Source organism: Sebastes umbrosus, chromosome 4 (assembly GCF_015220745.1).
Source record: "Sebastes umbrosus isolate fSebUmb1 chromosome 4, fSebUmb1.pri, whole genome shotgun sequence".
NCBI lineage: Eukaryota > Metazoa > Chordata > Actinopteri > Perciformes > Sebastidae > Sebastes > Sebastes umbrosus.
Genome location: NC_051272.1, coordinates 24,731,187 through 24,940,213, shown reverse-complemented (window position 1 = coordinate 24,940,213; position 209,027 = coordinate 24,731,187). Strand labels below are relative to the sequence as shown.

General features: G+C 40.5%; 6 protein-coding genes across 24 annotated transcripts; 4 read left to right on the top strand and 2 right to left on the bottom strand.

Annotated features, from left to right (window-relative positions):
- The first annotated feature begins 211 nt into the window (after positions 1–211).
- Positions 212–43,525, top strand: ptprjb.1 (protein tyrosine phosphatase receptor type Jb, tandem duplicate 1). Of its 10 annotated transcripts, XM_037767836.1 has the most exons (40): positions 212–500; positions 18,696–18,717; positions 18,943–19,146; positions 19,386–19,646; positions 19,820–20,080; positions 20,331–20,591; positions 21,356–21,616; positions 21,813–22,073; positions 22,329–22,589; positions 22,738–22,998; positions 24,064–24,324; positions 26,339–26,599; positions 26,906–27,163; positions 27,331–27,579; positions 28,108–28,368; positions 28,536–28,808; positions 28,976–29,242; positions 29,895–30,158; positions 30,678–30,941; positions 31,027–31,281; positions 32,492–32,752; positions 32,999–33,268; positions 33,352–33,618; positions 35,047–35,316; positions 35,423–35,689; positions 35,829–36,092; positions 36,209–36,358; positions 36,580–36,784; positions 36,935–37,056; positions 37,149–37,239; positions 37,328–37,372; positions 37,478–37,486; positions 37,916–38,003; positions 38,331–38,421; positions 38,629–38,705; positions 38,933–39,067; positions 40,280–40,396; positions 40,783–40,943; positions 41,062–41,197; positions 41,845–43,525. In XM_037767836.1, exons 1-40 carry the CDS (start codon positions 438–440, stop codon positions 42,001–42,003), a joined length of 7,914 nt encoding a protein of 2,637 aa, XP_037623764.1. In that variant the 5' UTR covers positions 212–437; the 3' UTR covers positions 42,004–43,525. The 10 variants fall into 10 exon arrangements, with proteins under 10 accessions (XP_037623764.1, XP_037623768.1, XP_037623770.1 ...); XM_037767840.1 differs by lacking the exons at positions 26,339–26,599; positions 26,906–27,163 and adding an exon at positions 24,581–24,838; XM_037767839.1 differs by lacking the exon at positions 19,820–20,080 and having other exon boundaries at positions 213–500.
- Positions 43,526–47,629: 4,104 nt separating this feature from the next.
- Positions 47,630–106,926, top strand: osbpl5 (oxysterol binding protein-like 5). 7 transcript variants are annotated; one of them, XM_037767862.1, is made up of 25 exons: positions 47,630–47,892; positions 64,491–64,552; positions 72,580–72,702; positions 80,218–80,287; positions 85,144–85,299; positions 85,561–85,634; positions 87,371–87,451; positions 87,804–87,905; positions 88,608–88,811; positions 89,506–89,590; positions 89,689–89,851; positions 94,857–95,070; positions 95,803–95,987; positions 96,157–96,238; positions 98,182–98,280; positions 98,490–98,586; positions 98,841–98,939; positions 100,867–100,964; positions 101,100–101,189; positions 101,531–101,667; positions 102,407–102,586; positions 102,783–102,912; positions 104,052–104,166; positions 104,296–104,398; positions 105,152–106,926. In XM_037767862.1, exons 4-25 carry the CDS (start codon positions 80,245–80,247, stop codon positions 105,285–105,287), a joined length of 2,673 nt encoding a protein of 890 aa, XP_037623790.1. In that variant the 5' UTR covers positions 47,630–47,892; positions 64,491–64,552; positions 72,580–72,702; positions 80,218–80,244; the 3' UTR covers positions 105,288–106,926. The 7 variants fall into 7 exon arrangements, with proteins under 7 accessions (XP_037623790.1, XP_037623788.1, XP_037623791.1 ...); XM_037767860.1 differs by lacking the exon at positions 80,218–80,287 and having other exon boundaries at positions 47,631–47,892; XM_037767863.1 differs by lacking the exon at positions 80,218–80,287 and having other exon boundaries at positions 47,632–47,892; positions 72,580–72,740.
- Positions 106,927–124,775: 17,849 nt separating this feature from the next.
- On the bottom strand, positions 124,776–126,517 carry phlda2 (pleckstrin homology-like domain, family A, member 2). Its single transcript, XM_037767927.1, has 2 exons — positions 125,914–126,517; positions 124,776–125,139 (listed from the first exon to the last, which is right to left on the bottom strand). Exon 1 carries the CDS (start codon positions 126,382–126,384, stop codon positions 125,965–125,967), a length of 420 nt encoding a protein of 139 aa, XP_037623855.1. The 5' UTR covers positions 126,385–126,517; the 3' UTR covers positions 124,776–125,139; positions 125,914–125,964.
- A 14,665-nt stretch (positions 126,518–141,182) lies between these two features.
- On the bottom strand, positions 141,183–155,760 carry nap1l4a (nucleosome assembly protein 1-like 4a). Of its 3 annotated transcripts, XM_037767912.1 has the most exons (15): positions 155,637–155,756; positions 154,662–154,699; positions 152,795–152,876; positions 151,867–152,011; positions 151,139–151,225; positions 149,521–149,655; positions 149,365–149,436; positions 148,935–149,074; positions 148,552–148,697; positions 146,032–146,051; positions 145,790–145,909; positions 145,626–145,661; positions 145,384–145,437; positions 143,327–143,362; positions 141,183–142,927 (listed from the first exon to the last, which is right to left on the bottom strand). In XM_037767912.1, exons 2-14 carry the CDS (start codon positions 154,675–154,677, stop codon positions 143,357–143,359), a joined length of 1,059 nt encoding a protein of 352 aa, XP_037623840.1. In that variant the 5' UTR covers positions 154,678–154,699; positions 155,637–155,756; the 3' UTR covers positions 141,183–142,927; positions 143,327–143,356. The 3 variants fall into 3 exon arrangements, with proteins under 3 accessions (XP_037623840.1, XP_037623839.1, XP_037623838.1); XM_037767911.1 differs by lacking the exon at positions 143,327–143,362 and having other exon boundaries at positions 152,795–152,867; positions 155,637–155,760; XM_037767910.1 differs by lacking the exon at positions 143,327–143,362.
- A 16,231-nt stretch (positions 155,761–171,991) lies between these two features.
- th (tyrosine hydroxylase) lies at positions 171,992–180,768 on the top strand. Its single transcript, XM_037767896.1, has 13 exons — positions 171,992–172,165; positions 173,208–173,411; positions 174,424–174,598; positions 174,718–174,806; positions 174,918–174,985; positions 175,091–175,141; positions 175,854–175,999; positions 176,120–176,255; positions 177,038–177,107; positions 177,197–177,253; positions 177,975–178,070; positions 178,191–178,324; positions 179,989–180,768. The coding sequence occupies exons 1-13, from the start codon at positions 172,082–172,084 to the stop codon at positions 180,146–180,148; spliced, it is 1,470 nt and encodes a 489-aa protein (XP_037623824.1). The 5' UTR covers positions 171,992–172,081; the 3' UTR covers positions 180,149–180,768.
- A 1,533-nt stretch (positions 180,769–182,301) lies between these two features.
- igf2b (insulin-like growth factor 2b) lies at positions 182,302–190,344 on the top strand. 2 transcript variants are annotated; one of them, XM_037767925.1, is made up of 4 exons: positions 182,302–182,522; positions 183,610–183,760; positions 185,198–185,379; positions 186,807–190,344. In XM_037767925.1, exons 1-4 carry the CDS (start codon positions 182,448–182,450, stop codon positions 187,044–187,046), a joined length of 648 nt encoding a protein of 215 aa, XP_037623853.1. In that variant the 5' UTR covers positions 182,302–182,447; the 3' UTR covers positions 187,047–190,344. The 2 variants fall into 2 exon arrangements, with proteins under 2 accessions (XP_037623853.1, XP_037623852.1); XM_037767924.1 differs by having other exon boundaries at positions 183,610–183,772.
- Positions 190,345–209,027: the final 18,683 nt, after the last annotated feature.

The window sequence follows — 209,027 nt, the reverse complement described above, 5'->3', positions numbered from 1 at the left end:
GAGAAGTTTTCCAAAAAGCATTTATCTTGGCAGCTCGTCTTTGTGTGTGCATTCCTCCACCCTGCTCGGCCAAGTTATGGCAAGAATGCAGGGTGACTCTTTCTCATGTCTGCTTCAGCCCTTTTCCTCACAGTCCCCAGCTCGTTGGGGAGGCTGTTGGAGCTGTGTGAAACACTGTGATACTGGAGCAGAGAGGAGGCTGAACTGAAGTGATGATGATGAAGAGGAGTGGCACACTTCACTGAAACTTCCCTGAGTGACGCGCACTGGTTCCTCCTCCCTGTTAACAGCGAGGAGAAGAGAAGAGAAAGTTTCCTCCCCTGACTTTTAATTCCCCCTCATGTGTAGCAGCAGCGATAGTTTGACGAGAGAGTTTTCAAACGGGGAAAGAAAGTTTGGACATGAAAACACTCAGCTGGTAGAAAAGAGTTTCCATCATGAAGCCACTGCTGTCTGTCTCTCTGTGGACTCTCCTGCTCTCCAGCGCGCTTCTCCTCGAGGTAAGAAAAGCTTTCATTCATTTACCTTTGTATGCAGAGTTGAACCAGGTGTTTGGTTCATCACAACGGGGCGCTTTGTTTGCATGATGAAGGTCAGTTTTGTGCGTAAATGCACCTGTTGCGCTCAGGTGTAGCTGCTGCACTGTGAGGTGTCTCTCCAGTCAGGAGTTGGTGCAACACAAACTCAAACTTACACTGTGAAGAATTTCCCAGTAAAATAACAGTAAAGAACTGGCAGTAGGGTTGCCTTTATGTTACTGTAAAATTAACATTATTATACTTTCGCTGAAATTTACAGTTTGAACTGTTTTTTTTTTTTAATTAATTTCACAGTATTTTACAGTTCATTTACTGTTTAAAGATACATTATATAGCTGTTTTTCACCTTTCTTTTACATTATCTTACTGATTTGTTTTAATGCACTATTTAGGTTGTATTTTTTACATACATTCTTTTTTCAATATTATATTTATTGTTTTTTTTGTTCACTTTAAAACAACAGAACAGACATTCACAAACGTCCCCAATAATAACATTCTCGGTACAAAGAAACTTAATAAACCTAATATTCATATAAAATAAGCCAGTATAGATATAGGAAAAACATATTATATACAAAAAATACATATATAACTAAAAATAATATACACAAATAAAAGAAATAAAATGTAAAACACTAAAATAAAATAAAATCTATTTATATATACATATATATACTGTTTACATATATACAAATATTTCTACAAACATTTTAATAAACATTATTTGTTGCCTAGATGAATACACTTAGCAGGTTACAGACATAGGAATAGTCACACTAAATACAATTAAAGGCACTTGTTAGGATATAATAGACTTGTTGACACTTTTCCCAAAATGTCTGTCTCTAGCTGGCTACAAGCACAGAATGCAAACCATAACAACATGTGAGTGAAGAACAATAAAGCTAATTCACTGATTTTACAATCACGTACAATGTACAAGCCTCACATGTGCAGATCAGGTCCCAGAATTAAAACAATACTGCATGAAACTGTTACTGATGATACTTTAGACAGCTGATCAGCAGTAAAGTGCTGTTTTTTAAGAATGCATTATAGTTCAGTTAAAAAACGGCCTATGAGCGTAATTTAACAGGTTTTCTTTTGTATTAACAGTAAAGCACTGTTTTTAGCAATAACAGGTTAATACTGTTGAAATCCTGCTGTAAATTAACAGCAAATTGTTTACAGTGTATGAGAAAAGTTTGAGCTTTTTATACATAAACTTTTTCTCAAACTTGTGAGAAAAAGTTTCTGCATAAAAAATATAAACAGTTGCAAAACAATTTCACCCACAGAGGGTTTGATGGCAGATGATAATGTCATGGCTCACTATAAGAAGAATAATGCTCCTTTGAGGGTTTTTAATTGGATTCAAATTTATGTCAGCAAGTAATTAATACGCCGACCTTCAAGTTGGAGAGGTTTAACAATGGTTGGGCTGTTTATTGGAAGACGTGGAGAGCATATATTATTAAAGTCTAACTATGTTGGATTTATTTGTGAAACTAAAAAAAGTCATTCTTTTGTAAATGATTCATAATGAGAAACTTTATATTTGGAATCTCTTTATTTATTCAGGATTGCACAGAGGTCAGTGACCTGACCTGTATGTGTGAAATGTGTTATAAATGCATCCCCCCCATGAACAAAGCTTGCATAACAGTTATAGACATCCACAGCCACGGACCCACCTGTCCTCGTCCCACTGGTCTTTCTGGAGAGAGAGAGAGAGAGAGAGAGAGAGAGGTTGAGAATGGTATGTGAGGATGTGTGTGGCCGACACAAAGGGGTCAGGAATGAAATGAGGTGCAGCTCGGTGTCCCTGTCACTCCTGTAGCCACGACTCACACTAATCACTTTATTAACTAGTCCGATGGAGTCCAATACAACAGACACATAGAGCTGTGTCGTGACCTCGGGTCATTTTGAAGACAGTATTGGGTTGTATTGATAACTAATGACAAGTTATAAAAGTCATTTTTAATAATCGGAGGTGTTCCTTATGAGGCCTGGTGCTGGCTGATTCCGGGCTTTCAGACCACAAACGATGAAGCACATTATCTTGCCGAAGTGCATTGCATCAGGGGGTCCTTCTTAGGGATGCTGTGATCACTTTTACACATTTAAACCCCGTAGGTCTCACTCAGTGGACACAGGACAGAGTTTTATATTGACAAAGAAGCTGTTTGTAATGTGCATCGTCACATCGCAGCCAATACGTGATTCACTAAATAAAAATCAGCATTGGCACCGATTTGGGCTGAAACTAACGATTATTTTAATTTTATCGATTAATCTGTTGATTATTTTCTCGTTAATTGATTAGTTGTTTGGTCTATAAAATGTCAGAAAACGGTGAAAAATGTTGATCAGTGTTTCCCAAAGTCCAAGATGACGACCTCAAATGTCTTGTTTTGTCCACAACTCAAAGATATTCAGTTAACTCCTCATAGAGGAGTAAAGAAACCAGGAAATATTCACATTTAAGAAGCTAGAATCAGAGAATTTTTACTTTTTTTCTTGAAGAATTACTAAATAAATAATATTTAATTTAATGGTTGATTAATTGTTGCAGCTCTAGCACCGATATCGATGTGGGGAATCAGATAAATAGTTTAGATAGATTGTCTAGTGGATTTCCAATATGGAGACTTGCCACGCTAGAAAAAAAGACCTAAATACTCTTTGCTGTACTAGTGCACGCAGCCTCTTGCACTCATTGACTCTCTAAAGCAGAAGTGGTGTTACAGGTTTTTAACGCATAACCTCTGTAAGTGAGGAGCTTTGGGTGGATATTTATGTCAAATGTTAAATATGTGACTTGCACACCAGAGACCGCGCTTCAAGTAACTTCTCCTACCAACGGACAACGATGGCTTATTTCTTTAACAATAACTATAATATATGCCACACCTAAACCAGAACTTCACCAGAGGCACCAGATTAGACAGCAAAGGTGCTGACAAACAAACTATTTTCCCTTTTTTTGGTATGAAAACTTGTACTTGGTTAATGTTTTAATGTCTTCACATCATGCAAAGAAGCTTAATCATTTATATACAGATAATGTTCCACTTCCTGTCAGCAGATTTGGGGCTCAAAGTTGAATTCTGTTGAACTGTAAGTGTAAAAATGGTTGAAAATCCAAGATGTCGAATGTGTGAATGTGTGAATGTGTGTTTTTAATCAGCCCATACCTTTTAGTGTGATCCTGTATTGGTTTGTTCTGTCGGAGTAAAATGAAACTACAAAATACACATGTAATAGTGAGGATTAAATAGGATTGAAATAGTTATTATTTATTTAGCATGAAAGTTTATTCTTGGCCTTGGAAATATATTAGTTTTACAAAATATTCATGATGGAGACTGGGAAGTTGAAAGCTCCAGAAAAAAGAAAGTAAGAGTTGCCGAGTCAAGATCTTTTTGTCTTATCGGTTCTTTACTGTAATTCACTCTCATGGTGAAACACTGAGCTGGCGTGATAACTCGGTTGGTTTCAATGAGGAAGTAAAGGTGCAACTGCTCGCTGACTTAATCAACATCTATGAATAGTACACACAGTGACCAGAGACGAACACAGGTCAGACAGTACACATGCAAATGTGAACCTGTCGCCACCACAGTTGTTTTTAATACTGTAAAGAGAGAGACAGGTTTACAGACTGATGATGGTTCATAACTGCGTGCCTCAGTAAAGAGAACTGTCATTGTGTTGCACAGTTATGACAACACATTTTCAGGGATTGTTAATAAATGTTGTAAGAAAAGGAATCCAGTGTTTCATTTTAAATTTGAGATCATTGAGCCTAAAATTGTGGTCAGAAGTAATTCAGTTAAATGTGACAAATGCGAGATTGGGAGCATTTCTATTGCTCTCAACATGGCGACGGCTGGCTCCACTATATCTTTACATAGCAAATAGTTGTTTGCTGCTATATTAATGCTCTGGATATCAAATAGAGAACTTTTAAGAGACATCACAGTCAGGTCTTTCTCGTTTTGAAACAAAACCTGCTGCTTTTTCAGCATCTTGTCTTTTAATGAAATCGGAGATTGGAGGCCTGATCGTCTCCTTTGCAGGTTTTAGACACTTGAAATCAGCCCTCCAGCATATTATATAAGTGTGGCCTTAAGTTCCTAGTCAAAGGGACAAAAACATATTGTGATCGTTTTCTTATTCTTTTCTTTTCCTTAAAGCTTCAGTAAGCAGAATGTTTTTGGCATCTCTGGGCAAAAATTCCACAATAACCTTTCAGCATATTGTAATTTAAGTGTTTTGAGAGAAAACAAGACTTCTGCACCTCCTCATGACTGTTTTCAGGCTTTAAAAAATCGAACCCGTGACGGGAGACTTTGACCAATCACAGGTCATTTCAGAGAGAGAGCGTTCCTATTGAGCATTCCTATTGGCTGGGCTCCGGCTGTTGGATGGTGCTTTGTATTTTTGCAACTGATCTCAACATGTCTGTCTCAACTTTCTCATTTTACAGCTAAACAGTACACTACAAGATGTTTCTGAAAACATTTGAGGTGAGAAAATAGGCATTACAGTAACAGAACATTGATTCATATTTGATCAGCGCTGCCTAGTTTGACCGTTTGATTGGAGTTTGTGAGTGATTGACAGCTGCTCAGAGACGGCAGGCTCCAGCTCGGCTCTGATTGGTTGTTTTCCTCCGGTCTGTGAAATCTTTCAGATGCCATTAGGAGCACCGGAGGACACAGAGGCACATGATTTTTTTCAGATTACCTGTCTGATGCATTGCTGTCAGGATATAGTGACCTCCAATCTCGCCTACTGCTGCTTTAATTTTTTTTCTCCTCCTTGTTGTTTTTTTCCGCTCATTTCTAGTCGCTTCTTGTCGCTCTTTTAATCTCCTCTCGCAGTGTTTGTGTGTTGACATCTCCTGTCCTCGCTGGTCTCATTTTAACACACTGTACTGGGTCCGGCGGTCTGTCAGCGCTCCCTTGCAGAACCAAGGAAGTGACTGTTATGATGGGGCGTTACACCTTTGTGCCCCTCTTAGGTCATGGAAACTAGTCTGAGAGGATGAGTTGCAGATCATAACTTAATAATAAATGATACTTAATACCAGAGCAATGTCACCAGCATGTCTTTGCTTTCAAAAACAGTAAATGCTTTGGGTCATCATACAGATTGTTCTCGGTCGTGTGAAATGCATCCGATGTTAAATTTAGTTTAGTCAGATAAAAAAAAAATGTAAATTTTGAAAGAATCAAAAGCTTTGTTAGAAAAAGGGGAAATATTTTGCTTCCTTGAAAGGACATTTTTTCAATACTGAATACGTTAGTAAGGTTAATAATTAAGTACACGTCACAGTCTGTATGTTTACTACCCGTTTAAAGTGAATATTTCTGGTAAGTTGTTCTGTTTTATTTAGTTGGTATCATGGTTTTAATTTCAATTCCCCTTTAAAAAAGAATTTTCGATTTTTGACCTTATATGTATATTTATGTCTATACCATGATGCTTGTCAGTAGTCTCTGTATCTCATAGGCCGACACTGTTCAACATCCCCATTCCTACACCTAATGATGCTATGAGAGGCTGGCTGAACATGGCAAGAACAATTACAGTTTACCTGCTTTCAAAGTTAAATTTCAGTCTAATATATATCTGGTGAAAAGAATGATAATGTTGTAATACATTGTTTGTTGTACAGTATTATTTCTATCACTCGTTCCACGCCCAGTTGATCACAGATCAATCTTATCCAGGACAGGAAGGTGCTTTGTACGATATCCAGAGCATTAGTATAGCAGCAAACAACTATTGTCTATTTAAAGATATAGAGGAGTAATGTCTACCTGAGCAGAGAATGAAGTCTCTCTCCCTCTGTGTGTGTTGTAATCCAAGTTTCTCTGTGCTTTGTTGCCAATTCGGCCATTCATGCTTTTATTACAGCTAATAACGCCTTCCAGACCGACGGCGCCGTTGCAGAAGCGTAGCAACCCCCCTCCGGTTACCCCAGGTTAACACTTTTTGCTCTGTCAGTAGTGTTGTCGTTGTTTTTACCGTTAGCACCGTTAGCTGTAAGCCAATGGCTCACCCGTTGCCATGTTGAGAGCCGTGCAGACGCAAAAGAAATTCTCCCAATCTCATATTTAGCATCTTAAATATAATTAATTCTGCCTTTTGTCCCTCCAGCTGACCAATCAGATATAACACTACTGTGACTTTAAGATGCTGTACTGATTCTTTCTTCTATACAATCCCTCACATCTTAAATGTCTTCTTCATATGTTAAGTTCCCTTCACACCGACACAGTATTTGGGATTATTAGGCTTCTGCTCAGGTTGTAATTAGGTGGCGATACGGTGGAATAACATGAGGTCACCAAACTCCATTAACCAATAGGATCTCTGAAAAGGTATAATTAGGCTAAATACTATATTGACATTTGCATAAATTCAGAATAATAATTGTGCGGAAGCAGCACATTTATTCATATTATGTTTAATTGATTTACTTTTATCACATATTCAATATTATTCCATATTCTATTACATTTGTCTATTCCCCGCTGAGCCTAATGTCCCTATGGGGATCATTAAAGTTTGATATATAAGTGTTTCTTATTAAATTAATATATAACACGAAATTAAACAGATCTGATACATTAACATTGTAATAAATAATTCAGCTTTCAAATGTGACTCCTTTAATGATTCGGTCCTTTCTCTCAGGCACTTCCAGGCTATATAGACACAGCTCGTCTGCTTCAAATAACACGTCCATTGCGTATTCTTCTTGGATTGTTATGACATTTGTCTGGCCATCCTACGCTGGAAATCGGTTTGGAATGGAATTAAAAATAGGCCAAAAGATAAAGCGTGGTTTGTTAGGTGCAGTCCAGAGAGAGTGCGTGCAAAGTCACAGCTTGACACATTAGTGACCCAGGAAAAGTACAACACTTTGCATGATTATGGAGCCTTTCTCTGTCCCATCCGCTGTATCTGCTTCTCTCTCTTTCTCTGTGGTCTGTGGCCTCCTGACAGCACTGATGAACACTGTCTTTTGCGCTAGATGCTATTCTAATGCCTTGCACTAAAATGTGGATGACGTGTGATGACTTAGTGACGTCAACGCAAGCATCCCTCTCCAAAATGTATTCTTCTCACTGTATCCAGATTAGAAAACTCGCCTCCCATTATTGATCTAAAGTGCATAAGTCACAAGTCAAGTCCTCCCTTTGTGGAATGCTGCACCCTCCGCCCACTCACAACCCCCTTCGACAGTATCAAGACAGTCCAGTTTCAAATTAACATCCCCAAACATGTTGCCGTCGACAAGGGTTGCGACTGGAAGCTCAGCGCGTACAAGATGAATTACAAAGAGTCACAGTTCCCCAGTCCATGTAAATGAGAAACAGGCTCAAAGGCCTTATTGTCAGCAGATAGCTATCATACTACCAGTGGCCTCTGAGCAAGTCACGGCCAGGCAAGGCTGTAAGTGGGGATGAAAAATTATTATTTTTCTCTTGTTTCACTCACTCTGTCATACTACCTTTCCAGATGGAGCGCTAGAGTTCTTCAAGTAAGATATTTAATGCCCCATTAGCACAAAATGAACATATGACAGGCAGCAGTGTTTCGGATGTATAGTAATGATCTCCTGACTTTTCATCTAGTGCCACCAGCAGGTTGACATTCTTCTTCTTTAGTGAAATTCGTTAACAACTATTGGACTTGATGCCATGAAACAGGGCTGGCTCTAGCACTTTGGAACACAATTTGGTTACAGGGGTAAAAAGTGTATTATTTTCTTTCTTTATTTATTTGTTCATTTGTTACAATGCAGAAAATGAGGAAGGGCGCCCACCGGCATTTTGTTTTTTTTAGAGGGCGTCCAGCGCCCCCCAGAAGGTGGCGCCCAAGGCGACTGCCTATATGGCCCATGTCTTAAACCGGCCCTGCCATGAAATTTGACACAGATATTCATGTTCCCCTCAGGATGAAATTGGACATGCTGACCAGGGTCACATGGGGCAGGATGTCCCAGCAAACGTTGTTCTTCAGAGTCTACATTTAAAAAGCGAAAGGACATGTATAGCCGTAGTTTCCTTAATGATTTAAAGGCAGTAATTACACCCATGAATACAGCACAATGAAGCCAGTCACTAGTAATACAAAACCTGCAGTATACTTCCTCCTTCCCTGCGGACAAACACACATCACACCCCACAAGGCACTTTAACTTTAACACATTTCAAACATCACACTGATCACACTTCTATGATCAGTGTGATGGTCCAGCCCTCAGTGTCCAGAATATGTGGGTATGGGTACGTATGCATTCATGTAAATCTTCCTCCTACTGCATGGCCAGCAGCATTAGCAGGAAGCTCTGATGGCAAGTGCATTGTGTTCAGATGGGTATCGTAAGCCAGCAGCTCCGCACTCTGTACAGTGCTGGGAACAGTAAATACTACGTCACTCATTTCCATAGCCTCTGATGTGGCCCGCGATAGCAGCAGCAGGACTTTGGTGTGGGAGGCTGATACTGTACCTGGAGACAAACACACTCATAGCTAAAGCCATCATGCGCCGGGAGTTTTTGGAGGTAGTGTGGATATTTTTAGACATGGCTTTCGCATTTTTTTATGATTCATGTTCCTATAGTATTCCACAGGAGGACGCTCATATTGAATTTCTCTTGTGGAGTTTTGTGCCACTTGTATTCTCACAGAAATTATATCAATCTCAAATGCTATATGATATATAGCAAATATATAATATACAGACACATAAAGGGATCGTCTGCATGTAGAAAAAAAGAATAAATCAACAGTAGATGTGGTCCATTACAGGAACCAATAACAAAATAGAATTAAAAGTTGATTTGTTTTCTTACTAACTTTGTTACTAACTAACTTATGTTGCTGCAGTCTATCAGTCCTGGCAGAAAACTGAACACACCAAAACAGAGAGACGTATTATTATTGGAAAAAGGTGAGTCTGGATTTAATAAAAAGACCTCTACAAGTATGTGAATTTACCATAAGCCTTACCTTTACCTCAAAGGTACAACTGACGCTGTGGATAATGTGTCAGATCTTGAGTCTCCAAGTTTTCCCATAAAGTGGGTTATAATGTACTTTAATTTAATCTTTTATCTCCAGTAGTCAATGATTAATAGTATAGTATAACCAACATTAAAAAACAAACAAACTCCAAGTTCATTATTAATGTGTGTCCTGAATATCCAGATCATTAAAGCTAGGGTAGGCAATTTATTTCAGAAGCTTTTTTCGTTATATTTGTTTAAATTCTCATTACATCACGGCCAGGGTCCCGGTCCACGTGTCCTGGAAGATTCCTATGTCCCACACAAATGGGAGAAATTCTGGGCCTCTAAGCATCTGCCTTTGTGTCCTCCGGTGTCCTCCAGTGTCCTCTGGTGCTCCTAATGGCATCTGCAAGATTTCACAGACTGGAGAAAATAACCAATCAGAGCCGAGCTGGAGCCTTGCCATCTCTGAGCAGCTGTCAATCACTCACGAACTTCAATCAAACGGTCAAACTAGGCAGCGCTGATCAAATATAAATTAATATTCTGTTACTGTAATGCCTATTTCTCGCCTCAAATGTTTTCAGAAACATCTTGTAGTGTACTGTTTAGCTGTAAAATGAGAAAGTTTGTGACCCGGCAGCCATGTTGAGATTAGTTGAGGAAACACCAAGCACCGCCCACCAGCCGGAGCACAGCCAATAGGAACGCTCAAAAGGAACGCTCTCTCTGAAATGACCTGTGATTGGCCCAAGTCTCCCGTCATGGGCTAGATTAAAGCCTGAAAACAGAGCCAAGAGGAGGTGCAGAAGTCTTTAAATCCGTATTTCGCCTAAGGCACCAAAAGGGGGTTCTTTCCCATGTGACTGCATCATCGGCTGTCATGTGTCCTGTGTGTTACCCACACACAACAGGATATCCGAACGTAAATATTGAACATGTTTAATATTTGCGAATTGAAATCTGTGTGGCCAGGCTGGAGATTTATGGTACACTACAGAGGAAGGAACAGTGCAGTCTATCAAGTGATGTTTTGGCAACAGCAATGCTCTAAGAAGGCTTAAAGTGAACCCAGACCAGATTAAGTGAGACAAGTCTTGATTTATTAGCCAATGTCGTGTGGCTCTCGTCTTCCTTTTTTTGACCTTAATGAGCTGGAGGCATGAAGTACAACATAATGCTTTACTTAAAAGCCCTTCATGTTGTTCAAATATGTTATCAGGGGTCTGTGGGTGGGCTCAGGAAGTGACAGGAAGTTATGTTAGAACAGAAACAATGAGTACGTCGCTCACAATGAACTTTAAATAGAGAACAAGCTGCCAATTTATTAGAGGCCGGCAGGAGAAAGTGAGAATCGCGACTTTCCAAAAATCTCACCACGTATCACACTTGATGTTTGAATTGGGAGACGAACTTTTGCATTTTGAGGCGGAAAGCTGAACACACAGACACAATTAATTTACTTTTATGAAATATTTTATATACTCACACTGTGATCTCACTATGAATGTGATTGACTCGAATTATGTTGTAAATACAAGGATAAATGCAATATGATTGATGAAATAGTATACACGTCAAAATGTATAGTGGCCTTGCACACTCACTGCTGTAGCTCACCTGGTAGAGCATGTACAAAGGCTGAGTCCTTACTGCAGCGGCCTGGGGTTCGAATCTGACCTGCGGCCCTTTGCTGCATGTCATCCCCTCTCTCTTTCCCCCTTTCAATACTACTCTGTCACTATCAAATAAAGGCATAAAAGCTCAAAAATTATTCTTCAAAAACAAGGACATTCTGCGTGTCATGAGGATGCATTGTAGGCTTTTTGCATGTCACTTGTATGCCGCTTTTTGCGTTTCATTCCTACGCCTCACAACAAAATTACAGTAACGTCCGCAGTTAGGTTGAGGCAAAAAAAACACTTAGTTAGGTATAGGGAAACATCATGGTTGGGCTAAAAATAAGTAGGTAAATTAAGTAAAATACGTATGGAAACAACGTAACATCAGTGCGGAAAACATGTCACAAACGTCACTAAGAAGCATGAAACAAACATCACTAACCTAACTTACACAACAAAACTCTGGTCTCGAACACTGGCCTCCTGGTTAAAAGTCATGTTTTTGTTGGACCACCTCCCCACGCGCCCATCATAAGCAGACTTTCTCTCTTTTTATTCTACGTCACTAACTCTGAGGGTGGCGTATTTACCGGACGCGTTTACATTGCAGTCAGTACAAACTACATGGCGTACAAATGACACGCCAAAAGCAAGAAAGTCGTTCTTATTGCACGCTTAATGCCCTGCGCATTATCGTGTCATTCATACGCCTTTTTGTGCCAACGGGCTGATTATTCGACAATCATGGGTGAAGAAAACACCGCTTGTGCCACACAGCCAGGCTACCTGATGAGGAAAAAAAACATAAACTCATGCTGTTATCTATAACAATGAAATCAAGTCGAGGGCAGGAGATGTTGACACATAAACACTGTAAGAGGAGAAAAGAATAATAAAAAAAAAAGACTATAGTGAAGAGTCACTGGCACAGCTGGAAAAAAAGCTACTACAAAAGACCGGAAAAGGAAAGGAAAACTCAATGAAGGAAAGGAGAAGACAACATTATGTATTTCCTTGTACTTCTTTGTGAACCTTGTTTTGTGTTGCTAATCATCAACACACACACATACACACATATTTTGGTTTGAGTCAGATAACATGATTTTGCAGAAACTATAGCCGTAGAGGATTCCACTTTCTCCACTCAGCAAGTCAACAAGGGCACCACCAGCGACTCCTCCACCTTATGCAACTTTGCGTAATTCAAGGAGCAAAAATGAAGCATTGTGCATTTTTTCCCCCTCCTCTTTACGTTTTTGTTCCAAGTTATCAGATTATGAGGAGCTAAGGTTAAATAGGCCGATCCCTGAGCAAACAGCCTTTAAGGTGATTTCTTGATTGTTTCTGGGTCTGAGTGTTATTATGGAGGAAGGAACCGGGGCGTTATCAGCAGTGAAGGCAGACTGCTAGGAATGAAAGGGAATCAAAGAGTGGCAGGCCGGCTGCTTTTAGGGTTGATGTAATGTTTATATAGTGGTCAGTACAGCCATTTCCTCCTCCTCCCCATGCAGACAGGCCCAGTCAAAGGGCACAGATACAGTACACAGGGTATTAGGGTCATTGTCTGAATCCCAGCTATGTGTGTTTCACAATGAACATTAAGTATTGCTCCTCAAGTGAGAGTTAGAAGAAGTAACACTGGAGATCTTCTAAGACCTGTATATCATCAGACTTTGAGCTGTGTGTAGGCAGAACAATTATTTTTCTCCTTCTCTTTTAGTGACTTTCGTGTAAAGGACAATGTACAGCGAGTCAGGCCTTTGCTGTGAATTATTACACGGCTTTGTTGAATACTTGTTTCTGATTGGTCAATCACAGCGTTCTACGGTCTGTTATTCAATCTTTATATGGGTGCAGTTCTGATGTCGGACTCTGGCGGACCGTTTTTGTGTCAAATTATTGATTTCTTAAGTAAGTAGCCGTGTAATAAGCGGGATAATGTACAGCTAGCGGGTCATTGTTGTGAAATAAACCCCTTCAGGGCGCCGTGGTCCACCGGCCCTGTCTGGGTTTATTTCACAACAATGACCGGCTCACTGTACATTATCCCTTACATAAACCCCGAAAGGGCTTTGCTGCACCCTAACGCAACGCGAAAATCAATAATTTTACACAATAACGGTCCGCCAGAGTCCAACATCAGAACTGCGCCCATAGCAACGGTTTGTAAAGAAATAACAGACCGTAGAATGCCGTGATTGACCAATAAGAATTAAGTATTCAACAAAGCCGTGTAATAAATAATAATAAGCTGATACTACTAGTGATTTTACACACCATGTAACACCATAATGAATTGCCCAATAATCCATGTGATCCTATAAGGTCCTGTGATAAGAAGCACACTAGAGCTGAGGGTTGAAGCAGGGAGGAGGATGTACAGATGGGTGGAGCTGAGTCCCAGTAGATGTATAAAGAATAACGACATACATTATTTGAACTTACGTATTTCCCAAATGGGACTTTGAGTTTGAGTTATTTCTGCTCTCTGAGTCAGTGCCAAGGCATAATGGCTTGAGACGTTGTTTTGTTTATTTAGTCAGGAGGAAAAAATAAGTGATACTTGGGAAGAGCGCCAAGGGAAATAAAGCGTTTGGGAATCATAGCTCAGAGAAATCACATCCCCAGAGGTCAGCTTAACATGAATATCTGTATAAAAACATGAGAGTGTCATACTTGGCTTTCACATACTGGTATGTGACCTTTACCATATTCTTGTGGAGCTTGAGGAGGTTTAGTTTGTCAGACAGTTTTATATCTGGAGCCAGCAACAGCTGCTCCTAAGTTCAAACTTGGTCTAGTTGTAATGTGTTTACTAAGTTTATGTACCACTAAATTAAAATGTCTTTCACCGCACAAACTAGTTTTAAATAGAGCTTACTAAATATATACACATACCAAATACTAAATGTATCTGTTGTTGAGGTTTAGAGTTCATTTTTGACCTAGGAAACGGCGGTTGAGAAAACAATCTCACCACAATCCCCTATTGGTAGCTGTTCTGGAGACTTTGATCATATCACATGATCTTCATCAGCAGATGGAGTTTGCCCATCCATGTTAGTTTAAAATCTGAGATTCAAAGGTAAAAAATATCTGATTTTGTGTTGTTAGCTGGATACCAACAGTAAAACATTGTCTGATCCAACTTGAAACAGTGAATTATAATGTTTTAAGCTAATTAAAGACAGTAGGCTCCACTTTTTGTCAGCACCATGATATAACTTTAGCCAATCAATAACAAAACAGATTTAACGGAACACAAATTTAAAACAAATAACATTGCTGTAATAATGATACACTCCATTTAGGTTCTTTATTTCCTGATATAGGCTTTTTTCACAGCAGCCGTTTTGACGTGTCTGATGGTGCTTTCAAATGAAACTCGCAAGCTCTACAACATGGGAAGTCGTGTACACGATACGCTTGGCGTTCAAGTGGTGAAGACGTAAGAACACCGCTGCTGAGAAACGGCAATGTTAACGTTACTGTCGCCATCTAGAAGCCGCAGAGGCTAGCAAGTAGGTAACATAACGCAGTAAATGCAAAGGTATAATGACAGCGGAAAAAGATTAGGTAGTTTGGAATATCAACATTTTCCTCAGACATATTATAAAATTACAAAGAAAAACAATATGCAACTAAAATTATAATATATTCACTTATTATGTGCCGAAAAATGAACTTCCATGGCTTCTGTCATTTCTGACAAAGTCAACAAACACGTCACAACTCGTGAACTCTGAGCTTTCAGAAACTTTCCACTTACGAGGTTGTGAATACCAGAAGAGGAGTGCGTTCGGATGGACTCTTCTTGTGAACACGGTAAACACGACCCCATTTGAAGGCACCAATAGCAGGGTAAACACTGGTGTAATTGATAAAATCAATTATGGTCCATTGTAGGCTATTTAGTGTCACAGCCCTTCCAGTGAGTCAGCATGCACAATACCAAGGTCCTGTTCCACCTGAATGGAACAGGGCCATAATTCATGTCATTAGTTACACCTGTGTGTGTTTAACCTGCAATGACATGTCAAAATGGACTGCTATGGCTCACTGCGTGCTTTCTACACCTTACACCTGGGCTTTTTCTGTCATGACAAGTTAAAATGGCGGCCTTGAAAAGGGTCTATTATTGCTTTAACCACCTTTACCACCTGATGAATGTGAATCTATCACTCTTCTCTTTGTGTTGTTTTGGTCTCAACTCCTGAGAGAAATCTTTAGCTGCTAGGCTACAAGTTTGACTTTCTAGTTAGCTAGTTAGCTACATCCTGCTAGTTAACATAGCTTGTCTACTTCTCTGCAGTTTGGTGCTGGACATTTTGCACATATACACACACAGCCTACAGTGTGTTTATCAAAAAGTTGAGCTAAAACCACAATATCACTTTATATTTCACCTGCTTGGCAGTAATGTTAGCTGACCAGACGGAGGTCTCTCCATGAATCACTGCCGATCCTAGTGTTGGCTTTTCCTGCTTCAGCCTCCGGGGCTGAAGCAGGAAAAGCGGGTCGGTGCCGGGGCTGCAGCAGGAAAAGAGAAACGTTATTGTCTCCTGACTGCGCCCGCAGGGAGACACCGGCACCCGGTCGGAGACCACAACGTTTCTCTCTGCGGAGTCACGTCACTTCACAAAACACGGACAACCTCTGTTGGTCTGGAGGAGCTGCAGCAGTTATTTCTGCACAAATGTCCACTGTACATTCACTAGATATTCTCAGAGCTAAACTAACTCTTCTGCAGTGTGTAGTGAGCGCGCATGCACGTGAGAATGGAGCGAGACAGCGAGAACGCACGCGGTGTGTGAGTGAAGGCAAGCAGACAGAGGAGCAGAGACTCCGGCCACACGCGAGCGCGCATATGTGAGCGCGCATGGGATCCCGACCCGGTAGATTTATACGTGTAAAAAGTTACAAACAGTCCTTTTAAGAAAAGTGCTATACAAATAAAGTTTTATTATTATATATATATTATTATATATACTTGTTTAAGAACTTATTTTCAGTAAGGAAAAAAGACACAATAGATTTTGAATGATTTGTTAGACTGTGAGCTTAACTAATGTGGGTAACTCCTAGACAGTGGGGATCATTACCACTGTGGGGAATGCTGTTTTATATCTTAAAAAACATCTACTACGGTGGGAAAGTGTAAATGTGTCATTAAATAACCTGATTAGTGAGAAATTCTCACCCATTCTCACCAATTTCCACTCTCTCTGACAGGGCGTTAGTGTGAAGCTCAGCCACACTAACACCCTTCACAAACAGCAGAAGTAAAGTGCAGATATATACTTCCTCATACAGGCTGTTCCTCCTATTAATGTACAAAACCCACCTAGACAGGGTTTTTCATACTACAGTACCGGATAGCTCGAAGTAATGGTTGGTTGTGTGTTGTATGTTTAACTTACTGACTAAAAGATAAAACACACGCATGAATTATATTTCATATACATACTTGCACTGATGATGATGTATCTCAACACTATTCTGTTATAGTGACGTTCTCAGATACTCTGTTAACAGCCTTCACCAGATCCTCGAAGCGTACTGATCCCTTGAACTCCTCGTGCCCCGCTGTGTGGCACCGCTGTACTTCAGAAAGAAGAATAGAGTCCCAGAGGACTGGGAGGAAGGGAAGGGTCACCGTTGTGAATAGAAAAAGAAAAGTTAAGGAGAGGACGGCGGTCTCCAGGGACGGGTGGGTGAAAGGGGCAACGTTTGAAGCAGAATAGACCTTTTCTTTCTCGGTTTCCTGGTCTGATGATTTTAGACCTATTCTATTCTGTTTAATTCTATATAAGATTTTACATTCACATTTGCTTTTACTGTATTAGAATGACTATAAGTACAAAATGCATGTTGTACAAGATTTACAATGTAAGTATAATTCTTAATATAATAAAAAGTACGGTTTAGTTTATCAGGTACACCAAACTAAAACTAATCCAGTCTAACACAACAGCCTCGTAATAAATCCTGCCTTCATGATATTTGTAATTAGAGCTGAAGTGAATAATAGATTAGTCAAGGTTATTGTTTTTAATGTAACATTTTTAAGTACAACCTGATTAGATTGCTGTAAAGTCTATTCTGTCATTATCAGGAGTTAATGATTGACCCTGTCGGTTATCTTTGTGGTGGAGAGAATGATGCAGGTTTGAGCAATGATGCCATAGGTTTAATGTTTAGCTGTGTGGTAAATAGACTGAAAGGCAACATGTCAGCGAGCGACTCTGGACTGATTAGGTTTTGGCTAATAAGTAATGTGGTATCAGAGGTACGTGTTTCAGAGGATAACCACGGTAGAAAGACAGAGTTGTAGTTGTTTTGGAACATGAGAGGTGAGATATTCGGAGGAAGGAGGAAGAACAGCATTGTCAAGACACATTGATCGTTATCTGAAGCCATAGAATGATTACCGATGGTCGGGTATTACCAGGATCTACTTTCTTCTTTGTACTAACTAACACACAAATATGATCTTTTCATCATTTACAACAGGAATGTATCCCATTATACTGAGCTTATGTGTGTTTGTTTGCACCATTGAAAAGCAGCACAACTTTGTTCTCAGATCTATATGAACTACTACTAAACTACAAGTTTATTAGGGCTGACCCGAATGCTTCGAAGCGTTGCCAGTTGCCATGGTAATTAACCTCCAAATCAGTATTCGAATGCTTTGTTTTTATTTATTTTTCATACATAAGTATTGAATGATCCCCAAATAGCCCATGAAATAAGGAATAATCCCACAACATTATTTGTTATTCATATTCAACATTAATTACTATCAGTTATTCTCAGACAGATATGTTTGTTATGTGTAGAAGTGTGTGTGTGTGTACAGTAGTGCAGCAGCGGCCCTTAAGATTATTATTATTTATTAGAAGTTTATATTTTTTAATTTAATATTTACACATGGTGGTTATTTTCCAGGCTGACTTCTGTATGTTTAGACTTGATATACTTAAATCTGAGGCCAACAAAATGAATTATTAAAGAGCTAGTGCTAGATATTGATATCTGTGCCTATATGATACTTTAGTTTGGGAAATATAAGCATGTTTGACCCTTCACACGTGATTTAAATCAAGAAATATTAGATTGACACTTTTTGATAATCAATGCTATGTGCTCAGAATATATTGAGGTTCGACATCGAGCCCTATAAAGGGCACAGTATTTATCCAGTAGCGTGGAAAGAGCTTTGAAACAGCATTTAGACCATCATGTTGGGAAACATGCAAATTATGGTGGTTCACTGGAAGGGTTACAAAAGGCTGGTGTTTAAGAAACTGAGGAAACATTACCTATTTAACAGTACTATCAGGTGTTGCTAATTTTAGGCTACTGATGCCCTGTGACACTGAACAGGTGGTTGGGTTTCTAGTCGATGCTTTGAAGCTGTTTTAGACGCAATACTGACCTCTGCTGGTGCAAGACCATTCACTTTGCTTTTCTCTTTCCATATCTCCACAGATCTCCCAAGCAAAATGTGTCAGTAAGTACACGTGTTTGTTGTACTACATTTCTGTTAATTTGTCTCTATGTATTTAAAGAAACATAAATTCTCACACAATACTGTATTTTGTAGTTAATATAGGCTTGTTAATTACATAATTTCTGTCAATATCTCTGCAGAAATATAGCTTTTTAAAATGTAATTGTGCTCATTTCTTATTGTTGATCTTGTTTCTCTTCTTATTATTTGTCTTCTATCTCTTAGGTAGTGAATGTGGAAGCAATGAAACAGAAGCGTTAAAAACATTAACAACAACAACAACGACGGTCACGTTTGTATCCAGTCCAAACTGCAACATCTCCACTGACAACAATATCTCTGGAAATGGATCGATAACTGGTTTGACTCCTGGAGCAGTCTACCCAATCTTCCTCAAATGTTTGAACTGCTGCAAAGAGGCCACCACAAGTGAGTGTGTTTACTTTGTTGAATCACTTATATTCCAGACCTTAACCATGTCTAAAACAAGGCGTTTATTCAGTATAGCACCTACAGCATTGCTGCAGATTGAGCATATCTGTCAAACAAAGCTCTCTCAGTATGGATAAACCACAGATATCAAATACAAAGATGATAATACTGTTACACTAATGATGATAACATGAAATATGAATTATTTTCCCCACCGACTTCTGTCTCACTCACAGAGCCTGGAGTTGTCAGGAACCTCTCTGTCACTGAAATCACAACATCCTCCATATCTCTGAACTGGACTGAACCAGAGGGAAACAGCTCTTCCTATAGAGTACAGTGGACTGATGGAAATGTACCTGGCAGTAACAATGTGAATCAAACACATACAACCATCACTAACCTGACTGCTGGTGTCCATTATGAAATAACTGTTACTGCAGTGGCAGATGATGGCCTTACTGAAGGACAGAAAGACACTGTTTCTCAGTACACAAGTAAGTACATATTTAATTTTGGCTTACATTGGTAGTTAAAACTCCATATCACAGGGGAGTTGAATGTATGAGGACATTGTGGTTTTCCTATGTACTGGTATTCCTGTACTTTTTCATATATAAATTACGTTCTGCTGTTTTTTTCTTTGCGTTCACCTTTCTGTTACTCACAGAGCCTGAAGTAGTCAGGAACCTCTCTGTCACTGAAATCACAACATCCTCTATATCTCTGATGTGGACTAAACCAGAGGGAAACAGCTCTTTCTATAGAGTACAGTGGACTGATGGAACAACTAACTACAGTGTCAAAGTCACTGAAACAAACATAACTATCACTGAGTTGACTGCTGGAGTCCAGTACAATTTTACTGTCATAGCAGTGGCTGCAGATAACAAAACAGAAAGTGAAGGGGCTCAGACTTTTCACTATACAAGTAAGATGATGAATTATACTTTTCCTATTGACAGTGCTTATAGTCTATAGTCATCCTTACTCTGATGTTGTCCCTCCGCTAGATACTGAGGGGGAAACAATTACATCACAAGAACAAGGCTTATGAAACTAAAAAACACATTTAGTGAACTTAGTGTTTGTCTGATGAAGTTATTCCTGTGCTCTGTCATAGATAACTTATGTTTCACTGTCATATTTTCTCCATTGCGTTCACCTCTCTGTGCTCACAGAGCCTGAAGTAGTCAGGAACCTCTCTGTCACTGAAATCACAACATCCTCTATATCTCTGAAGTGGACTAAACCAGAGGGAAACAGCTCTTTCTATAGAGTACAGTGGACTGATGGAAATGTACCTTACAGTAACAATGTGAATCAAACACATATAACCATTACTAACCTGACTGCTGGTGTCCAGTATGAAATAACTGTTACTGCAGTGGCAGGTGATGGCAGTACTGACGGACAGAGTACCACTGTTTATCAATACATAAGTAAGTAAGCATTTAGATATGGTTGATAAAGTCAGGTAGTGAGAGTCTGCTGGAGACACCTGTCGGAGAAGACTGTCATGGTGATTACAGGAGAGCTCACCTGTGAAGCAAAGGTCGGGATCGTTTTGGGTCCAGTTCTAGCCCAGTTTAGGCCAGAATGAGGTGCTGTTACTCTGTTCTATCAGAAGTCAGATGAGCGGCTTTGTTCACTTGTTAAAGATGACGCTGGGTGTCGGCCTTAAAGGACCAGTGTGTAGGATTTAGTGGCATCTAGCGGTGAGGTTGCAGATTGCAACCAACTGAACCCCTCGGTTCATTCTTCCCTTTCCAATCGTGTCGGAGAACTACAGTGACGGTAACGTAAAAATGCAAAAGGCTCTCTCCACAGTCAATGTTTGGTTTGTCCGTTCTGAGCTACTGTAGAAACATGTTGGACTCCGTGAAGAGGACCCGCTCCCTATGTAGATATGAAGGGCTCATTCTAAGCTAATGAAAACACGATTCTTAGTTTCAGGTGATTATACACTAATGAAAATATAGCTATGAATATTATATTACATTTCTGCTAATGAATCATCCTAAATCCTACACACTGGAGCTTTAAGAAGTGTGGCAACACAAAGATGCTAGATGAATGTCCGGCTGCATGGAAGCAGCTTGATAATGGCTCTAGTTGAACTGTTACTAGTGTGACTTTGACTCAAAGAAGAATTTGCACATAAAAGTGATCTTTATTCCCCCATGTAACACCTCTTCTCTCACAGAGCCTGAAGTAGTCAAGAACCTCTCTGTCACTGAAATCACAACATCCTCTATATCTCTGAAGTGGACTGAACCAGAGGGAAACAGCTCTTTCTATAGAGTACAGTGGACTGATGGAACAACTAACTACAGTGTCAAAGTCACTGAAACAAACAAAAATATCACTGAGTTGACTGCTGGAGTCCGGTACAATTTTACTGTCATAGCAGTGGCTGCAGATAACAAAACAGAAAGTGAAGGGGCTCAGATGTTTCGCCATACAAGTAAGATGATGCTATAAGATCCGCTATAATATAGAGGGGGAAACAATTACATCACAAGAACAAGGCTTATGAAACTAAAAAACACATTTAGTGACTTAGTGTTTATCTGATGAAGTTATTCCAGTGCTCTGTCATAGATAACTCATGTTTCACTGTCATCTTTTCTCCATTGCGTTCACCTCTCTGTTACTCACAGAGCCTGAAATAGTCAGGAACCTCTCTGTCACTGAAATCACAACATCCTCTATATCTCTGATGTGGACTAAACCAGAGGGAAACAGCTCTTTCTATAGAGTACAGTGGACTGATGGAAATACTAACTACAGTGTCAAAGTCACTGAAACAGAGAAAAATATCACTGAGCTGACTGCTGGAGTCCGGTACAATTTTACTGTCATAGCAGTGGCTGCAGATAACAAAACAGAAAGTGAAGGGGCTCAGATTTTTCGCCATACAAGTAAGATGATGAATTACACTTTTACTATTGACAGTGCTTATAGTCTATTTTGTGCCTCATCCTTACTCTTATGTTGTTTCTCCACTATATACTGAGGGGGAAACAATTACATCACAAGAACAAGGCTTATGAAACTAAAAAACACATTTAGTGACTTAGTGTTTATCTGATGAAGTTATTCCTGTGCTCTGTCATAGATAACTCATGTTTCACTGTCATCTTTTCTCCATTGCGTTCACCTCTCTGTGCTCACAGAGCCTGAAGTAGTCAGGAACCTCTCTGTCACTGAAATCACAACATCCTCTATATCTCTGATGTGGATCGAACCAGAGGGAAACAGCTCTTTCTATAGAGTACAGTGGACTGGTGGAAATGTACCTTACAGTAACAATGTGAATCAAACACATATAACCATTACTAACCTGACTGCTGGTGTCCAGTATGAAATAAATGTTACTGCAGTGGCAGGTGATGGCAGTACTGAAGGAAAGAGTACCACTGTTTCTCAATACACAAGTAAGTAAGCATTTAGATATGGTTGATAAAGTCAGGTATTGAGAGTCTGCTGAAGACACCTGTCGGAGAAGACTGTCATGGTGATTACAAGAGAGCTCACCTGTAAAAGTGATCTTTATTCCCCCATGTAACACCTCTTCCCTCACAGAGCCTGAAGTAGTCAAGAACCTCACTGTCACTGAAGTCACAACATCTTCTATATCTCTGATGTGGACTAAACCAGAGGGAAACAGCTCTTTCTATAGAGTACAGTGGACTGATGGGAATGTACCTCACAGTAACAATGTGACTCAAACACATATAACCATTAGTAACCTGACTGCTGGTGTCAAGTATGAAATAAATGTTACTGCAGTGGCAGGTGATGGCAGTACTGACGGACAGAGTACCACTGTTTCTCAATACACAAGTAAGTAAGCATTTAAATGTGGTTCATAAAGTCAGGAAGTCTGTTGAGGACACCTGGTGGAGAAGGCTTTCTGCAATGATTTCACCTTTTACCTCAGAGCAGTTCTGTTAGATCTGGATCTTGGTTGTAGATCTGGACATTGTAGTGACGTAGTTGATGGCACATCTCTTTAATGTTGAGCAGATTTTAGGAGCATTTGTTTTGGCTCGACAGACAGGGTTGGATATGTCATTGTTAGCTGTGTGAGTGGCATGAAATATCTCCACAACTACTTAGTGGGCTGCGATGACATTTTGTTCAGACATTCATGGTCTCCAGAGGATGAAGCCTACTGACGCTGGTGATCACCTGACTTCTCCTCTAGCGACACCATGAGGTTGGCATGTGGTTTTGAGTGAAATATCTGAAAAACGTTTGGATGGGTTACCATGAAATTTGGTAGACATGTTCATGCCTCCTTCAGGATAAATCGTAATAACTTTGGTGATCCTCTTATTTTTCCTCTAGCACCATCATCAGGTCAAAATTCCAATTCGTCCAATAATTTGATTCATGACAAAACACCTGAAAAACTAATGACACTCCCATCAACCGCAGCTGTACTTTATGTTTTCTAATAATTAGTCAATGTTAGTATGATAACCATTAACATTGTGCCTACTAAACAGCAGCATGTTAGCATTGTCAGTGTGAGAATGTTCGCATGCTAACATTAGCATCTAGCTCAAAGTACAGCATCACAGAGGAGCAACAATGGCCGCAGAATCTTAATCTTGTCTTGGTTTGCTGTGTTTGAACACTTTAGTGTAGTTCTAGCAGAGAGGCAAAGACAATTTCACCAATTTCACTGTATACAAGTCAGATGTGCAGCAGTTCACTATCTGCATTTAATTCTATATGTGTCCATTATAGTTAGTTCTAGTTATCCTCCAGTTAAACTGTATAACTTAGACTTAAACATGACTTAGTGTTTATCTGATGAAGTTATTCCTGTGCTCTGTCATAGATAACTCATGTTTCACTGTCATCTTTTCTCCATTGCGTTCACCTCTCTGTTACTCACAGAGCCTGAAGCAGTCAAAAACCTCTCTGTCAGTGAAATCACAACATCCTCCATATCTCTGAATTGGACTAAACCAGAGGGAAGCAGCTCTTTCTATAGAGTACAGTGGACTGATGGGAATGTTCCTCACAGTAACAATGTGACTCAAGCACAAATAACCATCTCTAACCTGACTGCTGGTGTCCAGTATGAAATAACTGTTACTGCAGTGGCAGGTGATGGCAGTAGTGAAGGACAGAGTACCACTGTTTCTCAATACACAAGTAAGTAAGCATTTAAATGTGCTGAGGACACTTTGTGGAGAAGACTCAGTGTAGTGATTTTATCTCGTGCCACAGAGGTGTATGTGCTTGATCTCAGTTCTGGGTCCGAACCACCCTTATTTGTGCTTTAATGCTTTGCTTTTCTTACATGAGGATGTCCATTTTATTAACTATTGTTTTCTGATTTTGACGTTTTGCTGTTTTGCTCTCCTCTCCTCTCCTCTCCTCTCCTCTCCTCTCCTCTCCTCTGCTTTAGAACCTGGTGAAATTGGGGAACCTACTGTGTCCACAAACACCTCCTCCATCTCTCTGAACTGGACCTCACCTCCGGGTGAGGTGTTCAAGTACAGGGTGGAGTGGCACAGTGATGGAGCTACGATAAAGATATTTACCTATGATACCTTTGCCGTGCTATCAGACCTGATCCCTGGTACTAGCTACACAATCTCAGTCATTGCCATCGCCAGAGACAATCAGACAGAAGGAAACCGTCGCACATTCACCTCAGTCACAAGTAAGCCACATTAACTGTATTTAACATTAAAAATGCACAATTGTGATAAAAGTCCCTCGAGAGGTTGTTTACACATTCACACTGGTGGTAGAGAATGCTGGAAAGTTGTAAACAACATATTGTTGTTCATAAAGTCAGGAAGTCTGTTGAGGACACCTGGAGGAGAAGGCTTTCTGCAATGATTTCACCTTTTACCTCAGAGCAGTTCTGTTTGATCTGGATCTTGGTTGTAGATCTGGACATTGTAGTGACGTAGTTGATGGCACATCTCTTTAGTGTTGAGCAGATTTTAGGAGCATTTGTTTTGGCTCGACAGACAGGATTTTTGTCATTTGTTCAGACATTCATGGTCTCCAGAGGATGAAGCCTACTGATGCTGGTGATCACCTGTACAGTGGACTGGTGGAACTACTAACTACAGTGTCAAAGTCACTGAAACAAACAAAAATGTCACTGAACTGACTGCTAGAGTCCAGTACAATTTGACTGTTTTCCTATTGACAGTGCTTATAGTCTATTTTGTGCCTCATCCTTACTCTGATGTTCCTCCGCTATATACTGAGGGGGAAACAGTTACTTCACAAGAACAAGGCTTAGAAAACAAACAAAAAAACACTCTTGAGGGCGTCTGGGTTAGCTCAGTTGGTAGAGCGGGCGTCCATATATTAAGGCTTGGTCCTGACCGCGGCGGCCCGGGTTCGAATGCGGCCTGTGGCCCTTTCCGCATCCACTCTCTCTCTATCCACTGTCCTGTCATAAAAATGGAAAATGCCCCCAAAAAAATAACTTTAAAAAAAACAAAACACTTTTGATATAATACGTTTTACCGATGTGTGGTGATTTCTTTTAAATCAACACAATCGCAGAATCTTAATCTTGTCTTGGTTTGCTGTGTTTGAACACTTTATGTTGAGTCTAATTAGCTCAAGACTCACACACCATTAAGGATGGTTTTCTAATGATCAGAAACAGGATGTGGCTTCAGTCCATTATGGTTTCCAGTTTGCACTGAAGTTGTTTAAAGTTGACACAGGCAAGTTGATTATTATCCAGATAAAGTTGACTTGTCCATATGAAGGATGACAGGCTGTCTGAATGAAGGAGTTCAGGTATCAGGGATATATTCACAAGTGAGGGTTTTTGTACTGGACCATGGTGATGACAAGGCAGCTCAAGCTCTGGATTGAGACCCAAGCTGAAATGAGATTTCTCCACATGGTGAGCTACTGTCATTACAGTGGCTGGAGATCAGAAAACTGTAGGAGAGGCAAAGACAATTTCACTGTATACAAGTAAGAAGTGCAGCAGTTCACTATCTGCATTTAATTCTATATGTGTCCATTATAGTCAGTTCTAGTTATCCTCCAGTTAAACTGTATAACTTAGACTTAAACATGACTTAGTGGTTTTCTGATGAAGTTATTCCTGTGCTCTGTCATAGATAACTCATGTTTCACTGTCATCTTTTCTCCATTGCGTTCACCTCTCTGTTACTCACAGAGCCTGAAGTAGTCACGAACCTCACTGTCACTGAAGTCACAACATCCTCCATATCTCTGAAGTGGACTGAACCAGAGGGAAGCAGCTCTTTCTATAGAGTACAGTGGACTGATGGGAATGTGTCTGACAGCAAAAATGTGACTCAAGCACAAATAACTATTCCTCACCTGACTGCTGGTGTCCAGTATGAAATAACTGTTACTGCAGTGGCAGGTGATGGCAGTACTGACGGACAGAGTACCACTGTTTCTCAATACACAAGTAAGTAAGCATTTAAATGTGGTGAGGACACTTTGTGGAGAAGACTCAGTGTAGTGATTTTATCTCGTGCCAAAGAGGTGTATGTGCTTGATCTCAGTTCTGAGTCCAAACCACCCTGATTTGTGCTTTAATGCTTTGCTTTTCTTACATGAGGATGTCCATTTTATTAACTATTGTTTTCTGATTTTGACGTTTTGCTGTTTTGCTCACCTCTCCTCTCCTCTCCTCTCCTCTCCTCTCCTCTCCTCTCCTCTCCTCTCTTCTCCTCCCCTCTCCTCTCCTCTCCTCTCCTCTCCTCTGCTTTAGAACCTGGTGAAATTGGGGAACCTACTGTGTCCACAAACACCTCCTCCATCTCTCTGAACTGGACCTCACCTCCGGGTGAGGTGTTCAAGTACAGGGTGGAGTGGCACAGTGATGGAGCTACGATAAAGATATTTACCTATGATACCTTTGCCGTGCTATCAGACCTGATCCCTGGTACTAGCTACACAATCTCAGTCATTGCCATCGCCAGAGACAATCAGACAGAAGGAAACCGTCGCACATTCACCTCAGTCACAAGTAAGCCACATTAACTGTATTTAACATTAAAAATGCACAATTGTGATAAAAGTCCCTCGAGAGGTTGTTTACACATTCACACTGGTGGTAGAGAATGCTGGAAAGTTGTAAACAACATATTGTATTGTATGTATACCCCTCATCTTGTGTGTTTGTTGCCTTCACAGAACCTGCTTTGGTCGGGAATCTCTCCATCACTGAAGTCACAACATCGTCTGTGTCTCTGGACTGGACTAAACCAGAGGGAAATGCTACCTCATATACAGTTCAGTGGACTACAGGAGAAGACACCACCACTGAAACCTCCTTTACTATCAACGGTTTAATCCCTGGACACCAGTACAACATTACAGTGGCCGCTGTTGCTGTAAATTCCTCAAACAAAGGAAAAGAAACCTTCACAAGTACCTTCACAAGTAGGTCCATACATTATGTGTATTATAATCCATTTATTAATTGTTTATATACTAACGTACATATAAATGCTAAATGCTAGGACTTAAACTAAAGTAGTGCTGTGATGCTTAACCTGTGAATGCATTGGGTTTGTGGGAAATGGTGTTCATAAAAGGCAGCTAAAACCACAAGTATTAACAAACAATTATGATGCATGTGGAGCTTAATTTATTACTTGATCAACAGAAACTTAATTGGGAAGTTATTTTGACAATTGATTAACTGTCATTTTGCAAACATCTTTAGTAATTTCAGTTATTATAATAATGTTATTCATGTCGGCACCATTTTAAACACTAGATTGTGTAAAATACTACATTATTAATATACAGTATAATGATCGTGTTGCAATATTTGATGTTTTTGATCGATTAAATAGGCATTTACAGCTAATATTATATAATTTATATCTATTATGCCATTTTAAATGTTTTATTCCCAATGCAGTGACAAGGAACCAAATCACCTCTTACTTCTGTATTATGCAGGGCCTGCGAAGCCTGAGGACATTACGATTATAGCACGAGGAACCGATTACCTGAACATCAGCTGGACTTTACCTGAAGGGAGGGTTGAACACTACGTGGTGAACATCTTAAATAAGACACAGATATATTTGTATAAAAACATAACAACAGTCACCACGGCCCTCCTTACTGATTTAGATCCTGGGAGACTCTTTTATATCACAGTGACCGCTGTAGCTGGACTCTTCAAAGAGACGTCTGATCAGGCTTCGCTTGCCACTGGTAAGTTCAACATCCTGTACTGTTGATGAGTTTGTTTTCAGATCTTGTGTAGCTCAATATAAGAGCTGTACTTCTAGTTATGTTTTGCAAGTAAATGTAGTTTATTTAAATGGATTTAAACCATTAAAGTAATACGTGTGTGTCTACCTGTTATTCATACGTCTTAGAGCCCACACCTCCGGGTTCCATCATCATCAGTCAGAGGACAAACTCTTCGCTCCATCTGAAGTGGGCGACTCCTGCTTCGATGGAGGGCGCTCCACACATCAGCTACCATATCACCTACCAACCAAAAGGTGGCGAAGTACAAAATAAAAACGCCTCGGTCAACAGCACAGAGCTGTCCTCGCTTTTCTCTGGAACTTCCTACAATATAACTGTAGAAACAGTTGGACCCCAGAATTTAAGGAGCACGCCTGTCCATATTTCTGCTTTCACTCGTAAGTACAACAGAGAGAAACCAAAGGACGTAGCAATTGTTTTATCTGGGCAGCACCTAAGAGTATTACAGTGTAGTACATAACATATATTATAAATATAGTGACGTAAATCTCTTATTATTTAATTACTTTTTAATAAACATTTTCCTTGTTTGTCATTTTTCTAGATCCCAACCCAGTGTTGAACCTTGTAGCCAGCCCTAAATCCACTACCTCAGTAAATGTGAAATGGTCAGAACCGCAGGGAGCCCAGATGTATTACAAATACCGGGTTGAAACCTACAATACTACAGGAGCACTGTTTAACATAATAGTCAGCAATAACAGCATTGATGTACCCGACCTGGAGCCAGGAACTAGATACAATATCAATGTCACGACGATAGCAGCAACAGGAAGTGAATCCACGGTGGAACAGACGTTCAGTTACACAAGTAAGGCCTTACATTTAAAGAGGACCTATTATGCTTTTGTACTTTTTCCCTTTTCTTTAGTGTGTTATATAGATTTTTTGTACATGTTAAAGGTCTGCAAAGTTATAAAGCCCAAAGTCCACACCAAAGGGAGTTACTCTCCCCAACAGAAACACTGCTCCTGAACTGCCTGAAACGCCTCGCTTTAAGTCCCGCCTTTTCTTACATAATGTGGTGATGTCACCAAGTAACACATTTACATCATACCTGTTAATACCAGTTTGGCACACCTTCAAACAAAAAGAGTTAGAGCGGAGCTTGAGAACAGTCTGAAGAGTTTGGTTCAGCAGACCAATCACAATACAGTGGGCCAGCTGACCAATCAGAGCAGACTGGGCTTTTCAGGAGGGGGGTGAAAAGAGGTGCTGCGGTACAGCCGTAAAGCGTTTTTTGAACATTAAACCATGTAAACATGTTCTATTAGAAACCCAAAATACAAGTATGCACCTGAAAATAAGCATAATAGATCCTCTTTAAACATGCATTAATGAATTCTGTACTATCAGAAACATCCTATATACTCAAAACAATTAAGGATAACACAAAAATATAAAATACACATTTTATATTGTAGTCTGTGGTCTTACATAATCCTCTGTTGTATTTGCTGCAGTGCCCAAAGCAGTGACCAACCTCACAGTCGAGGATTTGAACACAACGGCCATCCGGCTGACGTGGCTCAGACAAAGTGATCATAAGCCTTCCTACTCCTACCTGGTGATAGTGCTCCAGGACGCCGTGGTGGTTCACAATGATTCAACTGAGACTGAGACTTACACCTTCTTCAATCTGACCCCTGGAAAATTGTACACTTTTGATGTGTTTACAGTTGTAGGGGGCGTCAAGTCCGCGGTGGAAAGCACACCAAGTTACACAAGTATGTCTACAAAGCTCCTGAGATGTGTTATGAAAGATTGTCGCTGGCTGAAAAGATGAACTAGCTTAATCAAAATTGCAATCAGTCCAAAGGTATACCATAACACAGTCATGTATGGACTGAGTCAATGTCCCATTCTGGCATCTTGTTTCCAAATATTAACTGAATGTGCAATAATCAAAATAACTCCCAGAAGTAATTCTTTCAAATGTAATTTTGTTCAGAATACACCGAAAAACTTGTTTTGAAGTGCAGTTTTTAACTTATGCTCTTTTTCAACTAACTCAAAAATCCCTGAGTATAATATCGCAGACTTTATATATATATATTATAAATATATATATATTTATCTTCATCCCAATGTCAACTTGCAGGATAAACACATCGTGTATATATATATACATATATATACAGTATATATATATATATTGTGCAGTTATTTGAATGTGTTCATGCAGAGCTAAAACTAAGGATTTTCTAAATGTTTATTACATAACATTTAAATATTTTTTTTTACAGAGCCTGGAGTAGTTTCTGACGTCATAGCAATAGGAAGCACAACCACCATGTCAGTGAGCTGGACACCAGCAGATGGGCAGGTGGACTCCTACACTGTCCTGCTGTACAGAGACAGGCTCTTGGTGGGAAACGGCACAGATCTGAGCAACACTACCAAGAGCAAACAGTTTCAGCACCTGACACCAGGAGTGCTTTACTGTGTGAAGGTGGTCACCAAAAGTGGACCTTTGTGGAATAGCGACGGACGTGTTTGCAACGCAACTTGTGAGTTACATCGACATTGTGACTTATTTGTATTTATAGTGTTTGAAGCGATCAATAATGAAACACTATTCCTTCTTCTGTTCAGTTCCCAACCCTCCCGGCCCCATCATGGTGGACTTTCAGACTGTGGAGTCCATCAACTTCACCTGGTCCTTTCCAGAGAACATGGACCATAATCAGTGTAACTTCAGTGTGTCCAGCATCAACGGATTCTTTCTGATTGGAACCAACTGGTTCCGGCTGGACAACCTCCAGTCTGGAAGCCCCTACAACATCTCTGTTGTTACTATAGGCGTGTATAACTATGAGAGCACCACAGTGACAACAGAGAACTATACCAGTGAGTGTGATTAACACAAACACAATCACACCAGGGCTATTACTTTTCTACAGTTTTTCTTAGTGTGGGTTTCTAGTTTATTTATTCATCTATTTACAAATTAGATTTTTGAGTTTGGCTGTTATTGGTCTACTGGTATACTTAGTTTTTTTTCTGGTTTTGGTAATCATTATTATTATTTTAGTGATATGGCGACAGTGACAGGTTCCAAAGAAATATGCTGTATATTTTTGCAAACAGTAGTATTTGCCAAAAATATATATATATAAATTTATATAAAAAAATACTGTATATTTACACATTTTCTCAATTAGCATTAAGTAAAAATGATAAATGTTCAAAAAAGTTATTGCAATATTTACAATTAAAGGGACAGTGTGTAGGATTTGGCAGCAGTAGTGTGGTTGCAGATTGCAACCAACTGAGTACCCCTCCGCTCACTCCTCCTTTTTCAAGACTGCGGTAACGTGAGCCACCAAGTGCAAACTGTGGTAACACCGTTGACCTCACTCAGAGGCCATCCATTACCATAATAACACTACTTTAGGAGCAACGGAAGTCAGGTGGCTGGTGGTACCACGGTTTTGCACTCTGCGGCTCACGTTACTGCAGTTTCACAAGCGTGTCAGAGAACTACGGTGGCCTTTGTGAAAGTCTCTCTCTAGAGCCAGTGTTTGTTTGTCCATTCTGGGCTGCAGTAAAAACATGGCGGAGCAACATGGAGGACTCTGTGAAGAGGACCTGCTCCCTATGTAGACATGAAGGGCTCATTCTGAGCTAACGAAAACACAACGATTCTTAGTTTCATGTTCAGTTTCGTATAGATTATACACTTATTAGTTATGAATATTATATTCCATTTCTAATAGATCCCCGAAATGTTACACACTGGCCCTTTAATTTTACTTTTCAACTATGAACTACTTTAATCTTAGTTTTATTTATGACATTTATATTGATATTATATCACTGCCTTATGAGCCAGATGGATTTTATCATATCAAGTTCATTCAGAAGTACCAAGTAACATTTTATTGAGCACATAATTACTTATTATTATTGACTTTCAAAGCTTACTTATTTGTAAAAACATTGAACAACCCATGCCTGTGTGGCGAACCACATTTATACTATTTTGCCCAATTCTGACACGTGAAAACACGTACCTGTTCTGCATATCCACTCTATCTCACCTGTCTCATTTTCTCAGGACCATATCCTGTAACCATGCTGAGACAGACAAAAATCACCACAAATGCAGTGACTTTGGCGTGGGAACAGCCGGAGAGCAAATCTAGCTACCGGTATGTGGTGAAGGCCACCAACGGCTCCTTCTATTCATCTGAAGAAGTGTTAAACAAACACAAAGAAATCACTGGACTTCTCTCTGGGAGCAACTACAGCTTCACTGTCACCACACAGACAGCAGATGGCACTGAGGCAGCAGCTGTGACGGTGTCCTACTTTACGCGTATGTATATATCCTACCCAAGATACCGTCTCTTCACTTTGGAAGTAGCAAAATGAACCCCAAACTAAATGAGCAAAACAACCAAAGTAAATAATAATTAAACATAACAAGTTTAGTTTGTCATATTTCCTTTAAGTTGTATATGTCTCTGTAAACCTTTGTACTGAGGAGAGTGCTGCATATCTGATAGAGAAGATTATGTGCTTTATGTTGATTCATAAGAAACTCTTTCTGCTCTGTTTGTAGGTCCATACAGTATTGGACAGTTGGAAGCTGAAACCTTAAACACAACCGCTGTACGGCTGGTTTGGATGAAACCACTGGAGTACAAAACTGAATACACATATCGGGTCGAGTCTACAGGCTTTGGCTCCCAAAAAACGAAAAACGAAACCCTCGCATTAGAAGTGACAGAGATCTCACAGCTCAGCCCCGGGACCAACTACACCTTCTGTGTTTCTGTCAGGGCGGCGGATGGCATCGAAGGGGAAGCAAGCTGCACCGCACAGTACACCAGTAAGATGCTTATCTGTCATTTCTGTTTCTTTATTTAAAATTTTCAAGGTGGTTGATCAGCTTTAATCCTTTCACATTAACAGAGCCCGAGGCAGTGCAACCCAGTGTCTCCAGCCAGGGCTCCAATAGTTCGATCCTGGTGCTGTGGACCAAACCTCCTGGGAAAGTGGAGCATTATAAGGTTTATCTGAACAGCACGTCCACAGCTTTAATTAAGGAGGTCGTGCTGAACTCCACCGATACCTCCGTTCTGTTTGACAACCTGTCCGCTGGAAGACTTTACACTGTCGTGGTAACCACACATAGTGGACCCTTCAATGCATCATCTGGATTCATTACTAATGCAACTTGTAAGTATGATACATTTGTTAGATTTACAGTGGTTTCATATTCAGTAATTCAACAAATTGCATATAATTTACATCATTCTTGAAGTTTTCCAAAGCATACTGTTAATTTTTTTTTGCCTATACTCCAGGCATCCAATCGTTTGTATTAAATTTACTTGACTTTGAAGCTTGTGCAACGTTTGGAATCCACAACAGTGAGATATTGGGCCTCATGTAGCAACATTTTCTTAATTTTCTCTTATATTTTCTCTTAATTTCCTGTTAAGAGAAAAATTATGAGAAGTCATCTCCAGATGCACTAAACATATTTAACAACCCAAAATGTAATAATCCAATCAATATAATTACTCTAAAACATATAATAACCTGAATTTGATTATTAAATCTGTGTTCCTCAAATTTAAAGCTTATGTTTACCTGCATTATGCAGACAATTTGTGGGCTGTGAAACAAGATGTTTTTTTCTTATGTTGGTATGAGTGCTCTCGACCACTTGTAAAATGTTCTGTTATCTGAGAGAAGAGCAAAAATAAGAAAACTTTGGTGAATCACAGAAATCAATGGGTACTAGCAAAATAAGAACAAATCTTGGATACGAACAAAAATAAGAGAAAATGTGTTTGTATATCCTGCATGAGGCCCATTGTTTGCCTTAATTTTTTCCTAATCAGGTGTAAATGTGTCATCATGTGGCACTGCAGTTGTGAGCACAGCTGATGCTCAAACCTTGACGGTGCTTTCAAGGACATGATGCACAATGACACGATAATGGCCACTTCTCTGGCATCATATGGGAAGGACAATAATACAAGAACAAAATGTGTTGACAGATTTTTCAGTTAAGTCAGTTGTTACTGATACTGGCAAAAGAAATCCTATGACTATAAGTCTATATATCGTAATATTTCGCCAGTTGACGACAGTACTACATGGTCGCTGACAGACAGAAAAATCAAATGGAAAAACAGGCAAACATGGATATAGTAAACAGGATAATGTGACTGTGTGGTCATTTCACAAATGAATAAGGTTGCTTCTCAGCAACCATCGACCTACTCTTAAATCTCACATGTCAGAGCTTCCTTTATTGCATAAACAGGGAGTTTTCAAAACAGGGTCTGCTCACAACTGCATTATCACAAGGTGATAACTAAGCTTCTCCCAAAAATTAAAGGCAATGGAACATTTACTATGATGGCTTCCTTAGTCTCAAGCTAATTATACATTTCTGCAAGGTGATATTTATCCAATAGTGAAGTGGAAGTGAGGACAACTAAAAAGTTATGGTATGCTTAAGAAAATGGCCTGCAGTACTGGAAAATCTTCTGTATAAGAAAACATGCAACACTATCAGTATGGCCCTGTAAACATTCATATTTTGGTTATTCTGCTTGTTGAAGTTCACGCTCTGCCATTCCACCCCTCCAGTCCCTAACCCTCCTGGACCGATTGACATCCTGGAAAAGACAACCAGCTCCATTGCCATCGTGTGGAAGGAGGCACCTCTGATGACCGGTACGTCGTTCCACTACCAGTTGGGTATCTCGCCGACCCAGGGAGGAGGATACATCAATACCACCAACACCAGTCATACTTTTGACTCCCTACGTTCTGGGACTCCCTTCAACTTCTTTGTAGCAACAGTGGGTGCGATAGGTTTTGAGAGTGAGAGGGTTCAGATCCACATGGTCACTACAAGTAAGGGTTTTATTTCTGTAAGCAATGTGCGCACCCAAGCATTGTCATGTTTCACCTTTACTGCCTAGTAACCTGTATGTCTCTCAAATCTCTTTCAAACCACCAGGACCGTTCAGTGTGAGGTTTCTTGCGGCTTCTACAGAAGAGAATAGCATCACAGTCATGTGGCACGTTCCTAACGAATACAAGGAAAGTTATCGTTACAATGTGTCCTGGCAAAGCCCAGATGGGACCCTTATGAGTGGAGAACTACTACAAGAAAATAAGACTAATATCAACAACCTGGTCTCTGGAGAACGCTATAACATTAGTGTCACCACAGAGACCTCTGATGGAACCAAAGGTGCCCCAAGATGGGTTTCCAACTGCACAAGTATGATCATAATGCCTTGATAAGTTTCACATAAACTTGTTGCAATCACATATTTTCAGATAAGCTTGTCTTTCAACTGAGCACGTATGAAAATTGTGGAACGATGTCATTATTCAATCATTTCTGTTTGATGCTGCAGATGCAAGCCCGGTGACAAAACTGAAATGTGAAGGTCCAAACACAACAAACGCAAATGTCATCCTGTCCTGGACCAAACCCAGTGGCAAACACTCTGGCTTCCAGATCAATGTAGACAACGATACCATCACCACAATAAGCACCTGTTGTGGCCACACCGTGTCCAACCTTCAACACAACACTGAATACAATCTGACTTTGGAGACTCAGAGCTGTGGAGCACCCAGCACCCCTGTGCCTCTTCTCTGCCAGACAGGCATCACTAGTAGGGCATTAGAATTACATAACTGTTTCCATGTAAATACGAAGAATATGTTCAATATGTATTTGAGTAAAACCTCGAAATCAAATCTTTTGTCTTTCCTATTTTTCCCCCCAAAGATCCCCCCATCCCAGGGAACTATGAGTCACTGGTGGAGGTGGTCGAAAAGCTATACAACAAGTTCAACCTTCAGATTGACTCCAGCCTGCTGGACAACACCAATGGACCAATTACAGATGTTGGGGTGCTGGTGACAAATGCCCTCCCTAGTAGGTTTAATTTTTTCTTCTTAGTGTCAGGGAGTGTTATAATTATGTCTCGCTATATCCTAATCCATTACTGCTGAAGTGACCATTTGCTTGACATCAATTTATCCATGCCTACTCTAAAGTATGTCTTACTGTTTTCTTCATTTGTGTCATATGATAAATAGATTTTACTCATAACAAGAACTTTCCTGTCAAAAGACTGTAAATACCTGTCCTTACAGGTGACACTTCTAATTTGGCAAAGTACGTGGGGAAAACTTACGATCAGTGGAAGGCAAAGGAAACTCCAGTATACCTGGCAACAGTTGCAAAGAACACCTTCTCTTCCAAACGCAGTGGAGAGAGCCACCTGAACATAGAAGTTGGAAATGGATCCAGTTGGAAAGGCTACACTAATGGTGTTTTGGAGGCCAATGGAAAATACCAGTAAGAGCACAAACAATATTGTGTATGAATAGGTGTGCAGAAGCAGATAGCTTCTAGATGATATAATTTGAAGATATTCAGAGATTAGGAACAGGAAGTCAAAGTGTAAGATATGTGTATATCTCTTAACTGATTTGTTCAATCCTGCAGATATGCTATTGTGTTGTTCACCAGTGTGAAACTGAAAGACAAAGACAACCTTGTGGATGGTCAACAGTCATTGTTGAGTATAACAAACTTCTATTATGCTGTTGCGCTCCCGCAGAACCCAGGTACCACACTCAGAACCAGTTTTTGCTACGAAATGCTCCCATAATGTGAGGAAATGTTCACTGGCCTCTTTCTTTCTTTGTCAACATTTTAGCTGTCAACATTGGCATTGCTGTCGGATTAACGTTGGGAATCTTTTGCGTTCTCTTCATCATCCTCGTCGGCTTCATTATCTACTGGAAAAGGTTTGTTATCGTCGTCATTGATGCAAAGATGACTACTGAGTCGGTGTGTCTAGGACTAAACTGTAAACTCACTACTCATGTACTTTAGGATATCCAACAAAGAAACATCAGACATCCAGATTCATTCCATGAGGTACGGTTTTCATTTTTGCCATGTTATTATACCTTTAAAGTAAATGGACAACAATTGTTTCTATAACAGTTGGTCAACATTGCTTTTTCCTGTTTCTTTTTCCAGAGCCAAAGTGTAAGTATAAATCCTTTAAATCATAAAGTATGATCAGATCTATCAAGTGTTCAACACATTATGACACAAAATTAGGGCTGCACGATTTTGAAAAAATATCTAATTGTGATTATTTTGACTGATATTTCAATTGCAATATGATTTGCGATATTAATGATATGAATGATAATTTTTACATCATTATTCTCATTTTCATTGGAAAACATATTAAAATGATTATGGTGTGATTTTTGCAGGGATCTGTACCAAACAAAGATATTATCTTAAGCCTGCAGAATAAAATTTGTAGGCCAGAAAATTTCAGTAGGCCATACTGCAATTTTTGATAAAATTTCAATTAATTGTGCAGCCCTACACAAAATAAAGAGACAGTAGTTTTCTGAACAAAACTCACAACTCATGTCTGACCTCTGGTGTCCATTTGAGCAGAAGTGTGGCTGTGAGGGTGGAGGACTACGAGGCTTACTACAAGAAGCAGAAAGCAGACTCCAACTGTGGCTTTGCTGAAGAGTTTGAGGTGAAACATGAGCTTAATATTGAAGGGCTCCTGGTATATAAATTAGCCTATTCATAGCACGCAAATGATTGCTATAACATTTTTAACCATCACTGGGACCAATATCAAAATGATGTCCAATATATTACGCAGTTTATTCTAGATATATTTCATCATCTAATCATCTAATTTAATAATTTGGACAATATGAGTGTTGGGTGAATGTGTTAACTAAAAATTTCAAATAGTAAGTTGCTCTTTTTTTGTGGTTATGCACATGCACCAGATTTTGAGCATAAAGTGAGTCATCCAATCATCAAATACACTTTTTTTCCTTTCTTTTAAAAGGACCTGAAGCTTGTTGGTACAGCTCAGTCGAAAACAAATGCTCTGACGTTGGAGAACAAGCCCAAGAACCGCTACAACAACGTGCTTCCCTGTGAGTCACCTTAACAAATCCACCTCTGCTGCTCTCAACAATAACACTCCTCACTCTTGAAACCACGTCATCGCCTGTCATACTGTATCTACTTTCATTATGCCATTTTTAATAGGACATTAAATCAAAATGATCACTTACAGTCACACATACCTTTTTATATATAATTTTTTTTCATTTCATTTACGCCCTTTTCTCGCCTCCTAGATGACTCCTCTAGGGTGAAACTCTCTATTATCCATGGGAGTCCATATGACGACTACATCAATGCTAACTACATGCCGGTGCGTACTGACACTCTTTAAAACAGCTCTCTGCCTCAGTCATTGCTTCAATATCAGTAAACATCCTGCTCAACAACATTAACTGCTCATTCTTTTGCTCAATGCCACGCTATTCAAACTATTCCACCTTCATCCACGGTGATGTTTGAAACACTTGAGAACCTCCTCGAAAGCTGAACAGGGTGGATGTTTGTGTTGTGTGTCTGGGCTGTTGTTTTATTTGACAGGGTTACAACTCCAGGAAGGAGTATATCGCAGCTCAGGGTCCTTTGCCAACCACAGTCAACGAGTTCTGGAGGATGATCTGGGAGAAGAACGTACAGACTCTGGTCATGCTGACACGCTGTAATGAACAAGGACGAGTGAGTAGCAGCAACGTGCATGTTTATATACCGTACACGGTCACACACACCTTATGTCTTCCCTAGTTTTAGCCAGCATACCGTTGTGCCTGGACAATGAATATCTCATCCTAAATGTAATCTGTAACATATTTTATGAATACTTCCTCCATGTTAAATCAATTGTGCACTATCATCAACGTCTGCCTGTCTGCCTCTTTAAAGTAATGATGTTGTGGATAGTTAATGCAATATATTATAATTGCTTAAAGAGGACCTAGCTTTTGTGCTTTTTCCCTTTCCTTTAATGTGCTATATAGTTTTTTGTGCATGGAAAAGGTCTGCAAAGTTACAACGCCCAAAGTCCACGTCAAAGGGAGTTACTCTAACACTGCTCCTGGAACGCCTTGCTTGAAGTTCTGCCTTTTCTTCCGTAACGTGGTGATGTCACCAAGTAACACATTTGAATGATACCTGCTTAGAACCTGCCTAGTTTGACACGCCCTCAAACAAAGCTAGTTAGAGCGGAGCTTAAGCAGAGTCTGAGGAGTTTTGTTTGGTTGACCAATCACAACAGAGTGGGCCAGCTGACCAATCAGGGCAGACTGGGCTTTTTGGGGGATTTTTTTGGGGGGGGGGGGGGGAGGTGCTGCAGCACAGCCGGTATGAGAAAAATAAAGTGTTTTTTTTAACATTAAAGCACGTAAACATGTTCTAGAAGAAACCCGAAATACAAGTATGCACCTGAAAATAATTATAATAGGTCATCTTTAATAATGCAAAGATGTTAATCTCCATAAGCAGGTATTCATGGAATGAACAACATTTGTACAACATGTTTCATAAATAGATGCAAAAAGTTAAACCAGGTTAATAAGAAAGAAAGTTACATCAAAAGTATGATACATTTCCACATCTCACTGTGTATTCTTAAACTTTTTATATGGGTCGAAGCAAAGAAACAGCCGAGTCAATGCCTAACCAGAGCATTGCTCAACCAGAATTTACTTACTAATGTTTACATAACTATGCTTAAATGTGTCTTTTTAAATAAAAACTAAAACAAGCAATACAGCTGATTGACACAAATATGAAAGTGTCGCCTTGCTGGGTTGAAAAGCTCATAAAATGAAAAAAGAAAGTTTTCTCTTTAAAATGTACCTGCACTAGCTTTCTATATTCTGAATATGAATTCTGAGTACCGCAGTCTGAACTATTGTCTTTCTTTTTCAGGTGAAATGCGAGCAATACTGGGATTATGGCACCAAGTACTATGAAAACATCACTGTGACAGCAACCTCTGAAATACCACTTGAAGACTGGACCATCAGGGACTTTGTCATTAAAAATGTAAGAGGCAAGATGTTACATATGCCAAAGAAAAAAAATCTTTTTAGGAGAGTAAAAATCAACGCTGTGTCAGTAGACATCATCACCCATCAGTGCTTATTTAACACCTTTAGTTTGGAATACTTGTCCTACAGCATACATATCAACTCTATGTTGGAACAAACAACACTCTACTAAACACTTGTCAATAATCTAATGAATGTGCAGTCTGATGAAAAGGCACGTTGCATTAAAACATGAATCCTTCCAACCAATAAAAGTTGTGTGCTCCTGTTGCCTTCTGAGCCAAGGCACTGTGACGTGACTTCAGTGAAAATGTGTCTCTATGTGTCACAGTCTGTGTCTGTAATTTAATGAAATAATTTGTGTGCATGTTCGTCCTTCAGGTGAAAACAGCAGAAACCCGTGCAGTGCGTCACTTCCATTTCACAGCCTGGCCAGATCACGGAGTACCCCAAACCACCGAGCTCCTTATCAGCTTCAGACACCTGGTCAGAGAGCACATGGACCAGTACTCCAGACACTCTCCTACTGTGGTGCACTGCAGGTCCGACACATACTTTTGACTTCAATTCTATATAATAGAAATGACAAAAACATGAATCTGATATTCTGTCTTCCGCTCCTCCCACCGTTGTCTGCATGTCTGCGTTGTCTACACTCAGTGCTGGCGTTGGACGCACAGGTACCTTCATTGCCATCGACCGTTTGATCTTCCAGATTGAAAGGGAAAATATTGTGGATGTGTACGGCATCGTCCACGATCAGCGCATGCACCGGCCCCTCATGGTGCAGACAGAGGTAGGACACAGTCGCTTTTTGTTACAACTGAAATTAGGGCTGTCAAAGTTACGCAATTGATCTCTCTGAGGTTGAAGCGGGCTCAGTTTTAAAGCTAGAAGTGAAAATACTGGCATCTTATGAAACTAGAAAACCTCCATTGGTATCAACCATGTCATACTAGCTTGTCACAATGGAGGCTAAATAACGCTCCAAAGTTATGCTAAATTTTGGCGAGGAAAGCCTGGCATAGCCATTTTCAAAGGGGTCCCTTGACCTCTGACCTCAAGATATGTGAATGAAAATGGGTTCTATGGGTACCCACGAGTCTCCCCTTTACATACATGTCCACTTTATGATAATCACATGCAGTTTCTGGCAAGTCATAGTCAAGTCAGCACACTGACACACTGACAGCTGTTGTTGCCTGTTGGGCTGCAGTTTGCCATGTTATGATTTAAGCATATTTATATGCTAAATGCAGTACCTGTGAGAGCTTCTGGACAATATTTGTCATTGTTTTGTGTTGTTAATTTTTTTCCAAAGATAAATATATACAAACATTTGCATAAAGCAGCATATAATGACCTAATTGAAATATGAAATATGTGAAGAGTATATGAAGTATGCTGCAGCTCAGTGAGCGTTTCTATTTGATGTCCCTGCAGGACCAGTACGTGTTCTTAAACCAGTGCTCCATGGACATCATCAGATCAAGAACTGGAACCAATGTTGATCTAATCTACCAAAATGCCGCTGCACTCTCCATTTACGAGAACTTCGAACCAAAAAAAGGTTTCCCCAAAAATGGGTACCGCAATGCATAGTCCCGAGAAACCACTCAGGTCTTCTGTCTTCACTCTCAGCGAGAAACTGAGCAGAAATTTCCAAAGGGAACACTTTTAACAGATTGTGCTGTATTTATTTTTTAAATCTGCCATGCTTTCGTTAAGAATCTTGTAGCTTTCTGGATTTAAACCTCTATTTGTTGGTATTTATTTGTTGAAAATGTTAAATATTTGATAGAGCTGTATATGGAGAGATAATAGGGGACATAATCACTGACCAAAAATATTTGGATTATATATTAACTGGTCAAATATAAAATTGGATTTTCTATTATAACTGCAGATTTTTGTATTGCTCAATTGTTTTTTTGCTTGTCTACTACTGTATATGACTTACTGATGATTACATTTTTGCTCAGGTAATATGTCGGATGCTGTATAGGTATTATTACAGACACTTTGACAAAGAAATCTTGTAATTAATTGAACCTTTGGAATTGCCTTGTACAAAGAATTGCTGTAATGAATACTGTGCCTTTTCAAAGCCTGTATGCTTTAGTGCCAGTAGGTGGCACTCCATTATTTGTCTTAAACTGAAAAAGACAAACAGGGACTGTTATGATATTGCCTTGTTACGTTTAAGTTTCTTAATATATCATAGTTTGTTGAAGTTTGTCAGATCTTCCAGCCAATACATCTTGCACCTCTTAAGCCAATTTGAACTGTGCAATGCCTTTAAATGAAGGAGATTTGTTTGTTTGTTGTAGAGACTTTTGTATATGTATGCACTGTAGTGAATAATGCACTGGATGCATTTGCCTTTCTATACACTGTCCACTTTTTTTAAACAGATGCTGTTTTTTATCTGCATCATTGATTACGTTTTGGCCAGTAATTTGTGAAACTGTTTTGCTATTCGCCACATTGGATTGGCTTGGATTGGATTTTACTTTATTATTTTTTTTTCTTTTGATTAAAGAGATGGATCGCATTAAACACAAGCTCAGGAACTCAAACAAACGGCACATGGGAGGTATGATGTTAGAAAATACATACTGCACTAGTGTGTACTTTGAAGAACTTAGAGGTCACGCCCGTTGTTTTCGTTTTGTTAATGTCCTTCTTCTCTACATTGTACATTCCTCAAAGAAACAACCATGTTATGTCACTTCCTGCTGCATATCTGCTCTATATATAGACATTTCCTGTGATGTTAAAAATCACCAGAGGAGCTTTATTTCCAGCTTCTAAAGGGAAGAATTTTCCATGAGGAAGGTACTTTTTTTTTTTTTTAAAGATAATTGATGTGTGTGTGGTTAGCTTGTTGATATTTTTAAGTCCATGTTTTATTTTTATTGTGTCATAATGTACTTGTATGATTGAAAGCACTTAATGAAAACAAGAATAGTGAATAGTCACAAAGTTGTAGGATGTTTTTGAAATGCTTTATGAGATGCTTGCTGGTACAATGCAAATACATGTAAAAGGAGCAAGGATGTGATATCTGTGTACCCTCCAATCTGTAAAACAAAATGGGATTAAAGATGTTATTACATTTTTACCCAACATTTGTGTATGGCTATGTAGTGTGTGGTTTGAATCAGTGTGTGAGTGAGTGCTGCCCAAACATCTCCTTTACTACAACCCAACAGCAGTGGTGAAATTTCTAGCAAGTATGGGCAGCCTATATGGCACTGCATTGTGTCCTCTCAGTTCTAAGGTTACCTTATCATGTTTTATCCATTGGAAGGGCACCCTAAAGAGCATTTTATCAGTTTTTTTCTTACTGGAATGCCACCTTAGAGGATGCTTTATCACGTTTTCTCCATTTAAACGCCCCCTAGAGGGCACTTCATCAAGTTTTCTCCACTGGAAGGCCATCCTACAGGGCACTTTATTAGGTTTTCTCCATTTAAACGCCCCCTAGAGGGCACTTCATCAAGTTTTCTCCAGTGGAAGGCCACCCTATAGAGGGCACTTCTTTCTGTTTTCTCTACTGGAAGGCCACCCTATAGAGGGCACTTCATTACGTTTTCTCCACTGGGAGGGCACCCTAGAAGGCACTTCATCACATTTTCTCTACTGGAAAGGCACTCTAGAGGATGCTTTATCATGTCCTCCATTTAAAGGCACTTTATCATGTTTTTTCTTACTGGAATGACACCCTAGAGAGCATTTCATTATGTTTTCTCCACTGAAAGGGAACTCTAGGGGGCACTTCATCACATTTTCTCCATTTGAGGGCACCCAAGAGGGCACTTTATTATATTTTATCTCCCGTAGGGGCATTAAAGAGGGCACTTTTGCGTCATTTTTTTTTTTTTTAAACATGGGGGCACCAAGGGGTTAGTCGCTTAAAGCTTTTTACTCTCACAATAATACAATAATGTTATCATAATTTTTGAAAATATTACACATCTCCAAGCTGATGTCACTCAGAATATGCCATTGTTTATGTTGTGTACCATTTCGCAAGGTAATATTAAAAACATACCTTGCACAATCTGTGTGTGACAGTAGACACTGCACAGCTGATGCCTTCATAATGCAAATAGTTTCTGAATTCTCAAACGGAAAGATCAAAAGAAGAAAACAATAGAATATGCTGCATGCTGCAGAGGAGGTCTGAGCTGGCACACCTCTGCATTATTCACAGCAACTTTGAGGTTGCAGGTAGCTAAGTGCACCCTCAAAGGATGAATTAATAATGCCATTTCTGTTACTTACTACATGAGGAAAAAGCTTTTTACACGAAGACTTCAAAAAGTTGTAATTTTACAGCTCACATCAGGCCTACACTCAGGGAGAATTTTGTGCAATATGGAGGTGTTTTTAAGGGCAATCATTTTCACACAGAGGGCACTGCTGGCATGATGGTAACATATGATTTTGTCAGCGTGTCGGCTTCAATAAGCCTGATATTTCTCACATATTTCTAACTCTTCATCCTCGATTCATGTCTCTCAGATCCATAAGTTGCATCTAAAAATAGACGTGGCATTTGAATGCCTCTTTCTAGTTTCCTATGCTGTGCATTGCAATAACAGGGAGACGGAGCTGTTATGATAATAATCCAACCTGCAAATACAAAATTAAAATAGGACAAAAGATAACTGGGTGATCCAAATTAAATGATGAGCTCAAATGCTTATGTGCCAGTAAATCCACCATAATGGATTACCCCGGGATATTTCAGCTTCCGATTGAGGCGATGATAATTTTGTTTTTGTTTTAGCTGTCTTTGAAAACATAAAAAAACAGCCCCAAATGAGGATTTGTGGAGGAACACACAACCACACAGCTGTGCACAGGCCTTGCCTTGACCTTTAAGTTAAGACGTTTACACTGTAGCAGCATGAAGATTTTCAGACTTGACACTACAAGTTGTAAATGTTTGGCCATTACTCGGTGACCAAAAGGGCGTACATGAAAAATGTATGATGACCTTTGCTCTTTTAGGCAGTGGTGGGAAGTTACCAAGTGCAACTAAGTTCTGCACTTAAATATCATTTTGAGGTATATCAATTTTCTCCCATTTAATACTTCTATTTCACTACTTTTCTGAAAATAAATTGTCTTATTCCACTACATGTATCTGACAGGTAAAGTTAGTAATGACTTTGCATTGTACAATAATATTTTTTATACGAAACATATGATCAGCTTATAAAATATGATGCATTGTTATGGATTAAACTAATCAACAGTACATAAAATACTAAAAAACAGTAAATTCTACTATGTTAATGCATCAGTAATAATAATCCAATAAAATGACATATAACAGGGAAAGGGGCCATTGTGCTACCTAATATAAGTATTTTTACTTTTGATACTTTACATACATTTTGCTGATAATATTTCCCAGAATCAAAATCGGTTTTATTTGCCAAGAACATAAATACAGGGAATTTGACTCTGGCTTTTTTGCATCTCTCTAAATGTACTTACACAGAAATAGAAATACACTAACAGCCAGGGACAAGGACAACAAAGCTGGACAAATGAAGGTATATAATATAATAAACAGAACTGATATGTACATTGTGTAGTGCTACATTTAATGAAGATAAAAACCGTAATACACCACTGTGAAATAGACTGTCCAATACTTTCTTTAAGTTTTCTTGTTTCAGTTTGAAGGGTTAACATTTTGAAAGTTGTAAATACTCAAAAAAATGTCAATAATAAGGCTAAAAAAAAACTCCATATGTGATAAGGAAAATGTATGATAATGTTTGCTCTTGTAGGTTACGCAACTGCTTCATCTCCATGGTTAATATCTAAAAAAATATAAAAGTATATTTCCCCAATACACCCTTCTTTTGTTTAATTTTTATTTTTTTCTAAATGTAATTTTTATTATTATTATGATTTATTTTATCTTATTTCACATGAAAAGCACCCCATGTTTTATTTGTGTGTTCTATAATTTCATTGTAAAAAGTTGAAATATTATTCATATTTGTATCTAATTAAGTATGTTTATGTAAATGTCTGAGTAAATCCAAATAAAGTAAAAAGAAAAAGAAAAAAAAAAGAAAATGTATGATAATGTTTGCTAAATGCGCTAAAACGGAGCGTTTCAGACAGAAAGTAAATACAGGCATATTCAGGCTGACAGAATGGGGAAAATAAAGTTTTTTTTTTAACATTGCAGCATGTAAACAAGTTCTAGTAGAAACACAAAATACAAGTATGAACCTGAAAATGAGCACGATATGGGACCTTTAATACACCTCTGTGAAATAATACTTCCTTGAAGTTTTCCTGTTCCAGTTTGGGGGGGTTAAAATGTTAAATCTTGAAAAGTTGCCCTAAAATACTGTGCATAAATCTCAATAATAAGGAAAAAAAAAAAAAATACTCCATATGTGATAATGAAAATGTATGATAATGTTTGCTCTTGTGGGGCATACAACTGCTTCATCTCCATGGTTAATATCTAAACAAATATAAAAGTATATTTCTCCAATACACCCTTCTTTTGTTTAATTTTTATTTTTTTCTAAATGTAATTTTTATTATTATTATGATTTATTTTATCTTATTTCACATGAAAAGCACCCCATGTTTTATTTGTGTGTTCTATAATTTCATTGTAAAAAGTTGAAATATTATTCATATTTGTATCTAATTAAGTATGTTTATGTAAATGTCTGAGTAAATCCAAATAAAGTAAAAAGAAAAAGAAAAAAAAAAGAAAATGTATGATAATGTTTGCTAAATGCGCTAAAACGGAGCGTTTCAGACAGAAAGTAAATACAGGCATATTCAGGCTGACAGAATGGGGAAAATAAAGTTGTTTTTTTAACATTGCAGCATGTAAACAAGTTCTAGTAGAAACACAAAATACAAGTATGAACCTGAAAATGAGCATGATATGGGACCTTTAATACACTGTGAAATAATACTTCCTTGAAGTTTTCCTGTTCCAGTTTGGGGGGGTTAAAATGTTAAATCTTGAAAAGTTGCCCTAAAATGCTGTGCATAAATCTCAATAATAAGGAAAAAAAAAAAAAAATACTCCATATGTGATAATGAAAATGTATGATAATGTTTGCTCTTGTAGGTCACACAACTGCTTCATCTCCATGGTTAATACATCTACAGTCCAGTCCCACCATGCAGCAGCAGGTGTTGTACTCTGCTGCTCCACAGGTGTCGCCAGAGGCTCTCTGTGAGCAGCAGCAGCAGTCAGATGAACCGCAGCAGCAGCAGCAGGAGGATCCAGTCCTCTCACCACTCTCCATGTTGAAACTTCTCCTCCAGCTCCAGCAGACTCCTGCCGTCACCGTCCTCCTCCCACAGCCCGCTACAGTCCTCCTCTACCCGGCTATCTCTCTCTCTCTCACACGGTGCTATAATGACGCTGGACTGTGAAGCAGGCTCGGAAACAACAACTGTATGAGCTGCTCGACACACACAGTAAGTCGCTGCTCTCTTTCTTTACTACAACACGTCGAGAGAAAAGATAACTTGCTATTTATAGTTACTTGTGTTTGTCGCTTTCTGTTGCTAACTAGGCTAGCGGAGCTCAGATAGCATTAACTGCTGTAAAGAGGAGGGTTTTGCTGTTCTGTTTTGGTATCTGAATGGTAGTTTTGAGGGTGATAACGTGGCGGTATTTGGAGGTATTTGGTGAGAGGTGGTAGTGAACTGTTATCTGTGTTTGTGTGGTGTTGCAGTCTGGCCGGTTAGCGGCTAATGGTACAAGCTAGCTAGATAAAGTCTCATCACCATGGCACCATGCGGCTGCAGCTAGGCTGTCACTCGTTTGCATGGCAACCAGAAACCATAAAGCCAGACGATGTTTAGGATGGATGTGACAAACAAAACAAGGGCAGGTAATCCCACCTCTGTGTAATAGTTATTGATTTTACCTTCCTGTTATCACCTGCTTCAAGTGTAATGGGGAACTGCATCGATCATTGGGCAAATCAACATGTATAGCTGTATATAACAGAGGAATAACCATTAATGCTAACATTACTCACAATACTCAGTAACCATGCATCGTCGTAATGTCATGCATGGTGCAGTATGTAACATGATGCAGTGTGTGTGTAGATGATTCATATAGGAGAGCTGTTGTGAGGCTGGTAGACATTTAAATGTCAGATATGGTGGTATATATGGGGTAAAAAAGGTTACAAGTAACACCACCTCTGTGTGATTACCTCCCTGTTATCACCTGCTTCAAGTGTAATGGGGAACTGCATCGATCATTGGGCCAATCAACATGTATAGCTAGTATAAAACAGAGGAATAACCATTAATGCTAACATTACTCACAATACTCAGTAACCTCACATCGACAGTAATGTCATGCATGGTGCAGTATGTAACATAATGCAGTGTGTGTGTAGATGATTCATATAGGAGAGCTGTTGTGACTGAGGTTGGGAGACATTTAAATGTCAGATGCTGGTGTATATGGGAAAAAAAGGTAACAGGTAACAAGTAACAAGGTAACAAGTCTCCCCACCTCTGTGTGATTCCCTAATATTTATTGAGTTTTACCTCCCTGTTATCATCAGTGCAACGGTGAACTGCATTGATCAATTGGGCCAATCAACATGTATAGCTGTATAAAACAGAGGAATAACCATTAATGCTAACATTACTCACAATACTCAGTAACCTCACATCGACAGTAATGTCATGCATGGTGCAGTATGTAACATGATGCAGTGTGTGTGTAGATGATTCATATAGGAGAGCTGTTGTGAGGCTGGTAGACATTTAAATGTCAGATGCCGGTATATATGGGAAAAACAGGTAACAAGCAACAAGGTAACAAGTCTCCCCACCTCTGCATGATTCCCTAATATTTATTGAGTTTTACCTTCCTGTTATCACCTGCTTCAAGTGTAACGGTGAACTGCATTGATCAATTGGGCCAATCAACATGTATAGCTGCATATAACAGCGCATGTGGCAGAGGAATAACCATTAATGCTAACATTACTCACAATACTCAGTAACCATGCATCGTCGTAATGTCATGCATGGTGCAGTATGTAACATAATGCAGTGTGTGTGTAGATGATTCATATAGGAGAGCTGTTGTGAGGCTGGTAGACATTTAAATGTCAGATATGGTGGTATATATGGGGTAAAAAAGGTAATAAGTAACACCACCTCTGTGTGATTACCTTCCTGTTATCACCTGCTTCAAGTGTAATGGTGAACTGCATTGATCAATTGGACCAATCAACATGTATAGCTGTTACCCTGTATATAACCATAGCGATTAATGCTAACATTACTCACAATACTCAGTAACCTCACATCGTCGTCATGTCATGCATGGTGTAGTATGTAATATAATGCAGTGTGTCTGTAGGTGATTCATATAGGAGAGCGTTGTGACTGAGGCTGGTAGACATTTAAATGTCAGATGCCGGTGTATATATGGGGAAAAAGCAACAGGGTAACAGGCAACAGGGTAACAGGGTAACAGGCAACAAGGCAACAAGGTAACAAGGTAACAGGTAACAAGTAACCCCACCTCTGTGTGATTCCCTAATATTTATTGAGTTTTACCTCCCTGTTATCACCAGTGTAACGGTGAACTGCATTGATGAATTGGGCCAATCAACATGTATAGCTGTTACCAAGTATATAAGAGGCAGAGGAATAACCATTAATGCTAACATTACTCACAATACTCAGTAACCTCACATCGTCGTGCTGTCATGCATGGCGCGACGTGTAGCATGCAGTATGCAACATAATGCAGATGATTCATAGGAGAGCTGTTGTGTGAGGTTGGTAGATATTTAAATGTCAGATGCTGGTATATATGCAGTGTGCAGGCTAAGAAATCTTCAGCATGGTTCAACACCAGTGTTTCTGGTGTAATGCCAAAGCTGTAACCTTTGGCATAAGTGTTCACTACCAGCACATTATGACTGTCAACAACCTTTTTCTGCAGAGGCCTTTCTCAATTAAGGATATAGGCTAAATTAAGTAAACACAGCCTTTATATTGAGAATATGACTTACTCAAACTTAAGTGTTGTTATTAGAACTAGATGGATAGATTGGTCTTATTGCAGACATACTAGTACCAATATAGCTCTCTATTAGCCGATATGTAATGAGAAATTGCTGTACAGAAATGCCAAAATATGCTCATGGTAATTTAAAGGGACTGTTTGTAAGAATCAGAAATGCTTGTTAACAGCGACACCTGTGGCCATTAAGTCAACGAAAGTCAGCGTCAGACTCGCGCTTGTGCTCGCTCTACATAGACATGAATGAGCATCGCTCAAAACAGTGAGGTGACACACATCAGCTAAAACCACAATATCATTTTATATTTCAGCTGCTTGGCAGTAATGTTAGCTGACCAGACGAAGGTCTCTCCATGAATCACTGCTGATCCTAGAGTTGGCTTTTCCTGCTTCAGCCTCACGACCGTGGTCGGAGGGAGACACCGGCACCCGGTCAGAGACGATAACGTTTCTAGCTGCGGAGTCCCGTCACTTCACAAGACACGGAAAACCTCTGTTGGTCTGGAGGAGCTGCAGCAGTTATTTCTGCACAAACGTCCACTGTACATTTACTAGATATTCTCAGAGCTACGAAGTCTTCTGCAGTGTGTTGTGTGCACGCATGCACGTGAGGTGGAGCGAGCTGAGTGAAGGCAAGCAGGCAGAGGAGCAGAGTACAGCAGAGACTCCGGCCCTGGAGACCAAAGCTACGGTCTCCCCTGCTTCCTAAGACCGCGGCCAACACTGTTTAACAGACGGGCTTCACTAGATTTAACTTTGCGGTTTTGGTGCTTCCGTGTAGTTCGTGTTGGAGTCTTATCTGAACAGCGTAGCCACACGCGAGCGCGCATACGACACCAACTCGTGTGATTTATACGTGTAAAAAGTTACAAACAGTCCCTTTAAGCATAGGCTAAATTAAGTAATTTAAAAAAAAAAAGAATTCTAATTTCACTTTGCTATGCGTAATATATATTTAAAATCAATTCAGACTTTGATTCTCACAAATCGTCATTTTGGACACATGAAGTTGGTGCGGGTTACCATGGTTGCACGTTTCTAACCGGCAAGGAGGCTCTCAGGAAGTGACGACGTATTACTGCTTAGTGTGTCCGAAAAGATGCATACTACTGTTTATTCACAGAAAAGCATGTTGAACGATGCTCCACCTGTTGAGTATGTAGTGCATAGTATGCGATTTTGGACGAAGCCACACACTCTAAGCACTCTACTCTTACTACAGCTGGTTCTAGAGAGGGTCGTACGTGTTTTCACGTCAGACACTGTAGCATCCTTATAATACATTTTTATTTTATGTGTTTATGAAAACACTATCAACTAATATATCATTATCAGATTTTTGTTAAACTGACAAATACTGACATTGGTGTCAGCCTCAAACATCCAGTATGGGTCGGACTCGGGCTGTACTTTGCCTCATCCATCTCTGTCTATTCCCAGTGTAGACAAAGATAGAAAAGCTCATCATCTTTAATCATGTGGTATTAAGTGGAGTTGGGCTTTGCTAGAGATGAGAATAGCCACAGAAGTGCACTTTAGTTAATAGTTAAAAGGGTTACTGGAACATGTCACTCAAAATACTGAAAAAAAATAAGCCCACGAGAAGGCTATCCAAGCACAAGAGGACATGATCATCAGAGTGCTGGTTGTGAAATGTCGGTTGATATTTAGGAAATTGCAGCTGAGCGAGAAAAGACAGTTTAACAGTCTGCCTCTTGTTCCCCACTTTCTCTTTTTGTCAAAGCTCTGTCAAGTCCTCGCTTTGTTGTCTCAGTGTTTCTGTGATCTCGTCTGTACTTTCAGTTGACTCCATCTTTCAGAGTGGGTTATACAGAACAATGAAGGCCTGATATCCAGAATTAGGATTCTCTGTCAGACTGGCACTAGACAAAAATTGATCTAATATTGAATGACCGCAAAAAGTCCGACTGCAAGTAGTGTCAATAGCAGGGACGGAAATATATCAGGCATTTCAAGGTCATTAATAGTGTGTGGCCATTGGAAATAGGTCATGAGATCAATAACAGCCTTTTTGCATATCTGGTTTTGATCAAGTCCGGGTTGCTTTAAATACTCCACGACTAATGCCCTTCATCAGATTGAGTGTTAATCCTCTATAACCAAACAAATCAACGTCTATTCCATTTTTCCTGAGTTTTTCCAACTTTGCTTTTATAATGATGGGGAGGTTTTCGGTGCTGATCTCTTAACACCCAAAGTCTGGTCATGCCATGTGACAGTCTACCTTGCACTAATCAGGTGGGGATATTTAATGGTGTTGGTCCCTAAGCCTATCAACTAGAACTGTGGCTTTGCTCTGCCGTGAATGACAAATGGGGAGAGAGTAGCAGCAGTGAATGAAGGAAAGAGAACAGGGTGGTGAGAATGTGAAGAGCCGTTTGAGCTGTTTCTGTGGGTGGTTAGTGCTGTTTTGTCACTACTTTTTCTAGCAGGAAGACACAGCAACAGATGTCCCAACTTCCATGCTGTGCTGTGAGGAATACTCAGAGTTCCATGTCCAACCACATACTGTCAGTGTGACTCTATAGGAGATGCCATCAAAGAGTGTCCTGGTGGCCTTTCACAATCCATAGTCCATTTGGCTAGTCCGAATGAGAGTGAAATCGATACTTTTGGTTAGTTCTCTATTTATTTTGATTCGGTTTCACAGTGCACAAATTAAAGCGGACCACATTTTCAAAGAAAAAATTCCTGAGGGGCATGTACGCAGGAGCAAATTTATCTTTTTCGTCTCGAGAATTGTCACTTCTATGCAGGGAATCGCGGACTTTGATGTGTTGCTGTCGAAGTTGTTTTAACTTTGACTCGGCACTGATCAGTAAGTCCTCACCCACTCATGTTATCTGTCATTTACTGTACCTGTGTCCATCTCAACAATATGTCCGAACAGGCAGCCTGTGTTTTGGTCCGCACCAGAGTATGATTACTGCGTCAACTACCCGAACAAACCACCAGAGTGTGATTAAAACGGACTAAATGTTGATCATGTGAAAGCGTCCTAAGACGCTGACTGCAGTGTCCCTGGTTTGAGTCCAGCTTGAGTCCACCGTTGTCACAAGTCATTTCTCTTCTCTCCGCCCTCATTTCCACTCTCTCAGTTGAGCACTGCCAGGATTGTTTATTGACCTTTATTTGTTTTCCTTTATTTGAAAGTATGACAGTACAGAGAGAGAGGGGATGCAGATAGAGGGGATGCTGACATGTGACAAAGGGGACCTTACTGGTCAGGATCAATCTGGAACGTAATGTTTAACATTTCATGGTGCACTCAAAGAACGCATATTGCCAAGAAGTGAAAGTCAATTGTATGTGCCATTGCAACATCAGCGCCCTGCAGCAAAGGTACGCCTCCGCCATTTTGGACTGAAAGCGACTACCGGACGCCAGTAAAACGTCAGTCTGCAACGTGCCGTACAAAAGTAAAACAAAATTATTTCTATTCTATTGTCATATTTAATGTCTCTATCGAAATGGCCTGTGTTGAACAATACAAATGTATAAATGTAATAAGTGTTTTCAGTCCAAAATGGCGGCAGTGACTGTTGTCAAAAAAACATCGGAGTTTTGTCTCTTTGCTTTTATACTCTTTGGTACACTCCTTAAAGCAGTCTACCACCAAAACGCCCATCCAATTGAATCTTTAATTTCATTCTTATTTTACTGGGCTTTCTGTTCATTCAACAGGTTGGAGCATCACAGCTTTCTGTTAAGCTCAGATGTTGTGTCAGAGTTGTAATGAAGTTTATGTGTCCCACGTAATGTTTCAGAAGTTTGTTTTTACTGACAATTATTTTTAACAAGGCCGTTGACCTTAAGCTGAGTTGTTGTCATGTTTTCATGTAAATTCTGCTGCCTCTTCAATATTCAACCTTGTGCTCGGTGTGTCTCACCACTGACATACATTAGCATGGACATGCATCAATAGTGGCAGCGACGAGAAGAGATGAAGCAACTGATAATAATTAATTTTGAACGCCAATATTAACTGAAGCATTTGCCTGAATTGTAAAATACAAACTATCAGTCCAAGGTGGAAAGAATGTACTCAAGTAGTCTCTAGGCAGGCAATATTGTCAAAAAGATAATGTCACTTGACACTATTAAAAAAGTACTTTACAAAAAACATTTTATTGTCTGAAGTTAAGTGAAAATTCTTCCTAGTAATTTTCCAAAAGATAGTGAGCTCTACTAACTATTAGTTTGAATGTGACTGCTCTTAACAATGGAAGTGTCCTCCTACTCCAGGGTTTGATAAATGGCTCAGCGCAGTTCCAGTTCCCCGGAGATATAAATGCTTTCCCCGACACCTAGTGGGGGAATCTAGGCTAATACTGCTCCATATTGAATCTGTCTCTCTGCCTCCAGAGAGCAAATGCACTTTTAGCAGCCTCTATTGTGCCAAGATTCCCTTCTCCTCCCATGGTCTGGCAGAGATTTTTTTTTTTTTGTCCAAAGTTACTTTACAGCTGTAAGTTGGCCTTTGTGTTTGAAAGCAGGTCCCTTTCTCACCGAATGTCACTTTTTTTTCCCAGAGAAACCTCATCTGTGTGAACACAATACGACAGTGCTGACATTTTCAAGGTTATGATATAGTTGCATCATTAAATTAAACAGAAGAGCACACAATGTGACTAAGGGCCCGTTCACATGCTGCGTCTAAAACGCGTGGAAAACGCCAGCCGCGGCGCTTTCATCCTTTTTATCCAAGGTGCTTCGGAAGTTGCGCTACAGTCATGCCTCCCGTTACTAAGCAACCAAAACCTGCACGCTGCGATGACGATGATGATGATGATGAAGTTGCAGTAATGTAGCAGTAAGCCTCACCGACTAAACTAAACAAAGTCAAAACAAAGATAAATGGATTTATAGCACCGTAAATCCCTCACAGTAGCTTTATTGCTCGATTTCTCAGTCAAGTTGGCTGACCTTTAAGCCGTATGTTGTGACGTCCTCATCAGAAAGGGTGAAGCAAGTAAAAATAGTCCGTGGGACAGTTGTAAAGCTCTGGGTAGCCCTGCACTAATGATTAACTTCTCCATATATGTACCGTAGACTGATATTTACGGAAGAAAGAAAAGATATCTGCCGGCTGTGATTGGTTGTTCCTCGTCACATGACATGAGGTGCGTGCTGCAGCGTTCCAAAGGTTGAACTATTTTTATGTTGGGTTGCAGCCGTCACGGCTCAAAACATAGGCGCTTGGTAACGCTTGCGCATCACGCCTGCGTCGCTCCCATGTTTGAGTGCGCCTGCCGCGCGTCTACAATGACATTAATGGATTTGATTGTGCAAAAGACGCAGCATGTGTACAGCCCCATACAGTATATACTGCATGCTGCTGTACAGCCAAAATGGAGGCATTATTTGTAGATATTACACTATAAAAGCCACATTACATCATTGTTAATTTTGTCCCCAATTTTAACTGCTGTAATATTAGTTGTTCTTTATGATGGCACCAGCATTATAACACCCCGTAATGTCTGTAGAGATAGTAGTCTTTTGTGTTAGTACCACATTAATCTGTGGAAGCAGCTTTCCCTTTTCTCATTACAAAAGTGGGACAAAGACAAACAGCTACTGTTTAAAGACCTCTGAAACCATATTTATGACTCAGATGCAACATTTTATTATGTAACTGGAAACTGGATTTTTCCATTATGGAAATGTTATTTTTATAATTATAATCTTTTATAACTAATAATCGTTGTCTCCTCAGTTTGCTTATTGCTACTTTCTTTACTACAAACCCAAAGGGCAGCCTTTTAAACACTTTCAGCCTGACTTTATATCCCCAGTGTTGTTCTGCAGTGTCAGCCATAATGTCTCCTACTCTTGAACACTTGTTAGAGGGGGTCACTTGTAACAACGTGTGCTAATTTATTTATTGCAATATTGCAAGAAATATTCTTAAAATAATTTGTTAGATATTTAACTGCAATTAAAAAAACAGGCATTTTTTCAATCTCATTGATGCATGCTTATCTTTTAATTTTTTTGCTTCACAGATTTTCCTGTCACAGCTTTTTTTGCGTGTCTATTCTTGAAATAGAAAAAAAAATCAAATCTGTACCTCACGGTTCCTCATTCTTTATTGCTTGCTTACCATATCCACCACACAAACACACAGACATTTTTAGTGTTTGCGACTAACCTCCTGACCCCTTGACGTTTGTTCCTACTTGCCTGCTGAGTAGCTGGCGAGTGTATTTATAGAGAAGGTTTAACACCATAGATCCACTGCTCTTCTTTTTACAGAGGCAGTGGCGGCCGGAGTGTTCGCACGGTAGCGAGCGCCTCTGCAATCGATATCCACCTCTCACTCATCTCTAGCTTAATGTATGGAGCTGCTGCTTGTGTAAATGCTGCCAGCTTTACTCTAGACCCAGTGTTTTTACTTTGTGGAAATTGTATGTATGGTTGCAAAACCTCAGGTATGAATCAGACAAAAGATCTCCCCATTGTTTAAAGTTGCAAAAGAAAACCACACAAATGCAAAGTTTAATGCTCATTTATAACGTATATATTGTGTTTTGATTTTTAATTTAGCAAATTACCTACAGTACAAGTAGGTAAAGGCTTTATGTCCTTGTCATGATCTACGTTTGTTTTCTTCTGAGTGGCAGGCCTTGCACAGGGACCTCGCTCGTCCAGTCCTTGAAAATGATTGGCGCTGTGGACACCTGTGTCAAATGCTGATAATCTGCAGTTTCAAGGGATAAGCTGCAGTGTCTGTGTTGAGTTTACAGCGGGGTTGTTTTAGGTTTTTGACATACTTTTATTACATTGAGTGTTTTATTCCGAAAGAGTTGATGCTGAGAGGCTTCATTACGTCATGGGTTTAATGTCAGCCTGTTAAAGCCCTCTTTGGATGGTCACCATGGGGCTCTGTGCAGACTCTGCCTGCTGATGTTTTCATGTCATGGAATTTCATTGGCTACAGATGAATCAGTTAATAACTATCAGTGTAATGTCATAACTTTGTTGCGTCAGAAAATGAATACCCAAGTGGCAGCATTGTATTTATGAGGCTGTGTAGTGTATTTAGTCTCTGTTTACCTAATGGAGTAGTCAGGTGAGGGGAGAAAGTGACACTGTGTTAGATTACACTAAAAGGATACTTGTGACTCTCAGTCGTAGCTGTCTTTCCAAGAAAGCAAGTATCGCCTTAACCTTTAAGAAAGACCTCAGGTTTCAGACTGTGGCCGGTTTCCATGACATGGGACCATCATCTGACTTCACTCTTAAAGTGATACTCCACTTTTGGGTATTCAACACGCACCCTCTGTATTCAAAGGTTTTTAGCTTCAACTTGTAGCCATGGACAGTTTGAATTATGTTAGTTACAATGGTTTTCAACAGTTAACAGGTGTCAGACTGGATACAAATCAAAAATGGTCATAGAAACTTCTTAAGCCACTGCTGCAACATTCATCTCTCCGTGCTCCCTCCCTCCTCTGTTTATGACTCCCTGCTTCGAGCATTTCCCCCCCGCTTCCGCTCTTTTGTGCTCAGATAAACACGTCTTGTTCTGATCTCTGTACAGAACGCACAGAGATGAAATTAATATCGATCCTCCCATCTAGCTTCCGGTATGGGAGCAAACAAGTGTACTTTTCTAAAATGTCAGAGAATTCCTTTAATGCCAGGTTACGATGTTTTTGTTGATGCAGCGCTGCTTACAGTTTGCTGCTGGTTTTGACATTTAAGCTTATTTTAGTGATTGATCGGTGTCAACTTTGAATCATGCTGATAATTTCCACACACAACAAACATGGCTACCGTAGCCAACCCCTCAATGGTGGCTCCACTAGCCTATGTGTATATATACAAGGCTCGAAATACTTTTTTTCTGTCACTTTTATGACAGTTCAAATATGAGAAAAATTATGAAAGTTATAATGTAAATTTAGCTAACTTTCCCTTTGATTTTCTCAACCTGTACAGTAAAATAATGTCAAATTTTACATGGTCATAGTCAGGGTCGTCACCATGAACAGGATTATATTGAAAATTTCAGCAAACCTCTGAAAGAAAACATTTAATTACTCAATTTAAGAGACTCTAAAAATAAGGGCATTTTCAGTGTTTAACAATATAATACAGTATAATACAATATAGTACATAGTACAGTAATGTACAGTGAAATTACTTATGGTCATAGTCCGGAACATTTTGTGCAGAATTATTGCTGAAATGCGAGTCTTCCTTCATCCTTTTTTGCCACTTCAAAAACCGGTACCGTAACAGCACGAATAGAATCATCAAAATCCAAACGGCGCTGGCTTGACTGTTTTTTGCAAATGATGACTCACATCACCGCGGTGTTTTATGGTGTTAATGTTGCTCCTTACTGCTCTGTCTTTTCTGTCTGTGCGCTGTCAGTGTCTTTTTTTTGCGCAAGTTATTGATTAGTCTCACGGTCAATGCATGAAGGTTGGCAGCACTGAACAGAGTTGAGGACTACGTGCAAATCTCAAATTTTACGTGTACTACTGTGCATATGCACATGGTATTTCAAGCCCTGATATATTACAATGCTCACCATATGTAAATTGTCAAGCAGTGGGAAAAAGAAACCTTATAATGCCATCCAGATATACAGAGTGAAGCGGATTGGTGGTCGATCCACAGCTTTTCTCCTGTCCTGGGTTAAACGCAGGTCAGACGCTACCAGACTTTGGTGGAAAGGAGTCTCCATCAAGGGCTGGAAACTTAATTAAATGATATTGACGTTAAAATGTCCTAAACCAACTCCCAGTAAAGAGAGAGAGAGAGAGAGAGAGAGAAAAGGCAAGAGTGGGTGAGCATGAGAGAGCAATTGAATGGAGAGAACTGAAACTAAAATGTATTTGTTACTAAGGTTCGTACTAAGGATTTGTGTAAGATTCAGTAGAACCACATCATACCTAAATGTCTCCTGTATTAAAGGGGAACTAAATTTCTAACTTTTTGCGATTCTGCTTCAGGTCCGAAGCATTTAATGAACAACCTGGTGATCACAGCCTAATTTAAAAACTTGGCTGCCCACAGCCACAGTTCACCTATGAAGATGAATTGCCATTCACGGTTAATATTTTGGTAATTATTATGCAGAATGTTGGGCTCTACATCAAGTAGAACACTAATGTCAATTAGTGCTTATGTTTACAGCAAAATCTTTTTTAAAAGTTGGGCTTTGTTAGAGCAAAAAAACAAAAAGACTCAGACAATACTTTAAAAAGCTGTTATGAAAGTAGTGTAGAGCAGTGCATTATCTAAACATGCATATATTTCCAAAGCAAGCCGTTTTACCAGTATGACACATTACAGATTTTATATTTACTAGAAGCGAGTGTATCTCACAGGGATAATTCATCCAGTTAAATGTCTGTTTACATTGCATTGTAACATTTTTTTCTTCCTACAGTGCAATTTGCAACGTAAACATTATCTTTCATAATTTAGTCTATTCTGTATCATCATCATTATTAAGAGCACGGTCTTTAGTGCCAAACCAGAGTTTAAACCTAATGGCACAGACAACGGGCCCCAGGGTAGGAGGGTATGTAATGAGCAATAATTAGTCTGTAAGGCATTTGTGTGCACTTAATGTTAAGTGCCCTTAGACCTAGTACCATTCCTGTAAAGTCTAATCTGCTGTCCCTGTGCCTTAGGCTTGTAATTTTTCGCATTAATGCAGGGAGAATGATTAAGTTTATAGTCTGTTTGTCTGTGTGCCCTGGCGTCACTGGATAAACAATCCCTTTATACTGTATATAAGGGCACAAATAGGAATGCACATGAGCGATCCAAATTTTTCAATCCCGATACCGATAGCGATACCTGGGCTTTGGGTATCGGCCGATACCGAGTACCGATCCGATACCAGTGTTTAATTGATAAGCTGTATGCCTCACTGTGTGGAAGTGACTCATTATCTAATAATTAAGGCAACATCAGGCTTGAATTAAATATTGCTTTCCTAAATTTGGAAAACGAAATGTAACAAAAATATACATAGATATAAATTTACTTAATTATTATTTATTATTGAAATAATACATTGTACACCAGCAACTTGATGCACAATAATGTATATAGTATATAAACATAAAATTTAATTGTACAGACCCCATTGTCACCGCTACCCGATCCAGCTATTTGCGTCATTATCGGTCCGATATCAATATAGGTGCATCCCTACTTGTTAATATCAGCCTCCATTATCCCCTTCTTGGATTAGAGTCTCAGATCTAGGAGCAGATGAAGGACTTTGTCTAATAATAGTTAATTGAAAACATGTACCCTCTAAACAGACACTGACTTCAAATTTGTCTTTTGATCTGCCTTCACTGCAGAGCCATGTGGGACCTGCTTCAAACTTGCTTAAGATTACATTAAGCTAAGTGGGCATGCATGGATGGAGATGACGTTGGATGGAAAAGGAAGTGCAGTGGCTTTTGATCAGATGCTTGACCTTTGATGCATTTTCGCTGTAAAAAATGAAAACGGAACAAAACTTTCTGTTTTCCACACTCAATGTTTTGTCCAGACTTTCATCGTATGAGACCTTTTGTGTTTGAGTGTCTGTCTTTCGAGATTGTCAGTGAAATGCCCGCAATCTAAATGTTCACTATTTACCCTTATGGAAAATTATTATTAATCGGTAAAAGAACTGAGAACAAGTTGGACAGGTGAAAGAAGGACAAAGAGAAAAAGAAAACTTTTTAAATAAGATTTCCCAAGGAGGTTAATAATCTAAAGGCACAGTCTGAAATTCTGCACATCTCTATTCAAACACTGTAGATGGACAGGTGTGAACACGCAAGGACTGTGTATCACATTCAGGTTTGGAGTATTTGGTATACATTGAATAGATCAATAAAATCTCATGTCAGAATATCAGCCAGTTGTTATCACTTATCAGTTTTGTCTCTAGCCACAACTATATTCCCAGTTGGAGCACCTTCTTGCCTGAAGTTATTATTCACACCCGTCCTATTGTTTCCCTTCATCGAGCCAGAGACACAGCTATAAATCAGTGGGCAGGATCTGGCCTGGTCCCCTCTTATGAGTCAGTCTTGGCTCTCTGCTGGTGAAGTTGGCGAGCTCGCAGTGTTCTGATGTATACGTTACTTAGTTGCACGCTTAGAAAGAGGCATGCAGAGCGCTGGTTATACAATATGCATGTGGCAGTGTTTCACCCATCCGTAACCATACAGTTTTCAATTGCAGGGCTAGTGTGGCTAATCGTTCCCTCGCTGTATTTCATATGGCCCATTTACTTGAAGCTACGAGTACAATTTGAGAGTAAAAGACTTTGGCAAACCCACAAGGCTCTACAGTAAGTGATAGTGTTGTACATCAGCTGTCACAGTGAGAAGTAGTTTCTGCATGTCCGGCTCTGGGTGTTACCCAAATCCATTTCAGAGTGATATACCAAGGTAAATCCAACAGTAAAGCCTTTTAAATGTCTTTTTGTCGTTGTAGGAAATAGAGTGCTCCAGGGATGACGTGTTTCTGTAGGCCAACCAGGAAGTTAGCATCACCCTGGTTCCCTCGACTAAAAGCCAATGGGATTTTTCCATTGGGTTTTGGATTATTGCAGAAAATAAACACTGTGGCAAACACACGTTTATGATACTTACACGTTTTGTTCAGCAAGACAATATTCACAAATGAACACCACTTCTATGATTTTTGAAGTGTAAATGCAATTGCCAGAAGTAAAAAGCTAACATTAGGCTATAGATTAACTACAACACGGTTGCATGAGTATACTCAACGAGACTGCGGCGGACGAGTCGGCGTGATGATGTTTAGTAGTCTCATGTAGCCACCTAGTAACAACCGCCTTTTTTAAGAAGGCGGTTTTAATGTATTTTATGTTGTAGAACAAAACGTTAAAATCTCTTAAGCTTGTGATAACCAGAGACTATATTTCAGCATCTGACTAAAAAAACATAAAAAAAACCCCATTGACTTCCAGACGAGGGAACCAGAAGTGATATATTGCTAACATCATTTCCGGGTTTTAGTACTCATTCCTGTAGCACTTTATTGGTGTGCTGTCCACAACATAGTGGAGTTAGAGAGGAATACAAGTCATGTGATGAATGCAACCTCATAATCTTGCACTTCTACAGGGCACTTAGTTTGTTTTATTGCACTGTGAATTGGTCTCAAGAACCGACTTAAATGTCTGGTCTGAGTGAGAAAATGTAGGACAGCTAGGACTGTATTAGAAAGTGGTGTCATTTTGGAGTCCTTCCATCCAAACCATGCCACATTCTGGGTCACAGTGACTTCTTTCACTTTGTACATTTTAATCGTTCTTGTGCCATATGTTGTGCATCTCATACAAATCCTTCTTTTGTGTAGGACAAAATGAATACTTCAATAGAAACTAGTGCTGTTTTGGTTATTTTGAGGATGGCATGGCCCTCTCAGCCGATCTTAGATTACCCCTTCCTTCCTTCCCTCTTCTCCATGTCTCGCTGCTTTCCTCTGCTTGCTGTCTGTGTTTGGCTTGCATCTCCTCTGCACCCCCCCGCCCCCTTTTGTCTTTGCCCCTCAAGCACTGTCAGCTCAGGGATTCTCTCTCAGTTCACTTCTTATTTAGGTTAGACGTACTCAAGTGTTATGGCTTCCTCCTTTTGCTCAGCGATAGGATTTAAAGGCACAGATTCCATCTCTGCGGCCCAGCCCATTTTACACTTGTTGGGTTTGCCGTTGGATCATTAACCGGGGTGTCATCGGCAGAGATATATGCCAAGGTCTTTTTGGAACTGCTGAAATTATGTTTGAGTTTTCTGCAGGTTTTTATAACCTTGGTAAAGTCAGGGAATTGTTGATACTGTATCTTTTTTTAGTCAGTGAAGTTCTCCTACCTGTGAAATGGTAACGTGCCTGATGAAAATATAGTTGAAATGTCATAGAGACAAGCCTCTAATGTGCAAATGTTTATTCATGCCTATATTATAGAAGTACATATTGAATAGTCTTACAATATGACAACATGACGACTTGTGTGTTTCCCTGCAACAAGATTGGTGCAATACAAAATTGCTTGGGAATGGGAATGAGTGATTACAATATTGCATTTGTGAATTTGACTCTGCATCTGTTAGGAATCACATTATGTTTGTGTTGTATATCAGGGGTATGCGTGTGTGTGTCTGTGTGTGTGTGTGAGCTTGCTGCTGTGTGAATTAATGTGTGTGTTGTTTTGCTTTTGGTTTTGGATTTGTGGCTTATCACACGTCCCAGCTGTTCGAGAATGCATTGTTCTTTGCACGGGCTGGATTAAGAGGCATTTCATGGGAAAACAAAAGTAAGACCAGAATGGGGTGTTGAAAACAGCATTTTTTAGCTGTAAACAATAACCAATATATTTCAAGTGCAACCAATTAGAATGAGAGTCAAAATTTAGATTAAAATAAGAAGTGGATTCAAATTGTACTTTATACTATGAGATTCCTTTAGTCCTCCTGGATTCACATCCTAGTAGGGTGCGTATTTGTTTAGCGTAAGAGTAGTAGTCCTCCGTGAATCTGATAGTGTGTGTGTTTGAGTATGGTTAACTGTAACTGTCGCAGTGTTTCTGTTGACTCAGTAAACACACATTGCATTGAATCCTGTTTCTTTCCATGAAAAAGCATTGAGTGCTATCAGTTATACTGTTACTTTCAGTGACCTTTTTCTTATAGAATAGACTGCTCAAGTAGTCCTTTAGCTTCAAATCTGCGTTAGCTGCAGACTAGCTGTAACCGACTGAGAGTTGTGTGTGTGCAGGTGGCAAACAGACTGTGCTTTTGGCCCTGAGAGACGTTAGCGGCTCCCTTAGGAAAGAGACTGGGCGGGGTGGGGCTCCACCCTCTCTAACACAGTGGTGTGACCAGGAGGAGCATGGGAAGGAGAGACACCGGGAAAGAGGCAGTTTTGTCTGTTTGTACTGTGTGAGTTAAAGTGAAACCTTGCTCTCACTTTTGTATCTCTGCAGGTGAGACAGGCTGCTCCAACAAAGGCTCCTGGATGCGGTGTCTCCTGCGGCTCAGGTGAAAGGTAAGCTGAGCTCTCACCTGCAGGCCCACTCTTTTAATGCCTTAATAATGCATACACTCTGTTAAATTGGCTAGCTATCTGTTTTAACTTCAGTTAACCACATGGTTTGCATGCGCCATTCACATGTTACAGCCCAGGTTTAATTTGTGACCCTGTTTTCTCTCCGGCGTCAGTCTACTTTCAAAATTTGACACAAATGCAAGTACATTTTTACCCAGCATTGCCAGGAGGGTTTTGAGCAGAAGAGAGAATTAGGGCATGTCTCTTAAGGTGTGTGAAGTAGATGTACTTTCTGTTTATGCCAGTTTTTATTACATTTTAAGTGCTCTCTGCAGCTATTTGATCATAATGTCAGTTAGTGCTGTAAAGCTAACATTTGTGCCTTTGTGGTGACTTCTGCATTTTTGTGTGAGCAATTGTGAGTCAGTATTGCACAGTGCAGCATTGAAAGAAGAGAAACCGTTTAACAGAACTGAGATCAGCAGCTTACAGGGTGTGCCTGATTCATTTGGGTTAGATTGGAGTAAATGTTTGGGGTTGCACAAGGACAGTTGGCTACAGAATGATACTTCAGATACGCAGAGCCGTAAAACAGGCAGTTTGCCTAGAGTACATGTTGATCTTTCATACAGTGGCAGAGGAAGTGTAATGACTAGTTGCTCGTTCTTTTTTCAGCCTCTCATCCTGAGCACACTGTGTATTTTGGTCTCTCCTGGAAGGATAAGTGTATACAAGTGTATTTATGCGTGTTGGTTAGTTGTATAAACAGGACTGAAGACAGTCATCTGTTCAGCACATCTGTCCATTGGGCGTGAAGATGGAAACCAGGTGTTCTTATTACTCAAATGAATTTAGCCCTCTTATAGTAACAAAATGTTCCTTTTGGTGAGTGGTGGAATCACACTGATAGAAGTGACAGTTAACTCTGCTTTGGTATCCTGAAACTGTGTTTGCTTTGCTATTCCGTCCAGCCCTAAGATGGTAGCAGATTGTACTGTGGTAGCCGTGAAAAAAACACCACTTGCCCGCTCATATCAGTCAGGAAGCGTTTGCATTCGGTCTTGCCCAAGCTGTTTGTCTTGGCATGTGTTCGCAGCACGGAGACGTATGAGATTTAACTGCAAATTACACATTAACCAGGCAAAATGTCTCAACCTCTACCCAGCAGCCCACACCCAGGCTACTATTGTTGCACTTTTTTGTCTGCCTTAAAAGCCACACACATTCAGACTATCTGGTTTACTACAACGTTGAGATAATGGTTATAAATACTTTACAGTTTCTGTTTCTGTCTACTGATTGACTAGTCACATAGTTCCCTTATCTGTTCTGCGTTCCGTTAATAAGGCTTAGTATTGTGCACATAATGTGCACGGAATTAATAAAAACTCATGTACTCTGGGTCAACACATCTTAATTTTCCTGTACATTTCTAATTTATCACATCAGCAGTGAATCGCTTGGTTCGTTTCAGTCACTCTGATTCACAATTTGGTTTTACAGAAGTGGAAAGTTCAGATCGCAGAACATTGATGATGATAGTGACTTTTTTTTTTTAACTCTGATTTTATACATATGGTGTGTCTTTATACTGTGACAGTTTTCCTAAAATTAGATTTGAAAAAAAAGCAATATATCACCTTGCTTACAGTATCTCAATATATCGCAATATATTGAATTGTTACCCATGTATCATCACCAAAATGTCACCTCACCTTTATGTCCATCTCTTTGTCTCACACATCTGGCGGACTTATCTAAGGTCTTACATGTTGAAATCATAATGACAAAGGAGACTTGATAGCACTTACTAACTGTTAATTTAATTTTAAAGACTGATTCACCTGGTTTTGGACTTGCTGTTTAGGAATAACAAGATAAATAGAAATATGGAAGTTGCTGTTAATAGCAGAACTGCTCTCCTTTCCATATCTATTATTTCCTAAGGCTCTAAGGCTTATCATTTAATCAACAAATTGCTTGATGTATCATAGTAGAACATGGATGATTTAAGGTGCAGTGAAAGGAATAGGATAGGACAATGAGATGTACTGTATGGGCCATATCCTGAATTATCATAGGCCTGTATTTCGTTATTTAATGTTAGCCTGGAGCAGGTTGATGAAAGACTAGTCATACATTCAGGGCATGACCTTCTAATAATGAATCTAATGGACAAGTAGGTCCATGGTTGGTGGTCAGGCAGAATAGATTAAAGGGAGTGCTAGTAATGCTAAACAGCATCTGCATTGGGTATTGTAGAACTCCATTCACAGAAAATAGAGTACCCAGCAGTCTCTTTTGATCACAAGGCAAAGTGTAATTTAATGAGATCAACACTGAGGGAGCCTGAGTGAGATTTATGTTAGTTTATTGTGTTCCTGGTTGTTGGAGCGTGGCTTTATTCATCTTTGTGTTGGATCTAAGACTCTTCCTGTGCACATGGAAACCAATCTGGACATCCTATTCTTTCTGAAACAGCATAATGACGTCCAAAGTAAAAATGTAGATTTCCTTCTTAGGGCAGCAGTAGAAGTCTATATGGTGGAGAACTCAAACCTTGGCAAAAAAACCTGAAACTGTATGTATGGATAGATAAATACCACCAGGGGACAGTAGGAAAACATATGTTTTATGTATTTAAATATTTCTATTGCACTTTCACATTTAAATGAACAGAGCGCTGCTTTCACTCCATGTTGTGTTACATTCCTGCTAACGTACAAATAAAAATCTGTGCATCAAAATAAGACTGGTCCTTATTCATAGTGCATCTACTAGAAGCAAAATATGAGTAACATTGTACCAAAACGTTTTACCCAAAATAATCATCTTTCTACTATCACAACTATCTTTCATGTTGTGATACATTTGTTTAATTACCAAATCTTTACATCAAAATAAGACTTAAAATTAGGTTTTTCTTCACCAGAATTCAGTGCATTTTTGTTTTGCCCATCTGCTCTCTGCAAAACGAGTAATAAATAGTATATTACTCGTCTACTCTGGACTGCGCACGCAACATTTGGGGAAGTTTTTCACAGGCTATTGCTGTACGTGCAGCAGTATTACACCAAAAGTGGAACCAGAACATTGCCCCATGCTGGCTGGCTGTTAGTTTAGGAAGCACTCGATTTTATGCAGCAGAGTTTTCTTTGAGCAGAGCACGTATTTTAAATGTCAATATCGCAGTCGATCATGTTCATTTAATTGTGGGAGGCCAAAATTGTGATCGCAATTAATATTTGATTAGTTGTGCAGCCCTGTGATTTGAAGGCTTGTCCTTTAAAGGATGAGCGGGTATAGCTAATGGATGGATGATCCTTAATGTAAAGCAAAGTGGCTTCTTTGGGAGAGCTATTACCATTTGACAAGATCCATCCTTTCTATCAACTCCAATGAGTAGGAAAAGCCTGGGAGCTGCTGCCAGCTTCTATAAAAGTGTCTTGTCAGAGTGGGATTGATGAAGGGACAGAAAGAGGACAGGTTGTAAACAAGAAAGTGGGAGGATGGACAGGCTGTGGGAAGTGTTGATCTGTTGACCAAAACCTTAATTATCATTGCTTTAGGTACAGGAAAGTAATGAAGTGTTAGTGTGGAACAGTGATAAAGTTCACAGAGGTCACAGCATCAGACAGACACAGGCAGACCCTCCATAGCATCAATTGTACAAAAGAAAAATAAGCTAAATAACGGATCTTAAAAACATACCATATGCTTGTCCTTGACTTTTGCAAAAATTCTGTTATATCCTCAGGAATTATTATAATATATGGTAATACATAAATAGATTAAGGAAAAAACAAGTAAAGCATGGAACCCCCTCAAGGCTAGAACATGGACTGATGTAAAAAGACCGGTTTCAGATTTTATTAGTCAAAACTATGCAGATAAGATAATAAACCTTCTTCTCTAACCGTTTGCACCTTTTGCTCAGTGTTCATTCCCATTATTTACATGCTTATAGCAGAGTCACATATCTTAGCTAGACATGTTGTAATATTGTTCCGGGATCCGTGTTTTAAGACGGGTCGCCAACACCGCCACAGACCCGGGACCCCTGATGCACTGAGCAATCTGAAGATTAAATGCTGGACAAGAATGAAGTGATTTCACAGCCACAGTGTTTGTTCAGTCATCAGACTTATAGAAAAAATCCAGCCTCATTACATTAATTTAGTTCCTGGGCTGGCTTGTGACACGACTATCAAGTGACTGCTTGGACAAAGGGCAGAACTTTCACTCTCAGTAGATTGACCCAATTACTTCCCATTCAATGTTTTACAAATCATGAGCAAGTCTCTCTGTGGCAGTATTCATTCATCTCGAGTGTGAGAGCACCCAGCAGTCCCAATACAGACAGTCAGCCAACTTTTGTTTTTCTTTGGTCAGAGTTTATTTTTTTTCCCAGATAAGAGAGGCTTGGAGTTTGGTGAGAAGTGGTGTGAAGTTGGCTTGTTCCCTCTCTCACTGTTCCTCGCTAGGAAGAAGAGTTAGAGGAGCCCCGTGCTGAGGTCATAGGCGGGTAGGGAGGAGAGTAGCAGCTCATGGATCTCGCAAGTTATCTCAGTTTTCTGAAAATGGCTGCAGCTAATGCATTTACAAGTGTATATTGATTTTAAATGTTTCCGAGTACTGTATGCATTGACATACTGCTAGAGGCTCTGATGTCTGAAAGTTGGATTCTGAAAAGCATTATGCTCTGTTGTTGGAAGATGAAACGTGGAATATGAAAAATAAACATGGCCATTGTGAAAAGATTAATGTTTAATAGTATATAGTGCTAAAATACAAATAATAATCTTACCATAATTGCACACGTTTTCTACAATATAGTGCCATCTAAAAAGTCTTATTTTTTATTTTATTTTTATAAGAATGGCTGGTAGCTGTAATGTGTAGGACAGAGGGAGGTTTATCTTGAAACATTTGCAGGGACTTGCATAAGATCTGACAGAAGGTTTAAAGTTGTGTGAACACACACATGATTCATTGCACTAATTTGACTGCTGAAGTGTTTTTTGCTGCCCAAGGGTATTTTCTATAAACTGACAATACATTGAAAATGCAGACATCAGCTGTATCTAGCCAGCACCGTTTCACAGCCTTGTGCGTGCTAAATGTACCTGTGTAGGTGTGTGATAGCTTAGACTCTGACTCATTTCAAAAACTTTTGCTTATTTTTCCCTCATACATCCTCTGCTTTGTTCTCCAGTTAGTTCATTCAGAAAGTTCTTTAGCAGAAGTATAAGCCAACGTTTTTGCTCAATTTTAATACTCTCATAGGTTTTGCACCACAGCTTAGCTGGCAAAGCAGTTTTATATTTATAGCCATAGTATTTTTATTCCGTTATTAAAATATGCAGTCAGTACTTTGGCCAACAAACCAGCTCATGAATTGATGGGAAGGTTGAAGCAGCAACTATGTGTTGGCAAGAGATACTATTGCAGAGCTCATGACAAGCTTAAAAGTTGCGAGTTAAAATGCCCAAATCAAATAGTATTTCAGAAAATATATAAGCCAGAATTTATTCGTCTTTGGCAGCTGGTGAGATTAATTGGTATATTACAGTCTGTAACGTGCTCCTACCCTCTGCGTCCCAGTGGGGTGCTCTTTGTTTTTAGCATCATTAATTAAAGTCATTTATGCGACATCTTGTCATCTATTATCCTTTGCTTAATGGCCCTCCTTCTGTCCAGTCAAGACAGGCAGCCTCCGGGTCTCTGCTGGCAGACATCTTCCTCCCAGCCCCTCACACCTCTTGTCTCTCCAGCAGACAGGCAGAAAAGCCCTTGCACTCCTCACACTCACTCCCCTGAGAACCACACTTTGTCCAGTCCGTAGCCTGTGCTGGCTTAATCAGACACAGGCTCATTTTTTCTGTATCAATTTATCTTTCTACCCGACCTCCATCTCTTATTATTTCCTTTTCTGCCACAGGGGTTTTCAGCTCTATAAAAATGTCATGATGCAACCGGGCCTTTAAATCGCTGCAGCTACTTGAAGTAGAGCACAAGAAATAATCTAATTTGCATAGCCCTTATATATAATTCAATGTGCATCGTGATAAGTAAAATTGACTGAAACATTGCATTTTCGTGCATTGACTTTTTCAGCTTTGGGACTGGAAAAATACAGAAGTGGCATTTAGAGCTGGAGGGAAGTTAGATGAAATTTGTTGATACTGTCAAACTCATGGATGGGTATTTTCATAAACAAACTGCTTTTTTGGCGTCTGAGCAAAAGCATCTTACCCAGACTAATATTCTTCTCTCACCTTTATGTAACCATGGAAGGTTTTCTCATGCCGCCTCTTCTTTCTCAGCAACAATCCTGCTTGACCATCAAACAGATACACAATAAAAATGGAGAGTAGCCTTATAAATACAAAGTAAATTGGTACTGACCACTGCCTCTTCTTGTTGCTGTTTTAAGTGCCTTGCTGAAGGGCACTTTGTTAGAAAATATATTGGAGCTTTCATCAGATTTTCCCAGCCAGGCCGGAGATTCAGATCATCAGCTTTGATGTTACCAGCCCACTTTCTGTAGTTAGTCATGCTACTTCATATGCAATGTCCCATCTCCACTATTGTCTTCACAATCCACTTCTTTTCTATTCTATCTCACTAGTAATAAAAGATGGTTGAGCTACTCCTACAGACAGTGTGTAATATTGATTAGTAAAAGTGTATATACAGCGCCAATAAAAAGAAAGTCCCTAAATTTATGCATAATTCGTCCGTAAAATGTGGTCTGAGCTTCACAAGCACAAATAACACTGCTGGTTTGAATGTTTATGATAAAGTGGATCTATAAGTAACGTATTATATGAAGTGACATACATATAATGATGCCTCTCACATTTAATTTCTACAATCTGGCTTCAGTTCACCACCTCACCATCTGCGTCGCCAATTTCCCCTGTCTCCATAATGTGCGTACGCATGTGCCAAAGTTTCTGTACAGGTGCACACGTTATCCCGTCAAGTTTATTTTTATAGATCACAACTTTTTGCGTGGGAAGTGGCGTACGCCTCTTTCAAGTTTTGTGCGTATGCAATGGTTAGAAATGAGACCCCCGGTCTACTTCATTTTTCTCATATTTACTTTTACTTTAAAAATTCTTAAATGATTAAATAATTAATCATCACAATAACCCGTAGGTCTGCTTAATTGATAGCTGCAGCCACGCCCGACCCATAGACCGTATATAAGAAGTGAACATAGTCACCGTGACGTCACCCATTGGTTTGTGGACTGCTGTTCTGAAGCCTCGAGTTTGGGATTTTGGCCGTCGCCATCTTGGTCGAAGTGACTCGAGAGGGTGGAGTACAAGTACAACCGAACGCTAAATAATACATTTTAATGCAACCAAAAATGTTATAATTAACTTTCGTGACGTGAAAACACACTGTGAAAGGGTTAAAGTTGTAAGACGAAAACACGGTCAACTCCCTGACTGGACAACGCCGTGGTAACGACCTGTCAATCACAAGGTAGCCACGCCCTAAAGCATACCCTGCTTCATGGTCTATTTGACTCTAAATGGGACCATAATTTACTAAATGAACATCATGCTGTATTGAAGAAGACTTGAAACTAGCGATTGAGACCATAAACTCGTGTTTATAATGTTTACTGAGGTAATAAATCAAGTGAGAAGTGGGGTCATTTTCTAGACTTCTATACAATCAGACTTCTTTTTGCAACCAGAGGCGTCGCCCCCTGCTGGCTGTTAGAATTAATACACGTTTAAGGCACTTCTGCATTGGCTTCACTTCTCAGACCTCGGAGTTGCCCACTGGCCCTTGCATGTTTGTTGACAACAAATTCTACAGTATTTCTTTAACCCTCTTTCTTCATAGCCGTTTTGCCTCCTCTGGCTCACAGCTGTAATTGAGTTATTGGAGGTCAGTGTGTGTTTGTGTCTCTGTACATGCAGGTGCATGTGTACTATATGTGGGAATCAGTGTGATAATGCTGATTTTCAGGCAGTAATTACAGTCAGATCTCTTTCTGTGTACAGGTTCATTCCACTGACTGCGAGGATCTTAAATGGTGTTAAAGTGGTACTATACAATGAGTGTCCCTGATGTTCCAAGTGAGGATGTGCCGGTGCAAGTCAAAGTCATGGCTGAAGACTCTCAAAGTACGTCATTGAGGTCCTCTGATACTTAAAATCTTCAGGTAGTGTCTCTCTGTGCATGCTTACATGTGGATGTGTGTTTGTGTCTGCATGTTGATGCATTTGTATGTAAACAAAGTGGCCATGCTTGGCACTGCTGCATTCATCAGCTCAGTGTGGCTCAGCCTGCTTATACGGCTGGTTCTCACACACAGCCACCCCTGGCCTGGAGCCAACCGTACAGACAGCCAGCTGGCTTGGTCTGTCTACCGGGTCAAACATGGTTCCAGTGTGTGGATTCATAGATTGGTGAATTGTAGAGGTTTCAGGTTTATTAAGAAAGGGGAACATGATGACTAGATATGTCGGGATACATGGTACAATACAAAAATGATAAGGATGAAATTGTAAGTAAAACTACTCTAAAATGAGGTTGATGGTACCTTTGGTATATCGTATGGTAGTGATGGAAATTTGACACACTGCAGTTCTTTTTTTTTTAGATTTCAGGGTGTGTATGGTGAAGACAGACATTTAGTTCAGTGTGATCATTTGTAGTTGTTGCTGAAGGCTCAAAGTAGGTATTAGGGGTGGGAAAACAATTCAATTCCCCTATGTATTGTGATTTTTTTTTTTTTTATGATTTTGAAATTGTTTTTTATACCAGAATCGATATATTTGCTTCATTTGAGTCTATGCGGAGGTAGAAGGAAGTTACCGCTTTCATTGTTGTAGTCTGGGTAACGTGACATCCTATCCGTTCCGTATCCGTCAAAAACCAAAACAAACCACAGCGAGAAGCGGGAGAGCTAGCGACGGACTTGGTGAAGTTAGCATAAGTATACACATGTAACTAAAATACAAAAAAACATAAATGGAAATATGATTGATTGGATTTTATTCACCAGAAGTGTAAAACATTACATGTCCCTTATAAAAATTAAATAGAAAATACCACTAATTTGTGAGGGAAATGTCTTTATTCTTTGATTTTTGGGTTGCTGGAAAAAAGTGAATAAATGACTGGGATATTTGACTACATACATGCTGAAAATCAAACATTTTTACTGCATCAATTTAGAGATTTTCCAAACTAAAAGTCCCTAGAAGTGTATGATTCAACTGTTTCCCATGGTGTAGTGTTAAAAATGTTTACAAAAATTGCAATAAATTGTAATATTGAATAACAATACTTAAAAATCGCAATACAAGTCGAATCGTCACCCAAGTATCATGATATTGGGAGATAGGTGTATCGTCCCAGCCCTAGTAGGTATGTGATTGGGGCAAGTACACACACAGACACACACACGGACACTAAAGGCAGAGGAGCATGGACAGAGAGATTCTTGAAGAGATACTTTTTGATACACTGAATTTGTTTTGGATCTGTGCTTGTGTTTTGATGTAGCCGTATCTCTGGCTCTGTTTTCAGATACATGTTGGTTAATCCTTGCTCCCCTACTCAGAATCTGAGCTCATTTCCCAGCCCCTTGTAGGGAATCCTAGGTCTGGTTTTCAGGCTATGTTTACCTTGCCCTTTCCCTTCTCCCTGACAGAAGCCTCTGTTCCCAGAGACTCACTGTGTGTACGAAGGGAGGTTGTGTCTCCTGCCAGTCTAACCTGAAACACAGAGAACAGTGGAGGTCAGGTCGCAGCTGGGCAAGAACTCGGATAACCTCTTATAACTTTCCTGGACTGTTACATACAGGCTGAAATGCTCCATAAGATGAGAAAGACCTTGAATAAAGTTAATAGATGGTCATAGAATAGCTACATATACAATTATTGACATTACTGCAGCATCAGGGAGGGGCATGCTGGGTAGAACAGGGTGGAGATTGTGGTTGTGGTTGTATGCTGTAGGTATAGTCAAGGTCTACCATGGTAACAGGCCACCGCAGGCCCCACACAACAAAGGGAGTTTCCTATTTTAAGTAAGATCAAATGGGTAGTCTGGCTGGAAGGCATTTTCTTCATGTGAGTTCCTCAAAATATACCTGCAACTCCCCGCAAGACAAGAATAGAACAACTAAACCACACATCCTCCCACTGAGTATCACAAAATTAGCCTCCTTTCTGAAATGCAACAGTTGACCTAGTTCTGCCTCCTTCACTTAGACACAGTAGTTACAGTTTTTGATTTTTCAATTGTTTTATGTAGTTAGAGATTTTTAGAATGTAAAAAATGTCAGTTTCAAAGGCTACTTCTCCCATGTCTTAGTCAGGACAACAGCTGTAACAACTTGGTGGAGCTGTGACCATCACTTGGAATATTTCTATTGCCTATGCTTGCTCAAGGTATTTACTAGGACTGACCTAGGGCAAGTGTTTTAAAAAAGCTATTAACTAGATTCAGGTGAATAAACATGCGTGCAGTTGGGCGGCTTTGTCAATGTCTTGACCTGAATACTGAATTTATTTTTGCCGTGTCGTGCATTTTGCTAAAATGCCATGCATAATATGAGAAAAACAGGGTTAACTTCCCAGTAATGTAGTTGCGTCTGTTAGTTTTATAGTGCACATAGTAGAGAATGGGGATGTGACGGTGAGGAAATTTCCCCACCGGTTAATAAACTTGTGACAACACCGGTGTTACCTATTACACCGGACATTTTACAAGAAAAGATGACCTCACAGCGATTGCCTCATTACCTCCACCAAGGCCAAGGGCCTTGAAGGAGGTTATGTTTTCCCCGGCGTTATTTTTTTTATTTGTCTGTCTGTCTTTCTGTCTGTCTGTCTGTCTGTTAGCAGGATTACTCCAAAAGTTTTTGGAGGGGTGTAGTGTAGCACAATGAACAATCCATTAGATTTTGGTGGTGATCCGGATCATGATCCGAATTCAGGAATTTCTTTAAGGATTCCGATCAGCCTGAGCATTAAGACCACAGGGTATAACACATGCACAGTGTAACTGATGACGCGTTGATGACGCGTGACCTTCTTCCTTCTGAGATCAGAGGGATACGTGTGTGGATGTGTGGTGAGACTTCGAGTTGCAGCGGCAGCTGCTGGCCGTCTGCGGTGAGAAAGAAAAAAGCGGTAGATGACGGGATGACAGACAACGTAGTGTAACGTTATACAGACATAACAAGGCTGATGAATGAGAGAGGCATCTGCCGATACGTTACACGGAAACACACTTTTTTTTTGCTAGGAAGTTAAACCTGTCATAATTCCCTCTCTACTATTTATTTCATATTGCCAAAAACTACATTTTACAAGGTTGCACTTGAGCACATCATGATAACGTTGTAATTTACCTTTACTGAATAGAGCCTGAATGCATCATAATGTAAATCAATGGCACCTCCCATTAATGTTAGCTGTTAGCTCCGTGCGGACTGTGATGCTTACCGGCTGCTAACAGCTAATGTTAACAAGCTCTCGTCCTACCGATTTCAACACAGATTTGTTGTTCACAATGTAGCATTATCGGGGAAAAAATAGGGTGGGTCGCTTGGATCGTGAGGTTACTTTGTCCCAAACACATTTTCTATCATCCCCGGGACGACGGGTTGCCATTAGTCTCGAGCCCTGAAGATACCTATGGTACCTGCGGTACTGTAGAAAAACGAATACCATCACATTTTCTGAGTTTTGCCATTGATTTCGAACATTAAGGGTATTGTTTTTGCACCCATGATTTTAATTTCCCTTCTCATTTTTGTTGATGATAATGACTGTGTTTCGAAAGAATGTAATTATCATCTGCTGCTTTTTTGATTGTGTTTCTTTGCAATAGTTTGTTTTACAGGATGGTTCAGTGATTACATGGTGTTTTTGATGTTTCTTTTGCGGGAATGGTAAAGCCAACTGAACAGGTGGATGTTGTTAGGATAGAAAGAATGTCTGTGAGCAATCCTGCAGCAGCAGATGCAGTGGTTGAAATGCACATCACATGAGCGAATGGAAGAACAAATCTGCACATCTTGCTTGTGTGTGCACATCCCCACTCTCCCACTTGTACCATTAGAAGAAAAACAAGGTGGTCTGTCTGCTACAGTATGCACAGTTGATGCACATACTGTACTTGGCGAGAGCCTATTGGTGTATATCTAGGTCATATGGCCATCCATTAGTCCTGTCGTCACTGGAGACGGGGGGTTAACAGGGTTGGGGGTGCTGAAGGGAGGACAGATGGAAGGATGGATGGAGTGTCTGGACTTAATCTGTGCCATCATATTAACAACAGCTGGATTGATGCTGGCTGTCAGTGTTGCAAGGCTCTCACTGACAAGCTTAGCACATACTGCAGTGTGCACATGTAGACACGCACACACAATGGCATTTTTTTAGTCAAGGCTAAATTTGTTTTTGGCTGTCACTGAAATTTGAGATTCCTGTAGTATACTTCTATTCCCATTTTTTTTTTTTTTTTTATCTTTTATAGCTTTGTGACCAACTGTCAAAAGCTAGGTTGACATTTTGGGAGAAGTGTTAAGGATGTGTGTCTTCTAATTTTTATATTATATATTTGTTCCCAAAATATGCAGTATGTCGGAGACTTAACACGTGTTCGTGACGTGTGTGTACTCGGGCTGTCAGTTTCAGTTTATCAGATGACTTCAGGTTTTTTTCTTAACTCAAAATCATGATGCCAACAGTATGGTTGCAAATTAAAATGTAGCAAAGTGCATCAGTCAGGGCAGAACTTGTTGAATTATTCATACAGTGTGCACAGGGTTGGGAGGGTTATTTCGCCATTATTTTGTATGTAAAGCAGAAAAGAGGAACAACATCACAGTACAGTGCAAGTTCTGCCTTCCAGCTGTGAAAATGCTGTCATCATCCAAGGACTCGAATCATTTGGCACATTAGTGTTGCCATATTTTAACTTGGAGCAGCAGCAGTACCCATATAAATTAAATTAAATGAACTTGCATGTAAATCTCCAGGTTTGTTTGGTCTTACGTTTGCTGGACCAGAAATCTGAAGCGGTGCGCTCATTTTCTACGAACCGTCTTTTCACGCTGGAATTCTTCTCGTCAAAAAGAATAATCTTGATGTACTGGAAAGGGCTCAAACCATCTTGCTTTGTGATAACTTACACTGTACTGTGATGTTGTTCCCCTTTTCTGCTTTACATACAAAATAATGGCGAAATTTCCACCCAGTGAAAGCACTTTTTTCACTAACGTTGGTCACACCACCTACCTTTACCTCTGCGTGATGGCCTTGCTGGTCCACAAAGACTGCCTTGCTGCTGCGGTGCTTCCTGCCAGCTTTCTGTGAGACTTATGAAGTGTTGTAATGTGTGTACGTCTGCATGGTAGTATATTGTTCTTTATTTTAAAATGTATTTCAAAATTGTAATCCTGATAATAGCCATTTTTACTAAATCGGTAATTTGATTACATATTTCTGTAACTGTAACGGAGTACAGTTGTATTTTATTGTATCCTAATTATAGTACGTAATGCGTTCCATATATTCTGTTACTCCCCAAGACTCAATATACATGATATCATCCCATACAGCTTGTGGCAGTACAATAGCAAATGGTGGTTTGTTAGCTGAAGATGAATAATCAACCATTTTGGTGTCATAGACCATTTTTATATTGACAGCATTATTGTGGCCTGCCGGCATGAGGAGGTTCAAGACTGAAATAAAGGTTAAGTACACACCTTTTTTCTCCCCTCCTCCTCTAAAGTCAAGAACCCTGCTGTGATGCCACTAGCAAGAATACCATGCTGGTTAAAGAGATATAAGATTATTTGTGACATACTGGTAAAGCAACTGAAAATTCTAGTCTGTGAAGACAATGGGAGTCATCAAATGAATGTCTAATTTTTTCTCATTTGACAGACTGGTTACACTTGAAATGTACTAGTATTTACACTACATGCAACTAAGTTCAATATTGAAATACATTCTGACTCTTTGCGTATGTACGTATGTACGTATGTATGTATGTACGTATGTACGTATGTATGTAGAGTATGTGTGTGTGTGTGTGGCTGCAGAGAGACTTGGGGGGAATGCCAGCAGGGACAGGGTGAAGGGCCAACATGAGTGCTAAATGAGGGAACTTGAACTCCATATGACATTTTCTGCTTTAAATAGCAGCAGACTGTCCAATAATTTAGGATTACTGGACATTCTGTAACCCACAAGTAGAGTTAGGGTCAGTGTGAACTTAACCTGGAAAAGAAACTCACTAGGTCAGCGTCTTTCACCTGATAAACAACAAAGCTGTACTTTACAGGAATGGGACAGAGCCAGCCTGGTTACTCTGCCTGTGTCTCAGTGGGTTAAACTACAGTTGGAAATCTCTGTGTTTCAAGATGGCCTATGACAATAATACTTTGTATCACATAAGCAATTTCACATCCTATTCGCTATTCAACTTGCTACTTCAGGCTGCGGCCGACAGTACATGGCCTCTCATTTGTTTGGGATATTTTTATATTGATTTGGGAACAAGGACATGGCTGGATAGCTAGCTAGTCTTGTTGTTAAACATACTGTCAAATTATATTTACTGTTTTTCAACTGTACACAATGTTATTGACTTTGAATATTGCTTGCATAATGTTAGCTTGGCTCGTACCTGAGCCAAAGGGTTCAATGAGTTGAGTGGACTAGAAATATCTCCTGTTGCCAAGTCGTAGCTAAGGTCCTTCCTGTTTACTGGAGTAGTGAACATTGCATAAGAACCTTATGGGATGGTAATAATTGTTCCAAATATTGGCAAACCCTCAGGTGTTGCCAAGAAAACGGAGTTATGGCTTGTTAAAAACTCCAGACTTTAGTTGCAAATTGCATGAAAATATAAATTAATGGTCTTATTTGTTTCTTCTTTGGCAAGTGACCATTGTATAAGTGGGATAATGCTCTTCGAGGTGTCCATAATCAGGAATTAATGAACTTCGCAGAGGCTGTGCGTCAGATGGTTCTGGCCTCCCTGTCGTCTATTAATTCCTGATAATGAACGCCTCATCAGGCATTATCCCTTACTTATATTGTATCTTTTTTTTCCCAGTTTCAGTTTCCAGACAATACCAGTGTAAAACCGTGATTTGATTGTAGCTACAAACACTAAATGTTAACCCACAATAGCTCCTGCATTGCTGCATTGAGACTGCTGATCTAATCACTGTTTTAAGTACAAAGTTTACATCTTAAAGTTACTGGTTTTAGTATAGAAATGGCCTAGGTGCTACAACCAAAACCCGGCATGATACCATGTTCCCCGCTGCTCCAATGTGCTGTGTATGTGTACTCAATCAATTGAGTAAACCATCTCTCAGCCAGATTCTCACACGCAGTTTTTGGTTGAATTCAGTGGATTGGGATAATGGGAAACTGTTTGCTAGAAATGGCCTCTCTAGCAATATAATATAATATAATATAATAAACTTGCCAAGGTTACTATCAGCCACTACATCTACAGCCCAGCCTTGTGTGTCCCTGAGAGAGATTTATGCTAGTTAGATCAGTCAAGCATATGAACATAAGATACAGGTTAGAACATGTCAACATGTTCCCTTCCAGACACCTCCCTCTGTTTTCCCTCCCTTTTCCTCCCAGTTGGTGTAATGATTACTGAAAACGAGCATGCCCCATGTGACAGCAAGACAAGTGCTTTCACCTCGACAAGGTAACTGTGGGTCAGATAGCTTGTGTTGTTGTTGTTGTTTTATCTGTCCTTCTCATAGTTCAAGGTTAATGTGTGACACAGGAATGTGTGTTTTTGAATGACCTGCTGCTGCTACCTTGCTGTTATCTTTTCCACAAGTTGTTCTTATCACTGGGTAATTATTTGCTTAGCATCTTTGTAGCATGCCGGGGTAGATGGAGTTGATGTTAGCCTAGCTTGGAAAACTTTTGGTGCTGTGTACAGTGAGTTGGGAGAGTCGACGTTTAGCACGACTGCATGTTTTAGTATTGAGGTCAGTCAAAGGGTAGAATGACTGCTTAGGGCAAAGAAAATGGTGCTTGAATTTCTCCTTGGGTTCTCATTGGACAGGTTCCTCACATTTGTCCTCCTTTGTCAATGTTAGGGCTGTCAATCCATTAAAATTTTGTATCTGTTCAAAATGTTCCCTGATGGAAGATTTGTCAAGTATTTGATACTCTTATCAACATGGGAGTGGGCTAATGTGATTGCTTTATGCAAATGTACATATGTATTTATTATTGGAAATTAATTTCCAACACAAAAAAATGACAAGTATTGTCCAGAAACCCTCACAGGTACTGCATTTAGCACAAAAAATATGCTCAAATCATAACGTGGCAAACTGCAGCCCAACAGGCAACAACAGCTGTCAGTGTGTCAGTGTGCTGACTTGACTATGACTTGCCACCAAACTGCATGTGATTATCATAAAGTGGGCATGTCTGTAAAGGGGAGACTCGTGGGTACCCATAGAACCCATTGTCATTCACATATCTTAAGGTCAGAGGTCAAGGGACCCCCTTTGAAAATGGCCATTCCAGTTTTTCCTCGCCAAAATTTAGCGTGACCTGTGAGCCTGCTATAACCCAAAAATCACAAGTTGCGTCAATACGTTAAAGAAATTAGGGGTGTTAAAAAGAATTTGCGAACTTTAACAGCCCGAGTCAATATATAAACCTGAAAAACCTTATATTCTTATAGAACAATATAAATAGAATTTTCAATAGAACAGAGGCTCTTCTATTTCAGTGTTACCAAGCCAGGTCACGCAAGGTAAAGTCCCACTAATTAATGTTTCTTCTCCAACTTATTATCTATATTTATGAGGGCCCCACTAATCTATCTGAATGTCCTTTTGCTGTTGATGTCCAGTTATGCTTCCCCTCACAGTGGCACCTTCTCTTTTACACACACTGCATCTTCTCTAACTTCTGTAAAGGCCAACACTGACCTCTGTATCCTCAAAGGATACAGTAGCCTGTTTTGATTTATATTTGGACATGAAAACACCTCAGTGTCAAAATATGCTCTTGTGTCTTAAACTTTAAACATGTTAATGCATATCAGTTTAGAAATAAAGCAATTAATATTGCTTATAGTTTGAATTTATGAAATAGACCTCCTCTGATATAGTAAGACTGTAACTCTCAGCACAACTGCTGGTGTGATGTGTGCACTCACGTACGTGTATTCGTGAGTAATGCACACTCAATGCGCCCCGCTCCGCCACTGCTGTTGGGATTGGAGAGGAGCATTTCCTCTCTCTCCTTTTGGCGCTACATCGTGTGCATGTGTAATCCCCCTTTCAGTCTGCTGCAACAAGGCAAGCACACACTCGCGGCCACGTATGCACATCCACGCACACTCATTTTCTATGCTTACGTCATCCAACAAACACTATTGGAATGGCCTCGGTATATGCTCAACTGACACAATACAAACACATTAACCGTGTGTGGACTCCACACCCATGCTCAGTCTAGACTGCGTAATATGCTCACACACACAGCCTTTCTCCCAGCAAATCTCCGCCCTGCAGCTGTGAGAACCAGCTGTGATTGGTTTGTCCTGTCGCTCTCCATGTCTGCCCACATCTTGACCCGCCCTAGGGCATGCACTGTGAGTGGTATTAATTTGCCATGTGTCTGTCGCGATACAGTTTGGCAGCCCATTGTGTTCGCTGTTGTGTAATGCTAAAGCTTCATGCTATTTTCCATGCAGCCTGCACCGCACTCCGGGTTCAGCACTGTACTACACATGCACGCATGCACTGCAGCAGTGGAATACTATTTATAGACCTGCTCCACAAGGACAAATAAGGCTCCTTTTCGGGAAGAATAAATGTGCCTTTTCCCTCTCATGTCTTTCCGTTCATAGCTGCCTCTTTGAAAGGACAAAGGAGCATAGGGCAAGAGGAAGAAATGCACAGAAGAGATTGCAAGATGAGAAATGAGAAGGGAGTCAGGAGGCTGAGAGAATGAGTCACAGAGGCAGGGTAGAAAACGGAGGGAAGCAGGGAGTGGTGTGACAAATACACGGATGTGAGTGTGCTCGTGTATTTTTTATATGTACTTGTAGAGGGAGGGTACAGTTTGTCAACCGCCGAGACTCCTCCAGCAATACATGTGGTTTCCAATTTCCGGTTTAAGCCACCGTCTACCCACAGGTTTTTACTTCTATCACTTACTAGTACGTACACTTTGACAAACAGCACTCTCCTCATGCACCAGTGTAATCATAGTTGAATGATGTGGGAGAGTTAAAAGATGAATCAGTCTGTGAAAAATGTTCTATGAATGAATTTTATGTAACGCGCTGTTCTTGGATGTTGTAATTGAGGGCTTGTAGGCGAGACTGCTCTGTAGGCTGGGAGTCAGAGGGTCTCGTTCTACTGTATGTGTTTGTGCACTGAAAGAAAACGAATGGGATTATATTGATCCGAGCAGAGAACAGTGTGGCCGTCCAGACGGACCCAGGTGGTAACAGGTACGCTCCATTAACCTCAGTTTTACCGTCAGCTCCACCGTACCGCTATGATCAGCTCACCACCTGTTTGAACAAGCATAACGTTTAAATCTGTCTTGACACAGCCGTGACCCTCAACAGTTGTTAATAACATGCTAAGAATAGTTTGCCACTCGTCGATAGTTACAGAGCTCAGTAGAGGAGAAAACAGGCAAAGTTATTGTCATTGTGTGTCTCTGGGTTTCAAATAAGAAAAACAGAAGACTTAGTCGTGACACAGTTCTGTCTCTGTACATGCAGACTTGTACACAGTATGCATACTGTATGCCTGTTAGGGCTGGGATGATACGCCCATCTCCCGATTCGATACTAAAACGATACTTGGGTGCTGATTTGATATGTATTGCGATTCGATATTACTATTTATTACGATTTTTGTTAACTTTTTTAACACTAGACCATGGGAAAAAGTTGAATCATACATTTCTAGGGACTTTTACTTTGGAAAATCTCTAAATTGATACAGTAAAAATGTTTGGTTTTCAGCATGTATGTAGTCAGAGATGTCCTGAAGTCAAATATATCATATATATATATTTTCTTTTTAATTCATAAGGGACATGTAATGTGTTATACTTCTGGTGAATATAATCCAATCAATCTTATTTCCATATATGTATTTTGTATATACAGTTCCTGTTGTGAACACCTTATTTGGAAAACCTGACGTAGTCACACGTGTATACTTCCACTAACTTCGCCATGCCCGTCACTAACTCTCCTGTCAGCTCCGTTCTCTTTATACATCCATGGTCAACTCCATCGTGGGCCATTTAAATGCATTTAACAAAAATGTCAGTATATAGGTGCTCTACAGTTGTAGCGTCGGCTGATTTGACCACGGAGATGCCAGTGACGGCAGGCTTGAGTTATCATGCAGCATTAGTCATGATGTCTATCTCTGCTTTTCCTGCAATGTGTGAAACCCAAAGTGTTTCCATACTTTACTGTATGTGTAGTGTTTACTACTTTGGATTTAAAATGTGAAGGTGCAGGTTGTATCTTGGCAGACCCGTTTTCTTTCTCGTTCTAATAACACATCCATGGTTTCTGCTCACCACGGCTTTGTTTTGATCTTGAAATGGATATGCCGTTTCATTATTCCGACTACAACAATAAAAGCAGTAACTTCCTTCTACCTCTTCATAGACGCAATGAAGCAAATACATCGATTCTGGCTTTAAAAAATCTATTTCAAAATGGTAAAAAAAAAAATTTCTTCTCCCACTCCTAATGCCTGTATGGTTTCTTGTATGTGAATTTTTTTATGTGGGCATTGTGGCCTAAAAATATGACTAATCCACTCACTGCTGTATATTAACAACATCAAGCTGCAGAGCCACAGCTTGATCCTGCCCACATCTGCAGTCGCTGCATTTGTCCCCATTTGTGTGTTGAGATGTGCATCTCATTAGTAGATGGGATCCTTGTGGCTATCAAGGGAATGACTGAAGAAGCAATAGTTTTGGGGGCGAAGCAATTTTTCTGGAGTGAAGCTTGTTGATTCAGGCCGACATGGAGGATGGAGGAGTAGTGGCAATGGCAGTGGGGGTCGTCTGGGACAGTGAGTCTCTGTGGACAGAGCGACTGGACTTTGTTGGAGACACTATCTGTCATATACACTGACAATGTGCAGTCTGAACTGCTTGTTACTGCCACGCACTGTGCTATTATGTGGACAGGCTGACATGTCCTCGTACAGTAGGTCTTTGTTAGTGTAGGAGAGGAGAGATAGGGCGGGGGTCCCGACAGACTGAGAGAAGGAGTGAGGATGGAGTTTAAGAGCTCAGAGTTGGTGACGCAGGGAGAGACAACAAGTAGGATCATATTAAATAACAATAATATCATATTACAAAGACAGGATGAATCACTTGTCCTGTTTTTAAATCCTAATATTAGATGAACAAATGCATGCATGCAAAAATCTTGTAACGTTTTGTTCTAATCAGAATTTTCTGTCTTCCATTCCTGTTTCCTTTCCAAATCTTCCCTTCCCTCCTTTCTTCCTTCTGCGCTTCTCCCCCCTGCAGAGGACGAGCAGGAGGTCAGGATGAAGGAGGAGAATTTGTTCCAACGGAGGTTTTCTCTGTGCCCCAACGCCACCTCCCCTCCCAAAATTGACCCCCGCACCCTCACCCGGAACTTGTCTTATGGAGGAGACAACGACCTGTACAATCTCAGCTCAGGTAAAAAGGCCAAAAGGTCAAAGCTGATGAAAGGAAATGTGAATACAACTAAATATGCTATTTCAGTGACGTGTGCCAGTGGATTCCAGTGTCTGTGAGATGATGGCGTACTGTGCTGTTGTGTACTTATTCCATACAAATCAACAAACCTCAGCCGCTGCTTATTATTTGCTTCCGGGGCTGCCATGCTTTAATTGTCTGTCAGCAGGTTTATTCACGGATTTCATTTGTATGTGACTGTGTGTTGTGGGTTCCCACCAGGCAGTGACACAGACAGGAACGGTCTCTCCATGCTGAGTAATGAACTTAGTCCTGCCCAATCACCAGGCAGCAAGGTAAGAACACAGTTCCTGATTGGGCAGTTCACTCTAACTGACTCATTAGGTGAGCCCCTTTCCTTTTATATCCTATGACTATTTATTTTCCTCTGATTTCTTGCAGTCTTAGCAACCTGAAGCATCTACAAGAATTTGAAGTAGACAAACCTACAATTGTTGGCATGAAATATGCAAGATTGTGATTTCCACCTTGTATCAAACATTCAGTGCATTTGAAGTGGAAACCAAAAGTGTTATTTTTGGTAAATCAACACTAACAAACCAGGAATTAATAACATTTTTAAGTCATGACACTGCACCAATGCAAGTCATATAAAAGCTAGAGGTGTAAAAAATATCAATACAGTGTCGTATTGCAATTTTGTGATACTGTATTGATTCTCAAAAACACTATTTTTAATCAATAGTTTACATGCAAAGAATATCTCAGTCAATACTTTTTCATTTGCAAAGATATGCGCCCCCTCAGTGTATGCGCCCTCTCAAACTAGTGCTATGATGTTGGCTGTTAAAGAGACTGTGATAAATGCAAATGCAGATCCCACTGTTCTGATTGCATAAATAAGTAAACCCTTTATTTTATGCATATAGTGGTGTTCTTTATACTGTGACATTTTTTCCTGAAATTCTATAAAAATGTATCGCCTTGCTTATAGTATCGCAATATATTGAACCGTAACCCCTGTACCATGATACGTATTGTATCGGCAGATTCTTGGCAATACACAGCCCTAAAAAAGCTGTGTGATTTTATATGTCAGGGCCATGGTGGGAACTGTGTCAAGCCATGTATCTGACCCAGACCTTTATTGTCCTGGTGCTGCCCGTGTTGTATTAGTCCTAACAATCTGTTTCCATTCTTTAGTAATACTAATTAGGAGTGGTCAATAAATGTTTCAAATGGCAACCGGGTTATCTCATCTTGTCTTGTCTCCTCCTCCCTTGTCGCTTTGCCTCGCCTCGCAATATCACCTATTTATATATGTGGAATAATTCACAGGCGCAGCTGCATCTCTAGCCTTTTACCCTTTCTTCCATCCTGAAAGCCCTTATGGGACAATAGGAGACTTAGCGCAGCCTTACCCTTGCATGATGTCATATATACTGGGTTGTAATAGTGCACTACGCTTTCTAGAATGGCTTCTTTTAACACAAATAGATAAGACTAAGCGCATGTGTGGGCTAACCAAATAATATTGTGAGTCACTTTGGTTTTAGTGCATACAGAACAAGTGGTTATGTAATTACACATCACGGTGAAATTGCAGCATAATTTACCGCTGAGATTCTAATCTCTACTTCCTGATCAGTGGATACCATCTAACCGTCCGTGCCTTTTGATGTCTGACCAAAGGAAGTCAGTGGGTTTGTGGTCGCAACACCAGAACTGCCTTCTAAGTTGCCTTTCTGACTGAAAGGGCCACCCAAACTTGTGGCAGATCAGATGAGCTACGTGGCTAAGGGAACAATTAAACAATGTGGTGTTCATAATACAAGCCAGTCAAGTCAGTTAACTCCTGTAGCAGTACATCACAACTGTGTAATTGTTTGTCCTATAGGGCTGTGCCGTTTATATATTCTAAAAAGTGATCCCAAAAGTTTGTTTAAAATGCTGCTGTGATTGTTAATCATAGATTTATTCATCTAGATTTGAAAATCTCCACAGAAGTTGTAATAGTTAAGTAGTGTTTGTCTTTTAAATCTGTCTCCCCCTCCTCTCCTTCCTCCTCCAGTCTGAGTCCAGGATGTTTAATGGTGCTGAGAAGGACTGCCCCTCCCCAACAGAGAAGCTGGCCCGGAAGGAGTCTCTCAAGGTACACGTCACTTCCTTGCATGAGACAGTTGTGCACAATCTTGAGCATTATTGTGCAATTGGAAATATCATAAAGAGCTTGTGGTTTAGCTCTTCAGTAGTATCTCTGTCAATCTAAATTCAGTGTAATAAAAGTACACACGCTATTTGGGAACCTTTTTTTTTTCATTCTAAATGTGTTCCCTTTTGTATGTTTCAAATGATCAACAATGAGTCATGTTACCAAAGATAACAGCATGATTGCTAGAATTTGGTTTTGACTCTGCTTCCACCTAGTGTTGGTACTCTGGGATCAGTCCTCTGACCAGGAAGACTGATGACTCATTCATGTGTTGTTTTTTTCTGTTTCACAGGTCCAAAAGCAGAACTACAGGCAAGAGAAGAAGCGGGCAACTAGAGAACTGTTTAGCGCACTAAAGGATCCCAGTGTTGTCATCATGTCCAATTGGCTAAAGGTATGTGGATGTTGTCTATTATGCAGAGCTACTACATTGACACCCAGAATAATGATATCTCTAGAGACACACTATTCAGACTTTGTATCGTCTGTCATGTATGCCTTTTGCTAATTATCATCCTAGTTCAGTGGTTCTCAACCTTTTTCGTGTCAAAGACCCCTAAATAGGTACACATTATGTCACAGACCCCCATTTGATAAGATTTCACTTCAGAGACCTCCATCTGAAAAGATTTTGGTTGTTAGATATGAATAAGACTAGTATTCTATAGTTGTCAACTACAGTTGAGGAGATAACTGGGAGAAAATGAAACCTATGATCAGAGTAATCACTTTTATGACTCTTACACACATTGGGCTCACTTCTATAGTGAAAATACACTACCGGTATTCACCATTTTTCTGAGGACCCTTGGGGGTCCCCGGACACCTGGTTGAGAACCACTGTCCTACTTGTAGTTTGCACATTCACTGTTACAAATACGATGTGCAACGATGGAACACTCTACAGCTCAGACTGTATTCATGTTTTTGTTCAGTTTCCAAAACACAAAGTTAACCTATTTTTCTCCTTGCATGTCAAATCCTGTAGTTTCTTGTTTTCTATAATAACGTCACATCAACAGCATCATATTTCTTGTGTTCACATTATTTTCTGATACTAAACTTTCCTCCTATCTCATCCCTCGTCCTTCTTTAGATCCGTGGCTCTCTAAAGAGTTGGACCAAGCTGTGGTGTGCCCTGAAGCCCGGAGTCCTTTTGATCTACAAGACCCCCAAATCGGACCACTGGGTGGGCACCATCCTGCTCAGCGCATGCAAGCTGATTGAGAGACCCTCCAAGAAGGACGGCTTCTGCTTCAAGCTCTATCACCCACTGGACAAATCCATCTGGGCTGTCAAGGTCAGACATGTTTGTAGGCTCACTGGCATTTATATAAATCCAGTATTAAAGATGATCAAGAAGACTTCAGTGAGACAGATTAAGATCTAAATAAAACTATTCACTCAATACTAGGATAATTCAATATTTTTCTCTTTTTAGATTTTAGTATCACTTAAATCTGATTTTTTTTTTTTTTCGCATGCAAGGAGAGTTTTGCCTATATAAACACTGACTTTAGTGCCTCCTAGTGGTAGTATAAAAAATGCACATTAAAATGACTGTACAGTTACGAGTTCGAAATTGATAGCCATACATTAAATGGTCTAACCAGGACTAAAGCTGTAAAGAAATATTCTTTTCAAAAGAGCTTTGTTGTTGTCATGGCTGGAGTTTTTAATTAGAATTTGGTTTAGCAACGCTGAATGAAAAATCTAAGATTTAATTGCACTGCAAGGTTAAAACAAAAAGCAATTTCATCTGTAATTATATTACATTTCTGTGAATATTGTAGTGCATGTTGATGCTCAGCTTTGTCAGTGCTTTTATTTTTTTACGTTTCATTTTTATTGACCCGCTAGTTTTCATTTAGAAGTGATAATTATCCTGTTTAGTGCTCCATTATGCTCATAGCCCTTGAGGGAGCCATTTGCTTCTGTTGGTACATGACTAAAATGACATGAAGCGTGACTCACCGTTTCATCCATATGCTCAGGGTCCCAAAGGAGAGAATGTTGGCTCCATCACGCAGCCTCTACCCAGCAACTACCTGATCTTCAGAGCAGCATCTGAGTCTGACGGTGAGTCTTGTTTTGGTTTGAAAGTGTACATTCTAGTGTTTTTAATGAATTATTTTATGAGCAGAATTAATTGAATGCGCTCCTTCCTGTCTCTCCAGGGCGGTGCTGGATGGATGCCTTGGAGCTGGCTCTCAGCTGCTCCAGTCTCTACAAGCTGACAGCCAAAGGCGGGAAAGAGGGAGATATCAGCACATCTTCAGAGTCCTCCCATATACTCCACCTGCTGCAGGCTGCCGCACTCACTGATGCAGAGCTGCTACAGTAAGTACCACACACTCAATACAGCTGCAAACTCTGAAAGCGTCTCACATATAATTTATCTCCATCTTACATTTATTAGTTGTTGTTATTGGATGATTTATGTTTCCTGTAATCACACTCCAAGCTGTTGCGCTTGCCAGTTCATGCACAAGACTGTTGGCAATTCCACCAAACACATTTATGCTGTCTTATTTACGCAGTCAGAAATACCCAGATGGTAGGTTTAAAATATCTCTCCTGGTCATCAACTCAGAATAACAGCTGAAGAAACATGGGCTGCACCATCCTGCTAAAGTTTAGAGAAAAATTGAACTTGTGTGCATTTGGAAGGGAGCACATCAAATATACAGTAATGTTGTGAACTGTATACATTGTATGCTACCATTTTGATCAGAAAACTGCATCCTTCAAAATCGTCTCCGTGTTTAATCTGTTATCATTGAAAATGCTGATTAAAATTCCATAATAAAGCTTTATATGAGAAGTTTTAACAAGTGTTTTACAGACACAGTCAAAATAAACTCGTTTTACGGCTGGTCTCAGGAAACTACTCCGTGTTTGCTGTTGTGCTAGTTTTAATTAACAGTCACACATTACTCAAGAATCACGCTCATACTTTGAGCAATTTTGAATTTGAATTAATAGGTAAAAGGTTGTATTATTAAAAAAACAAAAACAAATTTATGTAGACATTACTCTGTGTCTGGTTTTCCCGAGACAGTAACATGAAACCATACACTACTAGCATTATTAGATTATGCATACAAGCAGGAATACATAATTGAGGCCATCATATATACTTGTGGATATGAACAGTAAGAGCAGTAAAGACTGTTCCAACATAACTTTATTCCATGCGTGCATCAACACAAAGACAGGGACAGCATGAAGGAAAAATAGGTGATCCTGCAATTATTAATGATATTCATGTCTTAACTGTAATATGTGCTCAGTTGCCCCAGGCAACCAGCTTTGGGCCATTGTTAAATATTTACATTTAGTCGTGTTGACTCTGTTGAAAACCACGTAATGTTGTCGTCTTGTAGGAGGTAGGTACTGTAGCCACTCTGCCTATTGTAACTAATTTACCCTTGAAAATCCATTACCCTGCTAATGGAATCTAAATTTAGCATGCTTCTGCTGAAATTAGTCTGCTGTTTTATTTTGCTTCATTAGTGAAGCTGAGTCACACATGTAGATCTTACCAGTGTGTATATACTGTATGTGTGTGCATGTGTTTGTGTGTGTGAGAAATTAGCTGTGTTTTTTTTGTGGTGCGTCATTTGTCATTGATGAAATGTGGCGTATGAGCAGTGTGACTCTTTTCTCTCGTGCTAGAGCAGTGTGAGCACAGTGTGATGTTGCCCTAGTTTGTGCCTCTCATGTAATCATCCTCTTTACATTTGAATATTGGAGGTAGTAAACTTCTAGAAGTCACCTCTGCTTCATTTATTGTGTAAAGTAGCCTTGTGAAACTAGTTAAAGAATCTGCTTTATTGGGCACTGGATATTAATTATACTAGCGGGATCAAAGAGTCCTTGAGGAGTCTGTCTTTCCAAACAGCGATATTTTTATGTTATAAGAAAAACTGCTGAGGGTTTTATTTAAAGCCTTATATAACTTGTCAGTTTTATATTGTGCTGACATTTATATTGTCTATAAAAAAGAGTACATAAAAAATACAGCTTTATTAGCAGTTTTCAATTTAAAGCTAGGGTTGGTAATGTTGAGAAACGAGCAAGATTTAAAAAATTACTCAACCGAAAAACCCAGCCCAGTGTTACCAACTCTTTTCTTTTCTAGCTTCAAAGGTCCCTAAATCTAGAGAGAAAGTAGCCAAGTCTGCATCACTGACAGTCCGTCCCTTCAGGGCTCCCTCCAAAACCACTCCCTGCACTGTGAGCGTAAACAACGATCATGGCTATTGTCAGGGTTCCCACACCTCATGGTAAACCGAGAAAACAGTTGACCAATTTTCGAGTCATTGAAAACACATGGAAAATGAGAGAAAAAGGAAAATGTACTGAAAAATCTTGTGTTGGCCTTGAAAATTCAGATCACATAGCCATCTGAAAGGGCTAAGTTACTGTATGTTCAAGATCATATTAACTTTCAAATGATAGTTATAATGTACGAGAGTGTTTTGAATAGGCTGGTCTTGTTTATATTGTGGAAACGCTGTTGTGAACACCCCTAAAAATCACATGATGGCACATGCAGGTTGGATGTTATTACATAAAGTTGCTTTCTTCCCACCTTGTTGAATAATATTAAATTGGTTAACATGTCTGGTTCAGTTGCTAAAGTTGATGTGTAATTTTTAAGCACGTAAGAGATGATTTCAATAGAGAAGTTATCGGCATACTTCCACAGAGAGGAACATATTAGTGTATGGGGCGATCCTTGTCTGTCATACCAGCTTGATCATCACTGAAAATGTTCTGGAAAATGATCTCTAGAAAAGAGTGTTAGTACTCACAGCTGTCAAGCTAGCAGCTTGTGGAAGACTCCGGTAACGCGCAATGAGTGCACGGGCAGAGTGTGCGTAGGTAGACAGGCAGGTAGCCCGTCCAATCATTACATTCGGGCCGAATGAAATGATTGGACGGGCTACAGTCCTGCGACAGCCACAAAGTTTTTGGCGGTATTTGACTTATTGATTGCTGTCGGGATGTAATGAGAATTTCAACAAATATAACAAAAAATGTTTTTGAAGATTACCAACTCTAGCTTGAATATATAGATTCTGAAATAGTTGCCTAAATGGTGACAATGCTGACAGGTAAAGCGAATGCAAGTAGATCGGGTAGTTGTTCCTCAGCATTTAATTTGCTAATTTGCAAGGCAGTTAACACCCATTAGCTGGTGGACAGTTGGAGACTGTGGCTGTACTGAACTCTGAACGTTGAACTAAATGAATGTGATAAGGAGGGGAAATAATGTGGATGTTTTTGTGTTTTCATGCTCCACTTGTTGTGTAACAAAATCAGCCACACCAAATATTTAAATGCAACCTTTGTTACATTCTCTATACATGTTGGTATCTCTCATAGTCATTTTCCCGTTTCCTCTTTAAAGTGCTGCGTTGCTGTTGGTGTGCTGTTTACATTCTACATTAGACATCCCTTTCCTCCCCATCCCCCCCTTTCCTCCCCACCCCTCCTCCACGGCTGTACACTCCCTCTAGCCACCCATCCCAGCTCTCCCTCCTCTCCTGCTCCTCTCCCAGCCAATCCCAGCAGCCCTTACAATCACATGACTGACAGAGGAGCAGGAAGATGAAGTAGAAAGAGAACCATACACCACCCAGAAAGAGACGGCAGCGTCACAGCCGTTGCAAGCCTGCACACACATTGGCACACAGACAGAAATCTGCACACTCACACACATTCAGGAAGCAGGTGTGCCGGAGTCGAGGAAAGAAAACTGCACCTTTTTTTAGTCACTAGATTAAAAACATTTACGCACGCACGGGAGGGGAGAGGAGATAAGGAGAGTCTGCCCTTGTGTTTGGATTTACTGGTAACTTCATCGGTGGTGTTTTGATTCCTGGGGAAGAGTTTGTCTGTACGCTGTATGTCTTTGAGGTAAGGAAAGCCGCCCCTGTTCCAGTGCGTGTTTGGGTTAATAAATAACGTTACTGGTCGGTTAGTGATTCACAGGTGTGCAGGAATGTGACTGTTCTCGTCTGACGAGCCCTCAGGCATGTTGACAGTTGAACTGTTTTTCCGTTGTTGTTTGGGCAAATAAGCTGTTTTCTGTGACCATAATCCCATCACAGAATGTGGTTTTGAAAGCTCATGACACACTACAATTATCCTCCAGTGTTGTCATGTTTGACTGTATTTGTTAGTCAAATATCTGATTTAAAAAGATTTGAGTATGCATATGATTTAAGATCTGCTTTCATTTTCCTTTAAATGTTTTAGACGTGTGCATCCACCGGAGTACACAGATGTCCGCTGTCTGACTTGTAAAATGGCTGTAGGATTGGAACCATGATGTTCCCTATTAGCTATCGATTTCACCGCGCCCCTCCCTCTTTCCTTCCCTCATTCTCGCTTCTCCTTTTCTTTGGCTATTCACAGGCTGATGCATGACTTTCTTTACTGTGTTTCCCTTTTTCTTTGTGGTAAAGTGCTGACAGATCTGAGGTCTGGGTATCATGTGTCCAAGACTGGAACATTCCACATTGAGAAAATGATGAATCAGCATGTGTGTGTGTGTGTACATGTACAGTGTGTGTGTGTGTACATGTACAGTATGTGTGTGTGTGTATGTGTTAAGTACATGCATATGCATACATTACCTTGTCAGTCGCATTCAGACCAGGTATATGGGAGGTGGATAAGAAGGATGAGGTGGTGTGGTCTGGTTGTCTTGGCAACCAGACAGGTCAGATTTACTAAATACATCCAGGCCCTCCAGGTCAGCCAGGTCATTATAGTGGATATGTGGATAGCTTTTAAAAGTGGGCAGTGGGCTTACTCATCATAGCCGTGAGCAGGAGGATAAAAATTCGACCACAGATTCAATACACATTTAAAGAGTTTTTTTTCTCGGAAGTCTGCGTCATGTCTGAGCTGTTTATAGATTGCCTTACTGGAGCGGCAATCATCAAAGCTTTAGCAGCACTGAAGTAAAATTAAATAAGATATTTGTAATGTCATGTGACGTTGCTCATCTTTAATGTCTTGTCACGGTCATTAAAACCTCCCCAAGCTTCCACACTCAATTGAATCATCCCTGGTAATGACCTGCTGCCACTTATGATACCAGTTCTAATTGATTAAGATATAACCTGTCAAAGATCAGCACACATTTTTTTTTTACGGGGGAACTACCTCATTAAATCCTGTAAATATTCTCCATCTGTAATTTATTACATCATTTCCAGAAGACGTTTGTCTAAGCTGGACATGCAGTAGCACTAAAACAGTTAAATATCAGGGTTGTTTAATATAATCCTAACCTTGATGTTCACTTCTCTTCTGTTACTGCTAGGTTGAATGACAGTGTGCTGCTGGGCAATCATCACATGGAGCATGACGGCTTTTCAGACAAATCAGAGCGCGAGGCTCATGATGACTGGGACACAACGGCCAATGAGAACGGTGGAAGGCTGACAGAGGAGAGCGACATGGACCAATCAGACGACCTGTCCCCGGGGCCACAGGCCACAGCCTATGTAGAGCAGAGCACAGAGGAGATGGCTGAGGTGAGGAGCTGAGTTTACAGTTGAGAGTATTTATGTAGGGAGCTCCGCCTTGTCTTGTTTTCCTACAGTTCCCTCACAGCAGTTTTGACCTTTTTATGTTCAAAAAGGCAGCAAGAAAAAGGTAAAAACAAATGCATCTTCAGTAGTGGTGGGGGGAAAAATCAATACAGCATAGTATCGCGATATTTTGCGTGGCAATATTTTATCAATACACCGACGTCGATCTTTTATTATATAAACCATAAACATCTTAACAATCATACGGACGCTATTCTGTCTTTCAGAGGTTGTTGCAGGCTCAGTCTTAAAGCTAGAGTGAAGAAACTAGAAGGAATCAATACCGTAGCAATGGTGCCAACCATGTCATGTTAGCCTGTTAGGAAGAACGCTAAATAGCGCTCCAAAGTTGTGCTAAATTTTGGCGAGGAAAAACTGGCATGGCCATTTTCAAAGAGGTCCCTTGACCTCTCACCTCAAGATAGGTGAATGAAAACTCTGAGATGAACAGTGAGAAATCTGTATCTTAACAGATAAAACAGATGTTGACAAATTGCATTATTTGCAGTTGAAAAAAAGTAATAAATCTCAATACATCACAATATATCTTATTTCAATACTCAGAATATCGCAAAATGTCTAAAAATGCAACCCAGGTCTCTGACCGGAGAGCCATCAATGTGACTATAAGGTCCACTCACTCATGTGCACTCGTGTCTGTCTGTGTTACTTAAGGCTGGGGAGGCGTCCCAGGTGGAGACTGTATCAGAGGAGAACAAGGGTCTGATCTGGACCTTGCTGAAGCAGCTGCGGCCGGGCATGGACCTGTCCAAGGTGGTGCTGCCCACCTTCATCCTGGAGCCCCGCTCTTTCCTGGACAAGCTGTCTGACTACTACTACCACGCTGATCTGCTCTCACAGTCAGTCACTTAAAGTCACTATACTGTGTCTGTTCGTGTGTGTGTGTGTGTGTCCATAAGAGCATGCACATTTTAGCATTTACCTTCAAAGTCAGATGAAGACTGGAATTATTATCCGTCTGCTTTTCTTGTCATAATTGTGTCTCCCTCACCATCTTTACTGGCACAGAGCTACACTGGAGGAGAGTGCATACGGTCGGATCAAGCAGGTGTTGAGATGGTACTTGTCTGGCTTCTACAAGAAGCCCAAGGTAAGATTTTATCACTGTTATACCAGATGGCTTGTTGTTATCATAGTAGCCCAAATATAGGACAACCCCGATTATAAGATGAAACACCTGTTTTTGGATAAAGACTTTTTAAAGACGCAGCTGTATAGCGTAATTACCTCTCTAATCCTCGTAATAATCCTAATAATAAAGTAGTATGAATTCATTATTATTATTCAGTACTATACTATACTATACTATACTATAGCTTAGTGGTCTTTCAAATTCCATGGATTCACCCGGTGATTGCCGTAGCTTTCAGCGGAATAACAGCTCTGTAGATGGTCATTTCTCCACTCTGTTTTTCAGTCACACATTCACACTCTCCTGTCTGGCTCTTGCAGTCGTTTTTGGGAGCACTGGGCAATTTTCTCTGAGTGCTAGCAGTTTTCAGACTGCCCTTTTTGGGCTCACCATCTTCTAACATGACATGCTGTGAAACGGTATTACTTGGCCGCTCGACAAATGACTCTGTCCTGGGTCGATTTCTGCAGTTAAAACGTCAGGAGACTCTTCCCACTTGTTTCCATTCGTTAGGAATTTATTTCCTCAGTGGCAGGAAAACACCAAACATGAGCCAGCAGATAACGCCTGTAGATTCAACTGGGCTCGCTCAACACTTTTTTGCACTTACTACCTCTAGGATGCTCACTGGAGATGAAAGGGTAGAAACTCGATAACCACAATCATTATTAGGACATCTACCAGCGCTTGTTTATACAGGGCAGGCACAGCGGACTGACTAAAATGCACACGTGAAGGCACGTTATAGCGGGCTTAAAAAACTTTGACCATGTTTTAATTCTGTATTGTCTACGATTTGAGTGTGATAAACACTCTTATAGCAGTAGTTATTGCTTTGGTACGGTCATTAATTCTGCCAACTATCTTAGCCCGGGGAATGACCTAATTAAATACGTTGCTGTTATTAAATATTAGAATGCCAAAATGTATTTACAGCTAAACGAGGACAAAGCAGAGATTATTTTAGTAGGTCCCAAGGCTTTAAGGCACCAGAATCACTCTTCGTTAACTCCCCTGTCGGTAAAACCTTGTGAGCAAAACACTTGTGATTCGTCTTTTAAAAGCAGACTTGAAAACATGTGTTTTTCGCAAGCTTTTAATTGTGTATAGTGTGTGTTTAACAGGTACAACTTTTATATTAGACTCAGTATTATTATTATTACTCAGTTTTTATTAATAATAATAACCTTATCTTATTCCCCTTTTACTGTAATACTTTCTTATCTTATAGGTCATTTATGATGTTTGCCTGTTTATTTGAAGCACACTGAGTCTTTGCCTGCCGTATGAAATGTGCTATATAATTCAAATGTGATTTGAAAATTTGACTTGAGGCTGCCTGAACGCTTTGTGCGGAGGCGGACTCGTCGTCCAGTCTTGTTTTTGTTGCTAATTGACACATTCGGGTCATGCCTTTGTAAATGAAATGTTTGAAGTGTATCCACAGATACTGATACACTTCAAACAGATACAGTTTGACACAAATCATTTTCCATTGAGCTTGATTAAACCGGCTAAACCAACTAGCATCCTACATCTGACAACAACTGGTGCACTGCCAAAACTTTCCGGTTAAAACTCGCGCTCCAGAATTTCTGCGTGTGCAAGTAGTAGACATAAAGAGCTGTTTGGGTATAGAAAGGATGACGCTTACTGAACTGAACATCCTCTACCGAACGGTTCAATACGAATACACGTACCATTACACCTCTACTGCTGAATTATTGAGTCCAGACAAGAGGTAATGTGTTCCATGGTGATGCTTATTATCCGTGACTTAGCTTTTTAAATGGCATCGATGAGACCAGTTTGATCCAGTAATCATCTGCAATGTAATTGGTCCTCACCACCGGGTATTGGTTAAGTGTCATTGATATTAATGTGTATGTATGTGTTTGCAGGGTCTGAAGAAGCCTTACAACCCAATCCTGGGGGAAACATTTCGCTGCTGCTGGCTTCATCCTCAAACCGACAGCTGCACTTTCTACATAGCTGAACAGGTGAAACCACATTTACAGCTCGAATGTGTAAATGCACAGGACGCGATTCATCCCTTGTGTGAAATATATTCGCACAATTCAGCAAACTGACAGAGCGCACACCTGTGAAATGCAGCAAGTGTAAAATTGATATGTGCTAGAGGGTGTCCTGACACCTCTTTTTCCTCACACTGCTGCTCAAATGTCTCTCTGTCTCTTTCCTCTACCAGGTGTCCCACCATCCGCCCATCTCTGCCTTTTATGTCTGCAATAGGAAGGATGGTTTTTCTATCAGTGGGAGCATCCTGGCCAAATCCAAGTTTTATGGTACACAACATAATAATCTGTTCTGTAATCTGTTTGTCCAATGTCACCAATACACACACATTTATAGTCATGCAAGGACACAACAATGTGGGCACAGGTTTGATCCTGTAGTCCGTGCATCTCAAGATAAATTGCACATTTCTGCTTTGAGGCACGACAGATGACTTCAATGTCAGTATAAGCTAAGGGGGATCTACAAGGAGAATTGATTCTTGTGTTCTTTAATCAAGTGCTTCTCTCTCCTGCTGTTGTAGGTAACTCTCTGTCAGCTATCCTAGAAGGTAAAGCCAGGCTGCTGTTCCTGGGCAGGGACGAGGAGTATGTCATCACCATGCCGTACGCGCACTGCAAAGGTAATAGACCTAAAATAAATATTGATGACCATTAATTACTCTGTCCATGTCCTTGTTGCTATGTTAACATTGGCAGTAGGTTCCCAAATCTCCTTAATATGCTATTTATTGCTATACATTCTTTAGACACTTAAGGGAGGACAGAAGGTCCATTTTGGTGTTGCTGTACCTCTTAATCCTGTTATGTTAATAACAATCCAATTTTGTTAATTCAGAACGAAACAGTCACCTTCGCTGTCCCCTTGAATACTATTGGATCCATTTGCCAGCTAATTACATGGTTGGAATATGTTAAGTACTGTACTGTAGATTTAAGTAAGTAAATTAAAACAAGGACACGCACGGTCACAGACAATAAGGACGCTATGTATTACAGAAAAGATAGGATGAAGTTGGGTGGCTTGGAAAACTGAATGTCATGTAGTTACTCGGGGGCAGATGGGATATTGTGAGTGAATGAGTGCATGTGGATCTATGAGGTGCCTTGCATCTAAAGAGACCTCTGGCACTACTCATCAACTACTCATTAACAATTTAGGATGTTAAAAGCTAAGTTCAGTTTAATAGGTGGAATTCACAAGCAATTAGTCTGCTCTAGGGATGTCACAGTGAGGACATTTTTCCCACAGGTTAATAAACTTGTGACAACACTGGTGTTACCAATTGTACCTGTGACCGCTCCATCCTTTGCACTGCGATTGCCTCATTAATGTTGCCAAATAGGCTGTTTTGCTCTTCGCTTCGACACCAAATCCTCCGCCATCGTCTTGTCTGTCAACTTTCTCTCATCCCAGTGTGTGAAATCTGACTCCTGCTACTCTGAGCTGAGACTCTGTACGGAACTGACACTTTCACTTTCAGTTTAGCGTCCGTCGACTATGTTTTGATAACACGGCGCTGATACGCAAAAATGAACGAAATAGGTTTTATTTCTATAAAAAAAACACAACGACGTTGGGGGGCGGCGGGCAAGTAATGTTATTGATGTATGCCCGAACACCGTGCAAAACCGACTACCGCCGCAAGCCTAGTCAACACTGTCTTAAGAATCCACCTATCGTGCTTACCATCTCATGGAGCAATCAAAGTTTTTACACAGCAGTCAAACACAAATTTAATTCAGGAAAATGTGTCCAGAGTTTACGATCTATCTACACAGGCGGCGTAACGGCTCATGCTTAACACCAGCCGACGCATACTTTTACACTTAATGTCTATTTTCTTCCTGTTTATGTGCGTAAATACACTGATTGTGTGTTGGGCTGAATGCATCTTGTCTAGACACAGATGGAGCACTGAAGCTGCTGCTGCTGTTCACGCTACACCTCCTGTGTAGACACGGTGTTACAACAAAGAATCATTACAGAACATGTTGGCCTTTTTTCCTGAATGATTTTAGTTTGTAGTTCCTGCCGCACTCAACTGACCTTGGCTGTTTGTTGCTAAGCTCCTCATGGTCACACTTAAATTACCAAACACAGCTCTAGCACATGAGGTTAACACCCTAAACTCATCTTCCGTGGCTGTAACTTTTGCAGCCATCTGTCGGAGCCAGTGCGTCTGAGCTACTGGAAATTAAATAGCACCCTGCTCTGCTCTGAATGTGAACTCTCACATGGCAGACAGCCAAAATTAGAGATGGATGATGGGTGGAATCTTAAGTCGGGTCGGGTTTCCGCTTATTCTCAGAGTGTACATGGGTATGTTGTAAATTACCGTCTTTATCTTGTCTCACAGTCCAGTCAAGGACTGCACTCACTGCGAGTGCCTAGATCATAAATTATATTCCTCACCTTACGTCAACACAGGGAATGACGTGATTTATCTGTGGACTTCCACCGGGGTTTAGTTGTTCTCCTCATCTACATTCTGTTCATTCATGTGCTGTTGATCTGATGCTGTAATACTGTACCTGTGCCTCCTGTAGGTATCCTGTACGGCACCATGACACTAGAGCTGGGTGGGAAGGTCACCATCGAGTGTGAGAAAACAAAATGTTTCACAGAGCTGGAGTTCAAACTCAAGGTATACATCAGTAATATTTGTAAATGTACTTTATTTTTTCTTATATTATAATAGTTGCTTGACTTGTCAGCAGTTGGTACTACACATTCTGAGATAACAACAGTTTTGGTAAACATCTTTACACTTTGATTGCAGCCTTTCCTCGGAGGAGCCTGCTCTGTGAATCAGATCAGCGGGAAGATCTTGGTGGGAGAGGAGCTACTGGCCACCGTTGATGGACACTGGGTGAGAGCTTTTATCCAGTTTCTAGCCCCCTGCCTGCCATCTCCATCTCCCTCTTAAGTTCATCTTTCAGCATCCCTCTCTGCTACTTTCTCACTGCCACTCAGTATTCAGTCATTCTCTGTTGTAATTGGAGGCAGAATTGGTAATTAGAGGATTTAGGAGCAGTTCGGAGACAGATGAAGTAGAGGAGTCCGTTTAGAGGGCTGAAGGATCCGTAAAAGTAAGAAAGTATCGAAAGGTTTCAACATAAGCTTCATCATTTTACGCTCTGGAAATAAATATAAATATTTTCCAGTGGGATAGGATTGGACTGAACATGTTGTTGCCTTTGCTGTATTCAGGACAATGAGGTGTTCATTAATGAGAAGCGATCGGGCCAGCAGGAGACGTTGTGGAACCCGAGCTCAGACATTCGCAGCAGCCGCCTCAAGAGACAAGTGGTTCAAATAGACCAGCAGGGAGAGTTTGAGTCTGAAAGGTAAACCACACATGCTTAATTCATACGTCACCTATGTATGTCAATCAATCATTATTCATAATTTGAATGTTGTTAATTTGAGGAAATGAACATCTCATTTCTCGCAGCATACATTTTGCAAGTAAAACAGGCTTAATTAACAAACATTAAAGATATTAAATACGGGATTGGGAGCCTATCTAACGGTGCTAACAGTGCAAACAACAGCGAAAGTGCTGACAGAGATTTGAGGGGGAACCAGAGGGTGGGTGTTACGCTTCCATGACGCTGCCGTTGGTTGGGAAGAGCCAGTAGGGCACCAACATGTACTAAAAGCACGGCCAGCCGGCCTGGCTATGTTCTCAAAGGAGAACCTCGGATTACAACACACACGACGGGAGCGAGACTTCATTCTCTGCTCAGGTAGACATTACTCCTCTGTGTCTATGCTATAATAATGCTCTGGATATCGGATTTAGCACATTTAATAATGGTATCCGTTTAGGTCAGTCAGTATGTTACGTCAGTGAGCCAATATGCACAATACCAGGGCTCTGGACCTGGCTCACCTAAATGGAATGCAGCCATTAGTAATGTTATTAGCCACATCTGTGCTTGACAAGGTTAAAATGTCTGCTGTGAGAAATATCTGTGACCACATCACAAGCTAACAATTAGAAAACTACTGCTGATTTAGGTGATACTTACTTGTACAATATGCATGCCCCATGCTCATGTGATTTTAACGTGCTCTTGACAGGTTGTGGCAGCATGTGACCAGTGCCATCATGGATCGGGACCAGATGCGGGCCACCCAGGAGAAGTTTGTGCTGGAGGAAGCTCAGCGGGGAGAGGCCAGGGACAGAGGAGACAAACCCTGGCTCTCACGGCTTTTCCATCAGGACCCAGTCACCTCCGAGTGGACCTACAGGCACATGGAGTATGAACACACTGACACCAAGCAAATAAAACACAGGAGATGGCACACACTGTTCTGCCTTTTTTTAGTTTAGATTTTAGGTCAGTATAACAAGGATTGAGCTGTAGAGTGAGGAGAGGAAAATTGTGGAAATGATGACATGTTCAGATTTAAATTACACTGCATCGACAGCTCATTATTTTGTCCTGTTTGGCAGCACACGAGCGTGGGACCCTGAGCGCTGTCTGGTTCAGTTTGAGAAGGACGGAGTGGTTCAGACGCACGAGAAAAGCCAGAGGCAACACAACGGACTCTCCTACAGCCACAGCTGGGCAAGCCAACAGAAGGTTAGTCAGACCAATCACACACCTCCAAACTAGAGCTATGTTGATCTATTATTGATGAGTTTGTCATTGACATTTCATCAAAAGGAAAGCTGCACTGCTTCCTGTCAGGCCAGACTGCACATGATCTTTAGGTTCTACAAAATCACTGACAAGCATGATCAGCCCCTTTCTTTCTCAATTGTGTGTATATATATATATATATATATATATATATATATATAGTTAAAAATTGATCGCACATTTTTTTATCTGTTCAAACTTCATTTTAAAAGGGAGATTTGTCAAGTATTTAATATTCTTATCAACATGGGAGTGGACAAATATGCTTGCTCCATGTGAATGTATGTATATATTTATTATTGGAAATCAATTAAATATGACAAATATTGTCCAGAAACCCTCACAGGTACTGCATTTAGTATAAAGAATATGCTCAAATCATAACATGGCAAACTGCAGCACAACAGGCAACAACAGCTGTCAGTGTGCTGACTTGACTATGACTTGCCCCAAACTGCATGTGATTATCTGTAAAGGGGAGACTCGTGGGTACCCATAGAACCCATTTTCATTCACATATCTTGAAAATGGCCATGACAGTTTTTCCTTGCTAAAATTTTGCATAAGTTTGGAGCGTTATTTAACCTCCTTCACGACAAGCTAGTATGACATGGTTGGCACCAATATTTTTTTGGTTTCATATGCCGGGCGATACCAGTATCTTCACACTAGCTTTAAATCTGAGCCCGCTACAACCTAAAAATCGTAATAATTCATATTCACAATTCACTTTATAACATTCATTGCGTGCTGGAGAAAAACATACAACTGGGTTGAGAATGATGACGGGTGTTATAAGAGTAGCGAGCTGCTGTGTGGAGTGACAGAGTGGAGATAGAGTGGAGAATAAAACCGGCGGTCCATGGCGCACGGCCTTACCCAGACTGTGTGTTCACAACTCTAATTAATCTTTCCATTGCGCCTAGACAAAACAAAAACAAAATGTATCACTTTGCAAAGTGTCATCCAGTCCAGAAAGCAGCGGGTACCGGCTCTTGGCATTTTGGATTCGGTTCTAATTTGGAGCAGAGTTTAGTGAGGATTGAATTTACACTTAATGCTTGTCTACCTCCTCTCAGGCTGAGATGAATGGGAAACGAAGGAAGGCCAGCAGCCAGCCGTCCAGCTGCAGCCAGAACACTGAGAGCAGTAGCACCACACCAGAACCAACACACGAGTCCTCAGACAATGAAGGTGAGGTGCACAAACACACACACACTCACATTCAAAACGAACAAAAAAAAAATTAATTGAAAACTAACAAAATCTTAAATTGCGCTACACAAGTCTTATTCTTCTTCTTCTCACATGTCATGTGCCTAGGATTCTCCAACCAGTGTGCACGGTGCAATAAAGAGGTGAAGGACATCGCCATGATAGAGGCCTCCGTCACATCCATACAGAAGACACAGCAGGACATCCAGAGGTGAAAATAATACTTATTTACATACACACACACATTTGTGGAGGGAATTGGGGTAGTACAATGTCTTAAAGGTGCAGTGTGTAGGATTTGATGGCATCTGGCGGTGAGGTTGCAGATTGCAACCAACTGAAACTTCTCCAGTATGCCAAGCGTGCAGGAGAACTACAGTGGCCGACGCGACATCGTAAAAACACTAATGACCCCATTTAGAGCCCATTGTTTGGTTTGTTTGTTCTGGGCTGCTGTATAAACATGGCGGCCGGCTCAATCTAAGGTAACGAAAACACAACGATTCTTATTTTCAGGTGATTATACACTAATGAAAATATACTTATTTTAATATTATATTTCTGCCAGTAGATCCCTCTACAGTAAATGCTACACACTGTTCCTTTAAGAGGTCAGACCTTGAATATGTTTGAATTTGAAATTGAAACAGTTGTAAACAGTCATGTATAAGTTTAGGGTAAGGATAGTGTAAGACTTGACATTTTATGATATGCATTCAAAAGTAGAATCAGAAATTCACACATTGATATCCACTATTGGATGAATACTAAATGGTGTTAGTGCGTCTGTAACAAAAAATATCCATAAGTATATAAAATAATAATGGATCATTTCAGCTTTTCATTGTATGAGTCTTGTTTTTGACAGATTTGTGTGTTTTATTGTGATAGTTTCACATTTAGACTTAATTCCCGCTGAGCATTGTTAACCACTTGTTCCCCCGACCCTTCTCGCTCCCTGTAGGAACCTGGCGGCTCTGAGTCGTCAGATGTCTCGTCAGAGGGCGTCAGACGACACCGTGTCGCTAACGGGCCGTCACTGTCTCATCCTCTGCGTCCTGCTCCTCTCTCAGCTCCTCCTCAACTACGTCTTCACCTGAGCCCGTTCCTCAGGGAGGAGTTTCCCTTTGGCACTGATCTGGCACCAGATCCCTCCAAAAAGCACAGACTCCAATCAGCAGATGAGGGCGGAGACCTCAGATCAGTGTTAAGAGGGCAACTTTGTCCCTTTTTGTTTCCTCTGAGAGGGGAGGAGCACGGACATTAAAGCAATAAACACAGCCACAGCCACCGCCTGTCAGTCATCTGCAGAGAGGAACAGCACCCCCTAGTGTAGCCAGACTGAAATAGCACCGGCACCCACGCACTTTGGACAGGAAAGGAGGGATGAGAGACAAGCACGGCTAAGAAGATGAAATGTATGATGAAGATGACGAATGATTTTGCAAAAAGAAGACAAAGAGGATGTTTCACCATTCCCAAGTATCTTTTTATATTGCCCTGCAATACTGTTTATCTGTTCGTGTGCCTGTATGTGTGTCGTCCGTACCTACAGTACAATAGGCCCTATGGGCGCAGGCAGATCACCGCTTGGACTTCTCCTATTCCCCTTCCACTCCAGATTTGGGCCTTAACGCTGAAGCCAAAAAAGAAGAAGAAAAAAACACGACAAACGAAGAAGGAATATCTTCCAACAGTGCAATTCTGTGTGTTTTGTATCGATGTACGCTCAAATACACTCCGTCTCGTCTTTTAATGATGATGATTTTACCAAAACAGTATTTATAATCCGAGAGGACAAAGAGTACTTGTTTACAGGGAGCACTGTGTGTGTTTGTAGTGACACGTAGGAAGGATGGATAATGGGAATGAGGCAGGGCAGAGAGCCAAACAGAGTGTCTTTGTATTTGTGTGCCTGTAGTGCTGTAACAGAAGGGATAATAGCATAGCACTGCTTTTGGTCTAGACCACGACACTAGTGTGTACAATCAGTTACATAGAGGAGCAGCGTGTGGAGGACGGGATAGAGGGGAAATACAAGAAAAAAATTAGAATATTTTGGCCTAATAGAAGGGGTTTGCGTGTGCATCTTGGTCCACACCACGTTCAAGTGACTGTTTTTAAGATGTAAACACTTAGTAATGAGTTTTTTGTTTTTCTTTTAATCAATTTGTATATATTTGTCTTGAGGTCCGTGTTTCAAAAAGAGATTTCAGAATGTATTTATTGGGTGATTAACCTTGACTTTCCTAATCTAATTGAGCTTGGAGGACGGAGACCAGGGGCGACAATCGCTCTCCCAGGGTTGTATGGGTTTGTCATATTGTACGTCTGTGTGTGCGTGTGTGTGTGTGTGTGTGTGTGTGAGTGTGAAGGAGCACATGTGTGCGAGTAAGCCATTAATGGTTGTGCTATACAAAGCCAGATCTGTGATCTCGGTTTTTACTGGTTTTTAACCCCTGAATTTCAGTCTCCATTGCCAGTACTGATCTACCCAATGGGAGAGAATCAGAGAGCACAAGAAGGAAGTCGACTCTTTGAATGCTTTTATTTACACCTTAATTTTGTCTGTTCTTTTCATTCTTTACCTGTTTTCTACTCTACTGCCATGTTGTGGGGATTCTACATGCCAGATATTTTTGTCATATGGAACGAAACTACAGAGAACATGATGTTGCCCGATGTTTTCATTCATACCTGTTGCGTACTGTAGCACTACAGTAAAACATTTTAACCCTGTCACTGCCCTTGGTTCTAATTCATGTCATATAATAGAAAAGAAAGTATCCACTGGTGTTTATGACGATGAGAAATACTTCACTTTACAGGAGGAAATAGTTTCCTCTGTAGTCAACATTGTCCACTAGAGGGAGATGTTGATGTGGGTAAACTGAGGTCTCCAAACTGGGACTGTTAACCCAGTGAAGTGATTTCCCTTTACTAACTAGACTGCAGGAGTAAAGCTGAAAAATCTTCCAGGCGTTGGGTACAAACAGTGGTGGAAAGTAACTAAGTGCATTTACTCAAGTACTTGTACTTTACTTGACTAAGTAACAGTGCGTTTATTCAAGTACTTGTACTTTACTTGAGTATTTCCATTTTGTTGCTACTTTGTACTTCACTATGTTTCACCTCACAACATTTATTTGAGCTATAGTTACTTTTCAAATTAAGACTTAAAACACAAAACATATAATCAGTTTATAAAATTAATCCATTGTTACAGATTAAACGACCAAAGGTATATGAAGTAGTTAAAATTAGCTCCACTTTGACTAATGACAATATTAATTAAATATTGCTTACATATTAATACAAAAGTAATTATGATCCAATAATCATAATAGGATAACACCGGCAGTAGCCACTCTGCATTTTGAGTAGTTTTGCTTTGGATACTTTAACTACATTTTGCTGCTAATACTTCTGTGCTTTTACTCCAGGAGCATTTTGAATGTGTGACTTTTACTTGTATTTTTATACTTTGGCATTGCTTCTTTTACTCAAGTAAATGGTTTGAATACTTCTCCCACCACTGGGTACAAATGACAGAAAAAGTTTGACTAGACAAAACTAGAAGGCAACTACAGGTGACAATCCTTCCCTAAATACAACAAAGATACCAACAGTAGCTCACACAACAAGACACAACAACGTAGGTGGTAACATTTTTGTGCAAACTACACGAGAATTGTGATGAGTGGTTGACACAGTAACCACAGAGCCCTCTCACTGGCCTTAGAGTTGAACCTGAGCAGGTGAAAATCTCTTGGCAGACGCCACATGGATCAACATCTCTGCCACACACACAGATTTAATCCCCGGTGGGGGTAACCAGATTATGTTTAGGAGGCCTGTAGAATGACTGATGTTCAAGTATAGGCTATTAACATACAACATCTATGATCAGTAAAGAAGCAAAAAAATAATTTAAAAAAAAGTCATAGAATAGTATGTCGAAAAGAATTCATGGTATAGTGTGTCAATTTTTTTTTTTTTAAATCATAGTATAGTATGTAGAAAAAAATAAAAAAGTCATAGTATAGTATGTCAAAAATAATGAAAAAAGTCATAGTATACTGTAGTATGTCGAAAAAATTTAAAAAATCAGTATAATATGTTGAAAAAAAGTCATAGTATAGTATGTCGAAAAAAAGTCATAGTATAGTATGTCGAAAAAAAGTCATAGTATAGTATGTCGAAAAAAGTCATACTTTATACTATGACTTCTTTTTAATTGTTTTTCGACATACTGTACTATGACATTTTTTAGACACTTGATAAAAAATGTTTTATTTTTTCGACACACTATACTGACTTTTTTTTCGACCGACTATACAATGACTTTCGACTATGACTTTTTTATTTTTTCAACATACTAAACTGTGACTTTTTTTTATGTACTACAATATGACTTTTTTCGACATACTATTTTATGACTTTTAAAAAAATGTTGACATACTATACTATAACTTTCTTATTTTTTCATCATACTAAACTATGACTTATTTTTCCGTCATACTATACTTAAACATTTTTTTACGTACTACACTGACTTTTCGACATGCTATTCTATGACTTTTAACATTTTTTCGACATACTATACTATGACTTCTTTTAATTTTTTTTCGACATAATATAATATAACTTTTATTTTTTCGACATATTATACTATGACTTTTTTTCAACATACTTTGCTATGACTATTTTTTCAACATACTCTACCATGATTTTTATCGATTATTACATATTTACATTTCGTTCGACATACTATACTATGACTTTTTTTCGACAAAGTCATTTTTTATCAAGTGTCTAAAAAATGTCATAGTACAGTATGTCGAAAAACAATTAAAAAGAAGTCATAGTATAAAGTATGACTTTTTTCGACATACTATACTGACTTTTTAAATTTTTTCGACATACTATACTATGACTTTTATTTTTTCAACATACTACAGTATACCATGACTTTTTACATTTTTTTTGACATAATATACTATGATTTATTTTTTCAACATACTATACTTTGACCTTTTTTCGACTTACTATACTATGACCTATTTATTTTTTCGACATATTATACTATGACTTTTAAAAAAATCTTTTACATACTATGCTATGACTTATTTCATTATTTTTGACATACTATACTATGAGTTTTTTTATTTTTTGAACATACTATAACATGACTTTTTTTCAACATACTCTACCATGATTTCTATCGATTATTACATATTTACATTTCGTTCGACATACTATACTATGACTTTTTTTCGACATACTACACTGATTTTTTTTAAATTTTTGACATACTGTACTATGATATTTTTTTTTTTCGACATACTAGAGTATACTATGAATTTTTCATTATTTTTGACATATTGTACTATGATATTTTTTAATTTTTTCGACATACTATACTTTGATAAAGCAAGGGGATTGAACCTAAACATTTCCTCATTGTGTCACCTTGAATATCTATGACCAAACCAAAGCAGCTCAGATCAAACTATGGATCTAAACTAGCAAATGCACTCTTCTACCATCCCCATACCAACCCAAATCTTAACAAAATAGTCACGTGTCTTATTTTCTATCGAAGCAGCAAGCAGAGTGGGCAGATTGGTAGCAGGGTAAAGATCAAGGGGTAATCTCCTCCCACGTGGTTTGTTTCTATTCTCCAGTTAGCTGGATGTCTGAGTGGGTGCACACTGGACCATTGTGTTGTCCGACTGTGTGTAGGGCTGACGGAAGGAGTGACGATCCAAATTAGGCCAGAGGAAAGTGTGCGTGTGTGTTTATTTTCCAGGCGGTAAGCACTCCATCAAAGGAGGTTCCTTTCAGTCTGTGTGCCGGAGTTTGTAACAGTTTCCCTGCCCTGCATCCCTCTTTGTCTCCATGTGTGTCGGTGTGTGTTTACTTCTCCTGGCACTGGACAAGCGAGGGGTGTAAACTGCTCAAAACACAGAATCCACACACTGCCAGCATCAATGAACACACTGAGGGGAACATTAAAACAACACTGAGTCAGATGGAAGTGGAGGAATATGACATCAACTTAATTCATTTTTCAAACATTTATTTTCTCTATAAGTCAGTCAAAATGTTTCTCAAATGCCCTGGGGAGAATCATTTGTCATTGCTGAAAGTTTAAAAGGAACAGTTTGACCTTTTGAGAAACACGTTTGGTCACTTTCTTGATTAAGACACGGTTAGCTTAGCACAAAGACGGGGAAACAGCGAGCCTGGCTCTGTGACATAATCTGTCTACCAGCACCTCTGAAGCTCGGGGCCGCATTTGTGCACAAAGAGCAGAAATGCTCCCTTGCGAGGATGCTTTTCCACTCTCGGTTACTGTTCTGTGCGCTCGTATCACCTGCACACGCAATTCCCAAAATATTGAACTATACCTTTCAATTTGAAACTGATCACATTATGCAATATCAGTAATTAATATGTCTAATTCTAACTTAAATGTTCTCCTATAATGGGCATAAGATTCTTTTAAGAAATAATTTTGAGTAGCTGCGTTTTTAGCTTTAGCACTGAGCCATATTCAGACAAAAATAATCCTTTTATTCTCTTTCTATGATCCATTCCTTTTCTCCCCAGGTAAGTGAGTGAGAGGCCAACTGCACCGAGGCGTGTGCTGCTTGTTTTTGTCTGAAGGGCAGCAGGAGTCAGGTTGGATGTTTGCTCTGTGGGTTGCCGCTCTTTTGCAGCACAAGCCCGTCCCGAATATGCAAGAGGGAGGCAGAGACGGAGGATTTGTCTGGACTTGCCTCTCAGAGAGTACAGAGAGTCTGGTAGTCTGGTGCACCCTGAGGCAATGTGTGTCATGTGTCTATCTCTTTATCTGTGCTGCACGAGATCAGATGATTTCACAGCTGTGGTTCAGGAGGTAGAGCGGGTTGACCTTTAATCACCAGATTGGCGGTTCAAACCCTGGCTTCCTCTGTCTGCGTGTCCTTGGGCGAGACACTCAACCCCAAGTTGCTCCCCGGGCGCTTCACAGCAGCACACTGCTCCTAAATAAAAAGAAAACAAGATCATTTTACTCAAGTGAAAACAATAGTGTTCAAAGTCATCTGATGAGTGTTTTGGATGTTTTTAAGTCCTTACAGTCGTTTTTGATTTGATTCTAATCTTCTCTTGTCTCAACTGTTAGGGTTAACACATGTCAGAGTCAGGATAAAGCCCTCAGGTTTATGATTCAGTTTTATGTCATTTAATCCAATAATGTATGAGTTGTGAATCTGGGTCTTGGGACTACAGCACTCTAAACTTCAGTGTGTGATAATCTGTCTACCTTTGTATATTTCATTAGTATACACTGAGCCTGACCATCTCCTCTCTCTGATGAGATAATGAAACCAAAACTCAAACTTTTTGGTTTCCTCTGAATCGACTCATTAAACTTGCCGTTTGATGATTCAAAGGCTGAATCATTAAATTTCACTGGAGCAGGAAAACCCTTAAAGGCGAGTACCGATTTGTTGGGGAGGCTGCAGCAATTCCCTGCCTGTCTGTTGCTGTGCCAACCGCCCACGGCATGTGATGTAAATGCGAGGAAAAGGACACGGGGTGGTCGTCTTGTGCAGACAGGTATAGAAATGACCTGTTAAAACAAAGGCTGAGCAGGATTCAGAGAGGATCTTCTTTTAACTCCCATGATGCAACATCCAGAGTTGAGGTGAACAATCTGAGGTGTGATAATGAACAGTTTCTAAAGTTCTAATGTAATAAAATCACAACCAAGCAGCAATTACATAACCTTCAAATACAGCTATTACCGGTTGTGCAGTGTCACGCTTTGATTTGTTGCCATGGCGGCGATGCTGCCCGCCTGTAGGGTTTCCATGTAGAGCTGCAGCTCTTGTCTAGTCTTGTCCCGGAGCACTCTGCCCGTCCCACGGTTTAACGAGACAAACACACGCTCGCTCAGAGGGGATTTACCGCTACACGCCCCATCACCACCTCACTGTAACATCAATCCTCCATAGGAAAAAAATAGGCCATCATGTCCTGTCTGGTCAAACACAAAAAGAGAGTGTATATTACTCTGAGAAGAGAGATCGATCATTTTTATTACATCCCTTAAACATTTATCAACTGCGGTGTCACAAGGAGTGACCTTTGACCTATATGGCATGCATACTTGCAATTCTGCCGCCACATGAGGATGTATGGTATCTAAATATAGTTGCATATGGAGTGTAGCAGTGCCAAGATTATGTTTGATCCCTCTGTATATCTTGTTTGCATACGTTCAAATCTACTGTCGACTGATCTCTGCTTCCTGCTTCCTGTCTGTGTCTCATTGTTTTGTCCTTTCAGCATCGGTCAGTTAGGTCACGGAAGTGTGATTGCTCTGCTAACCATCTGATTTGCAATCATTCTTTCGTGCCACCTCTTCCTCGTCTCTTTTCATCTCCACCCATCAGTCAAACAGTTGCTCATGATCTAATAAACAGGAGAGTGAAAGCTGTGACAAGAGGTCACAGCTGGCGTGTACACGTGTGTGTGTGTGTTTGAAATCCTATACAGACGTCATACTGCTACCGGGATCATCATCGGCATTAACACAGAGATGAGACACAGGGGAGGTTGTTGCCGGCGGTTTGTTGTGGTTGTTTCAAACAAACACGAGAGAGTGACATTAGAATAAGGAAGTTACAGACGAAACCATAAAATATTTTACTTGACAAACCAGAATACACACACACACACACACACACACACACACACACATACACACACACAGACATTCACTCTGGAAAGATGATAAATTGCACTTACAGACACAAGTACACACTGTACATATGGATTTTCTACCGTAGAAGCCTTTTGTTGCAGGGGCCACATCCTCTGCAGCAAGATCCTGACCCTAGTTAGAAAGAGACAAGAAGTGTGTTTATGTGTGTACTGTCATCCATGTGTATGCACACTGTATGAGGCCTGCCCACTCAGCTCTTCCATCCACAGGCCCAGATTCCAGTGGACCTCCCTGCTCGGGTGTTGGAGGGGGAGTTCGGGCTTTGAAGGAGGCTCCAGTGACTCATTACCCAACAATCCACCCACCCTCCATGTCCTCTACACCCCCCAAACATCTCCATCCTCGCCCCAGCCCCTGCCCCTTGTCCTCTGGCACAGATAGTCGACACACGGCTCCGCGCACACACACTTGACGGCCGTTGACTGAAGAAAAGGGATTCTGTTTCAGAGCAACAGGGATTGTGTGGACCGAACCGCTGTGAAAGACTCCTCTGTGTGTGTGTGTGTAGATGTTGTACTGCTATCAGTATGCATACATGCACAGCCACTGCACTAGCTCATCAAATATTTCTCGGTTTCAACAGCATGTGGAACCAGTTTTATCAGGCAAGATCTCAGTTTTCACAATTTAATGTTCCGACCTGACATCCTAATCTCTGCCTCCATCTCTCCTGCTGGAGTCATTTCTTCAAGTTTCCTCTGGGGTTGTGTAAACCTACACCGCAAACTCCTGTTCCCACAGCTCACACTGGTCACACCCCCACCTTCAACTGCTGCGAACACACACATCCGCGTACCTCGTGGGGACAAAGCCAGACATCTGCGCCCATGTTTTAGCAATTGGTCCAGGAGATGTGTATGTTTTTAACATACTGCTGGGTGTCTGTGTGCAGTGCGTTCATTAAAGACGACATCCGTAGGAGATGACATCATTTGGTCTTCCTGTCTGGAGCACAAGGAGCAGAATTACATTTTAAAGTACACACTGGTTCACAAAACATTATAATAATATGTCTTTTCATTCATGGGAAAGTGTTTCCAATATACTGTACTTAAATAGATTACGTTTTGGAATGAGTATGAAATGTAATGGGAAACTCCCGGCTTTCAAACCGGATTTGCGAATGGTCCTTGGACACATTTTTTCCTCCTGATTCAAAACTAAAGCTACTTTTAAAGTTGTGATTGAAGAAAAAAAGTTGTCTTCTTCTTCTTCTTTTCTTGCAAATTAAAAGCTTCAATAAATACTACTACTAAATATGTAAATTCAGCTTATTTTGGCAAATAAATGACACATCGAGGGTGTTAAAGATTAAGGAACCTTTTTTATGGATAAGGTCCCAGATGTCTATAGCAGGTCCATCCATATGTAGTCTGTGTAAAATGCCAGTGTTTACATTGCTGAAGTGTGCTTGCGCTGCATTTTAAGTGTGCTGTCTAATTTGATTAATGCTGACCTCCAATATAACCGTAGCCTTTTTGGCAAAAGGTTGCCACTGTGCTCAGTCTCAGGGCAGCGTGTGGACAGAGAGGACCATTGTGAGCTCCCCTGCTCCTTGGGAAAGACCCTTGAGCCATGACAAACAGGATTTCCTCTTATTACAGGCTTTAGTCATCCCACTTCCTTCTCCTAAAGAAGGGTTATACTTACACCTCTGTCACATTATTTAAGCTTTTGGCAGTAGCAGGTTTGATGAGGCCGGAGTAATAGTGCATCTTGTGAGTTTTTACTAGAAGTACCATTAACATCTCTGATTTTTAAAATATGTAACAGACCTTTTTCACAGCAGACATTTTGACTAGTCATAGCATGAAATTCACAGGTATCATTAATGACATAACTGATGGCTCTGCTCCATTTAAGAGTTCCAGTTCAAAGGCTCTGGTATTGAACATGCTGACTCAATTGAGCCATCATTAAGGTATTCAGCTCCACCTGTGCCTCTCCTGCTAAAGACACACCCCAGCGTCTTCTGTGAGAAAGGCCTATTCAACTATGTAACTCAACCAAAAAGCGGAATCTAAATTTCTACTCTTTATTTGGACTGTCCAATGGCAGTACTGATTGCCAGCTGGATTTTACAATTTAGTTCAAATTAAAACTTGTATAAAACTAGTGTATGTTGATTTTCAACATGAATTGCCAACCACTTAGTCTTGCATGCAGACATTAACTGATATTACTAACACTGAACAAGTTAATAATCAAGTATTTAAACTTGCTCTAATCAATATTTATATTAAGAATGGTTCAATATATAATGTGAAAGTGGCAGCTCGTAGTGATGAAATCACGGAGAACTACCACCTGACTCAGCTCTACAGAGTATCTTACTGTCTTTCAGCTCATTGTTTTGGTTTTACAGCCAGCAACTTTACTGTTCTAGTTCACTCCCAAAGCTCTCATCGGTGTCCTTTTTTAACCTCAGCTGCTTTTAGCCGAACAATACTGATAAATCCTTATGCTACCTGCTCAGCACTTAACATTCACACAAAGATAGTAACTAGCTGGTGAACATAGTGGAACAATTAGCAGCTAAAGACTAAAGATATTTCTCCCAGAGTTGGTGGAGACCAAAACAGAGCTTAGAATAACATTTCTAAGCCACAAACATGACTCTAAATGAGTGCTGATGTTTCTCGTATCTGCCCGATATCATGCCAAAGTGTGTAAAAGACCTGCCTGTCCATCAGAGGATAGCGTGTCAGTGTCACGTTTTGCCGCGCGTGAATTTTACATGAGTGTATGAAGGTGCAGTAGCTTACCAGCAGGGAGTAATAAAACCACTCGCTTAGGTTTAGGCAACAAAACCACTTAGTTAGGTTTAGGAAAACTAATATTAATATTAGTACGGAAAACATAAAATGGCAACGTCGCTACAAAACACATGACAAACATCACTAACGTAACTTACAAATCAAAACACCGGTCTCGAACACCAGCCTCCTGGATGAAAGTCTTGTGTTTGTTGGACACATCATCCTGCCCTGCCGCCCACCATAAGCGGTCTTTCTCACTTTTTTTTCTACGTCACTAGCTCTGAGCGTAGCATATTCTCGCAGATGCATTTGCAGTCAGTACAGACCACATAGCGTGAAAATGACACGCCTAAAGCAAGAACGACGTTCTTATTACGTGCTTTTGCATTACGCATTATCGCATCATTCACACGCCTTTTTGTGCAACCGGGCTGTTGCTGGGTGTGCATATGCAATTGCTTGCTTACAAGTTGTCAAGTTTATGCGGTGATAATATGTTCTGTTTTCAGCTTGTTGTGCTGCCATTACTATTGCTACTATTTCTACCACAATGTAACTGATAGCACTGCTGGTAGTCATTTTCTATCATTACGACTATAGCTAGTGCTACAACCGTAACCGCTTTACTATTTTCTACTTATATTAAACAAAAACAAAGGTTTATTACAGATGGGATTTTATTTAACTCCGGCCATCAGTTCCATTTTATTATCATTGTACTCAAAATGTACAACCTGCATGATGTGACCGCTCATAATTGTTGTCGCGTTGGACATATTTTTAGCCATGTTGCTGCGTTTCGAGATCTCAGTATTTACTTTGGTGGGTGCAATATTATCATAACTGGTGAACCTGGTGGCCAGAGCAATGGAAATAAAATCCAAGTCATAACAAATCAAAGTTTTCCTTTAATAAGAAGAAAAGGAATAAGAGAAATACAAATGAAACTCTGCATTGTTGTGTATTTCTCTGTTTCCTTTGTTTCGAGCTCCCTGCCCTTCATCCATCCAGCCATCCGTTCACCCCACACAGGCGTCCAGCTCCTGGGTGGCTGCAGAGAGATCACATCACCTCAGCGAAGGTATGCAGACTCGGAAACACAAGCCCACACCCCGATCAGCAGCGATTAAGCACCCTCCGCTGTGTCTTTGAACAATACACTCCTGTTGTGTCCTGCTATGATTGATGGAGACATTTGTTGTAGAGTCAATACCACACTGCTGAAGTGATCAGGGAGCTGGAGCCAAGCAGTGAAACAATACATAGGATCAGGAGGAATGCGTTGTCTGAGAACCTGTACTCCTATAAAGGGACTTTCCAGCTTCCTCGCCCTGCTCCTTGTGGTCCTATTACTCTGAGAAAGACATTCTCAGACTGCCTTAATGTCCCTGTTGTACACTTAACATCCAGTAAAATATAACCTTTTCCAAATGTTTCCAGCAAAACTCTCTAAACAAAGATACATGATAGACAGCTCTTTTTTGTTAGCATCTTTTCGCACAAATTATAGAACTAAAAATACCATGTAATTATGTAATAATGACAAAATAATCTGGCAAGAGGCAAATTGAAAACGTAGATTGACAATAAAGTAATTGATTGTTTGTGGTTTCTTCCAAAGTAAATAGTGATTTAGTGTACCTCTAACCCTTAGTGTTTTGTACACAAAAATGCCAAAACAGCCAAATACCACACAGGAAACTTCACATATGAATGAACTTTATGACTCAACATTAGTTTATAAATATGTCTTCAACAAATGACGGACAAAATGTCAATGGGGTTTATCTTTCTTCATAATGTGTGTTCCATTTATTTGCTCATGTCAAAGCATTTCCTAAAAGCAAAGATGTGTGAAAGAAAGATCATTTCACAGGCTGTTTGTGCAGGGTGCAGTATCCCTGTTGCATTACCAGTTGATTAGATCATGCCCAGTGCGTTGTTGGCTTTGGTGTGTCGCCGGGGAATTCCTGCATCCATTTTTTTTCCCTCTTAGCAAACTCTTCTTCTGTTACTTGTAATTTTCTCTGCTCTGGAATTTTCCCTAACTCCCTTTATGTGCTCATTTATCTTTCTCTTTCACTCATTTTCCTCTTGTGTAATATCTGCGGTGAACTCATTTCCTCTCTCCCTGATAGCGGCTCTGGACCCGGGGTCATCATTACAGGTTATTGCATCCATCCATTTCACCTTCGGTTTCATGTCAGGCGGAGTTGGTCGTGTTGCTGCCTTATTTGCTGCACCAACAATCTGATGTAACTTACTGTAAATCATGTGAGTGACGATCGATCAGCTGCTGGGGAGCCATTAAGTGGCACCTTGGAAGAAATGACATGACTGTAACAGTGTAACCAGCACTTTTCCTGTCTTTTCTCTCTTTTTTTTTGTCATTTGTTTTGTTAAGACCTAACACACTGCTTTTGCTGCTGCCAGAAATGTAAAGCACATCACTCCAGCATGTGTAAAACATATAAAAGCTTCAAAGTACATCTGATGGTATCACAGGTGTACTATGAACATATCGAATCTGGAGGAAATTTGGAAATAATGTCATTAATCAAAAATCTCATCCAGTGATATGGGTTAAACTTTTCTCCAGATGTTGTACTGGTTGAGATTAAACTTTTAAACACACACGCACACACACACACACACACACACACACACACACACACACACGCACACACATACACCATCTGCAGAGATGACCAAAACAGAAAAAAAGGATTATTCATGTTGTGAATAATGTCTTTCATTAGACTTCCAGTCTGGGAAATATAATGTTATTATAATCTGTTCTTGGTCATCTCTTCACACACCCACTCAGGCAGGTGCTGGTAACTAAACCTCCCCTCAGGAGCCCCGTTACACTAGACTGTGATCAGACTCCTGTAGCCCAGTTGCTCTGCTCCACTGCTCCCAGTCCCATCATCCACTGTGATCCACATCTTTCTGTTACTGACAAGATAAAGGATTGGTATCCGGTGGATTCCAGACACACAGATAGTTTTGGTTTTATCTATCCAGGTTTTGAAAATATTGAGACTCCTCCATTTATAGTAGATCATTGATTTTCTGCCCTAACCCGATTAGGCCCGTCCCGAGCCACCAGGTTCTGGCCGGGGTCGGGCTGTTATTTCTCAAATTTCCCTCGGGCTTGAATCGGGTTGGATTGCACCAATCTCACGTGTTTTTTTTATTTGTTTGTTTTTCAAACGCAGACCTTACAGTATGTGATATGACCGTTTTTGGGTTGTTTTGAACATTTGGTAGGAGAAGGCGCATGTCGGAGATCATGTCACAAAAAATACTTTAGTTGACTTTAGATTCTAATATTTTTTTATATATATTTATTTTTATTTATTTTTATTTATTTGTATTTATTTTTATTTATTTTTATTTTTTTATAGGGTCTGATTTGGCCCAATCATAGCACTAATCCATAGTACATCCATCCCAATATAATGGATGTGAATGGTATTTAATCTGTTTTGCTCACAGCATTGAACATTGAGCATGGCTTTTTAATGGATAAATCAAAACTTGAGTCGATAACAAATTATAGTACATCTGTGACTAGATGCTACTAGGGGTAGGTGAGAAATGTATTTATTTATTTGTTTGTTTATTAAGCAGGGACAATACACAATAAATATATTGTACTAGATATAGCTAAAAGCTCATTTTCATTTGTAGTCCCTGGGCGGAGGCCACAAGTGCCGCGCACGCTACAGAGATAAAATATCAGTTGTATCAAAACCTTACACTTTCTAAAAAGTGAATACAATAAAACAACAATCTCACAACTAAGAAACAAAACAAAAGTTAGTAACCAGCCCGAAACAAAAACAGCAGAACAACAATATGATGACATTTACATTAAAACTACTTCTCTCACTATATAACTCAGAGCGTTTGGGCGGGTCCAAGTCAATTCACAAGTAGGAAATTGCAAGTTAAGCTTCACGTCTCTTAAGTCTCTGAATGCTGCCCATTAAAATGACGCTGCATTGGAACATTTTCATTTCATCGATTGACAAGGTCATAACCTGTATGTTTTCACTTTCAAGTCCAACCCAAAGCTGTCCTGTCCTGTCCTTACTTAAGTCCCAGTCCGAGTCTAAAGTTTGAAGCCTACTCTAACTGATACTGATCTTTGCCTCCTTCCTCCGGCCATAGAGTGCACGTGGAGCTCTCTGGTTGTCGGCCGTCCGCCCCCTCGCTGCCTTGTAGACATTCCTGACAGCGTCTCCTCTCTCTGTCTGACGCTTCTCTCCGGACAGCTGGGTCTTAAGCAACATGATCCCCGCTCAGCGGTGCAGCCCCTGCCAACACTTTGTGTGTATATATACAACGTGTGTGTGAGGTTGTGCATATCCAATACACATGCATGTCTTAGATATGAGAGGTGCCAAATTCGTAAGATTCTCGTCGAAAAACAGGCCTTCAAAGAGACAGACTGTGTCTCTGTTGATATGTTGAGTTTTATTTACTGCTGTAGACTTTTTTTCTATATTTCTATATTGGTAGCGGAAGTGATCTGGACGAAGGAAGCTATTAGGTTGCATCATGGGAATGTCTCACAAACCAAAAACGACATGTCACCACTCGGTGTCCCATGATTCCTGACAAGAGGTTTTAAAAGTTGTTCAGTGTATGTGACGCTGTATATTCATTCAGTGTTGTGCCCTGGCTTCTGAGGTTATTTGAGTTACAGATTTGTGACCATCGCAGCCAGAGAGTGGGCGGATACAAGAGCTGAAGATGCGGATCTGGGGAGTTGTTTGCTTGTGACTCAGCACACAGAAATGGATGTCCCATTAAAAACAAACAACGTTGCCGTTGCTATAGACAATTAGGAGAATGACGCCTTTGTGGGTAAGATGAGGGGGGAAATCCGTCCAATTTATCCGTAAAACCAGATCTGGGAATCAGATGACCTTTATTTGGATGGAGGAATGATAAATGGGAAACAGCAGAGAACCATGGAGAGCTGGATTTTGGTCAAGCACTCATTTTTTGACTCTGAAGAACCCCATGACTTCGTATTGTCCATGGCCTGAGGCTGTCTGTCTGTCTCTGTATTTGCCGAGGTATGCGCTCAGGTATGCACTCACCTGAACAATGCGTCACAAGGTGAAATACCTGAAGAGGTTCTTTCCGGTAAAACGAGCCAGTGAATAGCACTTCTCTGAGGTAATCCCATTCCTATGGTTTAGAAAAAACGCTAAAGACCAGGTACACCCTGCCAGCTTTTTTTAGACAGCTGCAATGTTTTAAGCTCATCAGAGAAACTAACAGTAAGTTACACAATTAATGGATCCTGTTTGACACAGATCTTGGAGTCTGTTAGTAAGCAGACTTTTTCCCGAGACCTTGCCTAATATCCTGATAGGCTCTGCTGTTTGGGTTTTAGGAGGTTTTTATTTACACGAAGCACTAGTGTTGTGTCCTGCTGGCGTCAGATTGGACTCTGGTGGGAAGAGCGAGCGAGGAAATGACACATCAGGTTGAAGTGAAACAAAGTTCCTACGTGATAGAGGCTTACGGGAAGCAGAGTGATATTGCCATTAAGTGTGAGGAGGTGTACGTATACGCATACCTGAGCAAACTTGTTACGCTGTGAAGTGAAGTTAACGTGTCATCAAGCTGTGCTACCAAACCTGAGGTGCTACAGGCTGTTTGAAATGCCCAGACATGCTCTTTATGAGCTGTAAGACCACAGATTTTATGTGAAAGTAGATTCATAATTACAGTCTGAATCACTACTTTTCTATATTTAGAGTCCAAACCTTATTCTTTTACTATAAAGGGAATGAATCACGTTTAATGAAATTTTCCATGCTCAAGTGTCCACTTCTGAGCTTTTCAGAATTTACAACTTCATCATAAAGCTAGGGTCGGTACTGTAGAGAAACTAGCAATACATTTTGATACATTTTGAGGTAAATATTGGAGTAATTTGGCAGTAATTCTAGAGAAATTTCAAACAGGTTACTTGCTAATTATCACCTAATTACCATGAAATTTACAGACCTGTAAAATGAAGTGTTACCCTTTTTTTTCAGAGCATTTGATTTATTGATTGCTGTCTGGGTGTAAAGAGAATTTCAACAAATGTTTTTGAAGAACACTACCAACCCTAGCTTTAAAATGTTCTTCATCGTATGGAGTAGGCAGGTGTCATCTTGTGATCTAAGTGTGTAACCTTCAGCCATGCGATAACAAGACTGTGAGAAGGAAAGTGAAGAAGGCCAATGAGATGTGATTGAAAGCTCTGAATAGCAAAGCATCTTTGAGCTTAGAACATTTTTGTCACACATATTGTTCCCAAAGTAAATGCTGTTTTGAAGCCTCCTCCACATAACCAAAATATAAATCTGGCAGCAGAAATACTACCATTCATTATATTACATTTTTATTTCATATTTTTATGTCTAAAAACAAACAATCATATGCCAAACCCACAAAGTCTTATTTGTGTGTAACTGTTGAATGTAAACAACAACCATACTGAGGACATGACCACAGTGTCCTCATTTATAGGTCACACAACAAGATAAAAAAATATGTCTTTCCAACTTTTTATGTTTACTCTGACTTTTCCCAAACGCACTATTTTCTCCACAAAACTAAAAAACATCTCCATCATCTCTCAAATGTTCCTTCCTATCCTGGCAACACTCAAACAACACTGTGCTCTGATAGACTGAGTCATTTTTTCATGTTGAGGCAAACTCCTCCATGAAGGGAACAATATAACAGATTTATATCTGCATATCAATACAGATTAAAGTCCTGACATATCGTAGAGTTATTGCTGCTTGTGTGGGAGTGAGACAAGTTTCTTCTGGCCACCGACCTTCACCTCACAACACCCTGCTCAGCTGTTACTCCATACGCACTGCCTCAGCTCGTCAGCGCTACACCTCGTGTTTACGATAAACGCCTCCGAATCTGTCATTTTTTTCCTGCTCGGTTTAACAACTGAAGATTAATTGTGTATACAGGCCACAGCCCTGCACACACTCGTTTCACGTCCTCTCTACTTATTGCATGTTTTCCCAAAGGATGTAACAATGGGTTCACTGTTGCGCAGCTATGCCCTGTCCACATAATGACGGCCTATGGAGCGATGACGCCAAAGCTATAAGTATGGCCTGAGTGTGTGCCAGTGCTGCGTCAGAGGATGTTTATACAGCCTGAGATCAGAGAGGAAGACACAGTGTGTGAGTCTTTCTGGTTGGTATATGTGTCCAGATGAGCCAGGAAGTAAAGAACACAACCAGACGAACAGTGGATTCTGACTTCTTTTATCAGCCTTTGAAAACACGTCAAATGCTTAAACAAGAAGCCCTTTTCTGAATCAAACTGTTTAGAAAAGAATAGCATGCTGGTGACAAAGAAACCCGTGTGGCCCTTGGCTCAGGGGCCAAAGGTGTTTATGTGTGTGTGAGATTAAAGTGGTGCCAATTTGTGAAGCGGTATATTTAGAAAGGAGGCTCGTCCGCTCCGGTAATACTCCTCAGATCAGTCTAACCCTTTGATGCGCTCATTGTAGTGTGATCCTACTTCAAAGCCGCACCCGGGGACGGGATGGGACGAGGACGAGTGTGACTCCACTATACACTTCATTACCGCAGGCCAGAGATTCGGCTTTCTGTGACCTTTGACCTATGGCCATTTGTGCTCGTAACACACTTCCACTCCACAAGGTCCACGACCGGAGGTATTTATTTGTGGGAAGGCTCGGGGCAGAGAGGACAAGACTTTTTTTAACGTCCACACAGTGTTCAAAATAAACATTGTTTCCACTGTTTTAGCTCCGACACTGTGGATCAAACTCCACCTCAGTACCAGATTAGCTGACTCTCTTATTCCCATTCACAGAAATTCTTGTATTTCATGGTATTGTATTGTATATGTGCACCAGTTTTAACTCTTGTTTTGAAAGGTGCTATAGAAATAAAGTTGAATATTTGCACATTGCTTTACTACCTCATTTAATTCTATTTGAAAGAAAAATTGTAACTTGCACACTTTTCTGATATATAGTATGTCATTGCACACTTTGCTATTGTATTGTATAAAGTATATTGTTGTTATTGTTATATGTTTATATTTCATATTTTCTAAGCTAGTTGTAGTAGTCTGGTATATTCATAGTGTATTCTAATATATTCTTTATATTGTGTATACTATATTCTACAACTATAGGTCAGAAATTCCATTACATACTGATTAAATGTGCCTAACCAACATCTGGCCAATATACAGCCGATAATATAACTATACAGCTAATTAAGAATGACTAATTGTTTCACATCAACTTCATAACCTGTATTTTATGATCTCCCTTCTCTAGGCCTTGAGAGGTTTTCTGAATATGACTAAAGCCGTGCTCACTGGGTTTATAACAGTAATTAAATAGGTGTGTACCTGGTGTCACGTTATACCCTTTGAAATAGCCTTCATGTCATGATAACAGGCCATTAAAGTGGACTATACTGTGTGTTTTCTCCGCCTTGTAAAGAACAGAGGCGCCTGAATATAAACTAAAACTGATGTCAGCTTTTGTGAAACTCATAGTCCGAAATACACCAACATAGGCTAACACATTAAATTATCAATTTTTAAATGTAACTTTTGAGCATGTTCACCCCAACAGTGGCGACCTATAGTCCCACCACACCTCGGAAGCAGTTAAAGGTGTGTTCAAAGGCGCCACGAGTCTTTTAAGTGTACCGTGCTGCTGACTGTATATGCTTATCAGCTATGACTCAAGCCTGAAACCATCCCAGTGACAATAAAGAGTCACATTCCACCTGACAGCAGAGAGGAAAGGGACTTTCCTCTCCACCACTCCCTTTCTTACTCTTGCATGTCTGGCATTTACTAAGAAATGCTGCTGTTGAAAAGTTGTCCCGGAGTGTCTAATATACTGTTACTGACTCTATGATGCTGTAATGAGATACTTAACAAACACATTGACACCAAGTAGAGCTAGTTGAGACATGAAAAAACAAAAAGTATAGAACAGGAGGGCAAAGTTATGTCAAAAAATGCAGGAATATTTATTCAAATAAATACACACTCAACACACATATTAAAATAGTAAATAATTTAAACAAGAACAAGCTGTTTGCCAGTAATCCTGGAAACAAATAAATTAACATCATGGTTTTAGGAGTCATATTCCTCCCAGGAGAGCAAACTTGAAATACTTTTGACAATTCAAGAGTTCGGTCCTGTGTGTGTGGAGCTTCTGTAAATCTCTCCGTCTGTCAGGTTGGATCAGATGTCCCCCCCTCTCTCCGAGAGCTCAGTCCCCGTGCAATCCTTCATCTCTTCTGGACCGGATGACCTCGTCTTCCTTTTGGTCCGCGTAATATTTCTGTATGGTCCGTTTTGACACTAGAAAGAGATAAAAAAAGACATGTCATTAGTTTCAAGATTCTCCCACTGCGTTCAGCTTCATTCTTATTCATACATCATGTCAGCTATAGGGGAGAGTGGGGTAAGATGAGACAATTTTTACTTATGCTGTCCTTGAGTTTAGGAAAAATGAGACAGAAGTAGAATGAAAACATGAACCATAATTTCAGGATCTCTCCTATCAAATGAAATTATCAGCATGCATCTATAACAAAGCTGTCTGGAAAAAAAGGACCTTCCAAAAAAAAAGTAGTATGTACTTGAATTGTGATTACTAATTGGCCTTTTATAATGCTCATTATAACAGTCTTTTACTCATGGATTTTATCTTGGGTCTCTGTTTTGTGGATGTGTGAGATTTTGTTGTCTGCTCTGTTGACCTGTTTTTATTCTGCCTATGTCTGTAAAGCACTTTTGGTCAGCTCATGTTGTTTTATATTCAAATTATTTATTGGCATAAAAAGTACAACTGTAAAAAAAAAAATATATTTTTAACATGTTTGAAACAGTGTTATCCTAGACCTGTATTTCCTAACCCCCCCTGTTCCTCTTTGTAGTGATGGAGCCAGTGGTACACAGGGAAAGTTTGGTAACATACACATAGAATTACATTCCCAGGAAATGGAAAACAAAAATGAAATAAATACATAAATAGATAGATAAAATAAATAACAGTGAATAGATAGCTCATGTTGTTTTAAAAGCTTTATAAAAAATAAATTTGACTTGATATTTCATGGTGTTTTCTCTCACCATATTAGGAGTGGTTAACAGCCTGGAGTCCCCGTGATGCACCGCGGCTCCTCAAGGAGCCCTCGCCATGCGCCTCTCCTGTTGTCCTGGCGACGCGCTCTCGTTGTCCTGCCTTGTCTTAAAGTCCTCTATCGCCTTTCTGTTCTGGTAATCGATCAGCGCCATGGTGATCACCGCGTTCCAGCAGTTCTCCTCTCCGGAGCAGCGGAAATCGATCTCCTTATTGTCCGTGGTCACGATGGTGAAGTAGACGAACTTGCCGGTCCGCTCCACGCAGTCCACTTTCTTGATGGACTGCAGTTTGAGCTCCTTGCTTCTGGTGCGCTTCTTCTGCGTGTCCGCGTAGATGTTGAGGCTGTCCGTGGTCAGGACGCACGTCTTCCTCTTCCAGAACTGGAGCAGGTTGTCGCTCCTCTTCTCCAGCTCTCCTTCCTTGAGGATCTGGCTGATCTCCGCTGCGGACATTTTCATTGTATAAGTCAGGTTAGTGAGGTGAACAACCAGCTGTTTGCAACCCGAGGTAGGAGCTTCCCTACAGAGGCTGTGGTGGTGGTAATCCAGAGTGGCGTCGTTGTGAATGAACCAAGGTACAGCAGAGGAGTTTTATAGCCTCCTCTGCTCGCAGCCCTTCCCACTTGACGTCAGATGACTTGGGAATGCATCAACAGTTGCCAGTGGAGTAATTCAAGGCTGTGTGTGTGGGCGGTGGGAGGAGAGATGAGAGCAGAGGAAGTCCTAACGTGGACCTCATTACACCACCGACATGTTAATTACTAATCCACATCCTACTGCAGGGGATTAGTCCAAATATTTGCCCACTCTGCAGCCAGTGATTCAGTTTAGTATGGTTAACTACCAGATGTGCACTGAGGGAGCTGAGAACATGCACTGTAAAAAAAAAAAACAGTATTTATATAGGACTTAAGCCTGCTTTATAATTAAAAAAAACATGAAAATCTCACTTTATTATAATATGGGACTTTTAAGGGAATGAACTACCAGGCTGTCATGGGAAAAAAAAGCCTGGATCACAAACTTTAACAGGGAATTCAAAAGTCCGAAAAGACTTTTGATATTAAAGGTTTATGTGGGCCAGAGTGGGTTTTACGTGGGTTTTATTTGTTAAAAAAAACAACATTTTTTTTTAATAGTTTTTTTCAAGACATTTTACATTTTTTGTCTGTATTTCAAAATGACAGAAATTCTTTTTTAAATTACATGTTTCATTTGTGATTTATATGTAAATGGTCTTAGATTTACGTGTATGACTATTCTAACAATAAATATATATTAAAAGTAAAATATTTCTTGTAAAATTACAGTAATAAAGGGAAATTATATAAAGGTAATTGCTGGATTTTTTTTCATTTTTTTTTACCTCATTACACCACTCACATGTTAATTACTAATCCACATCCTACTGCAGGGGATTAGTCCAAATATTTGCCCACTCTGCAGCCAGTGATTCAGTTTGGTATGGTTAACTACCAGATGTGCACTGAGGGAGCTGAGAACATGCACTGTAAAAAAAAAAACATTTTTAGATTGAGTGTTTCGATACTTTCACAGTATTTATATAGGACTTAAGCCTGCTTTATAATTAAAAAAAAAATGAAAATCTCACTTTATTATAATATGAGACTTTTAAGGGAATGAACTACCAGGCTGTCATGGGAAAAAAAAGCCTGGATCACAAACTTTAACAGGGAATTCAAAAGTCCGAAAAGACTTTTGATATTAAAGGTTTATGTGGGCCAGAGTGGGTTTTACGTGGGTTTTATTTGTAAAAAAAACAACATTTTTTTTAATAGTTTTTTTCAAGACATTTTACATTTTTTGTCTGTATTTCAAAATGACAGAAATTCTTTTTTAAATTACATGTTTCATTTGTGATTTATATGTAAATGGTCTTAAATTTACAGTATGTTTTTGTATTTAAGCTGTATTTAAGATTTGTTTTGCAAAATTTCTGAGTTAATGTAAAAATTGGACTTTTGCAACGTAAAATTACATGTTTCATTTGTGATTTATATGTAAATGGTCTTAGATTTACGTGTATGACTATTCTAACAATAAATATATGTTAAAAGTAAAATATTTCTTGTAAAATTACAGTAATAAAGGGAAATTATATAAAGGTAATTGCTGGATTTTTTTTCATTTTTTTTCACCTCATTACACCACTGACATGTTAATTACTAATCCACATCCTACTGCAGGGGATTAGTCCAAATATTTGCCCACTCTGCAGCGACTGATTCAGTTTAATACGGTTAATTACCAGATGTGCCCTGTGAGTGAGCTGAGGACATGCATAAAACCCACTCTGGCCCCCCATAAAACCTTTAATACCAACAGTCATTTCAGAGGGACTTTTGAATTCCCTGTTAAAGTTTATGATCCAGCCTTTTAAGTTTTACTTCTACCTACTCCTTTTCGGACACTATTACTCTTGTTTTGTTTGTTATTATTTTGTATCTGTTTTTATTTATTTTATGTTCGAAATAAAGTCTTTCATTCATTCATTCAAGAATACAGCAGCTTACTGTAATCAAAGCATACAGTCATTTGCTGTAATAATTCAAAATGTACAGTAAAATACTGGCAGCAGTTTCGCCAGTAAGTTACTGTACAATTTACAGTATCTGTACTGTATCAAAAGAAAACAGCAGCTTACTGTAATCAAAGCATACAGTAATTTGCTCTAATAATTCCAAATAATACAGTAATTTATTGGTGAGCTGAGAACAAACCAACTCTGGACCCTCATAAACCTTTTAATATCAACAGTCATTTCAGAGGGACTTTTGAATTCTCTGTTAAAGTTTATGATCCAGGCTTTTTCCATGACAGCCTGGAAATACATTCCCTTTATACGCCCTCCACTGTGCCATGTAAAGTGCTGTCTGTGCCACCCAGCTCTCTAGTGATTCTTTAAAGAGGCAATACTTCAGACTAAACTTGTTTCACCTCAGTGGTGTTTTATAAACTCTGCTATTCCTGTCTGTGGATGTCAAGCCGCTGAAATATATCCAAACAGCCCACGAGCACTTTCATTTTCCATTCAGTGAGCAGAGGATTCATCATACTGTGTGCCAGCAGCACAAAGGTAGCATAGTTATGCAGCTCCTTACAGAGGAGTTACAGAGCCCAAAACAGAAAGCAAACAGGGTTGTCATGGACTGTTTAACATCTCCCTGTTGCCTTAAAAAATGTGAGTTAACTGAACTTATTGTTTAGACACAAAGACCTTAAACCTGTGGCTATACTTTTTCTAGAGCTAAATGTACACAAGCTCAATATGAGGCTGCTCCCAGCAATCGTGTTAAATGATCAGAGTACGTGGACTGAATTGGATACCAAACTTCATTCTGAATCGCCTTGTTTTAATTATTATTATTATTATGATGAAAACGAGGCTTCTTATGAACATGTCAATCCATCATGTCTTTGGATAGTTTGAACTCTCAAACATTGGATGCCAATATGCTGATTGTGTTTTATTAAAAACTTAATTTAAAATGAGTTGAGTGAACTCTTATTCAACTGATCATTTAAAGTAAAAAAAAAGACTTCAAGTCAGGTGAACTCAAGTTCTTAAGTGGTCTGAAAATAAAACCAGAAATGAAAAAAGAATTAACTTGGAATTAATACAACATATATATTTTCATTAATGACAAAAGTTGAGTTGATTCCACTATTGTGTATTTAAAAGTGCTAAATACGGGATTGATAGGCATTTCTATTGCCTCTCAGCGGCTGTCAACATGGCGACGGTGAGCCGCGGATGGGTGCTACGCTTCTGTGTCGCCGGCGTCGGTCGGGACGGCGTTATCGTCTGTAAGCGCCGTATGAGAGCAGTGCAGAGCAGTGGCTGTAAGATAGCCAGTGGGGCACGCTCACATGCACTATAATCACATGCAGCCGGTCCAGCTATGTCAACAAAGAATGGAGAAGCTCGGATTATAACACACAGAGCTTCAGTGACTTCATTCTCTGCTCAGGTAGACATTACTCCTCTATATCCTTACATAGACAATAGTTGTTTGATGCTATATTAATGCTCTGGATATCGAGTTAAGCACCTTTTAAAGAAGGAAATAAGGAAGGAAAAGGGTCAGCTATGATTATTTCCTGATTTTACAGTCAGGTGGGTTTGATACAACCTGAGGTGTCATTATGCCCTTTGATATCGCTGCATAGATCACATCTGCCACGAGCCCCTTCACCAACAACTGACCAAAGTGTCACTCTGTCAGTCACCTGACTGGCTCACTCCTGGTTCATGTTCATGTCAGAATGACAGTAGCAGACTTTAGATGTGTATCACTGAGCCTCTGTCTGGGGGATCGATCCTCAAAGTATTAATACTTAAAAAACTATTTAAAAAATGTGCTATCGTCCACCCCTAGCCTGTGTGAATCAGCAGGAGGAGGTGGTAAGAAGGCAGATGTCATCGACTCATCATCATCACCCACACAAACACAATCCTGACCCTGGTGTCCAGTTCACATACACCAGCCAGGGTGCATCGCTCCTGTGCACAGTGGCAAATGTTCATCAAGCACCCACATGTCTGCCTCGCTATCACTGTCCTCTCTCAGACGTTTTGGAAACATCCCCCCTCCGGAAATGAAATGTCATCATGGACTATATAACCATACACACACACACACACACATACACACACACCACTTCTCCAGAGTTCTCCAGTAGTCATGCGTTAATATCTGGGCGACCAGTTGGGAATCAAACGTGCCCCCATGAGTTAGAGAGAACCACCCATAAGACTTCACACATCAACACTACTATGACCATACAGACATTTGACTGCATCACAGGCGTAGCCATGATGAATCACTTTACACAGCTCGCCGAGCCGTCTGCTAATCAACCCCTGCATGAGTGCTGACACTGGAGCGGGATGTGGCGGCCAGTTTAATCGTCTGATCTCCAAGAAAAGGAAACCACATGTGTGTACTGAGTCAAACAGCATGTCGCCAGCTTCTGTTGAGTGAAGAGGAGCACCGCCGCCTCTTTATCAACCCCCTTTGTTTTCTCTTTGTTGCCTGGCAGTGTGTGCGTGTGTGTGTGTTTGTGTTATGTGTACATGTGTGCATATATAGGTTTTTGTTTGCGGTGGAGACTCGCAGACATGCCCGGGCAGTGACTCAGCGTGTGGTGGGGCGCCTTACTTTGGAGGAGTTTGCTTGCTAAAGGAGAGCCAGGTGTGTGTGAGACAGAGTGTGTGCACATGCGGATGACTATGTTGTGTCTATATCGTCAGATCTTCAATTATTTTCCCCGTGAAGATGGCTGGAGAATATAATTAATTATACGCAGCAGTGGTGTAAACGTTTGTACGTGTTTCTGAAAAGATAGAGAAAAAAAGAAAATATGGAAATTGGATAACTAAACTAAGTCTGAAGAAGCAGAAAGTAGCCGTTACTTGTTATATATCAGTATAAATATGATCCATATTCAGTCAGTACACACTCAGTTTTCTTTGAACAAAGTGTTTTGGCCAACATCATACTCCTTTCATAAGCCTCACACACACGCACACAACTCCAACAGCAGTTAAACTCCAATGTGTCACTGTTTTCCCAGTTTTTCCGGCTTATGAGAAAAGTACAACTCTTTCTGGAGGGAGTCAGACTGTGTAATAAATCTCAGGAAGTGTGTTGTGACAACATTGGGTTCATATCAGCGCCCTCCGGTTCTCACTGTCTCCGCATAGACAAAACAAAACCCCCAGAAAAACAGAGAGAGAGAGAGGAAGTAAGATAATGTGTAAACTGCAACAATTGAGGAGGGTTTTGATTATAAAATGAACAGATAATATGTGAGTTACTGAGCACGTGGCGTGACAAAACAGCTACATGTCTGTTGTTCTTTTCACCTTGTTGACTTCAGTGTGATGGAGTTTTGCAGCCATGGGCACATGGGTGTGACAAGACAGCAGGTGGAAGGACCAGAAAGGGCCTTTAGAGTTTGGTAGTCGTGTTGGGACTTGAAGCTGCTGAGTGTTTACTGTGAGTCACAGCACACAAAACACCTAAAATACAAGCGAAGACAACTCCTTGAACCCTGCTCAAATTAACTTGTTTGGGCTGAAAATAAGTCAGTAATGTTAGAGATTAATCTATTTCTATTAATACAAGATTTCACATAACATCACATAAAACAGGACTCTGCAGAACTCTGATAGAGACTAAATTAATCTACCTAGTTACAGTCATTGAGAACAAGTCAATATAAATCTGCATACAGTACTTTTTAGAGGATTTGATGATTCATTATTGGTCAATTTAAATAAAATTTTCGAGAAAATCTAAAAATCAAAAGAAAATCAAAAATCGAAACATGCAATAAAACCAAAACCACCAGAAAACTGAAACAATGAGTTTAAAGACATTAAAACTGTCTGTAGAGCTCAGAGGAACTGCAGTGTCATCTGTGGATTCATCACACCCCTTTCACACACAATTAATAATGTGATCCATTGTTAATCTTAAACTATTGATTGTAGCCACTTTAACCTTTAAATTGGTCTAATAAATTAAATAAAATTCAAATCTGATGAAGAGAAAGAGAGACCTGGCCAGAACAGCAGCAATAATCTGTCAATCAAGGTGTGGACTATTAACCGTCACACCCAGCAGTTACACTAACAACCCACTGTAATCAACTACTAGTCTGTGCACAAATGTTTGCTTAACCTCACTTTGCTACTAAATGGTCGTTACTTTAGGGGATAATAAATGTAAAAAATTAAAGTAATAATCTCAAAGTTTTTCATTTAAAGGAACAGTGTGTAACATTTCGGGGGAGCCCAACATGTTGTACCACCATGTTTCTACAGTAGCCCAGAACGGACAAACCAAACACTGGCTCTAGAAAGAGCCTTTCGCGTTTTTACGTTACCTGAAAGCCACCGTAGTTCCCCGACATGCTTGTGAAACTGCAGAAAAGTGAGTGCAAAAGCGTGATACCGCCGGCCGCCATATGACCTCTGTTGTTCCTAAAGTAGTGTTATTATGGTGAGGATGGCCTCTGAACGAGGCGTACGCTGTTACCACGGCTTTGCACTCAGTGGCTCACGTTACCGCACTCTTGGAAAGGGAGGAGTGAGCAGAGGGGTTCTCAGTTGGATGCAATCTGCTACCACACCACTAAGATGCCATCAAATCCTACACACTTTACCTTTAAATACGTGTCTGTTAAGTTCCTATCTATTGCTGAATGAGGTAACACAATAGTCGTGAAAGTAGAAGGTAACATGCAAATTGCAAAACTCTCGCGAGATGGTTAAGGTTTAGGATAGGTTGTCGGGCAGCGAGTCTAGCAGGAGTTTTTGCATGTTTTCGCAATTTGCGGGTTACCTTCTAGACAAAACACAATCGTGATGGTGGGGATTGAGCCTATTTAGCCCACTGATGAAAGCCATTTACATTTACAGTATTACGAACTAGGTGTCTGTGGAGACATTCACGAGAATTACCGCTTGTAAAAAAAACAGGTGAATATTTTCAAGAGTTTATTAATTATTGATTATACTGCCTATAGTTTTATACAGGATAAATAATATCTCAGAATATTTTGTAAAAGGACTCATTTTCCTAACCTGGCTTTTTGCAATTTTGCTAATTTCTGCAATGATAGTGCAAATAAATTAATGTTGGATTTTGTTTGTGCTTGCACATTATGTTTATGTTTATTGTGAAGCCCCCCTCAGACAGTGAACTATACATAGTCAGCCTAACAATGGGGAGCAGTATGGATGAGCTGGCTGTGATGAGCCGCTGACAAGTACAGCAGAGCTCGCAGGTAACAGCTGCATACTGTGACACGTTTATGACTTCAGCCTGCCTCAAACACACGCACACACACACACACACACACACATCCTCTTCTGCTCTTTTGCTCTTTGGTGACATGCCCTTGTGATGAGACTCCGGAGCTATTTGAGGCATTGTTCTGATAAGCCCTGCGTGTGTGTGTCTGTGGCCACGCTGGCATTCAGCAGCGTGGGAAAAAGAACAAATGGCTGATGAGGGCTGAGCACAGTCAAACACAAAGCTGCAGGAGGAACCGTTGGAAGACAATGAAAACGGACATGACTGTGTCATGAGGAACTGGCCAGTTATTAAAGATGGCCAAGAGGCTCAAATCTACATCAGCTTATATTTTATGAACTATTACATATCCTTTAACTTATATCTAAGTAAAAATACAAGAATGCAAAAATACTCAATTAAAAGTAGTCATCCTGCATTGAAAATGTTAGTTCAAAAGTGCTCATTAGCTAGAATGACCACTGTCAGAGTATTATATATTTCAAAGTATTATTGTTGCATTGACATGAGTAGCATTTTAATATTATAGCTGGTCGAGAGAGGGTTAACGCCTTAGTAACCTGCAAAATAAAAAGTAACTACAGATGTTAGGTAAATGTAGTATAAAGAACATTGTTTCCTTAAAATTAGGGCTGTGTATTGACAAGAATCTGGCAATACAAAAAACTGCATGGATTTTGCCCCAAACTGCATGTGATTATCATAAAGTGGGCATGTCTGTAAAGGGGAGACTCGTGGGTACCCATAGAACCCATTTTCATTCACATATCTTGAGGTCAGAGGTCAAGGGACCCCTTTGAAAATGGCCATGCCAGTTTTTCCTCATCAAAAGTTAGCGTTATTTAGCCTCCTTCACGACAAGCTAGTATGACATGGTCGGTAGCAAAGGATTTATTAGGTTTTCTTAGTTTTTTTTATGCCAGTACCTTCACTCTAGCTTTAAAATTGAGCTTGCTACAACCTCTGGAAGATCGAATAGTGACCGGGACAATGGCGGGCAATTGGACTTTTAAAAGGTTAATTAAAAATCATGATACTCATGTGTATTGATATTTTTTTATATCCCTACGTAAAATGTAGTGATATAGAAGCACAAAGTATACCTAAGTACATGTAGGCCTAATTGTACTGAAGTACAGTACTTGCAGGAGATGTAATTAATCACATTCCTTCACTGGCCTTATTACTCTGGTATGTATTTCCAGAATGCTGTTCAGCAAGAGAAAACTATCTCATAAATGTCACTGCATATTAAACACTAATTAATTGTTGTGTGTCCAACTATCATTAACACATACTTTAACTCAAAAGGTGTGTGAACCACGCAGTCTTGGCTAACCACACTTCCTTCACACACATGGCGTGAGCCACGTGAAGAGTCTCCGGTGAGAGTCCATCACCTCATACTTGCCAATTTGACTCTGCAAAGAATGGCAGGTATGCAGGTCTGCAATCCTTCTCCCTGCCAGGAATGTAGCATTCACTTTGCTGTCTGCATAGCTTCACTGCGGCTTATATGATAAACCTAGAGTCTTTCCATTGAACCAAAACTAATCTGTGGTGGGAGCGGGGCCATGAACTGGACTTTTGGGCTTGATGGTTTAACCACTTTTAGGTCCATGCTTTCCAACTCCACGACTCTGCTTTGCTGTAACGACGGTTTATGTTGTGCAGAAACAAAGTGGACTAAAAGTAGAACATTAAAATTTCCACAAACCAACATTTAGTCCGTTTTAATCGTCCTCTGGTGCAGTTCATTTGGGCGGTTGTGAACCCAGTAATCATACTCTGGTGCGGAACAAAACAACCGGTCTGACACCACTTGCGAGAGGTGGTCTCAGACTATTTCCAAGAGAACCGTAACGCAAGCTGCCTATGCGGGCATTTGTTGAGATGGACACAGGTAAACGAGAGGTTAACATGAGTGGGAGAGGACTGATCTGGAGTCTGATCTGGAGTCTGATGTTTGCTTGACGTCTGGGCCGAAGAGAACAGAATATGCTAAATAAAGTCTGCAAAAACAATGACGTTTGTAAAGTCATTCAAGATAAACTGGTGGAGAAAGGATTTGTGCGCATAGTAGACAAGAGTAGATTCGGACTAACCAAACTGACTATGGATTGTGAAAGCACCCTAAAACAATGTCTCATTGTCAGATAATCCATCTAAAGCCAAAAGATGATTTATTAGTTTGGAAATTCTCCTCAATGTTAGCTCATTTATGCAGCAATGCCTCAACAAGTCTGAATTTGACTGGAAGTCATCAGTCAAAATGATTGATGATTGATTCAATGATTCACTTGAATTTCCCCAGGAATTGTGAGTCTTAACCAGAAATATGTGATGCAATATTCTGGGGGGGAGCCAAGCATAAAAGTCTAATAAAATCCATTTCTGTCTTAGCTGTCAACATTGACCTTGAAACAAAGCAGAGCATGCAAAGTTTACATATATTCAAACCAGCCTTGTCTCTGATTTCATTCCTATGTCCTCATGCCTGTTCACGTGGTTCAGGTGTGACTCACAGCTTCATCGGTGCTCAGAAGTCGAGGAGTGTGATTCAGGTTAAACACGCCACACCCAGTTCCCAGTTCATTCACCGTTCCATTCATAAATCCAGACAAAGGTGTGCTGCCCTGTCGCTATGCTGTGATTGGGTGTGAAGCTTACTTTCCCACACATACCAGGCAGAAAGGTAACCGGTGGTAATACAGTAAAGCAAATAAGATTAGCAGAGTTAAATTGACCATTGTTTATAGTCATTTGTGTTAAGCACACAAGGATAAACATAAAAGAACAAAGTGTGCCTGGTTGACAAATCGCTTTAATGTAACAGATAGTGGAAAACTTTCTCATAACTCTGGTACATTCGGCTTATTTTTTAATGTTTTCGTTTCTCCCACAACTCCTTCTCATGTTTCCTCAAAATGTAGTTTTAGTGACAGTGACGTAGAGGTCAGGTCAGGTCTGACTCAACTCCCTCGTCTCTTCTACAAAGACTTTACACATTTTCCCCACACTGCCATACACTCATCCAAAAGACATGCCAGTCAGGAAGACTGAACATGCTCCTGCCCGAAATGAGCAAGTACAAAAATAAATAAATAAAAAGAATAGGTGGATTGTGTTTCGGCCAACAGCCGTCAAAATCTATATATATCTAATATTTCCATCACCTGACGCCCACATACAACATTTAAACAGCCCAGATAATGATGACTGGAGGGATTTCAAACAGTTTTGTCTTGAGACGACGGAAAAGATATTGTGAAACCCACGCTGAAGTGTTAGTCACATCCTTGTTTGGTCTCAATCCTGGAGGAGATTGTGCACCGCTCAGCCCAAGGACGCTGCCCTTCCTGAGCAGTTTCCCATGAGCCATCTGCAGTGTGTGGCAGGTTTTGTTTATGCATGGCAGGTGCTGTCAGGAGAGGTTAAGGCGACAGCTGAACTCTCCCCCTTTATTGCTCATTTCCTGACCTTTGCTTTAGTACTACACAGCATAACTTCCCTCAAGATTGGCCTTCACTTAGTATACTGTATACTGCTTTTGGTTTAAAAGGAATCGTTCACTTCAAATTTTAGTGAATATCTGCTCACCATTAACGCAAAAACTCCAGTGGAGTTCTGAGTGAGTAAGTCACCAGGATTCCATTTTTCCCATTTGATGGGAAAGTCAAAGTTTGACCTGATTATGGAACTAGATGAAAAGTTAAGGGATCACCAAAGTGATTATGGGCCCAATCCCAATGTCCTCCACTAAGGCCTTAAACGTTGAACCCTCAGGGACCTGACTGACATCACCTGGTAAATGGTTGAGTGTGAGATGCCGCAAGGGCTTGAAATGGTATAAATATGAGTGGAACAGCACTTTGCGGCGACATATCTCGTAACCTTGACGACGCCAATTGTGGGTTTTGATTTTATGTTTTGATGTAACTGTCAAACAATTCAATTTACTTGATTTTGTCAAACTTAAAAGAAATGGTTGATGAAAAAAACAGGTGTGTCATATAGTCTAACGGTTGCATTCCTCTGATTTCATGTGTTTTTATGTACCATCTTAAATCATTAATGTTACTGTGTAAATTTAAATACGCCTGGCTGAACACCTCTTTGTTTATCTTTTTGTTTTTTGGGCTTCCCCTGGTAACCGTGTTTAACGTCACAATGCCATGAATTGTGGGTAAATACCTCAGACAAAGCCTGCAGAAATGCAGACTTACGGAGATTGTTCAGAAAGGGCTCAAAAAGCCCTCAAGGACTTGACGATTTGACAGTGGGACAGCCCTAAACCATCACAAACTTTACAGGAGTGTGCCTCAAAGCCTGTGAGTGTGGACATTGGGATTGGGCCTATAATTTATCCTGAGGGGAACATGGATGTCTGTACCAAATTTCATAGACTTCAATTTGATTTTTGTCGAGACATTTCACTCAAAATTAACCTCATATAGGAAAAAAGTCAGGATCATCAAAGTCATTGGGATTCATCCAATCCAGTCCAGTAGTTAATGAGATACTTCCATCTGGACCAAAGTGGTGGACCGACAGGCCATAGAGCCACGCTGCTAGAAAACAAATAAGAAAGTAAGGAGACAATAACTTCAGTTTTGCGCTTCATGCATCATCTGATAACCAAAGAATGATCAAAATGTGTGCAAAGCTGTGAGTTCTTGTGTCAATGCCACCAGTAACATTATCAGATCTAAGACGTAATGGTCTCTTTGGTTCAACTCATTCAGTTGTGAACACCAACCCCGGCGTCAGCAGCATAAAGCACCTCTCTATTCCCTCCTTTCTCTGGAACTCAATCTGGCTCACACCACTTCCGACCGGGAGGAGGACGATACAAAAGACCCCACACAGACAAGCTCGTTCAAGCACACTCGTGTGTGCGCTCACGTACAGGCTGGGCCAAAAGCACCTTGGGGCCAAGAGTGGGACAGTGGGTGCAGCTGCAGCTGGGAGGAAGGTCAGAAGAAGACTGCACCCTTAGACTTCTGCTGGACGAGGATGAGACGATGGCAGGAGGCGTCATTTTGAGATAATCCCGGCAGTCTGAATCCTTTTCTTTGTTCTGCTGCTCAAAGCTCAGAGATCATCTCCCTTTGAGTCCACTAAACTGATTCCTTCTATACGCGTTGTTGATACATCCTCTCTGTCCATCCATCCGTGCACATACACACTTGACAAAACATCAAACAGCTGAGGAGTGGTGTGCACAGGATGTCAGAGAGAGCACAGAAGATAAAGCCTCAGTGTAGTTTATTTTTTCTTTTTCTTTTCATTCTCCCGTCTTTCAACGGGACCAAATGAGTTGACTAACTTGACATTTGTCTTATGACCAGCCTGCTGATCCCTCTGACTTTCTGGATCTCAAGACGTCACCTTCCAAAACTGCAGGGTGCACAGACAGAAACTATTCTGATAACGCATTGCTTCATCACTGATACTATTTTTTAATTTTTTTAATTTACAATTAATCATTTCATATGTAAGTGTATTACTGCTTAATTACTGTGCTAGTCTCACTATATGACTTTTTTTTTTTTTTACTTTTTTCGAATTAGTATACTATGACTCTTTTAAAAGTTTTTTCTGACATACTATACTAAGACTTATTGACATGCTATACTATGACTTTTTTTCGAAATAGTATATTCCATGACTTTTTTTTTTACTTTTTCTGACATACTATACTGTAACCTTTTTTCGAAATAGTATGCTATGACTTTTTTCGACATAATATACCACGACTTTTTTGGACATACTATACTATGACTTTTTTACAACTTTTTCTGTCATGCTATACTAAGACTTATTGATATACTATACTGTGACTTTTTTTCAAGATAATAAACTATGACTTTTTTCGAAATAGTATACCATGACTTTTTTCGACATATTATACTATGACTTTTTTTTAGATTTTCTGATATATTATACTAAGACATTTTTGACTTTTTTTATTACTTATTACTTACATAATATGCTATGATTTCTTTGACTTTTTCTTTACTATAATGTTATGTTGGCATACTAAAGGTATACATAGTAAATTTGGTTGACAAACACCTTAAATATCGATTTTCAGTACAAACAGCAGTTTGTCTGCTGTGCAGCTCCATTTTCCTGCAGAAAGCACAGAAATGAGTTTTCCGACACAATTGGACTCCTTGTTACAGTGAGGCAATCCTCAAACCCCCCACACAGCAGCCTCAGCATGAATAGTGTCTTGTTCACAAGTCTGTAGAGCAAAATCCCCGAAATTACAGAAAGAGACAGGAGATATTTCAGTTTGTTGTCTGTCTGCTGTTGACAACTGAAGGATCAGAAGTCACTGCTGCCTACTCATCTCCTCCAAAACAGCAAAACCCCTCATACATTTTATTACTATAAAAAAACAAAAAACATTAGGGATTTGGTGTTGACAGGGACCTATAGCCCTTGTCATGAACTTCTGTTTTCTCACACAGTCACATGTTGTCACCTCTGTTCCCATGAAGATCGAAGCATAAACACACACACAGTTTGCAAGTGTTGCTGGACGAGGTGACGGGATAAGAAAGCACCTGTCTCTCAGCACTTAGCAGAAAACTTAGGTTGCTAAGACACAGTATCGCCATCCTCCTCCAGAAACTACCCAGCACTCAGCCATTATCTCCCACAATGCATTACAAGGGTCCCTCAGAGGAGCGTGCATGCTTTCTCTATCGGCAAGACAGAATTCCAGACATTCTGGTTGCCTTGCCTGATGTTGGGCAGAGCGTAAGCAAATTCCTCCAGCTTGGATACCGCCACGCTGTTACGACGTCACCGTGGTGTTTGAGAGGAAGGAAATCATTTGCAAATCATCACCTGATGCCTAATAGCGAAGTCAATGTGCATGGCTATTCAGTGTCCGGTCACATTGTGCTGTCAACAGCATGTGCATTCACCCAGGGAAACTTATCTGAGCACACAATCTCTCTACAGCAAGAGAGCTGTTGTGAGCTGGACAGTAAGACCAGTCTGTTACTTGGGACTACTGAGCAGCTCCACTGACGACTAAGTGTCTTGCTCAATAGGTCTTTTCACAGATGACACGTTACAGAAAAGCGCAGGTGTAAATAATAAAATTAAGGATGGCTGGATTCCATTTAGCTGCTTCAGTGTCAGGATCCTTGTATTGTGCATGATGGATCACCGTCACAGCTTACTGGGGCACTTGAACAGAGCCAAGACATTGTTAGTTATTAGTCACACCTGTTTACGACTGACAAGTCAAAATGTCTGTTGCATTGCCTGACGAGAGGTTGCAAGGGGTCACAAGAAGTGTGGGAACAACCGCTCTACAACAAATGGTGCATGCACACATACATACATACATACATACATACATACATACATAAAGGACACAAAAACCCATTTCCATGTCGCACAACTTTAATAGAATATTTTAACTAACTCTGTACAAATTGAAAAGAAATATTGCGCAAGTAACAAATTGTGAATAAGAACCAGTTAAGGCCATTGCTAGCACACGGTCCAATGTGGTAGATTTGAAGATGTCAACCGTGGCTCTGAGAGATCTGTCCAACGAGATCTACAATCGTTCTTTTTAAAAAGAGAGACAAGGGGGTGGGTATTATTTTTCGCTGCAACTGCTATCGCTGACCAGTCACCAGGCAAAGGTGTCCAACCGAACGGCCAAACAAGTGCAGTATATAAAATACATTGGCAAACCTCTTCCATTTGTTTTCCACAGACATTCTACTGAATCATTAGACAATAACAGAAATATTTATATATTCTTAAACAACTTTAAACGCTGAATTAGATTAGATGTGTTAATGACAATTGGCAAACAATTGAATAAAAGAGGACGGTGTGGTTTTGTCTTTCATTTTGGCTTCTTGGCAACAGAAATTACATTTGATCCAAACATCCTGCACCCTGTCCCGTCGCTGACTTTAAATGACATTTGTTAAGAACTAGCTACCGTACATACCAGAAGTGATTACAACCAAAAAAAGATTGCAGGTCAGCCACTGTTGTCTGCTTAAATGTGTTATATTTTAGGGAAATATTCACCAGATTGGATGTAATGCTTGGGGCTGGGCTATGTGGAGAGAAATTTCTATTTTTCAAATATCTTGTGTTCTTTAATTGTTCTCATTATCCTTGTTGACACAAGCTCAAAAGAGCATTTCAGGGTTGATGGGTTAAACAGGGAAGAGCTATACGTGACAGTTTTGAGCTATAACCAAATGTCTGTCACATGATGTTAATTAGTGTTACGTGTCCACTCCAGTGCTCAGTTTAAATGCTTGTTACGCCCAATAGAGCTGGGAAGAAGTGAGCAGTACTAATGCGGAACACAATTCTTCAATGTTCGAAATGCTTTTCAATAATAAAAAAACAAAAAACATGACTTGGCAGTATTCACGTTTTGTTGACCTGCAAAGCCCAAATAAGATTTGAGCCAATGAGAACGAGCCTATAACTGTAGCTGGGCCTTAAGAGTTCCCGAAATGCACCACTTCATACAGCTGCATGACACCAGAATAAATAGTCCAATGACATGACAATGAACATTTAAAAAAAGTAAATTAAATTCAAAATGATACATTGTATGTCTCTTAAAAAACACCATAACAAAAGAAAAAAACACTTCAGCAACCCCAGTGAAAGATTAAGTCAGACTTGTTCAACAGTTTCCTGGTAAACTAGCACTTCTCTTGTTGGCATTAAAAAACCCTGAGTAACTGATTTATTTCCATGAAAACTAAAGTTGGGATCCATTCCTTTCCTATCTTTTATCCATATGATGATGTTCTGAGGTTCTCGGCAGTAGTAACCTACTCCACCTTCCCATATGTGATGCCATGGTAGTTTAATTATAGTCACTTCCCGCTTTGAGTTTGAATGAAGCCAAATAAAAAAAGGGTGAGATGGGCGCAAGACAAAAGAAAAAGAAGTCATGCACATAGTAAAAACGCAGTTTGGTTTGCGTTCTATTGCGTTCAGATGAGTTCATAAAAGGGCGAGGCCTGCAAGAGTAGGAGGACTTGCTGATTGGCTAAGAACTGATTTGACGGACAGCAGGTCTCCATCTCCCCTGATCACCACGGTTACTGCTGTTTGCATTCGGCAGGCTGGGGCTGTTCTTTCTGTGGGGGAGCAGACAGACAGCAACCAGATTAGAAAACAAGAGGGCAGAGAGCTAATGAGGCCACTGGGCATTAACTAGCAACTAGAAGAGGCTAACAAGAAAGCAGAACACTAGAGAATGAAAGCACCGGGTTCGGTACAGCAAAGAGTACAATGTTAGAAACCTGCGATGGGACTACAGGAGGAAAAACAAATAGATGGAAAGGGCAAAGACAGGACAGGGAGAAGAGAAGCTGTGTCTACCCAAAGATGTGAGTTGAGGGTCCTAAACACCTCGGACTACTGGAAGAATCAAGGATGTAGTGAAAGAGAGAGAAAGCAGCCAGAATAACAGACCAGAGCCAATGGACTAGACAGTGCATAGTGTATGTGGGACGCCAGCCTTATTTCTCCCTTACCTAGAAATTGCATGGGGTGAGAATGATTGATTATGCCTGTAATGGAGGGGAATCCAGGGAAGGGAGAGACAACAATATGCACAAGTTTAACCGTCACATTCAGAAATGACATAGTGAGCAGAGTGAAACATTGCTGAATTTGGTGAATGAGCACACTGAGTGAATAACTGATAAGCTGACAGCAGGTACCACGAGAGAAATACTCAACAAGGTACTAAAGAATCCCTTTCACAGACAAAGCAGCATTGTTGGTCACTCCTGATAAAACCGCTTACGGGCTACGTTACGCACTTACTCACTATCAGACTGGAATAGCTCATAATGGAGCACAGTCATCTCGGTCCAACTAAACCACAAAATAAATGGTCCTTTCTCCAACTGTCATTACATAATAATTTGTAGCCAGTGGTCTGAGAGAGTAAGAGCAGGAAAAGAAAACACCTCTTGAAAAGTCTGCCGTAGGCAGGATGTATTGCATGTCTGAGCTGGTGGTGGAAACTGGAGATACTATCAAATAAGAATACTCACATTCTCATCATCATGGGGAGGTATAGACTTAAAAATGCAAGTTTTGCTAGAATACACTGTAGTTTCTACAGTCCTATTATGCACGGGTGCTTCTGAAAATCACTTGAAGATATCCTAAAGATTACAGCTACTACTAAATGAGTTAGCATTTTAGCACTTCCTGTTCCCTCGTCTGGAAGTTAGTGGGTTTTTTGAATGGGTTTTTAGTTAGATGCTTGAAATAAGATCTCTGGTTAACACAAGCTTAAGAAATTTTAACGTTTTGTTCTACGACATAAAATACATCAATAAATATCCCACCCGTGGATTTTGAAGCCTTTATGTGTCTTAAAAAGACAGTTGCTAACAAGTGGCTAATTAAGACTAGTAAACGTCATAACTCTGACCCCTCCTTATTACAGCCTTGTGTTTATACTCAAGCTCATGCGACTATGGTGTAGTTCGTTTATAGCCTAACGTTAGCTTTTGACTTCTGCCGATTCACATTCACACTTCAAAAAGTGGTGTTCATTTGTGAAAATTTTCTTGCTGAATAAAATGTGTAAGTATCATAAACATGTGTTTGCTACAGAGCTTATTTTCTACAATAATCCAAAACCCAATAGAAAAATCCCGTTGGCTTTATGTCGAGGGAACCAGGCTGATGCTAACTTCCTTTGTGATGACAAATAGCCTAAACTGTACACACGCTGCACTGCTACATTCATCGTACTCATTGTCACACACAAGGCAGGGCACCGGGCTTGCAACACACTGGCGTAGACCCTGACAGAGTAATGTTATGCCAGGCAGAAACACAGCTGACAACCACGCAGCTAAACTAATTGATGCAGGGAGACTTTTACTAGGAAAATGAGTGCATGTGTCCACAACAATGAACTCAACGTCAAGGCTGCTACAGTAACTCTCCCGAACGGGTGAACTGGGGACTGATACATTGCAGCTGGCGGTAGATGATGGATTTAACCTGTTTATGTATTGGGTTATCGTTGCAGCTGGGCGGCTCATTGGGTACTTAAACCACAACACCCCTGCATGAAAGGCACTAATCTTGTCGGTTAACGAGGGTCGGTGGTCAATCAGAAAAGAAATTCTAGATCAGCATCCCTAATATAGACCTCCCATATAATTTTGCTCCCATGCTGAAGCATTATAATTTTGTAGTTAATTAGCAAGCAGCATTGGAAAAGAAGTAGTACATTAGATGAAAACGGCGTCCGCTTTGTTCAAACCACATCAGATACTGTTTACAATAGCGTTTCTATCACTTCCTTGAGCTGTGACATGACACACAGGCATGTCTCTGCCTGTGTTGAGTATTTGCCCACATGAACGCTAACAGTTGTCTTGATACACTTTAACTGGCTTTCAAATACATAATGGACTGCTGCATAACACTGTGCTGTTCCAGGAGGTTTGGTTAAATGCTCAGCTCACTGAGCTTCCTGATTAGCACCATTATCACTGACACAATAAAAGCACTCACAGTGAAAAACATAAAGAATAAAAGGTGAAAAATTCATACTGACCTTGGGGTCAAAGTCTCCCTCATCATCGTCATCATCACCCTCCTCATCTTGCTCCTGCGATACAAAGACAAGATGATTATATGATTTCAAGGAACTTGCTGGTTTAATGAAATATATACCAGGACTGCTATTATTATGATATGGTTTAGTAGTGATGTGTACGGTGATGCAGTTGCAGACTCAAATCCTGTGTGAACAGTGTCAAATTCGCATTATTTGTGAGTGAAAGTGGTATTACTAACCTCTTCATCTCCCTCCTCCAGCTCCTCCTCTTCAAACTGCATAAATAAACATAAAGAGTGAAAACACACGTGTTAAACAGTGACGAAAAGTTTTTGGAAACATCCTATCTTGTGGCTTTTTCTGTGTTCAAGTGCAACAGTGTGTTTGGTGGGAAAACACTCACACTCTCGTCATCTTCCAGGGCCTCTCCGGTGAAATACAGCACCGCTCTGGGAACTATTCTCTCACGGAAGAAATGACCAATCTCAAAGTCTGTGGCTAGGGTGAACTCAGAGTCTTCGTCCTATAAAACATGAACACATAAAAAACGCTTAAACACAGCTACAAATCCCATAGATTGATGGTAATGGAAGAAGAAATAAAATGGGTCGTGATTTTATGAAGAATAAGCTACATTTTACTCACCATTTCTCCATCTGGTGAAGCTGTAAAGGAAAGGACATATAATTAAAGCAATAAGCACCTCAACACTCTGCTTTACAATGACTACAGAAGGCCATTAAATGTGTGATGAAAAGGGGATGGACTTTAAACAGCACATTCATTTTAAAATGACCAGTTGAGTCAACAGTCACAGGCGGATGTTACATTTGTTTTATGACAGCTTTCAATGAGGTTAGCTGTGATTCAACCAACATCTGAAAGCCCATTTAAGGCTACAACCATGCTTATTATCAATGACATCACAACGCGAGGTCGAATCATCCGCAGAAATTGACAGGCTGTTAGCAAACAGCTGTGCTCCACCACCCTGGCAATAAACTGACTAAAGGTGACATCATCCCATCCTTCCTCTTCTTTCAACAATACTGTGTAAGAGGAGACGGCTTTGTTACACTTACAAGGTTCTGTCCGCACTCTACAGTATGAGCTTTACGTGCTCTACCGTATGAGCCGTACGTGCTCTACAGTATGAGCCGTACGTGCTCTACAGTATGAGCCGTACGCGCTCTACGGTATGAGCTTTACGCACTCTACAGTATGAGCATCAGAATTTCAACGTGTATAAAAATAAATCTAATAAATATTGTTCATTATTGTTCAGGGTTAGTATAATTAACTAAAAGTGAAACTAAAACAAAAATAAGCACTCTGGACTTTTTCCCTTTTTTAAATATAACTATATTCTTTAAGAAAAACTAAACTGAAACTACATTTCCAAGTTAAAAACCTAATAAAAATAAAATACAAAATTAACGTAAATTCATTTAATTTTTTTTAGCTATAATATATATCACTACCAAAAAAAGGTGACAGCCTGAATTTCCGTTAACTATCGTGACATTGAACCAGAGAAATTGAACAGACTTGACATTCCAGGATATGGCGCTGTGCTGCAATTGGTTCACATCTGACACTAAAGTAGCGAGAAGATCAAACATTAAACATTATGGCCGTTCCTACACAGTTCTCCAACCATGTATTCATGTATACAGTTTGTAGCTACATACTTCTGAGACATTATACCTGGCCCTGACAAAAACAAACTAGAACTACTGTAAAACTAAAACTAAATATATAACAACTAAAAGTAAACTTGTCTAAAAAAACTGAAACTAAATTAAAACTAGCGAACACGCTTGCACTCTAAAATCCAAAAATCAAAACTATTATAACTTTGGTTCATACATTCATGAACTGCACTGCAGTCTTGTCCCATACACTCTTTGTGTGTGTTCACACAATCACTGAGCGGTGGCTTCTTCACTAATGGACATCCCAACCCCAGAACTGCACACCTGAACACACTTTAAGAAGAGCTATTTATATCCACTAGTCATATACCGAGGCGGTGACTGAACCAGAAAGACAAACATTTGCTCAGCCAATGAGCGATCAGGTCAACTTCTCAAAGTCAGAATAAGTCCAGGCATGTTTGACAGGTAAGTTGACTACACAGGAAAGACGATACAGTAATTAAATAAAGGTGTATTCAGCCCATCTTACTGATCCTTTGAGAGAGAATGACTCATTTCAAGGTGATTTACGGGATCTGTCACTGTATTAATCACTTACTGTCATCCAACTGAACAAAGGTAATTAAAGTGAAACAAAAGACTTCTAGACTGGCCTCCCTCACCAATCACACCAGTAAGGTCACCTAATGTCTTAAAGATTAGATTAGATTAGATTATTTAAACAAACTGACATCAGGCAAAAAATTTCCAAAATGTAACAAGCTCAACTGTTGTTGAATGCTTCAAAAGAAATGTATCTGTGATTTGTCGTCTTTCATTTATTCTTTTGAAGGTCTTTGAGATGTTTACTCTCGAGCTTGTGCTATATATAAACTTAACGCTTACAGAATTTTAAATCGCACATCAGTCATTTGTAAAAATGTTTTTAGATGGACTGTTGTTTTCAGTACCCTCACAACGGTGCCTCAAATTTTGAGTCAGTCATTTATGTCAGTCATTAACTGACTGTTTAGCACCACAATAGCTCCTAAACTCTCCAAGCTGGAAAATAATGGTAAAACCAAAGTTGATGTAAAAGTTCGACAGTCCAGTGAGCACAGCTTCATGTACACAGTCCAACATCAGTGAGCGACAGACATGCTGCCTGTTCCACATACAGAACACACAACAGAGCGACTGCACAATCTAACACAATTTAAGAGTCTGCCGCCACCTGCTGTTGAATTTAGCTTAGTGCAGTGACCAATGATAAACCATATGACATGCATGCCAACATGTTGCCACACCGTCTGCAGATGAACAGACACGTTGACTGTCGAACAGGTACATTTGTGTGTGCTTTCTGTTATTCAGAGATTGTGTACACAGAGCAAAGCATTGAAATCAAATAGTCACTGCTACGTGAGACAGTTGTTGAAAATAAGTAGGAGTAATTGCTTTGAATATTACTTTAATACCGTCGGAAAAGTCCACTACATTTTGTATACCTCTATTTCTGTGTCCTCACCTTTGACGGGGTTAAAGAAGTTGAAGAACGAGTCGTTGGGGACCTGTTTGGTAACAGTGCGGACGGTGCCACGGCCTTTATGCTTCTGCTTCTTCTTAATAGTTTTCACAGTCACATCCTTCCCCTTATGCCAGTCTATCTGACAGCTAGAGAGAGAGTAGATGTGCAAAACAGTGAGAGGCGGCTGAGAGCAAGGACGCAAAAAATTTGGAAGAGGTGCCAAGAGGAGGCCGATATGTGGGATGTAAAGTCAAGAGAGATTAATATAGAAAGAGAGAACAGAAAAGTTTTACAAACCACACAATTTCTATTTTTTCTTAAACCTTAACATTGTATGTGTCAAAGCCACAGTTTAACAAGCATGTTTGTGTGCTCTCTCTCACCCTTCACAGTCAATGATCTCCGGCCCCTCGAATGAGAAAGGCTCTGAGGCATCAGGCTCTGACTTCATCCTGTAGACTTTAGTGAGGACTGCATTGTTGAAGTAACCATTGGGCTCAAAGTGGAACTCTAGCGTGAAACTCTGGGAGAAGGACCAAAATACATAGATCATTTTAACTCTATTAGGTTAATTGTTGACTCTAAATTGCCTATAGGTGTGAATGTGAGCGTGAATGGTTGTCTGTTTCTATGTGTCAGCCCTGTGATAGTCTGGCGACCTGTCCAGGGTGTACCCCGCCTTCGCCCAATGTCAGCTAGGATTGGCTCCAGCCCCCCGTGACCCCGAATGGGATAAGCGGTTACAGATAATGGATGGATAGTTTATTAATTTGGAATGATAATAATTTCTTATCATAACATGATGATACTGACCATTGGCTGTCCTGGCTCAGAAAACTTGACTTGAATATCTTTCAGGTGCTTTAGGATGGGCTCATCGTGTTCCTGGAGGTAGATAAACAGTCAGATCAGAGACACATAACGTTGTTCAGAAAAGGGTTGAAATGTGTATCAATCATTTAAATGTACCTGTAGCATGTCACTGAGCATGTCCACACTCTTGAATATGGTGAGCCAGAACTCAGGGATGCCTTTTGGGTCTTCCTCTGGCGTGGCTTCCTCTTTCTTTGCATCCTCAATAGCAGCTTTTTCCTTTACCTCCTCCTACAGGCAGTGGGCGGAGCACTCATTAAAATTCACTGTTCATGAAAATCTACACAATTTAGTTTGTTAAGCTTTCGAGAGGGTTCCTTCCAGGGTTTACGTTATATGCCGGCTTTTTGCGGGTATCACATGTAGTGGTCCCGCAGATGAAATTATCAATGGCTAAAATGTCCATAGGGAAATATGCCAAATTAATAAATTAATGGCATATTAAATAGCCTAATATTGTATGACCTATAAGATGTGTTGCCAAGACAACTTACAGTAAATGGAAACTTGTATTATACAAAAGTCTGGTTTGCCTACGCTGCAATTCTAATCCGATACAATTTTTGTCAAATTCGGTGAATATGTCCACATGGTCTACTAGCTGTCCGTTCTGTGTGTGCACTAAAAAAAAGCCAGTGTTCATACACAGCCCTGGCTCTGTAAATGGGAAAAAAACAACGTGGCTCTGATCAAGCCACTAGGGCTGTACCGAATGTCTTTGTTGTCGCGTTCAGTGTGAAATGCCCTTTAGGCTGAGTGTCCGTATAACTTTTTGCGCTGGCCAGACGCTGGGGACTCCAGTGCCTAGAGATTTTCAACTAAAGACGCTTGTAGAGGGTACATAGGCTCTCTCCTCATTGGGGAACAATTGCAAAAAGATGCTGGCGCTCTGAAAAAAAGCTTCAGTGACACTCAACCTCACTCTGAATGTGGGATTCCACTGTCTTGATTCTCATTGTGCCAAGTTAGAAACACTTCCTGCACAAAATACACCATGCCTCGTATACATTGCCTGGTACCTGTTGCAGCCATGCCACGAAATCTTGGTTGAATAGTCATTTTTTATATAATTTTTACTTCCCCATGTCATCACTAGCTAGCAGACTGCATCCGCTCCGAGCATTCCAGCTGCAAACAAAAGTGTGTTGTTTGCTACCCTGATCTGCATGACGGTAATGCGAGAGACATTAGGTAAATTATTTAAAAAATAGTCGTTACCAATTATTTTAAGATTTTAAATTGCAAAGTCAGAAAAACAAATGATTCAGAGAATCCCACTTCCCATGTCTTAGCATTTTTAAGACTTTTGCAAGATTGATTTAAGACATTTTAATATCCTATTATGGTGTTGTGCTTAGATTAATTAATTCATTGCCTTTTAAGACTTTTGTGAGAAGTCTCATTGAGATCAAGATCTTTTACAATACACAAATCTTGTGTACAAAAAAAAAAATCAGATACATGCAAGATTACAGATAAAACAGTCATCACAGTTTGTTAGTCCTAGTGATTCTCATTAAAACCACATTTCCTACAATCCTGTTATTTCCTGTTGGACAATTTCAGCAGACTCTTGGTATCATTTATGAGATCCAAGCAGCCTGTCTGGTTGTAAGAAAAAAATATTTTTTCCTTTGCTGTGGAAACCTTAAAGGAGGAGGATTTTGCCATCTGATCAGGCTCTTAAGACAAATCAAATCAAATCTGTACTTACTGCTAGCTCCTCCTCTTCCTCTCTGTCACTGTGCCACTCACTCTCTTCGTCTGTGGGTTCCACTGTTCCTGTGACAAAATCTCGTCTCTGTGACACAAATACATTACAACAAAGTTAAGCATTTTAGAGTGGGATTTGGGAATATTCGTGTGAAATATCTGTATATGAACAAGCATTCACTTGATAAGGCTGAATTATTTTCAGCTAGCACACTGAAATCAACACCACTTGAGAGAGAGAGAGAGAGAGAGAGAGAGAGAGAGAGAGAGAGAGAGAGAGAGACACACTGACATATATATATACACACACGCACGCACACACACTCAACATACACACAGCACAGACAGGTGCAGCAGGGTTACAGCTGTCAGTCTTCAGTGCAACTAAGAATGGCTGAGTTCTTGTCACTAGCTCTGGAAATAGCCTTGACTGACAAAAGAACAGTTGACTACTCGTTGTGGCAGTTTTCAATTTAGCACCAAGGATGCATCCTCACTGACCTCAGATTGGACCAGAGAGACACAATTCACCACCCATCAGTGCAGGTAACAATTCAAGTGATTATTAAATATTTGGTCACTTAATAAATAGAGAAATCTTATTTGTTGTCTTTTTATTTCTAGTTTTTGCTCTGTTTGCATCAACATAAAATGATCAAAACAAAATGCTATAAGTCTGGTGCTACAGTTAAAGAAAGAACTCTCTTAGGAAAACATCATTTGGCGTACCTTGTCAAACAGTGGCTGATAGAGGGCAGCATACTTCCTCTCTAGCTCATGGACCTCCTCGTAGAATTTAGCCTCTATGTTGGCACACTGCACCTGTAGCTTTTTCAAGGCATGCACTCTCCTCTTCACTACTTTGGGAAGCATGCTATGAGAGAAGATAAACATGAGAATTGATGTGGATTGAAATAATTTATAGTAAAAGAAAAACATTATGACATGTGTTTTAGAAAGGTGGTGCAGTGGATAGCACTGCCGCCTCACAGCAAGAGGGTCGCAGGTTCAAACCCGGTGTTCTCCCCATGTTAGTGTGACTCTAAATTGCCCGTAAGTGTGAATGGTTGTCTGTTTCTATAAGTCAACCCTGTGATAGACTGGCAACCCGTCCAGGGAGTACCCTGCCTTCGCCCAATGTCAGCTGGGATTGGCTCCAGCCCCATGGTTACCCTGAACCAATTTGTACAGTCTTTAACCCTTTAAACTAGTGAGTCCTCAACCTAGGGGGTTGGGAACCACCAAAGGATATCAAGATGGTTTTATGAGATTGAAAGATAATAATACAACACCATGTTTATGTCATGAGGAAGTTACTGTAACTGCCATCTTTTGGCTGTGTGCCAATTACATCAATATGCAACTGGCAATTGTGACCAAAACTTTGCTATTTTCAAATAGCTGATAAATGTGCAGTAATATCAAAGTGTCCAAAGACCATACAAACATGACTACATTATGCTAATATTTGTAGTTTAGATAAGTTTCAGATAAGGTTTAGGTTTTTAAAACAGTTACATAAGCATAAGCAGGTACCATTTTGCACTATTGCCATCTTAACTTGTCTGGCAACTGATTTGAACAAAAGCATGTTACACCATGAGAATCTTTAAATTTCTACCTTCTATCTCACATAATAGAAACCAGCTGAACTAACCTTTCCATGATGTGGAAGCTGGGAGGTCTTTCCATCTGCCCACCTGGATTTTGCAACCCTTGATCCCCTTTACCTGCCAAACCAACAAAGACCATTGTTGCAAGTTATCATCATTACACAAATCGCGTTTTTTTAAATGACAAGAATTCATCCATAATGTTGATTTGATTGTGGCTCACCATCCACATAAAAATAATACACAATTCAAAACATTAGCAATCAAACAATTATTTTGTGGAACTTGCTAAGTTGTGTTTTTGTTTTTTACGGTCACAGTTGTTGATTAAACTACATTTTTGAGGTTATATTGATAATTCCAAGTTTTGCTTGTTTGTACTAGTCTTTTTTCTTACGCGTGTACACACAAATGTATATCAGCTAATATTAAACCCTGAGTCAAAACAGATGAACCAACTTTTCCTGCACTGAATATCTAATTTAGTATGTTTATTTTTGTGTTTATTTATTTTGCACAATTTAAGACTCTACAACATAACAAAAAAATTAAGAATAATATACAGTGCAGGAACAGGCAAAAAAAACACCGGGCTTATCTGAAGCCTCCACCTAGAGACAAGATTAATATAAAGAAATAATATGACTACATAATAGTGATAACAAACAATTAGGACAAGATATGTATAACAACAATAACAACACAGTAAATATATAAAAAAAGATAAGTGTGTGTGTGTGTGTTTGTTGCGTGGAAGTGTATGGTTAGTGTTTGTGAGGAGGATATTGATTTAAATATCTATAAAGATTTCTGGGCAATCTTAACGAAACAACATTGTGAGTGGAAAAAAAAGAAAAGCATAAAAACAAATACGTGGACAACATGGGGAAAAGCAATTACAAAACAGCTATTAAATGACCCTTTAAGCGACTTTTGAAATATTTGAAAGATGAACAGTTTATTGATAGATGTGAAAAGCTACTCCATACTTTGGTTCCCCTAAATCTTATCGAAAATGTATGAAGATCTAGAGATTGACGGGGTTGAGTAAGAATGGACCTGAGAATTTGTTTTAAAATAGGTCTTGAACTGCTCAGAATTATTCCCACCAGGAAGTATCTTATAAATGGTAAGTTAACTAGAAATACATTTGTTTTTACCACATTTATTTTTACTTAAATTTATTTCTTTAACATTATTTCATTTTAATTCTTTGGATTGTTTAAGTATGTGTCCTCCCTTTTTCTCTGAATTCAATTGAAACTATAGTTTAAGATGAAGTCTTGTTTTGGTTTTTGTGTTTTCTCTCTCCTCCCTTGTTTTAAGTTTTGAAATGTTGTGTAAAAACAAAGAGACAACTGTAATATGAAAATACAGTAGGAAAGAATGTGATGATGATTGTACAAGTTTGCTGAAACTGCAATAAAAACTAAATTAAAAAACAACAACAGATGAACCAACTTTTCCTGCACTGAATATCTAATTTAGTATGGTAAGTTAACTAAAAAATACATTTGTTTTTACCTTTATTGGCGTCCACTACTTCTGACCCTTCACCACATTTATTTGTATTTAAATGTATTTAATTAGTTAACTTTATTTAATTTTAATTCTTTGGATTGTTTAAGTATGTGTCCTCCCTTTGTCTCTGAATTCAATTGAAACTATAGTTTAAGATGAAGTCTTGTTTTGCTTTTTGTGTTTTCTCTCTCCTCCCTTGTTTTAAGTTGTGAAATTTTGTGTGAAAACAAAGAGACAGCTGTAAAATGAAAATACAGTAGGAAAGAATGTGATGATTGTATAAGTTGCTGAAACTGCAATAAAAGTTAAAAAAAACAACAAAAAAACCCCAGATGAACCAACTTTTCCTGCACTTAATATCTAATTTAGTATGGTAAGTTTTGTTTTTACCTTTATTGGCGTCCATTACCAAGTGGCAGCTCCTTCCTCTAATAAAAAACAGATCAATTATATTAGACATATTCTCATCATGAGTCACATACAGTGATTGAGTAACAAACTGTCACTGACACGTTGCATGTGAGACCTTTTTTCATTATTTCATTGAAACCACAACACCATCAGTGGTTAAAAGTCTCTCATGATTTCACAAAGTGACACACTGAAACAAGCTAGTCAGACAGAGACAGACAGACAGACCAGCTGAGCTGACTTCAACTGAACAACACTGGGTGGTGTTGAGCAAGCAAGCGCAGGCCGATGACGCATTGACATGCTACTGGCAGCTGGGAGAGGCTATATGACAACCACAAGTTAGCATCATCTCCTTTTACAATCAAGCACATACTGCTGCCTCTCTGACAGTCACGGAGGACTACTGATAAAACAATATCTAATGAATCCACACGCTTACACACTCTTACCAATAAGCACATACTAATAAACTACCTAGTATGGGCGGTGCCAAAACATCTGACAGCAGCTAACCGGGCTAAGCTAGCAGGAAGCTAGGAGCCAACGTGCTTGTGAACAATGCTTTAAGCTACCAGCATAGCGCGACATGTACACATCAACCTGTTATCCCTTCTATTCGTGTAAAACCTGTAGGATAATGTGTGCTAATGAGTTGATGAAGCAACAATGACTTTCTGTTATAAAACAACCCGTTAACGTTACAGCTGCTAGCCTAGCAACTAGCCTAGCAACTAGCCTAGCTACTAGCCTAGCAACTAGCCTAGCAACTAGCCTCAAGCTAACAGCAGCTAGCTCTTGTCGCGGGTTATTAAAAGCAGCAGAGTGTTGAAGACAGTCCACCAGCAGCCTGTCACATTAGTGAGATAACTCGTAACGTCATTGGTTGGTATCCTAACGTGTGCTGGTATTAATGTGTGTGTTTACTAGCTGGTTAGCTGTTAGCAGTCTTACCTCTATCTGAGCGGACTCTTCTAGCTGGTCGCCTCGCTCACGCGTCTTCTTCGCTTCAACCCTTAACCCACGCGCGACCAACACACACACGCGCTCCAGCATCCTGGCTTCTCATTGGTCGGCTGGTGAAGGAGGTTGTGATGTGTCGGTCACGAACGAGTAGGTTCAAAGAGCCGGTTCTTTTAAAGGAACTATTTGTAACTTTTTAAGCGTATAAATGTAGCGGGTCGCCACACATGCGCGCTCACATATGCGCGCTCGCATGTGGCCGCTGCCTCTCCAACTCTGCCTGCCTGCCTTCGCTCAGAGAGCGCGCGCATTCTCAGCTCGCTCCACCTCTAGACGTGAACGCGCGCTCACTCCACACTGCAGAAGAGTTAGTTTAGCTCTGAGAATATCTAGTGAATGTTCAGTGGACGTTTGAGCAGAAATAAATGCTGCAGCTCCTCCAGACCAACAGAGGTTTCCCGTGTCTTGTGAAGTGACGGAGCTCCTCAGCTAGTAACGTTATCGTCTCGTTACCGACCGGGTGCCGGTGTCTCCCTGCTCTCTCCGGCTGCGGGTGGAGAGAGCAGGGAGACACGCTGCAGAGCCCCGCTGCATCAGCCTGCGCTGAGGCAGTAAAAGCCAACACTAAGATCAGATCTAAATCATGTTCATGGAGAGACCTTCGTCTGGTCAGCTAACATTACTGCCAAGCAGCTGAAATATAGAGTGATATTGTGGTTTTAGCTGACGTATGTCGCCTCACTGTTTTGAGCGATGCTCGTTCAGGTATATTTAGAGCGAGCAAGTGCGAGCTCGACGCTGACTTTCGTTGATTTCACGGCCACAGGTGTCGCTGTTAAGAAGCATTTCTGAAAGTTACAAATAGTCCCTATAAGTGAATGATAAGAGCCGTTTTTTTTTTCTATAATTAATTCAAGGCAGAATGATAGGACGATCTTCTCCACGCCACGGGCACTCCATGCACTGACTGTGACCTATGGTACGTGTCCACAGGCTCTGTCATTTCCACGCTCCCCATTCATTGTCTGTGTAAGCAGCCGCGCAATGCATTCTGGTAGCGTGGTGGTGCGATTTCGAGAAACAGAGTGTCACGACGCCCGCTCCTCATTTGCATAAATTTGAGGGCTCGTCTACTTTATGTAAATCTCGGGCGTCCGACGCAACTCGCTTTCTCCGAAACTCCCGAGAATCTTTTAAAATAAACGTTGTCGATCGAAAATAAAGACAGATTTAGCGACTGCATGGCTTATTTCTCGCCTCAAATGTTTCAAGAAACACATTTCGGTGAACTATTTTCGTGAAATAAGAGAAGAAAGTTTCCAAACGAGCCTCCATACTGTTTCCGATTTGAAAGCTGGGGGCAGCAGCCCACGGAGGGAAAGTATTCGTCCAATCAGGTGGGGAGAGCCTGTGTCTAGTGGCAGCCCACCTAGTGTCCAATGTTGGGAAGCATCGCGTCCCCTCGCGATAAAAAATGCCCCTGTGGACATGTACCGTGAATGTTGTGTTAATGACGTCCGTGCGACCAATCACGTGATGAACAGACAAGGATCATACCATCAAGCAGGGAGGGGCGGGGGTGCGCGGTGCACTGACGGTGTACAGGTACAGAGCAGGAGGGAGAGGAGGAGTGAAAGAGAGGATCGGAGTGCAGTGTGCAAATACTAGACAAGATGAGTGACAGTCGGAAACGAAGCAGCATGTAAAATTATGATATTCTGGAAATTATAAGGTTTAGTATAATTATATTGAATAATGTAAGTGATATATGTGCACACATACTAATCATAGGTCAAAACAGTGCTGAATTTGGCTGAATTATAAAAAGGCAGAAGTGGTAAAATGAAGAGCCGTTTGGGAGCCGAAAGAGCCGGATCTTCTTGGTGAGCTGAGCCAAATGATCTGGCTCACTAAAAAGAGCCGGAATTCCCATCACTAGATGGAGGGCATGGTGCTGCGTTCAAGTGCTGCGTTGCGAAAAATCTCCTGCCTGTGAGAGCTCAACAAGTATTACTCAATCATCTGTGCTCTCTCTCAAATAAACAGACAAAATGAAGGATAAACAATCAGTGTCTACACAAATCATGTAAAACATCTAGACAGAAAAATAAGGTTAATGAAGCTATCTCAATAAAGTGAGAGTCATGTACAACTTTCACAGCAAGATAAGATAAGATATTCCTTTATTAGTCCTGCAGTGGGGAAATTTGCAGTGTACAGCAGCAAAGGGGATAGTGTAAAAAACAAGATGCATCAGCTAACACAGTAAAAAAAGAGCTAAACAAAGTGTAACAAAATATGAACCATTTAAATAGAAGGAAGTATAAAAATAGGAGCAGTATATACAGCATTGACAATGTTGCACAAGTGAAAAATGATATTGCACAGTGAGAATGAAATGAAATGAATGAATGAATGAATGAAATTCCACCTGAAATATCAGGTTATTGTCAGTTTTTTGGTGTGTAAGTGATCTACTGGGAGCAGTACTGGTTGTGGAGTCTGACAGCTGCAGGAAGGAAGGAACTGCGATAGCGCTCTGCAGAAATACATGAACTACAAAAGTACAAAGGAGGTGTGTCTGTAAGAAGATCAGAGATGTAGGTCGATGCCATGCCTGTCGGTGTTAGTATGTGAAATAAAAGTACAGACAAATAAAAGAGCAAACGGTGTTAGTTGGCGAGCCAGGGGAAAAGGGGGAGATGATGTAGTGTGTGTTATATACGTTCATCCACTTTACAACAGTAATGCATTGTAAATTGAAGACCATTTGAGAATAATCTTTACACTGTTCCGATTGTCCTCTCACAGACTGCGAGTTGAAATGGGAAGGTGGAGCCGTACACTACCTGGGCAACGTGTGTTGTGTGCCCTTGCACACAGGATATCCATGTTAAATATGGACATGACTGCACTGAATTGAGCTCACTCTTTGTTGACAAAAGAATTCTAGTTATGTTACACGCTGGCCTTGTGTTATTGACTGATGGGATTTTGTGGTGTTGATCGTATTACCTTTTAATATTTCCTTATTTTTACTAATGGGTTTATTGTGTATATATTTTTTTCTTTGTTTTGTATATTGTTTGGACCCAAATGTTTTATCTTTTTGTCTCCATAAAAGAACTAACTAACTAGCCTACAGCCAAGCCTGTTCAGGTGTAACACTGACAAAGCTCTCAGCTTCACCCTCTGACTTCTAAGCGCCATCACACTCCCTCCCATAAAGCAGGGGAGACATTTGAAATTCTTACTTAATAGTAGTATCTGCCATAATGTCTCAACAGAGGTCAACCCAAGTGCCGCTCAAGTGCCAATGTGGTCTCCCCAAGTGGCCCTCTAGTTGGCTAATGTGCCCTTTAAGACAGAGTGCCATTGTGTGTACAGTTGGGGACTACTTCTACTTGCATGAACACACCACCAAACACCAACAGGAGCCTGTGCACACCACTGCAACCTCCATCCTCTGAATTCTAAATAGTTACTGCCACATTTCAGATAACATCTTTATTAAGATGCATTGCCATACACTTATTTATTTCAAAACTACATCTAAAAAGTATGAATTCAAAAATCTTAAGTACAACAATAACAATTTCATCTTACAGCATCTTGAGGCTTTGTGAGATTTACAATGACTCTTGAAATAAGACAAAGACATGCAGCATTTTTGTATTGGATTCAAAATACAACCAACTTGAATCGCAACATATTGTGTTGTGAGTGCTTATCCAGGTTATTTACACTTAACATTTATACATTTGGCAGACGCTTTTGTCCAAAGCCTTGAGAATCAGACAGATTATGTTTAGACCACAAGAGGGCTTCATATACCTGTGCTTCACAGGAGACTGTGACTCTCTTAGTGTGTCTGTACACTGAAAGATGCTCTCATATTGTACAAATGTATTAATAAGTCAACAGGTGATGTGTGTGTTTGTGTACTTTTGTTTTTTCAACATATTATTCCCACCAGCGCCTGTGCTTGTTTTACTCTTAGATACATATTCGATAAACCCAGAAGATGTTTTTTGTCTGCAGAATTTTGCACATCGAAAACTTAGTCTACTTAGAAATAAATACGATGTATCATTTAGGTGAGCAGACCGAGTTCTAGCTCTGGCTGGTTGTTGATTATGAATGAATGAATGAATGAATAGTTTTACAATGAGTAAAGTTCAAATCTCTTTACAAAATTTTAAAATACGGAAAAGTAAGGTTAATGCAAAAATCTTGTCTACTATAGAAGTTATACACATAACCCCAACAGCATCTTAGAGTGCTTCAGTAACAATGTGGAATGAGTGTCACTGTTTGAATGTGAAGCCGATGATGATTATTGTAGATGGCAGAAATGTTATGTTTACTTTTTATTCTTACAACAGAAAATAGCAAGAAAGAACTGTTCTGTGCTTTGAACCAACACATTGTCACTGAACAAGTGGCCATATTTGGGAAAAGGCATCAAAATACATAATTTCCTTTCTTCTCTTATCATTAGAAAGTACATCTACAAATTAGAAAATCCACAGCCTTTTCACATCATATTTATTTACTGTAGAAATATGGTGTTTATTTTATTATGGTCAAACTTGTCATCAGACTAAATCAGCTGTGATAATCTGCTCATTAAACAGTATTCCACTGAGCGACCATGGAGGTTGTTTTTTTTTTAGAAATGTGCTTTTTGCGGAAATAGCCCATTGGGTTACAGACATAAAACCACTAAAATCCAGTCTTCTTTCTGTTTGCTATCAACCATTGTGTAGTCGAAACACTTGAGAGGAAGTGACAGCACCGGGGGCCCTCAGGGTACGATTGTGGTGACCAGGCTTTGTGCCTGTCACAGTGTGACATTTACCAGCACAGTCTGTACTCACAGAAGAAATCAAATGTGATTGTGTAGCATTTGGGACGAGTCAGGGATCTAGAAACAAGTGTATAGCTAATTTTAGAAATGTAGAGTGATTGTAGTGTTTTTTTTAAATGTGAACTGTGGCTAAATGTGCAGGGGCGCTCAGTATGCACTTTGACCTCAGCGTAATGTGGATCTTTGAGTTGCCGCTAATAAAATCAAAGAACAAGAATTACCTTAAAGGGAGATTTGTCAAGTATTTGATTCTCTTATGAACATGGAAGTGGACAAATATGATTGATTTATGCGAATGTATGTGTATATTTATTATTGGAAATCAATTAACAACACAAAACAATGACGAATATTGTCCAGAAACCCAGTTTGCCATGTTATGCTCAAATCATAACATGGCAAACTGCAGCCCAACAGGCAACAACAGCTGTCAGTGTGTAAGTGTGCTGACTTGACTATGACTTGCCCCAAACTGCATGTGATTATCATAAAGTGGGCATGTCTGTAAAGGGGAGACTCGTGGGTACCCATAGAACCCATTTTCCTTCACATATCTTGAGGTCAGAGGTCAAGGGATCCCTTTGAAAATGGCCATGACAGTTTTTCCTCACCAAAAGTTAGTGCAAGTTTGGAGCGTTATTTATCCTCCTTCGCGACAAACTAGTATGACATGGTTGGTATCAATGGATTCTTTAACTTTCAAACTGAGCCCGCTGCAACCTAAAAATCCAAAGTTGCGTTAATACGTTAAAGAAATTAGTGGTGTTAAAACAAATTTGCGTTAACTTTGACAGCCTTACTTTAAATGCAGACATTTGAAAGCCTTTGACAGTTTTGCGACCCTCTACAGATGTTGAAGTGACTGTTAAGACAATAGTAACACCTGCAGCTGTCACACAAAGCCGTACTTTACCCTGACTTTACAGCTTCAGCTCGTCAGTATAGTCCCCATCTCTCAGATTACACCCCCTCTCAGTCTTTTGTACCCTAGCTGCCTCACAGGGTGGGCAGAAGCACGCACCTGGCTGTTTAAATCATATGTATGCTGGTGCATCTCTACTTGTCTAGTCGAAGGACTTTGCCCAGCTGTGTGTACACACTTTTCATTGTGTGATGGCGCAAGTGTTTGCACTGCACATATAGAGGATGCAAGATAAACTCTTATCACTTGTGTGCATTCTGTCAGACTGTCTATCTCAAGCACTGTATTATAAACATATCATGACTATGAAGAAACATTACAGAATCGATGTTAAAACGTGAAATTCACGGATCCATGCTCTCACCATACATCACTCTTTGTCTTGAATGGCAGATTGTACAAGGCTGGAGGAATTGCAGAAAACATCCCAACAGAGGTTGCAACTTCCATGACTCCACTGGCCTGCTGATGTAATAATAAATGTAGCCCGAAGGTGAATGTGACTTCTTCCTGACGCAAACCTGTATGGTCAAATGCATGTTATCTGTCACTAAGAGTAGCAGAGACTGTCTGCTCTCTCTTCTCACTTTACCCTTCTCTCAGTCTTTCTTTCTCCTTCTCTCCTTCCAACTTACAGTACAAAGCCAGCGCTCAAACAACATGTGCAAGTTGTCTCGTCTCTAGCTTAGATTTTGCTGCTCCGTAATATTCACTCAATATTATATGTTTTGTACTTCTGTCTTCTCTGAATGCATTCTGGAAAAATCCTTGATTTCCCCCCCTGTTTTTCCTGTGGAAGGTTTCTTGTTAAGTGTTTCCTTATCTAATTTGAAAATATAAATCCTCTGAGACAAATATGTGATTTTGTGCTATATAAATCAAATCAACTTAACGTGAATAGGAGGCCTGTGTTATCCTGCCTTGAATTCTTCTCGGTAATCGGTTTTAACTCTGTCTTGTCTTTCTCTCCGTCTCTATTGGAGGCTGATTTTTACTGGTAACAATAATTGAAATATAACATTTTATCAATGTTAAGCCCTTTAGGTCTTGAATCCGGATAGTTTGCATGTTCTTCCCATCTTTCCTTGGATTGTTCTGGTTTGTTCCCAAAACATGCATTAACTGAACAGAGACACAAAATCATCAATGAATGTTTGTGAGTTTTTTATGTAACCAACTGGTGGCATGATGACGAAGTTGTCTCCTTTTTCTCTCTGCCACGTGCATGCTTGGATAGACTCCAGCCCCTGTGACTATGAATAGAAATGAGGGGGTAAAAACAATAAGCGAATGATTGAACCTTTGTATGTAATTGTCTTCACATTTTCACACATTGATTAGTCAATTCCTCAGCATTGATTGGTTGAATGTGGAAATGTATGGTGCAGACACATCTAGAGAATTATCTGTTTATCATTTAAAAGCTCACTACTCAATATTTTTACCTTAAAGTACATATTGCGTTGCCTTTATTGGTCAGGGTCTGGAATAGGAGTGGTCTGGACGCCAAGGTGGTCTAGTCAATGCACAGGTTGTAAATACATTGTTCTCTCTTTGTTTTTGTGTCCTTGTTTTTTCACTTGTCTCACTTGCACACACACACAAAAAGAGAAGAGAAGAATTGACATCCTCCTGAAAGTGGATGTCATGATAGCCCCGGTCTTTTCCCGTTGATTGAACACGTAGCAACAGCGTGTACGTTGGCCCATCTCATCCCACTGGGGTATTGGTTTTGTGAATGAAGTGGCCAAACTCCCAGATGGCAGTATTGATATGGCCGGGAAGACAGGGCAGCGTTTACGAGCCACCCTGCCTCTGCATCCTCTGTCGTCCATTAAGCCCCTCTCCTCCTAACGCGTGGGTAATGGCCTATCTGTACACCATAATCAGACAGACACCCACACACACTGGCTGTAAAATAGCCATCAAAATAAGGACGCACAAACAAGCGCACACACGGCTAGCAGCCACATTGACACAGCTGCAGTCATTATTCACAGGAGGAGGTCTGGGGAAGGTGGTGGTGGGGGGGGTAAGGGATGAAAAATGGCAAGCGGAACCACTACATCTCCTCTGAGGTGGCAGCGTCAGAAGACCCTGCGTGCGTAACAAATTCAGCGGAGCCATCGATCCAACTTATGGCAGGCTGAGTTCTCTGCTCACGCTTTACGCAATTTGAGTGCAATTTACTTTCATCTGCACCGATAAGCAATTTCAATCATGACATCTTGTTTGTTTTTGTTTTTTTCTGTTCGTTGTCCTCTGCGGTCTCCATCATTCTGATTCTGCAACGACAGTTAAACCTTTTAGATACCAAAAAAAACATAACACCTACTATCACGCATGCAGACACATACACAATGAGAGTTTGTGTGTTGACAAAATGTAATTGACTAGTGCCTGTTTTACCCCCTATAATTTCAGCATCATCATTTTGGACAACAAAACAGGGTTTATTCAAATTCTGACAGTTAAGGATTTTCCGTCAAGGGCAAGCATACTTTCATCGCTCTCATTATTAATGGAATTAGTCTCCAATTATTAAAAAAAAATTGTGTTTGTGTAGTAATTAGTAGGATTTAAATAGACTGATAAAAAATAACCCCACTCACTCATCACTTAGAGTATGACCCACTAGAAGTGTGCAGTGGTGTCTGTATCTGCCGAGCCCCTGCCCTCTGCCTGTATTTTCTTATTTTGCTGTGTTTGGGACGTTTCTAGGTGTCAACCTCTAGTAAAAACTTGGCGACCAGGTGCCAGATTGTATGCAAGCATCCAAGAGGAAGCTACAAAAATGGCGGACATAGTGCAAGAAAAACCCGTAAATATAGCGAGGCGGAACGGCAAGCAGACAAAGCTCATTCCAAAATTAGAGGGAATCTGGGGTTGGCTTTCACCTGCTGGCGAGCACTCTAACCTTAGTCTTGCATAGCCAAACCTATCCCCACAGCGTATGTCAGCACCAGTGGGCAACCTCCATTTCTGAAAAGTGAAGCCAATGAGGAAGTGCCTTAAACTTGCATTCTCTCTAACAGCCAGCAGGGGGCAACTCCTCTGTTTGCAGAAAGAAATCTGATTGTATAGAAGTCTATGGGAAAATGAGCCTACTTGTCACTTGATTTATTACCTCAGTAAACATTATAAACATGAGTTTATGGTCTCAATCGCTAGTTTCAAGTTTTTTTGGCGGCACTAAGCACAAGATGTGCTAAGCACGAGGTGTTTTTGCAAAATTGATCCCCTCCCCTTCCTCAATCTATATAACTATATAAATATAAGTCCATTTACCATGTGCTTCAAGTTAGGGTTTCATGTGGGCTAAATGTACGCAGCAGTGGTGGGACACTCTTTCAAGAAGCCCCTAAAGTACCGAAAGATGACATTTTTTTATCTTGTGGTAACAAGATCTGTATATTTGGACCACAAGATGTTATCATTGCTGCTATCATTTCAAACACTTCTCTACCCTGCAGTTTACCCACTTCAGATGCACGTATTCACCTCAAAATGAAGAGTTAAACAAGTTTTACTTTCACCTACAAATGTCATACAATTAAATTCTTGCTTCTGTAGCACAAAAACAGACTTCGACCGTTTGATGTGTTGTGTCCTGTACAGCTCACATGGTGCAAAGATGAGAAAAGTAATAATACTGTATTTGGGTGAAAATTGGGTCTATTGGAGCTGGTGTATTTGAATCTTTAGAAGCCAACACTAGACACATTTCGCTCTGTATAATCATATAAACATGATTATTATGAACAGTTATCAGTTTTTGCACACATGTAATTGGTTTAATCAAGCAGAATACAGTTATATGGCCGAACAAGCAGCAGCAACGCTACAGGTGGAGTTTATCTGTGGCTCCAGCTGCTTGATTTTCGTCATGAGCTGCAGTAGCTTGGCCCTCAGGCGGCTGGATGACAGGGGCCCATTAAGGAAAGGTAAATCTAATTAGGAGTCTCTTCAGCCACAGATCTGTGTGCCACTGCTGGAGGGGGAATGGACGATGTTACAACGTCATTATGCTGCTTCTGTGACCCCGGCACAGGGCAAATGGTTGGAGGAGACTTTAACGTGATGTGTATACTACTTATATACAAGCAGGTTTATGTTTCTGGACTCTCAGGCAGGTCAGAGATGACAAGAGCTGAGTTGCTGGCCATCGGGAAGCTCAGGAATCTTCCCGGTGGGGATATACAGTATACAGTATATATACATTACGTGAGTTCATTCAGGTTTTAATCCACATGATCAAACACCACATTATTAGCCTACTAAACAAACCTATGTCCTATAGTCCTAGTCCACCCCTGTAAGAGAGGTTAGTGTAACACATCGTGTGTGTGTGTGTGTATGGGGATGGACAGATACGGACATTAAATCAGATTTTTTTCCCATCATTCCTTGTAGCCCATAAACCAGGAATAAACATATTTGTGCTATTTGAGACCAGTTAGTTATCAAACCATTTATAGTGATTGATGGAAATCATTGTTGAATGACTTCTAACTCCTGATGTGAATTTCTATCCTGCTGGGCATATCCGACATGACACACACAGTAGATATGTGGCTGCATCCGGACCACAATCAAACTTATCAGATATGACATTTAGAAAAGTACATGGCTGCTCGAGAAACAAAGAGCAAGAGAGAAGCGCAACACATGTAGCCTGAAGCACTTATTATATACGGTAGAGAAGCATCTAATTACCTAAAAAAAGATGCTACTTCCCTTTAACTGCGCTTATAATGAACTGATGGGGAATGTTAATTTCATCATCTGTTTTCAATTTGATGTCTCAGCTGTCCTTTTTTTGAACATCCTTGATTTCTTTATCATCATAACCCGCTGTTCTTTTTCTAAATAGGCCAAAGTGCAGCACTTGGCAGGAATAATTGTTTTTTCTCAAGAGGAAAAGAAGATCATTTTAGCCATGGTCCTCGATTTAGAAATCAACTCTCTCTGTTCAGTCATATTGGGATCACGTTGTGTGACTGTTTTATACCTCTGTGTGTGAGGATATACTCACACCCAAGCCCAGATGATCGAAAACCAGGTTGATTGAAAGTATGAATGGGAAGACTCTATTTTGGGTCCCAGTGTTGACTGTCTGAAGCGTGATGGGGTCACAGCAGCCTGCTGGTAATGTTGGTAATGTGTTGCCGTCGTGTCACAGCCACAGCTGTAGTTACTGGCCAACGTGGCACCGGCGTCACGACGGCAGTCGACACGGACCATTGAGCATCCGTCCCTCAACCGCTCGCCCACCCCAGGAACACTTTATGCCACCGCTGTCAAATTACACATGTAGACAGAGGCATTGGAGGAGCACTCTGTGTGATTAGTCATTCCACTCGGCAGCTGTATTTTGACACACGCAAAAACAATCACAGTCATCGCCAGTCACAGATGCTCTGTCAAAAAGAGAGAGAGGGCGGGAGAAAGACAGAGTAAAAATACCTAAAACAATCAACTTATGCTGTGTTTGTTTCTTCACTGAATTATATTGTTTTGGCCAGGTCTTCTCATACTTTCCTATTTCCTTATACAAAATGATCACTTTGGTTTGGAGTTCACAACTAATTACGCTCCTGCAGCCTCTTTTTGGTTTTATAAACACTGACCAGCTACACGTGGATGATAAAGTAAATAAAAATACGACATGGTCTTAGTAAGGTGTGGGGTCACCACAAAAGTGACAAACGCTGCGTATAGGGAGGAGGACTGGGTGGATGTGTGGGTCAAAATACACTTTAGCCCAGACGACCAGTGTTCGAACCCCATATAAACGTTGATTTATTTGTCACGTAACGCCACTTCCGTAGTTATTTTAACCCAAACCGTGATCTTTTCCTAAACCTAACCAAGTTGTTTCCTGTGAAGACAGCAGTTTATTTTGAAACGACTGTATGCATGTAACGGGTGTAAATTAACACGTGTTGCCGGACATTCGTAGGAAAACACACGAAAAACAAGGAATAACTTTTCGTAATATATCATACGAACCATTGTATGCAGATACGTTGCACTACTCCACTGATCAACAGGTGGCTGTAATGCACTAAGAAATGCAGAAGAAGAAGACTGCTCGCATGTAAAAATGGATGTAAATGATTCAGGTGTCATAAACAATTTTCAAAGAATTCTCTTTGCATTTGTTTTATGAGAATGGAAACGAATTCAACATGTTTGTAAGGCCTCTGGGATACACATGAAGTGTTTTGGTGAGTAACCCTTTAAGTGTATGTTTTGTGGATTGTCATTCATAGTGTCTTTGTGTTTCAGTCTGATTAAGCTTTAATCATACATACATTATTTTCAAACTATATAAATAAAATATCAATCATATTTCTGACTTGCAAAGCAAACAAGAAATATCTCAGTCTTACTGCAGATGTGTGCACAGTAGCCTACAATGTGATCCTAATCACAAGAGACAATCAATCACACTTAATCAGACGTCATATGGATGGGTCAAGCATCACCGTCGCAAAGTTCCCTTTTCTTTAACATTTCATTGTTGCATATGTGACAGACATGTAGCCTCACGCACACGAGTTCATGAGGGTATACTAATCACGCACAAAGCACTCCAAGCTGATATGCTCATTTTGAGGCTGTTTACCCAACATTATTGCGATTAATAGGACATTTATTTTCTGTTTCCTCTTCTCTTCATCAACTGGATGAGTCTAATGACCCCCACAAAGGTGACTAGCATTGTTCAGCAGTGGGAGAGAGAAAAGAAATGTGGAGGATGATGAATAATAGCCCAGCTGGTCGCTTTAGCTGCAATTAGCCCTTCTGAAGTCCCACAATTATGCAGGAAAAAGCTGACACTCACAATGCCACAATTCTGCCGCTGAATCAATACATAATTGTAATAATTATCATCCTGGTGTCATTTGTGGACACGTCCGACACTTGCAGAAAAGAAGATGGAATTGGATAAACACAGAGGGATGAATGGCAGGGACATATTGCCTCTTCAAGTGCAACATTTCTAACAAAAGGTAGCCTCGATACCTCGTATGAGCAATGATGGGGGTCGACTGAGTGGTGTCGATGAGTCAGCCTGACTACGTATGGCCAGAACGAACCCCTCTGCACACGAGCTACTGTATACACCACACCAAGAGTCGAGTAGGAGAGGGTGCATGTCACGACCTGCTAAACCTTAAACTCACATCCACAACTTTCCAGTCTCTCTCATGTCCCTTAGTCGTTCAACATTAAGTTTAATTATGACACCACATTCAAATTTAAATATCCAACAGATCTGCAATTTTATTCCATCCATATAGGCATAGCAACATTTAAAAAAAAAAAAAATTATTCTCCAATAATCAGGACAATGTAATTATATATGAGAGCACTATACAAGAAGGCTGCCATCCTTATGACACAACACATTCTCACTGCCAACTCCTCAAATCTCCTCGGCATCGGAGACCGACGCACGGGGTACCCCTCTTGCGTTACTTTTGGACGGCCAAGGGACGGCGGGTCAATATACGCTTACGTTTTCACAGGAAATTAGGTTTAGGCAACACAACCACTTAGTTAAAGTTAGGAGACGGTCGTGGTTGACACTAATTCCACTGACTAGGGACTCTAGCAACTCGGGATTGACAATACTAACAACTCACATTACAAACGACTCACGTGACTCAAGGGACTGACGATACCGACGAGTCATGTGGCTAAAGACCGACGTGACAAAATAAGTCAAGGTTACTTTTAGTTTCACACCGGACATGAAGAGCGGTGTCCTGTTTGAAAGTTTTGTGTTCGTTTGACCCATCAACCACTCTTCCCGCCCGCCCTGACGGACTCTAAAGCTATTAATACTACGTCGCTTGCTCCGACCGTCAAATAATACCGCCGGTGGGTTTACATTGGAGTTAGTTGAAAGCCTGGTTTGTCATGTCGGTATTTCACGAGTTGGAAGTGAGAACGGGTTGTATGAAAACATCCACATCTGAATTGAAATCATTAACCCTACCAACCTTCCACCAATCTTGTTCATAGGCAATAAACTAAACAAATCCTGCAAAAAAGGCAACGAGTTCTAGCCAATCAGAGGCAGAGTAGGGCGGGTCTTCACGGAATGTCGGCGGGGAAAAATCCATCAAGCTACACTAAATAACAGGCCACCAAACTGCCAATGGCTGTGAAAGAAGTGATGAGAGGGTACTTCAACATTTCAAAAAAACTCTCCTGCATGCCAATGGTGACACGCGGGCCTAAAGTTGCATACCCCAGCTTTAATGAAAAAGACAAACATAAACGGCCAGGTTGGGTATAGTCGGGTATAATTGCAATAACTCCATATGAGACGTCCAGAGCAAATTCTGTTCTGCTGGCCTTTCAAAGCATAAACCAGACATTTCTCATGCAAAATATTATTCTGCAAGTTTTATCATCATGCACTTCCCACAACACTAGACTACGCCTCTGGCCTTTATCATTAAAGGTTTGAAATACTGCATGCTATACGTCTGAGCCAGGCTTTCTTTAGCAGGGATGGCAAAAAGAGTGAAGGGCAGGGAAGATGGGGAAAGCTTTCTACTAACCAGTAATAGGCTATGGTCCTGATAAACTGGCCTGACACAGGAAAGCAGACATTTGGAGGGAGGAGAAGGAGTGATATCCGTTTATCTTTATCATGATTCAGCCTGTAGCTCCACTGTCCTTCCTCAGACTCACAAGATCTGGTTGAAGTAGCTGCTGCTGTACAATCATTATGTCTCTTGTGGTTTGGAATACAATTGTTTTTAATATGTATTTTTTCCTGGACTCACTTAGTAAAGATACTCAATTTTGTAACAAATGTTATTTTTTGATCACAGATGCATTTTGTTTTCTGTCTGTTTTAACAAGTCTTTCTTGGGGAAACGTCAATAATTTGTGAATTATTATGGCAGCAAGTAATCAAAATGTCTTCTTATCATATACATCAACCAGAGGAGTCATTTGGAAGATGTCTGATTGTTTTAAAAAGATAATAAACTGCTTGAAAGACATGGATGAACAAACCATAAAATTGACAATTGTTCCTATCTCTGAATAAATGTCAAGCTTCTGTTGTTCTTTCATGTCATACCACATTTATAAAAAGGTCAAGATAACAAAAAAAAGCTTTATTTCTAAAGATACACCAATTTACTCTGTTTCCATGCAGAAAACAGGCTTAAACAAGGTGGAAAGGTGCTTTCTATCTCATTGTCTGTTTGCTTTATCTTTACCCCAATAAAGGACAGAACCGCCGCTGTCGGTGCCCGAGGCTACATCAGTGCTCTTTAGCATTTTCATCATGTGAGTTCAGGCTGGGGAAGAGTCACACTGGGGTCCATTTGCCTTCTCTGCACCTAATGCAAGGTTGCTGCTGTGGCAGTGTGATCTCAAATGTGGCAGCATGTGTGGCCAGAGATCCACAGATAATCCTTTTATCTGTGTTCGCCTGTGGGCGCCATACATCACTTCACAATCATGTTAACCACCAAAGTCCTCAGCCAAAAGCACCACAAATTCACTTGATGTGGTTGCTGCCGATGTAAGGAACAGAGTGGCCCAAAAACAAGGTGTTCTTCTCACTTTCCTTATTGTGTAGGTGTGTGCATGTGAGAGAGTGTGTTTTCCACAATCAAATCTAATTTATGAAGAGCTGTGGAGATTAGATTGAGCTGATAAAGTGACTTAATTTTCCACAGTTGACTTTTTTTCTGGTCTAACCTTTACGTAAAGCCCTGAGGTCAAAGCTTGGATTAATGTCTGAAGATGACGGGTGTATCCAACTGGTGGGTGTAACCAACTTCACATATTACTGATGTAAATGAGAAAAAAAATATTATTATTAAAAAAAATTATACTAAACAGTATCAAGAACATTTGCAGGTTAATTTAATTTTTGAAAAATAAATAAAAAAATGTTGTAAATTCAACTTAATTACTCTTCGTGTGCGTTCGTGTGTGTGCTTTACAAAATGTTACATATCCTCCTGAGACCCAGTCCATTGACGTGTGTCCTCTGTAGTGGACATTTTGTCCACATGCATATCCTTTTACTCTTTTGACCTACTCTATCAACCCCTGGTGTATTGTAAAGAGGACATCATGGGCTTTCCAGTGATATGGCATGTGTTTTTTTTAATCAAGTTGAATGTATTCTTGGTTTAATATCACTCTACGGCCATAATCTGTTCTTTTTTTCAGTCTTTTCACACTGAAATGGTCCTGTAGTCCACTACAGTGGACATGCTGTAAAATAAAAAATAAAGTTTAAAAAGCCTAAATTGTAAGATTTTCTTTTAACCCTAAATAGGAAGGAAATCACACAAAAAAGGTAATTGGAAGACTTTTTTTACTCGGTTCCCAGGAGGATATGCTGTATATGATGGCTCCTCCAGGTTTAGATGTGTCTGATAGATTCTGCGCATTGACTGATTACAGAGGGATTAGAGCGTGTGTGACGTCAGACACCGCAAACAAATGACCCCATAAATAGAGGGAACCTGACTGGGAAAAAAAGGAAAAGCTCAACCGGAGAGGTCTAGAGAGCACCACCGACTACACCGACTACACTGCCACTTCAGTCGCACTTCGACACGCAAACAAAGACAACACAGAAGACTGAAGATGCCCCTTTCCACCAGCTCCACCTCCTCCACAAAGAGCATCCGCAGAGCAGCATCCGAGCTGGAGAGGTCTGACTCCATCACGGTAAGAAAATCCACAAGTTTAAATCATTTATAAAAAATAATAATAATAATAAAAAAGAAAGACTCAGTTATAATCAGCAATCTGTATTTGTGTTACCAGTGATATGTCTAAATTATACCCAGAGGATCACCAAAAACGCGCGCAAACCTCTTGTATTGCGCGCAGTGCTTCTTGGCGAGGTGTCCATTACGCAGCGTTGATGCCTGACGCGCACTATATTCATATCCTCCTGGGAACCGAGTAAAAAAAGAGTCTTCCAATTACTTTTTTTGTGTGATTTCCTTCCTATTTAGGGTTAAAAGAAAATCTTACAATTTAGGCTTTTTGAACTTTATTTTTTATTTTACAGCATGTCCACTGTAGTGGACCACAGGACTATTTCAGTGTGAAAAGACTAAAACAACTGACAGATTATGTCTGTAGAGTGATATTAAACCAAGAATACATTCAACTTGATTAAAAAAAAACACATGCCAAATCATTGGAAAGCCCATGATATCCTCTTTACAATACACCAGGGGTTGATAGAGTAGGTCAAAAGAGTAAGAGGATATGCATGTGGACAAAATGTCCACTACAGAGGACACATGTCAATGGGCTGGGTCTCAGGAGGTTAAATCATTTATAGAAAAAAAAGAAAAAAGAAAAAAAAGTGAGATTCAGTTATAATCAACAATCTGTACTTGTGTTACCAGTGATATGTCTAAATTATGTCCAGGGGATCACCAAAAAACGCGCGCAGTGCGCTTGGCGAGGTGACCATTACGCAGCGTCGATGCCTGACTCGCACTATATTTATATAGGGAAAATGTATGTAGCAATTAACAGCTCACATCAGCTAAAATGTGTGCTGGCAGCTACTCAGTCTTAGCTGTGTCGTGGGTTTTTACCTTGACTGCATTGCTGTTCTAATGCGCATTTTGGAGATGTAAGGTGCTTCCATCAGATATCCAAAAAATATATCCAAAAGGTAAGGAAGTCCCAGCAGTTTTCCAAAACATATGCAACTGTGCGCAATGCTTTGGTTTCTCTTTTGGGACAGTCTCCAAGGTACCTGGGTCGACGGCAGAGCTTGATCGAGGACGCGCGCAAAGAGAGAGAAGCTGCAGTTGCAGCAGCAGAAGCTGCAGAGGCCACTGAGCAGATAGTGTTTGAGGAGGATAATGGGAAAGCGCTGCTCAACATCTTCTTCACTTTAAGGAGCTCCAAGATACCTGCCCTGTCAAGGACACTCAAGGTTTTCGAGGTATGGCAATACTTGTTAGGTTAAAAAAAAATGTATTTGTGTAGGAGAGCAACATTTTGGCAAAAAGGGGTGTGGAGGGTACAACTCTTTAAGGCACACTTTATAAAGAGTTTATAAGTTGCAATGACTTAATTAATGGATAATAAATGATTTACTAATGCTTTAAAGATCAGTTGTATAGATTGAGATTATTCTATTTTTGGGAGTTGCTATAGGTTGTGAAAAATCAGCTGGTGTTATATCTGTCTATACTTCTGTAAAGAATGTAGTTCTAAATGTGTATGTTCATATATTAATATGCTCATGGGATTCTCACTCTCTGATAATGAAGTCATAAATGTTATCTGTCTGCAGCCCTTTTAATAGCCAAAGGGTTTTATTCTTTTTTTTACAAAGGATGCCTTGTTAGAAAGTGTTAACAAAAAAGCTTTCGGAAGATAAACATGCTTGGAGGCATTTTATCTCCCATTATGCTGTGTGTCATTTAACAGATATACTCTCAATTGAGTCTCATCTCAATTACTAGACAGTGAAATCCTGATTATACATTAGAGATAATGATGACTTCTAAAGCTCAATTTGATTTAACATGGATGGAAATATGGTCTGTTTAGACAGAATACCATAAATAAATAAAACACTATAAACTCTTTTTGGGGCTGGTGACGATATTAGGAAGCATGACCATATTGAAAAACGTTATTTTCAACTCTTAATGTTTATGTTATTTCAGTTCTATACTATATATAATATTTTAACACATATAACAGTATACTGTATGTTAAAACAATCATTTTGCATAAGTGTTTAGCTCGCTATTATACAAAATTGTACATATTTTTTCTTGTCATTCGGCTAAAAACCATGTTAGAGGCATCTCCATGCACATTTTATTTCAGAGTCAAAGTTCCACATTTTATATGGGCGTGCTTGTCTCAAATACTGTGCAGCATAATTCACATCCAGTACTACTGCAGGAATTATCTATTTCAGTGTGTTGTCTGCATTTCAGACATTTGAAGCTAGGATTCAGCATTTGGAGACGCGACCCTGCCGGAAGCTGAAGGAAAGTCTGGAAGGCCTGGAGTACTTTGTTCGCTGTGAGGTGCACCTCTCAGACGTCAGTACTCTCATCAGCTCCATCAAGAGGAACGCAGAGGACGTTAAGACTACCAAAGAAGTCAAATGTAACAGCCTTTTGCTGCTTTTATAAAACAAAATTTCAAACATATTACATTTTTTTGCTGAAATAATAAAAAAACAGCACTGAAGTGAATTTGTTTATCTGCTTCCTTTGCTCTACCAGTTCACTGGTTCCCAAAGAGAATAGCAGATTTGGACAAATGTCATCATCTGGTCACAAAATATGATCCAGACTTGGATCAAGACCATCCCGTAAGTAGCGTGTATGAGGAGAATTGTCATTGTTAGGCTGGTTATGTTGTTGGACCGATATGTCATGACACAGAAAATGTAATCAGTGTTTGATTTATTTGATTTGAACAGGGCTACACAGACCCTGCGTACAGACAGAGGAGGAAAATGATCGGAGACATCGCCTTCAGATACAGACAGTGAGATACAGTCTTTTGTCTGAATGCTGCACAGACATCCTTAAGAAAAAAAAAACACTAATACTTGATTATTTCTGATACACATGTACGTATGTTTTTCCTCAGCGGGCAGACAATTGCCAGAGTGGAATACACAGAAGAGGAGATTGGCACATGGTAAGGGCATGCTTATTTAAAATGCAGATTTGGAAACTTATGCATGAAATCAAAATTTACACTGAATACAAATCGTTGCTTGTTTTTCAAACGAGCAGTTTAAACTTCCTGCTGTTTCAATATCAGAGCATCGTTGTTCCGTTCACCACCCACTGAGTCGGTTTCATCTCGTCTCTGAGACAGTTGGATATGATTTGTATTTCAAGGGTGTTTTTGGTGAATTAGTTACAGCTGGAGGGCTCTATCAAAGCAGTCTAGATGTGCCACCTTGAGCTCGTCCGTGCACTAAATTGATCGGGGAGCTGGGAAAACACAATTTGACACGAACAGTTTACAAGTCAGTGGATTTTCACTTGTAGCATTCATTTTGCTTAGACAGGTTGAGCCAAAAGAAAAGTAATCTCTAGGTAGGAAGGTATTTGGAAAACAATATTCAACAAGTTAAACCAAAATGCTTTACATAAGACTTAAAAAGGCACAATATAAAATAATACAAGAAATAAAGATAAGCTACATTTAAATAAAACCGATTAAACAGGAATAAAAATCACAGTGCAGAGCAAGGTATAAATGGACAGTCCCACATTTAATTTAAAGATATTTAGAGTGGATTTTTATACTGTAGCAACACCCCAAACAGGGTTTTCCATGTTGTTTTTGTTTTGTTTTAAAAAATAAATCTGAATTATTATGTAATTATATCCCTAATTAGGAGGGAAGTCTACTCGACTCTGAGGGACTTGTATATCACCCACGCCTGCAGCGAATACCTCGAGGCCCTCCGCCTGCTGGAAAGGCATTGTGGGTACAGTCCGGACAACATTCCCCAGTTGGAAGACGTGTCATGCTTCCTCAAAGGTAAAGAAGGGATAAGAAATGATGAGCAAATGTTTAGTGAATACACTTTCTATCAAACCAGGGTTTGACTCTCTCTCTGTCTCTTTATCTCCTACCTCCTGAACACACACACACACACAGAGCGTACAGGGTTCCTGCTGCGTCCGGTGGCAGGACTGCTCTCAGCCAGAGATTTCCTGGCCAGTTTGGCATTTCGGGTGTTCCAGTGCACCCAGTACATCCGACACGCCTCCTCCCCTATGCACTCCCCAGAGCCGTGAGTATGACCGTGACACCTCTCGCTCTGCTCATCACATCAGATCCCATCACACATTTCAGCCACTGCCATCAAAGTCTATGTGCTGTCAATGTCTCAATAGCAATAATGTTGAGTGAACCACTGTAAGACTCCCATCCTTCAATCGCCTTTTCCTCCATCTTAATTCAGTTAAATTAAACTATATTGTCATTTTCATCAAAAGCATGTTTGCCAAAGAATGCACACAAACAAAGTGACAGCACAAGGCAGACAAATACAATGAGCTTGTGAGAAAGAAAGCAAAAATACAAAGCACACAGAATGAAACAATCAGCTAGTGATGACAAATGTAGATCAAGTTAGAACTCATCTTTGATTTAGAAAAAGAATGACAGAAAAAAAGTCAATTTCAATCAAAAAATCAAATATGTAAAAGTTAGAAAAGTAAATTAGAATTAAAAATAGAAAGTTATCCGATATAGAAGTAGTTATATTTGTCTTCCAGCTCTCCGTTTTCAGTTTAAATTAGCTCACTTTTTGAGGGGGAAAAAAGAAAATCTAGATATGTATTGTTTTTCAGTGTCTGTTCAGTATGACAGAACATAAACTTCTGTCTTCCCTTGTCTTGTTTTCACAGAATTGTTTTTCACTCTCTAACCGTTGCTTTGTAATGCGACCAGAATGAATTGCTAGTTTGGGATCTCAAAGTCTGTATTTAGTTAAATTTATCTGTTTAGGGTTTTTCCAATTTGGATCAAATACGGTCCCAGTTGAATCTGTCTCCGTCTCTTCCTCTTCAGTGACTGTGTCCATGAGCTGCTGGGCCACGTCCCCATGCTGGCCGACCGCACCTTTGCCCAGTTTTCACAGGTGAGTGAGTGGCAGGAGGGCCGAGCAGACTTATTTTACCACGCTGTGTTATTATGTTTTGGTAACTATTTATTGGTTATTTGCTGCAGAACCTCGGTCTGGCATCACTTGGGGCTTCAGAAGAAGATATTGAGAAACTGTCCACAGTAAGACTCCAACACCAGCAGTACTTAGGGACCGTACTAAAATGACTGAAGTGGAGAGAGGGGCTGAAACTTATGACCATCACCATTAATATTTGCTTCGAAATAGAACGAATAGCCCTGATTTCAAGTGTAATATAATAATATAATCACACTTCAAGAGTGGAAATAGATATTGCCAAAATTATGAAAAACATAATAAGCAGGGCGTTCTGTTTTAACTGCTGCTCTGTATTTTTGTTGGCTTGTGAAAAAGTGGTGCGCCCTTTAGAGAGAAAACGTCTACTACTGTTTCTCAAAACTGAAATTATGGCTCTACCAGCTACTAGATGATTAAATAAAGTGTAAAATAAATCCCTGATATAGCGACGTGATTGTCCTCTCCATGCGGCAAAACACAAAAGGCCTATTCTGGACGAAATATTTTGATTGAACCATTCAGTCTTTTGTTTTTGGTAAATCTCGTAAGAAATGTAATTATATATAAATCTGGGGCAAGAAAAAACTAAAGATCCCCCCACCCCGCTCTCCCAAAACAATGACACTACCCTTCCTTCAAGCCTGAAGAATAAATACATAATCCTCCCCTTCTCTGACCCAGCCTCCCTCCATGATCATTTTTGTACAATCCCTTATCTAAAATGTGAATTATAAATAATGAATTGATTGTCCACCCCAGCATCCTTCTTTTTCTCAGTCACTCTCTTGATGTTTTTCCCATCAGCTCTACTGGTTCACTGTCGAGTACGGTTTGTGTAAACAGAACGGTGAGGTGAGGGCTTACGGAGCCGGACTGCTCTCCTCTTATGGAGAGCTTGTGGTGAGTTTCTCTGCTCTCTGCTTAAAAATGGAATCTTTCCCTGAATGAAAAAAAAGCATCAATTACAGCCAACTGAGCTGTCAGCTAATTCTCCATCTTTGTTTTTTAACTTTAACCCAGCACTCGTTGTCTGATGAGCCAGAGACGAGGCAGTTTGAACCAGAGGCTGCAGCAGTGCAGCCCTATCAAGACCAGACGTACCAACCCGTCTACTTTGTTTCTGAGAGTTTTTCAGATGCCAAGGAGAAATTCAGGTACTGAACCACACATGCTTTCTTGTTTGGACCCAAATGCAATTACACAAGAACATGCAGAGAAAGGAAGAAAAAAACAAAACGATCAGAGGAGGTTATGTAAGGACAAGGTCAGAGAACAGCCAGCCAACCCCTGAGGCCATAAACTGTTGTAGGTCAGCCATAGCAGCCAGAAGACAGCTGTTACTAATGTAGTCTTTCTTACCAAGGCAAAACGCTGGAGTTTTAGTTGGCAAACAGATCAAATGTTGCCCTGCAAAACAAGTAGCTTTGGTGAGTGTTTTGACAGCATTTGGTCTCTAGTAGAATACAGCACATGACATCCCTGCCACACTGGATGAAAAAATATCAGCATGGGAATGTTTGTCAAAGCATAGTAAATATGAAACAGAGCACATTATGATGCTGATCCAAGCAGGATATTCCAGTCTTCATTAAGTGTGTATGGATAAACAACAGGACACACAGATTAGACTGTTGTCAGGCCATTAAATAGGGAATATTGGTTGATATAAGTACCATATATGTGGGGCAATATGAGCCTACTACACCCACTAGTAGGTTTTTATCTTCTATTCACATGGTAGATCACAGAAAGAAGGTATAACAGAACACAACAGCGACCTCTTGTGACCGTAGTAGTTATGACTGGAGCAGAAGTCACGGAAGTCATGCGCTTTATTATAAACCAGTGGTTCCCAACCCGAGGTCCGGGTCCCCCTTAGGGGGGGCGCCAAAGATCACAGGAGGTGTGCCATGATTTGTCTACTCTGAGGTTGTCAAAATTAGATTTGCACATGTATAACTAAAATCACAATAACACACTTACTGGATAATTTATTCAAAAGTCTGTATATAAAACTATTTAAAAAGATATATTTGTTGGTACTTAGTAGACCACATTCTGGTTAAATCCGGTATTTGTGCACAGTTGCAAACAATTTAAGATTAAAGAAAGTTAATTTCATTAAAGAAAAAGACTAACTCATTTAATACACTGAATCACCTTATTCAAATTGAGTATTTTGTTCGAGGATTTGTATTTTTTTTAAGGGTGATGATGTCAGAAAATATAGGGGGTGCGGGGCTCAGATTTTCGCAGATACAAGTAGCGGGGGCTTCAAGCAAAATAGACTGGGAACCACTGGTATAAGCAGTGTGAAACTCCATATGGGTGGCAATCAGGGGTGAAGGGTTTTCACCTGGGAGGCTGGGTTTTGCATCCTATGTGAAACCAACAACATGTAGCTGTGTTTGTGTTCACAAGCGTTAAGTTTCACTTTCACTTTTGAAATGTAGTTATTTTAAGCCAAAACACAATGTTTTCCGCGGAACTTAAACAAGTGTTTTAAACCTAAAGAAGCCTTTTTGTTTGTGTTCAAAACATACTTTTACAGGCGTAATAGGCCCCTATTGATCCACATCTATGGTGCTTATAGCGACCGATAACACCTATTTAATGACCTGATAACAGTCGAATCAGTTGACAACTTGGGGAACTTTTTCTAGGCAATTAAAGAGAAGTTTCCACTGGTCAGGTGAAACATTTGGGTTTAAAATTCTCAGACTGGGCAGCTATAACGCATACATTCATGAAGAGCTCAAAGACGACCTCACGTCTGACTTCTTTAGGTCTTACTTTTTTATTTAATATCTTCGACAAGGGAGTACGTGGCCGGTATCAAGCGTCCCTTCTCAGTGAAGTTCGATCCGTACACCAGCAGCGTCGAGGTGCTGGACAACCCGCTGAAGATCCAAGGAGGCCTTGAGGGCGTGAAGGACGAGCTGAAGATGCTGACAGACGCCCTCAGTGTTTTGTCATGATGACGCCCCCCAGTCTGCGACCAACCACCCCGCCGCTGTCTGCTTCCTCTCCGCTGCGCTCTGAGACGTCCGACGTGTGATCAAGGCCAATGTGTTCATCTTTCTGTGCTGTACCTCCAGTATGATGCTGTTTCTGATGAGTTGTGTCGTTTGCTGTCGCTGGCCGGTTGGCCGACAAGGTTGCAACCTTTAAAACCTCAATACGCAGCGCAGGCAGAGTTTCCAAAGATGTTTATTTAACGCCTCGCTGGGTGAAATGATTGGGTTTTACCGACTGCCATTCATGCTTTTAAAGCAAAACGTGATAATGAATGTATTAAAAGAAAACTAAATGGGTATGGTGTAATTATTTTAAAATCAAAGAAAAATAATGGCAAAATAAAGTGTATATTTAAATCATATTTATTTTATTTAGAAAGAAATATCTCTGCTGTGTTCAAGGCTTTATTTTCTGAATATGTGAATTCAGTATTTGAGTATTAGCCTACCTCTATATTACTTGATTTATCTGGTTTTATGCTGTTCTTGTCTTGCAGTGTATACGCATAATAAAAGAAAAAAGAAAACTCACTTTCCCTGTAATGTACTGTTGATCACTGCTTGAGTAAATAAGAATCTATCAAACAATAAAGAATTGCAAATTAACATTTTGTCATGTTTACATATTTCAAAAAGGTTGTAGCATATATATATATATATATATATAACAAATTAGACCAACATTTAATGATGCTTGGCTGCATAACAAGCATTTGTCTGCCACAAGAGGGGGCAGTCCAGCAGGGTGTACCTGCCTGATCTTAAAATCACAGCAGATTCTTATTGAGCCCATTAAATAAAGGAATAAATCTTCTTAATGATCTCCTCCTGCCTCCAACCACAATGGGCTATTTTGCAATGTAATTGCATGTTAAAAACAAACTAATAAACATTTATTTGAATGACAACATAAACTTCTGGGAAAGTGGATGAAAATAGCTCTAGAAATACAGATATTTATATCAAATATAGTATTTATTAGCATTAAAAATGTGTTGCATTACCACCAGCTAAATGAATATAGACTCCTAAAATTAATGGACCAAATAGATCCAATTTATTTGTGGTATTTGGGACAATAGAGAAGTGATGATTATTGCTGAGACAATGAAACGTTACAAACCTTGTCCAGGCAGAGCTCCTGGTGGTCAGGTGAGAGGTTGTGAGGTCACTGGGCAGCTGTCCATCCATCCATCCATCCAGTGTCACACTGACGCCCTCCAACCTGCTGGAGACAAACAAGCAGAGGTTCACTCTCCGGACCACTAGGTGTCAGTCTGAGGCTGAAGACATGTCCGGGTCCTCACCTTCTGCAGGAGTCACACTTATATAAGGGAACCCTCATATACAGTTGTATAAAGACACACAAAAAAAGCTTACTCATAATGTAAAATCACAGTTTTGGAGCTTGATGCAGCCACTTTTAATTGTTAAGGAGCTGCTTGTGCAACATCTGGATGAGGTTTTCCTGCTGGATTTTTATAAAAGCTCACACCGTGTGAGTGATGCATTGCTTAGCTTTTGTTTTATTAATATTATTTGTCATATGATGCAGCATTTACAGTTGACACATCTGCATCAGTCAGTCACTGCTGCTGCATCCTCCTCCTCCTCCTGCCTTCAGGGTTATAGGATAACTTTACTAATCAACCTTCCACTCAAGACACATTTGACCCCGGTGACCTAGGCTCCATCTCCACCTGAGTCAGAGCAAAAAGCCGCAGACCACGCTGCTTACCACTCTGAATGTTAATCTTAATTACAGCAGGGCGGAGACATTGACATTTTTCTTGGAGTCTGAGGAATTACGTCTATTCTTGTTCAGTCTGCGTCCTGTGTGTAAACATTGTGATTGTAGGTTACAGTGCGTAAACGTGGAAAATGCCTATGGAATTGTTCCATATTTTTGTGACTCTCACTCTCTTCCCCTCTCTCTCTCACTTCTCTCTTTTTTTGCTTTTTCTCCCTTTAAGCACTTTTCCATAAAACGTCTCTGGACCGCTTTTTTTTTTTTTTTTTTTTTCTTTCTGTACCAGTGAAGTGAAGAGGAGGAGCAAGGGGGTGGGGTTGTGGGTGTAAGGGGCGTGTTTTGGTATATAATACTTCTCCCTGAGAACTTTTGCCTGTCGCCTGGTCTTTGGGACAGCCTCTCACACATCATCTCTATAAGCCGCAGCACCAACTGGGAAACTAAACTCACCTGCAATCTCTACAAAACCAAATAACCCCACGACGTTTTTTGAGACTACTGCCCACTGACATGGAGACCCAGCAAAGACACGGACACCACTCACTTTGCCACACCTGCCGGAGAACGGATAGCAGCAGAATGAAGGTAACCAGAGGAGAACAAATAGTTTCATACTCTCCAGTTGCGACGCGCGTATTGAGAGACACATCTGCACAGGGTTATAATATAACCAGATGTTCTTGGCTTTTATAAAGAAAACCGCTTCGGGCTGAGCAGATGCATTGATCGCATCTCCTTTTTTTTGCAATATGAGCAACCGGACATTTCTGAATTTGCATGCAACAGAGAAAAGTTCCAAGATGCGCAAATGGCAATGGAGTGCGCCTTTAAAGCTTTTTACGCGTTTTGCGCGCAACAGGTTGCCTGACTAGGATAGGAAGAAGTTGAAGAGGTTATTCTATTCTTCTTCTCGGTGTGGATGGTTTGGTGCGCCGTTTCACTGGACTCACTGGAGCAAACAGCTGGTGTTTCTGTCGGCAGATAGGGGGCGGTAGGTCTGAGGGTCAGTGAGCTCACCGCAGGGTGAGCAAGGGGAAAATATATGCTGAGTCTGGCTTTTCAGATAGTTAACTATCGAGCAGCCGGTCTTGCTACTTTTTTTTCTGGGGGGAGTTGTGTAAGCGTCTACTTTTTTTTCCTCCAGAATAAGCACTTCTTCTCTCAGGTGCAAACACAGTGACAGCAGGCTGATAACAGTTGTTGGTTGGGGGGTGGAGGGGCATCTTTGGTCGCACGCAATGGACTAGTAGGTCAATACATAGAGAGAGAGAGAGAGAGAGAGAGAGAGAAAGCATTTAACACTGGAACATCTTGTGCCAACATAAAGAGTGGATCCTCTTATATATCACACTGCAACATCTGGCTGTCATCTAAAGAGTTTTCAGAATCAGAACCCGAATCAGAATCATAATGGTGTTTATTGCCAGGTGTAAAATAGGTATACACTAGCATTTGATTTTGGTTTTGTTGGTGCAAGTTTAAGTTTGGTGCAACAGTATAATAACAAAAACAATAGATCAAAAACGTTAGAATAAAATAAGAATAAAAAAAATGAAATTCTACCAATATACAATATATAAAACAAGCTATAAACAAATATAAACATGTTTTTTCTTTAATGTCTTCACATCTGTAATGTGTGTAATGTTATTTTTTTGCTGTCTGTCTGCAGGTCAAGAAGATGTCTTCGTCCAGTCGTGCGCTGCTCTTCGCTCTGGCCCTGACGTTCTACGTGGTGGAGATCGCCTCTGCAGAGACGCTGTGTGGGGGAGAGCTGGTGGATGCGCTGCAGTTCGTCTGTGAAGACAGAGGCTTCTATTTCAGTAGGTTACTGCGTAAGTTTACGCACAAAAAACGCTCTTTTTTATGTTCCCCCTAGCTCTGTTGTTCATTTTGCGCACATCTGTTTGGATAGCTGAGCCTATCGCTCTGTCTGTGTGGTATGTTTGGTGTTTTTTCTTTCTCATGCGCTCAACACACACACTGACTTGAGAGAGAGAGAGAGAGAGAGAGAGAGAGAGAGAGAGAGGTTATGGCCAGCTGTGTGTCTCGTGAAGACCTCGTCCTGCTGCTGCTGAGTGTGCTCATTCTGTGCCTTCCAGCAGCCCATCTTACCTCTCATTGCATATGAAAAGGCCGGCTGAGCTGTGAAGGCACACACACGACACAGAGAGACACAATGGGCCGCTTGTTTACCAGTAAAGTAATAGCACCCCAAGAGGCATACCAGTCACCTCAGCACCAGTGTTCCCAGGCCGGGGCGACCACACTGATGATGATTCAGAAGGAAGGAAAGAAAGGGGGATGGGGGGCTGTTTTTTGATGTCAGGTTAAGAGGATGGATCATTAACAATCAATTCTGATTCCCATTGTAGTGATGATGGGGATGGCTGTTAAAGCATTATGCATTGTAGTGGTTTGCTAATCCTCAAAATGGATTTAAGCTTCTGTTTGTGACATACACTGTGCAACAGAGAAAACACCTTTTTTCATTAAAGATATTCTCTGCTTTTGTGCCACAGAAGCTTCTCCCCAATCAGAAAAAAGATCATTATCCAATTTAGGCCAACATAGATGTGCTCCCTCCTCCTCTTCTACTTCTCCTCCCCCTGGATCACCCTCTCTTTCTCTCTCTTCATGTTCCTCTTCCTGCAATCAAACCTTCTCCTGAGATTTGGGCGCAGGACTTCAAACGAGGCCTTTTTATTGGTCGTGGATAGTGTTCCCCTGTGCAACATGCTAACCCCTCCACCCCCTCACCTTATTCTTCTACACCTTTTCTCTCCTGTGTCTTCACTCTCTCCCTCTTTTGTTTTGCATTCTTTCCCTCTGTTTCTCACCCCCACCCCTCTCTCTCTCTTTTCTCCTGTTTTCTCTACCTCTCTGCCCCTCCTCTCCCTCCTCATCCTCTTTATCTATGCTGACTCAACAAAGGACAAGGTCACAGAAGAGTTTCCATTCTATGTATTTGCTCACCCAAAGGTCTGTCTGAGAGCTCAGCTGTCTGTCTCCCCTCTCCCCCGGGTGTTTACTTGTGTATTCACTCATTAAAGGACTTCTAGATAGCCCTAATCAGATTATCCTCTACAAACAAAAAGATTTGTTGCAGTTGGTCATAGATTTCCTTTTATCCTCTTTGCTCCATGGACTGCTATGATTATCCAAGTAATCCTGCCAAAACAACCCTAAGTCCATTACTGATGTCAGTGTTCTCAGGCCTCACCCTGCTCATCTTCATCCCTTGTTGTGTCCCTCCTCAGGTAGGCCAACCAGCAGGGGTAGCAACCGGCGCAACCAGAACCGTGGGATCGTAGAGGAGTGTTGTTTCCGTAGCTGTGACCTCAACCTGCTGGAGCAGTACTGTGCCAAACCTGCCAAGTCCGAAAGGGACGTGTCGGCCACCTCTCTGCAGGTCATACCCGTGATGCCCGCACTAAAACAGGTACGTCTCAGCGACAACAACAACACGCCAGTATGGGAAACAGTCCCAGTTCTCTATCTGTCCTCCCATCTCCTGCGCCGCCATTCACCTCCGAGCCTCACCCCTATGTCCCTGACGCCGAGTATAGACCGATACCCACGCAAAGACAGGTTTATCTTGTTAAAATGGTCATTGGTAAGCAGTTGGCGTCCATGCAAAGTGCTGAGCATCGTGGAAAACATCAAGACAGTCACAGCACATTGTATTCCAAAAAAAGGCAGAGTCATACTCACAGACTCAGTGTGTGTGTGTGTGTGTGTGTGAGACAGTCGGTGAAATGTTAGAGACTTCTGGTCCGTAACAAAACAGTGTGTTCCGAGTGTGTGATTATTAGTCACGGAACAGCAAGCTCCCTGAAATCTGGCGTGCATTTTGATCTGTGCGGTCAAAAAAACATCTGACCTGGCCAGCAGAGCTTCTCTGCAATATGTCACAAACATGCCGAGAATCATCAAAGCGTTTCAGGTCTTTTCACTGCGCTCACAAGACTGAGCTGTGGCTGCTGTCCAGGCCTCTTCAAATCCCTCCAACCTTCCTTTCAGACGAGGCTGGAAAGATGTTTTATAATTCTTCTGCTTTGAGTATCAGTGGCATGCAATTGCGAGTGATGTAAACAACAAATTTGAATAAATACTGCAAATGTCCAGAGGGAAGTAATAGTACCCTCTGTGTGAAATGCAAAAGAGTAAAAGGTTGTAAGGGAATTAGTTGGGACATGTCCCTAGTTTGTGTGGGCAGGGAGAGTTGATGGGTACAGCCTGCTCTGAGGGCCAGCTGTTCTTAGGCTATTGAGCAGGCCTGGAGTGAATGAAGGGGGATAAACACTCCTCAAGTGGCAGGACCAAAACAAGCCATTCAGATGGAGCACTGGCTACTCACGCATAAATTCTAGCTCCGCTGCCACCACTCCCACTTCGTCTCAATCTGTGGTGCTCAGCACAACACCTAGTGCTGCTTAAATCTGTGTGAGAATGGAGGTTTTTGAAATGACAATGCGTTTATGCAGCGTTTCATTCGGTCCCCGGGGGTTAGCCAGTTCAGCGGGTCGTTGGGTGAAACGACGACGTGCTCCTCATATGTATATGAGGCGAGTGGCCGCCCTTCCCTTTGACAGTATGTTAAAGAGGCTGAGCTTAGCGCTTGTTGACAGCTTCTCTCAGTCGAGGGAACCAAAACAAGGGCAAGTTGGAGGCGAGGCGAGTATGTTATGACGCTCGGCGCTATAAGAATGACATTTGATTTCCATTCGACCGGCCCAACAATGACTGAGTGTTTTTTGCAAAATAAACAAGGCTTTCCTCCATTGTAATACGCACTTGCTATCGCAACTAATGAACTGACTCCCTCTTTTCCCTTTTTCCCCTATTTTCGCCTGCACGCCACAATAGGAAGTCCCGAGGAAGCAGCATGTGACCGTGAAGTATTCCAAATACGAGGCGTGGCAGAGGAAGGCGGCCCAGCGGCTCCGGAGGGGTGTCCCCGCCATCCTGCGGGCCAAAAAGTTTCGGAGGCAGGCGGAGAAGATCAGAGCCCAGGAGCAAGCGGTCTTCCACAGGCCCCTGATCAGCCTGCCCAGCAAACAGCCTCCCGTCTTGCTCGCCACGGACAACTATGTCAACCACAAATGAGCCCGCTGCCAGCCCTTTGCACAGACAAGAGTTTGGAGGGAGAAAAAAAGACTAGGGGATTATAGCTTTGTCTCTGACGTCATTTCTGTGGCAGTCCTCTTTGACCTCCCCTGCCCTGTCCGAGCCCACCCATCCCTCCCCCTGCTCTCATCCACTACTTCTTGACCCCATGGCCCTTTTCTAATGCCCCCCCTCCTCCTCAACCCAAACCACCCACCCTCCTCCGGCACACAAACATGCCTTCACATTCTTCCTGTCTGAACTCTTTCGCTCCCTCTCTCTTTCAGTCACCGACACAAAAGGCACAAACACAAACGATGAACAAAAAGTTAACAATTCGGCTGAATGCAATTCAGGTGGATCCTTAAGCAAGAGAGAAAAGGGAAGGGAGAAAAGAAGATGAAAGAGATCGGTGGTTTGCAAGTGTCAAGAGGACACCCAGCGGAATGTTTTTTTGTCCTCGTGGAAGACAACTGAAAGTGAAGAGCAGCTTGCATGAGAGAATCCATTCCACATCATTTTTCCTGAGGCAAAAAAGAAAATCTCTGTTAGTTCTTTTTCTTATTAGTTTGCACCTCTACCTATAAAGGGACTTCCACACTGTAAGGAATTATTTTGTAAAATTAGATTCCTGTTCCAGCACCTTTTGATCACAAACAAAAAGCAGAAAAGAGTCTGCAAAATTGCACATTGCCACGGATTACGTCAAAGTAAAGAAAAAAATGGCACTATTTTTTTATGAACAATGAACGTGTAGCTTAAAAAAATGTCATGGTGCTAGCTTTGGGAATGGACTCAAAGAAGAGGTTGAAAAGCACGTTTTTTTTTTTTCTTTGAATGAATATTAAAACTTTCCGTTTTAAGGAAAGTGTGACTTTTGAAAAAAAGGAAGATAAAGGATATGGGGGAGCTCCTGGCAGTGGCAATGTCAAGGGGGAAGTGTCACTGAGAGAAGATACAGGCTGTGGCTCACGGCGAGCGCTAGCAGCGGCTGCTCATCAATAGCTTGCCAGCGTAAGCGGCAAGGGGGGACCCGAGACCCAGTCCCTGTTCCTCCTGTCCCGGCCAGACACAGGGAGCAGTGCGAGGACACATATGGGACACAGTGGACCGCCTGGATTGAGACAGTACTACAGTTCTGGGACAGTACTTCCTGTTTGCCATGGCTTTGCAGACTGCTCTGACAGGAAGTAACATGGCATGGACAAAGAGCAAGTGGGATAACGATGATTATATTTTATTTTTTTTCTGTTTTCTTTTCATATCAAATGTTTCAATGAAAAAAAAAAAGGAAAACCCCGTCAGTTTCTGGTACCGTGACATTCCTGTTTTTCCAAGTTAGGCTTTTATTTTTGTTTCCATGGTTATTGTTATGATGTTATTTTACAGTTCTAAAGAAAGGCACAAAATTTAAATTCAAAGGGAAAAAAACAGCAATAATGTCAACTAACATTTTATTTTATTGTATATCAGTAGTATTCACATGCTTTTGCCTGAAAACAAATACTTGAATATATATATATACATCTATATATATATATAAATATAGATATATAATTAGTTTCCAGGGACGTTGTGTTATTTTCCTTTAGTCTGAGCTGTATCTTGCGTAATGAGCCGCCAAGCTTTTTTGTTTGTTTGTTGAAATACAAATAAGGGCACTGTATAAAGGCATTATTTATTTTGTTATAAAATATATTTGAAAAAATTGGTCCAAATAATATACGTAGCACTGATGCTCAACTGATGGATTTATTTTGTATGATCTCTGTTTTCCAATTGGAGTTGTAAGGCTTTTTTTGTAGATGCTTTGTACCAAAAATAATGTCTTTTTTTTTTTTTTTTTTTCGTTTGCCATAGTTACTTTAAATTAATATTTTAACAACAGCATAGCCTGGATTGCTTAGGCATGTTATGTCACACAGAAATAGGCACATACTCTGAATACGTTGGTCTGCATGGATTTCCAGAAGCCTGTCAGGGTTTATCTGTGAAACAAGGAAAGCATCAATGAGTGACTTTATTACCGGAAAAAAATAACTGTTCAACATTGATTGTACTCAAACCCACTATGTTTTGAAGCCACTTTAGTATTGATGGCAGGGGAATGATCAGTCCTTCATTAAATCATGTCTTTGTAATTGTGCACGGTGTCCTATGATCTTATGAGGAGCATCTTGCCTAATGTGCCAGTGCCACTGACGTTGTCGCGTGTCGGTTCATGATGAGGTCATAAATGTGCGGTCAGTTGCAGATTTTAGGGTTTAGCTTACATGTGACTTACAGGAGTCGCTGTGTTGATGCCTTAAGTGGAGGTAATGATGTTGCTAGTAACCATCAAAGGTCACCTAAAGGTCATTGTCTATTAAGGAGAGAGCATATCAACGCTCAACACCTCACTGTCTGTCTATGTGTCCTTTCTTCTCTGTTTGTAAAAGACAATGCCCCTGATATCATGTGCATCAACAATATCTGTATTTGCATGGCAAGGAGGGGGGGGAGCGGGGTTGTTATCCGCCATTCACTCCCTTAACAATCTTCCAATCATCCATCCATTATGCATTTGATGAAGGGCTATCACGCTGAACCATTTCTGAAGCACTCAGGAAGAAAAACAATCTATGCTCTCCGAGGGAGAAGTGCAGTGAGTGTCAGTGATCATCTAGTTGTGGGAGGGCAGCTGAGGTTGTTACTCGTACCTGGCCACAATGATACAGCTCTCTGTGACAAACCACTGAAGCCCATGTCAGAAACAAGGTCATTCTATGCCACATTATAGTTTCCTCCTCTATTGTGTCATGCATCGCCCAGGAAACGGAGACTTAATGGATACTCGCCCCGCTGTGGCGAAGAGTCAAGCCAATACTTTATATCTCCTTTCAGCCAGAGAGATCTCAATTATCAAGGCTGCGTCCTGTCTCTAATTATATTCTACTTCAGTTGTGCAACAAAGCAGGCAGTGCAATTATTATTATTATTATATTATTATTATTGATAATATGATTATTTTCTATTTTTATTCTATATTTTCCTGCTAGGACTGCATTCATTCACTATTGTAATGTTCAAACAGGCTACTCTAGTGTTCTTATGGATGGCGTGAAAGACAACCACTTCTTTTCGCTGAATATGAAGAGATACCTTTTGCCGAGCAATGGCAACTTTTTTCTGTGTCAGTAGCTCACTCAGCCTGTGTGTATTTTATTGATTTAACCTCTGCACGCTAGAACGTCCGAAATGCACAATTCATGTACTTTCATTTTTAATATCAATAAAAAAAAACATTTTATCAAACATACAATGTCTAAAAGATTTACTTGCTTTGTTCAGTGGGCGTGTGTTTACACTTTTTCGGTGTGTTGGCCTTCGAGAGCCATTTTTGAGAATCTTTTTATATCAATTAAACCTCATGTACCCTGTAAATGATTTATTGCATTTTAAGGCGTTGCAGAGAATCTCCAAGCTGCTTTTAGCACCCTCTCTTCTCTCTCTCCATTTCTGCCCACGTCTGTCTCCTGCTCTGTGATAGGGCCAAAGTGTGCCAAAGTGGAAATCAGCACTCGCACAGAGTAGCAAGGCTGGCCACAACTCCTCCGTCCTTCCTCTGCTGCATGCCACACTAAACCTGACCTGTTCTCACTGCCTCTATGACACACCCATCTGTGCATCCATCCCTCCATCCTCCAGCGGCTTGCTAACTACTGGAGCAAGCTCCACTTCAGCGGCTAAGTTTAGTAACCAACATGTCTCAAATTATCACATGCATATTCTGAAAATGGCACGACCTTTCATTGTTGACATGCATGCACATACCCACCCATGGGATGTCTGTTACCGGGCAGATTTACAGTACAGCATCTTTGTTCCCAGAATGGAACACTTTCGGGGTAATGTCGGAGCAGCAGCTACAGTAGCTCTCTGTTCTGTTTTAGGTTGGCATCAAAGAGTTTGAACTTTACAACGAGGACAGGCAGAAATTATCTTTTTCTTTGGCGTTAGTGCAACGTTCTGCCGTACAGTGATGAGATGCACATGTGTTGCTTCTGGGAACGTGGAGAAGCTGGTCGGCTATCACAGTACAAGGAGCTTGCGTTCTGCGTTTTATGGACATAAATCGCTCAATTAAATCACCTTTGCCTGTCTCATGAAACCTTATTGCCCTACTAAGAAGTCCGTCCTCCTGCAAAAAGAGGGAAAAACAACCGGGCTGGAAGTGCACACTGTCAAAAATAGTTCATTTCTGAAGGATGTCTAGAGGCTGCACAAGTTCACACACTATCATGCACATGCTGAACTTGCATGCAAGCACATTTTCAGCAAGTGGATTCTGCATCATTAGTCCATTTTCCTTTATTGATAAATGCATTATTAGCGCAGTGTTCTTAAAGTGTCATTCACAATAAAACACTTTACTCTCACTGACTTTTTTTAACCTACTGGCAGGTGTGTGTGTTCTCCAGCAGCCACTCTGGGGCCGAGCCCATTCCCTGCAGGTGTTTTCACATAGTATGACTCTCTAGAGCTCGGTAATGAGATCAGGGACTCTCTGGTCCTCAGGGCTCGTCACGTCACCTCTGTGCCCGACAGGGCAGCAGCGTCTGGCACAACATAAGTCATCCAAAACAAGCCAAACCGGGCCACAGTGTGCCAAGACTTATACTTGTTTTCCCGATTGTTTGAGAGTTTGACGGTTAGATCTCGTCGAGATCAAGCTGATGCCGCAGCGGTGTGTCATAGATGTTTATGTAGTTAGACAGAAGGAAATTAAATTCTCATTCATGACTCAGTTATGCAGAATCCCAAACAGAACTGAACAACGTGGACGTCTGAAAAGTATTTTTTCTCGTGTCCAAAGGTATGTATGTAATTTGGGTAGGTGCATTTTTAACTTGTTGTCAGATTTAAATTTACATCTACATCTAAATTCGGAACACTAGACATAAAATCACTATAACATTATCCTAAATAAGTAAACAATAGAAAGAGCACAGAAATGCCACCTCAACCTAAACTGGTGGAGCCAAATAAACCATAAACCCCAAACCCACGCATCCATCCCCATAAGAGAGGCCTCCTGAACTGAGGAGCGGAGTGTAGATGTGGGTGGCACAACTCTCCCAGGCCTGACATTGGAAACTGCCAAAGAGCACACTAGAGTTAGTTGTGGTTGGCCGGATGCACGGGATGCATGTAAGGCCAGGCCAACTATTGAGGCACAGGGTTTGGCAAGCCCAGACCATCACAGCCCAGCGTGGCCACACAGGCCAATTAAGACGGGCCTTCTCCTCTCCTTTCTTCTCCTCCCCTCCTCTGTGTCTCTCTCATCTCTCCCTCTCTCTTTATCTCTCACTTTCTCCCTTATACTCCATCTCTCTTTCTCCCGATCCTCACAAAGCGTGCTCACACATTCCTCTTTTCCCACTTTGCCTCTCTAATTGCTGCGGACTGAAAAGAGGGATGAGAGAGGGGAATGAGATTGAGAGAAAGAGACAGAGAGAGGGAGAATCGGAGGGAAAGGGGGTCATACCACAGAACCTCTATGGCCAGGACAAACTGTACCGGCCTCCTGGAATAGTCAAAACCTCTGTTTGTCGGTGTGTATGGGCTCGAGCATCCAGCGATCTCTCTCTCAAACTTAACCATTTGGCTAATTTCCTCCAAAGTGCTTAATTTCAGAAAATATAATTCAATCTACATCCTTGCATGGGCTCTGACAGCAAAGCCAGAGTATAAAGAGGGGATTGTGTTTCTTCAGCGCCCCACAAAACTATCTAATTGTTGATTCCTAATCAACCAGGAGCTGCGAGGAGGCTTTCCTAATTATGTAACCGTAGGTTCTGACACATTAACAATGAAGTGGAAGTTTTAGTGGATTGTGCTGTGTGAGGAGAGGGGTATTGGAAATTTCTTCTTTAACAGATCTATGTATATTTATGTTGTTTACATGGCTTTAATCGTAATTCTTGATTCTATTTGTATTTCGGTTCATAGCGTGTGAAATACAATATCTGAGGGATGAGACAAAGCCAAACTATTTGGGCACACAAAAACAACTGCACAATGTCGGTGTTTGTCTTTGGTCTGCGTCCGATCGCCTCCTAAAAAGCACGAGAAGGATCCGCACGCCCACTTGCGCTCTAAACATGGAAGCGCTTTGGATGCTAAAGTTTTGCAATTTTGAGGCTTTTGGTGTCTTTGTCATTGAAAGGTCAGAGCGACACATTCGGAGCGACGTGGATGTGACAGAAAGTGTGGGGTAGACTGTATTGTGGAGGGCCAGAACATGGGAAATGAGGTGGTTAAGCCATACAAAATCATAACAAAGGGGGAAGTGGTTTCCAGTGTGGTCACTGGGTCATTGCATGACAATTTCCTCTTACTGGAAAACAAGGGGGTCACAGCTTTACACTGAAATATACTCTGTGTGTGGTGCCGAGACCGCCTGGGCTATACTTATTCACAGGGGTCAAATGTTACACCCTGTGACCACTTAACATTTTAAACTATCCATATTTTCTTTTTTAAACATCAGCCCACACTAAATGCATTTTCCCAACAGAGGTTATCTATATCATGCTTTTTCTTCCTCCTGAAATATTCATGCATTTTGTTAAAGGCTAAATTTAATTGAAGGTGTTGCAGGAAGAGTGAAGTGGGTGGTAGTAAATGTTTAAAAGCAGAACGCTGCACTTAATTAAACAAGGAGGTCAGCATCTTGTAACGTTTAAGGTTTCTGAGTTTCTCACTTTAACATTATCCAGGTGTGTCCTTACTTCACTCTATCAGGGCATTCATCATTGTTGCACGTCAGTGTCACTATGTGGAGGTCACCGGGGCACTACCTGGGACTACACACACACACGCACACCCCACACACACACACACACACACACACACAGCCTTCCTGCCACGACCCATTAGAGGCAAGACAGTGAAGGGTGCAAAACTGTCGCAGAAAAATGAATCTGCTGGATGTGCACGCTTTGTTGTTAATGAAAACTAAAAAAGAATTGCAACTTTTTAAAAGCAAAAGGCAGACAATCAGTGATGCTGGCACTTGTTGTGGTGGTAAAGCAGGCTGCACAATAACCAGGGACACTCCCCTCTATGTTTGAACAACATATAATTACAGATCAGGATAGGAGAGCCCATTCTGAGGGGAAAATAGCAATCTCTCTTAATTACAAGGCAGGCCATGATCCATACCTATCCGTCACTTCAAATAACTCTGTTGGATGACTCTCTGCTGGAGTGGCTGGCAATATTATTTTCTGTTCAGGTGGAGATAAACAACACAAGCAGCAGCGCCATCAGCTAAGATCTATAGACTGACAACAGCAGGAATAAATTCTACTCACAACAAGATTTGTAGTTTTTTAACTTGAATGTTAAACTATAAAAATTGTAATACATGATTGTTTTAAAAGAAAACAACCATGTGGGAGCAACCAACTCTGCTAACTTCTGCATGTTTTTCCACTTCCATAAACCACACACGGATCCCTGTGGATGTTATTACGTGCTTTTGAATGACAAGTGTTGAGTTGGACTTTTGTGCAACAGTTGAGCGAGGGCCAGCGTGTGTGTCCAGCTGTCATGCTCACACACAAACACAGGCTCCAGTCTCTCGTCTCAGCATACAGCTATGGTGGAGGTTCCTCTCTCTCCCGGCCAGATGAGCATTCTAGTTATCTTCCCCACATAAACAAGATAAGCTCCATTTCTTTGGCCCTCGCCGGGGTCCAGGGGTTACAGAGTTCTTTCCTTCTATCGCTCTCTTTCTCTTCCTCTCCTTGACCTTTTTCCTTCTCCTTTTTTCTGCGACTTCTGTTTTTCTGTGTAAAGATTTTCTGCAGGATTCAGGAACTGGCAGAGTGTGCAAAAATCTCCTGGCTCATAATAAGAAATATCATCCGGTACTAAATTTACACAATTCCCTCGTCACTTTACTGTGAAGAATTGTCCTAATTACATTTCGCGTCTTGAAAACAACTACTTTTTCTAAGAATGACAGATATTTCAGATATTGTCAACACATCAGACAAAAACACGACAGAAGAGTGCAAATATTTGCGAGGAAATTGCTCGAGAAGGACATTGCGACTGTGCCATTTGGCTGCCCCAAACCATTGTCCGTTGAGACTTGCCATGGAAGCTGGCAGCAGTTGTTTGTGTCTGCTGTGCCATCCTTCAGCCCAAGACTGTCAATTTCATTCTCATGCTTCAGTAATGCGGATGGGAACTTGTCCAGAAATGCCACAACTGAAAGACTATGTATGTATGTGTGTGTGTGTGTGTGTGTGTGTGTGCACTTAAATATAATGGCAGTGCCACCAGTCTGGCACACAAGTGATGACAAAGGTTTCTCTGTGAAAACCCACACGTATACTCACACGTACACAAACATAAACAAACAGTCATGTATACACAAACATACAAGAAAGCACACATGCATACGTTAACACGTGCACGCGCGTTTACACACATTCAAATATGCAAACACATATGCGCACCTATGCACACACACGCACACACACGCACACACACGCACACACACGCACACACACGCACACACTTGTGTTCACGGAGCCCTGCTAATGATGGGTGGCAGTATGATGTTTGTGTGTGTTCCAAAAGAATTGGCATTACTACTTGGGCCAAATCAGCAGCCAACAGCAGCAGGCTATTAACAAAACTGTTTCTTTGTTTGCTTTTTTTTCCTGTTTTTTTTTTTTTTTTTTTTCTTGAGAGGCGCCAAGCAATTAATGGTCTGCCTATGGGAGACCAGTAAACGGTGCCACAGTGGAGAACATATGCACAATGATGCAAGACATGATGGAAAAGAATAGATGATATTATGACTGGCCAGCATTCACCATTCTGATCTTTACTGCAGGACGGATCAAAGAAAAACTAAAAGGCCGGCTGACATCCACCAGGGCTAGACGCACTTCTGACCGTCCTGGCCCAGTGTTAGCGAGTTCAAAGCCTCCAAGCACGTACGAGGATGTGAAACTGTGTGTGTGGTGGGAGGTAGGATTACCATGTTGAATTAATCCCCTTCAACACATGATTAAAAAAAAGAGGCAACTTGGATCAGAGTTTGTTACTTCTTTCTCAGGAAAAGAGATTGTTTTTTATCTTAATGGTGCAACTCCAGATGGTCAAATAAAATAAGTAAAAATGACAAAGAAATGACAAACCGCAAGGTTGTAAAACAGCAGCATTCAAATGTTAACAACTTCCGTTGAAGGCTTTTTATCTGCGGTTACAAAGCTGATAAGCAGCGTAGATACGCTGTAAAGACCAGGAAGAAACAAACATTTACCCACCCATTCTATTAACCACTTTTGTGAAAGGATTTAGATATTTTGGTGCCATTCTCAACTTGAACAAGTCTTTCCCATGGCAATGATATTAGCTTCTTTTAAATTATTATTATTATTTCATTAATTTATTGTGCAGCTGCATTAAATCTAAGTTACTCTGAATAAGAGGGTGTCCCATTTGACTATTAATGTAAATATTATATGAAACTAGCAAGTCAAGCTATGGTCTTAAAAAAACCCTATACATTAGGGCTGTCAAAGTTAATGCAATAATAACGCATTAACGCAAATTAGTTTTAACACAACTAATTTCTTCACCATGTCACACTAGTTTATCGCAAAGGAGGGTAAATAAGGCTCCAAACTTGCGCTAAATTTTGGTCAGGAAAAACTGTCATGGCCATTTTCAAAGGGGTCCCTTGACCTCTGACCTCAAGATATGTGAATGAAAATGGGTTCTCTGGGTACCCACGAGTCTCCCCTTTACAGACATGCCCACATTATGATAATCACATGCAGTTTGGGGCAAGTCATAGTCAAGTCAGCACACTGACACACTGGCAGCTGTTGTTGCCTGTTGGGCTTGATTTGCCATGTTATGATTTGAGCATATCTTTAATGCTAAATGCAGTACCTGTGAGGGTTTCTGGACAATATTTGTCATTGTTTTGTGTTTAGTTTTGTGATTTCCAATAATAAATATATACATCAATTTGCATAAAGCAAGCATATTTGCCCACTTCAATGTTGATAATAAATATTTGACAAATCTCCCTTTAAGGGACATTTTGAACAGATAAAAAATGTGCGATTAATTGCAATTAAATATTTGAGTCGATCGACAGCCCTAGTATACATCTATCGATGACATAGTTTCTATGATAATCTAGATAGTTTCTTTATTTTGAGAATTGGACAATAAAATGACAAATATTGAATGAAAAAAACAAATGTGAAATCACAGGTTTAAAAAAAGTGAGTGTGTAGTTCTTTTCTCTTGGATTTTGGTATTTCTCATGCGTCAGTGTGCAGCCTGCCCTCCCTGGGTCTGCCCACATTGCATCAGTGAGCACTGAGGGTTAACGGCACGCGGCCAGCCAGTCCATGGTTCAATATTTACACCTGCTCTATCCAATAGTACAAAAATCACTTCCACCGGCTGGAGAAAAGCCAAGAGATAAATGGGGCAAAGAGGATGGGCCTGATTAATGTTCAGCCAGATAATGCTGAATTAGATGATATGACTGCAGCCATAAAAGTGACAGGAAGTGAGATAATGATGTGGATTTACAGCCCTTTGGTGGTACTGAGAACACAAACTCACGTGATTATTATTAGATAAGTTTTCACACTGACAGACACTTCAGAGTGATCTGTTTCCATAAAGAATTAAAGCGAACATCAAATAAAACCATATACTCTCAGTGTCCTGTGAAAACCACATTATCTCCAAAAAGTAAACTTTTCATCAACCAAGAAAAAAATGTTTTGTTTTAAACTTGGTAATCTTCTAGATAATTCAATTAGCTTTCAAGGGTTTTATGTACGTCTATAAGAATAATTATCTTGAAGCTGATAAATCATCATAGGTTTTTAACTAAAGAGTGATAAACCTGATAATCAGTCACTTGTGAGAGCAGCTACTAGCCAACTCAGCCCTGGATGTGGGGCAGCCGGGGCTTTGGTGGTCACAGTCAGCGGTCTTTATTAAATAATACAAGGGAGTAATAATGCTAAAAACACAAACGCTACAAAAACACCCCAAAATTGCCTTTGTTTTTATTGTCAATTAACACAGAACATCATCAGTAATTTCCTGTTACTCACCCGACGCAGATGCCCTCTGGGGTTTTGAATGACCCCTTGAGATGAGGTAACAGCAGTGGTTCCACCTTAACTAGACATTTCTGGGCAGGGAAATTAGCTGCAAATCAACGTTTGGCTCCCCGTACATGTTGGGATAATTCCCACGCACATGTTCCTGAACGCACGTCTGTGAATGTGTGTGATCATAACCATTTTTTTCTCCTGGTTTATGTATGTTAAGCGTGTTTGTGAGAAGTGGCTGCGACAGGTAACCAGGAATTATCCGGTGGCTTGCTCCCCAGACAGACTGTGTGCGTACGCAGTGTGCCAGGCTAGTAATTGTGGGCTCGGAGGGAAAGAGGCTATACCATGTTAGCCTTATTATTATCATTAAAGCGAGAGTTAGCCCGCCGTCTGAGGCCAGGTCGAACAGGGAGATGTTCCTCCAGACAAACTGATGCTTACAAGCCTTCTGTTTGTCCCACGTGTGCTCAGTGAATCAACTGCTGCCTAGTAGCAATTACTTCCATCACTGCAAATAACAATTTGTCTTTATTTGACCTCCATGCTGAAACTAATTTTTTTTCAAAATTTGAAAATAAAAGGTTGTGCTGATAGTGTCAGACATCTCTCTCCTGCAGCAGTGTGCTGTGTGTTTATTAATAATGTCAGTTATTAGCCCTGTAGGTCGGGCCACCTGCAGCCTCTCAGTCTGATAAACAATGAGAGCTGCTCAGCTCCCGGCGCTGAGAGCCACCTGTGAGTTTCTGTGTGTGACAAACTGTACCTGTGCATCAGCTCTGCACTCTTTTAACACCTGTAACTGCTCTGACAGCTGCTCCGCTGCACTGTGACTGTATTGAGAGCCAGAGAGAGGGAGAGTAAGGTGCTGCTGGGTTATTTCAAGGTACATTTCTCTAAATCTGTTTTCTTACTTAACCTTTATTAAACTAGGCACGTCCCAATGAGGTTGGACACCTCGGTAACACTTATATTATTATGTTGTAATAACCATCATTAATGAATGGTAAATTGATGGTTAATTCAACTTTAGTTGATGGTTATTTTACTGTTAACAAACAATGAAATGCTAATTTACGTTTACTAATTATTAGTAATGATATAATATAGCTTATTTTATCATTAGTTTGTATAATATGAAATAATTACTTTATAAATTCTAAATTATATATTATGTCATAGCTTATAAGAGACGATAACAATTACATTCTGATTACTTTAGTAAACTATATATTTACTGTTTATTGTTGCACACAGTGTAAGGTTTAATATACTATATTATTATTTATTATATTTATATTAAGTCTCTGAACATTATTTTGATGGCTATTATAAAGTTGCAACTGATGATTACCTTGTTAAATGTTAATAAATACTTTGTAAAGTATCTATAAACATTATTTAGATAGATAGTTAACACTTTATCAATGGTTAATAATTGGATTGTAAACCATCTATAAACATTATCTGGATCATATTGTAAAGTTACAACTGATTGAATCAATAAACTGGTAAAATAACAAATTATAGCATTACTAATAAAAGTAAACATTATGAATTATCATTTCATTCGTTGTTAACAGTAAAAATACTATTAACTAAAGTGTAATTAACCATTTATTAATGATGGTTATTAAAAAGTCTTTCTGATACCTCTTGTTGTCAGGCCATTAAATGGCCATTATCGGTCGCTATAAACACCATAAATGTGGGGCAATAGGGGCCTACTACACCCACTAGTAGGTTTATCATCTATTCACATGGTAGATCACCGAAAGAAGGTATAAAAGAACACAACAACGACCTCTAGCGACCGTAGCAATTATGACAGGAGCAGAAGTGGAAGTCAGGCGCTGTAGTATAGACAACATGAAACTCTTTATGGGGAAGAAGTTGGGAGCGATAATTGGGACACAAAACACAGGGTTTTCACTTTCACTTTTGAAATGTACTTATTCCAAGCCAAACCACAGTGTTTTTCCTGTAACTTAACTAAGTGTTTTTGTTGCCTAAACCTAAAGAAGCCTTTTTGTTTGTGTTCAGAACATTTCATTCAGTTTTACATCATGTTAGAACGTGTTACTTTTAAGTTTTGCTTTCACTTTTACAATGTAGTAGGTGTAGTAGGCCTCTTCTGACCCACATCTATGGTCTGAGATGATAATGTTTCTCGCTGCGGAGCCCTTTCACTTCACAACACACGGGAAACCTCGGTTGGTCTGGAGGAGCTGCAGCAGTTATTTCTGCACAAACTTTCACTAGATATTCTCAGAGCTAAAACTAACTCTTCTGCAGTGTGTAGTGTGCACGCATGCACGTGAGAGTGGAGCGAAAGAGCGAGAACGAGCGTGGTGTGTGAGTGAAGGCAGGCAGGCAGAGGAACAGAGGAGCAGAGTACAGCAGAGACTCCAACCCTGGAGACCAAAGCTACGGTCTCCCCTGCGTCCTCCGACCGTGGCCAACATTATTTTGCAAGACGGGCTTCACTAGATATAACTTTGCGGTTTTGGTGCTTCCGTGTAGTTTGTGTTTGAGTCTTGTCTGTACAGCATAGCCACACGTGAGCGCGCATGGGACACCGACCCAGATTGATTTATACGTGTAAGAAGTTACAAACAGTCCCTTTAACCACCATTTAGAATTTTAACCGATTAACACTATCGGTTAAAAGAAATATTAAAAATTAAATAAAAAGCTGAGCAAAACTCAGAGGAGTGGCTCGTCACTTTAAGGAGAAAAGCTGGTCCACCTTAACAGCCCACCTTAAGAGAGTCTGAGCCGGAGTTGCAGATACAGGAAGTTGGCTCCGGTTTTGAGCTCGCTTGAGCGGAGGAGTTGTAGCATTTATTCACCGTCAAATAAACCGTACACACACTGCTACACCTACGTTCACAGTTATAACGCCACCGACAACCCCACTCTCACCGCCGTCACATACACACGGTCTGTCGGACACTCGTTAACATTACGTTGCGCTTACAGACCGTATGTGTGTGAAAATGGCGAGCACAAAGCCACCAGCAATGCTACAGCTGCTAACGTAACACAAACACTTTCGTTGGACACTCGCTATCGTTATGCCGGGCAGACACACAGCTGACAACCTCGCAGCTAACGTTAAACTAAATGGTGTGATGGAGAGTTACTGGGAAAGTGTCTGCATGTGTCCTCGACACCACACGCAGCACCGTGGCTGCTACAGTAACTCTCCAGACGGGTGAACTGGGGACTCAGTTGTCTGTTGTGCTCATACACTGCAGCTGGCGCACCGCTGCGTGCGACGCACTAATCGTTAACGGTTAATAATTGGAAAACAAGGATCGGTTATCGGTTAAAAAAATAATTCAAAATTAGCATCCCTAATATGAAAAGACGCGACTAAATTGAATTCTGCTAGATATATCAGATTCATCCATTTGAATTCCGTTTGCAGGTCATTTCAGGTGCCTGAAGCATAAAAAATGTCTTTCTTCCCTATTCATGTCCATATACTGTATTGTATTTCCTGGCAAGAATGAAATGAAAGAAAAAATGCCAAAAGAAGATCCTGAAACTATGTAAAAAAAATCATCATTTCAAAACTGAAACTGGGAACATCCTGTGGTATTTCATTATATTGTTTTTGCTTTCATTTTTTAGTTTCCTATAATTGCCTCCTTAAAAACAAACACTGTTTTCTTCAAAAACAAAGACATCATTCTTAATATTATGTATCTTTCACAAGTCAGGAGGGAGACAGAGTTCTCGCCACGGACTGGCAAACCAAACAAAAAAGCGAGCAAAACAGCCCCGGACAACAGACAAAGTTTTATCAATAAAGATGTTCTTTCAATGAAAATAATCACAGCGGCCAAACAAAACACGGTGCAGGATCCAGAGCTGTTGTCGGAGGTTTGCCAGCAGACACTTGAAGGAAACTGTCTAGCAGAGAGGGGACAGAGATGACGCCACAGGGCCTTTTTCCCCTAAATGTCCCCCTCCACCTGTCCCAGTCCACATTCCAGCAGTATGACCTGCTCATCTGTGTCCCCTACAGGGAGAGTCCAGAGGGTCCAGGGGTCCTGGGCTTTCCAGCAGTCTGATAATAAGGGATGATGTGTCTGCCAGCTCAGCTCCCATGTGTCATCAGTGTGGGGGAAGGGTGAGGGGGGACAACAGCAGAAAAACAGGGAGATTAAAGCACACAATAACACTTTTTTATCATTTACTATGTCCACTCTACGTGTGAAAATGAGCCGAGCAAGATCCACGAAAACAACACTTTGGAGGAGAATAACACCCAGGGGTCACTTTGTTTTTGTAATTTTGCTTGTTCCCTCGTCTTCCTTTAAACAAGCAGTTCACTTGAGAAATATCAACAGATAAGTGCCGCTTCCCTTTCAGCATGGCAAGTGTTTTCCCAAAGTTTTAGGTACTTTAAAAAAAAATTCCAATAGTGGAAAAGAATGGTTAAACATAACATGAGGAATGGACATAAACGATAAAGGACTTATGTCCAAAAACTGCCGTTGGTCTTTAAGACAGGAATGGAAAGAATTTATATTTCTTCAATTTATTAATAGCACATGGCAAAGAAGTAGTGTGTGGGACAGTGAGTGTGTATGTGTGTGTGTGTGTGTGTGTGCGTTTTGAGCACACAACAGGTGCCAAGCATAACAGAGGAGACGAGAAAAACACGGCGGGGTTAGCTCACAGCCGGTCTTCCCGCTAACACGGTGTCACAAACAAAAAATGGGACGGTGCGTAAGCATGAGCGAGCCTGTGCGATTTTTGTGACTAAGTGTGAATGTTATGCGTGTGCGTTTGATAGTGTGTCTGAGAGGATGCACATGTGGGTGTGTGTGTGTGTGAGTGTGTAGAAGTGTCTGCAGCTGTACGTGTGCAATGAGCGAAAACAGTACGGGGAAATGAATGAGGTATGTGTAATGGCTTGCTGCTCTGCTATGTTCATTAGGCTACAGTGTCTGTGTGTGTGTGTGTGTCTGTGTGTGTGTGCCGGAGTGTGTTTGCTTTGCTTAAACACAAATTCCAGGGAAACAGTAGGAGGTATGGAAAGTGTTCCCTGCGCAGCTTTTTGAGGTTTGGTTGTCAATATTGTCAGTATAACATCACTGACAGTAACACATGAGACAGATGCTGACACTGTCGGCGGATTACCCTACATTTGTTTGGCTCGACTGGCCGATAGATCACATTTCTCATTTTCTCCGCTGCCTCTGCGGAGTGTGACATAAATTTTGGGCCTTTCATGTTTTGCGGTGAAAATATGTTATTCAGAGGAGGAGTGAGAGCCAGCATGTCCTTTCAAAAATGTTCTCACTGCGGTGCAGTGGCGTGCTGGAACATCATATACTGTACGTACTGTGTGTGGGCCATTTTTCTTTCCAATATCCAGGCAATATGCAGCGTATTAGCTGCCCGAGTAACTCTAGACGGTACCCTACAGCTGTTAGAATCCAGAAAGCTTTGCATAAACTTATTTTCTACCTCCTCGTATATCACCTCACTACCATCCTATTACCTGTTCTTTCACACGTAATCATTAAGTGATTGTATTTCCCTCGGTCACTGAGGTAATGGAGGTATACGTATGCACCGGTACAGTTCAGGAGACTTTGTGGCAGAACAATGCATAAAATATAATTCATAACAGAGTGAGATTTTTCCCATAGTTGGATATAAATAAGATCCTAATGTGCTGTGACACATTTGGCGAGCCCTGCTACATATACAAGACATACTTATATGCTGAGACACACTTTTCCTCGTGTGCCAGATCATATAATAAACACCATTTTTACAGCCTCAAAGCCAGGTCGTCCCAGCGTCATTAAATGTATGGTCCTTGTTAGAGAAGCCATTATGTCGACGGCGTCCAAGTTGTTTTCCATATGAGGCTGTGCGTATCCTAATGTACCCTTGAGCTGTCCTCATATGGCTGGGCCGTGCTTTGCTGACCCCCAGCACAGTTTACTGGGAGTTTCACTTCACGGTTCCCAAAAACGCTTTTCCGACACAGACAGCCGGTACAGCTGGCCGCCCTATAGCTGACATTTACAACAACCTCTCATCTGACAGTGATTCACAGCACACGCTCTAAAGATATATATCGCACCAGATGCGGCCGTGGAAATGTACAACAACAACAACCAAGACATCAATGATGAAATATGTCATGCTGAGCAGGTGAACAGGTCAAACGGCCTGAGGGCCTGTGAGCGGGAGGGAGTGGGGGGGTAATTTTGGTGCTTTGCTTTACATTTAGGCTGACGGTATGCTCGAAACAAGATCAAATTTGGAATCGTTTGACATCTCTGAGTCAGACTGGTGTTGAAATCTGCGCCGCAGTTGACTCACTGTGACCTCTGCTTGTTTAATGTCATTCATGCTGGAGGAGCTTTCAATCCAGAAGGAGCACATACAAGTTACCTTTAAAGTCCTCAGAACAAGATATACATACTAAAAGGAATGTAACTGTAAAGAGGTGCATGGACATCAGCTATTCACATCAACTTGTTGACCAGTTGCAGGTGATGGTATATTAGGGGAAGATAAATGATGTTAAGAAAAAGTTCAGAGGGTCAGCCTGCGTGCAAATCTACATGTGCAGCTTCTTTTTGGTCATGACCCTGATGTCTTGCATGTGCAAACACAACTTAATTTACTGCTTTCAGAGTTAACTGCCAGCCTCGGTCTGAAGTTTGCAGCAGACACTACCGAGGCCTTTAGGCAATGCTATCAATGGATTCTGAAAAATCCGCATTTCTCACATTTCTTTTGTGCGAAATGACCCCTTGGCACCATGATTTGCATGAGAGAACTTGCACTGCTTTATCTGATAGAGCTGTATCATCAGCGTGTGTGATTGGTGGAGACGTTGTAGCTGGCAGCCAAATTCTTTTAAAGCAGCCTTAGCATATGAGTAAATACCTCAGCTACAGGAGCTATTTTCCTCCTCTGGCCGGCAGAAGATCAGTGTTGTGTGTGTTTGTGTGTGTGTGTGTGTGTGTGTGTGTGTGTGTGTGTGTGTGTGTGTGTGCGTGTGTGTGTGTGTTTGGGGAATAGCATAAGGTGGGATTGCAAATAAAAGTCCTGACCTCGGGCCGTGGAATTCCAGGGTCGGCATTCGAGGAACATGCCCAGCCCTAAGAGCAGGCGAGCCCAAATCCCCCTCTGGGCGACTCCAGCCTTACACAACACGTCTGCAACACACACAGACACACACACACACACACACACACACACAATAAGCAGACAGTCCCCTACCCCCTTCCCTTTGTTGTTGTTGTTTTCTCATCTCCCCCTCTCACAATGGAAAGGCATCTCCACTCTCTAAGAGGCCACAGTGAGAGATCTGCTCAGTAGCAGTACAATAAACAGAATCTATACTGGCAACGCTCCGCGCCTACCTTGGACTTTAGTCGGCCAACTGATTCTCAGATACAAGGACTAGATAAGGCACAGACATGCATGCTCCAGCAGGAGCAGCAAAAGCACACACAAGTACTCCCTTTCTGTCAGCTTGTCAGTTGATTAAGCCATTCGTAGGCCGCTTGAAACAGCCTCTTGGGACGGTGGACCATTCGTCGCTGAGGCCCCAGCGGCATCGAGGCGCTCGGTGAATCGCTGTCAATACAAAGCTCCTTTGAGCTTGAGCATTGTCTCCTCGCCGGCTTGTTCTCTATGATTAGTCAGCAATCTGCTATCATACAGGGCCCTGCATGGCCTACTTCTGCACAGGAATTCGACCTATGACATCAATTGGCTGCAAAGAGGCCAAAGTCTGTCCGGCATGGGCCTTATAAAGTTCAGGTGGAACGCTTTGGCTGTTTTCAACCTCCTATATAAGTGGTCGGCCTGCTCTCTTTGTCTCACTCACTAACATATACGCCAACAAACCACACACATAAAAAAACATCTCCTGAAATGTTATTAAAGTGAGAGAATGCATGAAAACATGACGCAACAGAGGCATGACTAGAAACAGACACAAGGTAGAAGCAAAAATGTTGTTGTGGTACGTTTTTCTTATTTAACCATGACCAAAGGCTTTCAAACCCAAAACCGCAACCATAAACCTAAACTATACGGGGGTATAGTTTCAGTTTCTAAACATTAACCAAACCTTTGGCTGCCTACACCTCACATTAAACTTAACCATTAGGTAACCATAAAAGTGATGAACGCAAGATGTCAAAATCTGCGCTGTTGTCACATAATCTAATTTGCGGTGGAGAAATACACCGTCGGCAACACGTCATTTACATTTCAGAGTTTGCGCTCATTCTCTCGATGGTCTACACACACACACACACACACACACATGCAGGGATGAAAAAGACACTGATGGAGGAGGGGTTAGAAGGGAAGGAAAACAGAAAACGTGAGAACAGAAACGGGGAAGAAAGACTGATTAATCCTCCCTTTGGTGGTGTTCTCAAGACGTTTGATTCAACCGCGCACCCCTTCCTCCAACCTGTCTACTTCTCTGTGAGGTGGTTTGATGTTTCATTCTTTCTTATCAATAGCACCTTTGCATCAATTACCAAACAAAAACATCCTTCAGAGGGAAGGGGATGGGGGAGTGCAGAGGGGCCGGCTGGTGGGGGGGGGTTTCTCTGAGGGAGTGTGGGAGACAACCTCCTTGTAGCGCATTCCAGGCTTTTGTCATCCCTGGGAATTTGTTTCCTGTCAACGTCTTAAGCCAATAGATAATATGTTATCAGGGATGAGAGCAACCTCAACCCCCCCTCCACCCTCCTTTCGATGAGAGAAGAGAATATATATGAGGAAATACCTTTTAAGTGAGACGTCTCCTTTAGTGATAAATGTGTGGTGGTTTATGTGCGCGGCGGTAATCATTAAAACAGAATGAGGATTGGTGGAGTCATTCATGATCTAAAGCATGGGAGAGGAGAAGAAAGGCCAAATAGTTTTTTCTTGTGTCCTTAAAATGATTATCAAGAGAGCTGATATAGTCAAGAGGCTGCCAGGTTCTTACTCAAAGTGACATAAAAGATGTTTACAGATTTCTCTCTAATATGGATGTTTTGGGGTATTATTTCATAGCTATTTGGCCTAATTTATGAGGTGCTCCACACATGAGCTCGTTCGGTTTTATGGCTCTGTGTTTCCCAGTGTCTGCGCAGAGATGTGTGTGCCCTCTAGACGGCCAGCCTGGGGCCAGTAAACCTCTCTCTGTACAGGCAACCGCAACCATTCTCTCGAAATTACATCACCTTTCCAGATCTCGCCAGTGAAATCGACGCTCAGCTGCTGCTGAATTCACCTCTTTTTGTTTCCTTTTTTGTACTTCTCTCGCCGTCTCCTTTTACTCTCTAGATTTTGTATGTTCAATGAATGAAATGTTATTCTTTCTTTTAGACTTATGGCCCTGGTAACACCCAAAGCAGTTTTTTTTTAGTTTTTTTTTATTATAGCAATATCTAGAAACTTGATACTTAATCACAGGCCCAACATCATCTTCTCCTTTTACGTCCCTTCACCCTCTCATCCCTCTCCATCTCCCTTTACTCTCTAGATCTCTTATGTTCAATGTATTAAATACCATTTTTTTTTATTTATGACCCTGGTAACACCGAAAGTAGTTGTTAAAAATTATAGCAACATCTAGAAACTTGATACTTAATCACAGGCCCAACACCCTCTTCTCCTTTTACGTCCCTTCTCCTTTCATCCCTTCTCCATCTCTGGGACCGACTTGGAAGGAAGTGACTGTGGGTCAGTGGTATGTCTGCAGAGTAAACAGTGGCTAACGGAGGCCTGGACCAGGCTTATCAGGTCGCGTCTGTCTGATTGACCCTCCACTCCCTCTTTGTTTAGACGTCCTGACAGGCGGGTCACCACTCCACATCCTCCTCCGCCTCCGCTCCATTATTCCCACAATTTCATGTTGTAAAAGTGAAAGGCCATGTTTTACTTCTTTACTTGAAGGGCAAACAAGCAGCCGGAGGTGCTTTTGGGGAAACCAAACACTGCAATAAAGGGACTCGGTCTGCCACCTGAGACACTGTGGGTCACGATGCTTAGACAAGCATACCGTCCCACAGAAACAGTAGGGAAAGGTAAAGGCACGTTGTGGGCCGTTGACAAATATTTACGGTTCACTTGGACAACAGGAGGAATGCGGGGGAATGTCTCTATCAGGGGTTACTCGCCCCCCCACCTTCCTCTTTCCCCTCTGTGTGTGGCACTGCTGTGTTCTTCAGCTGTTCCCCAGGTCTGTCTGAGGCCACTGCAGCCTGTCAGCCTGTCAGATTAAAGCTTCGCTCTCCCAGTCTTCCTTAAATGCCACACGCTTTGTTTTCATTGAGGAGGGGTGCAGAATGCGTGTGATCTCTTGTCGACCTCCTTCTCATCCATCTCTGCCAGAAGCCGAGGGGGCACAGAGGGTAAAAGGGGGTTCAGGCAGGGGCAAGGGGCAGGGTCACACAGGGGGAAGAGCGGGGTCAAAGGTTAAGCTAGGTTACCCCCAGCCTTTGCACTAGAGCGGCGAGGACCTGAAGAGGGGCCTACCACACACAAACACACACACACACACACACACACACACACACACACACACTTCTCTGCCCACCAGTAATAAAGCCTTCCACTGACATTTCGCTCATGTCTGCAACACTGCCGTTATTCATGCAGAGTGTGGCCTGTTATTGAGTGCAGATGTGGGGCTGTAATGAGCAGTGGCTCTGGCACTACTACCCAGTGATGAACAGAGGACTGTGCTGTGCCCAGACATGGAAGAAGAGAGAAAGAGATGGATGAAGAGAGCAAAATGAACTGAAAATGATGAACTGAATGAGAT

Excerpts from the sequence above, each read along its gene's own strand:
- phlda2 (XM_037767927.1), bottom strand. The coding sequence starts at position 126,384 with ATGAAAATGTCCGCAGCGGAGATCAGCCAGATCCTCAAGGAAGGAGAG.
- th (XM_037767896.1), top strand. The coding sequence starts at position 172,082 with ATGCCCCTTTCCACCAGCTCCACCTCCTCCACAAAGAGCATCCGCAGA. Across the intron at positions 173,412-174,423 it reads GGACACTCAAGGTTTTCGAG|ACATTTGAAGCTAGGATTCA; the intron begins GTATGGCAATAC and ends TCTGCATTTCAG. Across the intron at positions 174,986-175,090 it reads ATCGCCTTCAGATACAGACA|CGGGCAGACAATTGCCAGAG; the intron begins GTGAGATACAGT and ends GTTTTTCCTCAG.
- ptprjb.1 (XM_037767836.1), top strand. The coding sequence starts at position 438 with ATGAAGCCACTGCTGTCTGTCTCTCTGTGGACTCTCCTGCTCTCCAGC. Across the intron at positions 20,081-20,330 it reads TCAGACTTTTCACTATACAA|AGCCTGAAGTAGTCAGGAAC; the intron begins GTAAGATGATGA and ends CTGTGCTCACAG. Across the intron at positions 22,999-24,063 it reads CACTGTTTCTCAATACACAA|AGCCTGAAGCAGTCAAAAAC; the intron begins GTAAGTAAGCAT and ends TGTTACTCACAG.
- osbpl5 (XM_037767860.1), top strand. The coding sequence starts at position 72,609 with ATGGTGTTAAAGTGGTACTATACAATGAGTGTCCCTGATGTTCCAAGT. Across the intron at positions 96,239-98,181 it reads GCTTCTACAAGAAGCCCAAG|GGTCTGAAGAAGCCTTACAA; the intron begins GTAAGATTTTAT and ends ATGTGTTTGCAG. Across the intron at positions 98,940-100,866 it reads GCCGTACGCGCACTGCAAAG|GTATCCTGTACGGCACCATG; the intron begins GTAATAGACCTA and ends TGCCTCCTGTAG.
- igf2b (XM_037767924.1), top strand. The coding sequence starts at position 182,448 with ATGGAGACCCAGCAAAGACACGGACACCACTCACTTTGCCACACCTGC. Across the intron at positions 183,773-185,197 it reads CTATTTCAGTAGGTTACTGC|GTAGGCCAACCAGCAGGGGT; the intron begins GTAAGTTTACGC and ends GTCCCTCCTCAG. Across the intron at positions 185,380-186,806 it reads TGATGCCCGCACTAAAACAG|GAAGTCCCGAGGAAGCAGCA; the intron begins GTACGTCTCAGC and ends ACGCCACAATAG.
- nap1l4a (XM_037767910.1), bottom strand. Across the intron at positions 151,226-151,866 it reads ATCAGCCACTGTTTGACAAG|AGACGAGATTTTGTCACAGG; the intron begins GTACGCCAAATG and ends TTTGTGTCACAG. Across the intron at positions 148,698-148,934 it reads GAGATCATTGACTGTGAAGG|CTGTCAGATAGACTGGCATA; the intron begins GTGAGAGAGAGC and ends CTCTCTCTCTAG.